Source organism: Sarcophilus harrisii, chromosome X (assembly GCF_902635505.1).
Source record: "Sarcophilus harrisii chromosome X, mSarHar1.11, whole genome shotgun sequence".
Classification (NCBI taxonomy): domain Eukaryota; kingdom Metazoa; phylum Chordata; class Mammalia; order Dasyuromorphia; family Dasyuridae; genus Sarcophilus; species Sarcophilus harrisii.
In genome coordinates, this window is record NC_045432.1 from 34,477,459 (window position 1) to 34,721,251 (window position 243,793).

The window sequence follows — 243,793 nt, forward strand, 5'->3', positions numbered from 1 at the left end:
TATATGCTTACACATTTAGACAAAGCTTATCCACAGTACTTCAGAGGTCATTGAACCTGAAAAAGAAGTTTCTGCTTATATATATATATATATATATATATACTTATACACTTATACACAGCCCTTATACACCAGTGATTTCCTAGTAAATTTATTTATTTTTAATACACATTACTTTATTAATCATGTTGAGAGAGAAAAATCAGAACAAAAGGGGAAAACCATAGGAGAGAAAAAAAACAGAAAAAAAAGAAGTGAACAAAACATGTGTTGATTTACATACATCAGTGATCTCATTAGTTTCCAAGATCATCTTTTTGCAGATGACACCCAGGTCTACATATGTACATCTTGACACCCTCATCTCCTAAGCTCCAGATTTACATCACCAGCTGCTAGACATGTGGGTAGGTGCAGTTTAGTGACTTTTTCTAGCATGATTCCAAATTTGTTTTCCAGAGTGGTAGAACCAATTCACAGCTCTGCCAACAGTACACCAGGCTTCCTGTCTTCCCACAGTTTCCCTAACATATACCATTTTTGTCTTTTGTCATCTTTGCCAATCTTCTGGGGGTGTATCTTTGATTTTTTCATTCTCCCTCTTCTCCCATATCCAATTAGTTGCCAAGACTTGTTGATTCCACCTGCACATTTCTTAAATCTGTTCTCTTCTCTCCATTCATAGAGTTCAGGCCTTTTTCATCTCTCACCTAGATCAAAGCTTCTTAAACCTTCTTAAATCCTGGATCAGGATGCCATATGGGGTCACATTTCTTATAGAACAATCATATTTCATTATCTTCATATACCACAACTTATTCAGCCATTGCCCAAGTGATGGGCATCCATTCAATTTCCAATTCCTTGCCATCACAAAAAGAGCTGCTACAAACGTTTTTGGTAGTGCAGAACTTCTTAAACTATGGGTCACTACCCCATATGAGGTTTCATAACAAAATATGGGAGTCATGAAAAATTTGGCAACAGTAAAAGGTATCAAATATTCGGCCAACATTTAATTCTTTATGGAAAAATAAATCAGCACATCCATTTCATTAGTATGAAAATTTGCTTTCTCTTTAATAAATGGTAAAATTATATATATATATGTGATATATATATATATATATATATCAAAGAATTATTTTAAAATAAATTTCTTTATGATTTATTATCAGTAAATGTTTGATTTGTATACTGATTTTATATATCTATATACCCAGGTTCATATAAAAATTTCTCGGGCACAAAAGGGTTTCGAGTGGAAAAAGTTTAAGAAGCCCTGGCCTAGACTACTACAGTAACTGCCTTCTAATTGGTTTCCCTGCTTCCATTCTCTCCCCTTTTCAGTCCACTATCTACTCAGCTGCCAAATCTAGTATTATCCCTAAAGCCCACATCTGATTATTTTGCTGTCATACTCAAGAAGCTCTAATGGCTTTCTCTTGCTTCTAGAAGAAAATACAAATTCACTTGACATTTAAAATCCTTTCTAGTCTGTCTTTCCAAATTGAATTCACATCATTATTCTATATGCATTCTATATTCTAACTACACTGGTCTATTTATTCCTCATCTTTGGTATTTCATCTCCTGCACAGGCCATTCCCCATGCCTGGAACTCTTCCTTTTCAGTTCTAGCTGCCTTCAATGCTCACTTCAAGACCTACCTTCTACAAAAAACCTTTTCCCAGTTCCTCCATTTAGCACTCTTCCCCCTCCCTCCAAACTTACTTTCTATTTACACCATCATATTTTGTATCGACTTAACTGCAGATTTGTTTATCCCTCTAAGTAGGGGGGTAGCACTCCAGGAGGGCAAAGACCTTGTGAGTTAAGTAAAGCAAATGTTTGTTTACTCCCATTTTATAGATGAAGAAACAGGGGCAGAGATAGGAAGTGAATTGGCCCTATTCACCCAGCTAGGAAGTGCTGGTGCCAGGAGATAAAGGGTTTGGGTCTCAATTCCATGTCAAGTTTTCTTGCTGCTGTACTCTGCCAGAAACACTAAATTCTTTTCAGCATACTCTATTAAAATGCGAATGTGTATATTCTGTGGTAAATAGTAACTCTATTACAAATGGGTAAAGCGCAATCTGGGTGCTGTAGGAGAAAGGTTCTTAAACTGTGGAGCGAGACCCTACATGGGGTGGACTTACTGAATGTGGGGTTGGCAAAAAATTTGGCACCAGTAAAAGGTATCAGATATTTGGCCATGATTTAATTCTTTATGTTAAAAATAACCAGCACATCCATAGAATTAGTGTGCAAATTTGCTTCATCTTTAATAAATGGTAATTATATATCTCAAAGAATTGTTTTAAATACATTTTTATGATTTATTATCCGTAAATATTTGATTTGTCTACCTATTTCATATACATATATAGCTGGGGTTTTGTAAAAATTTCTTAGGCAAAATGGAGTTGCCAATGGGAAAAATTTAAGAAGCCCTGCTGTAAGAGAGCTAAGGAAAAAATATTTGTCTTCTCAAGAGAGAGTCGGAGCAGGGGGTGCTACAGGAGTAGAATGTCACTGTCAGACCAGGTCATTTTATCTGTCACTTTGGTTGAGCTATTTCTCTTTGTTTCAAGAGAGAATTCAAAGATGGGGGAGGGAGGAGGATTAGAAGAGGAAATATCTGTGGTATAAAAAACAAAAGCTTCAACATAGCATTTAAAAATTACTAAACATCTTAGTGTTTTATACACACACATTCACACTGGAATGAAGCAGTTTATTTCTGTACAATTCTAAATAATTGCTGTGTGACTGTGCATGGAACTAGTGTTAGACTAGATCAGAGATCTCCAGCTGAAAGGGTCCTCAGAGACCTTTGAGCCTTCCTCCTCCTTTCCCCTCCCCCCCTTTGCCAGGGGAGGAAACAAGAATTTTTATCAGTCAAGCTCTTTTTATAACTTCAGTTTTATTTTTTTTTATTCTGTATTTGCCAAATATCAAACACGAACATTTCCATATACCCAGAACAAAAACAGATTGTAAATGAAACCATGAATTTCTATTATGTGCAGTTTGCATTGAAAAAAGAATATAATTCAACATATTCATTTCAAAGCTGTCCTGCATGTCTGTGTCTCCTAAACCTCCTCCCATTCTAATTTTTGCATTTAAAAAATGCTACAATAGCTCTCTCTTTTTTTACATCCCTATTCTCTCTTTCTTTGAAATCTCTGTTACCAATTTTAAAAAATCCTTCCAGATCCTAAATGGGTATAGTCAAGCAAAACAAATTCACACGGTGGCCATGTCTAAAAATGTCTATTTCTACCTGCTTTTGGATACTAAAGGCTCTGTAATAGGTCTCAACAGTATTTACTTTTCATCTTTCTTTTAGGCCTGTTGGACACAAGTATATTATAGGTCCTGACTCCCAGATTGAGATTGCTCTGAGTCTTGACCCCATCCCTGTCAACCCCAGACTTCGCTCTCCTGCTTAGAGTGCTCAGAAGAAGACTGGCTAGCCTTCTCGATCTCCTTGGTGAGTAATATGGAGCATCCTTGTCTCCTGGGACCCCGTGCGGAATAGGGCTGTGTGACTGGATGCCCTGATCGACATACATAGTGATAAGCTATCCTGATTGCCAATTAACTTGAGAGAAGGTATTGTCTTCACTTTCTATCTGTATATCCAGGGCTGAGCTCAGTGCTTTGCATACAGCAAGGGCCTAATGCCTTTTCATTCATTCATTTATTTGTTACTTGTCCATCTGTGTGCACTCTGACTGGATGCCTGATGCCTGAGTGCCCTCACAGCCTACTTGGGCCTTAATGCTATGGATGACTTCCATAATTTCCACCTTTTGCTGGGAGACCTTAATTGGGACTAATTTCTATGACATAAGTGTGGCCAAATTGCTCTATGTAAAACTGACAGAGGCCTCCTCACCTAGCCTGATTTCCCGTAAGATCTTCTCATTTTTTGGTATTTTCTGTTTCCTCAGTGCTACTAGAGGTAGTGATTTAGTGAATAGAGAAGTCAGACTCAGGGTCACAGAGACCAGGTCTCAAGTCTGACACATACTCTCTGCCTCTACACAAGTCACTAGAGCAGGGCTTCTTAAACTTTTTCCACTTGAATCTCCTTTTTGCCTGATAAATTTTTATCAAATCTGAGCTGAGAGATGTTTCTGGCAGCAGTTGTGCATGCACAGTGCAAAGTGCACACATTGTATGTTCAAAACCAAGGGCAAGTGCTGCCAGAAATACCTTGACTCCATTACAAGATTGATTTTGAATTAATTTTTGGTCATTGCATTCGAAAACCTTTTACTGTTGCCAAATTTTTCATGACTCCCATATTCAGTTATGAAAGCCCATATGGGGTAGTGACCCATAGTTTAAGAGGCTGTGCACTACAAAAATGTTTGTAGCGGCTCTTTTTGTGGTGGCAAGGAATTAGAAATTGAATAGATGCCCGTCAATTGGGGAATGGTTGAATAAGTTATGGTATATGAAGGTAATGGAATATGATTGTTCTATAAGCAATGATGAGCAGGCTGATTTCAGAAAAGCCTGGAAAGACTTACATGAACCGATGCTGAGTGAAGTGAGCAGAACCAGAACATTGTATACAGATTATGTGATGATCAACTATGATACACTTAGCTCTTCTCAGCAATTTTGGGATCTAAGACAATTCCAATGGATTTGGGATGGAAACTGCCATCCACATCCAGAGAAAGAATTATGGAGACTGAATGTGAATGAAAGCATACTATTTTCACCTTTTTTGGTTTGCTTTTTCTTTCTCATGATTTTTCTTTCACAACATGACTAATATGAAAATATGTTTAAAACGATTGTACATGTGTAATCCATATCAGATTGCTTGCTGTCTTGGGAAGGGGAGATATAAGGGAGAGGGGGAGAAAAAATTTGGAACTCAAAATCTTACAAAAATGAATGTTGAAAACTAAAAACCTCCCAAAAATCCTATATCTAGATAAAAAGAAGCTTTCCACTTGACTTCCCTGCCCCAGGCAATTTTGTAAGGCTTAAGAGTTGCAGAGAAGGTGTTGACTTGCATTACCCAGGACTTCTGTATGTCAATGAAATTACAGGTCCAGTTGGGCCCCATCCTTTCTCTAGTCCACTTCTTTAATGGGACAAGAGGTGGCAGTGGTCCTTCTCCAGGTCCAGCAAGTGGATTATACCCTGATGGGGGCAGGGCCAGATAGTTCATACATTTTGAAGCCTCACATAAGAGCTTCCAGGTATACAAGGTTCAGGTGTCTGGCAGACCATCAGTCCTTTTGTTCAGAGAACCATTCCTTAGAAACCCAGCTGGAAAAGCCTGGCTGGTCCATGTCAATTTTCCAGAGTTTGGTGTGGTGTGAGAATGGCAGCAGGCTTTTGGGTCAATGCTCCAACCATTAATCCCACTGGTACCTGGTTGTCTTTGAGAATGAAAAACCAACAATGGCAACTTCTAGTTTAGGTATCTCCCAGTAAGGGTGGTCTGGAAACTCATTTCCTGTCATGCTCCTTTTAACTGATTCCAGGATCATTTTTCTAGGCCTAAACAATTCCAGGGCATGGCTGGCAACCACTAGGCCTAGATGCTATGCCAAGTGACATGATCTGTGGCAAGAACAAGACAAACATGCTTCTATTTGGTTCTTTATCGTGTATTGTGATGGGCCAGTGATCTCACTGTGAGTGCAAGGCTTTCAACAATGCCGATCCATCCGTGTCTGCCTTTGTTTTGAGAATGTTCTGAAACTTACACACCTTACATTTTCTAACTTGTGTCCTAGGTGTGGGGAGGAAGCCAAACTCTTGTGAGAATAGGTTTGTCCTGGCATTTTAGGGTTCTATGTGCCATTAACTGCTGCCCCCTTCTGACAGCTACAGTTTTAGCAAGCGGAAAGTGGAGGAATAGCATCTGCTGGGGCTTTTTTTTTCTTCACTTCTTCTCAACAAATATAGTGAACAGAAAATAGGGATCAGATAGTTATTTTTCCCAGATGACCTCCTTTAAGATTCAAGAATTTAGAGCTAGAAGCTATACTATAGATCATTCTTTTTTTTCAAGAATTTTAAAAAATTATTATAGCTTTTTATTTACCAGATGTATGCATAGGTAATTTTTCAGCATTGACAGTTGCACAACCTTTTGTCCACTTTTTCCCCTCTTTCCCCCCACCCCCTCCCCCAGATGGCAGGTTGACCAATACATGTTAAATATGTTAAAGTATAAGTTAAATACAATATATGTATACATGTCCAAACAGTTATTTGCTGCACAAAAAGAAACAGATTCTGAAATAGTGTACAATTTAGCTTGTGAAGGAAATCAAAAATGCAGGTGGACAAAAATAGAGGGATTGGGAATTCTATGTAGTGGTTCCTAGTCATCTCCCAGAGTTCTTTCGCTGGGTGTAGCTGGTTCAGTTTATTACTGCTCGATTGGAACTGATTTGGTTCATCTCATTACTGAAGAGGGCCACGTCCATCAGAATTGATCATCATATAGTATTGTTGTTGAAGTATCTCATGATCTCCTGGCCCTGCTCGTTTCATTCAGCATTAGTTCATGTAAATCTTTCCAGGCCTTTCTGAAATACTATAGATCATTCTTAACCTCGGATTCTTAATCTGAGGCCTATGAATTTATTTGTAAAACTTTTTGATGATTGTATTTCAATATAATTAATTGCCTTTATAATCCTATATACTTCATTTTATGCATTTAAAATGTTATTCTGAGGGCACAAGGCTTCACTAGGCAACTAACAGGGTCCAGAACACAAAAAGGTTAAGAAGCCTTGGTAATCTTTTTTTACAGAGATGGCGACTGGGACCCAGAAAAATTGTGATGGCCCTTAGCTGGGCTGTTAAGTTGGGTCCTGTTTTCTGGTTCATTATTCTTTCTGTTTCACTCTGCTGTATCCATTATCCCTGGGTATCCCAGAAGCCAAGGAGATATTTAAATATGAAAAATATATTAGGGAATTATTGCCCAAGATAATGTGGCTGGCATGTGGTAGAACTGGTCCTGGAATCGAGGGCGCCTGAGACCCTGGGCCAGAGTTCTCCCTATCACCTCAGATTTGCCCTAGGTTTTCTCTCAGGCCACACTGGCCAGATAGAACATTACCCATACTTTCCTGCCTCCCAGCTTAGCAGCTGTGCTTATCCTTGTTCGAACATCTTACTACTCTAGGCAACAGACAGTATACACTGCCTATTCATTTGCCATTCTGCCAGGCCCAGTGGGAGAGGGAGGGAGAAGAGAGAGAGACAGAGAGACAGAGAGAGAGAGAGAGAGAGAGAGAGAGAGAGAGAGAGAGACAGAGTCAGAGAGAAACAGAGACAAAATAAGAATATTTTACCAGAGCCAGAAAGGAGGGAAGCCCAGGAATCGGCCTCTTTTCGATCAGGTAAATATAGGCCCATGTTAGGGTCACTCAAAAAGAGTAGGAAGACTGTACCCTTGATTGTTATAGTTGTAAGGTTTGCCTTTGAGATTTCCAAGTGAGACTGTGGCATAATCATGGCAACCACACTTGTGCTTACAAAGTGTGATCACCATCAGTAACACTGTCTTCAAAGACAGCAGACCTGGACTATTCAGTATCCAGGTACTAAGAGTTTTATTCAAAGCAAGATTGATTTCCATATTGTTTTATTAAAGATTTTATCATGTTCTAATTGATTGCTCATTAAATATTCTGTGTATGGTATCCGTGGTAAACTCTTCATCAGCATTTAATGGCTAACTCAGTGAAATAACTTATTAACCAGAGCACCCCATAATCTAGTTGTTTTGCTTAAATGGGACTTTTTGTGTTTACAATAGTGTGGTTCTCTCTCTTACAAAGATAAGCTTGCAGTATTGTCTACAATCTGCTGTTGGTCCTGGGGGTGCTTTGCACTGCTTCATTGATATGACTTTGGTCTGGTCCCCCTGGGGGTCACCTGTCACTCAGGAACAGAGTAAGCTTAGCTGGCTCATGGGGAGATCGAAACCACAACCTTGTGCAAGTACGTCTGCAAAAAGGGGGTTGTGGGCAGGTGATGGACCTTGAGAAAACTCTCAACCAAGTAATGTCTACAGCTGGGCCAGGGCTACTCGTGGGAAAGCAGCTGCACTTGGCCAGAAGCCAGAGTGTAGCCAAAAGCTTTGGCCACTTGCCTTAGTGAAAGTTGTTTCCATTCAACGTCTTCCAAGGATAATGCGAGTTCTTGGATATTGAGGCTCTGACACTGAGGGTTCTATGGTTGTAGGGTGACTTAAAGATCTGCCAGTCACCTTCATTTTCCAGGAGTGGCAAAGGGGAATGACTCAAATAAGGCCACACATTGATTTGGTGGCAAAGACAGGCTTTTAAAATTTAGTTCTGTCTCTCTGCTGGAAGAATCGATTGGCTTTTAGCTCTATGTTCAGATAAGGTGACAAAGATAAAACGCGCCCTCCTTGTGTGTCTTTAGGGCACAGGTAGCCACAGTTGGTGCATGCACCTCCAGAATTATATGAGAAGCTTGTCAAGGGTGTATGGGGAACACTTGGTAAATAATCGCATTGTCTTATTTGGAATATTCCCCAAAGTAGTGATATTAGTGGGAAAATTTATGTACTAAATAAGGTTTTCTTTATGAAAATTTAAAAAAATAATAAAATTCCGTGCTTATATCCAATACTCAGCTTCAGTGGATGAAACTTCCTGCCCTCCCCCCGAATTCCCTGCTACTATCTTGAGAGGCTTTGCTACTGTGGTATATAGAGTCCCTTGTTGGAAAATGCAAGTAGAACCCTTGCAATGATTCCTGCAGAACAAAGTCTTCCTTTGGGGAAGCAGCAACTGCCAGCTTCCTTCTTGGAGAGAATCACACCAACTCTCCAAAGTGGTAGAGACTTCCCACCTTGTCATAGAATTTCAGAGTTTGAAGGGACCTCAGAAATCATCAAATCCAACAGGACTTCACTTGATATTTCCATTAAATAAGCACTGAGAATTCCCTCGTCCGGTATGGGGAGCTTCCCTCTTTCCGAGATAACCTGTTTTGGGGTTCCATTTGGAGAGTTTGATTGGTTTTTCCTGCTCTGTGCCTTGCTAAGGTGTTCAGCGAATTTGGAATTGAGGTATATCTAGCCTAAATGATCCTCTCTGCAGCTTTGTGGCCAAAAGGAACGAATCGAATCCCATGTGCACATGCTGCTTTGCTGGGTTAACTGGAAATCGAGGCGCCGAAGCGGTGGCTGTGTGAGGGGAGAAGGGGAGGGGGGAGGCAGAGAGACTGGGGACCGTGGGACACGCAGGGCTTTGCGAGGGTTTCACTTTGAGGGAGGCTGAGGGGGAGGAGAAAGGGCTTGATTGACCTTTGCTCCGATTTCGGGTCCTTCTTTGAAAGAAGTGAGTGCTTCTGAGGGGTGCGGATCTCACCCGTGAACTTGCCTCTCTAACTGCCTTTAAAGGACCGCTTGGTTAAATGGGTATTAGAAAGGAAGGGAGCCTGGTACAGTGGAGGGCAGTTCCCCGGGGTCCAAGACCCATCCTCAGAGAAGTGTCCAGGTGCAACCTTTTCACCCGCTCTATCTGGCTGTAGCCGTCACCGGGGCGGGGGGGGGGGAAGCTCCCCTTGATGTGTGGCTCCCGGGCAGTGGGCAAATCGCCGGCTTTGAAATCCCTGCTCTACCCCACCTCGGTGGTCTTGGGCAAGCCACTAGGATAAGCCGTAAGGCTTCTTCCAGCTGTGATGCTGACTTCTGGCTCCGAGAGGAAACTGAGGCTCGCTTAGACTGGGGAAGGGACTTAGCCGGTGTCCTACAGGAACCTAGCGTTAATAAGCCGGGGTGGGGGAAATAAAACCCAAGCCCGGGTGGACCCCGCGACTCTGGATTCTGGGGTCCGAGGCTCTGCCCCTTCCAGCCCGCCCCTGCCTCCGCGTGCGGGGCTTTGTCCCCATTGGCTAGCCGGAGGCAACCCACTGGAGTATCCAATGGGAGCCCTGGGCGAGGGGCTCTCTCGGGGTGACTAAGGGAAGGGGGGGAGGCCGGAGCCTGGCACGGGGAGCCTGACATCTGGTGAGCCGTCGCCGGCCCCTCCCCCGTCAGCGAGCCCCCGGAGAGGCGAGGGCTCGGACAGCAGCGGCAGCCCCGCCGGCCGCCGCCGTGAGCGCCACCTGATCGTTAGACCTGCCCACTCGGCACTGCCCACGCGCCGCCGCCACCGCCTCCCGCCGTCCGCCTTTTGTGCCGCGCGCGCTCCCCGCGCGCACACACACACACACACACACACACACACACACACGCACACTCGCGCGTACCCGCACACGCTTAGCCAGCCCCGCTCGGCACACACCCCGGCTAACTCCCTACACCCTGTGCCCCGAGGCGCCGGCGAGCAGCCGCGGCGGACCCTTCTCCTTTGTGTGGCCGCGGCCGGCCGGCCGGCGCAGGCCGCCCTCGGACCCGGCACGCGGAGCCATGCCGCATCGCGCCGCCGCCAGCGCCGCCGCCTCCTCCCCGGACCCGGCCGGCGCCAGCCTGGCCTCCCTGGAGCTCGACTCGGCGGCCATGGAGCACTATGTGCAGGTCCGCATCTTCAAGATCATCGTGATCGGCGACTCGAACGTGGGCAAGACGTGCCTGACATTCCGCTTCTGCGGCGGCACCTTTCCCGACAAGACCGAAGCCACCATCGGCGTGGACTTCAAGGAGAAGACGGTCGATATCGAGGGCGAGAAGATCAAGGTGATGGGGGCAGGGAGGGCGCTGGGCCCCGGCCGACCGGCTCAATCTCCGGACCCCGGCTCTGCGGCTCGGGCTCGGGAACCCGGCCGGCGCCGGCTCGCCAGCTTGTCGAGCCACACCGTTCCCGCACCCACCCTTGCCATCTCCCTTTCCTGGTCTTCCCCCCCCCCAAAAAAAAAAAAACATTTCAGGGCCCCTCGGGGAGTGATTGGTTTTCGGGATCCAATTCTTTCTTGCCCCGATAACCCGGTCTCAAGGGGATGCCAGGAAGGATGCTTGACCCCACCCCTGACCTCCGACCCCTAGCGGACCGGGCTTGCCCCTGGGGTGGGGTGGGGTGGGGCGGGGAGGAGATCCGAGGTCTGCCTGGGGGCTGCTGCAGGTGCTCTAGAGGAGGGGGGAGTGGTTTATGAGGCGGCTTCCCGAGATCGGGAACTGCAGAAACCTTAGAGACATCTCAGTCAAACCTCCTCATTTTTAGAGACGGGAAACTGAGGCCCAGACTGGGGAAGGAGTCTGTCCCAAACCGCACAACTAGAGGTTTCACAGCCCTGATTTCAAGCCGGGTCCTCCCCCTGGCCCCACTCACAGCTAAGTGACTCCCCGGTCTGACAGTACAGCCGCTGTCCAGCACCAGAGAAAGGGTGTTTCCCTAGGAGAAAAACTCTTTGTACTCCCTAAATGACTCCGGACTCCCAAGAGTCTCCAGCCTCGAGAACAAGAGGCTCTGCTGTCTATTCTCCATCCCCACGGGTAGCGATGCCAGTTCTCCACACACACACCCCCTCCCGGAGCCAGGGCCCCTGACAGATGCAGACAACCGATTCCCTGAGCTTTGCTGAAACGAAGACCCCATTATTGGAGAACGATATAAAATACATTGTTCTTGAAAGGGAGGGGGGAGGGCCCCCAACCCAAACAGTGTAGCCCTTTTAAGGTATATAACTGCCTCCAGATTTATCTAGGGTATTTTTCGGTCTGTGGAATGGATCCCAAAGCACTTTGTAGACGGGCAGATTTCCTTCCATACCTTGGCTGCCATTAAGCTACAAGCCAGTTTGGCCAAGCAGTGCTTGGAATGGGGGGGGGGGGGCAGAAGAATGGCAGGCAGCAGGGAAGAAGGCTACTCGATTTTATATTGGAATTGAATTAGGGTTAGCTGGGCTGGGAAATTCTTAAAGAGCCACAAGGGCTCTTGGAGACTCTTGGGCCAGGACCCTTGCTGTACTTAGACAAAGCATATAGGGAGCCTTATGTGCTGTGATTTGAGAGGCTCCTCAACCCTGAGTGCCCCAAACTTTTCCTGACACCCAACTTGCTTCCCAATGTTGCTTATTAGTCATTGGTATTGCCTCATTGGCTCTGTAGAATATCTGGAAGCAGAAAGATGTCCTCCAGGCCCCCTCCAAAAAAAAAGAAAGGATTTCCATTAGCCAGTTGATAGCTTAGACTCTGAGATGAGATCCAGGTTAGAGATGTTTCAGTGTTTGTGGTTGGTAGAGAGTGGGCCCTGAGAGTGGCTGTTTAGCGGGGGTATAGGGGATCCCTCAGTGTGTCTGCTTGTGGATGAAGTGAAAACCAGACTAGAATGGTGGTCAGGGGAAAGCAGGAACAAACCCAAGGGAATGGAATTATAAAACTGAAGAGTTCAAAGGGAACTCAGAGGTCACCTAGTTCTATCCATGACCAGGGACCTCTGCAACATTTATTCCGTTTTGTTTTGTTTTTTAAAGATCTTGCCCTTTTTTGGAGATCTTCATTAATGAAGAGTTCATCCTCCCAAAACAGACCATTCCTCCTTTTAAAACATCATCGTTTTCTTGATGGCTTTCATTTTTAAAGTATAGTCATCTTTAGACATACCACCCTACCCACCATCCAGCTGAGATATCACTTGTAACAAAGAGAAGCAGTTAAGTACAAAGCTCTTGACAGCAGTGGCCGCTTCTGAAGCAGATACAACACTCAGCTCCTGTAGGCCCCCACTTCTCTGATCATCACAATAACAAAGCTTTCATTTTAGTGGGGGGCTATGTGTTTGTTTACATTGTTATTAATTATGTTTATTATCCTCCTAGTTCTGCTTCTTTTGACCAGCACCAGTCCATGTGACTCTGGATCCCCCACATTCATGATTTTCCCATAGAGCAATAACCTGCTTACATTTCTTTTTGTCGGGTCATTCCCTAACCAAAGGACACTTATTTTCCTTCCAATTGTTTGCTGCTACAAAAAGTACACTTTACCTGTTCTATCTGCATACACTTGACTTCCTTGGGACGGCTGGGATCATTTAATTTCACTTTGCTGCTTACTAGTGTGATCCTGAGCAAGTCACTTCCTTCTCTGGGACCACACCGGTGGTAACTGTTGTCTTTGCACTCACTCCTTTGCTGGCTTGTGAGAAATGCTCTGTCAGCCTGAAAATGGTGGAGAAATGGGAGTTTTTCTTATGATTCCAGTCACTGGAGCTGAAACTCTTCAAGTCCATCACTTAGCATAGGGCATTGTTCTTCCTTCCCAAAGCCAGGCTGGTGATTTGGGAGAATCTGGCACAGGCACATGAGAAGGCTTTCAGACCTCCCATAGTGGCTCAAAGCACAAGCAGCTTCTGTTCCTCCAGGGTTCTGACATTTACAAAGCCCGTTCCTGGACAATAGCCCTGTGGGGAACTCTGATCAATGCAGTGACCAACTGTGACCTCAGAGGCTTGACAGGGAAGTGTGTCCTCTATGGCAAAGGTACTCAATGAGGCATTTATTGCCAGACAAGGCCAGTGTGTTAATCTGCTTTGTTTAATGGTTACTTCCTTCTTACAAGGGAGGGTTCTAGGATGATGGTGCTGGTGCGGCTGTGTGTGTATGTGTGTGTATGTGTGTGTGTTGGTGGGGGCGAGTGAGTCATTGGAAAATGACAGCGATATTTTTAAAAACTGCATCAACAAACACGTGTGTGTGTGTGTGTGTGTGTGTAGAGGGATTATTTTCTTATTTTACAAAAGAGAAAACTGAGGCTCAAGGATAGGCTACAACTTGCCTGTGCTCCCATCACTGAAGCTAGAGCTAGTAAGTAGGAATTTCAGTGGACTACAAGTTTAGCCTATGTCCTGTTCTACCACAAACTACCACAAAAGAACAGGGGAGACTTTCATATCAGGGCTGCTGATCATTGATTGCAAGACCCTGATCCTGATCTCCTTTCAGGCTTTATTAGCTTTGAGCATCAGCAGCTGGACAGTGAAGGGGTGGTGCTGGCAGGTTGGAGACATTGGTATAGGAGGAGAGTGATGACTGGGAGAAGAGAGAAGTTCCCATTAGAGAGGGGGAGGGGGCCAGTCCCAGAACCATAAAGCAGTATTTTGGTGGGCTTTGTGCCGTGTGTGTGTGTGTGTGTGTGTGTGTGTGTGTGTGTGAAAGAGAGGGGGGGGTGTGTGGGGAGAGGACATTTGGAGAAAGAGTCCCATGCCTGCAGCAGACCTCTGTCTGCCATTGTACCCAAAGGAATTGGAGAATGGGAGCTGTGACCTTGCCTCTTGGGGGCCTCCGAAAGGCCAGCATTCATGAATGAAGGTGGCAGAAAACAGATCAGTTAGAGTACTTTGAGATTTGGAGAAGATATTTCCTTGGTTATCCTTTCCCCCACCTCCTTCCTTTCCTTCTACTTTGGAGCTTCTCAAGGAGGGAGTGCCAAAACCACCCAGCTAGGGGGTGCTTGCCAAAGGTTCCCCCTTTGTGAGAGAGACTCTGCTGGCTAATTCTCAGAATGTCATGCTCTAGCCCTAGAAGAGAGTCCAGAGTAGAAGGCCCTGTTTACTATATCTGGAGGCTCAATATTAAGGATTCATAGGAATATTGGAAATCATGGTGGAAGAAATGACCAGAGGTTTGAGGATCCCAGCAGATGTGGGTCCTGGGGAGTCACAAAAGAGATAGAGATTGGGGGGGAGCACAGGAGAGCTGGATAAGGACATTGGGGACCTCAAGAGAGTCATGATAGAGCCGGACTGAAGTGAAGGATATCATGGGAGAGAAAGAAATCTAGGATGTCATGAGAAAACTGGGGAAGAGTCCTGCAGACCCAGTTCCCACTCTGCCCCAAAGCCTGTCCTATTTGGTCTCCCAGAATAACATGTAGATCATCTCTTTAGGGGATCTGGGGTAGAGGGGTGAACAGTGATTTGATGATAGAGGCTCTTTTATGGCTTTAAGGTTTGCAAAGCACTTTTATCAACAACCCCCCTGGGAGATATGGGGTGGAAGTCCTTGTCCATTGTTCTCCTTTCACTGATGAGAAACTTGAAGCACTGAAGTGAGGAAGGTGCCCAGGGCTACACAAACTACTTTCCTTTTTTATTTAATTGAAGCTCTTTAAAAAACACCAACCCATAAATTGACATCACCCCTCCCATGTAACAGACCAGGATGAGTTGGCCATGTTTGATGATCTATGCCTCATTCTGCACCTGTAGTCCACCACCTCTCTGACAGATGTGTGCTTCCTCCTCAGTCTGCTGAAGTCAGGATTGGTCACAGCATCAATCAGAGTTCTGATGTCTTTTCCTTTGATGTGCTATTCCCCTTTCCAGCAACTTGATTATTATATAAATTGTTCTCTTAGTTCTCCCCGCTCCATTCTCTGTGTTCTGCTGGTCTCTCTCTCGGAGAGGGTGGAGCCCTAGCCCTGATTGACAGCCAGGTCATGGGGGGTGTGTGTTGCAGAACCAAGAAGACCCCTCCCCCCTTCTAGAGATTGGACTCAGCATCTGTGTGCCTTTGGCAAGGTTTAAAAATTATGCATAGGCTATCCCTCCCACATTTGAAAATGATGCTCCTTGAGTGTTACTGTTCCCTGGAGGCTTTGAGAAACACACGTGATTTATTAAAAAATAAATCCCAGTGGACCACAGAGAGCAGGATTTTCCAGGCTTACAGATAAGTGCATTTCCAGCAAAGCATATGAAGAAGTATCCTTTGTCTTTAACCCCCCTCTCCACAGTAGAACACTGGACATGTCTGCCTCTTCTGCCTCTGCTCCCTCCCCATCCCAGTATTATCAGCCAGGTGCAACCAGGGTAAAATGATTCCTGTCTTGGCCCTTACTCAGTGAGTGCTCTTGGGCCAATCCCATCCTCTCTGTGGACCTCAGTTTCCCCTTCAATGAAATTCGAGGGAGCCTTATACTAGAAGGTCCTGAACCTGAGAGTCCTTAACTTAAAAAAAAAAATCTATTGGTTGCTGTATTTCAATAGAATTGGTTTCCTTTGTAATCCTTTGTATTTTATCTTATGCATTTAAAAGCATGATTATGAAAAGGGAGCTATGGGTTTCAGCAGCCACTGCCCAAGGCCTTCAAGGAGCTTTCCAAAAGTGGAGAAGTCTCTGAGCTCTCAGAAACCTAACCTATGAATTCCTGGGGCAATCTGGAAGGGGGGAATTAAGGAGGAGGAGGGAATCCTAAAAGAGGGGGGCGCACTTTGGTTATTAGGCAACCAGGAGCCCTTTTGTCTCCCCTCACTTAATGGAATGGATGACTTTTTTTTAGCACCTCCCCTCCCCAGCTACCCTCCACCTAATTGGGACCTGGTCTCCAAGATCTTGGGGACTTGGGAAAGGAGCCATCCTGTAGCTCACTCCTAGGAGACAATGCCTCTGGAAGTTGGGAGCTGAGAGAACATCTGTTTCTCCATGACTCCCTGAATCCCTTAGAATGATGCAAGAGAGGGGTGTCAGGGAATTCCAACTCTTTGGGTAGTCAGAGGTGAAAAGGATATGTGAAGGGAGGCTAGTGCAGTGGGAATAGGCAGTGGGCCTGGCTTTGCCAGATCAGCACTTATTTGGGAGGTAGAACACTTTCTTTCACTGAGTCTAGGCTTTCTCGTGTAAAATGAAGAGATGACCTTTCCAGTCCAGAATTTTCCCGGTGATGTGGATATCCAGACAAAGACTCAGGGAGGCCCGGGATGTCCTTTTTTGAGTTGGATTATAGGACTGAGAGCTGGGGAGAGCTCGCTTCTTTACAGATGAAGAAGCTAAAGCCCAGAGTATTCAAATGACTTGCTCATATCATTACCTAACAAATTTGAAGTGCTCCAAATACTTTTATTTCCAATAATAATCCATTGTGAGTCAGCCATCTAGGGGTTTTGTAGCATTCAGCCTATAAGACTTCTCAGGGCAACGAACCACTTCCATCAGTTTTTCCATTAAGAAGTAAGACTACTTTTGAAATTATTCAAAACCAACATCATTAGTGCTTTAAGAAGGGAGGCCCAGCCCTAATGTTGAAGAGCCCATTTCCCCAGCCATATCCTGGGAGGTATGCTGACCAGGTGGACAAATGGAATTCTAGAGCCATCATCCTACTCCTTTGAAAGTTTTGAGGGGGTTTGAAGAGCTTGGTAGTTATTCTGTCTTGCTTTATAGGTTCCAAATTCCCCTTCCTCTTCCCACCTCCACTTGCCCTTGACAGTAAATAATAGAAATACTTCAATCTTTACATAGTACAAATGGTCCCCAGCTCATCCATGTTCCAGAAAATTTTATTGTGAGTAACTTGTTTGAAGTTTGGAACTTTTGTTTTTGTGGAAACATTGTAATATGGACTGATGTGATTACCAGTCCAGCCCACAGCGGCCTACTTAGTCCACAGTGTAGCTGAGATGGAGTACTCATTGTACTTATTTAGGGTATGGAGAGATAACAAAGGAGGAGGAAGAGGAAGAAGACAAAAGTTTCCATTCCTGTGCTTAGATTCAAGGCCAGCCTTGGGCAAAATTTGGAACTAGGTGGAATTTGGACTTGGCAGTTCTCATTTTCTCCCTCCCGTTTCTATGGCCCCATTGAGTGTCCCAGTGACCTTGTGCTGCCCACTGTAGCACCCTCCATCCCAGGACTACCTCATGCTCCTCAGTGAGTGGAAATGTGAATTGAACTTGGGTTTAGAAGGATCAGGTTTCATGTTACCAATTGGACACCCCCTGGATAAATCTCTTCTCACCAAGTCTTTCTTTTCCTTGGAAGGAGAAGCCAGTACTGCCTATCCTCCTGGTCTAGTGTCTGAGGGCTCTTGGAGCAGTTGTCTCCCTTTTCGTCCTCCCCTCTTCCCCATTAGAACTGCTATTTCCAGAGGGAAAGCAGATCTCAGCAGAGCATTAGGAGGAAAAGGGCTTGATTTATATTTAGGTAAGTATGACTGATGGTCCTGTAATCCTCCAAAAATTATCTGTATTTTTGAAAGAAAAGGCTTGTTAATCCCAGTGAATCTAATACATTTCACATTTCCTACAGCCTGGACAAAGTGAAGAATGAAGAGAAATAATTGCCAGCAGCGGCAGGAGGAAGAGACAGAGATTTGGGGGCTGGTGATGGTCACTTTGATCAACAAACATCTATTAAATGTCTGATCATGTGCCAGGCCCTATGCTAGACACTGCAGATGTGAAGATATGAAAAAACCAGACTATAGGGGTGTTGTAGGTCATCCAGGCCAGGGCTTCTTCAACTTTTTCCATTGGCAACATCTTTTGGCCCGAGAAATTTTTATGTGATCCTGGGTGTATAGGTATATAAAATAGGAATATAAATCAAACATTTACTGAGGATAAATCATAATTTCATGACCTCCACATTTAGTTATGAGATCTCATATGGGGGTGCCAACCCCATTTTAAGTTTAGTTTACGAGCTGGGATCTAGTCCAACTGTCTCATTTTACATATGGGGAAACTGAGGACCAGAGAAGTTTTGTGTCGTGCCCCATATTGTATAGGTAGAAACAGAGCTAGAATTCAAATCTAGGACCTTTGTCTTTGAATCTAGCACTCTTTACATTGTCTCTCTCATGTAATATTAGGTTCTCTAGTTAATGAATATGTGTCTTAGTTCCTTATTAGACTATAAGAACAGGGACTGGATCTTAACCTAAAATTTTATAGTCCTCAGTGCCCAAAACAGTGTTTTATACACAGCTAGTGCTTAATAAGTGTTTGTTGAAAAGCTATGGTAACAAAGAGAAATCTTCGCCTGGCTTGGAAGATAATTTCCAGACACTGAACCAAGCCACCCCACCAAGAATGCCAGGACTACCCCCAGGCAAGGGAAAAGGGAAGGCCCAGCCTTTCAGGATGAATCCAGTTGGTTCAGGGAGAACTTTCCCCTCCGGGGTCTAGGGACAGGCTGGGGCCCTGGAGCTACTCTCCTGAAACCACGAGGCTCCAATCCTGGCTCCCTCAACAGTTGGCCAGGACCTTTGAGCCCCGATTCCTCCATGTGATCTCACTTTCAAGGTGTAAATGAGGGCACAGATGTGAAAGTACATAGCCTGGAGCTGGGAATTGATAGGAGGGAGGTGTGTGTGTGTGTGTATGTGTGTGTGTGTGTGTGTGTGTGTGTGTGTGTGTGTGATTTTGGCAGCAACTGTATAAAGGGTTTATTGGGGAGAGGAGAAACAAAATGATACTGTTTTCACATGGCCTTCAATTACATGAGAACAATGCCTAGCACACAGTAGGCACTCAATAAATGCTTATTTCTCTCCCCCTTTTCAAATGTGGAGAGAAACGTAATATTTTTGTGTGCTCTCAGCTGCTTGCCTGTCTGTATTGAGAAGGCTGTTCCAAGTAACTGGCTGGGGGGGATCAGGACAGAGTTTAAACTGGAACAACAAGAACGATGACTTGTATATCTAATACTTTGATCTAAAAAGCAGTTTCTATGTCACAGACCTATGAGGTAGGTAGTGCAAATATTGTTAGACTCATTTTGCAGATGAGGAAACTGAAGCACAGAGTGGTAAAATAACTTGGCATCTAATCCAATGGATATTATCTAGTTTACAAAGCAAGAAATTGAGGCCCAGAAGTGATATTGCTTGTTCTTTAGTCATAGCTAGTCAGTGTAAGAACTGAGACTAGAACTGGTGAATCCCAAACTAGTTCTTTCTATCTACTACCCCAAGAGGGGTTCAACCATTTTGGAAGTAGCAAAGCAAGCTTCCAGAAGGGGGGGCACGCTCTTGTCCTGATACAATTAGAGTATCACAATGAGGAAACCAAATACTTCTTCCACTCCCTTTCCACCCCCACCCCCCTTACCAGGTATTTTTAGAGCATTAGTGTTAATGCATCTCTTTATACCTTCGGGCTTTTTGGGATTCAGCTTCTTGGAATATAAAAAGTAACAGGGCCACAGATTTCTACTTGAGAATTGTACCTGCTAACCTCCTCCTGCTCCCCAGCCTGATTTGGGCTTCCCTTTGGCCTTTCCTACTGTTAAACTGTTAAAGGGATAGTGGTTTCTTCCACGGGGAGGAGGCCACAGTCTTTGCTCTGCTGTCACAAGCTGGATGACCTCCTCCAGGGATATCTGCATTGGACTCAGTGTTATTAAGCACATGTTTACTAAACACCATTGGGTGATCTCTAAGGGTCATGGAATATTGAAGCACAAGCCTTCAGGGATACTAGAGAAGGAGAGTGTTTCTGAACTAGGTATGAGGTCATACTTGGATCACAGAGCTGACTCAGAAGTAGAGGGGCATCTAATTTAAACCCCTTATTTTACAGATGGGGAGGCTCTGGTCTAGAGAAGAAAGGAATTTCCCTTAGATCCTACAGGAAGTAAACAGCAAAGCTGGGGTTCAAAAGCAGGTCTTCTGATTTTGAATCTTGAACTCTCTTCACTCCACTTCATATTCAGCAGAGAAGTTGGGAATTTAAAATAATCCTTTTGGAAAGTAAATGATCACCGCCTAATTTAGGTGTTTACTAAATACTAATTTTTCACATAACAGATTTGCTTTAAGTGGATCACAGTGTATATTCTCGGCAACACATTATCTCTGTGTGTAAATGTCAAAAAGCATTTATTAAACACTTAATATGTCCGGGTACACTTGTGAAGCCCATTCAGTGGAATGGTTTCTAGATCCTAAGTAAGGCCACTGGTTTGTCAGTTTCTTGGAATGGTTGCTCTTGATTTCCCGTCCTTTGAGCTCATAACCGTTTTCTGGTTTATGTTGGTCCAGCTGACATTCCGAAGAATCTGGTTGATCCACGTTTTCTCCACCCCCAATGGCACTTTCAGACAAATGTGTTCTTTTACTTCTTCACCCTTTTCCATACAGATTTCTGGACAGCTGGGGATTCTTTCTTTGGGCCCCAGGAGGGAGAGACCTCATTTTCCAAGACCATTGCTGAGGAACAAAATCTTTCTGAAGTCATATCCGCCAAAGCACAATTTCTTCATAGAATACAATCTAGATTAACTACTGCTCTCAAAGAACCTGTCCTATAGTTCTCAGTGTTTAGGAGAACAAGGCAAAAAGAAAAACAAGCTTAAATCGGGGAGCCAAGAAAAAAGAGAAAAAAATTATTTCTGACAGGGACTGTCCATTCATCCAACTAATTGGTATTTTTCTGTATGTATTTACCCCAATCATAAGCTTCTAGGAAGCAAAAATGTCAGAGAAGAAAGGATCCTCAGAGATTATTGAGTCCAGCCCTCTCATTTTACAAAAGAATAAACTGAGGCCCAGACAGGGGAAGGGACTTGGTTCCTGCCCTCCTGGAGCTCACATTCTAGAGTAAGCATCTATGTATCTTTAGTCATTTCCTGCATCATGTTATTCCCTTATCCACCTTAAGGTGATTTTGAAGTAAAATAGAGGGAATCTTTGATGAACTGATATCCCCAGGAAATGGGGAGCAGGTGGGAGGGTAGGGTAATTTAGGGTAATCTCATTTTTAGTTAAATAACAATAAGTTAACAATCATTTTTTAAAATAAATTTTATTGATGTGTTACATCACCTAAATTTGCTCCCTTTCACAGAACCATATAATAAAAGTTTTTTTTAAGAAAAAAAAAACAAAAAGAATCCAGAAAAACCAATCAGTACCTTTTAAAAAATCTGTCCTGTGAAAAATTCTCACATTCATGGACCATCCATGATACAAAGGAAGGAGATATCTTTTTATATCTCTTCTTTGGGACCCAGCAACAAGTATTTATTAAGCAATTACTATGTTTTAGACACTTTGCAAAGTACTAGGGATACAGAGAAAAGCAAAAATAATCCCTATCCCAAGACGCTTACTTTTTAATAGGAGAGACAACATAAAAATAGATCAAAACAAGAAACAAGGTAGATGGGTGGCCCTTGGAGAGAGGAAGCCAATAATGACTGGGAATAGGGGCAGGAAAGGGGAACAACAAAGACTTCCTGAAGTAGATGAGATTTGAGATGAGTCTTAAAGAAAAAGATTCGGAAAAAGCTTTGTCTCAGCCATTGATGACCATCTTGCTGCTAATGTTGGAATCTATTTCCCCATCTTAGTAAATAGAAGCAACATAGGGAAGCAAAAGAAACCCTAGATTGGGGTTTAAAACATAGCTCCTGCCACTTATTAGCTATGTGACACTGGCTAAGTCATCTTAACCAACCTCTGAGCAGAGGATTGGAGAGGCAGAGATGGATCATTCTGAAAGAAATGACAAGCTGTGGTAGGGGAAATCCTTATCACACAAGCAAATACAATTAGATTTGTTAAACTGGGGGAGAGGAAGGGAGAAACATAAGCTTTACTTAGCCATTAAATGAACCTTTCATGGAGCTTTTAAAAAGTGGGGAATTATTTTATTGATTTCATTTAACTCAGTAAAACTGTTTTTAAGTGAGTTTTGTCAAGCCCCAAATTAAACTTTCTTCTGTACTTTGGCAAGCCACGTCACTTATTTGAAAATGGGTCACTTTCTGTGAGATGCCAGTAACTGTCCAGCTTCTTTTCTGTTTGCAATGTCCACAGGCCATGATCCTTTTTCTGTCTTTGTGTCCTCTCCTTTCTGAGTCGAGATCCCAATTCTCCTATCTTGCAGGTGCAAGTTTGGGATACTGCAGGCCAAGAACGGTTCCGCAAGAGCATGGTGGAACACTACTACCGAAATGTGCACGCTGTGGTCTTTGTCTATGATGTCACCAAAATGACTTCCTTTATCAACCTTAAGATGTGGATCCAGGAATGCAATGGGCATGCTGTCTCTCCCCTTGTCCCTAGGGTGCTTGTGGGCAACAAGTGTGACTTGAGGGGACAGATCCAGGTACCCTCCAGCCTGGCTTTGAAATTTGCCGATGCTCACAACATGCTCTTATTTGAAACATCAGCCAAGGACCCCAAAGAGAGCCAAAATGTGGAGTCGATTTTTATGTCCTTGGCCTGCCGTTTGAAGGCTCAGAAATCACTGCTGTACCGAGATCTGGAGAAGCAGCCAGGGAAGGTGCAGAAACTGGAGTTCCCACAAGACCCAAATAGTAAAACTTCCTGTCCCTGTTGAAGCAAATGGTTTCAGATGAGCTATTGTTACAATTTCTTTCCCTTTCCTGTGACTCCACCAAACTGATGAACACAGCTTGTTTCTGTACAAGTTGACATTAAAATGATTTATATAGATTATCACTTGGATTCCTCTTTTGTTTTCTTTTTGGTGGGCATTTGGGTTTTCTAGACTCAGGGATAACTTTACACAATGATTTTGACAAAGTATTTTCTTCACAGTGATTATTTGAGGTAGACAATGATAAGGGGTGTGTGTGTGTGTGTGTGTGTGTGTGTGTGTGTGTGTGTGTGTAACTTGGAATTATTTGCACTAGGATTGAGCTTTGGCAGTAATGGGATGGGAGGGAGCTCACTTGGGGTGGTCCCAGCAGGGTGAAAAGGTAGGTCCCAGAATGGCCTGATATTTCTATGCCACTGAATTGTATTTCTCTATGCTAGAAAAATGGGGGATGATATGGGGATAGGGTCCAGGAGGGAGTCCAAGTGCCCCCTGCCTTTCCCTAAGGCTGTATCACTGAGAATAGGAATAGGTGAGATGGAGCTGCTGGGGAAAGGGCAGGGAGGGAGGAAGCCTTGGGATGAGGTTTTCCTGTCCGTACATTCTAAATTTCAGAGCCAAGGAGTAAAACACTCACTATCCTGTCTTAGTTATGATTCTGATAAGAGGTTAAATTTTTATAACAATTTATAGACATGCTTTCGTTTCTCCTCATAACCAATCTCCCTTTATATAGTAAGCTCTTGGACATCACAAACTGCCATTCTTCATCTCAGTTCCCCAGAAACCTAAACATAATAGATGCTTAATCAATATCTGTCGAATGAATGAGGTAGATCATATTATTATTCTCATTTTTCAGACGAGGAGACTGAAACTTTCAGGAGGAAAATTATCTGTTTAAAGTAACTTAGCTAGAAAGTTATGGATTTGGGGTTTGAATCCAGTTCTTCAAATTATAAACTCATTCCATTAGACAAAATGTGTCTTATCTAACAGTTTTTAAATACAGCCTCCTTTCATTAGATTGATTTTAGATTGGCCCATGCCTCAATTATCCAAGCATGTCTTTGTAAGAAAATCTGGCAGGTATTTTGTTCATTAGAGGATGTATTTATGGATAGAAGTTGAAATAGAATTTTGCTTTCTCATCATGGGGGGAAGGAGGTGCTATGATCTCTACAAAGCAGACCAAAGAGATTTCCATGATTCTGCTAAGCTCAATTTCCAAAGACTTACTCACCTTCAGGTCACGCACACTCGGCAAAGTCCCAAGAAGTTTGGAAAAGACCTTCATTACATTAATCACAAAATATTAGATCTGGAAAGAAGTCTAACGACCATCCTGTGCAACTTTCTCGTTATACAGAGCTTGGGGAGAAAAAGGGAATTGTGTTGTTCACCTATTAATATTTCCTACCTCTAGAAGTTCCCATTGGGTATCATCTAAGTAGAAAATGGCCTAAGGGACTCACATTTTCCCCTATACTTCCCAAAGCAGCACCTGGGAGAACTGAACGCTTTACATCCACCATGCTGCTACTGCTCCTTCTTCTAAAATTCAAATGTGCATTACTTTACAGGATACTTGGATCCTGTTCCCCATTCTTCTAGTTGACATCTTAGGACAATGAATCTTTGCTGTATTGCCCATGTGGGGTCCCTCTTCCTCTTAGTTATACATACAGGTACTAGAAGCATTTGCAGACTCTTCCCCTTCCCTTTTGAAGATCTTTGTAAAAGCCAGAGATGTAGAAGCAAGGAAAAGGGAAATGGAAAAGGTTTTTCACTTCATGCCCTTAACTGCTCTCCACCCCAGACTCAATGGGAGATGATGACTAAGTAGGATGAACACTGTTGACACATTTGGGGAGGGAGGAGACAAATAGGACAAAAGCACCCTAATCCACCAAGGAGGAAAACCCAGTAACTTTGGTTGTGTAGGAGAAATAGGGATTTTCACAGTTGGTTGGTTGCCCTTTCTCCAAGAGGATCAAAATGACATCACTGTGTTGAGGTTAAGGAACAGTGTGTCTGTGGTTTTTCTGACCAGTACAAGATCAGAAGCTTGTGATGCTACCATAAACTGGGCACAAATAGTCCACTTGAACATTTGAAATGGAAATGTCTCTACCTTTGTGCGCTCTTACTTTTCCTTTGCACTACCACAATTGCTTCTTTGTTTTGCCTTCTTTGAAGTGGACATGCCATACTGAACTGTCTCACGCCACCATCTCCCATGTCTCCTGATTAATTCCAAAGTTCTTTCATTCAAATTTTGTCCTCTCCTACTTTCTTCAGTCTTCGATCCTCAATAAAAGCTTTCTCCTTTCTGATGAGACAGCCTCCTTGGGCACTCTTTTCAACACTAGTTGCACCTTCACTCATTTCCCCAATTCACTAGTTGAAGTGCGGGGGTTGGTTTATGCCTTGTTACTCATTGTTATGTCCAGGCTTTCCCTCTACCACCATCACATAGTAGCTCTCCTCCTCTGAGGTTCACTCACTCATATTTACCACCCAATAAAGATTCTGTCAGCTGTTATCTATCTATTCAAGTTCATATCCTTTCTTTTTTTGAATGAGTTCTCTACCTGACTCAGAGTCTTTTCCCCCTCCCCAATTTCTGCCCTCCTTTTAAGGAACTTCAGTATATACACTGATACTCCCTCAAATACCCTAACCTCTCAGTTCTTCAACTTACTCATTTTCACCCTATCACAGAGATGGTTATAATTATGGTGTTGCCATCACTAAATGTTTCACTTCCACACTCAAGAATTCTGAAATTCCCTCATCTAATCACAGTCTTTTGTCATTCTTTCTCTTTCTTTGCCTTGCAGCTCTCAATGCTTATCCCCATCTCTGCTATGACTTCTAATACCTAGATTCCATAGTTCTTTCCCAGATGATCACTTTTACACTGGCTACACTTTCCTTCTTTCCCCATGTTGATCCCTTGGTGATTGAGTTAAACTTTATGCAATCTTTTTCGATTGAGTCCCTTGCTCCCTTATCCCATCAAGATTTTGCCCTGCCAAACCTCAGTTTTGGATTATTTTTACCATTTACTACCTTTGTTCCTACTCAGCTACTACTAAATGAAGCTGGAGAAAATTGTGAAACCATGCTAAGTCTACTACAAAATTAAGTTCTTGAGCTCTCACTATGGGAAGGCAATCTTTCTACATATTCCTAATGGACACACTGCCCTATTCATCACAGTGACTTTTCTAAATCTTTTTTTCCCATTTCAAACTTCCCATTGCTTCCCCTTCTTACCAACAGAGTTCTCAGCTGAAAACTGCCTCGCATTTCACTGAAAAAATTGAAACCATTTACCAAAAACTTGCTCATCTTTCCTCTTATCTCACATTACTCATATGCCTTCCTTCCTTCAGTATCTCTTTTACCCTTGTCTCACATGAAGAATTGAACCTTCTTGCCAAGACAAACTCCACTCTACATGTAAAAGGGATCCCATTTCATCCCATCTCCTCCAATAGATTGTTCCTTCTAGCATTCCCATTCTCTCATTTATCTTCAATCTCTTCCTGTCTATTTGCTGTTTCCCTAGTGATTACAAATATGTCCATGTATATCCCATGCTCTAAAAGCTATTGCTTAATTCACCCATCCTTAGTAGCTATTGTCCCATATCTTTTCTGTCTTTTGCGGCTAAAATCCTTTTCTTTTATGCTACAAATCTTTATTTACTTATTTAATAATAATAGCTTTTTATTTTTCAAAATACATGCAAAGATAGTTTTCAGCATTCACCTTTGTAAAACCTTGTATTTCAATTTTTCCCCTCCCCCCTCTGTCCAAGACAGCAAGCAATACAAGTAGTAATGCAGTTCTTCTAAATATATTTCTATATTCATCATGCCATGTAAGAAAAATGAGATCAAAAATTAAAAAAAAAACATGAGAAAGAAAAAAAAAACAAGCAAGCAAACAACAACAACAACAAAGGTGAAAATATTATGTTGTGCTCCATGTTGAGTCTCCATAGCTCTCTCTGGATGTAGATGGCTCTTTCCATCACAAGTCTTTTGGAATTGTCTTCAATCATTCCCCTCATTGTTGAAAAGAGCCAAGTCCATTAGAATTGATCATCATATAATTTTGCTGTTGCTGTGTGCAATGATCTCCTGGTTCTGCTCACTTCACTCAGTATCAGTTCATGTAAGTCTTTCCAGGCCTCTCTGAGATCATCCTGCTGATTGTTTCTTATAGAATAATAATATTCAATCACATTCATATACCAGAACTTATCTAGCCATTTCCCAATCGAAGGACATTCCAGTTCCCTGTGTGGCTAAAACATTGAGAAGGATACAATAGGTGCCTCCACTTCATTTCCTCTTACTCTACTTAACTCTATATAGCCAGGTTTCTGACCTCATCATGCTCTCTCCAAAGTTACTAATGATCTCTTAGTTGCCCTTCTCAATCCTCATCCTTACTGGCTTCTCTGCTTTGACACTGTTGAATACCCTTTCCTCCTTTATACTCTCTCTTTAAGTGCTTGATGATCTCATAAGCTACCATGGATTCTATTATCTTTATACTAATCATTCTCAGATCTACTTATCCAACCCTAATCTCTAGATTCATATCTTCAATTGCCCTTTGGACATTTGAATTGATTATCCCATAGACATCTCAAACACATGTTAAAAACTGAATTCATTGTCTTTCCTTCCCCAAACTCTCCCATCTTCCTAATTTACTATGAAAGGCAGCACCATCTTTCTCATTACCCAGGCTGGAAATTTAGGTCTCATCTTTAGTTTCTTACTTTCTCACCAGGCCCTTTCTCCCCCACCCTCATATCCAATCTTTTGCCAAATCCTGTTGAATCTACCTTTGTAACATCTAGTTATCTCTAGTATCTCTCCTCTGGCCCTACTACCACCTGGGTTTAGGCCTTTATCTCTTAGGAGAGATAATACCTGGACTATTGCAATAGGCCATTGTTTGGTCTGCCTGCAACAAGTCTTTCCTCCATTGATCAAAGTCCAAGTCTGACCACAAAATCCTCCTGTTGAATAAACTCCAAAGGCTCTCTATCACCTCCAGGATCACACATGAAATCCTCTTTACAACCTGGTCCCTAGCTACATTTTTATTCTTCCTATGCCTTGCCACCCCCTTGTACAATGTGATGCAGTGATACTAGCCTTGCTGTTCCTCTCACAAGATACTCCATATCAAAAAAACCACCTTGAGGACACTGTCTTTTGCTCTTCTTTGTATCCCCAGAGTATAGTACAGTGCTTGGCCCTGGTATCACTGAACCATCACTAAGCCTCTATCCCAAAGCAATCAAACAAAAAAGAAAAAAGACTCATCTGCACAAAGATATTGTATAACAGCTTTTTTTGTAAGTGTCAAAGAATCGAAAACTAAGGGGATATCTATCAAGTGGTGAATGGCTGAAAAAAATATGCTATATGAATAATAGAATACTTTTTCTATACAATACAATCAAAAGTTATCACTGGTTTCAGTGAGACTTGAGGAGAGTTATGTGAACTGATGCAGAGTAAAGTGAGAAGAACCAAGAGAATGATTTATGTACTAACAGCAAAACTGAAAAAATAAAAAAATAGTATTTTATTTTTCCAAATACATACAAAGATAGTTTTCAATATTCATCTTCACAAAACCTTCTGTTGCAAATTTTTTTCTCTCTCCCCCCCCCCCCCACTGCTTCCCAAGACAGCAAGTAATCCATATAGGTTAAACATGTACAATTCTTCTAAACATATTTCCGTATTCATAATGCCATATAAGAAGAATCAGATCAAAAGAGAAAAAACATGAGAAAGAAAAAAACAAGCAAATAAAAAACAAAAACAGAAAAGTGAAAATACTATTCTGTGATCCACATTCAGTCTCCATAGTCCTCTCTATGGATGTGAATGTCTCTTTCCATCCCAAGTCTATTGGAATTGGCCTGAATCATCTCATTGTTGAAAAGAGCCAAGTCCATCACAGTTGATTATCACATAATCTTGTTGTTGCTCTGTGCAACATTCTCTTGATTCTACTCATTTCACTTAGTATCAGTTTATGTAAGTCTCTCAAGGCCTTTCTGAAACTAGCCTGTTGATTGTTTCTTATAGAACAATAATATTCCATTATATTCATATACTATAACTTGTTCAGACATCCCCCAACTGATGGACATCCATTCAGTTTCCAGTTCCTTGCTTCTACAAACAGAGTTGCTATAAACATTTTTGCACATGTGGGTCCTTTTCCCTTCTTTATGATTTCCTTGGGATACAGACCCAGTAGAGACATATGGACATGCCGATGATTTATGTGAATTTATTTTATATACTGCAACTTGGCTAAAGTTGTTAATTCTTTTTCAGTAGTTTTTAGTTGATTCTCTAGGGTTCTCTAAGAATACCATCCTATCACTGCAGAGTGATAATTTTGTTTCCTTATTACCTACTCTGATTCCTTCAATTTCTCTTTCTTTTCTTATTGCTAAGGCTAACATTTCTAACACAATATTGAATAATAATGGTGATAGTGGACAACCTTGTTTCACCCTTGATCTTATTGGGAGTGCTTCTGGTTTATGCCCATTATATATGATATATATATATATATCTAAGGGTTTCAGATAGATGCTATTGATCGTTTTAAGGAAAACTCCATTTATTCCTATGCTCTCCAGTGTTTTTAATAGGAATAGGAATAACAAAATAGGTATTTTGTTAAATGGTTTTTTTCAGCACCTGTTGATATAATCATATGATTTCTATTAGTTTGGTTATTAATATAGTCAAATATACTATATTTTCCTGATGTTGAACCAGCTGCATGCCTGGTATAAATCCTACTTGGTCAATCACCTCATTGTTGAGAAAAGCCATCTCCATCAGAATTGATTGTCGTATAATATTGATGTTGCCGTGTACGATGATCTCCTGATTCTGCTCATTTCACTCAACATCAATTCATGTAAGTCTCCCTAGGCCTTTCTGAAATCATCCTGCTGCTTGTTTCTTATAAAACAATAATATTCCATCACATTCATATGCCATCACTTGTTCAGCCATTCCCCAACTGATGGGCATCCACTCGGTTTCCAGTTCCTTGCCACTACAAAAAGGGCTGCCCCACAAACATTTTGTTGCAGGAAAAGAGTAAGAAAAACAGAGAAAGTGAAGACAATATGCTTTAATCTGCACTCAGAGTTTCTTAGTTCTCTCTCTGGAGATGAATAGTATTTTTTATCATGAGTCCTTTGCGATTATTATGGATCATTGTATTGATCAGAGTTACTATGTCTTTTACAGATGAGTGTTACAATATTGTTGTAATATAATAAAATTATATCGATCAAGCAAGACTCGAAGGAAGAGATTTCAGAAGACAACCCCAGCACATGTCTTCATGGAGGTGAGAGGTCCATAAGCATTGTACATGCTTTTGGACTTTCTTTTGACATATCTGTCAGTTGTGTTGACTTTTTTTTCTTCCTTAAAATATTACTTGTCATATGAGATGGCTCTCTGAGAGAGGGGGGGATATTTGAGATAATTATGGTGATGTGATTAACAGAAAGTATCAATAGAATTATATTTTTTAAAAGATGGACTCATAAGGAAACATCAGATTTGCACTAGGAAGTGAGGAAGAAAGGGAGGTAAAAAAAAAGAAGCAGGGTATTTTAGGAGTAGAGAACAATGTAACAAGGGTCAGAATAAGCTGGATGTGTGGAAAGGCCAAAATGCTAGAACATGCTAGGGTACAAGGGGAGATAAAGTTGAAACAGTATGCTAGAACAAAATAATGGAGCTCCATGAAAGTCAGGTTGAGGAGTTTTAACTTGATCTGTAAAACAATGGCAAACCAGCCATTATAGGTTCTTTATCAGGTATTTATTTCTTAGTATATATGGATGGGATTTTCCAGGTTCTAATCTCTGGAAACTTAATTTTTTTATTATATAGCTTTTTATTTACAAGATCGATGCATGGGTAATTTTTCAGCATCGACAATTGCCAAACCTTTTGTTCCAATTTTTCCCCTCCTTCCCCTCACCCTCTCCCCCAGATGGCAGGTAGACCAAAACATGTTAAATATGTTCAAGTATTCTCTAGAAACTTTAAAAAAAGTTTCAGAGATGCTCTCTCAGAGATGCTAATATTTTGGGGCATATTCTTATTTTCTTGTCTCAATTCCTCTCCCACCAGGAAAATTAGCAAAAGTATATATATTATAAAACATATGCAGTATACCCTTTGGTGTCCTGAGACCAACTCCCCACTTATACTTGTAAGAATGAAATTTATAATGATACAGAGGAAGCTTTTATTAAGAGAAGGAAAATCTAACATAAATTCTAGAATAAGTAGTCATTAATTCCAAAGATGTATGTAAATCTAATAGTTACTTATAGTCACTTATGGAGGACACGTGTTTGTCTGGCAGAGACCTTGCTTAGAAGTCTTGCCTTAATCTACTGCTGACAGACATTTATAGCAAGGGTAGGGGAAGCAATATTTTGTTTTCTCCTTCTGCAGTTTCCCATGGCTTCGTTGTCTGTTTCCTAATTGTTCAGGCCAGAGTAGGTGAAAAATAGGTAGAGGCAGAGTGGAGTCAAGATGGGGAAGCAAAGCAGAGTGGAGTCAAGATGGGGAAGCAAAGGCAGGGACTTGCCTGAGCTCTCCCAAATTCCCCTCCAAAAAATATTCAAATAATGTCCCAACATGAGTTCTGCAGTGGCAGAACCCAAAAAAGTTCAGGGTAAACAATTTCTCAGCCCAAAAGACAACTTTAAAATGTTGGCAGGAAAAGTCAGTTTCACTGGGATGGGAGTGGAGTGTAGTCCAGCACAGGTCATGTCCTGGCAAGCCAGCAGCAGGAACGGTGGTGACTGAATCAGTGACTTCCGGAATTCTCAGCCCACAGATGGTGAGGGAGTTGGACAACTCGTCAGAAGGAGATTATAGGGAACCCTTGCTGGCACTTGGAGCAGAATTTGGTTGTATTGCCCATACGTGGTTCTGGGGCACAGTCCCAGGCTGAGGAGGAGCATTAGTAGGAGTAGAGACACACAGCATTCCAGGACTTAGACTCATCAAGAATATGAAGGGAGACACAGAAGCCATGATTATGAATGTAGAGATAACATAACAGTACGTTAGGATTTTGAGCCCATTCTCAAAGAGGGGCAGAGTGATAGAATTGTGGTATCAAGAAACCTGAGTTGAAATCCCACTCTGATATTTACTGCCTCTGTGGACATGGGCAGATCAACTAATCAAAATAAAAAGGGTGAACCAAATGGCCTCTTATGTCCCTTTCAGCCCTAAATCAATGTTCCTATGACCTATGTTGGGTTAATTTCTTTCTCTATGCCTCCATTTCCTTATCTGTAATGTTGGAGATTTTAGTACCTGTTCTATCTACGTCCCAGAATTGTTGGGAGCAAGGTGCTTTGTAATCCTTAAAGTGCTATAGAAATGGAAGCTATTATCATTATATTGACAGACTAATTCAATGAATTTGAAGAGGGCTTACTATAAAGTTCTGCACATGTCTAAAGAAGCAATGGTAGAAATATGGGGGTAGGAGAGACCTGGCTTAACAGCAGTTCCTGTGAAAGTATCTGGGTGGTTATTTGAACACAAGGTCAAGATGGGCCTCTGTGTGTTACGTGACTGCTAAAACAATGTGAATTAGACTCTAAGGTTACTTTTATTTATTTATTTATTTATTTTTTTTCCCTTTTTTTTTTTTTATTTAATAGCCTTTAATCTACAGGATATATACATGGGTAACTTTACAGCATTAACAATTGCCAAACCTCTTGTTCCAATTTTTCACCTCTTACCCCCCCCTCCCCTAAATGGCAGGATGACCAGTAGATGTTAAATATATTAAAATATAACTTAGATACACAATAAGTATACATGACCAAAACATTATTTTGCTGTACAAAAAGAATCAGACTCTGAATTATTGTACAATTAGCTTGTGAAGGAAATCAAAGATGCAGGTGTGCATAAATATAGGGACTGGGAATTCAATGTAATGGTTTTTAGTCATCTCCCAGAGTTCTTTTTCTGGGTATAGTTAGTTCAGTTCATTACTGCTCCATTAGAAATGATTTGGTTGATCTTGTTGCTGAGGATGGCCTGATCCATCAGGACTAGTCATCATCTAGTATTGTTGTTGAAGTATATAATGATCTCCTGGTCCTGCTCATTTCACTCAGCATCAGATCGTGTAAGTCTCTCCAGGTCTAAGGTTACTTTAACAAAATAATAATTTCTAGGTAGCTAGACTGGGCTTGAAGTCAGCAAGACCTGAATTCAAATTTGGCATCAGACATTTATTAACTGTATGAACCTAGGCCAGTCACTTAATCTCTGCCTGCCTCAGTTTCCTTAATTGTAAAATGAAAATAATAATGGCACCTATATCACGAGGTTGTCATGTTTATAAAGTACTTAGTAAATGCCTGGTACACAGTAGATGCTTAATGAATGCTTGACTCCCCTTTTTACACTGCTGTAAAACTATTTCCCATCATTCTCCTCACAATGCTCCTATGAGATCAGGTAGTACAAATGTTATCTTCCATAATTTTTAGGTGAAGAAATTGAAGTTCATAGAGAGCAACTCAGTAGTATGAGGTAACTGTGGAAACCCTGGAGAGGTTACTGTGCCAGGCTCAGTGCTAAGGGATTCCTTGTGACTGGACACCTTACAGCACCAGGTTTTAATGACTAGTTGTAGCAGCCAGGAATTAAGCATTGATGTCCCTGCTTTCATTAGGCCTGAAGGTGACTTGGAGAAATGACCCTACTATAAAAATGAGTACTGAACTTCCCTGGGTGGCTCTATTTTTACTGATGTTGATCTCTAGTGCAGTAGCAGCCAAAGTTTTAGAAAAACTTCCTGAGACCTTTGTGAGTAAGGCCCTCACACAAAAGCCCATTTGGTTTCTTTACTTTGGGCTACTGGGGTCTCTATTTTTCTCAGTTGGGAACTGTAAAACCCACCTTAAAAACAGTCACACAGCTAGTAACCTCAAGAGGCAGGGTTCAAACTCAGGCTCCTTCAGGTAGCAATCACCCAATAATAATTACTTCTACTTAGACGTACCTGGTGTACTGGACACAATGCTAAGTGCTGGGGAGACAAATGGTAAGATAATTCCTTCCCTCATGGGGATTACATTCTATTGGGGAAGACAACACATATATGCGTATAAGGTAATTTTGGAGGGGAAAAGGAAGTGAAGATGGGAGTAGCAGTTAGGGATCAGGAAAAGCTATATGTGGTAGATATCATCTGAGCTGAGTTCTAAGAGATGGAAATAAGGAGTACATTCTAGACATGGATGACAGCCAGGGCAAAAGCCTGGAGATGAGAGATGGAGTGCCATGGGTGTGGAACAGCAACAAAGTCTGTATCATAGAGTCCCAGAAGAGGAATGATGCATGGTAAGCCTGGGAAGGTTGATTGGAGCTCCATTTTAAGGACTTTATAAATGCCAAACAGAGAAATGTATTTTGGATCCTAGAGATAATAGGGAGCCACTGGAGTTTATTGAGCAGGGGAGTGATATGGTAATATCTGTACTTTGGGAGAAATCAATGACTGTGTGGTCATTAGAGAAAGGAAAATTAGAGAGGGAGATGGTAGGGTAGTGCCAAGTAAAGATTTTTTAAGGATGAGGGAGTCTTGGACATGTTTATAGGCAGCAAGGAAAAAATCAAGTATATAGGGAGACTGAAAATTAGAGAGGGGGGATAATTAAAGGCAGCAATTTGCTAGAGGAAGCAGGAGAAAATGGGATTGGGGACCCAAGTAGATAAACTGGCCTTGGCAAGAAAGGTCACTTTCATCAGACATTGGAGCAAAGGAGGAGAGAGTGAGGAATAACTTCAAGGGGATCTAGAATAGGGAGTCCATAGCAAATGGCCTTTATTTTCTCAGTAAAATATGAGGATGAATCCTCTGTTGAAAAGGAAGAGAAAGGGAAGATATAAGTAGTTTGAGAAGGAATATTTTACAGCCATAGTGGGAAGTGCAATAAAGAGACCATTAGGATTAAAAAGATTGCCTTGCTGCAGGGAGGTCCCAGTTGATTAGATAAAGTAAATTTGTAGTAGACCCAGCAGCATGAGCGTGTGATTTCCTTCAGCTATGTTCAGCAGCACATGGGTAAGAGAAGAAGATAGTGAAAGAATAAAGTGAAAGTAAGAAAGTAGATGGTGAGAATGATCCAGGGTTAGAGTTTGGCAGGGTATGAGTGATGATTGGGCAACAGGACAAGGTATTTGAAGTAGAGTTGAACTAGTTAACTCGAGGGCCAAAATTGGGAAGGGAAAAAGTAAAGCCAGAGCAGAGCTTGTGCTCTGGGAGAATGCTGAGGGACAGAGGGACTGGAAGTGACAGTGAAGGTAGAGCTTAGGGTTGGGGGGAATGAGGCGTAGGGAGAAATGTAAGGATAGATGATTATGGCCAAGTAGAACATTTCAGAGTCCTTGAGCATGAAAGTAGAACACTTATCATTCCTCCATCTCAGCCACACACATGGACTAAAGGTATTGGGGGAGGCTTCTTTAGCTCTATGTCTCTGAACTGTGAATAGCTATGATAGTAGCAGAGGAAGGATCTGGGAGCAGCGCTGGTAGGGGGTGCACCTATGTCTCTGCCTGGTCTAGGCCAATGGTTCTCAAACTTTTGTTCTCAGTACCTTAATACTATTCAAAATTTGAGAATCTGTCTAAAGAGCTTTTGCTTATGTGGGTTATGTTTATAGATATTTGCCATATTAGAACTAAAAACTAATTTGGTTTGGTTTGCTTTGGTTTTTGCTTAGGCAGTCAGCTACGGCTCTGTATCCCTGGAAGTAGGAGAGGATGAAGTATCCCATTATCCTCTTCTCCCATTGATTTCCATGATGCTCAGAGGTATCTCTCTTCGCCTGGCCCTCTTCAAATATCACTCAATCTCGCCTCTGGAATCGCTTCTTTAGTTTCTGTTGACCCTCATTCTGCTATCATTACTGAGCATCAGGATAGCCCCTGTCTCTGTGTCTGGACAATGGCTCAAGCTTCTTACACATACTGTTCTTCCTCAGATTTGGAGCCCGGTCTGATTGTGTTTTTTGGCAGTAGCCATCTTTCTTCCTCATTATCTCTTTTTTCTCCTTTTCCTTTTGCTAATCTAAGTCAGCTAACCCGTTATCTGTCCTCAGAATGTAGCCACATCTCCTGACAAACAAGGAACAGCACAGCTCTTTTGGCTTCCCTTAAGCTACCAGGTGCATTGTCACACATTGTGTCCTTGGACCCAAGCCAGTTCTGGTCCATATTGCTCCAGTCCTCAGTCAGTTTAACTCCTTGGTTGCCATAACAATTCAGGATATGTACAATCAGCAAAAGACTTGTATTATTCATGTTGGGAAAAGAAGAAATTAAAGTGGCCTATGCTTATATCCACAGAATGTTCATCTTACATATGTGTGTGTATCAGTGTGTGTGTGTGTGTGTGTGTGTGTGTGTGTGTATATATATATATTTATATACATATATATGTAAATAAATTTTAACTACCATCGACAAGTAGAAAGATTCAAAATATAAAAAAGCTTGAGAAAAGAAAAGGCAGTGTGGTATAGTACATAGTCAGTAAGATCTTCTGATCCTTACTACTTATGTAATCTTAGTCAAGTCACTTTGTCTCTGGGCCTCAGTTTCCTTATGTGTAAAATGAATAGGTTGGACTATATAGTTCCTTCTTATGAATTTATGATCTGACACTTACTAGCTGTCCATCCTAGGTTCACTTAGGATAGAAATCTCTGATTCTCCATAAGATATCTCATCCCTCTGAGCCTCAGGAAACTCCTTTGGATTTATTTGCTAAGTCATTTGCTAAACCAAACCAGTTGGGATCTGCATTGCCAGAAGGATTTTCCATAGGAAGAGTTCCCTCCCTTGACAGAATGGTAGCTCTTTCTAGCATTTTCATGGATAAGAGAATAAGAAAAAGGAAATACAAGATGAAGCAAAGATCAAGAGACTGCAAATGGCTGCACATGTGTCTGTACACTTGTTGTTGACACATTGGTGTGGTACCATGGAGTCAGAAAATCCAGCTTCAAGTCCTGTTGCTGCCTCTTCTAACTTGTGAGAGCTTGGTCAAGTCACCAAACTTCTTGGGGACCCAGTTCCTTTTGGAGATGACCTTTAAGGTCCCTTCCAATGGGAAGTTTGATTCTGTGAACCTCCTCCCAGAACATATGCAGATATTCATTCTCCTTTATCACCTTCTTTCCTGTGTCTGTAATGTGGTTTGGCTGTCATTATTGTTTTGTTGTATTATTTCATGTCTTCGATATTTCTTTGAATTGGCCCAATTTATATTTTTTGTAGTCAGTCAATGAGTATTAAGCATGTACTCTGTGTCAGGTGCTGTGCAACAGGGACAAAAACAGTCCCTGACCTTGGGGAGCTCACAGTTGGATGGCAAGACAATATACAAACAATTATGTCCAAACGAGATAAGGATAAGTAGGAGGTAAGAAACAGAGGGAAGGCTTTGGCATTAAGGGAGATGGGGAAAGATCACTTGCAGATTACGGAGTTTCAGTTGAGACATTCAGCAAGTCAGAGAAGCCAGGGGAAGGAGAGGAGCAGACATGGAGGACAGTCAACGCATAGGCGTGAACATGGGGGATAGAGTTTGTTCAAAGAACTTCAGGTCAGATTTGAATTCAGGAAGAAGAGTCTTCCTGATTATCCAGCCCAGTGCTCTATCCACTGAAATACCACATAGCTAGAGTGTATGGAAGAGAATAAAGTAAAAAAAAAACTGGAAAGGTAGAAAAGAGTTAGGTTATGAAGGGTTTTGGATGCCAAACAGAACATCTTATATTTGATCTGAGAGATAATAGGGAGAAACTGACATTTATTGAATAGGGTGGTGATATGATCAGACCTGTGATTTAGGAAGATCACTTTGGTAGTTTAGTGGAAGATAGATTGGAGTGGAAAGAGAAAGCCATTGTAATAGTACAGGTAAGAGGTGAGGAGGGCTTGTATAAGGGAAAGGGCAGCATTAGAGAAGTAAAGGGGATAAATAAGAGAGAGGTCTGGAAGGCAGTATTAAATGGATTTAGCAACAGATTGAAAATGAGAGTTCAAAGTGAAAAGTTCAGGATGGCACTTAAATTGTGTGCTAAAATTATATCTTGTTCTGGTCTCCTGACTTCACCTCTTTCTAATCAGTATAGGAAGTTTATAAGTAACAATACCAGCAAGTGAGATTGTACAGGGAAACCTTGAAGTCACGTATGAACTTTGGCAGAACCAAGAGAACATTTACACATTGACAACAAGATTATGTGCTGATCAACTGTGATGGATTTGGCTCTTCTCAACAGGGAGGTGGTTTAGGCCCATTCCAATAGACTTGGGATGGAAAGAACCATCTGCACCCTGAGAAAGAATTATGGAGACTGAATGTGGATCAAAGCATAGCATTTTCACCTTTTAATATTGTTGTTTGTTTGCTTGGTTTTTTTCTTTCTCTTGGTTTTTTCCCTTTTGGTATGATTTTTCTTGTACAACATGACAAATATGGAAATATGTTTAAAAGAATACAAGAATCTATATCAGATTGCTTGCTGTCTTTGGGAAGTTAAGGAAGGGAGGGAGAAAAATGTGGAACACAAAGTTTTACAAAAGTGAATGTTGAAAACTGTTTTCACTTGTATTTGGAAAAATAAAAAAAGAAAATTTAATGAAATAAAATTTAAAAAACTACATCCTGGTAATCTGTACTGAATCAGGGGAAGCCATCGCTCAGGATTTTTGGTGTTATGAGATCTATCTAGCCTGCTTTGTCTATATGTATGTATATATTGCTCTAGCCTGTCTTTCTGTCTGTCTATTTATCCATCCTATCTATCTAATCTATTTCTCTGTCCTGTCTATGTATGTATCTACCCCATCTATCTAATCTGTCTATTTTGTCTATATATATTTGTACTTATCTCTCCACCTAATCTGTCTATTGGTATCTACTATCTAATCTGTTCATCTATCCTGTTTGTCTATATCCATCTTTCTATCTCGTAGACACATTTCAGACATTCACAGCAAGACAAGCGGAACATCTAATGGTGCTAATAACTCTAAGATGACATGGACATGTTGTTCACTTTAAAGTTTTACCAACAATTTGGAGATGATTTGGATTTTATAATGAACTAAACCCCAAGGAGGTACATATAAGAGTTAGTTTGTTCCTCCCCCCCCAATCCTATAAAAATGAGACTTCAAACTCCTGACCCTTGAGTCTTTTTCTTTCTCCATTGGGTCCATTCTGCCAAGTATGGCCAACTCTAATTCATGGTTACTTGAGTGATCATGCCGCTCCCTGACCTCATCCTCTTCCCACATCGACCTCCTTTACCATCCCATCCCTTCCTCCCCCATAGTCATGCCTTTGAACCCCCTTTTACTGTCCTTGAACTTTCTGTGATGTTTGTGCCATTTTGATCTTACCTGGCAAATACTCAGAGAACCAGATGTGCCTGTCTTATCTCATAAATTAATCAGCAATTTAGGGCATGAGCTTTGATGGACTGGGAAGGATGGTCGTGCCCTAGATAAAATACCATTCCCTTATATTCACATATCTTAAGTTCTCCAGAGAAATTCCAGGAGCAGAATGGAGGTCTGTACACAACATTTGTAGATCTTACCAAAGCCACAAGGGCTTGTGAAAAATTATGTCAAAATTTAGTTGCCCCAAAGAGTTCATCAGTATCGTACCTCATTTTTACACTAACTTGCTTGCCCAGGTTCTGGACAATGGACAGTACTCTTGAGCTTTCCCAGTGGAGTAAAACAAGGCTGTGGGCTTGCTCCCATTGCTTTTCAGCATGATCTCTTTGGCCATGTTGCCAGATGCCTTCAAAGAGAATGAACATGGCATCGAGGTCAGCAACCACACTAATGGCAAATTCTTTAACTTGAAAAGGCTACAAGCCAAAACTTAAGTGGAGGGAGTGATGGTGTGTGATTTTTTTTGTTTGGAGATGATTGTGCACTCAATAGAACCTCCAAGGTTGAGATGCAACAAAGTATGGATCGATTCTGTGTTGCTTGCGCTAATTTTGGCCTAAGAATTAGCACCAAGAAAACACAGGTCCTCCATCAGCCAGCACCATACTATCCATATGTGGAACCATGAGTTACAGCAAATGGAGAAGTTTTGAATGTCATGGATAAGTTCACTTGTCTTGGCAGTATACTTTCCAGGGATGTCCACATTGAGAATAAGGTTGACACACATATTGCCAGAACTAGCTGACTGTTTGGGGGGCTCTAAAGGAAAGTGTGGGGGAGAGATATTAGACTGACTACTATACTGTAGATCTACAGTGCCATAGTGCTGACTTCATTGTTGTATACCTATGAAACCTAGACAGTCACCAGTGCCATGCCAGGAAACTTGAGTTGTTTCCATTTGAATTATCTTAGGAAGACTCTGAAGATTACCTGACGGAATAAGATACCAGACACTGAGGTCCTTTCTCGAGCTAAACTGCCCAGCATTCCAACTCTACTGCAGAGAGCACAACTCTGGGCTGCCCACATTGTTTGAATGCCAAATGTGCTTTTGCCAAAAAGACTATTTTATGGAGAACTCACCTAAGGCAAGCACATGGTGGTCAGAAAAAGTGATACAAGGTCTCTCTTGAGAACTTTAGAATTGATTGCATGACAGGGGAGATACTGGCACAGGACCGCCCAGCATGGCATGCCCTCAACAAAGAAGGTGCAAAAAATGAGCAAAGCAAAATTGAAGTAGCCAGAAGAAATGGGAGATGCACAATGCTAGGGCATCCGCCCCAGATGTCCATATGGACTATTTGTACCCAACCTGTGGTAGAGCATTCTGAACTCATATTGGTCTGATCAGTCACAGTCGGACACATTGTGACTTGTGAAATGTAGTGATGCCATTTTGATCCTTTTTGACAATGAAAAACAACTAGTGGATACCTAGTTATTTACCAAGTTTTTGCTATTATAAGTTATGCTGCTAAGAATATTATTGTACAAGTAGATCCTTTTTCCTCTCTCAATAACTTCTTTGGTGATACACTTTCAGGACCAGTGGGTATGTATATCTTTATAACTGTTATTGAATGATTATTCCATATTATTTTCCAAAAATATTGGACCAGTTCAGAATACCATCAGCAACATAATAATGCGTCTTTGTTTACCATAGCCATGGCAGGAACTATTTCTTTTTCATCGCTTATTTTACCATTATCATTGTGACAAGTATTAGGTAAGATCTCAGAATTGTTTCAATTTGCATTTTTCTGATTTTCTATCAAACAACGAGCTCCTACTGTGTGCCAGCCATTGTTTTTAGTACTAAGATACAAGTACAAGGAATGAAACGATCTGTAATTCAAACAACTTATAGTCTAGCAGGGAAAACAACAAATACATATACGACTATAGACAGAATAAATATTCTGAGAATAAATGCAAATAAATACAAGATAGTTTGGGAATGAGAAAGGAGAGCCGTAACTGATGAGGGGATCATTTAGAAGATGGGACTTGAGTTTCATGTTGAAGGAAGAGAGGGAATCTATGAAATCTAGGTGAGGAGGAAGTGAATTCCAGGCAAGAACAATAGCCAGTGTAAAGACTGGGAATGGGAGATAGAGTTCTGTGTGCATAGAACTGAGAGAATTCCATTTTGGCTTGGTTGCAGAATTCACAAGCAGAAGTAATGTATGATGGGGCTATAAACATAGTGTGGGGCCAGGTTTTGAAAGGCTTTAAAAGTGAAAGGGTTTCGATTTTATATGAGGCAACAGGGAGCTACTTGAGGTTAGTAACTAAAACTGTAAAGTGGTCAAATCAGATATGGTGTAGTTATTAGATATTTTGAAAATTCTTGTGGGGTTGGTGATAATTTTTTTCTTATTAGAAGTGTCTGTTTATATAATCTGCTTTCTTTTTTATTATAGCTTTTTATTTACAAGATATATGCCTGGGTAATTTTTCAGCATTGACCCTTGCAAAACCTTCTGTTCCAACTTTTCTCCTTCTTCCCCCCACCCCCTCCCCAGATGGCAGGTACACCAATACATGTTAATTATGTTAAATACAATATATGTATACATATCCATACAGCTTATAATCTGCTTTCTTATGTAGTAGACAAGGGCTTTTGCTCTTATACCTCTATATCATTTTCTCTTCCACCTGTTTGCCAAAGAAGCAGCCTTTGGTGGTTGATGATTATGTGCTCAGGATTCTCGCACTAACTAGAGACCCCATAAAAAGAGCTGCCTTGATGTTGGTTTTGAAGAAATCCCCGAACCTGATGAGAAAGAAAACATTGGGAGATTCTTATTCTAAGAATTCCTTGAGTCTTCTCAGGATTCTTTTGTAGATCTGGTGGATAGCTACAACTTTGAGGTAGGAGGTCAACAAAGGTGGGGCTGGATTGCTCAATGTGAACAAAGCAGTGCTTGTTTTATGTGTCTGGGTTTTGCTGCTGTTCCAAGAAAGCAGAGAACTCCAGCATCCAAAGCTTGGAGCTGGTCACACTTTGGCCTTGCCATGGAGGGATTGACGAAGCCAGAGTGGGCCCAGAAGGAGATTCAAAGTGGGAGGAAAGGTAGAACAGCCTAGGTTTGTTGAAAGTTCTCACATTGTGGGAAGCTCTGGTTTGGCCTGGCCTAGCTCCTTGACAAAAGCCTTATGCTTGGTAGGCCAGTTCTGGGTACAGATCATTTTATTGTGAAAAGGGAAAAGGGAAAGATAGAGTGAGGGAGGAAGAGGGAAGAGAGAAAAAGTAAAGAAAGAGTAAAGAAGGAGTAGAGAAAAAGAGAAAGGGCCAAGAAAAAAAGAGAGAAGAGCAGGATAAAGGTGAAAAAAGGAGAAGAAAAAAGAAAAAAAAATTAAAGTTGTAGCAGAGCTGATCTGAACAAATGATCCGATAGCCATATTCTGCAGGGCTTGGTCCTTATTCTTCATCTGAATTCCTCATTCCAGCTTCTCTAACTTGATTTGGATCTCCTGGGCTTTGCAATGGGCCAGTACCTGGATGTGGCTAGATACCTTGCCACCAAGCTTCCTTGCTTGCATTTTCCCAGTGTGGAGCCTAATTTAGCAAACATTCAACTCATTTTGGCTATAAATCTTGTCCTGATCGGATAAGATGATTTTGAGCCTACCGTAAGGTGAGTAGATGTCAAGGGACTCTTGGATTCTCAGCTCAGTGTCAGGGATCCACCTGTCTGCTTCATCTTTATTGATGGATTTGTTAAAATGCCCACAGTAAGGTGGGAGAGCTTCATTTGTTGGAAGTGATTGTACCAACCCGGCCTTCCAAATCTCTGCTTGATAAACTCTCAGATTTATCTCAATATTGGGGGGCGGGGAAAGTGGTGGTGTGCTAAGTTGATTCTGGAAGGCATTCTCAGATGCACCAACTCTGCTCCAACTCTTCAGAAAGAGAGTGAACAAGGAAACTATATTGAGATGGCAGAACTGCTGGGTCTCCACTTTTGATGCAATGCTCTCAGCCGAAAGGAGACTTGGGCTTGAAAAAAAATAGACTGGGGGCAACAGAGCTTGTCTTCTAAGGGTATAGTGATGAGGAGACTGGATTCTCAGAATATAGCTCACAATTTATGCACATGGGTCTCAGTTTGGGGGTGAGGGGGAAAAAGCAGAAAGCTGGAAGAGAGGGGAAGAAAGAATTTTCCTATGGACCAAAATGATATGGAAACACAAGTTTCCTATTCTTAGAGGGGTGAGTCAACTGGAAAAGAGGAAAGGGAATTCTGAGGAATTAAAGAGGAGGAAAAGGGGCATCAAGGAACAGAAATGGGGAGAAGAAAGGGAAAAGAGAAGAGAGAAGGAAAATATGGGGTCGGGAAAAGGGAAGGATAGAGTGAAGGAGGAAGAGGGAAGAGAAAAGGTAAAGAAAGGGTAAACAAGGAGGAGAGAAAGAGAAAGGGCCAAGAAAATAAGAGAGAAGAGCAGGATAAAGGTGAAAAGAGGAGAAGAAAAAGGAAGAAAAAAGAAAAAAAAGAAGGAAAGTGAAGGGTGAGGAATTAGAAGAGGAAAAAAGCTAGAAGGAGCTAAGGAGGGTGAGGAACAGAAGGAAAGGGAAAAGAGGGGGAAAGGAGGAAGAAGAAGAGGGGAAGTAATCTTTCTTTTTCATAATTTCTCCTCATAGTCACAACCTTTTGTACTTCCATGTTAATATTATTGTAATTCGATACAATATGTTGGGTTGTTTTTTTCTGATCTGAAGAAAGCAGTTGTTTGCTTAATTTATTAAAAAATTTTTTTGTTATATTTTAAATTTGGGACAGTCTCCCTCCCCATCCCACATTAGAAAAGTGACCATAGAGATTGTCTAATTCAGTTCTCCATTTTTTTTTTAGATAGATGCTGCAACTTAGATTCAGAATGCATCTCTTCAATTCCTATATTTCTGTTACATTATTGGTTTTGGAGGCATATAACTGTATGCACTAATTTCCAATAATTTCCTTTGTGCCTTTATTATTCATTGTAATTTTCCCTTTCCCATTTTTGGTTTTGGTAATTTTTTTCTCTCATTCCTTTTTGTTTGTTAGCTAATGGTTTATTCATCTTATTGGTCATTCGGAAGAAAGGTATATAGAAATGAAAAGCTGGAAAGAAGGGACTGTTGGAACATTTGTGGGCTCTTCATATATTCATTCACCGAACTAATATTTACTAAGTCAATGTTTTCAATGCTGAAGTAGATACAAAGATGGTTCCTTTCCCTCAAGAAACTCAAAATCTACAAGGTGGAAGACCCACTGCAGATAACCCTAATTTGTTGTTTATATCTTTTTTTCTTTTGCATGAAGGAGAGATCAATAATCATTTACTGTGTCTAGTGACTGCAGAGCCATCATTTCTTCATATATCATTTTTGAAAAATGAATCTCTAGGATGAATCTGCATCCCTTCCAATGTCTTTTTATTTTATATCTCTTCAATCCCCTTTCAGTCCCCTAAACCCTTGTGCCTATCTGGAATGGAAATTCCTGGAGTACAAAACATATATATATATCTCCAAGGGTAGTAATGGTGGGTTAGGATTTGACCCCAAGACTTCGGATGCTGCCTCTCGGCTCCCACAATTCCCAGCAGCTGTATCACCTGGGCTAAATGCCCTCCCCTTTGTGAACCCCCGTTTTCTCCTTTGGAAAGGAGGGATGCCCATGTTTGTCCCCAGGTGGTTGTGATGAAACGGTCAATTTCCCAGGGAGACAGAAATAGGAACGGGTTTTATGATTTCACTGGGCTTCGAACTAGTCCACTGGAGCCTGCCCAGCAGGTGCACAAGCTCCACCGGGGCCCTTTCCCGCACCCCTCCCTCAGCGCCCCCCTCCCTTTTTTCTGGTCCTCTCCCCCGCAATCACTAGTTCAGTAGCCCCCGGGGGCGGCAGACGCACAGGGACGTGACGTTAAGTGACGTAACACGATTTGACGTGACGTTGCTCTTTCCCCCCCCCCCCCCCCCACCCCCGCTGAAGAGTTAGTCCCTCTCTCCGCAGAGCCCCTCTCTCTGCAGAAGCCAAGCTGCCCCGCCTCCGTCCCGCCTTTCCTTGCTCGACTTCGGCTCACGGGATTTCGGGTGAACCAGTCACTGATGGGGGACCCCCCCTTTCCACACTCCCCCTCCATCGGCCACTGTTGCCTTGGCAACGGCTTGGCCACTTCCGTCGGGTGCTCCGCTCCGCTTCCGGGTCGGCGTTGCGGTGTCTTCGCCCGCTAGAATCTCCCGTCCGGTCTCCCGCCCCGTCTCCCGCCTAGTCTCCGGTCCCGTCGTGGACTGATGAACCCGAGCCGGTGAGTGGCCGCTCCCCGCGGGCCCGGGCCATCAGCGCATCCGTCCGCCCCGAGCTCGGGACCGTTTCGGCTCCCATCAGCTGTTCATTCGCTGGGCCTGGCGGGCGGCTGGGCGCCCCCGCTCCCCTCCCCGCTCGGTCCCTCCCCCTCCCCTACTGCCGGTGGGGCCCTAGCACGTGTCCGAGGAGCTGGCCAGCACCAGCTCCTGCTGCCCGGCCTCGGGGTAGCGCCCTCTCTTCCCAGCCCACGTGCCGGCCTGGCCTGAGGCTGCGGCCGAGGACGAAGCGAGCGAGGGAGCCGGCGCCTGCCCGGTGGGGACCCTTCGAGGAAGGCAGTGCACAGATTAGGCTTCTGGTTTGGTGGAGAAAACTGAGGCTCCTAGAGAGCCCAAGGTCACAAAAACGAGGCCAGAGCATAACGGGGACTAGAACTCGAGTCTTTTGCCTTCTTTCAGTGCTTTTCACTGGCACGATTGGAGGGGTGTTGCCTCAAAACTTCCGTAGTCCCTAAATCTCGGATCCATTACTGTTATTAATATTGAAGTTCCCACATTAGCTTTTCCTTTGCATTAATGCATTCAAGGGTCCCATTATTAGAAATATGTTTCCTGGAAGGGATGATATATTCTAATTAAAAAAAACAACACTCCTTTAAGATGATTTTTTTCTCCTCCAGCAGACCACCCCCACCCCCGTGGGGGGAAAAGAGATAGGGGGGGGACACGCATTTTTAAAGCTCATACTGGGTGCCAAGTCATTTACTAATATCTTATTTGATCCTCATAACCACCCTGTGAAATAGGTGCTATTAGGATCCTCATTTTTACAGTTGGTGAAACAGGTTGGCTCAAGGTAAGTAACTTACTCAGGGTCTCAGAGAGTCCAAGTGAGGAAGGCTGGCTTTGAACTCAGGCTTTCTAATTCCAGACCCAGTACTGTATCTACTATGCCACCGAATGCAATTAAGATGCTGCTCGCTTCCTGATGGAGAGATTAGATAATGGATTCAGACTGCAGATTGAGATGTATTTTTTTGGACACAGTCAGTGTAGTTGTTTGTTCAACCAAACATGTTTGTGACAAGGATTTTATTTTTTTTTCCTTTCTCAATTGAGAGAGGGTGAGGGAGAAGGAAGGCAGATTCCTGTTAACTTAATAAAAATTCAGTTAAACACAATTTAATTAATGTTGACTGTATTTAATAGTAGCTAGCATTTCTGTGGGGCTCACTATATGCCAGATACTGTGCTAAGCACTTTAGAAACATCTCTCATTTGATCTTCATAACAACCCTAGGAGGTGAAAAAATTGAGGCAGACAGGTTAAGTGACTTGCTCAAGATCATACAATTTACTGAGGTCAAATTTGACCTCAGGTTTTTCCTGACTAAGTGTATTAGTCACTGCATCTATAGTTGCCAACATCTGCTTCATACCATTCCAGTTACTTCTTTTTTCTGATCTCTCAGAGGAAGGTGTACTTCACTTTTTAAGTCATGAGAGGTCATTGCATTGATCAGGCTTCTCATGTCTTTCAGTGTTATTACTCTTCACATTGTGGTCACTGCTTATTATCATCTTCATAAAAGTTGCATCAGATTTCCCTGAATTCTTCATATTTGTCATTTGTTTTTACAATATTGAAGTCCTTGACAGTCACACATTGTTTAGCCATTAGCCAAAGGTTCAATGAGAACCTTTCACTCTTCTGATGGTTCCCCTTGGAGAATATTCCTAGCAGTAATAAGCTTATTCTTGTTGATTATATTTTTATCAGGTTAGCTAACAATTGAAGTGTGACTACAAATACCCTTTTCTGTTAGCGGTACCGTTGGTGTTCTTCCTTTTTCTCATTTTAGGATTATAGATTGTGAGGTGGCAGGGACCTTAAGAGATCTTCTAATCCGATCACTTCACTTTAGAACTTCACTTGAGAAACTCAGGTCAGGGAGGTTGTGACTTGCCCAAGTTCACGAAGGTAGTAAGAAGGTGGAAACAGAACCTCCATGGTTAGGGGTCAGGTCCTAAAGTTGAGGAAGGATATTGATAAGAATGGTTTTCTGGGAAATTTTCCTGAGCAGATACTTGAGGCCATTGTTTTGGCCATTATTAATTATAGGTAGCCTAAAAATCCTAGTGTGGTTTTAAGCTTGAATAACTTTTAAGAAGCCCTATATTTATCTATAGCAAAATATCTTTCAAGGGTATTCCTCCATCACTGTCCTTTGATAAGCTCTTTCAAAAGAATAGAGACAGATGATAGTAATTTGACTTGAGTTTAGATTTTTATTTATGTGAAAGAAAAGGGCAATTTAATTTGGTTAGCTGAATTTTGCCCATTGTTCAGTCCAAACTTATCATCTTCCCCCTCCTGCTATTACCGTTAACATGCTCCCAATCTGGGAAGCTTTGTGTTTTGCTTTGAGCCTGATGAACCTCAGTAGCCTAAGCCTTCTGGATTCAGCTTTCACAGTTCTGCATCTCTCAGAGTTCAGAGATTAGACTATGTAGGATCTAGGGTTTTCCATTCTATAAGGTTAGTTAGCCCAAGGGGAAGTCTCAAGGATGAAATAATAATAGCTAAAAAGACACTTCAGTGAGCAAGAAAAGTATAGAATTGTCTAAAGAGACCAGTGTAGATGCAAAGAGAATTTTTTGGCTCACTTGGGTGAATAGATGAATAAAAAGAGTGGAATTGTGTTGAAAGAGTGTGGTCAGGAATACTGCAGCTCAGGATGAGCACATTCTGAGGGGTCTTGTCTGTGGGACAAGGACTGGATGAGTTGGAGGATCTCCAGTGGAATCCCATTACTGTCACCTGTATAACCTGAACACTTTGTCTGAGTATCACTTTATTCAGCTATAAAATGAAAGGAATGGAATACATTATCCCTAAAGTTCTTTTCCACTCCTGATCTATGGACACAGGTCTTCTGACCCTTAATCCAGCATTTTCCCATGACTATATTGCTTCCTTCCCTGCAGTCTAGAAGCATTCCCAGGACTCTCCCATTCTTAGATAACTTCCACTTGACTTTGTTTTTTTACATTCTACTTTCTTTGAAATCCTTCACAAGGTCTTCCAGTCCCACCACTTGATTATTCTCTTCAAGGTCAACAACAGTCTCTCTAATCTGCTGAATTTAAAGATCTTCCCAGTCTTTATGTTTCTTCACTTTTCTGCAGCTTTTAATACTGTTTCCTCCCTCAACTTTCCCCAACAGTACTCTCCTCTGTTGGCTTTGGTGGCACCCCTTTCTCTAGGTTCTCTTCCTGTCTTCTTGTTCCTTCACTATCTTTTTTGCTTGATCATCATTTAACTTCTGCCCTCTAAGTGTACGTCAAGCTCAGTGTTCTCTCCTAGGCCCATTTCTCTTTTCTTTCTTGATTTCATCAGTTCCCATGAAATCAATGTACATTTCTATCCAGGTGCATCCCAAATTCATATATCTAGCTTTTATTTCTCTCCTGAACTCTAGTCTTATATCAATAATTGTCCGTTAGACATCTCTACCTCCATATTCTAGCTGAACCTCAAACTCAGCATATCTGGAACACAATTCATCTCCCTGCCTCACACTTGCCTTCCTTCCACACTATTTTCTTTTCTTTTTTTATTAAAGCTTTTTGTTTTCAAAACATAGGCATGGATAATTTTCAACATTCACCCTTACAAAACCTAGCATTCCGAATTTTTTCCCTCCCTGCTCCCCTTCCCTAGATGGCAAGTAATCCAATATAGGTTAAACATGTGCAATTCTTCTATACATATTTCCACAGTTATCTTGCTGCACAAGAAAAAATCAGATCAAAAAGGAAAAAATGAGAAAAAACAAAATGCAAGCAGACAACAACAAAAAAGAGTGAAAATGCTATGTTGTGAGCCACATTCAGTTCCCACAGTCCTCTCTCTGGGTGCAGATGGCTCTCTTCATCACAAGATCATTGGAATTGGCCTGAATCATTTCATTCACCCTACATTCCAGAAGGTAACAATATCCTCATCACTCAGGCTCAGAACCTTGGAATCATCCTTGACTGTTCCTTCCCTCTCATCTTTTTCCATTCCCATATCCAGACTGTCAGATCAAGTCAATTCTACCTCCCCAGCATCTCCTCCATTGGTCTCCTTCTCTCCATTCCCATGACTACTCCTCAACTTCAGATCCTCATTGCATCTTGCTTCTATTTCTATAATAGCCTTTTAATTGGTATCTCTGCTTCCAGCCTTTCTCTTCTGTAATCTACCCTCCTCAAAACTGTCAAATTACCATTCCTAAAACACGAATCTAACTGTTATTCCCCTGCTCAGAAATTTTCACTGTCTTCTTCTTGCCTCTGGGATAAAACACAACCTCCTCAGCTTTTACAATCTGGCTCTCTCACCTACCGTTCCAAACCTACTTATTGTACCTTATTTTGTTCTTTTTACATGTCTTGCTGATGGGTTTTTAAAAATTGCTGCTTGGGTGACAGTCGAGCAAAACAAATCTATTAACTAGTCTCATCTAAAGATGTACGCCTCATTCTAGATTCATTGTTCCTCACCTCTCAGCTGAGAAATGGGAGACTTGCTTCACTGACTGTTTTCTGAAGTCCTGATTGGTCATTGCAATGATCACTGTTCTGAAATCTTTGGTTGTTGTTTTTCTTTATTTTATCATGCATTATTGTAGTCTTTATATAAATGATTCTCCTGGTCCTTTATGTTTCCCTTTCTAGCCAAACTGGCCTAGCTATTCCCCAAACAACCTCATAGCCTTGGCTATAAGCAGGGCTTGAAAAACACTACCTCCTTTCCATGTTTTAGCCTCTCCATGTTCCTTCAAGGCTCAGCTTAAATGTTACCTACTAACCATTCATGATCTCTTTTCCAGTTGTAGTGACTCTTTCCCTCATTAAGTTATCTTTTATTTACTTAGATTTTGCATTTTATCCTCCAAATAGAATTGTAAGCTCTTTGATGGACAGTTTTCTTTTTGTACCTATCCCAGAGCCTTGCACATAGTAGGTGATTAAAAATGTTTGAATTGAATGTAATGGTTCTTCTAGTCTAGGAACCCTGGAGTCATTTTTGACTCTTCCCTTTTATGTATTGCATTTATACTTACATATATTGTCTTCCAAGTCTTGTTAGTTTCCTTTAAAATGGCTGTTGGGTTTGGCCCTTCATTTTCCTTTTCGTTTCCATTAACTAAGGTTAGATTCTCATCACTTCAAGCCTCGATTACCATAACAACAGGAGGAAATGTTTTATTATTGCTGTTTTTTTTGTTTTTGTTTTTGTTTTTTGCCAGACTTGGCTTTCATTAGCATAGGGAATTCCTGGTCTGGAAATTGCTCTACCAGGGTAGATCTGCAACTGTTCTTAGTTTTCCTGAGACAGAAATGCTGTGACTTACTCAGTGTCACATAGCATATTTAAGAGGCAAGGTCTGAACCTAGTTCTCTCTGACTCTTAGGGTGGTTCACTATCCCCTATGCCATGTTGCCCCCTCTTTTATTACTGTATGCTATCCATATAACTATACCATCTTTCTATGGTTAAGCCATTCTCCATTCTCTCTTCAATGCCAATCTATCATATATGCTACAGTTAAACTCTCCCAAAAGCCTACTTTGACTGTCGTGCTTCTGTTAAAGACCCTGAAATATCTTCTTAATGTCTACCATGGCCTGGCCAAGATACTTTGCTTGGTACTCCAGGGGGACAAGGCCCCCACCCTACCTTTTCAGCCCAATTTACCAAATTACCAAATTACCCAATTTACAGGATATAATACCCTGTCAGATTGCTCCAGTCAGATTCATCTCCTTGTTTTAGGCATTTTCATGCTCTTAACCTTGGCCCAGAAACTCTTAAATCCTATCCATTTTGATTTTTTAAAAAGGTGTGTTCAGTTCAACAACTTTAAGTATCCACTGTGTATGGGGGTGGCGTGCCAGATGTTTTGGGCTATAAAGGCAAAGATGAAATGATCCTTTGGGGAATTACATTCTAAAAGAAGTATATACAACAAGTAAATTCAGGTCCTGAAAACTGGAGGAGATCGGAGAGAGATAAAATAACTATCTCAAGCATTTTGTGAAGGCCACGAGTCTGGTGGGATCGTTTCCTCTCTATCGCCTGTGATGTGAATGGAGAGGATATTTTGTACTTGTATCTTGAGGAGTCAATACCTTCTCAGCTGAGTCATTGTAGGGGGTGTACAGTGTGTTTTCCTGCTCCCACAACTGTGTAGACCATGGGACATTAGGACTGAATAAGACTTTATTGATAAAGAAAGGAAGACCATGTTGACTTTTGCAAGGTTCCTCAGTTAATATGTAGCAGAATCATTGCAGTCTTTGTTCCACCATATCAGTCTGTTTTTTCTGCTGTTACTATTTGGATCCCAAAAACATTACTAATGGCGATTTCATCAGCATGTGAGAATGTAGCCGGAGATTATCTGCGTGACGAACAGTCCCTTCTGCAAGTCTCCTGTTGCTACCGTGCCTTTTGGACTTCTCTTTTATAACATCCCTGTCCCCGAAAGGCTGATGTACCAAGTAGGTCCATATTTTTAAAAGAAAACCTACATACTACTATAATGTAGGCCCCTTTCTTGGCCTCTAGCCAGTTGTCACCTGCCTGTGGGAGAAATTCCTCTGTCTTGCTTCCTGGCAGACAATTCTGTGTAAAAACCCAGTCTCTCTTTTCAGAGACTGGGAAATGTAGGGATCAGCTCCAGGTTTGAAGTCATTGGGAAGTGTCAGTGTCTTAAGAAAGCATCAAGCCATCTCTCTGAAAAGAGTTTTTAAAAATGAAAGCTCCCCCTCCCCAAATAAAAGAGTTGAAACAAAGAATGAACCAAGGACAAAGGGAGGGAACAGAGAATCAAAAGTAGAAAGCAGAAGGGAGGAATTAGTCCAAAAAGGAGAATTGAATGTTCCTGGGTATGTTAGTCCAGATAAAAGAAAAAGGACATTTGTTATGTTATAGACCAAAGAGAAGATAACCCCATTGCTACTCCCATTCCTCCTGGAGCAGGATGGTGGGAAGAAGAATTTGAAAAGATTAAATAGCTTCTTTCCACAACTAGAAAGTAGAAATATGAAGGACCAGGCAGAAAGCCTGCAGTCCTGGAATCTGCTGGAGAGGATAGACAGCAGGAAGGAAAGACCTGTTTTTGTTACTGAAAAGCCTTTCACAACAGTGATGTAGGATACTGCTTTCAACCTGAATGCAGCTGACACAATACCAGGAATGGTGCTTATGAGTTACTTCGGTTTTAGGATCTAGCTTTTAAGTCTCTTGGACCACAATCAAGTTTAGCTTGGACATTTGTGTGTGGGTCTGCAACAGGAGAAAGGAGGAGGAGACTGCTGATGAGGTCAATGAGGGAAATTTGGTTTTTTTAAAAATAAAATTATTAATCGAAGATTTCATATCAACTCTTACATAAATATAAATAAATATATAAATATAATATATTAAATAACTAAATGTGTTTATGTACAATTAGATTAATTTGAATATATAAATGGCATAAGTCTACAGTTACTCACTTTTTCTAATATGGATATAATGTAGATGCTCTTCTGGTTTTTCCTTTTAAAATTTGCATTGTATTTCATAAAGTTATTTCCAGATTTCTTTATATTTCTCAAAAAATATATTATAGCATTCTGTAGCACTAATGTGCTATAATTTATTTAACCACCACCCAATTCTTTGATTTTTAGATTATTCCTGTTTTTTTATTTACATAAGAAAGTTTTTGCATAAAGAACAGTTTTTCCCCCCTAAAATATCTTCATTATGTCTTATTAATGTTGCTGTATACTTATACTTACCAGTTTGTTTTCTCTTAGAAATTCTACAGATGTTTTAATACCACCAGCACTATGTGCATGTACCTGCTTCTCTCTAGTCTTCCCCTGCTCTCACCCCCTACCAGCATTGTTTGTTGCTGTTAATTATTTTTCCAATTTGATAGGTGTGGGATGGTGCCTCTGAGTTGGTTTAATTTACATTTTATTGATTATTAGTGAAGTTGATCATTTTTCAAGTGGTTATTAACAATTTATGATTCCTCTTCAAAAATGTCTATTCGTAGATTTTGATCATGGACTGGGAGTTACCTTTGTGGATTTTTCACAGTTCCTTATGTTTTTAAATGTTATTTTCTTTGACATGTTTGCTGTAATTTTTTTATAATTTGTTTTTCTCTTCTCTCTTTTTTTTTGTGAAGAACTTTAAAACATTTTCATATTCAAACACGTTTACCTTGTTCTTATTTTCTTCAGTTTGTTGAATAGCAAAAAAGTTCACTTCCTTGGCACAATTGGGACAAATACATAATTTATTTTTTTTCTAATATCCTTTTTTATGTTTGTCTCTCCAGCTGGAATTCACTGCAGTATATGCTGGAAGATATGGGTTGGGGCTTGCTTTATAATGACAGAGATCTTCCTTTTTCTTCTTGGATGCTTGCAGATGAAGGAACTCAAGATATCTTAGTGGCTGAGATGCTACCTGATGACCCATTTCATGTCATTGCTGTTATTTTCCTCAGTTACATGTAAAATTCATTTAAAAAATTTTAAGTTCCAAATTCTCTCCTTGTCTTCCTCCCCTGACCCCTCCCCTGATCCCTCCCTGAGATGGTAGGCAATTTGATACTGGTCATACATGTGCAATCATGCAAAACATATTTCCATATTAGTCTCGTTTTGAAAGAAGACACAGACCAAAAGAAAAAGCTTACAGAGAGTGAAAGGTAGTAAGCTTTGATCTGCATTCAGACTCCAGTTATTTCTCTGGAAGTGGCTAGCATTTTTCATCATGAATTTTTGGGGATTGTCTTGGATTATGGTATTGCTGAGACTGGCTAGGCCATTCACAGTTGATCATCTTACAGTATTCCTGTTGCTTTGTTTGATGTTCTCCTGGGTTTACTCATTTCAATATATATCAGTTCAGGTAAGTCTCTCCAAGATTTTTTTTAGAAATTATCCTGCTTGTTATTTCTTATGTTACTGATTTTTTATGAGGCTGGTTTTACATGGACCTCTTTCATTGACTAAATCTGATAGATTTTGATGAGCAAACGTTTAACTTATTATATATCACTGTTATTTCTCAGTGTAACTGCCTGCTCTCTCTCCTGTCCCCCTTCTTATGTTTGTTTCTTTACAGCAACCGGGGACCACTGTAGGTCATGAGATGTCTGGACTGAATTGGAAACCCTTTGTCTATGGAGGCCTTGCTTCTATTGTCGCAGAGTTTGGTAAGGATCTTGTGAAAGCTTGGAATCTGTTTTCCTTGTAGCAGTTGGTTCTAGGCTTTGGTTATAAAGTTAGCCAAAGGAAAGAAATATGATTGCTCATTTGTATCAGAAATGGTTGTCTTAAAATCATGTTCTTTAATATTTCAAGTATTGTTTTGGTATGAACACTCCTTCTATGCAAGCAGATCCTAACATCTTTCTGACTTCAAACATGTTTTTCAAAAGTAGCTGAGGTCAAAAATATATACCCCCTTCAGCCAACTTGTTGATGAGCCTTAATGAACTTTGTTGGCTCGGTACTCAGATGTTTAACTGACTGTATAGAGCTTCTCCATTTTTGGCTGCTAAGTATATAATCATTCTGATTTCAGTATTGATCATCTGGTGATGTCCATGTGTAAAGATATATTTTGAGTTGTTGAAAAAAATGTTTGCTGTGGCCAGCAAATTATCTCGACAAAACTCTGTTAGTCTCTGGCTTGCTTCATTTAGTACTTCAAGGCCAAACTTGCTTATTATTTCAATTATCTTTTGATTTCCTTCCTTAATGTAAGCTCGGATCCTTAAAATGCTACTTCCAATCTCCTTGATGAATGTGGTATTTTTTTTGAGTTTATTTCTAGATGTAGGCCATTATAGAACTGATCAGCTTTGGCTTCTTTGGCATCAGTGGTTGGAGCATAGATTTTTATTACTATAATGTTGAATGGTTTATCATTTGGTAATTTTTGAGATTATACCCCAGTACTGCTCCCCTGCTTTTTATTGACTATGAGAGCTACTCCATTTCTTCTAAAGGATTCTTGCCTGTTATTAAGAGTATGATTAGAGGTCATTCCTGGGCTTTGTATAAGTAAGCTTTGAGGGAGAAAAGTGACATCATGACAGTAGGTGTTCTTCTTAAGCACCCATGGGAATGGGAAACTAAATAAGGATATAGTAGCACATTGTCAACACCATCATCTCAGTCAATTCTTCACTTGTTGGTGCTTTATAGCTTATAAACATGTCTCAGTTGGTCTTCATACCAATAGAGAGGGATGATTTGGCCTCAGAGCCAGAGAGACCTTCAAAGCAGGGTTCAAGTCCTGCCTTAGACACATCCCAGTTGTGTGTTTATGACACCCTGGGCTGGTCACTGAATCTCTCGGTGCCCCAGGCAACTCTCTCTAACTCTCAGTTACAGATTCAAATTGGTAGAGGGGATTTTTTTTCCTAAATAGATTTTATTGGTATCTTTTTTATTGTGGTTTTTTCGCATCACCATTTCCCCTGTCTCTTCCCCTCCTCCTCCTGGAGAGCCAGCTTTATAATAAAGTTTTTAAAAGAGGAACAAGAGAAAAAAATTGAGCAAACCCAATCAACATATTAAAAAGCCCCAGAGTTCATATGCATTGATGTACACCTGGGGATCTCCATCTCTGAAGAGGAGCAGGAGCTAGTAATTGATTGAACTTAAAAACTGGTTGGGCTGTTCATATAAGAAAACAATTGCCTGGAAATCTATAAGTTTGCAATAATGATGGAAGAGTTAGAATTTAAGGAAACAGATAATTCTCAGACCTCTCAGTATCAGTTCTGCACTTATTTGTGGGATTTTTGGAGCATTTTGTGAGACAGAACCTCAGTCCTAATAGTATATTATATGTACTTGTCCAGCACACATTTTGGTCATTTATTAAATTCCATAGAATAGCAATGTATTAAAACACTGCCATAAAATATCTTGCTATACTATGAGTTCAATAGTATTAATACTGGAAGTCATCTAGCAATATGGTAATATGTGATTATAATAATGTAATAGTTTTTATATATAGTACTTTACATATATATATATATATATATATATATATAATTTTGCATATATAATCTTGGAAAGGTTGTTTTCACTTTAACACAAAAAAGCCTTGTCTTCTGATAGCTCTTTGTGGCAGTATAGAGTCATAGTACTATAGAGCTGGAAGGGAAAGACCATGTTATTATCTAACTCTTGCATTTTATAGATGGAGGAGCTAAGACCTTGAGAAGAGCAGTCATTTTGTTCAAGATCACACAGCTAGTCAACATTCGAGTTACAACAATGATCTTCTGATTCCTAGTCCAGTTTTGTACTATTGGTTATGAGAGTAATCTTTTTTTTAAATTTAATGTAGTTAGACTCAGTTCTTGTGCTCAGATTTTCTCCTGCTACTCTTTGTAAATATCTCTGAAAGGATGTTTCCCTACCCAGGAACATTTCCAGTGGATCTTACCAAAACTCGCCTTCAGGTTCAAGGACAAACCATCGATGCTCGCTTTAAAGAGATCAAATATAAAGGAATGTTCCATGCTTTATTCCGGATCTATAAAGAAGAAGGCATTCTAGCCCTGTATTCTGGGTAAGACTGTTTTCCTTTTTATGATAGGTAGAATTTTCAAAGAAGCCACAGAACTCCAAATATATGGTTGTGTACTCTTCATGTTAACTAACATGCAATCTAGTTCATATTCTACTTGCCAAGCCTTGAGTCTGGCATTCTAACTTATGTTGTCTATAACTGATGGATTTCCAAATAGATGTGATATCCTAGCACTGGATTTTTCCTCATTTTCATAAAGGTTAGTTATAGCCATCATAAGTAGCCATAATTAACTATCTCTCAGGGTGTGTGGCTCGGTAATATTTACTTCCTTGCTGGCTTGAAGGATTTGAAATTCCCCCTTAAAAAAAGGACTGTTGGCATATGAAATAGAAAGCACATACAAAGAGAGAAAGACAGATATGGAAAGAGTCTCAGGGTACTAGGTAGAAGCTTGACTCTGTCACTTCCTGCTACTTTCATTTTAAGCAAATCACTTTCAGACTTGGGACCCTCATCGGTAAAAATGAGGATATTGTGCTCATTGACCTCTGTAGTCCCTTCTAGCTCTCACATTCTGTGATCAGTTGGGTAATTTGAAGGTAGGCCTCCAGAAAGTCTGATTACCTGGGACCTCTCCTAAAATATTTATACTATGATATTGTGTATTAGAGTTGTCTGTATTTCTATTCTATTCTCTTTTTAAAATGAGTTCCATGATGGTAGGGATTAAGCTTTACCCCTAAACTTTGTATCTTTCTCAATGATAGTACAGTGCTTTCCATACACTAGGTGCCTAATTACTGTTTGCCGAATTGAATGGAATGGAAATTAATATTAGCCAAAATTTATTTGGACAGGGAAACTGCTGGAAAAATAGAATTGTAATGCATTCTGAAATGAACTGGCAATGACTCACCAATAACCTACATTATGATTTCTTTATGATCAACGTGAATAATCAAAACATTTTTTACTTTTGTCAGCTTCTGTGATTTAATTCCACAAACACTATTTCATTGCCTGCTAGATAGCCTGTTCTTGGTACCGGGGAGACAAAGACCCAAACCAAAGATCCACTGACTCTAAAGAGCTGTTCTGTTGAGAGGGCAGAGCGGATACCTAGGTAAATGAATAGCTAGAACCTTGGTGGAGGAGGGAGTAGCCATGTTGACTTTTTCTTGTGGGCTAGGCCATGGGGCATCAGGGAACGTTTCACGTGGAGGCCTAGAAGCTGTGTTGAACCTGGAAGGAGATACAGATTCTGAGAGGAACTGCTGAGGAAGGAATATATTCAAGGCATAGGGGGTGGCTTACATGAATTCACTGAGGGAAGGGGATTGTCAAGTGTGAAGAATAGCTAATAAGCCAGTTTGTTTAGGAAATGAAGTACAAGCAAAATAATGTTTTGGTTATGTATACTTATTGTGTATCTAAGTTATATTTTAATATATTTAACATCTACTGGTCATCCTGCCATCTAGGGGAGGGGGTGGGGGGGTAAGAGGTGAAAAATTGGAACAAGAGGTTTGGCAATTGTTAATGCTGTAAAGTTATCCATGTATAAATCCTGTAAATAAAAGGCTATTAAAAAAAAGGAAATGAAGTACATGAGGGGAAATAACATGCAATAATTAGAAAGGTAGGTTGGAACCAGATGGAGGATAACTTTAAATTCCAGGCTGAGGAGTTTGTATGAAACAGTGGGGAGTCACTGATAGCTTTTGAGCAGAGGGAATAGCTTGGTCAAACCTGTGCCTTTGGAAGATTATTTTTAGCAATTTCATGAAGGATGGATTGGAGAAAGAGAGAAGCTAGAAGCAGCAGTCCTACTCAAGAGGCTGAATTAGCATGTTGTCTATGTGAGGGGGAAAAGGGACCAAATGCGAGAGGTATCCTGGTGGTATAATGTGCGAGACTCAACAGTTGATAACTGACAGTGTGGGAAAAGGAAGAGGTGATGATGGCTCTGAGGTTATGAATATCTAGGTGACTTGATAGCCAACTAGATCTTGGTGTGTTCAGTAGAAATAGGGAAGTTTGAAAGAGGTTTAGAGGGGCACATGTTTTTTGTGTTAGATATGCTGCTGGAGTATCAGCCTAGACCTGTCTAACAGTCCTTGGAATTTAGGTGAGAGATTTAGGAATTATCTCCTTAGAGATAAACAATCTCATGGGAGGCACTCAGATTCCCAAGGGAGAGAATGTAGCCAGAGAAGGAAGACAAGGACAGAGCTTTGGGGGACATGTACACTTAGGGGACAGGAGATGGATGAAGAGCTAAAAAGGAAGAGTAAAAATGAATAGTCAGGCAGGCAGAGAGTGTCATGAAAAGTATTTAGGAGCCAGTCAGTAGTGTTAGAAAGTGTAGAGAAGTCAGGGAGGATGAGATCTGAGGAAAAAGCCATTACATTTAGTAGCTGTGAGATGGTTAATTACTCTTGAGAGGGCCGCTTTGAGCAGCAGGGGCAGAAGCTAGATTTCAAGGGGTTCAGAATTGGGCTTGGTAACAAATAGTGACAGCAAATACAGATCGTTCTAAGAGTTTGGCAGTGAAAGGGAGGTGAGACACAGGATGAGGGAGTCAAGGGGAGCTTTAAGGATAGAGAAGACATGTATGTTTGTGGCCATGGGGAGAACGGAGTTACAGCTCCACCTACTGGAGAAATTTTCTGAGACAAATGAGATGAAATTCCTTGGGTTACTGAGCAGCCTTTTAAAGGGGGAGGATTTTTCAGGAGCTTAGGTCTAGAACACAAGTTCTTAACCTTCTTTATGTCAAGGACCCCTTTTGGGGGTCTGCCTGGTTAAGGTCTTCTCAGAATGCATACAGTAAAATACACAGATTAACAGAGGACACCAGCTGCACTGGGAAAATCAGTTATCAGAGTAATAAAAACAAGTTCACAGACACATGTTAAGAGGGTCTCGTATCTCTTGAAGGTGAATTCTCTATTGTTTATGAAGTAGAGGAGAATTCCTCCCAAAATCTAATTCTTTTACAGACACAACTGTTTCACAAAAGCCCTTTTGGGTTCCCCATTATATATATTATATACGTTAGCCTGGCATTCACAACTTAAGCCAGCTTTCTAACCTTCTGCTCTACTCCATCACATACTCAATGCCAAATAAGACTACTTACTTCCTCTGAGTATGTCCCATGCTCCCGCAGCTCTCTGCCTCAAATCCTGTTCCCTGTGCCTGAAATACCCTCCTTCCCCACTTCTTCTGTTGACATCTTAGCTATCCCCAGCTAAAATGCTACCTTTCTAGCCAAGTCTTCCTTGATTTTTCCTCCCAGTTGGCGGTGATTGTTCCATCCTCTGATTTCATGGTGCTTTATATTCCAATTGTGTCGTTATTTTCTAATTTGTGCTCTATTTATTTGAATACAGGTCTTCTGCCTCACTAGCTTGTAAACTTCTCTAGGGCATGGACCATGTCCGTATGTCCTCCAGCCGAACAGGGCTGGTCATATGTGCTTGATGAGTGTATATTGAATGAAGTTCCTCAGATCTAAAGAAAGCCTATGTGATGCTGGCCGGCTCCTTTGCAGATGGTCACTAGTGTCCTTGCCTCTTTTGCAGAATTGCTCCTGCTTTACTAAGACAGGCATCCTATGGCACCATCAAGATTGGCATCTATCAAAGCTTGAAGCGTTTGTTTGTAGATCGTTTAGAAGGTCAGTGTGGGCAGTTTTCTCTGGGGGCGCTATTTGAACGTGTTATTGGAATCCTCCATTCCTGAGAGCTGATGCCAGGCCGCAGCGTGACAGATGATAGCTCGCTCACCTTGTGTGCTTGGCGGGGAAGTGTTCTCACTTAGCCTGACTGTCCCTGGGGAGCTGACTTCTGCATACTGTGGAGTTGTCCTTCAGGCTCACCCCTTCTTTTCCTGGCCCTCCTGGAGGGCCCATGGTAGAATCCCTATTGCTCAGCAAACAGCTAAGGTGATCCTCTTAGAGGAGTCCAGCAGCCCCTTTTGTTATCTCCTCTGATGGAGAATGCTTTCAGAAGATTATTTCGCTCTGTTTGGTGGTCAGAGTCCTCTACAATCTGGCCCCTTTCCACCTTTTCAGTCTTCTTACACTTTATTCTTCATCACACGTATTCTCTGATGCAGTGACACTAGCCTCCTGGCTGTTCGTGAACAAGAGACTCCATGTCTCGGCTCCGGCTGTTGTCTCTGGCCGTCTGCCATGCCTGCTCCAAGCACCGACCTCCCTGGTTTCCTTTAAGAACCAACTAAAATCCCACCTTTTACCAGACGCCTTCCCCAGCCCCTCTTAATTCTACTGTCTTTCCTTTTTTCATTATTTCCTATTTATCCTGGGTAAAGTTGGTTTCCACCCGTTTGTTGGTTTATCATCTCCCTCACTAGCAGGTGAGTTCCTCAAGGCCTCTCTTCGTCTGCCCAGTGCTTGGCACAGTGTCAGGCACATGTTGTAGTCCCTTAATAAATGTTTATTGGCCAAATGATTGATTCCCCACCTTTGCAAAGAACAGGAGTGAGACAAATTTTCTCATTTCTTCTTTGAGCCTAAGTTTAAGATCGAGACTTCTAAGAACTTAAAAGGTTGAGGGACCTAAGGTGACATCTTAAATCTTTGGATTTCTTTGGCAAAAGATCAGCAGTTCTACTTTAAGGCAATCTCTGCTGGTCCCATGGCTCTCTTCCTCCACTGTCTCAGTACCGTGTTCTGGGATTCTGGCATGAATCCCAGTGAGTGAACTTCTATCCTCTTTTTCTTTCCAGATGAAACGCTTCTAATTAATATGATTTGTGGGGTGGTTTCTGGAGTGATATCGTCCACTATAGCCAACCCCACCGATGTGTTAAAGGTAAGTACGTGGTGTCTTAGGCTGATAGGAGTATGTGGTTTGATTTGGGGCTTGGTGAAAACCCAAGGTAACTGACCTCTTAGGGAAGGAACAAGTCTCCCTTCAAGTTCAGGAAGTCTGAGAAGCAACAGAAGTAGTAGAGAAAGACTACTCAAGTTCACTTGAGAATTCTGATTTGTGAAAGGCTGAGAGCATAGCTCAGGGCTTCTTAACTTCCTTTATGCATTCTGGACCCCTGGAGCAGAAGTCTCAAGAAACCTAGGAATGGACCCCTTCTCAAAGTCCTGGTTTTATTTTTTATTTTTATTTATTTATTTATGTTAATTTTTTTTCTTTTCTTTTCTTTTCTTTTTTTTTTTAATTATAGCTTTTTATTTACAAGTTATATGCATGGGTAATTTTACAGCATTGACAATTGCCAAACCTTTTGTTCCAATTTTTCCCCTCCTTCCCCTCATCCCGTCCCCCAGATGGCATGTTGACCAATACATGTTAAATGTTAAAGTATAAATTAAATACAGTATAAGTATACACATCCTAACAGTTATTTTGCTGTACAAAAAGAATTGGAAAGTCCTGGTTTTAAATCATTGAAGGAAAGGCTAAATTTCAGCTAAAGAGCAGGGAAAATAAAGATGATCTTTTTTTCCTTCTAAGGTCACAGATTCTCGGAAATCTATCCAGGAACCCCTAAGTTAATTCCTGGTAGAGGAATCAGAAGACAAGAGATTCAATATTGGGTTTGATTACTAGCTATGTGGTCCAGGCTGAGTCATTTCTCTTTCCTGAGCCTCAGTTTCTTCATCTGCAAAATGAGAAAAATAACTTGCTTTCCCAAACATTCCTCACAGGAATGTTGGGAGAAAAGCATTTAATGTTCTTTAGAAATGGGAGTAGTTTTTGTTACTAATTTCTAAAAGGGATTTGCCCTACTGCTAATACTAGGAGGACTGGGAGTCATAGAATATTGGGATATTAGAGTGTAAAGGGATTTTAGCATACAGAGAAGGAAACCGAGACCCAGAGAGATTGTGGCTTGCCAAAGGTTACACAACTCATCAGGTAGCAGAGCTGAAGCCAGGTCTTTTGACTCCAAGGCCAGGTTTCCTTGGGCTAACATGTGCTTTTACATTTGAGATCATCCAGTCCAATATCTGCATTTGGCAGCAATGTGAAAGACTATTGAAGCATTGTGACGTAGTGCATTGGAAGCTGCCCTTGACTTCAGGGAGTCCAGTGTTGAAGTCTCCCCTCTGATACGGATTGACTGTGTGACCCCCTCCTCTCTTCAGTGCCCCAGACATCTCTCAAAAACTAGAAGTTGCAGAATAGAGTTTCCTCCCCCTGAAATTCCCAACATCAGTGACATCATTGTCTAACCCCTCCCTGTGCTCCCCAATTAATATTTAGATAGACTTACACTGATGGGAAATTGAAATAGAGAAATAACTTGAACTTAACAGAAAGATGAAATGGGATTTCCTTCATGAAGCCTTTTCTGACCTCTCTCCTGCTTCTCACCCCCAAGTTGAAAATGGTCTTTCTTTCTTTGTACTTTGTGGTCCAAAATGTTACATTTCCTTTCCACATGGAGTATTTTCTTTGAGTTCCTGGGGTTCTCAGACTCAAGAGCATATCTTGTTTCTGAGCACCCTCTCTGGGTCTGTTGGCAATCCAGAGTCACCCCCACTTTGTTACATCTCAGTATGACTTCCACTGAGGAGAGCTGCCTGGAGGAGTATCTTCGAGAAGGGCTTCCTCTGACTGCCAGTGGGATCCAGGACACAGCCTTCCGGGGTGTCACCCATGCATTTTGATCCCTCTCTGTCACTTCATGAACAGCCCACCTCCTTTTGAGGGTCAAAATGTGTTCTTTTCATTTCCTCGTTGAAGGCGCCAGCCCCGGTTCCTCAGAGTTAGTTTCCTCTTTCAGTAATGGCAGAATTTGCTTGTGAGGAATGAGGCAAGAAAAGTCTTTCTTTCCTTCTATTCCTTCATGAAATGTGACATGTCTATTTTATCACAGTGATCAGTGGTTTTCATTTTCTTAACCATAAAGTTCCTTCTGAGTTCTCTCTGGTCAGAGTGAGATGTTGGCTTTTTCTTGTCTTAGATTCGAATGCAGGCCCAAGGAAGTTTGTTCCAAGGCGGGATGATTGGCAGTTTCATCGATATATACCAGCAAGAAGGCACAAGGGGTCTGTGGAGGGTGAGCATTGCTTTTTTGGGCATTATTCTGTGTGGTTGGTGGTGGGAATTGGCTTTTTTAAATAGATCCTGCTGTTGCTAAGCAGTAATCATTTTTTGGGTGATTCAAGAACATTCAGTAACAAGCCCTTTACATTTATGGTATCAAATTGTTTATAAAAGGGCGAAACTTTGCAAGTAGTCTTAAGGCGAATATTTATTGGGAGTTTACTACATCAAATTTTGCTCAGAATTAAAGAACTCTAGGCCAAGAAAGAAAGGTTGTGGAGATAATTTAACCTAACAGAGGAGGAAACTGAGCTCCAGTAGGTCATAGGGCAGGTCTCCTGATATGGTGGTACAGTGAACTGCCTCTCTTGTTTAATTTTGATACATTATACTAGGATATGACTGGGTTTATTTCCTTGGTTGCTCTTTTCCATGATACTGAATGGTGATTTATGTCTAAGAGCTTTGGGATCCTTGTGAATGAAGACAAATGAGGGTCACTTCACAAGCCTGCTGGGCCTTGAGTAGAGGAGAGAGAGAGGGAGGGAGGGAAAGAAAGACAGAGTCAGAGAGATAGAGAGAGATATAGAGACAAAAAGAGAGATGGAGAGAGATAGAGACAGACACAAAGAAAGAGAGAGAAAATGAGAGAAAATCCTTCCACAGAGTTTGAAATAAAAAGATGGCCTTACCATTTGTTAATAACAGTCTATAGCCATCCTGATTTGGCCTAGCTAGAGCAGCGAAAGAAACCCCTGTGCCTGGTTGCTCAAAGCAAGGGAGGACCAAAGAGCAGAAGAATAGGGTTTTGAGGTGCTTAAGCCCCTGCTCTATCATCAGCTGTGGCCCAGCGAGGCTCTGCGGCAGTGCTGGCTGGGAATGAAGCTCCAAGGTGGGGGCTGATTGCATGGACTCATTGCCCATCTGCCTTCTGCCTTTGCTGCCTTTCCAGCATGCATCCTTCCTGATCATACTAGATGTGGATGGAAGAGCCTTGGGATGAGCTTTCTTCCTTGTTGGCTGATCTTGCTGCATATGTTTTGTTTTGTTTTATCAGAGGACTTCTGATATCCTAGCATCAGTGCCCTCACTTCATAAGAGCCATTTGTGGCTTTTTAGCCTAGGCTGTTTTGGCCCTTCCCAGCTCCCAGACTGTTTGCCACTCTCTGCCCCATTCCGGTAGCTGTGCTCTTCCCCTGCGTTCACTGACACTTGTGTTTGGCAGGGTGTGGTCCCGACCGCTCAGCGTGCTGCCATCGTTGTGGGAGTGGAGCTGCCGGTCTATGACATTACCAAAAAGCACTTAATATTGTCAGGGCTGCTGGGAGACACAATCTTTACCCACTTTGTGTAAGTATGCCGTGTGGCTCCCGCTCTTTGAACTTTGGATTTTGAGCACTCCTGAGGCCCCATTCACTGCATTCTTCCCATGAAATCAGTCAGTGGCACTTTGTGGCCAACATGTGGCCGACATGGGCAAAAGTCTCTCTCGTTACCCATCCCCAAGGCCTTCTGAGAATGTTCCCCTCAGAGATTCCCAAGCCTGGGCAGCACCCCAAACAGTAGCAAACCACATGCTAGTGGCTTGGTACCTGTTGGTACGGAGCCCCTAGTGGAGCCGCACATCTGGAAACTGCTTTGGCCTGACATATATTTACAAAGGAGACTTTGCTCAGCAGGAGTCAGGAAAAAAGTGAAATTCAGTAGGGTGCATGAATCAGAACCAAAGGGTCCTGGCTGAACACTGGGGAATTTTTCCTTTTCTCTTGGATTTTCTTGCTTATTCCTGTAGTCAATCCGATAGTCTGCTACCCAAGTGCATTATGCTTATGAAGCTATGGTTTGAAAAGCGTTGGTAACTAATGGATGGTGTGTGACGCTTCCTGCTCAGACAGCCTATTTCAGCTTGTTATCTGCCTTCCCAAGCAGTGGGCTCAGTCCATATCATTAACTTGCAAGTTGGTTAGAGGTTTTTTTTTCTTCCTGAATAGGGCCCTTTTCTGTCTCCTTTCATAGATACAAAGGAGAAAGCACCCAGTTCTTCCTAAAGGGTTGGCCTTTTTAGGAGTAGGGAGCCATGGGGTATGTTTGGGCCTAGCGAGCTCTTCTCTGAACAGTTTTTATCTTCAGTTCTAGCTTTTCCTGTGGCTTGGCTGGAGCGCTTGCTTCTAACCCGGTTGATGTGGTGCGAACCCGTATGATGAACCAGCGGGCCATTGTGGGCAATGTGGAACTATACAAGGGAACTTTGGATGGCCTGCTCAAGGTATGGAGTGTTTAGATGGGATGAGGGAGCTTCTAAATGCCATCTTAAAAGATGGCTTCAGAGCCCCTTGGTTAGCTTGCTGAAATTGCTTCCCACTCTTATAGTTTTGCCTGGGGTGGGGTGGGATAGGATTGGATTGTCTTACCTTCAGGCCCAAATGTTCTTTCAGAAATCTTTGGCCACATCTCTATGTTGATACAAATCAGCTTTGAAAGCAGCTATGATTGTTAGTATGACCCCTGAAAACAAAGTAAGAATCTGGCCCTGAGTTTGAGAAAGTTCTACCTCCTTTAGCTGTTTGGATTGTTGGAGCTCCAAAGCTTGATTTGGTTATTTGTTATTTTGGGACATCTAGTTTTGACCAGTTTATTGACCAGCTCCCAGAGGAGCTGGGGGAGCAGGGTGGGAAGAGAGTGAAAGGGAGAGAGAGATACAGAAAGAGACAGGGAGGGGGGAGAAAGTTCTCTGAAATTTGGCACATTTTCTCGTATCATTTTACTCTCTTTTCTCCATCCTCCTTTTTTGTTAACTTTGTTTTCCATCTAGTTTTCTCTTAGTCTAAAAATACACAGGGACACCAAAGTCAACCCTAGAACAAATTCTTAAGCATAAATATCTTTAAATAACAATCTCCCCCAATTTTCTTAAAATAAAAAATATCTGACATGCAATAATGCCATTACATATTTTAAGGAACACATGTAATGAATAAATTCAGGGATACTTTTGTATATAAGAAGTTGAAAATTGTTTTCCTAACACGTTACCTATGGACATAATAGTTTTACTTTTTTTCTTTAAACACCAAATTATTCACCTTTCCATCAATATGTGCTGCCAGCCAGGGCAACAGTTGCCTACCAGCAAAGAAATATTAGCCAAATGAAACGATCTGACATTTAACAGCTGTCACATCATAGCTGTACTTCTCTCACTGCAAGAGATCTTGGACCTGCCTCCTAGCTGCCTGGGCCTCCCATTTAGTGACTGACACAGCCTTATCCTTTGGTAGAAAGGAATGCCGCAGGAGTACTTGCTTAGCAACTCTCACTACTTCCAAGATGTTTTTTAGGTCCTCACTCTCATTGCTCTAGGTGCTGAGACATACTATGTCATTTCTAAGGACCTGACAAAAACCATTAATTGTTTTTAAAATCATTATTTTCTCTTCCCCTCAGAATAAAAAACAAAGGAAAATGTGCAGAGGAAGTCTGCTTTGAATTATTGCAGTCCCCCATACTTCATTATATCTTCAATAAAGTCAATTTTCAATCACCAGCATGGTTTTTAATATCACAAAAGATTTTAAAATATGTTGGGGGGGGGGCAGCTAGATGGTGCAGTGGATGGAGTGCCGGCCCTGAAGTCAGGAGGACCTGAGTTCAAATTTGACCTCAGACACTTAACACTTCCTAGCTGGATGACCCTGGGCAAGTTACTTAACCCCAGTTGTCTCAGCAAAAAAAAAAAAAAAAAAAGTATTGGGTTTTTTTTTTGCTATACCTCCAGAATTTGTTTATGTTCAAACAATAGTAAGCCTAAAAATACTCAGCAGGTATCTGTGAATTTGATGTTTTGTATCTGTCTGAGAGGGAAGATCAAACTCCACTTATTTTGGTGTTCATTATTTTTGAGTATCATAGACTGATTTGTAGAATTCAAGGAAATGAAGAAGGCTTCCTTGCCCTCTGCTGTGGCTATTCTTGCCTGATTCTGTCTCAAAACAAGAGTATCAAGATTATTTTGGGGGCAATGGTAGCAGTAGGCCTCCAGGAAGTTGACCATTTGGAAGCCAACCAATTAGTCTATCCCATTGTCCTCTCTGCCTTTTACTTCTGGCTGCTTAATTCAGCTGGGTTTCTTTTGGGCTTCCTTTCATCCTTTTCTGCATCTAGGCACAAAAGAATGAGTTGGGTACTATAATTGTCACCTGGTGAACAAGTTTTCAAGGCCTTGGGTAACAGTATATACACAGGCCACCCATAGAGTATTCTTTCTCTAGGAATTCTGAACTCCTGAACATTCTTGGGTAACTGTCATTCCGGCTGTGCCCCAGAAACAGTTACTTCCCAAATTGAGCTTTATCCTCATGGATCCAGAGTCGGAAAGGGGTATTTTTTTCCAGTGCTTCCAGTGTCTTTTGCAGAATAGAGTGGGGCATGTTTAATACACGCGTGAACACGTATGGCCCATCCTAAAAAAATTCAAACTATTAAAAAGTTTCAAGTAAAGTCAGAAACGATCATTGCTCAGTGTGGGCTATTGGGAGAGGCTGGTTAGGAGGCACATAAGTGTTCACAAACCAGATCATTCTAGCATTATCGAGAACTTTGGCTGCTTTGGGAAGGTAATCATAATCCCTGTGGGGAGGAGCGGAGGATTGTTTGAAGTGAAGAGTAAGGCAAAATAAATAAACTCTGCTTTTTGTTTTCTGTCTCCCCAGACTTGGAAGAGTGAGGGCTTCTTTGCCCTGTATAAGGGATTTTGGCCAAACTGGCTCCGCCTGGGCCCCTGGAACATTATTGTATCCTTTGAAATTTGAGAAGGGAAGCAGGTGCTGTAAACTGCCAGGTAACCCTGTTCTAGATTTGGGTGGTGAGAAACTCAAGGGCACAAGTGGTAGCAGAAATGAACTAAGGTTTAAACAAAACTCCCCATGTCCCAAGTGGGACAGGCTTAGAGATTGAAACAGCTTGTTAGATGAGGCTGAACTGGGGAGCCATAGATCTCTAGAGGCAGATGCAAAGGAGAGGGTTTGGAATAGATGGGCAAAATGTGTTTTGGCTGGGCTTGTTTCTATTTTAAAAACTGTTCTTGACTTGTAAGTGGCAATGCTATTGCTCTTGAGTCACGGGGTTTCCAAAAAAGCTTTGTGGAAGTCCCTAGAGGACACAGCACCTTCGGGTGGTTTTGCAAGGTGACATCGGGAAGATACCCAGTGGAGTAAGATCCAGAACAGAGTAGCATTCAACATGGAGGATACTGTGATAGTCATTTATTGAACATCGGTGTGTTCGTTGGAAGGTTAACACAAAGTACATTCCCTGCTAGTTTGAAGTCTAGCTATAAGTGAAGGGATGGTGCTAGGAAGTGTGGGGGGGGAAGCTTTTATACTATACAGTCTACCACATACGTAACCTTGGATATATTTTGTTCTGACGCAGCAGGTATTTCCCACCGGCTACTCCGTACCTCCTGACCCACGTACATTTCCCCAAAACAGGTCAGCCAAACCTGTGGTAGTGATTGCCACTGGTAGTACAAATCATTTCTCCCTGGTTTTATGTTGTTCTCTGCCATTGCATGTAGCTAAATGTTAATTTCCCAGCAAAATTTTAAACTTTCTAAGACAACAGCCTTGGCTTATATTCACCGTACCCATAGGTTTTGAACCAAAACAGGACACGGGTCCGACCGTGAATATTCCTTCTGTGAAGGCTTGTTAAGTATGCTTGCCTTTAGAAATATATGTGTGTTGTATGTGTGTGTGTACATACATACATACATATATATGTATACACACACACAGCTTACATAGTCACCAGACCTGCCCTCTTGCTGTGCCTAGCACAGTGCCAGCCAGATCTATAGTTGGATAATGGGTATATTGTCAATGAATGAGTGCAGCTGAAGAGTAGTGGGCCCTGAGTAAATGAAGGACTAAGGGAACTTGTTTGGCTGTGATTGAATGACCCAATTTTGTGTCTCTTCCATGACTCGGTGTTCAGTTTTTTATTACCTATGAGCAGCTTAAGAGGTTTGCCTTTTAGAGGCAAGCGACGCTGCTCATAGCTCACGTGTGTGTGAGCCCAGTGCTGCCAACCCCACCATCTTTTCTCCTGCTCCCTGTGTTTTGGCGCACTTTTGACAAGAATCTATATATCTTCTGAGCACGTAGTTCCCGAAGGCATCCTGGATGAAGAAGACCGGATGGTGCAAAGGATTTGGAGTTGTGTTTTGTGTTTGTGTTTTTATGTGGTTGGCTTTTTCATGAAGTAAAGTGTCAAAAGTGAGACTCTCTGGCCCCAGACTGGTATCTTCTGTGAAGATGGATACTAACGGGGGATTTCAAATTTGACTTTCCTCCCAAGTTGGGTCCAAATGTAGTAAGATAGCCCCTGCCTTGGGGGAGAGCAGAAGGCAGAGGCCAGGGCAGTTCCTGCTGTTGTAGTCTTGCAGATCTTGTTTCCCATTAAAGTATTTATTGACAGGATTGCTTTGGTCTTGTCATTATTTCCTCTTTGCTCCTTGACTGGCATATACTCCATAAAGGAAGGAGGTCATGGTGGGGAAGGGAGGACAGGAGGAGAGGGATATCGCCCGAATTCTCTTAAAGTAGTCTTGTTTGAGGTTAGACCCTGGCTAATGTGCTTTCCAGGTGCTTTACTAAAGTTGATGACAAAATTCTCAGTTTGCATGAAACTTGTGTTTCCTACTACTAGGTGGAAGGATTTGTGTGCAGGGACCATACCACGTGATCCATCAATGTCCTTCAAGGCACTTGACCTCTGTTAGCTTGGATTTCCTCTTCTGGAAGATGGGGTTTATCCCTGCCCCATAGTCAAAAGGACCCCGAGACTCCCCACAAGAGAGTAGACCGGAAAGTGTTTTCTGAAGTGTAAAATGCCATACAGATGTATCTTTGTGGTGGTTGTTATAGTTCTCCCTTCAGATCCTGACCCCTTTCCCACCTTAATGAAGGGGCAGGGAGCAAAAGGGGTGGGGGAAAGGAATAAGACTGAAGTCAGAGTCTGGAGACCCGACTTCCCATCGAGGCTTGCTGCTTACAAGCTATACCGCCATGGTGAACCACGCTTCCTCTAATGTAGAAAGCTATTAGTATTGACATTTCTTCAGATGTCAGGGTCTTCATGTATTTTGGCTTGTCTCCCTCCAGATTCCATCCTTTTCTTTCTTCCTGTTTTAAGAAATATGATCCTCACCATGATAGATGGTGGTTGGAATTTTGGCCAGCAGATGGCCTCATTTAAAAGCTGGTTTTCACTCATGAAAGTGAAATCTCACTCGAGCTATCTGTCCCTCTCTGATTTATGATTCCCTCACATGGGACCTTAGGAGTTGGCTCATGGGAGCTTCGGCTCTGCTAATGGCTACCCACTTTCACTTTTGCAGCCCCCCCCCATTTTCCTTGGACTTGGCGTTGTCTAAGGGCCCTTTGGGCCCTATTCCTCAGCCCTCTGCCCTCTGATCCTATTTTTCTCACCCCCCCCCCTCCCAGGTGAATGAATAGTTGTGCCCTTTCTCTTCCATCACAATAGTCAGTCATAAGCTACTTATTGAACAAATGCAAATGCGGAAGACTTAGGAAGTAAAAGCACATTTTGAAGTAGCCTGTGAAGACTAGTAATTTATTTTTATGCCTGTGCCATATGTACAGTGTATAAGGTCCATTCCTAAACATATACATCGTGCATGTTTTATAATTAGAAAACTTTCCCCTATGCTATTTCATTTGAGCCTCACAACAGCCTACAAGGGAGCCATCATTTATGGCTCCTTTACAGAAGAGGACATAAAAGCCTTAAAAGAGGTAAAGGGATTTGTCCAGACTCACAGCTCGTAACTTAGCAAGCCTCAAATTCAAGTCTTGTAGACCTCCCTCACCCCACTAAGACAGCACCACCTCCACTGTATCACACTTCTCCCTGTATAAGTACACGGCACTGGGTCAGAGATGTGGGGATTTTCAGAACTGTCCATTCTAGACAGAGCTCTGAGCCTATGACATTTTATCAAAGGATCCATAGTCTCCTGTAATGCAGTGGGCCTCACTTCCTCATGATCTGAGATAAAAATGTGAGAGACAGGGACAGATCTGGTTTTATTTTAAGAAATGGACACATGGGGGCAGCTAGTTGGTGCAGTGTTCTATCCATTGAAGTCAGGAGGACCCGGGTTCAAATCTGGCCTCAGACACTTCCTAGCTGTGTAACCCTGGGCAGGTCACTTAACCCCAATTACCTCAGCAAAAAAAAAAAAAGAAATGGAAACATGACCTAATATTGGAATGGGAAATCTCAATATTGGAATCGGTCATCAAGCTGGGACAACTAGTCCTGGAAACAGCTTCCAGGACCTCTGCCTGCTCATCCCATTGGCACTTCAAACTGAACATGCTAGAAAATCAAAATTGCCATTTCCCCCCCAGAGCTTGTTCATCCTTCTGACTTCCCCATCTCTGTGTAGCACCACCATTTATCAGTTTTTCTACTTTTATAACTTTGGGATTACCTTTGATTTCTTCCTCTCCTTTACCTTTGATATTTCACACGTAGTTTCTCTTCTCTTTCCACTGCCAGCACCTTTTAGGGCCTCTCATTAGCATCCAGGTAGACTGTTGTCTGTGTCTTCCAGCTGAGCCTTCCCCTAAATGCCAGAAAAATCTCTGTTTATTAATGTGTAGATCTGCTCATATCACTCCTGCTCACAAATCATCCCTGGCGCTATATTATCTCTTACTGGAGACACGATCTGTGACTTCATTGATGTGGGGCGCTCCTGGATGAAGAGATTTCCCTCTACCAATTCCCAACGAGATCACGTCTGCAACAGTCTTAATGTGTTAACCAAGGGTATTTCAAGATGAGCTGGCTCATCTGGGATCATACAATACCTGTCAGAAGGAGGCAACCTTGGGTCTTGCTGACTCCAGACTTAGCTCTTTATCCACTAGGCCATACTGCCTGTCTACTGAACGTAGCGACAACTCATTTGCGGGAAGGCCCTCTGAAATTCTGACTTCCCGGCCTTATTTTCTGGCCTTCTTTTGCTTTTGAGCTCATATCTTCTGTTGTTATTCCCACTCATCATTTTAAAAAATAATACTTTATTTCCCTCTAATTACATGTCTTCACTCATCATTTAAAACCCAATTAAAATGTCACTTTTTAAAAAAACTGCTGGCTAGCTCCCCTGATGGCTAACTTTCCTCCTTGAGACCTCACAGAGCACTTTGTATCTCCATAATGCATTTAACACATAATATATATTAGAGTTTTCTATATTGCTGGGGGTTGGGCTTTCTGAAGTCCCTTTCAGCTCCAGATTCATATGTGTGTTTGTATCTTGGCCTCTATGTGAATTTGAATTGCTCTTGGGCAAGCCCTTCTCTTTGGGCCTCAGTTTCCTCATTTGTGAAATGAGAGAGTTGGACTAGATGGCTTTTTCATTCATACATCTTTGAGCCTCTGATACTAATATTGATGAAGGCTGTTCCCTTGTCTCATCTTTATTTCTTCCAGTATACAGTGGAAGCACACAATAGGTATTTAAAAAAGAAAACTTGAAGAAGGAGCTTCCCTGAGGTTCTATGTGTAATAAATAGGAGAGCCCGAATTCAAACTTGTATCATATCTTGGACATGTATCCCCTCTGGACCACAACTAGTATGTTCTATAAGCCTGACTGTAAATTTTCTAAAAAAAAGAAACGGGGATGATTACGTGCACGAAAAGCAGAAATTGAAGATACCTAGCAGCTGCTTGGGACGTTTCCAGGACTCCTAATGAGAGGGCTCTTCTAGCCTGATGGCTGATCTTGGTCCCAACAGCTTGTAAATCCCTGCAACATATGGCCGGATAGCAGCGTGTTAAACTCGTGTGCAGTTTACACTGTGGCATTCGATCCATTAGGCGAAGTAAGTTTTTCCCCTTCAGCAAGGATGTGAAGCTGTGCTTTCCTGACTAGCTGACAGCTAGACCTGCTGTCGGGTTCTCTGCAAAGGCACTTTCAGACAGCCTGGGCTGCCTTACAAATGAGCAAGATTGCCTGGCTGAAGCGGCCTAGCGGGGAGGATGGAAACAAGTGCTGGGTCTAAATTCAGAAAAGCGGGCTCAGATTCTGACTCCGGACAAGTGATTTCCCTCCTCTGGGCCTCAACCTCCCCACTGTAAAATAATCTAGATGCTCTCCAAGGTCTCTGCCATTTCTGCTTCTCCAGCTGAATAATCACTAGACTGGTAGCAAGGGGGTCTAGAGTTAAGGCCTGCTCCTGCAGGGAACCAGAGGAGAAACCTTAGGCCTGGAGGAAAATCTTATGGATCATTTCTCAGACTCATGATTTGAAATCATTAAGAAACCTTGATTACAAAGAAAACTAAAGGGGAGTGGAAATAAAGATTTTTTTTCTTCATATATGTTCACAAATGACCTGAAATCTATACATGGAACCCCCAGGTTAAGAACCCTCTAATCTATCCCTTTTTAGAGATAAGGCCCAGAAAAGGAAAGCAATTTGCTCAGTCAGCTAGTAAATAGAGAGGAAAAACTTGAACCCAAGTCTTCTGACTCCAAATTCAATATTCATTCAATCGCAACATGATATCATGACCTTAGGTGAAAGTTTTTCTCTCTGGGTTCTGGTTTCCCGGTTTGGGCTTCGGTTTTGTCAAATGTAAAATGTAGGGGAATCGTAAAATCATAAAGTATAAAATGTAGGGGAATTGTAAAATGTAAACCGAGTGGAGTTGAACCAGAATGTAATCAAGCAGAAATAAAAGGAACAAGTATTTTTTAAGCACCTACTTAGCACGTGCCAGACCTTGTGCTAAGCCCTTTACAAATATGATCTCATTCGATCCTCACAATAATGCTGGGAGGTAGGTGGGGCTATTCTCTCCCCATTTTATATTTAAGGAAACTGAGGCAGATGGGGTAAGGTGACTTACCCAAGTTCCCATAGCTAGTGAGTATCTGAGGGTGTATTTGAAGGCTAGGCCCAGTACTGCTTTATTTTCAAACTATTTTTATTTTATTTTATTTTAATTCAATAATATTTTATTTTTCCAATTACATGTAAAGATAGTTCTCACCATTCATTTTTGTAAGATCTGGGGTTCAAAATGTTTTTCTCGTTCCCTTCCTCACCACCCTCGCCCCAAGACAACAAGCAATCTGATCTAGGTTATATGTGTATGATCATTTTAAACGTATTTCCACATTAGTCATTCAAACAACATTTTTTTAAAAGGCAGCAGACACCTGTGACTGGGAGCTGTTAGTGAGTGAGGAGCTGCAGTGATGATTGACATTGCCGGGGCACTCCACGGGAGATGAAGGTGCTTCGTCCCAGCCCTTGACTCTTGGAACCCGGGACAGAAAGGCAAGGTTTCTTGTCCTCCTTTGCAGATAAAACTGGCTTCTTCTATGGGACTTTGTACTCCCTTCACCAGCACACATATACGTACGCACATATACACATACACACGTGTGTATACCCATGTACGGTGATCTTGGGGTGAGCATTGCTATGACCTATCCTTGGAGAGAAAAGAACTGTGGATAACTGAGAAGTTGGATCTTTTCCATAATTTTTCAGGAGGACAGGCCAGGGGGTGGTATTTTTGGCTTGACTTGACAACCGCCATCATCCTCTTGTTCTCTTTGGCAACTTTTATATTCTGAGTATTCTATAATAAAAAATCTTTTTCTTTGGGGGAAAAAGCGACCCCCCCAAACTTTCCAGTTGGTAGCTGCCATCAGCCAGGATAGGGGCTTATAAATATTTGCAAGAATCATGGAAGAACAGTCAGATTTAATGTAGTTCTTGTGGGTGCGTTGCCAGCTGTACCACCAGTTATCGGCCTTTTGTAGAGCTCCCTGGTTTACCAGATCTGCTAAATCTCAAAGACTGAAATCCAAGGCTAAATGAGATTATGTCATCTACCATATTCACAGTTGCCATGACGGGTGAAAGCATCCAGTACCAAGGGTGCGACCCATGGTAATAGTGTCAGCTGAAGTTTGCTAGCTATAGCCAAAGAGCATGCTGGCCACCACTGTTTAAGACTCAAACTCCTATTGAGTAGGTGAAGATACAACCTACAAATTCTTTGAGGTTATTTTCATTGACCTATTATGTAAAACCATTAGTAGAAACCCTGACATTCAGTGGATCATCAAACCAGTGTACAAACACAGAGAAATGTGCAACTTTATATCTGTTCTCAGGAGAATTCAGGGTCTTGGAAAGGGTCACAATGTCCATCATATTGCTCAGAGAAGGCACAGTACCACTGTTGTTAAGTTGTTTCAGTTGAAGTGCAGCTCTTCATGACCCCCTTTGGAGTTTTCTTGGCAAAGATACTAGAGTGGTTTGCTATTTTTTTCTCCAGTCACTACCACTAATGCATATTAATTTGTAAACTTACTGTTGAATGAACAAAATTTAGGACAGTAAAAAAAAAATGTACCTCTAGGCACTGGTCCTCATGTTCATTTCTCACCTCAGCCTTGTATTTAGGATGAGAATGTGATAGACATGATCCTAAAGCTTCGTTCCAATTTTACTGGATTCTAGACTAAGCTAGAAGCTTACTTCCACTTTTTCCTATGCAGCAAACCATCCCTTCTTGGTGCTGTCAGGGTTGATAACTCCCTCACTTGGACACCAATAGCATCTTATTTCACTGAACTATTGTAAAATCCTAGGGCTTGCATCTACAAGGGATTTTAGAGATTATCTGGCTCAATCCCTTCATTTTACTGAGGGTGGAACAGATTCAAGTATTTGTCTCTGTGTTTGAACAGCTAGGTGGTGCTGCATGGATAGAGAGCTGGGCCTGAAGTCAGAAAGACTCATCTTTTTGAGTTCAAATTTGGCCTCAGACACTTTTTGTTGTGTGACTCTAGGCAAGTCACTCGACCCTGTCTGCCTCAGTTTCTGGAGAGCTGGAGAAGGAAATGGCAAATCCCTCTAGAATCTTTGCCAAGAAAACCCAAAATGGGCTCATAAAAAGAGTTTGACATGACTGAAATGACTAACCCACAAAATTTGGCTTGGTCTGGTCCATATATTTTAGACTCATAAAAGTTTAAGAGTCCAATGCAATCCCAATAAACTTTGGATAGAAAACACCATCTGCATCCAGAAAAAAAAAAAACTATGGCGATTGAATGTAAATCAACACGTGCTCTGTTCTTCATTTTTCTGGGGTTTTTTCTTTCTTGTGGGTTTTCCCTTTTGTTCTGATTTCTCTCTCCTATTTATAATTTAAAGAAATGTGTGTTTAAAAAGTCAATATACATGTAGAACCAGAAAAAATAAGACAATAAAGGAAAAAAGTTTCAAGAAGATGTATGCTTCAGGAAAATCCTAGTTGAGTTAGGTCTTTGAATACTTATTGGTACCATTGTTGTCTTCATTGTTGCTGATAACACGAAACAAGTTTCCAGGAAACAATGGGAACAGTTTTCAGTTCTGCCATCGGTTTAAGAACTCTCTTCTGAACCTTCCCCATGCCATCATCCAAAACAGTAAGTTTTATGGCCAGATGCCATATCAAAGCAACAGAGCCCCTGGGTGAGATGACCTCCACAGAGGTCTTTTTTATTTTCAAAATATACGCAAAGGTAGTTTTCAACATTCACCCTTACAAAACCTTGTGTTCTAATTTTTTTCCCTCCCTTCTCCCCATTCCCTCCCCTAGACAGCAAGTAATCGAATGTATGTTAAACATGTGCAATTCTTCTAAACATTTCCACATTTATCATGCTGCACAAGAAAAATCAGCTGAAAAGAAAAAACCCAAGGAAACAACCAAAAAAGCTGAAAATAATATATTGCAATTCACACTCATTCTCCACAGTCCTCTCTCTGGTGCAGATGGTTCTCTCCATCACCAGTCTTTCGGAACTGGCCTGAATCCCCTCATTGTTGAAAAGAGCCACGGCCATCGCAGTTGACCATCACATAATCTTGTTATTGCTGTGTACGATGTTCTCTTGGTTCTACTCACTTCACTTGGCATCATGCAAGTCTCTCCAGGCCTCTCTGAAATCATCTTGCTGATTGTTCTGGACCCTCTTTTCTTCTCCCTCTATAGTACTTCAATTGGTAATGTCATAATTTCCCATGAATTTAACTATCATCTGTATGCTGATGATTTTCTTTTTTTCCCTCAATAGTATTTTATTTTTCCAAATACATGTAAATATAGTTTTCAGCATTCATTTTTTTTCTGAGGCAACTGGGGTTAAATTACTTGTGTTAAGTGTCTGAGGTCAAATTTGAACTCAGGTCCTCCTGACTTCAGGGCTGGTGCTCTATCCACTGCACCACCCAGCTGCCTCTCCAGCATTCCTTTTTGTAAGACTTAGTGTTCTAACTTTTTTTCTTTCTCTCCTCCTCAAGACAGCAAATAATCTGATCTAGGTTAAATACGTGCAATTCTTTTTAAAATATTCCTATATTTGTCAGGTTGTGCAAGAAAAATCAGACCAAAAGGGAAAAAAATCCATGAGAAAGAAAAATAAACAAACAAAAAGGTGAAAATCCTATGCTTTGACTCACATTTAGTCACCATAGTTCTCTCTCTAAATGTTGATGGCATTTTCCATCCCAAGTCTATTGGAATTGCCTTGAATCTCCTCATGGTTGAGAAAAGCCACATCCCTCTCAGTTGACCATCACATAATCTTCTTGTTACTGTGTACAGTGTTCTCTTGGTTCTGCTCACTTCCCTCTGTGTTGATGATTTTCAAATATATTTATCCAGCCTTAGTATCTCTGCTGACCTCCCGTCGGCTATCTCCAAACTATCTTTCAGGCATCTCAAACTGGTTGTCTTGTATATATCTTAAACTCAACATATCCATAACTGAACCATAACCAAACTGATCCATATCTTTCCCCCAAACACTTCCCCCTTCCAGACTTCCCTAGTACTGTGAAGGGCACCACCACCTTCCCAGTCCCCTAGGCTTGTAACCCAAGTGTCATTCTTGACTCTTCATTATCTCCCTCCTCATCTTCATTTGCTTGCTTCCCTGGCTCCCTCCAAGTCACAACTAAAATGGCATCTTTTACAGGAAGTTTTTTCTAACCCCTCTTAAATCTGGCACCTTCTTTATTTTAATTATTTCCTATTTATCTTGTATATGGCTTTAAAAAAAAACATAATTACTTGTCTTCTCTATTAGATTTTGAGTGCCTCAAGGTTGGGAACTGTCTTTTGCCCCTTTAAGATGCTGGAGCAGTTTGCCCATTTCCTTCTCCAGCTCATTTTACAGATGAGGAAACTGAGGCAAACAAGGTTAAGTAAAGACTTGCCCAGGGTCTCACAGCTAGATTTGAACTCAGAAAGATGAGTCTTCCTGACTTCAGGCCCCAAACTCTATCCATTGAAGTGCCACTTAGCTTCCCCCAGAAGGCTAATACTTTGCTATTATTTGAATAGCCCACAGAATCTCTGATTTGGACAGAATCTCATTAAATGCCACCCGAACAGATATAGAGTATCATACCCTTACCTGAGGGTGCTCTGCCCAAAGGAATGTTAATTTTGATTGCAGAAACCTTTCAAGATATCTTGGGGTTTATGGGCTGGGACCATGCCTTAAACCCAAATCACTCTGGCTCTCATTGATCGACCAGCCATAGGAACCAGGCCAAGCCCTACTTGATCATTGTTTGGGCCCTGATTGGTTCAGAATGAATGCAGATAGCAATTGTTTCCATTTTGGCCAGAAACTCTGAGGGGTCTTTCCCTCTCGGATTGATATATTTTTAACTAGGTAAAAGAGGCCATTCTTTGCCTCATTTCTTACCTAGCCTTAATCACCAGATGGATTTTGCCTCAAACTGAGAAGGCCAAGGTCTCCTCCTGCATCCAGGACCATCTCCAGTCGTCCTGATCTCTACCTGGCCACTAGATCCAGCTAGCTCTGGAGGGGAAAGGAGGCCGGTGACCTTCCCCAGCCTCTCTCATTGAAATCTGATTTACTTGCAAGTCATGGAATCACCTTCCTGATGTCATGGTTCCTCTTCCAGAGTAAAGGACAAACTACAACAGAGCCAGACAAGAATCCCTTCTAAAACATTGAAATGTACCCCCTGCCTTGTTTGAGTAACTAATAAGGAGGGAAGGAACCCGCTGCTCCTTGAAGCAGCCCATTCTCCTTTTGTCATCATTAGAGAGTTTTTCCTTTGCTATCACCCTATATGTGCCTCTTCTCCAATCCTCTGACTTTCACATGGTGTTCCTCATTCTTCTCTTTGTTACCAAGTGGACCAAATCTTTTATATAACAGCTATCTGAATACTTTGAAGACAGTTATTGTGTTTTCCTCAAGGCTTCTCCAGGCTCAACATTACCAGTTTCTTTAACTGATCCTCCTGATGTGACCCGGCAGCCTCTCATTGTCGTGGGTGCCTTCACCTGAATTTTCTTCAGCTTCTCAATATCCTTGCTAAAATATGGTGATAAGACTTGAACTCTGTCCTTTACTTTTATTATCTGACCAAAGCAAAGGAGCCTGGGACATCATCTCCCTCATTTTAGACACTTACTTCTCTCCATCCAGCCTGGAATGATACCAGTCTTTTGGGCTTCCATATGATATATTGGATTTATATTAGTTTATGATACCCTAGAGTCCCCAGTCTTTTTGGCTAATCATTTCTCCTCCATCTTATACTTGGGAAGTGGCTTTTTGGAAGCCCCGTGCATTGATCCCTATTCAATTTCATCTGACTACATTTGATCCAGTGCTCTAATCTGTTGAGATCTTGTTGGACTTGAACTATCATCCCAAGTATTAGCTGTCTATCCCATTCAGCTTTCCTATCTGCAGATTTGATGAGTGTGTCCAGAAGAGTGAGGGTTTATAATCTTTCAAGGTTGCTTCCTTCTTGTTTTTAGGAGATGTGTGTAGCGGGAACAGTTCTGGTTAGGAAATCCTGGTATGGGACTCCATGAAATGGGAGTACCATTCTAATCCTGCTAATTCTACCTAACCAATTTTGTGACATGAGCATGGAAACTTTTGGGACTCAGCTTCCTCATGTGGAAAATGGGCATACCAATCCTGGCTTGACCTGCTTCCTAGATAGGATGCCAGGATGACTGTAAACAGGAATGTATTTTGTTACCATAAAGCTTTTAAATTAATTTAATGAATAAATTAAAGTAATTAAAAACCACATTCTGTTATTTGTTGTCGATAACCTATATAATCTTCATTGTTTAATAACAGTGGCTAGGATCAATACTGCATTTTAAGGTTTGCAAAGTACTGATCATATGTTATTTTATTCGATCCTCAAAACAGCTCTGTGAGGGAAGTACTGGGATTATCTGCATTTTACAGAGAAAGAGATTAAAGTTGAGAAAGGTTAGGCAGGATTCAAACTTCTTGGCTCCAAGGCTAGCGATCTGTCCATAATGACCCCTTTCTGCCTTTTTAGATACAGAAGAGGCAGCAGAGTGGATATCTATCTAGTGGATAGAGTATTAGACTTGGGATTAGGAAAAATCAGCTCCATGAACCTCTCTGAAGCTCATTTCCCTTTTCTTCCTATGTCAGAGGGTTGTGGGGATTAAGTAAGATAGTAGATATAAAAAGCACCATGAAAACTTTGTGGTGCTCTGTAATGTCAGCTATTATTATTATATCATTGTTGGTTTAATTATTATGATGATGATCGTAGCTGACTCATGCTACTTCTATGAGATTATAGACTATTTTTAAGGCCTTTTTGATCTTTTTTTTTAATGCGGTTTCTTTGTGAGTTCATTTGATGATTACACATTGAGTGCTTGATAAAAATCTAAATATTCTCCCTCCAGTAACTTTTCTTCATTTGGAACAAAGTCTTCATCATAGAAAGCCATTATATCTCTTTGGTATAATCTGTACCTTCATTGTTTAAACACAGTGTTCTTATGATAATGTCTTCTGGGTAGGCATACCAAGCTCCCCTGAAATTCCCCTCCCCGAAAGCAGTTTTCCAGGCACTCTGTCTTCCAAGGCCACTTGTTTTTTTGAACAGCCTGGAGGTGGGGAGCATGGAGATTCAAGCTTTCAAGTAGAATTTTTCAGCTTGTCCTGTTGCACCTAATACTGCAATTTAAAGGACTATGGAACTATAGTCTTAATTTGGCTTTAAGTAAGTAGATGGAGTTGACAAAGAAAGCCTAAAGTACTGACAAAATTACTCCCTGAGGAAAACAAGGAAGGGCACTGAGGGGGTTCAGTTCAATCTTATAGTCCCACCCTCTGTGGTGATCGTAGGTAGCCTTACCCAGTCAGAAATGTCAAACCCCTGAATTTAAATTTCCCCAATTAATCTGTCTAGGGCTCACTCCATCTTGGCTGAATTCCTTTTGTGTTAGCCCACCGCAACATCCTGCCTCTTGGTGTCTTTCTCCTTCCCTTTCCCTCTTCCCCCATGCCACTTGTGACACCTCCTCTCATCTGTGTATCTCCTCTCATCCCTCCCACCATGCCTTTCTCCTTCTTATAACATATATATATATATATATATATATATATATATATATATATACATACACACGCACATAAAACTTATAACTTACTCTTGTAGGGATGTTAAATTCTATGAATTTAGCCTGCTAGCTAAAGATGTACTCCAACCTCCTGGGTGTTCTTTTTCTCCTGGTTAATTGTGAGTTACACCGGGAACTTGGCTTTTCCATTGTTAATTGTTCAAATCTCTTTCCTCACTAACTATATGCTCTCCCAATCCCATTTCACATTTACTGGTATCTATTAAATCTCTACATTCATCTATAACCTTTTCTAAATAAACCTACCTTTTGCCAAAGAGAATGGCCATCATGAATTCTTCACGTGCCCGAACCCCGACATCTGATGCCTAAGTCTCATTATTTGGAATTAGAAATCGCCCTCCTAAATCATATCAGAATGAGAGATCAAGGATGTGTGTTTGTGTGTGCACATGTACATATACATGTGCTCTTGGAATGGCATTATAGGAATCATGGCTGTAGATCTACTTTTCGAGGTTTAAAGTTGTGAGAACATCTCAAGCAACCCTTTCATTTAAAAAATGAGGAAACTGAGTCCTTGCTTGGGTGAATTACCCAAGATCCCATAGTTAGTAAATAGCAGAGCTGGCATCTATCTGGGTCGTGCACTTAATTTTTGAGATGTGGCTGTCACTGCCACCCAGAACCCTCTGGCACCTCACTAATTTAGTCATCAGATCAGGTGTGGTTCGTCTTATCAAAGGAGATTTGCCTCTGAAGCCTGATTCCACAAAAAGGGATTACTCCTCACTGTGGTAAAATGTCTCTAAAGCCTGCTTTCCCTTGCCCTTTCCCTTGCTTGTTTGCTCAGCTGCCTTCCTGGGAGACAGCTCAGTTTAAGGACTTGGGACTTAATGGTTTGGGTCCTAGTGGAGGCGAGTCAATAGTGAAATGTCAAGTCCCATTGCTGAGGGCTGATTTTGAGCATCCCATCCTTTAGGAATGTGCTGTAGGAGGAGAATGGGCTGGGGAGGTGGGGATGAGAGGTCAGTCACTAATTTGGGGCTGGGGGGTGAGTTGAATTCATGGGTCACCCCTACCTCAGTGCTCCCCTCCCACTCACCGCGGGAGATCTACATTTCCTCCCAGACTAGTTTTTGAATCTCCTCCAGGTCATTGGGCCCCAGAGGCTGCTCAGGTATCTGTGGAAAATGGTTAGCTTGGGAGCTGGGGGAAGGGCTTGCAAGGTCAGGCAGTGGGGCAGGAATGGGGAGTGTCATTTTGCTCTTTTTGAATTTTTATATACTGAAGAAACTCAAGTCTGTGGTAAAATTTTCAAGTGCCAAGTGCTTGGGTATTTCCTAGGAGCCCCCCTGCCACCCTCACTCTGTTCTCCACAGAGTGCCTCAAGCAGCTTTGGAAGCTCCAGGGGACCCTGGTCTAACTTGTAGTTCAGTTGCTGGAGAACAGGTTAGGGTGAACACAAATCAGCATTTGTGGGCCTGGAGAGGCCCAGTCAGGTGGTACCAGCTGGTCCTAAGGTCTATATTGCAGTAGGGCTGCCATTTCCGGTTCTGATTCCGATTTCCGATTTCCAGAGGTGAATTCCCCCCACCTCCCCCCCACACCCCGCTTCCCCCCCCCTTTAAATTGCAAGGCTCTTAGAGGCATAAACTGCATTGAAGGCAACAAGCATTTATTGAGCACCTACCAGCTATATATCATTGATGTGGGCCAGCAGTAGGCAGGAAACAATGGTTCAGGACCTTACTCCGTAGTCACGGAGGAAAGAGAGAGAGGGAAGTTGGGCATATTTTGAAAGGGGAGGTGGGAGTGACACTTGGGGAAATCAGATTTGCCCCAAGGACTCACTTTTCTGTCCACTGGGCTTGGGATCAGTTACTACTACAAAAATTTTGATACAAATACAAATATGCGATCTGCAGATCTCAATGGACGACGTCCGGGGTGGTCCTTGTTGTATTCAAGGCTCCTTTGAAGTCAAATTTGATTTACACCCAACTTTCCAGGGGCACAGCTGGCCAGTCTCCCTAGACAAGAAGAAAAATTGGTTTATCCCAGTTGATGGCTGAGGGGAGGGAGTGGGATGGGGTGGGGGAGGTGGGGGGGGAATAAGGGGGACAGTGGGGGGGGGACTCTTTTTCAAACGGCAGGATTTGGAGGAGCAGAGGTCAAGGTCCCTGTCCCAGCTAGACAGAAGGTGAGGAGAGTGGGAGACTAGAGTGGATATAGCTTCTGACCTTTTCAGTTTAAGGGCCAGGGGAGGGGGAAGTGTGTTTTATAGGCTCCTGGAGGTTAGATCTGGGGGGGGGCATTAGGACACACAGAAAATCACAGAATGTCGAAGGTGGAAGGAGCCCCCCGGGGATTCCAGTTTGCCGGGGTCTGGAGGGGAGAAGGGGACCGGCTGGAAGCCATTTAGCTAAGAAGGGCCGGAGTCGGGACTGGACTCCAGGGGTATTTGCAAGCTAGTCTGTCCTTACCGGCTCAGCCCTACAGGTGGCCACGGGAGATAGTGATGACTTGGCAGGAAGTTTCCCTGGTCTCCCTCGGGCCGGGATCCCTGGGGTGGCGGAGGAAGAAGAGCAGCATCAATTTCTTTTTCACTCCCACGGCCATCTGGTAGAGCTGCATCCTCACGTCCTTCTGCCAGTAGGCGTAGATGAGGGGGTTGAGGAGAGAGTTCCCGACTCCGAGCAGCCACAGGTACCTCTCCAGCACTTGGTAGAGCTGGCAGTGCTGGCAGGCGGCCTGCACGATGCTGGTGATGAGGAACGGGGCCCAGGACAGGGTGAAGCTCCCGATGAGCACGGCCACGGTGCGGAGTGCCTTGAGGTCCCCGGAAGCCCTGAGGGAAGGACAGTGGCCTTCGGGGGCTCCGGCCAGCTCCATCTTCCGGATCTGCTCATTGTGCAGGGAGGCGATCTTGAACATGTCGCAGTAGAAGAAGACGAAGAGCAGCAGGGCGGGGAAGAAGCCCCCGACGGACAGGATCAGAACGTACCGGGGCTGGAACACGGAGAAGAAGCTGCAGGGGCCTTGGTACGTGGCCTGCTGGAAGTAGGGCATCCACAGAGGGATGAAGCCGATGATGTAGGACACCAGCCAGAGGCCGGCCACGCAGGTCCCGGCCAGGGGCCCGTTCATGATCTGGAAGTAGCGGAAGGGCTTCTTGATGGCCAGGTACCTGTCGAAGGCGATCAGCATCACGGTGAGGACGGAGGCGGCGGAGGACGAGGTGACGAAGGCCATGCGGAGGCTGCACAGGGTCCTCTGGGTGGAGTGGGACGGATTGGAGAGCTGGTCAGTGACGAGGCCGGAGATGGCCACGCCGATGAGGATGTCGGCCACGGCCAGGTTCAAGGTGAAGCACAGGCTGATGCTGTCGGTCTTGTGGATCAGCAGGAACACGGCCACCGCCACCAGGGCGTTGATCACGATGATGAAGCAGGCCAGAGTGGCGAGGATCACCCCAAAAGAGAAGGTGGAATCCATGGCTCCCGGTCACTCTCGGCTCGGTTGTCTCAGGGTGCGGTGAGGGAAGGCCCCATGCCCTTGTGAGCCGACGGAGGGAAAAGAGCTGTCCGGAGGCGCAGAGCTTCAGAGCTGTCTGCTCCTCATTAAGGAGCTTCTCACTGACTTTGCCTTTTTCTACAGGGCTGTGGGAGTCACCTGGGTCACTGGCAGTTCCAGTCCTCTCAGACTCCCGCCTCCCCCGCTCGCTGAAGGAGACTGGTCCTTCTCCCCTCCTCCTCCTCCTCCCAGCTGGGTAAGTCCCTCCTCCTTCCATAACAAGTTACTAGACAACTCGGGAGTACCTGGCACACACTGTCTCACTCCAGCTCCCTCTCATCATTGCTGCTTCAGGGGACGGGGCCGTTGGTCAAGTCCTGTGTCCGGCCCAAGATGCAATGGGCTCTAATCGTTCCTCCCCGTAACGCCCGCCAAACTTCCCCTTCTTTTCTTCTAAACCTCGACTATGAGCAGAGTAAGTCCTCTCTGTGACTGTTATTAGCACCTTGCATCTAGTAATCAGGAGAGATGAGCAGAGAGAGCTGGGTGAAGCCCCAGCTGCTTCCAGGGTCCAAGGTAATTTTCACGAGTCCAGAAGTTCAGCAGGGAGCTAAAAAGCACCAGATTCAAATCCTAGTCGCACCATCTCTTAGCTCTCTCACTCACACCCCGTGGATTGGAGGCCCTCATTGCCCCCATCCTCCAGCCTCATTTTCCTTATCCGTACTATGGGGGGAAGGATTCTTGCACCCCCACACCGAACAGGACTGCTGTGAGCAGCAGATGAGAGCGGAGCCACGAGGAGTGTCCCAAGAGGATGGACATCTCCGGCCGTTCCTCTTGTTATTCCCTGTTCCGGGATAAATTGAAGACCCCCCCCCCCCCGCGTGATGATGGTCCGTTTCTTTTTGGGAATTCTTCCAGGAAGATGCTCCCAGGGCGTCGGAAGCTTTTCTTTGACTGTTTTGTGGGCAGCAGGGCAGCATTTGGGCCGCCCTTCTCTTGTTCTGCCCTCTCGCTGGCTAGCCCGCGTCCTCCCTTGGTCACACACGTGCATGTTCCCACTGAGATCTTGGACACCATATCCCATCGCGTGCTCCGGAACCCAGCTTCTTAAACCGCGGCCCTCAAGCCCATACCGGGCCTCGTAACTGAATGGGAAGGGGGCGAAATGAAGACATATTATCCGTAAATGTTTGCTCCGCCTGCCATTTTCCACACCCAGGATCACACTCAAATTTCTTGGGCAAAAAGGGGTCGCCAGTGGAACGAGATTCAGAAATCCCCATCTAGAAAAACAGGATCTGCTAAGCTATGTGACTTTAGCTCTCTTGGTCACAGTCTCCTCCTCTATAAAACCAAGGGACAGGACTGGATCATCCCTAAAGTTCCTAATAGCTTTGGCCTTCCATGCCCTACACTGGAAAGCCCTGCTCAGTTCTAGATTTTGGCTCCCATAAGGCCCTGGGGTCAAGCTTAAGTAGAAATGGAGACCATGAAAGCACACACAAGGATCTCCGAAGGCCTCCTCTGGATTCCTAGAGAAAACCACATGTTTAAATATTTATTTTTTTATTAACAGAGGCACACATTCGAATCAGATAGGAACTATGTTTTAATCTGCTTCTGGTTCTCTGGCTCTCCAGAGCGCTGCGGTTCACAGGCAGTGTGTCCCACACTTCTGCTTTAAGGGACTGTGAGGAGGATGCTCCTGAATAGATGACCATGATGAAGATGAAGATGCTGGTCATGAAGATGACTGCTTTTCTTTCCTGTTTCCCTTTTTCTTATGTTGTAGGACTCAGGTTCATTCTGGTCCCCCAAGCCTCAATCTAACCATCTGTGGTTCTCTCTCCAGAGCTCTTAAATCTGTGGGTTAAGACTGAAGAGAGAAAGTGGACCCCTCTCTAATACCCACAGGCAGTTTTTCAGCTGTGGGGTTAGCTAAAATAATCGAGGGCCCTGAGAAAAGGATTTGGAGGAAAAAAGCTAATCCTCATTCTCATTGCCCTAAAGCCCTGGGGTTACAAAGCACTTTACGCCATTGTCTTGCTCGAGCCTCCCAATAGCTCTTGGAGGATCCAGGTCTTGTGCTTCGCCCCATTTTACAGATGAGGAAACTGAGGCTCAGAAGAGGCAAGACATGCTCAAGGTCACCAAACTCAGCATGTAGATTTCATCCAATTTTAAAGTCACAGACCCATTTGCACAGATCCATTAGAATTAACCTTTCACCTGCTACTCTCTTTCTTCTTAGATACCAAGAAGGGAGGGAGAGGAAGAGCTGTTAGAAGCTTGTTTGCACAGTCTGGGGGGAAGCACAAACAGGATAGAGGATTAAGTGAGGAAGTGGAGAGCCCCAGGCAAAGACGTTTTTCTGCTCTGTTTGGACAGTCTGCTGATACGCTGCAAAATAACCCAAGGGGCCTTTCGTCCTTCTGGGTTTCCCAGTGGCAATTTTGAGAACAGCTCTTATTCTTTCAGGGACCTGTGAGTGACTCTGGAGTGAGAGTATTCCACTTAGTCTGAGTTCACACTTACACTTGGAGGCAACTGCAAGAGAGCAGAAAAAACTTTGATTCTGATCCCGATGCGATTAGTGACTAGCAGTATGACTTTGGACAATCACTTCTGGTCTCCATTTTCTTGTCTGGAAAATGGGAATGCCAGCACAGAGGGCTCTTGAGGGGCAAGTGACCTGGGATGTGCTCCTCCCTCCCCCATCTGTTGAATCCTTTCCTTTCTTCTGATGCTACCTCCTCCAGGAAATCTTTTCTCATAATCTCTTGTTCCCCAGGGCCTTCAAAGGACCAGAGAGGCTGGGCCACTGTCACTTTTGCTGGATTCGCATCTGCAAATAAAACCCATTAAAAGATATAGGCCAACAAGAGAGGGCCTAGAGCAAAGCTTCTTAAACAGTAGGTCGTGACCCCATATTGGGACAGAATGTGGGGGGGGGTGTGAAAAATTTGGCAATTGTAAAATACTCATAATATTACCCCGAGATTTAATTTTTATGTAAAAGTAAACAAGCTCATCCATTTCATGAGTATGACAAGTTGCTTTCATCTCTAATAAATGATACACATTCTATGTGTACCAGAGAATTGTTAGATTTCTGGATAATTTGTTATCGGTAAATGTGCCTATTTTCTATACCTCGGGTAAAAATTTCTGGGTTCAAAATGGATTGCGAGCGGAAAGAAGTTTCAGAAGCCCTGATCTAAAGGAAAGTGTGTGGCTTGGAGACTGGCAGACAAAAGTTCCTTTTGTAGGAACTCGGATGGCTCAGCTTGTGAGAGAGAAGGGACTCCCCAGCTGTCCAAGTGTCTGAAGGGCCACCATGTTTTGCTTGGCTCCAGATATTAACCCATATAGATTTGAAGTCAGAAGGCCCGGGTTTTGCCATTTTTACTACAACCAGGTTGGCCAACCTGGGTGGGGGTGCGAGGATGAGGGGGGCAGGAATCACAAAATCCCATTTGGAAGGAGCTTCAGAGGTATCTAGTTCAACCTGTGTCTGATGCCTCCTATAATACCTCCAGCTTCTACTTGAGGATCTCCAGGGCTGAGGAGCCCACTGAATCCCATGGCAATTCATACCATTTTGGGGGCAGCTTGAATTGTGGGAAAGTTTTTCCTTGCATTAGACCTAAATCTGCCACAAACCTGCCAGCCACTGTTTCCCTCTCTGCTTTCTAGAGCGTATGAAGGAAATACTATGAGATATATTGGCAGACAGACTAGAATCAGGTGGCAAAGAACTTTGAATTTTTTGATCAACAAATTGGCCTTTATTTCCCAGCTTTTTAACCTTTGGGTCTTGAGCCCATATGGAGTCAGAATGTGGAAGGGCGAGGTCACAAAATTATGATCTATTATCAGTAAATGTTTGATCTGTAGACCTATTTTCTATACTTATATATTTGGGGTCATGCAAAAATTTCTGGAGCAAAAGAGGATAGTAAGCAGAAAAAGTAGAAAAAAAATCTGGCTTATCTGTTCTTCTGTTTTCTTTTGTGCGTTTGAAAAAATGTTTCAATGATTCCTGTCTTTTTGGCATCTGTATTGCTAACTTTTCTATCCCCGACTCCCTCATTCCAACCAAGAGAAAGAAAGAACAACTAAAAACTCTTTGTAACAAATACGCAAAATGAATCCTCAAAATATCCATGTCCCAAAATGTCTCTCTTTGTAGCCATCCCCTCTCTGTCAAGAAGTCAAAAAGTCAAGAAAGATGGGGGTCATCAGAGATCCTTTGGAATCATGGCTGACCATTGCATTGATTGGCATTTTTAAGTTTTTCAAAGTTGTTTTGCTTCGCAGTGTTGCCCTCAGTATATAAGTTCTGCTTATCTCAGTCTGCATCAGTTTCTACTACTCAGGATTATTGTAAATTGTCTCTTTTTGCCATTCTTAGCCCGTGATAATGTTTAATTATGGTCATATATCACAATTTTTTAGGAGACTCAGTGGTCTGAAGAGATAACCAAAGATTCTAGTTCTTAGATTCTAGTTTTTTCCCCTTTTCCTTTCCCTTTCCCTTTTACTCCCCCTTTCAGGATCAGGAAGTTGGTTTTGCTTCCAACTATCACTTCTCTGGTATTATTGTCTTTTTAAATGCTCTTTTCCCTATTCCCATGTATTTCCTTATTGAATTTGATCTATTTCTATACTAAACTCTCTCTCTCTCTCTCTCTCTCTGTCCATGTATTCAACCCTCCTTTGTTCATTTCAGACAAAAGTGAGGTTCATCTATTGCCCATTCCCCCTACTCCTTCTTCCATGTTTATATATTCTTCCCATGAATCCCAGTTATGATAAATAACAGGTTCTATCACATTCTTTCCAACACCGTGTGCCTTTTATCCTTTCTTCTCTTTTCTCTCTTCACTCAGAGCAGAATCAATCTGCCCTTAAGTCTTTCTTATTTAACTCCCTCGATGCACTTTCAAAATGTTAAATCTCTTGTTATCTTCCTATTAAAATGTTAGCAGTATATTATCATGAAACCCCTTCGATTGCTCAAATAAATTTGCCTTTATAGGTTTCTCATAACTTTTGTGTTTGCATTTCAAAGTTCTTACTCTGCAGTGATGTTTTTATTAAAAAATGTTTGAAAAAGAAATTAATGGAAAAAAAAGCAAACGAAGGTGGCTTAGCTGTACCAGACCTAAAATTAATTACAAAGCAGTAGTCATCGAAACCATTTGGTACTGGCTAAGAAATAGTGAGTCGATCAGTGGAATAGGTCAGGTTCACGGGACAAAATAGGCAATGACTATAGCAAGCTAGTGTTTGACAAAACCCCCAAACCCCAAACTTTTGGGATAAGAATTCACTATTTGACAAAAATTGCTGGGGAAATTGGAAAAGAGTATGGCAGAAACTAAGCACTGACCCACACCTAACACCCTATACCAAGATAAGTTCAAAATGGGTTCATGATTTAGAGTCATACTATAAGTAAATTAGGAAAACAAAGGACAATCTACCTCTCAGATCTGTGGAGAAGACCAAAGAAGAACTAGAGAGTACACGATGGACTACAAAATGGATAATTTTGATTCTATAAGGTAAAAAGTTTTTGTACAACCAAAGCCAATACAGACAGGATTAGAAGGGAAGCAGTAAGCTGGGAAAAAATTTTCACATCCAAGGGTTCTGAGAAAGGCCTCATTTCTAAAATATATAGAGAATTGACTCAAATGTATAAGAATACAAGCCATTTTCCAGGTGATAAATGGTCAAAAGATATGAGCAGACAATTTTCAGATGAAGAAACTAAAACCATTTCTAGTCATAAAAAATGTTCTAAATCACTATTGGTCAGAGAAATGCAAATTAAGACAACTTTGAGATATCAGATTGACTGAGATGACAGGAAAAGATAATGATGAATGTTGGAGGGAAGGGGGGGGAGGGAAACTGGGACACCAACACATTGTTGGTGGAGTTATAAACTGATCCAGGCATTCTGAAGAGCAGTTGGAACTATGCCCAAAGGGCTATCAAACTGTGCATCCCCTTTGACCCAGCAGTGTCCCTACTGGGCCTGTATCCCAAAAGAGATCTTAAAGGAGGGAAAGGGACCCACATGGGCAAAAATGTTTGTAGCAGCTCTTTTTGGTAGTGGCAAGAAACTGGAAACTGTGTGGCTGCCCATCAGTTGGGGAATGGCTGAATAAGTTGTGGTATTATTATTGTTCTGTGAGGAATGACCAGCAGGAGGATTTCAGAGAGGCCTGGAGAGACTGACATGAACTGATGCTGAGTGAAATGAGCAAAACCCAGAGATCAGTGTACATGGCAACAGCAAGACTATACAATAATCAACTCTGATGAACGTGGCTCTTTTCAACAATGAGGTGATTCAGCCCATTTCCAACAGACTTGTGATGGAGAGCCATCTGGATCCAGAAAAAGAACTGTGGGGACTGAATACGGATCACAACATAGTATTTTCATTTTTTGTTGTTGTTTGCTTGCATTTTGTTTTCTTTCTCATATTTTTCCTTTTTGGTCTGATTTTTCTTGAGCAGCAGGATAATTGTGGAAATACATATAGAAGGATTGCACATGTTTAATATATATTGGATTATTTGCCATCTGGGAAGGGAGGGAGAAAAAAATTCGGAACACAAGGTTTTGTAAGGGCGAATATTGAAAACTATAAAAAGCTCTAAATTTAAAAAATACTTGAAAGTCTTCTATTCCATTAAAGATCCACCTCCTTAATGGAGTACACTTAGCTTTGAAGGATGATTTATTTTTGATTATAAGCTTATCTCTTTTGCATTTTAGAATAATGGGTTTCAAGATCTCTTCTCATTCGTATTAGAAGCTTCCAGGTCTTGCCTAGTCCTGACTGTAGTTCCTTCATACTTGGGCTACTTTTGTTTGGATGCTGGCTTTGATGTGGGAACTTAGGATTTTGTTTTTGACGTTCCTGGGACTGTTCCTTTTGGAGTTTCCTTCAGGATGGGACTGGTGGATTCTATCTTCACTTTGCCCTCTGGGTAAGTTTTTATGTATGATTTCTTGAAATATAGCATCCAGCCCTTTACAAAAATCATAGCTTTTAGGCAGTTTAGTGATTCTTTAAGTCATTTCTCCCTGACCTGATTCCACTCACTAGGGCTTCCAAAGTCCCTATCCTGGGGCTTTCCGAGGGGGACCCTCAACCCTGACATATGTGATCCATCTCCGGGCTTCTTGGCTAGTTTTGCTAGAGGGTCCCCCTTTTCTGTTTCTAAAAGTCATGGCTGACTTTTAGAAGTTACAGAGTGGGAGAAGTAACTTACTATATAATTTCTCATTGGATTTATTGACCATTATTTGATCTGATGTGCATTTCACAGCTTTGCTGGAATAAAAATGAGAGAGCTTTTCTCCAGTTCAGGCAGCCATCTTGACCAGAAGGCCCAATTCCTCTATTTTAGAATGGAGAAGACAGACCTCAAGAGTGGAAGGGAACTGTATGTATAAGGTCACTGAGGTAGTACACAGCCTACACTAGTAACCCTGCTCCTCTGCCTCCACTTCTCTTTTCAAACCTTCCTCTGCAGCTGAACCTGCTTCCCTTTTTCCTCAGGCTTTTCTCTTCCTTTTCTGAAACAGCAATGGGGGCTATTTGACAGTGCCTTCATTTTGCAGAGCCTCCTATCGTTAGTGTGGACTGTGGAAGGAAGGGAGCAGACTGAGGGGCTCTTTCATGACCTTCTAAGTTCTTTGGAAACAATTAGATAATAGGACAGTCTATAATCAAGTGTTCTCCATGCTGGGATGGGAGCAGAAGAGAAAGTACAAAATGAACAGAAGGAGGATGGCTTTGGTGGAGGACATCTGGATTCAAATCTCAGCTGTACTCCTTTTTCCCTGTGGGACCTTGGGTAGCTACATCCTTCTCTCAGTTTCCTTAGCTGTAAAATGAGAGGAGTGATGAGATGACTTTTAAAGTCCCTTCTAGCTCCAAATCTATGAAGTGAACCTTTTAACTGTTTGTGCTCTGGTTAGACCGAGGCTATTTCCCCTTCCAGCAATCCTTTTCACTCTCTGCTTTCATTCTGGGGCATTTTGTGATCTCCTAAAATCCATATGGTCCTGTACAAACCACAATGCTTTTTTGGCCTTGGGTTTGACTTTGGTGAGAGAATGAATGAATACATAATCAGTACAGAAGACTGTTAATTTTTAGAGCAAAGCCACTGTGTCTTATTCTTTTTTTCAAAAAGTTTCATTCTGCACTTTCTTATGACACAATAGTCATTTTCCTTCACCTTCCCCTACCATTTACTGGCCTCTTTCCCTTAAGGAAGGAAAAAAACTGAAGTCAAACTCTAAGGTAGCAGGTGGTGTCTGCAGTTCTATGCTTGCACATTCACCTTCTCCACTGAGTAGAGAAAAATATGTTTCCTTATGAATTTCTGGTATGAAGATCAGTCACATGAACTAGTCCCCCCATCCCGGAGGAATGCCTTATCTTTTACATCATTGGTTTGTTCTGTTTGATCTTCTTTCTGCTTCCTCCCTCCCCATTTCTGAGGACCTGAACCTACCTTGTAGTCCCACTCCTACTGTCTCTTCTAAAGAACACAGTGAAATTTTCTATCCAGATAATGTCTTTGATGTTCAGCAAATGGTTTGGCCAAGCTTGAATCTAACCACATCGTGGCCTCTGACCCCTTACTAGCATCAAACCCACATTACTCACCCTGGTTCTGCAACTAAGGCCTAAGAGGAGACTGGCAAACAGAGTGCACTTTGAATTTTCTGGGAGTGCACTATTCCCAGGCTTTTTGCATAATTAAGTAGAGTAGGTGATCATATACCAAAGGAACTCAATACTGTTTATTTTTATATGCATAGACTTCTGGGAGTTCAACACTTTTCTTTTTTTTCCCCTTCTATTTCTCTTTATTTATTTATTTTTTTATTATAGCTTTTTATTTACAAGTTATCTGCATGGGTAATTTTTCAGCATTGGGACAACTGCCAAACCTTTTGTTCCAATTTTTCCCCTCCTTCCCCCCACCCCTTCTCCCCGATGGCAGGTTGACCGATACTTTTCTAATCCCATTCATTCACTCACTCACTTAAAGAAGAAGCATTTATTAAAACCTACTATGTGTCAGAGAGAGTTAGGGAGTTTGTTAGGGAGCATAAAGAGAGCCAGGAAGAGCCCTGTCTCTGACACATCCTGGCTGTGTGTCTGTGGGTAAGTCATCTAACCTCTCACTGCTCCAGACAAGGCCTTAGAAGTCCAAGTTATAGAGAAAGTGTCTACCTTCATTGGTAGTGGGAATTTCTCCCTTGGAAAATCACAATCCTGTTCCTCTTCCTATCAATGTGCCAGGAACCATAGTACTACTGAGTACCTCCCAGACTGGGCATGTATATTGTATCTGTCAAGCAGCCTGGTCTCTGGAAATAAATACCAAGGTACCCTGCAAAGATTACTAGCCTTAAATGCTCTATTGATCAGAGAAATGCAAATTAAGACCACTCTGAGGTACCATCTCACACCTGTCAGATTGGCTAAGATGACAGGAAAAGATAATGAGGAATGTTGGAGGGATGCGGGAAAACTGGGACACTGATACATTGTTGGTGGAGTTGTGAACTGATCCAACCATTCTGGAGAGCAATTTGGAACTAGGCCCAAAGGGCTACCAAACTGAAACTTGTTGTGAAAAATGAAAACCATCTTTGAGTCAATGAGTCCTGGAGGAGAGCTAGAGCAGGTATCATCCCCATTTTGCAGGGAAGGCAACTGAGACTCAGAGAGGAAAAGTAATTTGACAATAGTCATATACACAGCTAATAGGTTAGGAGAGCCTGGATTCATACTGTATGCTATTTTTTTTTAAACAAACAATAATAGCTTTTTATTTTTTACCAAAACATGCAAAGATAATTTTCCACATTCACCCTTACAAATTCACCCTTGTGTTCCAAATTTTTCTCCTTCCCCCCACTCCCCTTGACAGCAAGTAATCCAGCATAGGTTAAACATGGGCAGTTCTTCTAGACATATTTCCAAATTCATTATGCTGCCAAAAAACAAATCAAGAGATCAAAGAAAGGAAAAACCCAAGGAAAAAGAAACAAGCAAACAAACAATAACAACAACAAAAAAGTGAAAATCCTCTGCTTTGATCCACATTCGGTCTCCCTAGTTCTCTCTCTGGATGCGGATGGCTCTTTCCATCCCAAGTCTATCGGAATTGTTTCAGATCACCGTATTGTTGAAAAGAGCCAAGTCCACCCCAGTTGATCGTGTGTGCTTTCTATTATGTTACTTCTTTAGGAACCTTATTTTCATTTTTTGCAGTATAGGGACAATCATCCCTGTGCAGCCTGTCCCATCAGATCATTGTGAAATTCCAAGGAGAATTTACAAACTCAGCCATATGATGCATGTCTATAAAGGGCTTTAAAAATGTCATTTGTTACTCTGGAGTTCTGAGACATGCTGTGGCTACAAATACTGTCACCCTGAGGTCAGCCAGGCGGTGAGTTTCTCCTACTTCCATTAGTGATCAAACAACAGACTAACTGTTGACACAACTTGCAGAGCTTAGGCTTCACTGGCCTAGATTGAGAACTCAGAGTCCCCTTTATGTCTTGATGAGGTATTGGACTAAGGCAGCCGAGACCAGTTTGTCTCACAGCAGGACAGGGCAAACAATACCTGATTTGAAGTGAGGAAGAAAGATCTGGATTTAAGCCTACTTATTACCTGGATGACATTGGGCAAATCCCTTGCCCTCCCTGGACCTCAGTTTCCTCCTCTGGAAAATGAGGGGAATGGTCTAGAGGACCTCTGAGGTCCAACTCGAGGATCCCTCTGGTTCACTCTATATCTGAGCAGGCCCTTCTATAACACTATTGACAAGTAGTCATTCAACCCCCTTTTGCATCTGGCCCCACTTGTGGGGAGCACTAATTGTTAGCAAGCCCAAATTGCTTTGCAATTCTTACCTTTTAGTTCCTGTCTTTGCCCTCTAGCCTCCCCCCTCCCCAGATCCTTGAAAAGAACTTTAGTGTTGCTCCTAGTTCACACTGAATAGCTCTCCAGATACCCTTCCTCAGTCTGCTATTCCACCTTCTCATCTCTACTTCCCCTCTCCATTCTTCTGCAGCTCCCTTATGGCCGCCATAATCCAGAGGTGGCCATACCAGACAGGGGAAGCAGGACTAGGGCCTTCCTGGCTACTCTGCCCTCACATGGGGCCCAGGGTAATGTTCAGTTGATCGGGTTGCCATTTTACAGTCTTGATTCCTGTTGGGTGTACAGTCAGCTGAGAACCTCAGATCTTTCTTGAAAAACTAAAACTCTGGGGGGAAAAGGGGGGAATTGGAGCACAAGGTTTTTCAAGGGTCAGTGTTGAAAAATTATCCTTGCATATGTTAGGAAAATAAACAACTTCAATAAAAAATACAAAAAAACCAGAAAAACAAAATGTCCCCCACTTACAGAGTTTTAAAAAAAAACACATTTTGTATTTTTAACCATTCATTTCTCTATATCCCCCTTCCCCCCTCAGCTCCCCTTCAACGTTCCTTTGTAAGGAAGAAAAACAGTAAGAGACTTCATCTAATTTCACATGCACCATTCCACACGGATAGTTTATTGATTGTAAGGACGTTAGGCTGTTTCATCATGGGATCTCTAAGACCAAGTTTGATAGTTGCAATTAATATTATCAATCCAGCTATTTTCTAGTGCTGTTTTTGTGTACATTATTGTAATCATTTTATATATTATTCTCTAGGTTCTACTCATTTAACTGTCACTTCATACAAGTCTTCCCATGTTTTTCTGAAATATTCATTCTTCTTTACAACACCAAGATACTTACCTACCTTTCTTCCCTCCTTTCCTATTTTTCTCCTTTTCTTTCCTTTCTCTCTCCCTTCATATTTTTCATATTTTTTCCAATTACACATGAAATTTTTTAACATTTGTTTTCTTTTAACTTTTGAGTTTCAGACGATCTCCTTCCCTCCCTTCCTTATTCATGGATAAGGCAAGCAATTTGACATCGGTTATGCATGTGCAGTGATATAAAATATATTTCCATATTAGCCATGTTGCAAAGGAAAACACAGACTCTCCTCCCCCCCCCCCCAAAACAAGAAAAATAAAGTTTAAAAAGTATCCTCCGATCTATATTCAGATTCCATCAGTTCTTTCTTTGGAGGCGGATAGCTTTTTCATCATGAGGCCTTTGGAATGACCTTAGATCATTTGCTTAGAATAGCCAAGTCATTCACAGTTGATCACTGTACAATATTGCTATTTCTCTATACTATGTTCGGGTTCTGTTCATTTCTCTCAGCATCAGTTCATGTAAGTCTCCTCAGCTTTTCCTGACAGCATCCTGCTTGTTATTTTTTGTAGCACAATATTAGTGCACCACAGTTATATACCACAATTTGTTCAGCCGTTCCTCAGTTGATGGGCATCTTTTCATTTTCCAGTTCTTTGCTAAAACAAAAAGAGCTGCCATAAATATTTTTGTACACATAGGTCCTTTCCCTTTTTTAAAAATTTTGGGTTTATCAAATACTAGATTGATATATTCATTTACTGCTGTGTATTATGTAGCTAATCTGTTCTATTTTTTAGCCACTACCATATTGTTTTGATGATGACCACTCTGTAATACAGTTTGAGATCTGATATGGCTAAGCCTTCTTCCTTCACATCTTTTTTTCCATAGATATCCTTAATATTATTGACCTTTTGTTCTCCCAGATGAATTTTGTTATTATTTTTTCTAGCCCCATAAAATAATTTTTGGTAGTTTGATTGATATGGCACTCAATAAATAAATTAATTTGGGTAGAATTATCATTTTCTTGTGTTGGCTCAGCCTACCCATGACTAAGTAATATTTTCCCAATTATTTAGATCTGAGTGTGTGAAAAGTGTTTTGGAATTTTGTTCATCTGGTTCTTAGATTTGTCTTGATAGGTTTACTCCCAAGTACTTTATATTGTCTTTTTATTTCATTTTATTTTTGTATTTGATTTATTTATTTAATATTTTCCCCAGTTATAGTCAAAATAATTTTTTTTTACCTTTGCTTTAAAATTCTTTGAGTTCCAGGTTCTCCCCCTTATTCCCCACCCACAATGAAGAAACCACATGTGAAGTTATGCAAAACATTTCCATAAAAGTCAAGTTGTGAAATAAAACATAGATCTCCTACTCTAATGAAAATAAAAGCTCTCAAGAAAAATAAGTTTAAAAAAGAGAGCTAGAGAAAGAGAGAATGCTTCAATCTGTAGACACAATCAGTTTCTTATTTGGGTGTGGACAGGATATTTCATCCTAAGTCCTTCAGAGTAGTCATGGTTGATTTCTACAGCTATTTTATTTTATTTTAATTTGTTTGGGTTTTTTTGCTGAGGCAGTTGGGGTTAAGTGGCTTGCCCAGGGTCATACAGCTAAGTGTCTGAGGTCAGATTTGAACTCAGGTTCTCCTGACTTCAGAGCTGGTGCTCTATCCACTGCGCCACCCAGCTGCCCTGATTTCTACAGTTATTTTAAATGAAAATTCTCTTTCTGTCTCTTGCTGCTAGACTTTGTTGGTAATATATAAAAATGCTGATGATTTACAGGGATTTATTTTACATATTGAAACTTTGCTAAAGTTGTAAATTAGCTCAACTAGTTTTTTGGTTATTTCTCTGGAATTCTGCAAACATATCATATTATCTACAAAGTTTTCTTCTTTTATTGCTATATAGCTGGTATCTCTAGTACAATATTGAATAACAGTGGTGATAATGGGCATCCTTGCTACTATTGGTTTTTCTTTAAATTACATTTTATCCATGTCTTTTATTTTCACATAGTTTTCAAATAATTGCCACAATCCTAACATAGCATTGAACTTTTCCTTGCAACAAAAAAAAAAAAAAACCCAGTTCAGCAAAAACAATTGAGGTGATAACCTCAGAGCCCCGGTCTCTATGCCAAGAGGAAGAAAGCCTTTTCTTTTTCATTATTTTTTTTTTCCTCTGAGGACATCATAGTTATAGGTTTTGTTTTAGTGTTCTTTTCATTTACGTTATTATAGGTGTTATGTGTACCATTTATCTGATTTTGCTTATTTTGTACAAGTTAGTCCATTAAAGTCTTCCCATGTTTTTCTGAAATCCTCATATTCATTTTCACTGCCCCATGTTATTCCATTACATTCTTACATGAGAGGCAGTGCATCACAGTGGATGGTGAGACCCCCTAGGAAGACCTGGGTTCAAGTCCTGCCTCAACATATACGGGTTGTGTGATCTTAGACAACTCACTTTACTTCTCAGTGCCCTAGGCAAAAAGTTCTAGTGGAATTGCTGATCTGCATTTGTGTATGTGGGTATGTGGGAGTGGGATGGGGGATTTTCCTCACCTGTGAGTTCTATGTATCACTTGAATCACAGATCCAGTCCCGGGCCCTCTCCCTACACTCAGGTACCACAATTTCTTCAGCCATTTCCAAAATAATAGCAACCTATTTTTTTTAGTTGTTTGCTATGAATATTTTTGTCTAGGGCTTGTCTTTCTGCTTTTGACTTCCCAGAGGACATATGCCTCGTGTTGGAATTGCAAGGTCAAAGAATATTCCCTCAACTCTTTTTTTACATTAATTATTGTCCAGGTACTCTTCCTTCCACTCATGATGCTGTCTCCCTAGTTCAGGTCCTCATCAGCTTATCCCCACTGTGACAGTCTCTCCTAATTGGTCTCTTGGTTCCAGTGTCTTCCCTTTCTAATACAAAATCCTCCATTCCATCCTATGGCCCAAAGTATGTTCTATCTTGCATCTATCCGATTGGTTCATATGACAGAAAAGGAAAATGATAGATGTTGGAGAAGATGTGGGAAAATCAATGAGTTGCTGGTGGAGTTATGAACTGATCCAACCATTTGGAAGAACAATTTGGAATTATGCCCAAAGGGTCATAAAACGGTGCATACCCTTTGATACAGCAATGTTTTTACTGGGCTTGTATCCTAAAGAGATCTTAAAGGAGGGAAAGGGACCCACACGGGCAAAAATGTTTGGGGCGGCCCTTTTTGTAATGGCCAGAAACTGGAAACTGAGGGGATGCCCATCAGTTGGAGAATGGCTGAATAAGTTATGGGATATGAATGTGACGGAATAATATTGCTCTATAAGAAACACTTAACAGGCTGATTTCAAAAAACCCTGGAGAGACTTACATGATATCCCTATCCAGAATGGATTGTTTTTGCTGAACTGGGTTTTTTTGTTGCAAGGAAAAGTTCAATGCTATGTTAGGATTGTGGCAATTATTTGAAAACTATGTGAAAATAAAAGATACGGATAAAATGTAATTTAAAAAAAACCAATGGTAGCAACTATGGAAACAGAATATGTATCAAAGCCTAGGATTTTGACCTTTTTTTGGTTTGTTTGTTTGCTTTTTTTTTCTCGTGGATTTTTCCCTTTTGATCTTATTTTTCTTACACATCATGACAGATATGGAAATATGTTTAAAAGGATGGCACATTTTTAGCCTATACCTGAATTTTTTGTGTTTCCCTACAATTGCCACTAGTACAGGGCATACAGTGAAAGTTAACTGAGATCATGAACACACTTAACGTTCAGTGTGTTCCTTGGTTCCCAACCCTAAAGAGAGGAGTCTTCCCATAGGCCATCAAACAGAAATCTCAGTCACAAATTTTCTTCAAAAGCTCCTCATGGAGAATCTTCCTGGCTTTTTTTCCCCTTTCGGCACGCTTAACTCATCTAGTCTCTGAGAAAAGTGTATCCTAACCCACTGGATGGACACCAACAGGGTTCTTACATTATCTTTATTCCAAAACGTTTCTCTCTGGCCACTCCCTAAATGAATAACTTCTCATCAGAAGCTATTAACTCTTTCCCCCACAATAACCTTGCAAGATGGGTATTCTAAATACAAACCTCACCTGACAGCTGGCTCAATGACCTGCTCATGGTCATATCACTATTACATGTTGGAACTGGGATATAAAATTGCCTTGAAAGCTAGCCTTTTTTTCTTTTATACCCCATCGAGTCTTCAGTGTCGGTTAAGGCTGTCTCACTCTTTTTGTATCAATCTTTTCTCCTTCATAAATCTGATGATTAAACCTTTGGTAAAGTTATGTGTAGCCCTGAACCTCAAAACCCGCCATCTCTTGGGAAGTCACCACCTCCAATTTCATAGCCATTTGGAGAAGCCCACTGAATAAAGCTCTGGATATTTTTTTTTACCACTCTGCATGGCTACTTCTGCCCTGACAACTAAGCAACCTGAGATCTCTAGAGACAGATAAACCACCTGCAATCTGTCCCTGTTTAGCTTTCCCTGCAGAGATAAATCTAGGAAGTTAATAAGTAGCTGGGGGGAGGGAGGGAAGGGGAAGTATTGGGATGGATGGACAGAGAATGACTGGAAGAGCACACAAAGTTCCTACTGATGATCAATCTTGATCTTCTCCAGGGCAGGTAGGCGAATACTCAGCTGGGGCAGTATCTCTTCATCATAAAAAAAGAGATTTCAAATGAATCTAACTGCATGTGACTCTGCCATGCTGGATCTCCAATATATATATATATATATATATATATATATATATATATATATATATATACACACACACACACACACACACGGAACATCCCTTCTTCAAAAATTGTTATACTATCAACCACCTCCTTTTGCCAGATATTCTCTCCCTGAATTTTCTTGATTCTGCTTCGTTGTAGTTCTCTTCTAACTTGTCAGATGAATTCTTCCTAAACTTTTCTATAGAATTGTCCTTCATGTCCCATCTCACAGTTCTCTCCTAGCTTTCTCTTCTTTCTCTATTTCTTCTTTTGACAATCTCCCCTGTTTCCATGTTCAACTCTTATTTCTATGTAGATGACTTCCGAGTCTATACATGGACCTCATCTCTCTCCTGAGATTCTTCAGTTACCTGCTTGACATTTCCAGCTAGAGGTCCCGTGGGCACCTCAAACTCAATGCATCTAAAAGTATGTCTATTTCTCCTTAAATACACCTTTTCTCCCAACTTCCCTGTTTCTGTTGAGTATTCCACCATCTTTCTAGTCACCCATGTTGGCAAGCTCAGAGTCATCCCTCTCCCTTTTTTTTTGAAATTCTTTGAATTTTGTAAATGAGAAAACCGTCAGTAATTAACTTGGATAACAGCATTAAATATAGAATTTTTCATTTAAAATTTTTGACAGATATAATTAATAAAATAATGTCTAGAAAAAAGACAGGAATTAAGCCAAACAATGAATAAGACTGAGGGAAATTGGTATAAAACAGAAGACTAAAGAATTAAAATAATGAAAATGTGTTTATAGGTTAGTCATAAAATGCAAATAACTTTTATTACTATAAGTACAAAGGCAATTAAAACATTTTTCTGTCTTAAAATGCAAAAGTTATTGAAATAGGAAAAAAAAGGAAATTCTTAGTTGTCTTTTTCACCAAGAAGAGGTATAAGATTTAGTTTTGTTTTTGCCAAAGCTGCTGCTTTAGCTTGCCCGCATAGTCTCATCTTCATCTCTGTAATTGTTCTGCATTCCTCTCCCTTAATATCCATTGGGCTGTATGGAGGTGTTTAAGAGGACTAGGACCTCTGGTGCGAGGGCTTTCTGAGCCCTTTTCTGAGCTGCTTATCCATTTTTAGTGTCCACCTGCCACGCAAATCTCACCTATGGCTCTAAGAGGCTCTAGCACTTGGCAGTAGCCATCCCTTTGATAAACCAGGTTGAGAGTAACCGAGAGGCTTCGGACCTACAGGTGAGGAAGGGAGATGGATGTCTGTCTTGAGAATGTGAAGACTTCCCTCCGTCAGAATGGGTGGATGAGAACAAATTTGTTCCATTGGCTATGAAGGCGGCTGAAATGGGAGTCATGGAGCGCTTAGAGCTTGGTCAAACATCAGTGATACCAAGATCAACCACTCTGTCCTGGACCATCGCCAGTCATCTTGACTTTCGTCTTGCCACCGGACTTCTTTGGCTTTGGAAGAAAGAGTGAGATTAATGATTTTGTGTAACTCCACTTCACTTAAATCCAATTCATAAGCAAGTCAAGATAACACCCTGTGATGTCAGTGGTTCTCTTCAAAAACAAAGGGTGAACAATAACAGCAATACCATAAGTTGCCCTCTTGTTGATTCTATCTCCATAACATTTCCCACATCCATCCTCTTCTTTCCACTCAGCACATCCTCCATAGTTGAGGCCATCAAGACTTCTTTCACCTGGACTAATGCAATAGTCTCCTCACTGAGCTTTCTGGATTTTGTCTTTGTACAGCTGCAAAATCGAGAGTCCATAAGCTCAGGCCTGACCATTTCATCCCTCTGCTTAAGAAGCCTCGAGTGGCTCCCTATTATTGCTTCTTAGCTAAAATACTAATTCTTCGGTTTGGTCCTTAGAGCCCTTCACGTTCTGGCTCTAACCTGTCTTTTCTGACCCATTCCACATTACTCCAAGTTATATACTTTCTGTTCCAGCAAAACTGGCTTATTTAATTTCTTTGTAAATGATACCCCCTCTCCTGCCTCAGTGCTTTTTCACAGGCTGTCCCTTGTACTTTGAACGTTCCTTACCTCGGCCTTTTGGAACCTGTCGTTCTTTTCAAGTCTCTGCTCAGAATGTCACCCCTTCCAGATATCTCTTCTGATTTCCCTATCTCTTGGCCCAATCCCTTTGAATTTATTTTGTTTATAGCATATATTTACTTACTCACGAGCCTGTTGTGTTTCCCCCTCAGGTTCCCAGACGGCATCGATTATCTTGTTTCTGTATTTGAATCTCCAGTGCCTATTACAGCACCTAGCACCTAGCAGGTGCTTGATAAATGTTTGTCGATTAATCGGACACGTTTTGTTTGATATGACGGCGCATATTCAGGGAGAGATGTTCAACCAATATTTGGAAATGAATCGTTATGAGGAGACAACCGGTTTTTGACTTGTGCAGAGTACTGGGCAGTATGTCGGTGATAGGGGATCGGAGAACTTGGGGAAAAATAATAAGCTCACATTTGGATATGTAGGTTTGCTGATATTGGGGGGATATATAGATGGAGATGTCTAGCAGGCAATTGGTGATGTTGATCTGGAACTCACAAGAGAGATCAAGCCTGGAGACTTAGGTTTGGGAGTCATTTCCATCGAGGTGGTCAAAACCCTGATAGCTTTGGAAGAGCGATAACCTCCCATATTGAGGATAGAGAGATAAGAGATGAAGGCTTAGGATAAAGTTTGGGAAAACACTCACAAAAGAGTGAGGAAGAAGATGGAACCAGGGAGGGAGATAGACTGAGTGATTAGAACAAGATTAAGTGGCCAGTTATCAAGTAATTCGAGATCAAGGAGGATGAGAACTGAGAAAAGCCACTTCTTTCTTCAATTGGGAAGTCACTGGCAATCTGGGCAAGTAACTGGAGTCCAGAGGTTAAATTGGAAGCGGCGTGAGGAATGATAAGGAAAGAAATGAAGGCGACAGATAACCTTTTCTGTTCAATTCGGGGAGCAGCTTTTAAGGACCTGTGTGCAAGGCACCGAACTGGGGGCTTGGCATATAAAGTCAGAAATGGAATGAACGTCCTCCTTGGTGATATAATTAATGTGAGAATTTGAAGGAAAGAAAGAAGGGACCTCAACCCCAGGGGGAACCAAGAAAGGTTTCTTGTAGAAGATTACACCAGAGCTGAACCTTAAAGGAAGCTAGAGATTCTACAGAATTGGATATTTGAAGATGGCAGTGTATGGCAAGGAAAAAATGAAGGCAGTGTGGTGCAGTAGAAGAAGCACCAGACTGAGTGGGCCTTAGAGGATCTGGTTTCTACTGCTGATTTTGCTTGCTGCTAACTTGCTGCAACTCCCTTCTTCTCTCTGGGCCTCAGTTACCTCCTCCTTTCACCAAGGGGCTGGGACTCCTGACATTCTTTGGCCAATTTATTCTGGGAAGGGAACAACTGAGTATGTTTGTAGGCAGAAGGGATGGAGTCAGTTGATAGGGGTTGGGGGGAGGGAGGAAGGAAGGAAGAGAGAGAGATTCGAGGGGAGAGGGAGTGAAAAAGAAGAGAGGAAAGAAAGAGAAAGAGAAGAGAGAAAGGTGAGAGGAAGAAAGCCAAGAGAGAAAAGGGGAGAAACAGAAGAGAGACAGAGAGAGAGGAGAGATAGACAGACAGAGAGAAAAAGAGAATGGTTGAGAATAAGGGTATACGTTGAGTGATTATTTCTAATGTGAGGGATTTAGAAATGTGATGGGATATTTTTATCTTCAGTTCACTTAATAAACAAGCATTTATTACATGCCCACTGTGGGCCAAGTACTGTGCTAGGTACAAGGGACACAAAGTGTCTTCTTGAACTTAAAGAGCTTATATATTTTTAAAAAATAGAGTTTATTACTATCTTTTATTTTTATATTACCCAGGTCTCTTCCTGCATTCTTCCCTCAGCCTCTCCCATAAAGCCATCCCATATAAACACAGATTTAAAAAAAAAAAACAAAAAGAGGAAGAGAAAAAAAATTCAACAAAACTGATCAGCAGATCCCCAAAAGATGCTAAATTCAGTGTTCCCCACTCAGAGACCTCTCCCTCTACCTAGCAATGGTAGATGCAGTTTTCCATATCTCTTCTTTGGGACCCAGCGGGGCCTTTGTCATTTTGAAACTTCAGTTTCTATTGTTTGGTATTGGGTGTTTTCTCTGTTTTTACGTTGTTATGGTCATGGTGGTCATTGCTTTTCTGACTTTGCTTATTTAACTTTTCACCAGTTTGTGTCTTATTTCTTCTGATTCATTGTTTGTGAGTTCTTATAGCTCAGGATTCCATTCCATTTACATAATAAACTTTAGCCATTTCTGAATGTATCGGCATCTATTTTGTTTCTAGGTCTTTGCTACCACCAAAAAAGCTCTCTGATAAATATTTTGATATATATAATCGTGCCTCCTCTCTGTCTTTCTCTCTCTCACTTTCTCTCTCCGTCTGTCTCTTTCTATCCCTGTCTCTGTTTCTGTCTCTCTTATCCCTGTCTCTGTTTCTGTCTCTCTCTATCCCTGTCTCTGTTTCTGTCTCTCTCTATCCCTGTCTCTGTTTCTGTCTCTCTCTATCCCTGTCTCTGTTTCTGTCTGTCTCTCTCTGTCCCTGTCTCTGTCTGTGTCTCTCTGTCTGTCTGTCTCTCTCACTTTCTGTGGTATGGAATCTTTGAATCAAAGGGTGCAGACATTTTAGTCACTTTATTTTGAAATCCCAGCTTTCTTTCCAGAATAGTCCTACTGCTTTACAGCTCCACTAACAAGACATAAATGTGCCCGACTTTCCCAAATCTCTCCACATTGACCATTCCCCTCTTTTGTCATCTTTGCTAATTTGCTGAGTGTAAAATAATTTGCTGATTTGCCTTTCTCTTCTTCTTATTTGTGATTAGTTTTCTTTCATATGCTGGTTAATAGTTTGCATTTCTGCTTGTGAGGATTGTTCATATTCTTTGACCATTTCTCTATTAGGGATGGATTTTAGGGTTAGACATCCTCGTAGTTGTCAGGATATATTATATAGCAAACATTAATCAGACATATTTGATGCACAGATTTCTCTGCCTAGTTCCAGAATTCCCTATTATGTCCTAATTTTGTTTGTGCAAAAGCTGTTTGATTTTATGCATAAGGGTTTAGGGGTCAGCCTAGAGAATGATTTCTACCCTCCTTAAAGAGGGATACATTACCAGGTGAGAATACACTTCATTGTCTTCTTCATTATACTGCACCAGACCTGGGTGGCTCCCTAAGTCTCATCCTAATGGTTGAGGGGTTTGGGTTGTACAAGGGGACTTAAAAATTTTTTTTGTATTACTTTTTAATTTTTTATTTTATTATAGCTTTTTATGTACAAAACATATGCACGGGTAATTTTTCAACATCGACCCTTGCAAAGCCTTCTGTTCCACCTTATCCCCTCCTTCCCCCACCCTCTCTCCTAGATGGCAGGTAGTCCAATACATGCTAAATGTGTTAAAATATATGTTAAATCCAATATATGTATACATATTTATACAGTGACCTTGCTGCACAAGAAAAATCGGATCAAGAAGGAAAAAAAAACTGGGAAAGAAAACAAAATGCAAGCAAACAATAACAGAGAGAGTGAGAGTGCTATGTTGTGAACCACACTCAGTTCCCACAGGCCTCTCTCTGGCTGCAGATGCTCTCTATCACTGAACAAGTAGAACTGGTTTGAATCATCTCACTGTTGAAGAGAGCCACGTCCATCAGAATTAATCATTACATAATCTTGCTGTTGCCGTGTACGATGATCTCCTGGTTCTGCTCATTTCACTTAGTATCGGTTCATTTAGGTCTCTCCAGGCCAAGGGGCTTTTAGAAGAGTAGTTACTGATTTAAAATGTGACAAGAATTACTTAGGATGGGAAAGGGAGAGGGGGGAGAGTGGGAGAATCCCCTTTCGGGAGCTATTTTGTTTGCAGTTTGCTGAAAGAAGTTAAAAAGCAGTTAGACATTTTTTTATAAGCGCGCTATGGTGTGACCAAGGATGTCATCCAATAAGAACAACTTCCTGTTGTACCTAGGGAAATGTCCAGGCTTTGTTTACACTAAATGAACAACTGAGATGTGTTCTCACTTGATAAATATCGCAGGCCATCGCGCTTTGTTATTTAGTTGAAGTGAGGTGGGATTATTATCCAGGAGGGCCCTTATGCATATCGAGTTACTCTGTGTTATTCTCCCTTCTCGAAGAGGACCAATGACATCAGGGGGATGACGTCTTCACTTGCAAGTGGATGGGATTTAAGTGAGGCAGAGCTGTGCAGTCTTCAGCTTCACTCACTCCTCTAGAGCCAACCAGTAGCAAGATGGTCAAGACAAGTGGTCATAACCCAGCATGCATTGGGAGACCTTGACCTTTCTGAGACAAACCCCATTGAAAGGCTAGGTAAGAGTTGAGGTGAAAGATGGTCTACTTTGCCTTCACAAAACAATCCCAGACAAACTATGTTTCTTGTGAAATGTGATATGATAAAGAGGAAAAGGAGATTTAAGTATACACATCTTGCCAATAGGCAGCAACAAGCAAGGGAGCAGGATTTGAACTCAGCTCACTTATATCTCAGCATGTCTTTTAGCATCCCTTATTTAAAAAGGCCAAGGTCTCCCACTGCATTCGGACCATCTCCGGTTGTCCTGATCTCTATCTGGCCACTGGACCCAGATGGCTCTGGAGGGGGAAGTGAGGCAGGTGGCCTTACCCAGCCTTTCTTACTTCAATCCAACTCACTTACACGTCACGGCATCACCTCCCTGATGTCATGGTGCTCTTTGAAAATGAAGGACAGACAATAGTAACCTTTTATCAAATATCAAAGTGGCAGTGTTAGGAATTTTATACCTTTTTGGTTATGTGTTGATAGTATGAATAAAAATCAGTTCTATTATACTTCATTGCTTAAAATTTGACTAACAAACTTAATTTATTCATCTCCCTGAAATTAGATGGGGATTATTATTATTTTAGGGTTGCTAGCTATGTGATCTTGAGCAAGTCACTTAATCCTGGTTGCCTCAGTTTCCTCATCTGAAAAATGAGATGGAAAAAGAAATGGCAAAAACCATTCTAGTATCTCTGCCAAGAAAACCCCCAAAGGGTGGATCACAGAGAATCAGATACAAATGGAAACTGATTACACGGAAATGAATTATCATAACAAAATGATACTGATAATAAAATAATAGCTCACATTGATATGTTATGGTTGATAAAAGGCTTTTTTCAAAAGCAACTGTAAAAACTTCCTAGCACACATTGAGAAACTGAGACTCGCATGTGTTGGAGCACCAGTAGGATTTGAACTCAGATCTTATGATGATGAAGCCATAAGATCATGCGAGTTTTATAACTTACGGGTCATCTAGTCCAGTTTCTTCATTTTTAAAGCTGAAGAAGTCACGGCCCAGTGAGTTTAAGTGATTTCCTCAATTCATATGGGTGGTGAATGTTAAATGTAGAAATTGAACTCTGCTTTTCAGATCCCAAACCCAGTATACCAGATGACCTCATTACGGAAATAGTGATGTTATGCTTTGTTACTTAAATGTTTTTTTGTTGTTAAAAAATTTGATATAGAGGAAAATTTTGGAAGACTCAATTTTGCTATTGTTACCCATGGTCTTAGAGGACCCTACTCACAATGGGTCCCTGGGTCTGCTTTTCCATGGGGACTTTCAATCCATTTTGACCTTCCTTGCTCCCTCTGACTCGTTATGCCGGGCTGCTCCCGATCCCAGGGAAAATCTAAGTCAAGTTTCGGGATGATTTATTTTTAGGGTCTCCCAAAAAGGATGAATAGGATTCCTCTAGAAAAATTACTTCATACGAAATGAAATAATACTTAAGAAATATAAAGCAAATCTTCAATAATCACCTTCATTCGGCTCAGGACAAGAAGCCAGAAGTAGAAAGAGGTCCTCCAGGAAAGTCAGCACAAGGGCAGGCACCCTTCAGGGACAGCTAACACCTCCATTATTGTGACAGGGAACAGGAGGACTGAGGAGTTCAGATGAGGCTCCCCAAACACTGTTATTCACAGAACACCAACTCACTAGTCAAGCCACAACATAAACATTAACATTAAATAACTGCTATATACCAGGCACTATGCTAAGCCTTAGAGATTTTTTTAAAAAGTTAAAAAAAACCTCCTTCTTTTCAAGGAACTCACAATGTACTGGTGGAGGCAACACACAAACAATTAAGTACAAATGAGCTTTAGACAGGATAAGGTGAAAATAATCAACAGAGGAAAAGCACTTGAATTAAGAGGGATGGGGAAAGGCTCTCTGTGGAAGGTGAGATTTGAGCTGGGACTTGAAGGAAGCCAGGGAAGCCAGGAGGTGGAGCTGAGGAGAGAGAGAATTCCAGGCCCGGGGTGGGGTTAGCTAGGGAAAATGGCTGGATTGAGGGTTTGATTTTATGTTTTGTAACTGCCTCTATCTCTTGTTTGCTTAACAATTCATTCCATCCCCATGAAGGGTTTATAATCTGCTGCTTTTCTAATCATTTCAATGCTATCAATTTTTTTATATTTAAGTCATATATCCATTTTGAATTTATTTTAGAATATGGCATAGAAGGGGAAGTGGTTGCTATTTTTTTCCCAGGTAGATTCTGTATGTCCCTATGGGTCTGTTTAGCTGTGTGGCTCCTAGGGAAGAAAGAACAGACATTTGTAGTTACTTTCCCCTCCACCCTTCTGCCTGGGAACCTTGAATTCCTACCAGGAAAGGAAGCAGGGGTGGGTGGGGGGTGTTGAGGCCACAACCTAGTCACCTTGCTCTCTTCCGGGAGGAGTCCTGGGCTACAATTACATCTATCTGCTCCTTAAATATTACTAATGTAGGGGAAGCAATTTTTAAGTTGAGGCTAAACCCTTGAATGCTGCTCCTTAATGTGGAAGGAGGGTCCCAAGTTTTGTATCTGAAGGCTCGACTCCCTATCCACCAGATGCTAGTTCTAAAACGAACACACATAGCCAATAGCAAATAAACTTATTTATCTCAGTAGATAGCAAGACAGAAATCAGAGAAAGTATACGTAGGAGAAAGCTGCCAGGCAATATAGATTAAATAGGCTCTCTTAGGAGTGAGATGATTCAGTTCAACCAAGAGAGGGAGTCCCAGATCTCAGTCAAGAGGGAAATCCTCAAATTCTCTAGAGTAGCAAGCTGGGAATGGGACATAATAGGGATGAGCGGCTTATCTACATGCCAGTTCCAGTTTTTCTTTCTCTTTCCCTGAAAAACAATGTTGGAATTGTTTATCTTCTTTGTCAAAAGTTGGAAGCCAGACGTCCTCTGAGCTAAGGCTTTAGAGATAGAAATTAGAAATTTATCAATTTATTAATGAGATCTAAGCCTAATTTCTGCCAAATTGCTTTCTGGCTTTTAAGTTTTTGTCAAAGAGGGAGTTCTTCCTAGAGAATTGATGTTTATTTATGTTATGTCATTTATGTTAACCCAGAGCTTGCAGTCTAACAGGGTAGATAACACATATACCCAAGGTAATAGGGATGAGGGAGGCAAGGGGGATCAGGAAAGTCTCCCTGTAGATGACTGAGTGATGATCCAACTAGCAAGGGAGGAAAAGACAGAAAGGGGGTGCAGGGAGATTCGAAACATGGTCAGATTGCTAAATAATAATTGCATTGGCAAAGTGCTTTGTATCCATTATCTGATTTGAGCACTGCAATAGCCCTACCAAGCAGCACAATCATCCTCCTTATTTTACCGATGGGGAAACTGAGGCTGTGGAAGCTTTTTTGGTCACAGATTCACACAATGAGTGTCAACTAGAAGACCTTGGGTCTCAGGGGACCTAAGGGCTGCAGATCAGCCTTTTATACCACTTCTGGCTTTCTAAAAAAAAATCTTCTTAAATTGGATACTACTCAGCTTCTTCAATAATCATCATTTTGGGTTTGGAGGGGACCGCAGGGCAAATCTCTCATTTCACAGATGAGAAAACTGAGGCCCAAGGGAGGGAATGGATTAGCTCAGAGTGATACTAGTAATCAGAATTGGAATCTAGATAATCGGACTCCAGTGCCAGAGCTTGTTTCTTCCTTCCCTCCCTCCTCTCCCATATCCTTTCCTTCCCTCCCTCCTCTCCCATAGCCTTCCCTTCCCTCCTTCCTTTCCCATATCGTTTCCTTTCCCCCTTTCCTTCCCGAGCCACACCGCGCCAGCGCCGGGGTCTAACTCCCAGCCCCATTCCGTCATTTTAACCACGCAGTTGTCAATTTCAGCCGAGCCCAGGGCGGGCCCAGCCCATCTTGTCTGGTTACCTTCCGGCGCGCATGCGTAGTCCCGGCATTACTCATTCTTTATTTATTTATTTCGAGTGCTACGCAAGCGCCGTACTTTAGGCAAACCGGAAAGACGCCGTTCGTCTGGTACCCCAAGATGAAGTATGAAGCCTGTAGTTTGATGGGATTGGGGACTCGGGGGCAGGTAGGGTGGGTGGCCGGGCGGGGGAAAGGCTGCTTAACCGCCCCCGAAGGGGAGGACGAGCCTGCACGCGGCGGGAGGGGGGGGGGGGGGGGGGGGGAAGGCGGACGCTGGCATCGGGCGGCGTTCTCCGCCTCGCTCTCATCTCCGTCTCCTCTTCTCGCCCCTGCAGCGCACTGACCAAGGTGAAGCTTATCAATGAATTGAACGAGCGGGAGGTGGAACTCGGGGTGGCAGAAAAGGTTTCCTGGCACGCCGAATACAAGGACAGCGCTTGGATCTTTCTGGGTGAGGCGTGCGCGCTCCCTCCCCCTCCCTCCCCGGCTCCCGCCCTCCCCGGCTCCCGCCCCTCGGGCAGACGCCTCCATGTGGGCCTTCCTCTCCCGATTCCATTCGATTCCGTAAACGTTTAATAAAAGCCCCACCGTGTGCCGTGCCCCGTCTGCCCGCGCCCCTCCGGGCCTCGGAGCCTCCGGTGGGCAGGGCACGGCACCCCCCCCCCCCCCCAGATGTCTCGGCTCCTTTGTCCTCTCCGCCGTCATGAGGCGTGTCGGGCCTTACAGTGAAATAGCAGACTGGGCTTTAGCCCCCCAGGAGGCCTGTTGCGCCTCTGACTGCGGGCTCCGAGCTATTGGGAACTCCCCCCCCCCCCACCTCCCTAAACCCTATCTTTCCAATTAAATATGGCAGCCGTTGCGGTGAGAACGGCAGAGAAATTGACAAGAGGCTGCCAGCCGGGGGGTTAGCCTCCGATCCACGTCATCCATTCTTGCGCGCCCTCCTCTTCCCCCCAACGATCTGTTGCAGAGCCCTGGCGTTTCTGCCTTCCGGTAACGTCTCTGAATCCCCTTTTCTCGCGCATTAATACCACCGGGCTCCAGGCGTCCATCACCTCCCAGCCCGGTTATTGCCACCGCCAGGTGGATGGGTGGCTTGCTCCCTTCCTCCATTAACGTTAAGAGATATTTCTCCAAATTGCAGGTCTGACGGTGTCACCTCCCTCTTTCATGGATTCCTTCTCATCTTCCCGCGAAACTCTCCCCATCCAAGCTTTCCCTATTATTATAGTATATTATTATTATTATTATATTATATTATATTATATTATATTGTATTATATTATGTTATATTATATTATATTATATTATGTATTATAGAGAACACCACCATTTTCCCATTCCCCAAGGCTTGAAAGCCACTGTCATTCTTGATTCCTTACTCTCTCTCGCCCTCCATATCCAATCTGTCACAAGGCCTGTTGATACCCTGGCAACACCTGGCCAATCTATCCTTCTCTCAGGTGCTGCCGCCACCTGTGTTCTGGCTCTTCTCATCTCAAGTCAGCACAAGTGCAGTGACTGACTTGTGGGTCTGCCTGTCACAAGGATCTCCCAGCTCATCTCCTCTTCAGCTGTCAAAATAATGTTCCTAGAGTGAAGATTGGATGATATCCCCCCCATACTCAAACTGCAGTGGCTCCCTGTCACTTCCAGCATCAACTATCAAACCCTCTCCCCCCTTAGCAGCCCCCTACTTTACTTGCTGTGCAATCTAGCTGGCCTTCTTTCCTTTCCCTGTTCTCCTCCTCCCTCTCCCTCTGTCCACGTAGGGGATCATACCTTTCCCTGTAGGTGGTGTTCTGCCCAAAGGCATAGATAGCCATTTTGATAGCTGGCACCTCACAGGATATCTTGGGGTTTAGAGGCTGGATTTCTTTCTTTTCTCTTCCCTACTTATCCTAGCAATAAAAAACCAAACTGGCACAATAAACTCTTTTGTCCTGAAATCATTTATGATTTCTTGAAATCATCATCCTGAAATCAAAGCATTGGAAACCCAGGCTTTAATAAAGCACATTGGGATTCAGATAAATAGAGCTGCTGGACCACTCTGGCTCTCTCCGATTGGCCCCCAGTGGGTCCGAGTCCAAACCTCATCTGGTCATTGTTTGGGTTCTCTTGGCTCCCAGTAAATGTAAATAGCGGTTGTTTTTCTTTTGGCCAGAAATTCTCAGGCTTTCTTCTTCTCAGCTTGATGTTTTTGATGAGGTAAAAGAAGCCATTCTCTGCTGCATTTCTTACCTAGCCTAATCACCGAATGTGCATGGCCTTAGATAAACTGAGACCTGGGAAAGACCTTAAGGAGGCCCAGGTCTTCCACGGCATCCAGGGCCAGTCATCCTGACCACTGGGCCCGGATGGCTCTGGAGGACAAAGTGAGGCTGGTGATTTTGTCCAGCTCTCCTTCATTTCCTCCCGGTTCACTTACAAGTCAAGTCATCCTCCTCCTCATGTCATTGGTCCTCTTCCAGTACAGATGCCCAACATCTGCAGCAATCTGCCATTCTCACCTTCTTCACACAATACACTCCCACCTTCCCACATTTTCACTGAAGGAACTCTTGCCTTCCTCCTCTCCACCTGCTAGCTTCCTTGGCCTATTTCAACCTGCAGCTAAAATCTCACCTTCTCCCCTCCTTCAGTTTTCCCAGTATATCATTAGTTGTTTGCTTGTCTCCTCATTAGATTGGGAACTCCTCGAGAGCAGGGGCCATCTTTGGCCTTTTTTTTGGTATGTACAGTGCCAGGCACCTAGTAGGCCCTTCATAAATGCTTATAGACTGACTTTGGTCTTGTGACTCCACATCTATCACACACAACTTTTTTTTTTTTAAATCTTTAATACATCTATTCAGAGGCAGAGCATTCATTTTGTAGGAAGCTTCCATAATGTTGCTTAAGGGTTTCCTAAAAAGCTTGTCAGGTATGTGTGTGTTTAAAGCTTTTCCATAGAGGTCGGTGCCACGAGCAAAAATATAAATAATTAAAAATAACAGCTCAGTATGATATAAATCAGTGGTTCTCAAATTATGGTCTAGAGAATCCTGGGGATCTCTGAAACCCTTTTAGAGGGTCTACAGATTCAAAAACAGTTTTTATTTCCACTATGGTAAATGTCTATAAATATAACCCAGATAAACAAAAACGCTTTGGAGAGCTCCTCAATCATTTGTAATAGGATAAAGATACTGAAAACAAAAGTTTGAGAACCCCTGATATAAATGATCGTGCTGGGTTTGGAGTCGACAATGTTATGAATATACTGCAAAGATAAAAGGACTCAGGAGTGTATGGAGTAACTTGGTTTGTTTATGGTTCTTCAAGAAATGGGGGGGGCACTCAGGGGCAGCCCCCGGAGGGATCCTCGCTTATAGGCAGGAGAAGGAACCTTTTGTTTCCCATCCTGAAGCACGAGGTTTCTCCCTTGTCCCCCGAGTTGGCCGGGAATGATCAACAGATTTCTTGATCCTCCCATTGCACGTTTTTCCCTCAACATGTTTCTCCTTCTTTACCATCCAGCCCATGATTAAAAATGGCAGAAAATTCCCCCTTTAGGGAGGGGAAGTTAATATCGATTAACTCAATAAGTATGAGTTAATTTTTCGTTTGTGGTTGATTTTTATCAGTTTATCAGTTCAGCGGCTCAAAGCCTTGTTTTGTCCAACTTGTCACTATATAGAAACACAATTGTCTAGGTTGCTCACAAAGAAAATCTAATCCCATGTTTGATACTTGGTAGGGAGCTGATCTTGAGCAGATCACCTCTCTGGGCCTCAGTTGGCTTTCAAGGACTTAGCCACTTACTGGTCATTGATTGCGGTGACCTGCTGTGTCGGAGGAAGCTCCCATCCAGGAAATCCCCTGTGCTGACAAAATCCTGGCTCCTCTGTGTATTTATGAATAGTATAGAATGAAAAAGGACACGGACTTTGGAGTCGGAAGATTTCAGTTCAGATCCTGGCCCTTAAGTCACTTTTGCTCTCTGGCTCTCAGTTTCCTCATCTGTAATGTCAGCATGTTATTCTTTGCTTGGCTGACCTCTGAGGGTGAATATAGAGAAAACTGATGGGAAATTGCCATCTCAATCAGAATGAATAGCAAAGGTACTCTGGACATAATTTAAAAATCTAGGGCAGCTGGGTGGCGCAGTGGTTAGGGCACTAGCCCTGAAGTCAGGGAAATCTGAGTTCAAATGTGATCTCAGACACCTAAAGCTTCCTAGCTGTGTGACCCTGGGACAGTCTTAACCCCAGTTGCTTCAGCAAAAAAAAAAACAAAAAAAACCAAACAAACAAAAACTATAGCTATACATAGAATGAATCCAGGATAGGTAGATTCATAACAGTGGCTATACATCCCTACTGGAGTGCTGGCTAATGATCTCTGTTCTCTTTTTTCCTAGGAGGACTCCCCTATGAACTGACCGAAGGAGATATCATCTGTGTGTTTTCTCAGTAAGTTACATTCCAATTACTACTATAACAGTAAAACCTCACTTGGGGGCTGCTACTGATGTTAAGAAGAGAGGCAGCTTGGGATTTGGGTGTAAGGGCAACCTCTGCGAGTGGCTCAGTTGTCCGGAGAAAGAAGTCCTATTCTCATGTTTGCAGTAATTTACTGTCTGGGCTTGAATGAGGAAGTTTCCTTCTCTGGGTCTCGATTTCATTTTGTGTCAGACGGTGGAGTTGGACGGGGTTATCTTTAAGTCCTTTTCTGGCGAGCTCACATTGAGCGAGCTTCCTAATGAGAGAATTCCTCTATTCAGCAAGCATTTCCTTGTTAACTTTGGGCTGGATACGGAGAGCGATCAACCAACAAGCATTGATTAAATGTTGACTTCTTCCTCAGAACAAGTGCCAGACGTACAAGGGAAGGCAAAAACGGTCCCTTGCTTCAAAGAGCTTACAGTCTGATGCCAGAGGATGTGCAAATAAATACAATATATATATATATATTATATATATATATGTTTATAATATATATATCATCATATATTATACATCCAATAACACAAATAAATTCAATAAATAAATCTCTACGGAATTATGGGAAGGGATCTGGGTGGGACCAGCAGTTTGGGAGTTACTGGGAAAAAGCTTGTCTAGAAGCTGGGATTGTCGCCGAGTCCTAAAGAAAGCCAGGGAGGTTAGGGAGAAGTAAGGAGGGAGAACATTTCACTCACAGATTCAAAAGTTAGGGAGTGTCTTGTGGAAGACCCAAGAGGACATTTCTTGGTGAAACACTGAGTGTGTTGAGGGGAGTCGCATATAAAAGGACTGGGAAAAGTTGGCAGGAGTTGGCTTGTGAGGCGCTTTCAAAACCATCTAGGCCAGTGGTCCTCAAAGTGTAGTCCAAAGAATTGTTGGGGTCTCTGAAACCCTTTCAGAAGGTCTACAAATTCAAAATTATTTTTTATTTCTAATATAGTAAATAGCTATAAATATAACCCATTTGAACAGAAACTTTGAACAGAAACTTTGAACAGATCCTCGATAGTTTTTTTTTTTTTAACAACATGAAGATACTGAGAACAAAAGTTTGAGAACCACTGATCTAGGACTTTATATCTGATCCTGGAGGCAATAGGGGAGCTCTGGGAGTTTGTTGAATAGAGATGCTACAGGTTCAGATCTGGACTTGAGGAAAATCCCTTTGGTAGCTGTCTGGGGGAGAGATTGGAAGGAGGGAGAGCAGCCAAAAGGTTAGTGACATAGTCCAGTTGTGAGGTAAAGATGATCTGTCATAGGGAGTGGCTGTGTGAGCAGAGGGAAAGGGACATGAGGGAGACATGTTAAGAATGAAGAAACAAGACTTGGCCACAGATTGGAGAGTTGGTCTGATACAAGTGAGGAATTGAAAATGACACCTGGGTTTTGAGTCTGGGTGACTTGGAGAAGGGGAGAATGGTGGTCCCTTCAGCAGTAAATGAGGGAATTTGGAGGAAAAAATGAAATTTGTTTGGGGCATGTTGAATTTGAGATGCCTGTGGGCATTAAAAAACAATGAGATAGGGGCAGCTGGGTGGCGCAGTGGATAGAGCACCAGCCCTGAAGTCAAGAGGACCCGAGTTCAAATCTGATTTCAGACACTTAACACTTCCTAGCTGTGTGATCCTGGGCAAGTCACTTAACCCCAGTTGCCTCAGGAAAACAAAAAAACGCCAATGAGATGAGACTGTTCAGGAATGGATAAGTAGATAAATGTGAGTTTATGAGATCACTAAAGGAGAGAGTATTGCTGGAGAAGAGGACTCAGGAGATATTCATGATCTAGTAAATCCTGGAGACTGAGAAGGAGCAGTCAGACAGGTAGCAGGACTGGAAGAGAACAGTGTCACAAAAACAGAGAGAGGAGAGAATATCTAGGAATAGAGAGTGATCAACAGTGTCATACATTGCTGTGAGATCAGAAAGGATGAGAATGAAGGGTAGGCAGTAATTATGAGATTAATACTTATTTTTTCAATTGAATAATGCATTTGGAAGCCAGGTTGGGAATGGTTTTGGGAGAGGATCAGAAGAAGTAGAGATACATTTCTTAGGGAATTTAGCTGAAATGCGGAACTGTACCCAAAGGGCTGTCAAACTGGGCACACCCTTTGACCCAGGACCTACTGGCCCTATATCTCGAAGAGATCTTAAAGGAGGGAAGGAGACCCACGTGGGCAAAAATGTTTGTGGCAGCCCTCTTTGTAGTGGCCAGAAACTGGAAACTGAGTGGACGCCCATCAGTTGGGGAATGGCTGAATAAATTATTGTTCTGTAAGAAACGATCAGGAGGATGATTTCAGACAGGGCTGGGGAGACTTACTCGAACTGGTTGCTAAGCAAAGGGAGCAGAACCAGATCAGTGTACATGGCAACAAGACTATATGACGATCAATCCTGATGGGCGTGGCTCTCTTCAACAATGAGATGATTCAGGCCAGTTCCAATGATCTTGTGATGAAGAGAGCCATCTGCACCCAGAGAAAGGATTATGGGAACCGAATGTGGATTATAAGGTAGCATTCTCATTTTTTGGGTTGTTTGCTTGCATTTTGTTTTCTTACTCATTTGCTTTTTGTGATCTGGTTTTTCTTGTGCAGCAAAATAATTGTATAAATATGGCTATACATATTGGATTTAACATAGATTTATATTTAATGTATTTATATATAGATAGCTATATATTGATATATAACATATAGTGGATTGCTTGCTATCTAAGGGAGGGGGAGGGGGAAGGAGGGGAAAATCTGAAGCACAAGACTGTGCGAGGGTCAGTGTTGTCAAATGCATGTGTTTTGAAAAGAAAAATCTTTAAAAATAAAAAAAAAGGAATTTAGCTGAGAAAGGGATGAGAGTTCCACAGCTATTGGCTATCCTTGAATCACGTAAGGAGTTTCAAGAGTGGGGGAATTTTGAGCAGGTTTCTAGGTAGCAGGAAGAAGCCAGTCCATAGAGATTATAGAGTGGGGATAATTGATAGAGAAGATGGTGAAGGATGGCCTTAAAGGTCTTATAGAGGAGCTGGTTTTGGCAAGGATCACCTGTTGGAGATTGGAATAGAGGAGGAGATAATGAGAAAAAATTGATGTGATGTGAGCTGAGGAGAAGCGTGACAATTCTTTGTGAATGATCTCAGTTGTTAAGGAGTCTTAAGTGAAGTCTTCACCTGAGAGGGTGGCAGGCTTGAGAAAAGTTGAGGTTTATAACAACCCTTACGGTGAGTGGGATAGAGTCAATTAAGAAGGAATAGAGAGACTGCTTTGCTGCACTAAGGGCCCATTTGATATGAGATAACAAATCAATGGAGGGCCCATTTACTGTGGTTTCCTGGTTTTCTCCAGCTCTATTCAGCAACACATAAATAGGCATGAGAGATAGACATGGGAATAATTTGGGGGTTTAGGATTTGGCAATTTGTAATTGGTCATAGAGCGAGGGAGCAAAGTATTCAAACCTAGAAGATGGTGATGAACTGCATAAAATGACCAAAAGTTAGAGACCGAAAAGAGAGGGAGGTGATAATGGTCTGGGAGAGAACTGAGGGTGGAGGAAATGGAATTCGTAGTGATGATGGACAGGGTTCGAGGCCCTCAGTCAGTAGGAAAGATGGAATAATAAAAGATTATAATCAGATATTTCAGAGGTCACCAACATGGATTAATGCTGAAACGAGTGTGGATACCCAGGAGTTTGTCTTAGCCTAGCAATTAATTCACTGGTTGGAGATTTCAGTTCCTTCTCTGAAAGGAGAGGATTGGCCTAGAAGAGATAATGAAGAATATACCTTCTTTCTCAGCAGAATTGGGGGGACCGGGAGAACAGAATATGTTGTCAAAAGCTAATTATTATCCTGTTGGTTATTTTTGCTTAACTCTTTTCCTTTGATACAGTGGGGTTCAATTTCAGGTTGTGTATGTTGGGTAGTTTTCCAAAAGGATAATGTATTCACTCTGTGATTGTATACATACGTACACGGATACATGCACACCCCCCCCCAGACATATATTTTTTTGTTTTTTGTCCAGACCTATTATTTCATCAGTATAACAAACTCCTAGTGAACAGCTTTGCACCAGCTCTTCAACTCTTGGCCTTAGATTTGCCTGGGAGCAGTTAGATCTTGGGGGATTTTCCCTGAGTCACAGCCAATATGTGGAAGAGACAGGACTTAAACCCAGGGCCATCAGGCTCGGAGGCCTTCTCTATATCCACTATGCCACTAGGCCTTTTAGCTCTGTGTATGCAGGCATATAATATAAATTAGAACTATGAATATGAAACTGAATTAGAAAAAAGAAAGGAAATATTAAGACTAGTTGCTCTCTAAGGTTCCTTCTAGTGCTGAGGAAACGAACCTTTGACTTTTTTTTGTTAGTGTGTAAGCAATTAATGTGCTTTTTAAAAGTAAAATTTTAATTAATATCTTCTGCTTCTTATATTATAGCTATCCTCAGTATCTCTCTCCCTCCCAGAAAGCCATTCCATTTAACAAATAACAAATAATTTTTTTTTTGCTGAAACAATTGGGTTTAAGTGACTTGCCCAGGGTCATACAGCTAGGAAGTATGAAGTGTCTGAAACCAGATTTGAACTCAGGTCCTCCTGACTTCAGGGCTAGCGCTGTATCCACTGAACCATCTAGCTGCTGTGGACATTTTGTTTTTAATATGATTAATTATGTTGATTGTTTTCCTCTCACTTGGCCACAATGAACAATTTCTCAGGAGCACTGTGCTACTAATTGCCCCACAGATAATATTTTTTAAAGAGCAAGAATCCTAGCAAAACTGATCCATACAAAAAAATCTGAAAACATGTGCAATGCATAACGCTTGTGGATCTCCCAGCTTTACAGAGGGATGGAGTAGGAATGTTTTCTCACATTTCTTCAATTCTATTCATGTTTGATCTTTATGATTTGTTGCATCCATTTTGATGTTTTTGGTATGTCATTCTTTTCATTTATATTGCTGTAGTCGTTGTGTAGCTTGTTTTCTTGGCTTTGACTACTTCACTCTGCATCACTTCATGTCTTTCCATGCTTCTCTGTAATCATCACATACATCATTTCTTAAGAGAACAATAATATTTCATTGTATTTGTGTACCACAATTTGTTTAGCCATTGCCCAATGGCTAACCAGTGAGCATTTATTATGTTCTAAATCTTTATATTCAGAAAAAAGTGCTTCTGTAAGTATTTTGGTGTATATGGGGATTTCTTCCCTTATTGATGCTTTTCTTGGGATATAAGCCTGGTAATAGAATCTCTGGTTCGAAGGGTCTGGACATTTTAGTCAGTTTATTTGCCTAATTCCAAATTGCTTTCCAAAATGATTGTGTCATTTCACAACTCCACCAACAATGTATTAGTGTGCCTAACGTTCCACAACCCATCTGACATAGAATATTGCCATTTTGGGGGTCATTTTTGTCAATTTGCAGGGTATGAGGTGAAACCTGGGATTGTTTCAGTTTATATCTTATTATTAGAGATTTGCAACTTCTTTCATGTGGTTGTAAATGCCTTGTAGTTCTCTTTTTATGACCTATTCGTATACTTTAGCCACTTTTATTGGGGAATGTGCATTAATGGTGTGTGTGTGTGTGTGTGTATATATACATATATATATATATATATATATATATATATATATATGATATGTAAAGAATGGTTTATATATAGATCTTGGATATCCAACTTTTATTAGAGAAATTTGGTAAAAAAAAAAAAAAAAAAATTCCCCTGTTCCTTCTTATCCTAGGTGGATTTTGTCTGTGCGGAAGCTTTTTCAGTATTATGTAATCAAAATTATCTATTTTATCTTTTGCCATTATCTCGTTTGGTTAAGGATACATCTCCTATCCCCTACTGTGAAAAGTACATGATGTTTGGTTGCATATTCATACAGATTATATCAAGTTAAAGTTTTGCTTTAATCCTGATTTCTAGCGGAGTTTTTTTTTTTTTTTGATAAATTATGTTTTCCATTTTTATCAAACACTGAGTTATTCAATTTCTTTGTTTCTGATTCTTTTTTTTTAGTGTTTCATTGACCCATCTCTCTCTTAACTAGTGTAAAATGGTTTTGATGACTGTTGCTTTATAATATAGTTTGAGGTCTGAAAGGGCTATTTCCCCTTCTTGCCTACTTTTTTTCATCATTTTCTATGGTATTCTAGAGCTTATCTATTTCCAAATGAGTTTTGTTATTAATTTTATTGAGCTCTGTGAAGTGTCCTCCTGCTAATTTGATTGGCATGGCATTAAAAGTGTAAATTCACTTTCATGATATTGTCATATTTTATTGGCTTGGGCTAGCCACAAGCACTGACAATTTTCCCAAGTTATTTAAGTTGTTCTTTATTTCTTTAAGGAGAACTTTGTAATTGTACTTTGGTAGGTAGATCTCCAGATATTTTATGCATTTTGTTGTTACTTGGAATAGGATTTTCCTTTCTATTTTTACTTCTTGAATTTTGTCATTGTTATAGAGAAATGCTGTTGGTTTCTGAGGGTTTATTTTATAACTTGCAATGTTGTTGAAGCTATTGTCTGTAGTATATTTGCTGATTAGTATTTTCCAAGTAAAGCATCATATCAGCAAATAGGAAAGGCTATAACTCCTTTTTAAGCTTTTGATTTCTTTTGTTTTGCTGTTATTTTCAGAACTATATCATATAATAGTGTAGCAAGTAGGCACTTTCTTTCACTCCTGTATTTGTTGTAAAAGGTTCCAGTATAGCCCTAGTGCATATAAGATATTACTTTTGGTTTAGATGCTTTTTATAAAAGTTCCTCTGTACTTTGTATGGTTTTTAGCAGAAAAGAGTGCTATGCTTTATCAAAGGCTACATTCTATTGAGATGATCCTATGGTTTTGGACATTTTTTTTCCTGAGGCAATTGGAGTTAAGTGACTTGCCCTGGGTCACACAGTTAGGAAATGTTAAGTGTCTGAGGCTGGATTTGAATTCAAGCCCTCCTGACTTCAGGGCTGGCACTCTATCCACTGAGCCATCTAGCTGCCCTGGACATTTTGTTTTTAATATGATTAATTATGTTGATTGTTTTTCTCTCACTTGGCTGGAATGAACAATTTCTTGGATGAATTTCTGTAGTCTTTTTGGCAGGATTTTGTTTAAAAAATTTTCAGTCAGTATTCATTAAAGACTTAGCCTATAGTTTTCCTTCTGTGATTTATCTCTCCATTGTTTAGGTATTAGGTCTGGTAGATTCTGGTAGAATGCTTTTTTCAGAGTATGAGTTACTAATTGTTCTTTAAAAGTGTGATAGAATTCTCCTGTGTATTCTTTAGGACTAGGAGATTTTTCTTTGGTAGTTCCTTTAGAGCTAAATCTATTTCCTTTTCTGAGATTGGGTTATTGAGATCTCTTTCAGGTCTTTTGATATTTTGGATATTTTATATTTTTGAGAATATTAGTCTTTTCAAAGAACCTGCTTTTGGTTTTTTTTTAAATCAGTTCTATGATTTTTTTGTTTCCAATCTATTTCTCTAATTTTTAATATCTTTTGTGCTTATTTTAGGTTTGCTTATTTATTGGCTTTCTAACTTTAAAAAAATGCATATTTGGTTTATTAATCTCCTTTTTCTATTTTGTTAATAGATGTTTGTAGGGATATTTTTCCCTTGAGGACTGCTTTAGCTGCATCCCAGAAATTTTGGTATGTTGTTTCATCGTTATCATTTTTTTCACAAAATTATTAGTTTTTTCTGTGATTTTTTTTTTTTGACCCCCACTCATTTCACTAATAAAGTCTCCATTTGGACTACATCTTTTGTTTGTGGTTCTTGACCCAGTGACTGTTGTCTGATTGCATTGTGGTCTATTTAAAGATGTATTAACTATTTCTTCCTTTTTACATTTTGTTTGCCATGTATCTGTTCTCATACATGGTCAGTTCTTGCAGAAGTTCCATGTGATATTGAGAAGTATGTATATTCTTTTACCATCTCATTTAGAAGATTCCATAAGTCGTTCAGTTTTTACATCATTCTGTTACGTTTGACATTTTCTCTATTGTTTATCCTTCTTTTATGTTTATCCAAAACTGAGAGAGGACTATCGAAGTCTCCTGTCACTATTGTGTTACTATATTTGTCTTGTAGCTCAGTTTCCTGAACTTGGATGCTAAGGTATTTGGAGCACAATAAATTTATTACTGATATTGGTTTGTTGTCGATGGTTCTTTTTTAGCATGATATGGTTTTCTTGTTTATTCCTTTTTATTTTTTGAATATTTTTTTTTGCTTGTCAGATAGGATGATTATAATTCCTGCTTTTTTATTCACTTGATTCATAATAAATATTTTTCCATGCCCTCTTTTATTTTGTGTCTTTGTTTTTTAAATGTTTTTAATTTGTATTTTTCATTTTATTGTATTGTTTAATCCATTCACATTTAAAGTTGCGTGAATTCGATGTATATTTCTTCCATTTATTGCTATCATTTTTTCCTAGTTATGATTTTTTTCTCTCTGTAAACACAGTATTATGTTTCGCCAGTTACTTTAACTTAATCTTTTTTAAGTTAGCCCTGTTCCCACTGGCTCACTTCCCCTCACGTCTGATCCTACCATTTGTTATCCCTTTCCTCTTGGGGTTTTGTTTATTAGTTCCTTTTTGTTTCCTGTTTTATCTGTTACTTAATTCTTCCTCTTCCTTTTTTTTTCCTATTAATCATGTGGATTTTCCCTCTCTTCTAACTGGTCCTGTTCATTAGTTTTTACAATTTCATTTTTTACTCCCCTTTCTAGAGAGGATTTCTCTTCATCTAGTCATTATTCATCCTCTGTCTACCTTAGTCTCTCATTCTCTGGTTGAAGCCCCATATAATTATCTAGTTTCTCTCCAGTCTCTATATCCTTCATGAAATCAAGACTGCCAAGATATCTGTTCTGGGTATATACCCACGAAGCAGCTTCTGCCACTGCCTTGTAGAGCTCGCTTCGTGGATTTCCTCTTTTCCATTGTCACATGCTCCCAGAACAGTACTAGTGCCTGGGGGTGACAGCACACTGCTCCATGACAGGACTTCCTTTTAACCTGGCTCTGATTATGCAGCCCACTACTGATCTGTATTCTTTTCCTGGTTACCTTCTTTTCCCATTTGCCTCAAAATCTCTTCTCTGGGTCCATGTGCTCAAACTTCTCCAAATACCAGTTGCCCCTCAGAGTTCTAGCTCCCCCTCGTAGAGGTTGGATGAGTGGTCTTTTCAAGCACCAAATCCCCTAGACCACATGTAGCACAAGGTTACCCCTCTCCCTTCACAGGACATGTCAGAGGAGTATTCATCAGGGGTCTCCCCTCCTACCACCAGTGCAAGGCTTCCCTCCTTTACCCCACTTTTCTATCCTTCCCTCTTCCTCCTGATCCACTTCCCCGTAGGATCCTCTCTTCCTGGGAGACCAAGTTTTCTTCCCCCAGTTGTTAACCCTCTATTTGACCCAGGTATATTATACACTTCCCTCTATTCCCTTTCTCCCTTCTTTTCCATTCCTGCCCCCTCCCATTTTGTAATGTCTCAACCCCCCCCCCCCCCCAACCGAATCTTGATTTGGCTGTAGGCAGGGTGTTATAGGTTCTGTCTATAATGTCCCTGATCAGCTTTTTTATTGTTACCTCTATCTGACTCTTCCACCTAAATCCCTGTTCCTTGTGCGTATTTAGAAAGAACTCTCTTACACTATCTGCTATTACCCTGTTGCTGTCCTAGACTGCCCCATTTATTCACCCCATGTGTATTTTTGTTTTCTGGGGTGCTCAAGAAGCAAATAATCTTTTCAGGTCTGCTTTTCTTTCTCAGAATGTTTCAGATGGCTCTTTTATTATTAAATGGCCCATCTTTTTCCATTTATGGTTAATCTCAGATTTGCATAGTTGGTCACTATGTGCTGCATCCTGAATTCAAAACACATTATGTCATTCCTGAATTTTACGGTGGGTGCGGAATAATCTTATTTGATTTTTTTTTTTCTGTATATTTGAAGGTCTTTTTCCTGATAGCTTACAGAACTTGTTTCTGAATAGGTTTTTTTTCCCTTTCATTTTGGGGGATTAGTGTTTTGCTTGCATAATGTTATAATATAATATGATATTATATAGATTATTTTTATATAGAATATTTATATAATATGATGTTATAGTATATAATTTTATATATAATTTTTATAACATATCATATTATTATTATATTATTTAATGTTGCATTTTGCTCCTCTTCCTCTAGATTGTCCTTCACTTCCTTGTATATCATCCCCAATCTATTGTTCTCTCTTTGGTTTCTTTGCTGAGATTTGCCAGCTCAGATTCCATTTTTCTGTTCTGTCCATTTTGTTATGGAAGCCATAAATTTCTGCTTGAAATCATTCAGGAGCAGCATGTTGGGATTCTGTGTTTTCCTCATCCCATCAAGTGTTTAACAGTTTCCATTTGTTTTGGAGTATAGAGATCCCCGAGTCTGTGTACTAGATCAGGAGGCTGTATTTCCTTTCGTTGTTATTGTTTCTTCTGTCGATGTAGCTGCTTATTTTCAAAGTCTTTACATTGTCTTCTTCCCGAGATCTGGGGTAATTTTAGTCTCTCTCACCCCCAACCCCCATAGTTTCCCCTGTCATTCACTCTGGTGGTGGTTTCCTCGGGGACTGGATCCCAGAGCCCCTCGGCCTCTTCCCACATTGGACAATTTACAGTTCGCCAGCTAGGTTTCTGCTCCGAGTGAGCTTTGGGGGGATACGACCGGCTCCAGCTGGATCCTGGGCTCTTTCTCTCAAGTTTAATGGAATGCCACGTGGCACAACCCCACCGCCAACAACATCCTTCTGTCTGATCCCTCTGTTCCTCAGTTCTCTAACCTGGCACTGGCAGTTCAGAGAGCTGCAGCACTGGTGCTACGGGGTTGATTCCTGTATTTTAAATCTCCAGGGCTCTGGGAGAAGGAGTTGTGGAGGTTGTGGGGTTAAGCTCTATTTCAATCCCAGACACATGTTGTGTCCCGCCCCTTTTCCTCTGTTCATCTACTCCCCTGCAGTGATTTTTTGCATTTACAGATTGCTGCCTCCTTCACATTGTCTTAGTGCAACCTGGAACCTGAATCTTCATGGCACTGGAAGAAGAGCAAGGAGAATAGGGTGTAGGCTCGGGTTTTATTATAAACCTGTGTGTTGGGCCCTTGGGTTAGTTAACAGTCTTGCCACCAGTGGTGTGGTGGTGAACGGGGTGGTCAATGAGCTCAGGATCTGGAAACTTTTTTCCTTGCCTTGCCTTTCCTTCTCAGTTCATGGAAACTTTTTTCCTTCTTTTGAATCCTAAGACTCCTAGCTCATGGCAAACAGCTGAAATCGCTTTCTTTTTCTGCATAAGTTCTGTCTTTAGAGAGATCTGAGAGGTTGCAGGGGTCACAATAAAATTTCTTGTTCTTCATTTTGTTGGTCATGTCAATATGTGGGGTTTTTTTTTTACAAATATTTTTTGGTCTGGGCCATCCTGGGCGGGGAACCTCCTTTCACAATGATGGTGGGCTTCTGCTCTGCAACTTAGTCTTCAGGAGTTACCTGGGGCATTGGGTGGTCAGGTGACTCGGATGCATCTGGGGTCACCCAGCCACAGGTGTGTGGTAAACTCATGTCACCTCGCCCCTGAGGCCAGCTCGGTGTCCACTGTGCCAGTCTGTTTCACGATGACTTAGCCATCCTTTGTTAGCAGGCAGCTTTGAGTTTGAATTAGAATCTGAGTTGGAAGGGATCCCATCTGGACTCTGCTCGATAAATGCATCAGAAGTCCACGCAAAGTCACCACTTAGACCTCATGGACCTCGAGTTTCCGAGCAGGCTGTATGCTGGCTTTCCAGCCCTTGGATACAGCCCATGCTTCTTGGAAGTTTCCAAAGCTTCAGGGGTGCTGTGGGGGCCATCATTGTCTGTGTTTTTACAATGAACTGTCGTTGAATTACTCTGACCGAGTCAGCTCCCCTCTTCCTCCAGCAGTCAGATTGGTGGGGACTTAGATACTCAGAATGACTTAAAATGGACAGCAGATATGGGGTCTGTCATGGGGCCCTTCTCAAAGTCTTTCTAGCTTGGCAGGACTTAGCAGAAACTAGCTGAGTTCTGCCAGGATCTCCTTAAGGAGCCCAGGGTTGCCCACACAGCACAGTGAAGTATCAGAGAAGGCCTTCACAGGAAGTAAAGAGAGATGACTTCATAACGTTAATCAATAGATCAATAGATATTCATTAAGCGTCTACAAGATATCAGGCTCTGTGCCAAATGCCAAGGATATAAAAAGAGGCAAAAGACAGTCTCTGTCCTTAAAGAGTCTGTAGGGGAGATAACAGCTCAATATGTGTAAAACAGCTTTATACAAGGTAAATAGCAAATCAGAGAGGGAACACGCTAGAATTAAGTGGGATTGGGAAGGACTTCTTGTAACAGATGGCATTTTAGCTGGCACTTAAAGGAAGCCGGATGGAGTTGAGGAAGGAAAGCATTCTAGGCCTGGGGGACAGCCAGAAAGAGTGCTTGGAGCAGAGAGATGAAGTGTCTTGGACATGGAACAGCCAGGAGGCCGATGTAACTAGATCAAAGAGTATGTGGGGATGAAGGTATAAGAAGATTGGACAGGGGGGCAGCTAGGTGGCTCAGTGGATAGAGCACCAGCCTTGGAGTCAGGAGGACCTGGGTTCAAATCCTGCCTCAGATACTTAACACTTTTTAGCTATGTGATCCTGGGCAAGTCATTTAACCCTAATTGCCTCAGCAAAACAAACAAACAAACAAAAAAAACCCATGAAGATTGGACAGATAGGAGAGAGCTAGGTTCTGAAGAGCTTGGAATGCCAGAGTTCTGTATTTGCTTATAGAGCCGCTGGGATTTATTGAATAGGACAATGATACAGTTGTATCTGTACTTTAGGAAAATCGCTTCAGTGATGAAGTGCACAAAAATATACTGGGATTCAGACTGCTCCCACTGGTTCAAATGAGGAAGATTTTACTGTATTTCATTAGAATGTCTTCCACAGGGAGAATACATCAGATGTGCCATATGCATACAAGCCTTCTGGCCCTAGAGCCACTGCTCTGTCGCCCACCCTCCATTGGGCATTGACAGGGCTCCCGAGTGAATCCACTCTCTTGCTTTGTGAAGCACAAGCCAACATTGGGAAGACTGCTCAGGTGGATTAGCAGGTGTCTTGGAGCTTTTGAGTCTGGGCTTTTCAGAGGCTGGGACATGGGGCAAATACCTTCACTTCTTTGACCCTCATTTGTAAAACAGGGACGCTTGTAGAGAGCCTCCTTGTCCCCAGGACACTGTGGAAAGTGTTTGCTAAACTCTTAGGAGTTCTGGAAATGGACATCTTGCTGCAGTAGGGATTTGGGAAGCGCCGTGGTGCTTTTCTTAGTCTCCTGGCTTTGGGAATTCGCAGTCGAGGAAGGACTTCCCAGTTCAGTCTCTTGGGAGAACTTGGCTCATTCATTCTTCTCTTTGCTTGGGGACTATTGAGTCAGAATCACAAGATCGTGGATATGTGGCAAGTCTCCGTCTTCCACACACACAGATGTGTTTAAAAGGAGATGAGCTTTGGTTTTCTAGGAAACTCACTTATGTGAAAGACCTCATTTCTTGAGAATGGAGGAGAAATGAGGTGTTAATCTGTATGTGTGTATCCATCCCGATGGGTTTGTAAGCACACTGTTGCCCTTTAAAGGGGGTTTCTTTTATTTAACCTTTAAAGTGGGTTTCTTTATTTGAAACTAGCACGACAAAGGAGTTCTGCAGCATTGAAGTCTTTTTTTTTTCTTTCAGGCCTTTCTACTGATCCTATTCTTAAAAGACCCAATTACAGGATGGCAGCTAGAGAGCCAGCGTTAGATTCGGGAAGCCCAGGTTCTGGTCTTGCCTCCGACACAGCTTTAGGCTCCGTGTTCTGGGCATTCACTCAATAAATCTTTAGGTTGCAGAGAAGGTGCAGAGGAAATTTACTCACTAGGAAATACAAATGTTGAGGAAATCCCATATCTGCTACCATTTCTTCCAGTCTCCCCTTCCCATCCCTCTGCCAATTTCCCTCTCCCCCCCCAAAAAAAAAACTCACCAGAGGATGGCACCTTGGACTAGGCTGACCATTCAAGATGTTTTAAGGAGTCAGATCATGGAGTCAAATCGCAACTGTTCTGCTTCCTGCCTCCGTGATGTGGAGCAGGGTACTCAAAGCCTCTGGGATCTAGGTTTCCTCCTCTGGAAAAGAAGTGAGTTAAGCTTCTTGAACTGTTGCAACTATGGGTTCTGACTCCAGATTTTCATCTTCTCACTATTCTTACCCTGACACATCTAAGCTCTTTCCAAGACTTGTTGATGTCAACATGGTATGACGCTGGTAGTTCAAGCTGTCCTCGCCTCTGCCTAGACTATTGCAGCAATATGTGAGTGGGTCTGCCTTCCTCGACTTCCTCAACTTCCTTGCTCCAGTCCATCCTCCGTTTAGCCACAGCACAGATCAGATCATGTAATAACCCTCCTCTTCTCCCCCCATCCCTAGCTCACTTAGGAAACTCCAGTGACTTCCTGTCACCTTGAGGAACAAATAGAAAATGCTCAGTCTGCTATTCAGAGTTCTTCCTAACCTCTCGCCCTTCTCCCTTTCCACTCTTCTTCCACCTCACTCCCTAACACGGACTCTTCCATCCAGTGATACTAGCTTCTCGGCTGCTCCGCAAACGAGACCCTTTCTCTGGCCGTCCCCCACGCTTGAAATGTGCTCCTTCCCCAACTCTGCCTCCTGACTTCTCTGCCTTCCTTCTAAGTCTCAATTCATGTCCTTTTCCCAACTCCTCTTAATTCTGGTGCCTTCCCTCCGTTAATTGTTTCTCATTTATCCCATGTGTAAGTTTCTTTTTGTGTAGTTTGTGTGTTGTCTTCCTCATTAGATTGTAAGCTGTTTAAGGGCAAGGGCTGTCTTTTGCCTCTTTTTGTAGCATAGTACCTGGCACCTAGTAGGTGCTCAATAAATGTTTATCGCGCGATTGTCAGAGATCTCAAGTCTTCCGTGCTTTGAGAGACATTCATCTTGAGTTACTTCGTGTGGACGGATGATTTACCTAGTGGTCTATTCTCTGAAGCTAACTCATTTTTAAATCTTTTTTTTTTAATCAATAGATACGGTGAAATTGTAAATATTAATCTTGTACGAGATAAGAAGACCGGAAAGTCCAAAGGATTCTGTTTTCTTTGCTACGAAGATCAGAGAAGCACGATTTTGGCCGTCGACAATTTTAACGGGATCAAGGTGAGTGTGTGTCTCAAAGTGGTCGGGCTTCATTTTGGTTCTTCTTTTAGGTGCTAGAGATGCCTGCTTAGTCCTTGCCAGCCAGTGCCTTAACTAGAGCCCAGTCTTGGGGAACTGGTGTGCCTGTGGAAGTGGGAGAAGGCCCTGAGTCCTAGATGTGGAGACATACAATTTTTTTTTTGCTGAGGCAATTGTCCAGGCTCACAGAGCCAGGAAGTGTTAAGTGTCTGAGGCCAGATTTGAACTCAGGTCTCCCTGACTTCAGGGCTGGTGCTTTGTACACTGTGCCACCTAGCTGCCCCTGAGACATACAAATTTGGAGTGGGAGACCTTAGAACTTAGCTAATCATAAGGCCACCTCCATTTTGTTAACTCTGCAAAGTTTATAGTGTGCTTTCTTCCCAACAGGGTACATAGTGATGTTCTTTATCCTTTTTTATCAGTGAGGAAACCAAACCCCCGAAGGTAGGAAATAATCTTGCCTGGGGTCACACAGCCAGCGTGAGAGCCAGGAGTTGATTTTAGGTCTACTGAGACTGGGTTCCACACTCTGTGCTGTGGATTTTACAGATGAAAAAAATGAGGCTTGAGAGGGAGCAGTTTATGTAACGTTCAGAGCCAAGGACTTGTGCTTCTTCCCTAGCTGTTGCCTGTACTTTCTCCCCTCAGGCAGGCTCCTCCCCATCTTCCCCTTCCAACTCAAACATGCTCCCTCCCTGATACATCCCACTATGTGGAAAACACACAGCACAGTGAAAAGAGGACAGCTCTGGCCTGGGAGTCAGGAGACCTTGATTCACATTGCAAACAGAATAATCTGCATATAGGGGAAACAGAGGCAGATTGGGGGGGGGTGGGAGAACACCAGGTGAGCGGACAGGTCATAATTCCAGGAAAGGATCATAACTTAGTCCTGACAAGGTAAGGGTCAAGATAAGAAGATCAAGGGCAGGAGACAGCAAGGCAAGGGGGAGGAATTATCCCAGCAAGGACTGAGATAAAGCACCTGGAGTTTATAACTCAATGGTATTTCAAGGTTTCTTTTCTGACTCATTTCTCCCAGTCCTAATGGCAAGGAAATGGCAAGGACCCCTTCTCAGAACATAAATACATAAAAGAAAATATATAGAATTACAAAGGAAACCAGATATTTAGAAATAAAGATGTGATTGTTTCCTATTCAAGTCAATGTCTCCTTAGCCTCCTTGGGGATCTGTGGAGCCAGGTGAAGAACCCCGGCCTGTGGCAGGGCTTGCCTTGTAATCATGATGGCTATGGTTCTTGCTGTAATAAGGTCTTTGAGTACAGGAGAGATGTGGAATTGGCAGAAAGTGTAGGGGACAAATGGCGGTGGGGAAGATGTTGTGACAGGAAGGTTTTCAAAAACTTGTAAATCAAATGAGTGGGGAGTCTCAAAGTTTAGGCCAAAATTTGAGGTGCTAGTGACTATAGGGATAAAAAGGTGAGTGTAGGTTGTGTTAGGGCTAGAGCTTTTTTTTTCCTTTTGTTCTACATTAAAACTGGGTTTATTGATCATCTGGAAGATTATGGCCCAAGAGTCAGAGTAGAGCATCAATATTAGTAGTATAGGAAAAGGAAGGGTTGAGTTTTCCCCAGTTTTCCATAGCTCACATTGGTCTCCTTCACAGACCACACTTCAGCCAAACTGGGCTCTTGCACATCCCCTTGCTCTCCCATTTCTGTTCCCTCTATTTGGAGGGTCTTCCCTCCCTCCCCTGCTGAATCTTGGCTTGCCAGCACCAAGTATCGTGTCCTGCATGTAGTAGGTGCTCATGGGATTGGATTTTCTCAGATTGGATTCCCTGCCATCCGTTAGCGTTCAGCTCACGTAATACCTCTCCTTTCTGACTGGCGGCTGCTTTCCCCCCAGGGCCTCCCTTAGTACTTGGTTTGGACCTGAACTCAATCAGTGCTTCATAAATATTTGACTCTTCAGTGTGTCACCTGGCCAGGTCTCTGCACTTAGTTTTAAGGGTAGACCTCTTCCTTGCTAGTTGAGGTTAAAAGCTGGGCCACAGTTGGCTCCGTGTACATCTAAATCCTTGTGATTTTCCCTGATGCCATGTAGTGCCTTGTCAAGTGGATACGGTCAGAGGGCTTTTGGGTAGTTGAGTGTCATACATTAACTGATCATATTAACTGCTAATGTTGCTATTCTTGCTCTAGATTAGAGGAAGAACTATCCGAGTGGATCATGTAGCTAATTACAGGCCTCCCAAGGATTCCAAGAATCTGGATGATGTAACCAGAGCACTCCGGGAAAAGGGCTGTGGGGTTAAGACCCCGTCTCCTAGTTCGTCGGAATCCTCAGAAGATGAGACACCTGTGAAAAAGCATAAAAAAGGTGACCTTGATGATGTCAGGGCGCACACCTTTGATTGGTGATGGCTCTGCTAGTTAATTCTGATCAACTCTGCTGTCCTGATGACTTCAGGATTACCTAATGTTTCTAGGACAGTACTTGTGTAAGCTGTCAGGAAGGACTCACTGAGGTCTTGGTATTTGCTGCAGTACCCAGCAGTAAGCTGGCCTGTGGGAACACTTCACGGAGGGGTGGTGGGCTCCATTGCGGTGAGACGCAGAATTGGCCTTTCTGTTTAGCTCCTCTGACTTCAAAAACAGCTAGTTGCCAAGTCACTTCACTTGCCTTAGTCTCAGTTTCCTTATTTATAGAATGGCAACGATAGCTTCTACTTCACAAGATTGTTGAGAGGATTAAAGGACATGGTTAAAGCTCTCTCTAAATACTAGCCACTGTCATCATTATTTTCATTATATAGTGATAAGGGGTCTGGACCTAGGAACTCCTAGATGAGGAAATTCCCTCTCCTGAGGTTGGCGTGATCTGACCGTGATTCTACCCAGCCGACTCCAGTGGCTTCATATTGCCTCGAATAAAATAGAGTCCTCTCTTTGGCTTTTGAAGTCCTAGTCAGTCCTGCCCAGCCTCAGCGGACGCTGCTGTACCTCCTGCATTGTCCGAGCCAGCCCTGCCGGCCTTCTCTCGCCCTCGTGCACTCCAGTGTATGTCTTTGCACCTGCCTGAAATGCATTCTCTCCTTCCTTCCTCCTCAGACAACCACACTCCCCCTTTTACTTTAAGATGCAGTTTTAGGCCCCGTTTTCCGCATGAGCCTTTGCCAATCCTCCGCCCGCCCAAACTGCCACCTTATGCTCCAATATTTTGGGTTTGTTTATAGTTATCAACTGTGTATTCATGCCGTATGTATTCCATATGTTCCTTTTGCATCCCCGCTTAGATTGCTTTCATTCTTTGCACTGGTTTCTCTAGGATTTCACTCCGTGCACATAGTGGGTGTATAGTAAATACTCGTTGAGTGAATGATCAGTTTAATATTCAGTGTCGGTATGACTGATCCGATTTGCTTCATAATTCTATTTCCGTTCTAATGCATAAAATGTTAGGACTTCTCAGTCATTCCCTCGGGATTCTTAGTCCATATATCCTCATCTACTTTTCCTCTGATGAAGTTAATTTTTTCCCCTCTACTTCTGGCTCCTCATTTTTCACTTTGTGTTTTTCTCATAAAGATCTTTCTAGATTTTCCCTCCTCTTATTTATTAATCTTCGTTGTATTTGAGCATTTAGGGTGGTTTCTCCTATTTTGGGACACTTAGTTTGCTTCTAGTTTTTTGGTTGTTTGGAAAATCTTGGGACAGAAAGCTCCTTTTTTGTTATCTTTTATCTCACTTTCATAGCATCTTCACAACAATGGTATTGTTATGACGCCATTTTCATGTGCGTCTCTAGGAGTTCCCCCCAAATTTTTTGATTCCACCATCATTGAATTAGTGTACAGACAGTTCTTGCTTTGTGTAAGCGGACTGCTCTGCAGGCCTCTGGGTAAAGTACCTTTTACAATGTGAATTTGCCTGCAATTGTGGGAACCACATGTCTATGGAGGGAGGGGCCTGCCACATGGTTCAAGGACACATGGGGACTGGGGACAGAGAAGTGAGAGCCGGAGGAGGAATACATGGGGGCCACAGCCAGCCACGTGGGAGCCAGACACAGAGACAAAAGATGGGTGACGTGTGTGAGCATGGCATAGGCACGTGGTACTGAGTACGGACAGATAGAAGGCATGCACCAAGACAGGACGTACACGTGGGTGGGAATGGGGCAAAGATCTCTCTTGGCATCAGAGGTCTCAAGCAAAACCTCCATCTGGTGACAGGGCTGGCAATTGCTCTGTTAGTCTGTTCTTCTGCTTTTACTTGGATTGGGGTTTGGTTTGGTTTGGTTTTTTTGGATGGAGAGGTAGGATGCCATGGAGTGCTGAGCCAGGGGGCAGGAGGAGAGAGGGGGAGACACACAGACAGATGGACAGAGAGCACAGCACTATAGTAAAATTAGCATAGGTGGATTTTGGGGAGAATTTCAGTATTCTTTATGAAAAGTATTTGTGTAATGTGAATTTACATAAAGCAAGAACTGTCTGTATGTTTCTATATAATCTCTTCAGCATTGAGTTTCATTGCTTTTATTCTTCCAAATTGCAGGTGGTATCCAGATTTTTTTTTTTTTTTTGATGAGGCAGTTGGGGTTAAGTGGCTTGCCCAGGTTCACACAGCTATTCAGTGTTAAGTGTCTGAGGCCTGATTTGAACTCGGGTCTTCCTGATTTTAGGGCCGATGCTCTATCCACTGCACTATCTAGCTGCCCCTTAAAGGTATTTTAATTTGTATATTTTTTGATTATTTGTAAGATAGGACACTTTTTTAAAATAAGTTTTTTTAGAAGTCTTTTTTCTTATATCATCATAGTTGTTCTCAATATTTTTCCCTTCCCAGAGAACCATCCCATAAAACAAATAATAATTTGTTTTTGAAGGAAAAAAAATCAGAACTGATGGATACATTGAAAAAGTCCCAAAACATGTAAATCTCCCATCTTGATTAAAGGATGAGTTGAGGCTGTGTCCCCCCCCCCCCTATTTCTTTGAATTTTGCTTGATCTTTCTGATTTTGTTATATTTGTTTTTCAATTTCTGAATCTATTTACATTGTAGTTACTACAGTAACGATTGTTTTCTTGGTTCTGCTTACTTCATCCTGTATCATTTCAACATAATTTCTTATATACATCACCTTCATGTGCTACAATGTCTTTAGCTGTTCCTCAGTTTCTGGATGTTTCCTTTGTTTGTTTCCTATTCTTAATTATCAGAAAAAGTGCTGCTATCACTATTTTGCAGTATATGAGTACTTTTCTTCTATCAATGGCTTCCCTGGGATATGAGCCCAATAATAGAGTCTCAGGTTCAAAGGGTAGGGATATGCGAGTCACTTGATTTGCATAATTCCAAATTGCTTTCCAAAATGATTGTTCCATTTCAGATCTTAGATGTAACATTTTTTCAAGTGATTATTAATTTCCCTTTTTTGACCATTGTGGGCCAGGTATAGATACTACTGTGATTTTTAAAAAAATATGCACACACATATTTGTAGATATGTTTGTGTGTGTGTATATATTTACACACACACACACACACACACACACACACATTTGATACCATGTTTTACCTATTATAGTTTTCCAGTCTTTTTAATCCAATTATATTATTTTTGTTGCTTATTTTTATTTTTAACGTGATCCAACACATGTCTTGTCTCTACCGATTCCTTCTCTTTGTTTATCTCATGTTCCATTTTCATAATTTGAAAACCAAATTCATTATTTAATGTTGGCATTCTTTCACCAAATTGGGGATTCACTGAGGTGTGTGGTGTAAGATTTTGGTCTAAATCCATTTCTTATCAATGCTTGCGAGTATGTTTGTTAAATAGTTAATGCTTTCCCTGAGTTTTCTTTTCTAGAGGCTTATCAAAGAGTAATCTTTTGTATAGATTCAGCTTTGTCTATCATTTTGCCTAAAGAAGATTAGAAAGCTTCATTTTCCTATCCCTGGGGTTCCTTCCTGAAGATCTTTAGTTTTAATGAATCTGTTCGCTTGCTTTTTGACTTTGCTGCCAGGATATTTTCCTTCTGCATATTCTTGTTCGTGAACTGTGATATCTGTGTTTGCTATGTATGTAGAGAAAATAGAACAACTGCCTCTTCATCACTGATATAATTATTCTTTCAGACAAAAAAGAGAAAAAAAGGAAGAAAAAAGACAAAGATATCAGAACAAACATGGATAAGCAGGAAATGCCCACATCATCGTCCGTAGTGTCCCGCCACAAGACCAGGAAGGAGAAGGAGAGTTCTGGTCTGGGTAAGTCTGCCACTGGAAGCCTCGACAAGAACTCCAGCCCCGAGCGGCGAGAAGGACGTAGACACTTAAGCGGCTCACCTGTGCTCCACCGAAGTCACCTTGAGAGAGCCGAGTCTACCTCGAGGAGGGATTCGAGAAGAGATAAGCCGTGGCATAAGAAATCCTCAAGTAGCTCCAGCAGGAAGGAAAGGAGGAGGAAGGAAAAGAGCAAACACCGGGAAAGAAGCCGCAGCTCGGAAAAGCGCTCGCACCACCGTGATGATCATTCTGAAGGCAGGTCCAAGAGAAGGCACAAACACAAGTCCCGAAGCTTTGGGAAAGACTGTCATTCCAGGGATCGGGAACCATCTTACTCCAGTCGGCACAGGTCCAGTTAAACGTGTACGGCGCGGCACAAGTGCTGTCAGCCCAGAAAAGAAGATTCATTTACAAAAATCCCTCACCTGAGTTAAGCTGTTGTTGTTTCTGTAAATAAAGTCTCTGCTACCACGTCCCCTCACTTTCTTGAGTATGATAATCGGAAGACTGAGGATCCTCGAAATCTGAGTGAAGTACAGGAGTTCTTAACCCAGAGTCTGTGAACATAAAAACAAATATTTAATATCTGTAGTTTAAATAGAATTATTTGCAGTTTTGTGTATTTTGTTTTGTGCACTTGAAAACATTATTGTGAGAAGGGATCTGTAGGCCTTGTTTCACCGGCTCTGTAGGCCTTGTTTCGCCGGGTCTGTAGGCCTGTGTTTCCAGGACCCAGAAAAGGTTTAGAATGCTGTGGTGTTACAAAGAGAGCCTAATCAGTAGCTGCTTGATGCTACTCAATCACTACCCTTCTCATTTACTTTCTTCCTTCAAGTGAGTTGGACTATCTAAACTCCTTTTCCACTTTCTCTCCTGTTTGACAAGGGTTGAGAATTCCATAGAAGCTAACGGTTGGTGGCTACAGACCCCTCCTGAACTAACCCATCCCACATGAGGATCTGGATGTGACCCACAATGACGGGTCATTAAACTACGGATAGGACCTCAACCTCTGGAGGAAAGGGATAGGGAGAGGAACTGGACCTGGGATTTTATTCATAAGGGAACTCCCGGCTGAGGAAAATTCCTTTGCCCATGCACCTCAGTATCTTCTCTTCAGTTAATCTTTAAGAACTGCCCATGGCCAGGATGGGTCAGAGGTTGGACTGGAACCGAGGGCTTATTCACTATGCCGTGCTGCCTCTATTATGTAATTCATGTGAAATGGTCAAAGACAGATCCACTGTTCTCTTAAAATCTGGCTTGTGTCAAAATGGAATGTAGCTTATACTTGGTATTTTTCAGTGTTTGTATAATTTGTTTCTTTTGATATGTTCTCATTTTAGGCTTGCAGCCTCTATTCCAGCATTATGGTGGTAAAATTGTTCCCTGAGTTGTAGGTAGGGTGGTAGGCTCTGGAGCCGGGAGGAACCTTGGAAACCATCAGCCCCCTCATTTTGTAGAGGAAGAGCCCAAAGCTCAAAAGTTGCGACTTGCTCACACTTACTCTGGTAGTAATTTACATAGCAAATTTGTATGCTGGTGAAATTACAGGTCTGGGTAGAAAACAAAGGGATGATCAGATGTCTTTCTCTTGATAAATACTGCTGTAGTTAGTCGCTTAGTAGACCAAAGTGGCACCAGTGGGAATAAACTTGCTTTGATTTTTGCCTTTACCACGGCAGAGAAAGAATTCCTCTTTCCTCGGAAAGCCATGGAAAACAATTCGATCACCTTAGCGTGGACTGATTCAGCAGCACTGTACCAAGTTATGGGCTTTACAAAATTGAATTGGATCTCCTCAAGAGTAGCTCATAGTAGAGTTTGGAAGACAGAGCTGACCTTGGAAAAGAGGAGATTCCAATCTTGGTACTTTGAGCAGTCCTTCACCCAGTCCCTGCTTAGTTGGTGAGTAAATGAATTTTTAAAAATAGATTGGATAAAATTTCCCAGCTACATTGCATATGTTTAGTTTTATAGCCACTGAATGAAGAACTTCTGTGAGAAGTAGTCTTACCTGGAGTTCTTTTATAAAATGGTATACCTTTGAGAGAAACATCTCTATTGCCTGGAGGCCCAACTTGAGTTCTTCATGAAACTCTTCTGTTCCAGGCCATGTTGACTTCTCTTCATCTGATTTCCTATAACACCCAGCATTTAATCATTTTTTCCAGTTTTGCTCTTGACCTATAATTTCATCAGCGTGAGAGATCCTTTTGGTCTGAATTCTTTCTACCACCGCAGGTGGGCAGCTCGGCCAGTATGTGTGGGTAGGATTTGAATCCACATCGTCTTGATGGGACCGACCATTTTCCCTCGCTGATATACTGGTTTGTGTTGTTCTCTAATTACTACAGTGTTAAGAGCCGGAAGAGGCTTTAGATCCCTCTTTCTTACACATGGGCAATTTTGAGGTTCAAAGAGAAAAATTAACAAGGTCACTCAGTAAGTAGAGCCAGCCCTGAAGCCTCGGGGCCCACCCTCTTTGTATTAGAACAGATTTCCTGTGTGGTAGATTAGACCGAAAGCTCTATGTGGGGAGGCTTCTACTGCCCTTTTGTAAATTGTGTACTTGGCCTAGTGCCGTGCATCAGCATATACTGCTGGGCACATCAGCAAATTGTTTTTAAAGATAAAGGTCTGGCCTTTTTCGTGACCTCTCTACTTAGGACATTCTGGAATGCTTAGGATAGAATGCTCTCATTTCTCGAGTGCACTTTTCTCAGAACCTTTTGAAAGGAGCTAGCTCCTTTTACAGATGAGGAAACAAAAGACTCCCTCCCCCTTAAACAGTGGAAGCTGGCTTCTGCTTTCGCTAGTTTATCAATCCACTCCTTTGACACACACCCCGACTGCTTTTAAATATATTTAATTTTCTTTGACATTAAGTATGTAGAGCATTTTCAAGGTTTGTCCTCCTGGTTACGTAAGGCCGATGCAATGTCAGTAGAGGTGCTTGGTCGAGAAAACACCCTCGACAGAGCTGAAGACACCTTCTCGAGCACTGTAGAAGATTGTCTGGAAACCTGAGCCCTGGGAGTTTCTGTAGGGAGAGATCAAGGGGAGTGGGAATAGCCAAGTTAGAGCTCTCATACTTTTTAACTCTTCTACGAGCAGAACTAGACCTTGAGCTGCTTAAATGTGACTTAAGTTGAGGGACAGTGTCTCATGTTCTCATCCCCCTCCTCTCTTTTCTCTAGGGTTTCATGTTTTACAAAGCATGTTTAGAGGCTTCCTTGTTGGAGCTTTAAGATAAGCCTGGGAAGGAGGTAGCTGAAGGATTAGCATTAGCATGTCATAAGCTTCTGTCACTTTACTTTTCCAGCCCTGTTTTTCCCTGTATCCTTCAGACCTGATCTCAGGCCAAACTGAACTCCTACTCTCATGGCCTGCCTTCTCCGACTCCTCAAACTCCTAAGCGTCCAAAAGGAATCCACCTCCAGACATGCTCTTCGGTCTGGCTTCCCAACTTCACTTAGTCACTTGGGCCTGAAACCAGGGAGTCGTGCTGGATCCCCCCTTACATAAATCAGTTGCATTGCTCCTCTTATGGTACTTGTCATGTGCATCCCTTCTCCACTCCTACGGCCACAAACCTAGTTAGGCTCCTTATAACTGATCTTTTTGCCTTTAGTCTCTCTCTACTTCCAACCCATCCTTCACACGTAGCTCTGTCTCCCCATTTGCCTAGTCTAGGGTGAAGTACAAGTTCCTGAACCTGGTATTCCAGCTTTACTTTGTGCATCTCCTCTCCGCAGTTTCCTTTGTGTTTCTCAAAGTGTACTAACTGAAACGCTTCTCCATTTGGCTCTACCACCTCCCGCCTTTGTACATTCTTACAGACCTAGAATACACTCCTACCTCATCACCCTTACGTCATTACATTCCTCCACGGTCCCTCTCTCTGAAGAGATTATCTTTCTTCCCAAACTTCCCTTCTTCTAGACTATACCCTATTTCTAGTGAAAGTACCAGTTTCCGGGTTTCTCAGGTTCACGGCCTTGGAATGATCCTTAGCTTCTCCCTCCCTCATCCCACTCCACATCCGTACATTTTTAACATCTCTCAGGGCTGGCCCTCATCACCTCTCAGTTAGATGACCACAACAGCCTCCACATTGGTCTCCCTATCTCAAGTCTCCCACTCCAGTCTATCCTATCTGTGGCTGATGTCAAGCTCAGATCTTACCCATGACTCTTTTTACTCAGCCAACCCCCGGGGGCTTCCTGTTGCCTCTTGGAGAACACAGAAGCTTCTCCGTTTAGCTTTTAAGGGCTTACCCAGTCTGCCTCCAGCTTAGCTTTCCAGCCAAACCATTGTCCTCTCTGTTCCTCACTCACATCGGGTCATCCCCTGTGCCTGGGATGCACTTTCTCCTCCATTCCACTTCACTGAATTTCTTTCTGATTTTGCTGTGAGGTTGGAAGCTCCTTGGGAATAAGAATTGTCCTCTTTGCCCAGATAGACAATAAGTGCTCGGGGGCACAATCCTTTGCTGTCGTTGGTTAGGCTGATTTTGTGTTCCCTGTCTGATCTGAGTAGGGGTGTTATAATGAGAAGTGGGGGACTTGGGACAAAGCCCGGCTCTTCTGGTGGCTGCCGAAGGGTTCTTGGCTAAGTCCCTTTGCCTCTCTGGCTCTGAGTGGCCTCTCTTAAAATGAGGGCCACTAGCCTATTTTAAGGTCTCTTTAATCCTTTAAGCTTATGTGAAGATATAAGGTTCTAAGAACATCTGTTTTTTGAAATTTGTTTCTACTAAAAATTAAGTTGACTTTTGAAACAAAACCATGATGAAAAATGAAATAGTGGGGATATGGATCAGGGGTATCCTCCCTATCTAGACAGCTCTAACCTCCCTCCTCCGATATGTATGTATTCTCTCTCTGTCTCCCCCTTTCTCCTCTCTTCAAAGAGCTACTGAAGCCATGGTCCTTCCCCTCACTTAAGGATGGTTGCCATCAGTCATCATGGTGTGGTGGGAATGGAGATGGCCACAGCTCCCAGAGGGAGACCTCCTTCAGACCAGAACAAAGACCCATCCTGTAACTTGTGCAGTCAGCCAGCTAGTAAATATCGAAGGTGAAATTTGAACCCAGGTTTTTCCTAACCACAGGTTACACTGTAATATACCACAATGCCCAAGAGGCAAGTGCCACAGGAGAGAGTGAAACAGAACAGCAGAGATGATGTAAAATTCCATAGAAGCCTAGTGTATGTGTGCACATTTTGTATATTCTTCACACACACATATACACGTCTGAAGGAGAACGAATGAAAACATGAGAAAGAGAAGAGACGGACTCTTTGTCTCCCATCAAAGGCTTCTGGGCTCTAGTTTATCTCCTTTCTTTGAATCAGCCATAACATGGACTACATTTTGTAAAAACTGATTTCTGGGCAGTGGGTCTGCTTTATTGGTCTGAGATGCCTTGAATACTTCAATTGCATGAGGTGGTGGGTAGTCACCATCTATAGAGTGTGGTTAGAGCAATATTGGCTTAGAACAAGACATTTGACAATTCATCTGATTGACAATTTTAATGTCTCTCCGGGCAGTGTGTACAGTTGATAAGAGAGCCTCGGACACAAAACCCCAACCCTGGCTACGCAGCTAACCTGTAAAAGCAAGTAAGACCAGTCAAAGGAGCCATGGGATCTGGTGTCCTAGGGTGGCTCCAGATGTAAATCCCATGATCCCTTTTGGAATGGGAGAAGGGAGGCCCTCTCTGTATTAGTGAAAAATCTTAAAAGAGAGCGAGACTATGGCAGGTTAGTTATTCAGTGGGACGTACAGTGACAAACATGGAAGCCTTCTGCTAATTTGGGGCCCACTTGCTATTTCTTTTGGGGGCTGGGAGCAGAAACTGGGGAAGAGAAATGATCACAAATCTTCAATTCACGGGGACCAATGTGGGAACTTAAGCTAATTAAGTCAGTGTTTGAAGAGCATGTCACATACTTGGTGTGCTCTCCTTGGAGGTCTGTGAGGGCGATTTGGGTCCTTCGTAGATGGTGATAAACTGTACAAAGAGAGAAAAAAATTGAGTTTTTTTGCTAGTACAGGATGTTAAAGTCTTGGGACCTCTACCATGGGCTTTCTGTAGAAACTAGAAAAGGGCTTCAGAAGGCGTTGTCGAGGAATGTGTTTTGCTTGACTTGTCAAATTTGGCACAAGGGTTGGTTGTGGGATTTTTTTTTTCCAGTGCGGAGAGGAAGAGAAAATAAAACTTTGTCAACTGAAAACAAATTAAACTTTTTAAACACCAAAAAACAAAAAGGCCGGCAGGGGACATTCTCGCGGCAAAAATAATCTTGGAATGAACAGAGAGAAGCAGGCCTGAACTCCGATTTCAACAATGACCATCATCGGGTCTTTTGCCCCAAGTTTGTTTCTTCAGCTATGGGACGAGAATCTCGGCCAATACTACTGGGAGGACCGTGGCTGGAGAATTGGGAGCTCTTCTTAAAGGCCTGTCTCTCTGTAGGGGGACCTCATTTGGCCTTCATGGACTTTCGGGCTACAAGAGAGCCACCAAAGGGCCAGGAGAAAGCCCTTCTCAAGGACCTTCAAGTCTTTTTGGATATGGTCACTTCAGGCCAACTCTGCTATTTGGGGCTCAGCTCACTCCCCACCCTAACGTGTTACTGTGAAAGACTTACCTGGAGGCTGCTCGTTTCATCTAATGTCTTGGCCTCTTCTAGATACACTGTGAGCAAAACACAAAGTCGTGAAAATCGTAAGATCCCTGCCTGACAAGTGGTCATTTGAAAAAGGGGCCAAATCTCTCACACTTGGTCTCGACAACTCATACGGCAACCCATAACTGAAGCTAGCTTTCCACGGAGAATCTTTCCATAGTAAAGCTGAAGCCTAAAGGGACCCGGTCATCCACCATGTTGGGGGGCTGGCCGTGGCTCCCCCAGGAGGGAGAAGGAAACACAGAGCACGGTATAGCCTTCGAATCCAGGAAATGAGATTTACGGCTGCCACTGCCAGGAATTGTGCAGGACCTTGGGCAAGATATTGCCCTTCTCTGGCCCATCTGTAAGATGGAGGGGCTGGGCTCGGCCTTCACTTTAACTCAGTGATGCAGGGAACATGTCCGTGCTACTTCATGTTCTCTTCTGCAGGCTTTTATTTCTTGTGAGGGGTTGTCAGTGAGCCATGAGCTAGACAGCCTCCCTTGGCCACTGTGGCTCAACTTGTGCAACTACTTTAAATGGGTTGTGGGACTGGGAGGTGTCAGGCTAAACTCATATACTGTGGGTTGAGCCTTAAGTCCCCTTCAAGAGTTTCCATTGCACTCCTAAGGCTGTACTAGTCCATTCATTTACTCTTCCCTCCCTCACCTGCCTTTTCCTTCCCCTTTCCCTTCTCATATAGAACAGGCTCCTCAGAACTAGGAAAATGTAACAACATTTTAAATTTATACATTTTTTTTACTGGAACTGAGTTTTCATAAATGTTTTCAGCTGTAACAAATCATGAAGATGGTATACAGTGCATGGAGGGAGGACTTATCCATGCAGCTTTTGAAATATTTTATGTCTATTATTAATGTTATTTAATAACTTTACATTTAAGAAATAGCAAAGCAGTGACCAGTAAATATGCTTACATACATGCTCTAATGCAAATTTTAAAAAAAAAAGGCAATCATACCGTCAGTTTTTTTCCTGCCCGACTCTGCGCCATCTCTGTTGGGGAAAAAAATGTAATGTTTTATTTTCTGTTTAATCAATGAAGAAAGGAATTACCTATTAGTTAAAAGAACAACTTGTTAAGCAAATATTGATTGATGAACATATAGTCAGATCATGACAAAAATGGCCCCCTCTGGGTCCCAAGCCGAGCAGGATGTCGTAGAACCAAGGTACAGCGATACCTGGATTACCCTGTCTCCTTTCTCAGCTCCCTCCATTGTTGCCAATTCCAGAGTATTGATCGATTAAGGACGTTAATAACATAACCATTGGGCAGCTTGGTACTTAGCAGGGTTAACAGCAAGGAGTGGTCACCTGGGGTGCAGCCACCAAGTGGTGGAAGAGAAGTAGTAAACTTCAGTTCTTGGACTGCATCCTTGTAAGAGAATTGGCCGGGGAGGAGCTGGGGAATGAAGTGTGCTCTCTCCTTCCCAGGAGGTGCTGTGGATGCTTTTAAGTATTGCTGCTAAGGACAGCCCTGGTAGGGAGAAAAGATCTGGAATCTGGGGCAGGAAGGGAAAAGAAACCGCTATGGTGGAAAGGGTTTGGATAGCCAAGGTGTACCACAGTGGTCCTGATTGCCTGGTGCTTGAGAGCACAGGGTACGATATTTTGCCTGCTTTCTAGTGTTGAGGGCTTAAAAGTTGGATAGGAGCATTTAGAGCCTGAAGGAGCCTTCAGTATCATCTCATCTACTCCCTCCATTTTACAGAGAAAGAAAACAGCCCAGAGAGTGAAACAAAAGTGGTCCAGTGCCACCCTGTAAATAGCCGAGGCACAAATTGATTGACTTACTCCCTTCCCCTGTCTGGAAGAAGCTATTATCAAATAATTCCCAGACTATCTAGGGAGGAACTCTTTAACAACCCCATTGTCCATCCTCCAGCCTCTGGGTATCTTCAAACAACCTTTTGAGATATTGATTAGCATATCTTTAGACAGGTCTGGGAACTGGTCTGCCAGGTATATTCAACCTGGCTCCATTCCCCCACCTTTGTGCTCCCTGGTGCTCCCCGGTGCTCCCTGGTACTTCCTCTCCTTGATCCCTCCCTTCCCTCTGAGTTCCTGCCTTTACTTCTCTGGTCTCACTGAGAGAAACCCCTAAGGGTAAATTTCCTCTATAAGAGATGTGCTTATGATGAAGATCTTTGCAAAAATCTCTTCAGGACCAAGTCCGCTATGAGATACTCTTTCTCTCCCTTATAGTACCTTCCCTTTAATGGCGCCTTTCCTTGCTCTAGCTAACTCTGGTCAGTCTAACCTGCCAGATTATGGCTTTCTCCCACCTTGTGGAGTATTTCCTTTCTCCTGGTTAATTGTGAATTCCCCTGGGGGAACTTGTCTTTTTCCTTTTCTAACTATATGCTCTCCCAATGCTACTTACCATTGCTGGTGTCTATTGTATCCCTTCAGTTTGTCTGTAACCCCCTCCCCTAAATAAATCTACGTTTTGTCAAAGAGAATGGCCTATGCGAATTTGTCACATGTTTTATTTTGAACTAGGTATTTGCTATCCTGTCACATCACAAATCAAATCCGGTTCCTTTCTCTCCAGAGCCCATACTTTGCCCACGAACCCATCCTGCTTCTTTTCCTACTTAAATATTGGTAGAGGTGAAAATGATGGTATTGATGAGATGTGAGAGAAAGCCTAAGACCACCTGGCCTTGGGAGTACCACAAAGGATGCTGACCTCTTGGTCAGTAAGCTGTAGAACTCAATGATGGGAGCTAGCCAACCCCTACCATTCCTCTATCATACCTCTAAACCAGAATATTAGCACATTAACCTAATCTTTGTTTCTCTTTCCTACAAAATTATTTCCTTGATTATGATTCTGATTCTTTGCTAAACTCCCTTCAAACTTTAGCCCGGACGGTGGATTATGTAATTTCTTCTTGCTTCTAGCTCTTTGCTAAAAAAACTCCTTTGGAGCTTTAGCCCGCTTCCCTATTAGAAAGCCCAGGTCCCCAATATCCTCTAGAAGAATAGAGGCAGTAATATCTAAAAAATGTGTAACAGATGAGGAAGAGCAGGTAGGAAGAAAGGATAATAAAAGATCCTGAAAAGATTTCTCAGAAAGAGAAAAGGAGTGGTTTAAAGAAATGAGCAAGCAGGACAAATAAAACCTGAAACATAATGAATATGTTTTCTGTATGGAAAAAATTCAAAGAAAATATTGTAGAAGGAAAAAAATGAATTAGCATCAATAGTGATCCCAGAAACAGTGGTCTAGAACTTTCCAAAGAGTTGTTCAATTTAATAATTAATACTTGGAAGGAAATGAGGAATTGGTAAGAACTGTCATTGGACATTCCTTCCCCCCCCCCCAATCAAAAAGAACGAGATAGAATGATAATGAAAATGAACATGGAGAGGCCTATGGAAAACTGGGACAAAAATTAGGAATTAATGAGAAATCAAATTGTTCTACTGAAAAACAAAAAGGCTCGCAAACATAATAGAAAGTCATCTGGAGGGAGGCCAAGATGACAGGCTATGGAGAGGCATTTGGTGAACTATCACACATCCTTATGAAGAGGAGACCCAGAAACTCTGAAAATCCTTAAAGGAGGAAATCTCCTTCAATCCTGCCACAGTGAGGGACCCTGCCCCGAAGGACAGTTTCATCCTTGTTGTCTGGGTGGGGTTGGCTCAGTCCTGAAACTCATTGAATTCAAATTCCAGCTCAAGCTGAAACCCAGCTTGGAGCCAACTTGGGACTCTATCCACAGGCCCTCTTCAGCTTGTACCCAAAGCCCCCTATTATAAAAGAGCCAAACTAAAACCCTCTCTTGGCAGAGGTTCCAAACATGCCAAGCTCCATGCTTGGCATCCCAAGGGTCTCTGCCCACTGGAATACTATTCCCAGTGCCATCCTCTCTGTACCCTCACCTATTTCCCTAACCAGACTTTATGCCTCTCTGTCAGGATTTCTAACCTTACTTCCAATCCCCATAATAAGCCTTTTTATCAATCTAGGTTTTGGGGTCTGTAAATTCCTTTACAGAGAACCTCTGCGCCACCAGAAGGTAGTCCCCAAAACTCCCTACCCTTGCGCCAAATCCCAAGGGGTTGCAGGGGAGCCAAACCTTTCCATTTGGTTCCCTGAACCCCAAACCTGTCACTAGACCTTAACATTTAACTCCTTGAGCAACAGAAACCCTAATCTCATTTTGGTTCCCTAAATCTAAACCTCATCACTTAGAAATGTGAAAAAAGGAAGTCTGGACACCATATTGGAGGAAATCGTTTCCCACCTGGCTCTACTACACAGGCTGTACTACACATTTCTCTGACTTTTCCACTGTGACTCCTTCACCAAGCCTTTTTAGCTTATTTCCTGTGCTGTTTTCCTCTATTAAATTGTAAGCTCCTTGAAAGGATTTTATTATTTAAAATTTTTTTTAAATATAAAAAATAAAAAAATATTCTAAAAACACTGCTAGTGTAGTGCCTGGCACATGATAGGCACTCAATAAATGTTTCACTTAACAACTGGGCAGATTGAAATAATACAAGAAAAATTTCCAGAATTATGGGAAGATCAAGGGACTGGCTCTAAATGGGCAATGCATCAGACGCCAAGGGGAAAGAATGCTTGATTCGACTCAGGCAAACAAACTAAGCTCCCCTGAAAAAGAGATTTTACAAGTAGATAAGATGAAAAACTTCACTTAGCCAAGACCACCCATTATTCATTTCCAAGACAAAAAATTACTGGCAAAAGCAACAGCAATGAGACCTTTGATGTGCAAATCAACCAAGAACTTCTACTGGTAAAATAGGCCAGGCTTAGCTAGGACCTTTGATGTGCAAATTAATAATAAACTTCAAGGCTGCCTAACAATGGAGTTTAGATTGAACTATAACCCAAGGTTGGCAAAAACAAAGGGGTAGAAGTTGACATGATCTGTAGTTTTCCCAAGGTGGGAGAGCCACTAGAATGATGATAGTGAAACTGAATTTGATTGACAACTAAAGGCCACAAAGAAGCTGGGGTTGTGGGGGGAAGAAAAGTAAATGAAACATATAGGTATATGAATGTGTGTATGGATATATGGGTATATGTACTAACATGTGCATATCTAGAAATACACATGTGCACACATACACATGGTATACATATATAAGAATACACATATATAACAATTCCTAACAACAGCAAAGTAAAAGGCAAGGAGGAAGGAGAAAATGGAATTCTTTTGTTGCAGATGTGGCAAAAAATGGATAATTGAGGGAGAGGGAAGAGCAGATCATCTATAGGATTTACCTATGCTTTAGGTAAATCCAGTCTTTGACATACACTTACAGTATGACCTGGAGGAGGAGTCCCTAAGCTCTCAGTGTCCCCTAACCAACCCTTTAAGACAGGGTGGGGGAACATCTGGCCCATGGGCCTTATAAGGCCTGCAAAATCATTTGCTGAGGCAACTATGGGAGATGATGATTTGGAAGCTAGGTACAACTTCCCACTTCTTGAGTCCTATACGTTGATAATTTTGTATAGCCTGCAAATGATGTTGTAAATATCCAAATGGCCCTGGCAGAAAAAAAGGTTCCCTACTCCTGCTCTAAGATTATAAATGACAGAGTGGTTGCTCCTCTACATTGGAGAAGGGAGTTTCCCTAGTTCTTCTAGGGAACTTCTGTTAGAGAAATCCAAGCCCAGGCCCCAAAAGTGCTTCTGGTAATCCCAGAAAATCAGAACTTATAGTCATGATAAGCAGGCGGGGCTGAATCCAAATTACAAGCATTATGAGATACAAACAAAGGGATTGCTTCGTGTTTAAATGTACCATCCATAAGGAAAGAATACCAATATTATTCACCTTACAACCATAGTAATTACATTGTAAAGAAGGTAGCTGATAAATAGGAAATTACAGATAGGAATAGAATCCTAGCAAAATTTATTTGAATTGAATTGTAAGTGAATTCATTTATTCAGACCTTAATGGAGTGTTTTCAAGAACATTCTATATTTGGGTATTAAAAACTCAGAAATTTAATTGGCGTTACAATTCCAATAAACTTTGCCCCTTGACTTGGATATGGGTTCAACCCTGCAAATTCAACACCTCACGATACTGACCTGAGACCCCCAACCTTTTGGGGTCCCTTCTCAACCTCAACACACCGACTACAACTATATATTTAGAGACAACAATAACATCAACAGACTCACATGAAAGAGAAATGATGTTCAAAAGGGATTACAGAAACAAGATGATTTGGTCATTACGGGGCTAAAGGCAATGTGTGTCTTTCAACGTGAGCTTAGTTAAAGGCTAAAGAACAGAAGGTGAGGGACATTACTATGATCATTTACAATCTCTTCTGGGAGTTCCCTTGTGCTTTGCTCTATTAATGTTTTTTTCTTATGCTGCTGTTTACACATTAGAACATTTGTGCTTGTCATAGGAGGGCAAAATAAACTTAATTAAAAAAAAAAAACAATAACCCCAAAACAAAACAAAACTCCAAAACAAAGAAATCTGAACCATACCCTTCGGCAAACATCTCTTGAGTGTAAGAGTACGAGCTCATAGTTCTGTGTATTAGATAATGTGGAGGCTCTGGAACAGTGGTTTTCACCTCTTCTTGCTGAAAAAAAGTATAAGAAAAGCGTCAAAGCACAGTTTTAAGCCAGCCAAATAAAAATCTATCCCAGAAATGTCCTTAACTGCTCACATAGCTCTAGCACTACTAAGTACATTTAATGCTATTGGGGCTGTGAGAGGGTAGTGGGGACAATGTGGAAAAGGTAAAAACATGAGACCCCAAAATAAACCCTGTATGAGGAGGGCAAGAAAATGAGTTAAAAGAATGAATGGGCTGGGGCTTACTTAGCTAGATTGACCTCTACCCTCCTGCCTCTACCTTGCAGTTATGGCATTCCTATGTCTCAGCATTCTACAACTCCACTATGGAGAGCAAATGTGTTGAAGGCCCTTTTCAAGATGATTTTTTTATACGTGGCTCAGGGGAACTCCATTTTCTAATTTTCCAATCCTGCTTACGATCATCACTGTACTATAGCATTAGAGCTGGAAGGGACTCAAGAGGTCACTGAATCCAACCTTCTCATTTTACAGAGGAGGAAACTGAAGGAGAGAGAAATCAATTCTGAGAGACAGGATTTAGACCCAGGTTTTCCTAACTCCAAGTCTAGGGCTTTATCTACTATATCTTTGCTGCCTCCTCTCAAGATTTCTATTTCCATTTTTTTCCCCCAGCTAAGGTCAGTGTTGTTTCATCTACAACTTACTTAAGTACTTTAAGGATATAGGATTTTGTTGGGGATAAGGAGATCCTAAAAACTTCATCCCCCTGTGGTCAACCTGACTCTGGTCCTCTAGGAATTATCTAGCCTAAGTCTCAGACAACAGACACTCCTTATCCATTACTGAGCTTGCACCTTCACGTCCCAATGAAGCATCGGAGGACAATTTAGTGAAGGAATTTTTTACAATATGATGATATAATAGCCACTATTGGTGACGATGTGAAATCACTGAGTTTCAGACATGGAGAAACCTTGAAGCTCATAAATCAGAAGGAGGATACCCAGGAACATATTAACGTTTTCTGATAATTCAAAGGTGCCCCCTTAGGATTGAAAGGGTTCCATTCTCCAAAATCAAAGAATTGCCCACTCTTATAAAAGTAACCAATGAACTTATTTGTCACTTACGGAGGGTAGTGGTTTTGCTTCTAATTTAGAAGACTCGATCTTTGCTGAGGCTGCTACCTGAATAAGCACCTCTCTTTGTTCACCAGATATCAACATTTCTGGGATTTTTGGCAGTTCTAGCTCCTCTGGCACCTGTTGGCCTTTGGATTCCTTGGTTTTAGTTGGGGACCTTTGAATATTTTCTGGTGGGGTAGTTGTAGAAGTAGATTGACAACACTTGCTTATGGACAAAAGTTTCTTCAGGCTACTGGCGCTCAGTGAAGACTTGGGCAGACCGGCTTTACTTTCTGGGACTTTCTGCTGTTCCTGCTCCCTTATACGGGTTTCCATCAGTTCAAGGGCACACTCTTCTTTTAAAACAACTTCTCGGATACCAAATTCTTCCTCGTCAGAGATGAAGGCATCCTCCCTCCTTTCTACCTCTTCTTCATCAATATCATGAGCAACTAGCCGAATAATAAGGTCCTTTTTGCTCCGCACATCTTTTAAGAGTTCCACCCTGGTGATATCAGGTTTTCTTATATTCTGAAATGAGTTCCTGCAAACAGCCTGCAATGAAAGAGATTGTGAAAATTTCAAGTAACTGTCTTGTTGTTTTTCCTCAGGTTTTTATTGTAATATAGTGTTTTGCACATAATTTGTAGTTTTAATTTAGTAAAATGATCTATTACCAAACCACATTTACTAGTACACTGCAGTATTTCTAAGAAACATGAAATGTATAAGGAATGTTTGGTGTTCCTACATTTTTTTCCCATATTCATAGATAATGTTAATTTATGACAATATGTTCAATATACAGAAGAGAGATTAACATGAATTCTGTTTTTTTTCTCCTAATTTTTACTACTTGAGTTTTATCTTAAAGCCAAGATATGCACTATGCATGAAATAAGTTTTAAGAGCTTAAAGGCACCTTAGAGATCACCTACTTCAAACTTTGGGTCTCTAATTTCATCGGCTTGAGGGGAACTCTTGGTGTGGATATTCCTCTCAGCAATGCAGACCTGGAAGCATTTACTGTCAGAGGATTCTAAAGAACCTATGATAAAAAATGCTATCCACCTCTAGAAAAAGAACTGATGGAGTCTGAATGCAGATTTAAATATACTGTTTTTCATTAATGTTCTTTTTTTGGGGGGGGGAGGTCTGGGAGGCTTTTTTTTTTCACAACATGATCAATATCACAATATGACTGCACATACAACCTGTATTCAATGAGGGGGCAGGAGGGAGGATGGGAAAGAATTTGGAATTCAAAATTCCAAAAATTGAAGGCTATACGTTGTTTTTACATGTAATTGGGGGAAAATATTAAAACTGAAAAATAAAAACAAAACAAAAAGATCGACTGTCAGTGAATTACTAGAGGTACTTACAGGTAAAGGTCATTTTAGGAACTGAGGTGTTCTTTATTGTCTCCCTACTACTATCTTCCTCCCTTTCGTTTTCCTAGGGAGAAAGCTGAGGCCAGGAAGTTGAAGGAATTTATAATTGCATAGGTAGTAAGTGGTAGAGCTAGGATTCTCATTCAGGTTCTCTAACCCCAAATCCAGGGCTCCATTCAGCTATCCCCATTGCTTCTCTTAGAGTATGAATATTCTGCTCCTTGAAGTTTTTCCATCATCTGCCCTGGAAGTTTTATGATTTCACAAACCAACACATGGATGGTTCAAAATGCAGATTTTCCCCAAAGGAGGACAAATCTTGTGCACTCTTGGATTCTTTTTTTTTTTTTTTTAAAGTACCTATAGCAATTGAAAATATGAAAATCTTTTAATAAGGTCCCTCGTCTCCCTGCCGTAATTTATCACTCTAATCCATTTTCCAAAAAGAACCTCAAAGAAGAATACATTTTAACATTCCTTTCCCCCTTTATTCAAATGTCACATTTCATTTTACAGCGTCAAATGAAGCATGGGGGAAAGAAGTTTTAATGATATAGTGTAAGGAGAACCAACTAGACCGATGACCAGAGGAACAGAGTCAGTGGCTCTGATACTTTATAAACTGTCTCACAACCTGAGCCTGAGCTTTGTGGAGCCTATTCCATTGTTTCTATCTGTTTCCTGGGATTGAGGAAAGCACTTCACAAATCCTAGAGCAGTAGAAAAATGAGAGTTATGTTGCTTAACCTTCCTGGTCCTCAGCTTCCTCCTGTGTAAAGTGAAGGTATAGATTGGGAGCCTCTGAGATCCCTATTAACTCTAGAGCTAGGATCTTGGGTTTAGCTTTGGGAAGGTCATTTCTGTTCCCTAGGCCTCAGTTTCCCCCTCTATAAAATGAGGGGATTGGCTTTTGAGGATGCTTCTGGCTCTAGATCTAGGCTCCTAATACCTGCCTTCATTCTACTTTTGTGATTTTTGCTGATGCTGAACCTCAGGGTTAATTTAAAATGTCATTCTGAATTTCAGCACCACTTTGTGGCACCAAGAGCTAGCTTTAAGATAAATGGCACCCTCCTTATCTTTTGTGATTGTCTTCATCACTGGTATTTCTATTGCACATTAAGGTTTTTAAATTGCTTTAATGCATTATTGCATTTGATCATCACAATCACACTGAAGTACTGTTGGTATTCTTTCCCATTTTATAGGTGAAGAAACTGACATTCAGAGAGGCTAATTGCTTTGCCTAGGATCACAGAGTGTTTGAAGTAGGACTTGAACTTGGGTTTTTCTGACTTCAAGCTATTTCTCCAAGTCTAGCCTTTATTTTATGCTATATTTATTTTATAAGCCAAAGTGCCATTTTCTGTTTCTGCAGAAATGAAGACCCAGTCAGATCTCAGTTATCTGTGGCACTCAAGGGGAACAGTTGTGTAGAAAATCCATAATGGTAGAGAATGTCCAAATTATTTCCATTTGACTTGGAATGAGTTTCTATATTTGCATTTGGACATTCATGTCTCACTCATTCTGGGAACTTGTTCCACTTCCAAATCTTCCAGAGTTCAAATTCTCTAGCTTACTCAGCTCCCTTCTCCATGTGAGGGATGTCTATCTAGACTTATCTGGTAACACGATCATTGATGTTCATAAAAAGGAGTCTGAGGCAAAGGAGTGACTCGTGTGAGCAGGTTAGGCACTACATGGGGGTGGGAGATGCAACGAGGTACTCATTTTAATTGAAGTTTTGGAGAAATGCTAGAAAATTCCATTCTCCATGATGTATAGCCAAGGATTTTTCAAAATGTGCGTGATAGGTTAAGTCACATGGTAGACTTTGAAGTCTTTGATACAATACCCAGGGGGACACAATTTTTTAAATCTTGCCTGGGGAGAACTAAGGTACACTAATATCTCTCCCAACTTTGGCGTGAGGCACTGCAAGATACTGTTAATTTAAAAAGCTATCAGAGGAAGAACAATTTTAAAGTCTAATTTTAGTGTTATACCTTGCATTTTTTGAAAATTGGAAGGCCACACTGTGCATGGTTTGATGCTAAAGTAATAAGATTTAGCCTCACCCAAGATTTCTGGAAGCCAGATTTGTTACTTAAGAGTCACACTTAGTTGTAGTAATTCTGAATTAAGCAGAGCATTTGGTTACCTAGAAGACCTCATTCTTTGACGGTGCCAAATAAAGTTGACTATAATTTACAAACAAAACCACCACCAGTAGCAATAGTTGCTCATTATTGATTTGTTGGGCCATTGTTTTGTTTTGCTTACCTCAAAGGGCCTTGCATCCAACCGTCCTGTTCTATCCAAAGAGATCCTTCTTTCCTTTTTCCTTGTTTCTATATCAATTAATTCTGATAAGTAGTAGCTCTTGCCACTTATTGAAGCTCTTCTTAGCTCTGCTAGACTGTGTCCAGTTCTTGACAAACACTGCTTCTTCAGTTTCTCCAGTGGTTGAGTTTTGAGTGAAATTACTGCCAAGTGTTCAGAAACAATGGCTGGATCTATTCTGATAGGCTTATTTCCAAGGTGAGGAATAATTTTAACATCTGGGTCATCCCCTATAGTATCATCTTCACTTAATATAGAATCCATTTTGGTGATATGCTCACTGGCTTTTTCCACAATTCGTTCAACATCCAGATCACTGAAGACATCAGTGGATGAACTGCGAGTGCTAACAGATTCTGGGGGACAATGAGAAATCTCACTGACTATTAAGCTAGCTACTTTTTTTGGGAAAAATCTGTTCACACTTTTTATATCATGAAAAAATTCCTCTTGGGTTCCAGACTGTCGCAAAACATTACTATAAACAGAATCAACAACTTGAGAAATCATTTCAATATTTTCTGAGTTCATAAAGTGCACTTCAGGGTCAGCAGCCACAAGACTAATGTTACTTTTGGAAATTTCAGCTGTCACTGATTTTGTCAGTTGAGTTGCAATTTTATTCAGTTCAGGTTTGGTTAAGTTTTTTGCTTCTTCAGTTGCCTCACAGGGCAACTTAACTATTTTTGCTAGGAATAATGCCAATGTTTCCTCCAAAAAGGAGGCATCCAGCACTGGGACCCTGGGGGCTGAAGGTTTGTCCCGTGACTTAATGCCATCAAGAATTTTAAGGACTTTTTCCATAATTTTGACAGCTTCCAGTGCCAGCTGAGGACCTGATGTCTCTTCCTCATCAGATAATTTTTCCTCATGAGAGATTTTTTCTTCACTAGTGAGTTTTTCCTCAGGAGCAGTATTTTCCTCATAAGACAATTTTTTTTCATGAGGGACTTTTTCCTCCTGAGGGATTCTTTCCTCACGAGAAAATTTTTCTTCCTGAGGGATTCTTTCCTCACGAGAGAATTTTTTCTCGTGAGAGATTCTTTCCTCAGGAGGGAATCTTTCATCACGAGGGATTCTTTCTTCACGAGGGAATCTTTCCTCAGGAGGGAATCTTTCCTCACGAGGGAATCTTTCCTCACGGGAGAATCTTTCTTCACGAGGGAATCTTTCCTCACGGGCGAATCTTTCCTCACGGGAGAATCTTTCCTCACGAGGGAATCTTTCCTCACGGGAGAATCTTTCCTCACGAGGGAATCTTTCCTCACGGGAGAATCTTTCCTCACGAGGGAATCTTTCCTCACGTGAGTAGAGTCTTTCCTCACGAGAGAATTTTTCCCTACGAGACATTCTTTCCTCATGAGGGAATTTTTCCTCACAGGGGATTCTTTCTTCCCAAGAGAATTTTTCTTCTTGGGGAATGCTTTCTTCTCTAGAGTGTTTTTCCTCATGAGGGATTTGTTTCATATGAGGCCGAAATGTAGGTTTGGAAATTTCTTTGACCATTAAAAAGGCTATTATATCAGCTAGAACATTGCTCTTCCCTACTAAATCTTCATACATAGATGTGTGAGAGCCAGAATGTTTTAAAACACTATCATAAACATTATCAACTACTTTTTCAATAGCCTGATTTTCTTCTTTAGGCAGTGTGGGAGGTTCATTAGTCTGTTGTACAATTTTAATTGGACTTTTGGATATAAACTCTTTCAATGATGTTATTATTTTGTTAGTGATTTTTTCCAGTTCAGCCTCCAAAGACTTAGTTCTTTCCCTCTCTATCATAGGGAACACAGACAAAAGTCGGGATAAAAACTGTGCTGCAATGTCTTCTAGGATGTTCAAAGGTAATTTGTGATCATAGATTCGTTTAGGTGGAACACTTTCAGGGCTCTGGGAGATATCTTTAAGAATATTTTCAACAACAGTGTCAACTTCGTCACATTGGTGGGGTGTTAACTCTCCAGAAAAGTAGGTCTGTAGCTGATTGCCAGCGACTTCTCGTACAACTAGGTCAGCTATACTTTCAGAAAGCATTCTGCATCCACTTGTTGCACAGTTCTGAATGACCTCTTGAGAGCCAAACTGTGGCAAAAGATTACTGTAAATAGACTGTACCACTACCTGAATGACTTCATCATCATTGGGGTGTAAGCATTCAACATACTGTATTATCATGTCTTCGTCTTTTGATATCTCTGTCATAATCCTGCTGACCAATTTCATTTGAATGAAGTTCAGTTCAGTAAAAAGACTGTCACTTTCTTCATCTGAATCTATAATTTTTTCAGTTCCTGCTGGGAAAATTTTGGCTAGAAGAGATGAAATCATCTCTTCTAAAAATTCATGAGGCAATATGATGGTATATGGTGAGGAAGTCTGACATTCTTTGGTGTGTTTTTTGGCGACTTTTTGTACTTTTTTAACAACATCCTTAGGTTTCAGAGGTTTGCACACTTCAGGGGGCATTTCATCTTGTAGTAGTAGGTTGAGCTGATGCTGAAACATTTCTTCTATCACAGCACCAGCTAATCTTTTGGCTAACTTATCACTATCATTGATGTCTTTACAAATTGAGTCTTGAGATCTGTATTCACGCAGAACATTACACAAAGAGGCGTGCACAACCTTATTGACCAATGTTTTATCCACTAAGGGCATATAATCAATGTAATGTTCTTTTTCTGTACATGATGCCTTATCAACCAAGGTTTTTGGGGACACAGATGGCATTTTAGTCGGTGAGGGTGTTCTTTGGAGGGTTGGTACTTTCTGTATACTATGATCATCTAGCACTTTCTCCTTAGTCAGTACTTTAGGTTCCTGGGGCAAAGGTTGTTTTTCCTCAGTGGGCCTAAACACCTTAATGCGGGCCTCAGAAAACTCTTTTAACAAGGAATCAATCAGTTTCATTGCTGTATCATAGAGATCATTCTGATTTATATCATCCTGAACTTTTTTACAGTCTTTACAACTTTCTGGTGAAGAAGAGAAGATTAGTGTGTTTACAATCTCCGTAACAACATCTTCTAAAAATTTAGCTGAAAAAATACCCGATCTCATTTTAGATAAATAGGATGTTTTTTTGGCATTATCAGGACGGGGTTTCTTCACCTCTTTGCCTTTGTCAGGAACATCCTTGGGAACTGGGTGCGATGAAGCTATTGGTGAAGGTTGGCCAAGATTCTCAGCAGGTGCTGTTTGGGTAGGAATGACACTTCTATGCCTGGTATCATCTAGAGATGTCTGAGTAGACATTTCTAAAACATTACTGTAAATATTCTCGATCACATTTTCAAAATACGCATCTTCAGTATCTGTTTGAACACCACTCTCTTTCTTGCTTTTAAAGGCTGATTTGAAATTTGGATCATGTAAAGTCTTTGTACTTTTCATCTTAGTGACTGCAGGACTGAAACTAAATGCCCCTTCGACATCGTCTGTCCCAACTGAAATGTCTTTTTTCTTTTCTTCGAACTTGATACTACTTGATAATTTCAAAACTGATTCTTCTGTTTTCTTACTTTTTAGTGGAGAAAGTTTTTCATCATAAATTTCAGTATCCAAATGGTATTCTTTCTTCTTCATACTGCTCTTCTTGGGTATTCTCTTTAAATCCGGTTCTGGGATCCCCTTTCCGCTTTTCATAACTGTAAAGACTTGTACTGACTCTTCCTTGTACTCAGCCACCTCATCTTTGGTTGAACCCTCATCACTCTTTATATCTGATGTTTGCAAGCCTTGGTCCTGTTGAGTTTTCATACTTCTAGTACTGGTGGCTACAGAAATGAATTTTGTTGTATCCTTGTCTTCATCTTTTTTAGTAGGGCTCTTGCTTGTCTTTTTCCCACTTTCCCTTTTCTCAATTAGATCCCACTCTTCAGATTTTAGGGCACACATTTTAGTTTTCATAGTGCTGGCTAGTGAAATGAACATTGAATCCTGGTCATAATTACTAAGTGTAGCTTCAGCCTTCTCTTCACTCTTCTTTTCACTTTTTGTGCCCAGATCTTTCTCAGTTTTTATATTTTTAGCTCGGGTTACTGCAAGGGAATCTTTCAGTAAAGAATCTTTGACAGGAGCCTTCTTTATGTCTTTATTAAATGAGCTCTTTGACGGTTGATATTGGACTCTTTGGGTGATGTTATCTGGTTCTAGAAATGAAAAGAAAGAGGAAAACCAGTCTCCAGAAAAAAGGGGCTTAACCTTGAAACTTGAGATTGCTTTCTTTGCTAAGGTGGATATCATTTCAATATAAAAATTGCTCTCTTCCTCATCATGAGCAGCATCCTCAGATTTATATTTTTTAATAACCTCATCATACACAGACTCAGACACTTTATCAATAGTTTCTTTATCTACTGGTGGAAAAGAAAACAATTCTTCGGCATTGGGGAGAACCTTGATGTCACTTTTCCGAAATTCACCTATTAGGGAATTTACTAATTTGATAGCCATGCTCACAAGGTTGGTTTCTGGAGTACTTTCTTCCTCGTCCTCCTCAGGAGTTTGTGGGGCAGGGCACAATTTTCGAACAAGATCAAAAATAACATCTTCTAAAAATGTTGCCGAGTAAAGGGAAGGCTGGGGGGTGCCCGGTCGTTCTTTTTCTTGCTCGAGAATATCAACGATAGACTCTTTATCAGAAACTTCAGCAGAATCAGTGTCATCCTCATGTAAGAATGGCTGGAGGTGATGATCTACAATTTCCTTCATAATGAAGCTAGCTATTTTGGTGAGAAATGTGCCTCCCTTCTCACTCTCCTCCTTCTGGACTTCAGCTTGGAATTCAGCTTTCTTCAAAATGTTTTTGCAAATTGAGTCAACTATGCTTTCAATAGTTTCCAGATTCATATGTGAGGCATTCTCCTCTGCAGTAGTCAGTCTAATTTCGTGTTCAGAAATTTCAGATATAATTGCATCAGTTAGTCTCGAAGCTGCACTCATAAAATCATCATCGGGTAGTACTTCTTGTTCTTTTACTTTAACCTTAGCTTCAGATGAAGGAAAAATATGACCTAAAAGTTTGGAAACCATATCTTCCAAAAGAGAGCGAGGTAATACAGTAACGAAGGATGGCAAATTGTGGCTTTCTTTCCCAATAACATTTAGTACATTTCGAATAATGTTCTCGGCTCTAAGTGAAGAATAAGTAGACAAAGATAATGTTCCAGAAATTAATCCCTGTACTTGATAATCATAAATTTCTCCCAAAAGTAAATTATATATTTTCCTTCCAAAATTATTAGTGTCATATTCTATGTCTTTATAAATGAGAGCTGGAGATTTATAACCATCTGTTATTTTTTCATAAATTAAGTTGACTATCTTACTAACCATTTCTTTATACCCTTCAGAAAAACACAGATTTTCATCAAAATTTTCTGCGACCAAAATTTGAGATGCTGCAAACTCCAGCACAATTGAGCGGACTAATTTTGTAACAATGTCAGTCACTTTGGCTTTAGACTTTGGATCGTCGGATGAGATGAAATTATGTGAGAATGCATAAAGGATTTTGCATAAAAGTTCAGAGATTACTTCCTCCAAAAATATAGCAGAGTTAACAATGAGAGACATTTCTTTTGGGTCAATTTCTACATCTTTATAAGGCTGTTTCCTAGTTAAATCAGATGTAGATTGAGAAATGGTTTGCTCTTGAGATAAAAATGACTCGAGATGGTGGTTAAAAATTTCTTTGATTATGAAACTTGCTATTTTGGAAATAGGTATATTAGTTATATCTTTTTTATCGTTTGTAAGAGACTGGTATAAATTTGAATGTGAGATATCAGCATAAATGGAATCAACCATATTCTCAATATCTGTTTCTGAAATCATACTTTGTTTTTCATTTCCGTGTTTTGTAATCCAGATAGCATGTTTGGAAATGATGGCCATGATTTCATTGATCAATTTCACAACAGTTTTACTTAAATCAGGCTTTGATGTAACTGACTCTTCTGCTCTGGAGTCTGAGGACCTCTGCGATAAAAGCTGGGTGACTATTTTTTCCAAATGGGTATGTGATAACATAGTTGTGTATATTGTTGAAGTCTGTCTCTGTGGTTTGGGTTGGTTAATTTCAAACTTAACTTTCTTAAGCAAAACATCAGCATTGAGATTTGATAGAGATTTGAATGGTAGCCTTGCGACCAAGCTTGGTTGAAACTGAAAATCAAAGATTTCTGTCAGGATAATTTTGGTGATCCTTTCTGCCAAAGTCTTTGTGTCATTAAAAAAATCTTTAACAAGTTCCAGGTCTAAGTCATATTCTTGCAAAACTTTATTGTAAGATTTGTCAATTATTTTAATGATGACATCCCTATCTATTGGTGGCAAATTTAATTCCTCTTCAGCATTTTCTAGAATGTTTACTTCTGCTTTTTCAAACTCCTCTGATACTGAATTTATGAGTTGAATAACTGTCTCCTCCAGTCCACTTTCAGGTTCTCTTACTATTTTGGCATATGCAAGGCCTACTACCCTGTAAAAGATTTTGGATAAAACTCCAGAGATGACTTCTTCCAAAAATGTTGAGGAATACACACCAGCATAAAACTGTAACTGCCGCCCTTGCCCACCAACCGGGTATGTCTGGGGTGGAGGAATTGCCTTTCCAGACACAAATGGCTGAAGGTGTTGCTGACAAATATTTTTAATGATAAAACCAGCTACTCTATCAATGAAAGTATTGTCACTGCTTGTTATCTCTTGTTCAATTGCTTCTTGAGAGCCAGAGTTTTGCAAGATGTTTTTGAAAACAGAGTCAACAAGATTTTGGACATCATCTTCCGAATAAACATATCGTGGTTCTTCTGCATCTTTGGAAAATCGGATTTCATGTTTTGAAATTTTCCTTCGAATATCACCAATTAGCTTTGAAGCAACTTCATTGAAATTAACTCCAGATGTATCTAGATCTTCTTCACATGGAAGTATCCCAGGTGCTGAAGGAAAGATTCGAGATAGGAGCACTCTTATCATGTCTTCTAAGAAAGTGTAAGGCAGTAAAGTATTATATGGAGACAGGCTTTGACTTTGTTTGCCAGTTTTGCTGATTCCACTTAGGACTTCTTGCACAATATTCTCTGCTGTCAAAGAAGAATAGGAAGAAGCAGAGAGCTCTCCAGAAAAAAGGGGATGAAGAAGATAATCAGAAATTGCTGCTACAATTAAATTGGTAAGATTTTCAACAAAAATGTCAGTCCTCATTGGTTCTTCTTGCTCACTTGTAGGATCTAGTCCGTGCTGTTTCAGGACATTACAGTAGACAGAATCCACCAATTCATCCACAATATCAATATTCAGAGGTGGAAAAGGTTGTGTCTCATCATGGCGTACCAATCGAACTTTGGCTCGATCAAAATGAGCATTTATGGAATCTACAATTTTGTGTGTCACATTGTTTAGTTCTGCCCCCGTTTTCACTTTTGGGCTGAAGATCTTTGATAAGAGTCTAGCAACAATTTCCTCTACAAATTCAGCTGGGTAAACCCCCATGCTTAGGGAGGATGCTGGAGAGGGTCTTTGCAGGCCTGTCACTTCATTGAGAACATTCTTAACCATGGTGGACACTTCATCACTGGCAACTGTTGGTTGAGGTACACTGTCCCCCACCAAAAAGGGTTGAAGGTGACTTTCAGTTATCTCTTGAATAATAAAACTGGCTATTCTGTCGACAATGACAGGACTTCGGCTTGTTATACTTTTCTGTACTGATGAAGGAGATCCTGAGATTTGCAAAATATTTTTGTAAACTGAGTCAACCATTGTTTGGAAATTTCTTTCTGAATATAAGTATTGATGATCATATTTGGTAAGCCAAATTTTGTGTTTAGAAATGGCTGACATAACCTTGTTTGTTATGCAAGCAGACATTTCGTTAAAATCTGACCTCATTAAATATTTCTTTTCCATAGGCCAAACATCACTAGATGATGGAGGGATGATCTGTGATAACAGCCTTCTAATGACATCCTCTAAAAATGAGTGAGGCAACATGGTTGTGTAGCCTACTGAAGGCTGAACTTGGGAACTGAACTCCCTCAAGTTCTCTTGAAGCTTTTGGAGGACATTTTCAACTTTGAGTGGATAGTATGACTCTGGAGTGAGTCTTTCCATAAAGTATGATGGGAGCTGGTAGTCTAAAATCTCAGTCAGCACAGCATTGGTTGTCCGCTCAGCTAGTACGTTGAGGTCATCAGTTGCATCACTATCACTAACATAAGACATTTTTGATTCATATTCCTGCAAAACTTCATTATAAACGGAGTCAACAATTTTGGAAACAGCTTCTTTCTGTACAGGTGGAAAGCACAACTTTTCTTCAGCATTCCGGAGCACAGAGACTTGAGCCTTATTAAATGCATTCACCACAGAATTGACAATTAATGTATTCATCTCACTGAGCTGTTCCTCTGTGACATGTTCATCTCGGTCATATAGTGCAGTATACATAGAAAAAAACAGGTCAGAAATAATGTCCTCCAAAAATGTGGCTGAGTAAACACCGGTATTGAGTTGGTCCAAGCGCAGAATTTTGGGAACTGTTTTAATTTTTGATTCTTTCCTCCTCAGTGTTTTCAGAGAGGAATCAGAAGGGGAAGTATCTAAAAGCTGCTTAAAGGGTGGTCTGATTTTGGAGCCTATTATTCGGAGATGACTGAGGGTTTCTGATGTGGGTTTGTCCCTAGATCGCATGAGGACTTTTGCTGATCGTGCTCCTTGGGCACTGGTCAGTCTCTCCCTTGCACTGTATTTTAAAAGCTTATTGGCATATTGTGTTTTGGGGGGAGCTTCCTGGATGGTGTTTGACAGCTTTTCCATCAGGGATTTTACCAAGCCATGGGAAATTACACTGAGCATTGATTCCGAGGAAAGCAGTTCTTGTTCACTTTCAGCTAGCTGTTCCAACACAAATTCTGATACATAGTCCTCTACTTGGAATGGCTCAATTTGCTCTGGGCTCATTTTTCCCTTTCTATAATCAAATTCTTCCTCCCCCACACTTTGAATTACATTAAAAAGCTGTTCTTCAGTAGACAATTCATTAGAAAAAGGGGTGCCTGCCAGTATGTTTGTGGTTGTACATTTTTCCAAAAGTGTCCTTATAAGTTTCTCACATACAACATTGAGAAGGAAAATGGATTTGGGAGATAAGCCTAAGTTATTAGGCTGCTTCTCAGAAGAGTCAAAAAAATGTCTCGTTGATGCCTTGACAGAGTTCAAAACTCCACTTTGACATTCATCTGGCAAAAACAAATCTAAGACAATATTAAAAATTTTATTCACCATTTCTTTAGATTCATGACTTTTTAGGCTCCCTAGTAGATTGTCTAATTTTGATGCTACAGAACTGATTTTATTTTTCTGGACAAGTTGATCTGTTCTATGACTAAGTGATGGGTCTGATCTTCGTCGACTTACCTCTCTTTCTATGAATGTTGTTTTCTGGCAAACCTGAATACTCTGATTTTTAAATGTGGGAACTGATTTCCCTTTAGTTTTACATGGGTTATTAATTCCTACTTCTTTTGTTAGCACATGAATCACTCCTATTAGGATATCTTGAAAGAGATCATCAATGTCCATGGTATCACTATCTGGAAGATAAATATATTTTGTTTGCAGGGAAGCGGCATGCTCAGTAACATCTGTCTTTAAAATGTTACTATTAGATAGGATTCGAGCAATAATTTCAAAAATACTGAAAGCAATATCATCGATAGGAATTGTTCTACTCTTGGATCCTTGGGCTCCCAACATTTCAGAATTAATTGAAACGAATTTGTCAGATGCTGAAATTTTGCTTCCAAAGTATTTCGCTTTTGCTCTGCCATCTTCTGTACCATCTGAAACACTCGAAATTATATGGTACATAACACAGTCAGTGAGATGTTCACAAAACTCATTTAAAGAATATTCAGTTTGCCCACTTCTCAGAGGCCTCTTTGGATCTAATTTTTTTCTTGATAATGAAGAAACAATGGGTATCTTTTCATCACAGGAACCTTAAACAGAAAGCATTGTGATTTTTAGCATGTAGCCAAGAAATTGCATAACATTTAAAAATATTTGTTTTTTTAAAAAATATGTGAACTATCATAAATATATGAAAATATTATTTAAAAAAACCTAAAATCTTAGCAAAGAAATGAATGGGTTTTCTTCCATTTTCTATTTCCCTTCTTACTTCCTGATTCCACCTCTATTTTTATACCTTTTTATCTTTTAGCTGAGAAGGAAATCAAAAAGGCTAATAAAGATAAAAAAAATTTTCTGTAATCCAAGTATTGGCAGTTCATGAATAGCTATGGACACTAAATAACTAGCTATCAAGGAAATATCGGGGCCAAGAGAGATCTTTCCTAGAGCACAGGATCATAGAATTTAGAGCTGGCAGGTACCTCAGAGGTCAAGAGGCCAACTCCTTCATTTTGCAGAGAAGGAAACTGAGGAGCTGGGAGGAGTGAGGTGACTTGCCCAGGCTCACACAGTGTGTCCTTATCTAAAGCTAGATGGGATTTCAGAAACCACCTAGCTTAATCTCTTCATTTTACAGAGGGGTAAGCTCAGATCCAGGCCTAGTAAGAGAGCCTCAAGCTTTTTCTTTTACAAAGTATGAGTGGTAAGGTTTAATATGGACCTTTTGGGTAGAATAAAATCAGAATTTAGAGCTGACAAGGAGGACCCTTAGATATCACAGCATCTTCATGTCCTTAATGCTTAGCATAGTGCCTAACATATAGTAGTTACTAAATAAATGCATACTGATGATGATAATGATCATGATGATGACAGATTTAGAGCTGGAGGGGAAAATGATATCATATAATCAGGATGCACAAGTAAATATCTATACAAATAAGGAGCAGGGGATTGAAGGGAGTGGTTGACACTTGAACCACACTCACATCTGAGCTGGTCAAAATATGGAAGAATATGTAGATGCAAATAGCTGGGTACAGAAATATCTTTCACTTAATAAGGAAATTGGAGGGAAACCAAAAGCTATTAAATTATACATGTAAGATGTACAATTTTGATCCACAGATACTACCACTAGGTCTATAAGCTAAAGAGATCAAAGGAGGAGAAAAACAGCCCATATGTACAAAAATATTTATAGCAGCTCTTTTTGTGATGGTGATAAGAGCTGAGAGCATGCCTGTAAATTGGGGAATGGTTGAAGAAGTTAAAGTATATGAATGAAATAAGGTACATATTTTGTATATTACAAAATACTATTGTACTATAAGAAGTGATGAAGGAAATGGTTTCAGAAAAAAACTAGGAAGACTTGTATGAACTGATACAAAGTAAATTGAGCAGAATGAGGAAAACAATCTATACGGGAACAATAATATTGTAAAAGTAATCAACTCTGAAAGATTTAGTAACTTTGATCAACAGAAGTTGATCAACCACAATTCCAAAAGACTCATGAACATATCTCCAGAAAAAGAATCAATGAACTTAGAGTACATATTGAAGCACATTTTCTTCTATTTCTTGATTTTTTTTCTTGTAACATGGCTAATGTGTGAATTTGTTTTTGCATGTCTATACATACTTATAATAGTTTTTATTTTTATTCTCACAATGGGTGGAATGGGGAAAGAATTTGACAATGAAAAAACCTGAATTAAAAAAAAAGAAATTGGAGAGAAAGAGAAGGGAGAATTAGGAAGAGGGAAGATTAAGAGGATAGAGGGATTAACCCTAAGCAAAACACATTCTGTGGATACACAAAAATATTTATGAGTCTTTTTAAGGTATTCCTCTGAAGGAATACTCATAAACTGGGGAATGGATGAACAAATTATGGTATATAAATGTAATAGAATATTACTGTACTCTTATCAGTGTAATGACTGACCAGAATTTCAGAGGGCTAATGATGAATCATGAAACATGAATGAGAGGTGAAGGACTCAGTGCAAAATGAGACAAATATCTTTTGGACATTGCCAATTTGGAAGTTTGCTTTGATTTACTATATATATTTGGAATAGGCTTTGTTTTTCTTGCCTTCTTGCTTGGGAGTGGGCTGGGAGGGTAAGAAAGCATCTGCCTTAGCTGATTTTAAAAATTTAAAGAAAAAAGAGAGGAAAGAGGAGGCCAAGCCAAGATGGTAGAGTAGCAGGAAGAAGTGCAGCAAACTTTCTCCCCACCCCTTAGAAAATTTCCACATAAATAGAAAATGTGTCCCCCAGAATCTTGATCGGAACATCCAAGGGGAAAAAAATCACAGTAAGCCATTTTTCCAGCTCAGGTTAGCCTAGCAAGACAGAGAAGACTAAGGACACTGTGGACAAGGCCTGACCAATGACGTAGTGCAGAGCACTCCAGCACGGGGAGAGGTTAGGCACCAAGGCAAAAGAAGGATCCAGATCTAGCAGTGCTTGGTGTAGGAACAGGTACCATCTGTCACTTTTGTTATTCACTATCCAGTTCAGGGTCATAGATCCAGGGTATATTAAAGACAAGATTGGGCCTAGGGATGGTATTCTAGGGTGAGGAGTGGTAAGAGACTCTAGGTTGTGTACCAAGAAAGGATCAAATTCTGAAGCACCAAACCAGCAGAACTTTTCAGCTAGCTGATAGTGATTGAATCCAGTGGCAGTCTACTGTATGTGCCAAACAAGGACAAACCCACAGGCCTGTTACTTTGACCCAAATTCATATCAGGAACTTACAGAAGCAATCAGACTTTGCCCTGATCAGACCACTTTGGGAGCACTGAAAACATGCAGGTTCCTGGCTTTAGTTGTCCAGAGATCCTAGAATAATAAAATGCTCTATTCTCTAAGAAAGCAATTGCAGGACCAGCCCAGACATTCCCTTCAGAAGTGTGTAGAACCTGGCCCTAACAAGTTCTGAAGTAGGCCTAGAAGAATGAACAAATTTTTAAAAAGCTATTATAAAAAGCTATTATGGTGATAGGGATGCTCAAGACACAAATCTAAAAGAAAAGAATGGCTTCAAAAACATCTACAAGTAAAATCTCAAGAGAAAAATATTGTTTTGGCTAAGTCAACTAGGATTCCTGGAAGAGATGAAGAGTTTTAAAAAGTTTAAAATTTTTTTTCAATGAATGGAATTAGAATGCAAGAAGAAAAATTGGAAAAATAATGAGAAAGAAAATGCTAAGAAGAATTAGAAAGGGAATTAACAGCTTGGCATGAGATACAAAATCTTCCCAAGAAAAAACTCCCTGTAAATTAAAATGGGCTACAGAGAAAAAAGTAAGAAATATTTTTTAAAAGTTCAAAGACTGAAAAACTTAGAAGAAAATATAAAGTATCACACAGCAAAACCAACTCACCTCAAAAATAGATTGAAGAGAAAAAATGTAGGAATTGTGGGACAACCTGCAAGCCAGGGACCCCTCCCCAAATGCCTATATATAATTCAAAAAATATTTTTAAAGAGTTCTTCTTGTGATTTTTTTTCTATCTTTTTCCATTTGATCAATTCTACTTTTCAAGGCAATTCTTCTATTCATGGATTTTTGTGCTTATTTGGCCTATTACTTTCTTCAAAATTTTCTGGTGCCTCCTTTACCAAGCTGATGACTTTTTTTTTCACGATTTTCTTGCATCACTCATTTCTCTTCCCAATTTTTCCTTTCACTCTTACTTGATTTTTAAAATCCTTTCTGAGTTCTTTCATGCCTTTAGACAAATTAATTTTTTTGAGGCTTTGGATGTAGAAATTTTGACTTTGTTGTCCTTTTTTGAGTTTGAGTTTTGATCTTTCCTGTCACCATTGTCACCATAGTAGCTTTCTATAGTCAGGATCTTTTTTTTTTTTTGCTATTTATTCCTTTCCCAGCCTATTTCTTGACTTCTCACTCTATGCTAAAGTGGACCTCTGCTTCTGGAGTGGAGGGTGCATTGCCTCAAGCTGCCTGTGTGTGTGTGTGTGTGTGTGTGTGTGTGTGTGTGTGTAACTGTTTTCAGAAATAATTATGGGGATTCACAAATTTTTGGTTTTTCCAAAGTGGTATGATCTAGGGAGAGGTGTGTTTACTACATCTGTGCTGTGCTCTGGTTTTGTGAGCAACCATAAGCACTCTTTTCTGCTCTGGAGCTGGAACCAGGGTCCCAGCTCCCATATGACTGCAAGATCTACTGTGCTAGTGCTCCTCCACATCCTGCAACAGAGAACCAGCACTGTAACTCTGATCTAAATATGGGAAAATGACAGAGTCCTGCTCCTATTTCCAGCAAGGGGACCCCTGTAATCTCCTTCTTACCAGCTGTCTGATCCCCTTATCACCTGTGGATTGAGAGGCCTGGAAACTACCACTGCTGCCACTGATTCAGAGCCTCTAAAGACTACCGCTGGTTTTTTGGAGTAAGCACTGTGCTGGACTGTACTCTACTCTCACTCCAGTAGAACAGATATTTCCTGCTGACCTTCTAAGTTGTCTTGGCCAGGAAGATGGATTTATCCCATCCTTTTGTGGGTTCTACTACTACTCTAGAATTTATCTGAAGCATTATTTAAACTTGTTTAGAGAGGTCTGGGGAAGAGCTCAGGGGAATCCCTGCCTTTTCCCCACCATCTTTCCATCTTGGACCATTTTAAGAAATCTTACAATAAAACTGCCTGGATCTCTTAGAACCAGGAAGCAAAGTGGAAATAGAAAGAACCCACTGATCACCTCCTAAAGAAACCCCAAAATGAAAACTTCCTAAGATGTTATAACCCAAAGCTTTCAGGTCAAAGAAAAAAATAAAGCAAAATCAGCCAAAAACAAAGTACTTGGGAGTCACAGGATCACACATAATTTAATAGTCAAAGAAGTAGAGAGCTTGTATTACAATATTCCAGAAGGCAAAAGATATAGCTGTATAGTCAAGAATAACTATCCACCAAATTGAATATAACCCACAAGGGGGGAAAAAACCTTTCATGAAATAGGGAATTTCCAAGTATTCCTATTGGAAAGGCCAGAGCTGTGTATAAATTCTGAAGTACAAACACACAAGTCAAGAAAAATATAAAAAGATAAAGACGAACAATCATAAGGGGCTAAAGAAGGATAAATTGCTTACATTATTATTTGAGAAAATGGTACATGTGACCCATCTGATCATCATCAGGGATCATAGGAGGAGTCTAATGTAGACAGAAGCCTTAGGATTGGTTTTGTTATGTCTTGATGAATTTAGAAGAATCAAAAGGTAAAGAAAAGTACAGTACAGGGGTGGATTAGGGACATGTATCTCTCATAATTAACATGTGCAAATAGAAGCCTATGCAAACAAGGAAAAGGGAGTAGGGAAGGTGGCTGACACTTGAACATCACTTATCTGACCTGGCCAAAGGATGGAAGACTACATATACACACATATAGTTGGATTCAGAAACATGTTTCATTCAATAAAGAAATAAGAGGGAAAAAGAAAAGAGAATTAGAGGGAAGATAGTTTAAGGGATAAGGGCAATGAGTTAGATGCTGGGCCTGGAGTCAGGAAGACCTATGTTTAAATCTAGACTGTCTACCTATTCTTCACTTACAGCTAAGAGCATTATTTGAAATGTACTAAATATTATTGGGAAAGAAAGTACTTATTTTCCTCCTTTGTTACTGTATTGCCTGGTTATCTTTTGGAAGATACAGTTTCCAAACTTTTAGGTCATATTTTTCCTTTATCTGAAGTGAAGGTTAAAATTCAGTCTCAAACACTTACTAGCTGTGTAACCCTGCGAACATCACTTTGCTCTGTTTGCCTCAGTTTTCTCATCTGTAAAATGAGTTGGAGAAGGAAATGGCAAACTACTGCAATATCTCTGCCAAGAAAACTCCAAATGGGGTCATGAAGAATTGGATATGACCAATAAACAACAATAACAGATTAAGGGATGAGATTATTCCTAAGCAAAACAAACTCTAAATATAAATGTACAAAATTTAGCTCTTTTTTGATGTGGCAAAGAATTGGAAACTGAAGGGTACCCATCAATTGGGGGATAGCAGAACAACTTACAGTATAAAATTTGATGCAATACATTGTGTTGTAAAAAATGAGATAAGGGATGGATTCAGAGAAATCCGGGAAGACTGATGCAAAGTGAAATGAGTAAACCCAGGAGGAAAATTTATACAATGACAACAATAACGTAAGGTCAAACAACTCTGAAAGAAATAGGACTCATATTGATATAACGACCAACCATAATTTCAGAGGATTAAGATGAATATGCTACTTACCTCCTTTTAGAGGAGAAAAATTGAGAATGCATGAGACTTTTTTGGATCTGGACAGAAATTTGTTTTATTTGTTTTTATCTGCTAACAGGTTAACAGGGGATGGATGCCAGAGAAAAACGGTATTTTTTTTACTGATGGAAAAAGAATTTAAAGAAGAGAATATAAAGAAAATAAATTTGAGTACCTTGAGATGGTTCAGAGTGAGGGAAATGAAATGAGAGGAATCTGAGGGAAAAGATTAGAATCAATTTAAGCAAAACTAATCCCAGGGCTCACATGTGAATTTAAAAGAGGTGCAAAAGGATGGCAGAATCATTGTGAAAGAATTAAATGACAGAAAGCAAAACCCTGACAATAACAACCTTAAATATAACTAGCTTAAACTTCCTAGTAAAAATGAAAGAAAATGGAAGAATACAAAACTCGACAATGTGCTGCATTTAAGAAACACATTGAAAACATAAAGGCAGAGTAAAAATGAAGAACTCAAACCCTCCCCCCCCCCGGCAGTTTTTTGGAACAAAACCACAACAAGTAGCATAGCATATAAATCTTTAAAGGAAAAGCTGACTGAATTGCAAAAGAAAAATTAGTAACACAACTGTCAGAGCTGGATAAGTTATCTAGAAGAAAATCAAATGGGGAAGCAGTTGAAAAGATTTGTTAGAAAACAGATTTGAAAGACTTCTATTGTCCTTTGGGTGGGATTATTAAATAACTTATTTCACATCATTATTTCATATGCTCGCAACTGATCATGTACTATGATTCAAGGAAATTATATTTATTACATTATATAATTATAAAATTATAAATATGAAAAGGTAGAAACATACATAACACAATAAAATAGTAATTAATATGGGAGCATAAGCAAAATCGGACTAAGTGGAGATTAAGTACCAACATTCTGAATAATGAGTGGTTAAAAAATCATAACAAATAACCACTAAAAAAGGATTAAAACAATGAGACAGCATGCAAAAAATTTTTTTGGATGCAACTGAAGCAGTTCTCAAAAGAAATATGTTATTATTTACAACCGAGAAGTTATTAAAATTTGTATGTGCCAGACCCAGAAATTCTTTTATTTGATCACAATTCTCTATCATTCCATGTTTCACTATGCCTCAGGGCCTCTAATCTTGTTCTTTGTCCTCATCACCTCTAATCCTTCCACCCATCTGGTCTTTCCTAAGCTATTACCCCCACAATGGCTATATTCTACTGCCTTTCCTATCCTAACCCACTGCTAGACCAATTTAGCTGTCCACTGTCCTCTACTTTGAAACTCTTATTGTTACTTAAGCCTTGCCAAATCTCAATCCCAGATTATTTTTATCATCTACCTGCTTTACTGATATTTATGTGCTGCTGAATGGAGCTGGAGGAAATCATGGTGATTACACAAAATTCATATTATCTAATTATAATATCTATTATCTGCTACAAATTTTTATCTAACTTCAACTAGGCCCTTACTACAGCAAAGTAGTTCGTCCTTTTTCTCCCTGATTTGCCATCTTGCTCTCCACAGTAGCTTTTCTAAAACTTTTCATTTCTCTTCAAGTGTCCCAGTGGTATCTATCCCTTCCCTACCATTTCAGCTGAGGCCAGAGCTCTATCTTTGCTTCTTTATTTCATATCACTTCAACATACTTCCTTCCCCTCTATCTCCTTCACTTCGGTGTTGGATGTAGAAGTGGCAGTTCTCCTTGATAAGACTAAGACTTAACTGCTCTACAGAGAGCCTTGATCCCATTCCCTCACATCTTTTCCAACAGATTATCTCTACTATCACACGCACACTGTCTATCTTCAATCATGTCCATTTCCAGCTACATTGGCCTTACTTGCTATTCTTTACTCATAACATTCCTTCTCCTATTTCTGTACCTTTGAGGTATTCCTTCCCCCAGCCCTGGCCTGGGAATGCTCTCCTTACTTATGGAGAAATACACCCGAATTTTTTAGTTTCTCTGTCTTCCTTTAAGACTCAGCTCAAATCCCACTTTTTATAAGTCTCCCAGTTCAACTAGCTGCTAGTACCTTCCTCTTTTAAGATTATCTTCCCTCTATTCTCTACCTAGTTGTATGTTCATGTACTTGATTATTTACCTATTAAAATGTGAACTCCTTGGGGATAGGATTTGCTTTTGTCTTTTTTTGTATCTCCAATTAGCACATAGTACTAACCCTGGAGTGCTAAATAAATGAATTTTTTTTTGTCAGAAAAAAAGTTAGCTTCCTCCTCCTCCCCCACCCCCCACCCCAATGTGGTTATGGGTTTTTTTGTCAGTTTGTTGAATAAGACAATAACTTACCTCCTCTTTGGAGATTCTTGAAATATGTGACAATAGACACGGTAACATGTCTTGCTATTCGGTTGATTTCAGATGGACCCAGTTCATAATCAATAAAAGCAAAGACTTCAATTGTTTTTAAGGGTTCAATTTTATCTGTCTTTGGAAAGGTTTTGTTTTCCCACTTTTCAAGTAAAGTATAATCTTCATTTCCATGAGACATTGGATTTTCATGAGTTTTGGCTTCTTTTTCACTGGCATGTTGGAGTCTTTTTTCCCATGTTCTAAGCAAACTACTTCTCTCGTTCTTTTGCTCTATAGATTCTAAGGAAAGACTGGATGATGATTGTGATTTTGATATGAAAAATGGTTTGATTGTCTCCACATTGCTTCCTGTTGCATGTTCCTCTGTCCCCAGGCCATAACAAGACAGGACAGTGTTGACAATATTTTCAGCAGCAAGACATATTTTTAGTGGACTAACAGTTGTATAGATATTCTTTGGTTTATTATCTGGTCTTCGTTGCCCATAGTGAAATGGTCTTGGTTCCTCCTCATTCTCTTCCAGGCCCATAAATGGCACAATTTCTTTAAATGCCACATCACTGTGGTCACTGTTTTTCTTGAACAATTTTTGTAAGACACTCCCTTCTGGAACAGAACTCTCTTGTTGTGTGAGATCTTGTTCAAAATAGTTAAAATTGCATCTCCTTGAGGAAGTCTCTCTTTCTTCTCTTATACTAGAACTTGGTCCTGGTTCTGATTCAGGCCTGCCCGATGTGCCTGGAGTTTGAGAGATGTCTCCTGCAGAGTATCTGCCATATGAGGAGGGACGATTAGATGAATTGCTATTATATTGTCCTAGATCTTCCTCTGAGGCAATCACTGTACCAGGCACTTGAAAAGGTGGAAGACTTTCCCGAAGAGGGACTCCTTTTAACTTGCTATTGGATGTTTTCATTGTAGTCTCCACTTCAACTCGGTGAACAGTGTAAGTATTTTCAGCTCCTCTAACTGGGCTTTCCTTAGGTATATTTTCAAGCACAGAATCACTGAAATGAATACACTGGTTCATTAGATTACTAATGATTTCACTTGCTACTATGTTTTCTTCTAAGATGTTAGTTGGAGATGGTTCCATTCGGCTGATTTCTTTGTCTAACTTGCACTTAATTATATTTAGCATATCTCTAACAGCATTAATTGCATAAGTACGCAGTTCTGAATGGAATGAATGCACCTGAAAAAGGGTTTTCTGTATGTTTTCCTTTGTGATCATACTATTTAATTTTGATTCATCGGAAAAATCATTCAGTGGTTGTAATTTGGGCAATATTCTCCTATTTAGTGGTCTCTGCTGGGCAGGATAAAAAGTTTCAATAGGTATTTTCATAATTTCAGAAAATTCGTATTTAGAGATATGCTTAAATTGCAGATCTACAAATGCTTCCAAGGTATGTAACACGTTCTCAATAATCTCTCTAATAATTCTTCTGTTAGAACTCAAAGAGATCTGATCCTTCAGTTTTGTATTGTATGAAGGTACATTGCTCAAGAGCTGTCCAGCTGGGAAAAAATATTTAGTCTTAGAATTAATCTGCTCTTTTTTTCTTGCTAGAGTTTCCCTACTATCAGGAATGGGCATCTCAGTCAAAAAACACAATTGTAACTTTTCAAATAGAATTTCAACAATTTCTCGGCCAAATAAATTAATTTGTGCTTTGGAATCATCAGCGCTAGCAGGTGTTCTTTTAAAATTATTACAGAAAATACTTTCACAAGCCTCAATAGGGGGCATCTTTAGGAGGGAAACAGAGCATTCTAACTCTTTCACTTTTATTAAAATTTCACTCAAGACATTTTCAGCGACCATTAGTAGCTTATATTTTTCATTTTCCATGTCATTTGATTCTGTTTGCCATTTATCAAACATTTTCTTAAAAATTCCTTCTTTAGGAAAAATTTGTTCTAGCTGTGAAGAAACATTTTCCAAGAAAAAACAGGCCTGAGGTTTGGAAAAAGACTCTGTACCTAACTTCCTTTCTGGAAATTTGACATCTTCCAAGTGTGCAGATTTAACCTGATAAGTGAAGTTATCTGAATCAGAGGCATACAATCCTTGTAAAACTGTATTAACTAGTTCACTTGCTGCTGTGATTTGGTTAGAATTTTGTAAACTTCCTATATCAACCATAATTTTACCACGCTTCACCCTATGGAATTCATTTACAATGCTTTCCAGGATGTTACTCACTATATCTTTGGCATAGGTTTTTAACTCACATATAGGCAACTTTGCTGGCAGAGGGGAGTTTATCACATCTCCTGTCGATAACGTATGTGAAAGGCTAAGGAGAGACTTGGAACGACTTCCTCTCGATGGAATTTTCTCTTCTACGGGTATTTTGGCCTTCCCCTTCCCTTTAGAATTACCAGATATTGCCTGGGATTTTGTCTTACATTTCTGTACTGAGTTGAGCTTCAAGCTTGTTCTTAAACTGTTCCTAAGGCCTGACTTGGGGCTGATTTTAGCCACATGTTGCCGGGAAGATGGGATGCCATCAGATGGAACATCAGAGGAAGAGTACTCTTCTAGGTTCAAGGAAGCAAAAGATATCATCTTATTAAGAACCATTTGCACCAGATCTTCGCCCATTCTCAGTGGAGAACAGTGCAATAAAGTGTCTTCTAACATGTTTTTAACACTTGAATGAGGATAAGTTTGAGGCATTAAGGCCTGAGAAGGTTCAATCCTTTTTTCTGACAGTTTAGATATACTGAAATATGGTGGTTTTGTCACCGATATGTTTTTATCACCAGTTCCAGTTGGTTCTCTCTCTGTTTCACTATTCTCATATATAGATGTCACAACCAGAGAGTACATTTTGCTAAGTACACTATCAACTATGTCATTTGCTACCATAGTAATATTGGACTGAAAAGATTTTTTGGGAGCCCTATTAGGTGTTTTCATTTTTGATTCAGACATAAAGTGAGAGAGTTCATTAAAAGGAGGCAAATTGCCACTGTCTTCTATTATCCGTTGATTCACCTTATTTAAAACATCTTCAACTGTGCTGAATATTGAGGCAGTTTCTTCCTGTCTGGACTCACCATTTCTCATAAATATTTCCTCCAAAACTGTTCTCTGATTTTCATCTTCAGAACTCAATGAGCTTTGTTTCAATGGATACTTTGAAAGAAGAGATATTTTAGTGTTTTTATCCTGTTTTTCTTCCAATAGCATTTCATTTTGCATAGCTATTTGGAGCTTTGATAAGGATGACCCTTCTTTTAAAGATCTTTTATCACGAAATGTCTTTAAAAGGTTCTTTACAATTTCACTTGCTATGATATTTTCTTGAATTGAAACATTATTTGGACGAGACATCTTTTGAATCTCTGTGTCTAAATCAGTTTTGATAATTTTTAGTACAGTTTTAGCAATTACATCAGCATAGTCCCTAAGATTAGTTTGTGACAGGTGACTTGTAAATACAGTATTTTTCTTATAACTGGCTAGTGAAGTATCTCTGAGATTCTGGCCAAGAAGAGTCTTGGGTGTAGTTAATTTTAAGGCCTTCATATTTGGCTGGACTTGGCCTGGTACAAGAAAGTGACCTTCGTCCTGTAGGGGATTGGAAACTTCAGTGACAATAAAGGATTTTTCTTTCATCTGTGAATCAACGCTAATCAAGGAGTCTGCTCTTTCTGTGGCAAAAGATTCCAATCTAGTCAGAATGTTTTTAGTAATATAGTCAGCACTTTCTTCACTTGGGTCCAAAAGAGATCGACTGGCATCATCTGCTTTTGCTACTACTGGCATTTGCTCATCAGCCTCACGAGATTTCATCTTTATGACCTTGGTCTTTTTCTTTCCAATGTTGGAAGGACCACTTCCTATTTTTTCTCCTGTTACATCCCTGAAAGTGGGAGGCTTACCTTCTGTTTTTGGAATTGTATCACAAAGGGACTTTAGTGCCGAAATGGGCTCCTTTATATTTCTGCCAACTGTAACAGCAGAACTGAGCTTCTGAAGGACTATGTTCACTATATCATTAGCAATCACAATAACGTCTGATTTAGGAATTGAAAGTTTTGTGCTACTGTCATTTGTACATTCAGTTGACACTTCAGAGCTTGCTGCTGGGTGTTTAGCTTCTATATTATCCTGATGAAGAATGGCTGGGGAAAGTGGAACATGATTCTGATCCAGTCTTTTTTCACAAATGTCACTTAAAATATTGCCAATAATATCTTGTATTTGTAATTGAAGTTCTTTTCGATATTCTGTTTTTTTAAACATTTTTTCTACAATGCTTTCTTGCAGATCTGAACTACTGTCTTTCTCCAATTTATTTTTATCAGATTTGCCTTTGGTAGATACAATATCTAAAACAGTATTAACTACCTGACTTGCAATATTTTCAGATATGACAATGTTTTGAGTTACTACAGGACTTTCCAGTTCTTTGTCTAGCTCTTGTTTGATTCCCTGCAATATTTTCCTAGCCACTTCTGTTGCATACTTATTTAGTTTAGAGATAGGCAGATGACCTGCTGAGGCCATATTTCCTGGTCTACTAAGATCCACTGAGGGATAAGAAATTCGCTCATTGGAAGAATGGACATCTTTTGTAGATAACAACTCTTTGCTTAATGAAGTAGATTCTTGGGGTATAGGTAAAGCCCTTGAGGTGGTAAAGCCAACTGGAGGATAAAAGAGAGATTTGACTTTAGAAGTGGCAAAAGATTCCAAATTGCTCATGACTGTTTGTACGATATCTTCCACTACATTGATTTTAGTCAGTTTCTCAACATTGAACGAGGAAGGCAATCGATGTGATTCTCTGTTAAGTACTGTAGGATACACAGATGTCTTTCTTCGATTACTTTGTTCATGAAAAGGTGCATTGGCTGAAAGTGTGATAGTTTTATACCTACTTTTGTTTGTATTTATATCTGCTTTGGCAGCAGAATAAAGCTTTTGAAATACAGTCTTAATAATGTCATCTACAACAATAGTTACATCTGCTTCAGACACCAAAGTGTCCGTAGTTTTATCCATGAAATGAATGAATGTTTTAGTGATAGGTTGTTCTTCAGACTGAGAAATGCCACATGAACGGGAGAAAGGAACTACACTGAGTTGATTAACTAAAGCATTTTGGAAAATTTCATTTAAAACATTTCGTATGATTGGCACTACAGGTGACTTCTGTGGTTCTTTCAGTTCCACTTCAATCTTTTTTAAGGTTTTTTCTAAAGCCCTTTGCTTAACAGTATCCTCCTTATCCTTGTTACCTGGTGGCTTTCCCTCTTCCTCTGCTTGTTCAGAGTCTTTCAAAAATGCATCCGATTCAGCACCTCCAGGAAGAAAATTGCCATAGACTGGCTTATATCGGTAATATTCAATACCTCTCTCTTCTGATTCAGATTCTTGAAATATTTCTGGAGATACAGCATCTAAAATTAAATCGACCAGATTTTTGATCACCGTTTTTTCTTGCGTCGGATTATTGTCTTTTGTCTCGGAATCTGATGGTTTTCCATTTAATTCTACCCGAATAGCCTTCAAAATGGCACTTGACACCTTTTTTGCATTTATCTGTAGAGTGGACTGTAGGTGATCATCACAAGTTTCCCCTTTGGTTGATGTACTGGCTTGTGATGACATCCAGTCATGGTTTTCACTTCTTGTAGTACCACCAGGCCACAAATTTAAATTGGCAAAGCCCTCTAATTTGTTAAAAACAGTTTTAAGAATATCTGAAGCCACCATTTTCAGATTATTTCTACGGAGTCCTAGTAGGCTTGCTCTCCTAGAAGGAGCCTCATTTTTCATCTTATGGCTAGGCACCTCTTCACTGTCCTCCTGGATAGCATCAGATAACATATAAGACATCATATCTGTGCACTTGGCCACTTCCTCTACCACTACAGTAGGATATAGATTATCCCCATCTAAATCAGTTGAGACTTTCCCAATTTCAGAGTTGTGGGGTTTGTGGTCCATCTCAGAACATAATTTTTCAAGAATGTCTTCAAGAATCCCAGTAGAAATTACCTGAATATTAGGAGGCAGGGGTGGGGTTCCTCTCAAACTCTCTTCACTACTCTCTTTGTGAATAGGTACATGACTCAAACTAGGGAGCAGAGGTTCTCCCATTATTTTGTTCAACATTTCAAATACTGTATTACCAATTCTTTCTAATACTTGAGATCTGACTACCTTATTGACATTCTTCTCACTAAATACCTTATGTAAAATACAAGGAATAATTGGACATTTTTGACGTTGAGAAGGAGTTTTCACTTGCCAACTTGTCGATTGTCTTTGTACATCAACAAAATCCTTTTCAACAAAGTCATCAGGTGGAAAGGAATGATCATGTCTATCAGTACTTCCACCAGATAACATCTCACAAATGCATGTTACTAAAGAAGTTGCCATAACATCATCATTGAGATTTGATGCAACGGATTCTAGTTCTTTATCAGAGGCAGGAAAATCACTTTCCTCTGCAAATGTTAATGAATGCTCAGGCTTCCTAGCATTTGCTTTCTTCCTAATGATTTCCAGTTGAGTGCGAATAGCACCAAGAACAATCTTCACAACTTTGGTTGTACAAGCACTAAGTTGTGATCGAATCTTTAAGGGTGAAAACAGTTTTAAGTGTGAAGGGGCAGAAGAGTCTCTGCTTAGAGGTCTCCTGAAAATTGAAGTTTTTTCAGAGCTTTCTGGCTTAAAGCACATTTGCAATTTTGGAAAAACAAATAATTTCAGCTTTTTAAAGATTGTGCTGATGATCTCATCACTAATATCAGTTTCAGGTGTTTCTTCAGCTGCTGAAGAGTGAAGCCAGGGAGGTTGTAGTTGATCTATATTAAATATGGATTTCATCTTTTTGTCGCTTTCAAACCATACTTTCAGTGGCTCTGCGGATAGATCTGGGGTAGCTTGAGGAGTTTCATATATTTCTTTGATCTCAGGGGGAGTATCTGGAGCATCTACAGAAGATTCATAAAGTGAGGTAGTAGTACTGGAATCTTTGTTAACCTCTGAAATTTGACACGATGAAGCAGTTTGAAGTATTTTTAACACTGCATCTGTCATATCATTAGCCACTGTATTGATTTCTGATGTTGAGAACATCTCGTTCCTAACTTGGTCCATCCATTCTTCAGAGGACAATTCAGGAGGCATTCCAGAGGAAAAAGATGAAGTTTCTTCAAGATCTTCATAGTTCAACTGACTAGGGGACATGGTTAGCATGTCTTTGAGCATGTCAGTTAAAATGTCTGCAACAATATTTTCTGATGCTTTCTGTATTTGCTGTTTTTCATCCTGGCTGAAACCTGACACTTGTTTTTTTAGCTTTATGTCTTCAACCACTTGTTTTTTTGGCTTTACTTCTTCTTCCATCTTGTCTTCACTTGAAGAAGTTTGTAATTCAGACTGTAATCCCCAGTCACGAAATGCTACTCTGCCACGAGAAGCAGGCTTTTTAGGTGATGGGACTTTTCTCTTGTATCTAAGACTGGAAAATTCTCTCTTAAACTGTTCTTTCATAGCCTGTTCTCGCATTAGTGCTTTCTGATCTCTGATAGATGACACAAGGACACTTTCCACCATTTTGTCTATTTCTGCATTGTCATCTTCTGAATAAAAAACCATGCCAGGAACATTAACAGGTGGAAGTGGTTTTCCAGACCTAGGGCCACCCCTTGACACTGTTGTGCCTGTGAGCCTATATTCTTCCTTAAGAAAAGTAGGGCTTTTCAGTCTGGAACGTTTACTGTGACTCATGTCTATCTTTACTTCTTGTACTTCTTCCTCCTCCTCTTCTTCTTCTACTACTACTTCTTCTTCTTCCTCCTCCTCCTCCTCCTCTTCTATTACTACTATTTCTTCCTCTTCTTCTTCCTCTTCTTCTTCTTTTTCCTTATTCAGTTCATTGAAGATATTATCAAGTAACTGCAAGACTGTTACGGTTTCTTCATTTGCAATTAGTTTCTCATTGTCAAGTTCATTTTGTATATAACCCAGTATGGTGCTGATTGCTTCTTCGACATAAGCAATCACAGAACATTGTGAAAAAATGCTCGCCACTAAGTTCTGGATTTCTTCTTTTACAATTACACTAGCAACATCGGAATCAATACTGTGAACAGACAGAGGCTTAGGCTTGGCCACTGTGCTAGTACTGACTTGGGTGGATGCTTCACTATATATTTTAGGTGACTTTGTAATATGTAGTTTCTCAATAGTAATTTCTGTTGATTTTGTTTCTTTTTGCTGAGACAAGTCAGTTTTCTTGGAAGCTGTAAATGTCATCAACTTTTCTAAAATAACATGGACCATGTCCTCTGCAATGTCACCCATTGGTTCCAGAGATTCATAGACTGTTGCTTTAAAAGGCTTTTCTGGTTTGCTAACAAACTCTTCTTCACTGGAAGATAAAGATGACTTGAAGGTGAGTGACAAGTCTTCTTGTGAAAAGATCTCAATGCATTTTTTTTCAACTGCAGACTGTAGCTTTTCAAGCATGTTTTCAACAATATCTGCAGCTGCTGAGCAGACATCCACATTGGAGAGCATAGCCTCTTTCTCACTTTCAAGTTGGTCAATAAAAACCTCAGCTGTAACAGCAGAGAGGGAGGGAATTGCTTGAGCTAAATCAGATAGTATTTCTTGAAAAATGTTTTCCAAAATCAATTCTGTTTCTTCTTTTAGGTGACATTTAAAATTAACAAAAACATTTTTTAACTCTTGCATCTCTAGGATCTCAGTAGGAGCTTTTTCTTTTTCTTTCTCTTTTTCTTTTTCTTTTTCTTTTTCTTTTTCTTTTTCTTTCTCTTTTTCTTTTTCTTTTTCTTTCTCTTTTTCTTTTTCTTTTTCTTTCTCTTTTTCTTTTTCTTTTTCTTTTTCTTTTTCTTTTTCTTTTTCTTTTTCTTTTTCTTCTGGGGATTCAGTAGGTAATTCTTCTGTTTCTGTAGTAGCATCTTTCTTTCCACATATTTCAACTGTAGTTAAAAGTTGACTGTCAGACTTACAGCTCCTTACCCTGGGAACATCATAGCTCATTCCCATCTTAAATTGAGTTACTGTCTGTCCCTTCTTGCTGGCATATGTTCCTTTCAAGATGGTGGTTTCAATTTGGGTAGCTCTTGATATTTGTTTGGCCATGGGTTGCCCTTCTGGCACCGGAGGTAAGTTTACTGGCTTTGAGGTGAGATCTGTACAGCTGTATTTTTTAGCTGTGGCTGCAGAATAAGCTCTGTATGCAAATTCGTCACTGCAAGTACTACAGAAACTTGAGCTACCCGATGAGAGTACCGAATCATCAGACAGAGGATATATATTTGTACGCAACCTTTCTTCATACATTGTGATGGCTGGATATAAAATACTGGTCACTGTCGCCACAACCCAGGTCATTACATTCTGAAGTATGGCATTTAATTCCTCAGCAGATATCTGTAAAGTAGATGGGGATGGATAGAGAATTAAAACATTCATGGGCTTCATGTCCATAAAGTGACTTACCTTGCACACTCTATCACAGAAGGCACGCTAGAAGAAGCTAAAATAAATTCACAGTATAGAAAAGGATGTAGTCTCTCTCACAAGAGAGGAACTCTGGAGCCTGGACTCAAGTTAGTTGCACTTGCATTTTATGAAATGAACCTCACTGTTAAGTAATCTATGATTTCCAATTTATGGCATACTAGAAAGGCTACTGAACTTGAAAGTCTGATAACTCGGTCTGAGTTCTGGCTTGATGATAGATTTGAGCTACAAGCCATTTGGGAAATCATCTACCAAAGTGTGAGAAAGTTGTAAACTGTAAGGGTGAAGGAGGTGTTCAAACAGGAGAAATTACAATTCATTCATATTACTGAAAAATACTATAAGTGCACAAAGTATCTTGCACTTAGAAGATGCAATGTTTACTGAATCATAATTAATGCAGCTGGTGGCACAGTGGATGTAGCATTAGAACTGGAATCAGGAAGACCCTCATTCAAATATGTCCTCACATAGTAGTAGTAGTAGTATTATCTTGAGTAAATCACTTGACCTCTGTCTGCCTTAGTTTCTTTATCTTTAAAATGGGAATAGCAGCAGCCTTAATCAGGTTTGTTGCAAATGAGATAATATTTGTTAAGTGCTTTGTAAACCTTGAAGTGCTATATAAATGTTGACTATCATTAATATTGTCATTAATATGGTAACCCAAAAGTCTTAACAATGTTTTAAACTATTAAATCTTAAAATTCCCCTATAACTTTTGGGACACTGTGTATAAAAAAAATAAAGATCCTCCATCTCCAGACCTATAAAAAAACCTGAATTTTTTCACTGTTCTGTGTAAAAACTGTGATTTTTTTTTTATTGGGTCCTTCTAAAGGCAAAAGAATGGGGAAAAATGAATTGGGCATCTCTGCCATGTTTTTTTTAATGGGAAAAAAGATTTGTCAAGAAAGAAAACAGGACACTTGGCCTGGGCAATGCTTCTCAGAGCCACAATCTCAATTTCCCTGGAAGGTATGAATGAAGGTGGCATTCCTTTTCAATTTATGTATTCTAGCATATTGAGAAAGCTTCTGGCCATCACAGAGATGTCCCATACACTCATGTGACTTGCAGCTACAAGCCTATCTGGTTGAGATAAGAGAGGACCTACTAGAGAGAGTTCAGTAGCCTCTGTGGACAGGTTATTTGGCAGCCTTCTGCCTACCTGTACCACGTGGTTCTGTACACATATACCTATCTAGACACATATACTCCTAGGTATCTAGAGAGGCATATTTATAGATACTTATTTTAAATACATATGTACTTATATATATATATATATATATATATATATATATATATATATATATACATACCTCCATACTTAAATACATACATACTAATACATAGACACCTGTTTATATCCACATCTGTATCTCTATCTACTCATACATATCTATAGATGTATCTGAACTAGCCTAGATACCTCTGAGTCAAACAACAGATGAAAAAGCTATTCATGTGTTTCTGAATGGAAGGTAGGGGGGAAAATTAGTTTAGTAGAAGCTGAGGACTAAGAACTTTCCTAGTTCCCTTCTAGCCAGGGGAAGCTAAGGCAGGGCTGCAGTTTGGGGGAGGATGCTTGCTTAGTAGCCAGAGAGACTTAGCTCAGTGTGGTCCAGCTATAGCAGCAGGGGAAGAATAGAAAGAAAATACATACTGCTTGATTGTTAAGGAAAAGAAAGAGCTAGTCTAGATTTTGGTAGTTGAAGTGGCATATTTAGTACCAAGGAATCCTGAGATAAAATAAATTCCCCAACTGAAATTCTGCTCTATGGCCCTGTACTAACCTATCTGCATATACTTTTGATGTTCATAAATCCCGATGCTGAAAGTCCATTTGGGGGGTGGGGTGCTTTTAAGACTCCAAAAACATCTAGGCATTTTGTAGTTATTTGGAACGTGACTTTCTTTTATATATTAATTCCTCTTAGATTCTGTTATTACATAGAAATATTCTTGATTTTTGTGGGGTTTTGTAAAAGCTAGCAACTTTGCTGAAGCTATTAATGGCCTCAACTAGCTTCTTTGCTGATTTCCAAGGATTTGTGAAGCATCATGTCATCGTTAAAGAGGAATTATTTTGTGTCCGCTTTGCCAAACATTAAGCCATTGATTTCTTTTGCTAGTATTTCTAGTCAAATAACAGTGGAGAGAGTGGGTGCCTGAGAACATCTTGCTGTCTGTGGCTTACTTTGATTATAGATGATAGGAGAGATATAAGCTTCAAGAAAGAATCTAAAGCCCAAGCTTGCACAATGACTTTTAGCTACAGGGGGAAATGAATGACTGCCTAAAATGAGACAGAAGATAGATTCTTCAAGAAATCCCATCACCCCCACAAGGACAAAGATCAGGACTTGCATCACAGTGAAATCTGACCCTTGTTCTCATAGGCTCTCAATATCAGCACTGGAAGGAACCTTAAAAATAATTTTATCTAGTCCTCTTATTTTATAAAAGAGGAAACTGAAGCTCAGAGAGTTGGGTCAACAGCCTACCAGTCACATGTCATAGACATGACAGAGATGGGCCTGGAACCCAGGTCTTGTGATGCCAAGTGTGACATGGTTTCCATTATTAGTTGACTTGTCTCGACAGTCTTACCCATACCTCTCTGAAACCTGACACTAGAGTAGACCTGGACATCCCAGCCCATTTGTTAAGGAATTCCCCAGGATAGGCTGATATCCACTAAGGACCTGTTACAGTCTGCAAAGACATGAAGTTGGTTTGGCTTGGGACATCTGGTGACTTGTTAGGTCCTTTAAACCTTCCTAGAGTCCCCATAGGAAGGTAGAAGCTTCCTTTTTCTGTCTTTCCTGGACATGCTATTGGTTCTCTGCAGACAAACCTCATCTCTTTCCGGCAACAAACAGTTGCTGTGAACAGAGGGAGAGAGACCAGAGTGATAGCTGACAAAAGGAAGACTAAATGACTGTTTGGATAAGGTGATCTGCTGCATTGCTTTTTATAGTACAACCCAATAGAAAATCAAATTGCCACCTTGTTTTTTCTACACATCCTTTCATACGTACTTTTTCTTGTAGGCCATTTTGCAGGAGATGATGTTGCCTGAAAAGCAAACAAAGGATCAATGTTGAGTTTTTTGCTTCAGTGACAAAAACTTAAGACATCTTCCTTCCAAAGTCCTCACTGCCAAATCAATGGCTTGTCTCTATATTTGGAAGGGTGTTAGAAATTCACAAAGAGAAATATTTTTCAGGGTCCCCCTTGTCCTGTCAAGTAGATTTGGGTCTCTGTGGTAGACAACTGTTGTTCAAGTCACTGCATAAGTAGTATGGGGCATCTGACTAGCCTGCCACTGCCACACCCTGGCTCTCCTTAACCAGGTCTGTGGAGAGTTGTGGGGAACACACACAAGTGGTTTACCATAGGGATAAGATATTCCCTTAAATTCCATGGGGTTCCATCATAGCATTTGATGAATGCGACAACTCTTACCTTGTATCCAATTTTGTTTGTTTGTTTTGGTGAGGTAACTGGGGTTAAGTGACTTGCCTAGGAAGTATAAGCTTCCTTTTTTGATAAGATTTTCCAGTTGATTTCCAGTCTCTGAGTTATGATCTGATTCTTAACTTTCTCAGATCTGAGCACATGTGCCAGGTGACTTTCTGTGCTAGGGCCAATGTAGGCTCTTCTCCCTCCCTCCCTTGTATCACTTTACTGCCTCCTATTTGGTCTCCTTGACTTGACTCTTCTTTCTCCTTGCCATCCTCCACGCAGAGAGCAAAGTGATGTTCCTAAAGTCCATCTGACCTGGTCACTCCCTTGTATAAGGAGCTCTGGGGACTCCTCATTGCCTGTAGGATTAAATATGCTGATATGCTCTTTTACACCAAATTCCTGAGAAATGCACATTGGGAATTATATTCAGTCAACATAATCAGACTTGCTTTTTTTTTTTTTTTTTTTTTTTAGCTAAGGCCATATGAATGATTAAACTTAATTAAGCTAGCTTTTATTAGTAAGTTGTTACTTGTGAGCCCAAGACCCTTGTTTTATAAGACTTCCCCCTTTCTGTGTGAGTTAAACTCCCTGTTTTTTTGTATGTGAGTTAATTCTTCACTTGAGTCATGAAAACTTGTAAAATACCCCATCATACTCTTGTAATCAGTGAGTTGCTTCACTAATCATAGTTGCCCAAGCCAATGAAGAAACTGAGCTTTGATTTAATTAAATTGGGATTTATTTATTAACAATATTTATTTAAATAAGAAATTCATTATAATTATATTATATTATGATATATAACATAAAATGAAATAAATATTAAGAATATTCATTAACAAAAAATGGAATTGGGAATGCCCACAACCTTAATGTTACAAATCAACCTGCTTCCCTATTCTGAATACTATTAATATGCATGAATCTCATGAATATGCATTTTGATTTGTTCCTCTTTGTTGACTCTAAAAATGTTCTCTGTAAACCCCTCAGTTAATCTTTGGCTCCTAAGAAGCCTTGGATTCCTTTTATTAGCAATGGCTAGTCTTGAGAATAAATTGATCATGCTTGGAACTTTGTGTCTCAGTTTTCTTTATTGCAGATTTTTATCACAACACTCCAAGAATTTCAAAGGGGAGAGGGATTTCCTTGCAGTTATCTATAAATGTGTATATAACCATAAACCAACCTTTGTGCTTGTCTTCTCCATGCCTTCAGCACATGCCCCCATTTCTCATTGTTTGCAAGCTACCTCTCTCCCTGATTTTTTTAAACAAGCATTTTATTAGTTTAAACAAGCACCTACTAAGTATCAGGCACAGACACTTTTTTTGTTTTTTTTTTTTTTTTACAAATATCTCCTCTTATCCTTACAACAATTTTGGGAGACAGATGCTATTATTATACCCAATTTAAAGATGAGAAAATAAACTCGTTTGGCAAAGACCATACTTTTGCTCTTCCCACTGATCTATGTTTTGCCAAGGAGCCCATATGATACAGTGAAAGAATATTAGTTCTGGTGTCAGAGGATCTGGGTTCAAATCCTATCTCTGTTGCTTATTACCAGTGTGATCTTGGGCAAATCTCTTCTCCCTGGACCTTAGTTCCCTCCTCTATAAAATGAGGAGATTAGACTAAATGACTTCTGGAATTCCTTCATCTTCTAGATCTAAGATCCTATCATCTAGTCTTCCTATTTTTATTGGCAACATCCCATTCCTGCTTTACCTCAAGTCCACATACTTAGAATAATGCTGAAACTTCTACTTCTTGCCACGTCCCACTACTCATTCCTAGGTGTATCTTTTGTAGATGACTACTCCTCTTAACTCATTCCAGACTTCTTATGGAGCTCTTTGCTTGCAGCCTTCTAATCTTCTTCCCTACTGTCATTCGAATAGACCACCATTTGATTGCTTCTTATCTTTCTTCAAAATTATAGGTTCTTTGTTATTGAATAAACCAAATCTGCATTTCTGACCATGGTCTTTAAGCTACACCCTAGTTCTAGATAGCTTAGCTGAAGTCCTCTCACTCTATACTGCTAAGCATTCCAAACAGGAAAAAGTACTAATCCTTCCCTGCTCCCAAAGAGACTCAGCTTAGATGAGGTCAAGCTGTCTTTCAGAGCCGGGGCTGAGCCTGAGCCTACCCTCAGCATGCTACACAACAGTCTACACCCTCTGGTTTCTCACCACCAGGGAGCTTGTATTCACTTGAACATTCAACTTCCCATTCATTAAAATGAATTTATCTGAGATTGGCAATGGTCATCTCAAAAATAAATGGGTGGTGGGGATTGAGATATAAGAGTAGCAAGTTTTAATGAGACTGGTGCTACTTGAGGAGCCCACAATATGCTAGTGGACTATGATCTGTGTGGCTATCCCCTGAAGAGATATATTTAGTGATGGGAAGAGGGAAGGTGACTATGAATTGGGAATGTCTTTTGGGGAGGCTGAAGTAGAATTTTCAAACAGAATTAATTGTTTAGGTAAACTGGAAGCAAAGTCACTAAAGAAAATTAGAAAGAAATCATGTTTAAGTGCTTAGGAACCTAAAAAGATAACAGTATTGCAGTTAATTGGGGTTGTGCAAAATTTATGCTAAATAGCAAAGGAGGAATTCTATAAAATAAAGATTAGTTATTTAGATAGTTTGGGATATGGTTAGGAAATATAATGCTCTGCTACTGAAAGGCCACTCTAGGGGCATATTCTCCAGTCTTTTATTTTCGGTATCTTTATCCTATTAAAAATTATTGAGGATCTCTCCAAAGCGTTTTTTATCTGGGTTATATTTATAAACATTTACCATATTGGAAATAAAAACTATTTTTGAATTTGTAGAACCTCTAAAAGGGTTTCAGAGATCCCCAGGATTCTCTATACCATACTTTGAGAACCAAATTTAGAATCTCATGAGCTTCAAAGCAAGGGGATAGGAATGCAAGGCTGTCACTTAGAAACTCTCCTTATCTTTTGCTCAAGGTTAAAACTGCAAAGTGTCAGGGAGAGAAAGAATGAGGCCAGGTTATGAACATGAAAGAAAGTGATTTGGCTCTTTGGTTGATGTTAGAGACTTTCCTTCTGAGAATTGCCATGGATGCCATGTCAGCTGGTAGGGGGGACCCAGGAGGTAGAAGAGGGCTTGTCCTCTGAGGCAGGAGGCTGTGTCTTACAGGTGTTAGATCTTTTCTTAGAAGGCAGCACTAACTCCAGGTGTCTCCCATCTGCAGATCCACCTACGCAGTGCTGAATGGGCTAGGCATGGGGTAATCCCAGAAGAGAGTCAATATAAATAGGGAGCTTTATCTTAGGCAGAAGGATGTGGAGAGAAGTCGAGAGATTCAGGGAGAGGGGGACACATGCTCTTGCTTCCTGCTGAGAACATTAATAAAGAAAGGTTGTTTGGCACCCTAACATCAGTTTCGTCTCCATGTCTATTGGGGTCAGATTGGTATGTATGGCCTTGGCAATTAGTAGCCTTGGAGTGGGAGTTAACAGGTTGATTTTTTTTTGAAAGAAAATAAAGTCTATGGAAAGGTAAAAATGTTACCATGAACCAATAAGCTAATTGTTAACTCTGAGCTCTAAATCTTAAAACTAAGGTGACTTAAAGCTCTGGAAAATTGAGATTTTAATGTACATCTAGATTTGATTTGGTTGAAATTTGTCCTGTAACTAAATTATGATGTGGTGAAATGTGATCTCATATTGTGGCATCAAATGCAAAAAAAAAAAAAAAAAAAAAAAAAAAGTTGGAAAAATGCAGGAAAACATGAGCTACACTTGTGTCTCAGAAATTAATTATCTGTGTGATCTTAAGCAAGTCACTTATCTCTATCTTAGTTTCCTGATATATAAAGAGGAAAATAATAATCAAACCCACCTGCAAGGCTTGTTGTAAGGATCAAATGATATAATGATTGTGAAATTCTCAACATGGCACCTAGCACACAGTAAGTACTATATAAATTAGTATTTTTTCATTTAACTGGATATGATTGTTACATATTTGATAACTCTATATAAGGTTTTTGGTGTGATTAGTATAAAATGCCAAAGGTAACAAGGTTAATGGTTTTCTGTGTAAGATAATTTGAAAATGCATTTGACTGAATTGATGTCATCTGACTGGTAACAAGTTTTGTTTCAAATTTTAATACACGATATTGTGTCAAAAATGTGGTAAGAAACCACTATCAAAAATGCTGTTAGATTAAATAATTTCTTTATCTAGATGCCCTTAGATTATAAACTGAGCTGTTCATATGTAATAAACATTTAACAGTTTTCAAGTATGTATTTTTAATGGGGTATATTTTGTTTTAAAACAAATAATTATAATCATAATTGACTAGGGGAAAAAGTTGCGCACACACCCTCTAAGATACTCTTATTTGTGGAGCAGCTACATGGTGCTATAGTGGACAGAGCACCAGCCCTGTGGTCAAGAGAATCTGAGTTCAAATCTAGCCTCAGACACAACACTTACTAGCTGTGTGACCCTGTGCAAATCACTTAACCCCAAATACCTTGCAACCCCCCCGCCCACAAAAAAATAGAGAGTACCCAATAAACTACTAAGTCTTTTTTTAAAAAAAATTTCTATTTGTGAGTTGCCTTGAGATTGTATTATTCAGATTTTATATTTGTATTAAGATCTTATAGCGCTACTGACTAAATGTTGCAAAATCTAAATTATAAGTCTGAGAACCTAGAACTGAGAAAATAAGATTCCCCTTTCCCACTTCTTGTTAAAGTGGGAAATGTACAAGTTTGCTATAATAGAGTTTTCACTTGAAAAACTTTGGCTACTATAAAAATTAGGAAAATGTATAGAATGGTTTAAAGATGTAACTTCAATAAATTAATATGTCAACTTTCAGGTATTTTTTTGTCTGAAACACCAGAATGTGGTTAGTTTTAATTGATAAGTAAAGAAAAATGACATGTAACTGTTAAGGAAACATGAGAACTAATATATTCTTTTTTTTGTTGTTATTTTAATTTGCTTTTAGCAAAGGTTTTTCTTAAGACGGTATAGCAAGTAAAATTGTCATTAAACATTTCTCCAAAACCTAGAGACATATTTCCCAACAAATAATAGCATCTATGGGACTTCTGGGCTCAACCAATGGTAGAGAAGCATATTAGTAGTATACATATGAGGCAAAGCTAATTTATAACTCCTGGTGTAATAGGGTTTTGAAGTCTTTTCTCTTAACAAGGAGTCTTTATAAAACTCCTTTGAAATTGCAACACTTCTTTTTCTTTCTTTCTTTCTTTCTTTTTTTTTTTTTTTTTAAAGCTTTTTATTTTCAAAATGTATGCATGGATAATTTTTCAACATTGACCCTTGCATAGCCTTGTGTTTCAGATTTTCCCCTCCTTCCCCCTCCCTCTCCCCTAGATGGCAAGCAATCCAATATGCTTAAACATGTTAAAATATGTTAAATCCAGTATGTGTCAACATTCATATAATTCTCTTTTTGCACAAGAAAAATCGGACCAAAAAAAGAAAATGAATAAGAAAATAAAATACAAGCGAACAACAACAAAGACTGGGAATGTTATGTTGTGATCCACAGTCCTCTCTCTCTCTCTGGGTGTAGATGGTTCTCTTCATCACAAGATCATTGGAACTGGCATCAATCATCTCTTTGTTGGAAAGAGTGAAGTTCATCAGAAATGATAGCTGTATAACACTGATGTTGCTGTGTACAATGATATCCTGGTTCTGCTCATTTCATTTAACATCAGAAAACTAATAATATTTAAGCGCTAAGCTGTGATTAGTGTTATTTTGCTATTTGAGGTAAAAACTCTTGGGGCTGTAATTTGTCTAACGTGCCATTAAATCAATAGAGCACCAATCAAGGAGAAAATGACATGTCCTGCAGTTTGCTATGGGATAGCTGTCTCTGGGAAAAGTTGAGGGGATAACTCTAGCATGGCTTAAGGTGGTATCCTAATGACTATTTTTCCATTGTGCCACTTTTCTGAAAAGAAAATTTTCCTATCTGGCTATTTGAGCTTGACTACGATACTCTGTGAAATGTGAAACTTTACAACATGATTATCTGTCAGACTTATGCCTGGAATGAAAAAAGTATAGGGAGTTTTTCCCCTGTTATGATGTCAGGTCAATCTGTACCTTGAGATGAGTTTTAACCTTTTGAGGTGAAAAAGTGTGCTTTCTTATCCTTTCATAGCACATTTCTTTAATCGGGTTGGGTAAGCAGCAGAAGTCTAATATTAAATCTATTAATTAATACTTAAATCTCTGAATTACTATAATAGGATGAAATTTATGAAAAAGCTTAAAATTTTAATCTGTATTTGTGGTCAAATTATAAGGATGATATCATCCTAAGGGGGGAATTAGGCAAAGTAACAATACAAAGATGTAATAATAGAAAAGTTTTATAATGGAATAGTAAAATTTGAGGAAGCAATAGGAATATACTGTTTTCTCTAAGAACTATATAAATAAATGTATCATTGACTTAGAAATGTTTCTAATGGGAACTTCAGGCTTTAATTATGTTTAATTTAAATTAAGAATTTTACATATAAAATCACACTGAATTATAAATTTTTCCTATTTTAAAGTCTTATAATTTTAAAAAGACAGAAGGTTCTGACCCTCATGAATATTTTTCGGATTCTTATAACAAGTAAAACGTTTGGGTAAAGATAAAAACAGGGGTCATCTAGGTGGCACAGTGGATAGAGCACCAGACCTGAAGTCGGGAGGACCCGAGTTCAAATTTGACCTCAGACACTTAACACTTCCTAGCTGGGTGACCTGGGCAAGTCATTTAACCTCAATTGCCTCAGCCAAAAAAAAAAAAAAATTAAAAACAACAACTCGTACATAAAAACTAAAATTTTCAGGTTCCTAATTTGATGATCTTATAGCTCTGATTTTAATAAGATCAACTCCTGGAGCATCTAGGTGGTGCAGTGGATAGAGCACCAGCCCTGAAGTCAGGAGGACCCGAGTTAAAATCTGGTCTCAGATACTTAACACTTGCTAGTTGTGACCCCAATTGCCTCAGAAAGCAAAACAAAAAAAATGGCTCCTTAAGGCTTAAGATGGTTTTCATCTCATGAACTAGTTATTGGAAAAACAAATTTAGGAGTTGTACTAAATTATATTAAGATTTGTTACTGGAAGGATTTAGTGGAATTGTTTAGGATTTTCTGCAACTGACTTGAAACTGGAGGAGCAGTTGTAACTGTCATGAGAATGAGACCTGTTTCTAAATATCCAAGAAGATATTTTCAGGGACCTGAGGATTACATGGGACATCTGGGACTAGAGACAAAATGTGATGGTTAAATGGCTCTTGAGTGTGGATTGGGTTACTAGGATATAGAGAGACTTGATGTTATTTAAAATTGATCACTATTGTATTGCTTTGGTTTTTTTGTTTTGTTTTGGTTTGTTTCATGGTATTTGTTTGCTGAGTTTTCTTGGTTACCCCAGTGATATGTAAATCTCCCCCCTCAAAATTAGTCCATTGTGAACCCTTTAATTTGATCTGTAGCCTGACTTAACTTTTAATATTCAATCTATTTAGAAAGATTTGTATATCATCATTATTAAGTTCTGTTAGCTGTTATGCTAGAGTCCAGGGGTCCTCAAACTACGGGCCACATGCAGCAGCTGAGGACGATTATCCCCCTCACCCAGGGCTATGAAATTTCTTTAAAGGCCCACAAAACAAAGTGTTTTTACTATAGTCTGGCCCTCCAACAGTCTGAGGGACAGTGAACTTGGCCCCCTATTTAAAAAGTGTGAGGACCCCTGCACTGGACTATACAAAAGGATGTTTCCCAATGATCTGTTTTTGGTATATAATGTTGATGATTAATGAGAATACTAAATTCTAGTGAACTGGCCTTCTCTCCAGTGAATCAGAGGGGATCCGAGAGAATTGTTGGAATTGTGTAAACAAAAGTGTGACTTCACATAAAACTGAATCCATTTTGAGACAACTTACAGGAAAATGAAATTTATATCTCCTTCCTAATCATGGAACTAAGTGACATCCTGCTTGACATCTGGAAAAGCCTTAACTGCTAACTGTCCCTTTTCCCAATTCTTGAAACTCATTCATCCCCTTCCCAACTTAGAAAGCTCCTAATTTTTTCTCCAATTAGAAATCAGATTACCTAACCTTATTTCCTGGTTTATATCTTGTCTTCTTTTAGTGCATAAAAAAAATCTGCCTTTCATTGAATGGGATCAGGTGAAGACTTTCCAGAGGCTATAACATGTTAGGCCCAAGTTTCAGGAAGTCACATGATCCCTATTCTCAGAGGGCTGGAGGGCAGAAAAGGTCAGACTCTAAGTTTCAAGAAGTTATGTGACCCACAAGAAGTAGACACCATTGCTGACTTGGTAAATTGTTACTTCCTTTTCAATCCATCCAAGGAACCAAAGTCTCTTACTATTCAATCCATTCACTGTTTCTGGTCTGGGGCCGCACACCATGCATGGCTGCTCAGTTGGTGTGCTTGGACCTCTCCTTGCAAGGACCAAATAAATGCTTTCTCTTTGTATCTGAAGATGCCTCTGAGTATTCAGTTTGAGTAAGGGGATATAGCATTCATCCCACACACTCTGCATGGGGGCTCATCTGGAATCTGTGACTTCCCAGAGAGATGGCTGGGGTTCTGATGCTAAGGCAGACATGAGATTGGATTTTTCTCTAAATGTCCTTGAGATAAGACTCTCAGGCTCCTTCTTTGGGAAGTATGGGCCTGAAGTAGAGAGGCATTCAAATAGAAACGGAAGTCTCTGAAGAAGCCTGAGGGCAAGTGGACAGTCAGGTAACTAGTATGCATAATCCAGAGGTAAGAGCACTGCTTGTGTCTTTAGGCTCTCCCTAGGCTGAAGGGGACCCTGAGATCATCAAGGCTTGGTGATCCAAGGTTAAGGGGTGCTGCCTAGTAAGCAGAAGGAAGTCCTAATAAATGCCTAATAAATGGCATGGAGTAGGGGTGCTCTAGATGGGGACGACCCCTCTGGGCTTGGGGATCTGAGTTGAGAGGCTTAGTGTATTAACAAGATCTCAAGCCATGAGATTGGGAGCTGCCCTCTCCAGAAAGAAAAGGGGAATGAGCAGATGAAACCAAATCTTCAGAGCAAAAATCTAAAATGCCACCAGAGTGCACTTTATGAAATATTGCTATTTTGTGTGGGGAAGGGATGATCCTCTTGCATGTCATTTTTGTCTGTGCAGAATGTCTGTCATATGTGTTCTGTGAGCTAGGTTTTGTTACCTGGAAAGATTTTAAAACTCTGCCAGCAAGAAGAAAAACGTCTATGTTGCAAATAAAACACTGGGGAAGATTCCTTAACACCCCTTATTCCCACCATAGAAGGAAAAAAAAAACCTGACTTTTTCCTGTGGACCCCAGGGGCTACAGAAATGAACTAATATTTGAGAGCCATGATTGGGGAATTTAAGCAATGGGTCATTTCAAGATGGCAAAAGTGCTTAGCATAAAACATGCTACATGAGTGCTAACTTCTTTATTGGATTCAATTGCTTCATATTTGATAACTTTAAATGGGTTTTTAGATGTGACCAACATACAATGCCAATGTTGAGAGAAATGATTTTTGTGTGTTTGTAAAGTAATTTGGAAGCAAATTCAAGTAAATTAAGGCCTCCATGAAGAGGATAGTGCATAGAGTAAAGAGTCACTTTCTCTTTCTTCTCCCTTCCCCCATTCCCTGACTGCAGTAGGGATATATGGACAAAGGGATAAGAGGAGAGAGAAAATATATTCACTCAGTTCAGTGAAATTCATTAGTTGTGATAAGATAGTAAAGTTTTATGTAAATTGCAATCCCTTTTCACTGACTGTGTTAACAGAAGATTTAAGACTTTGGGAATTTTGGGGAAAACAGAAAACAGCTTGGCTGCTTTTAAAACCTGGCAGCAAACAGTGTAGTTGGCAAACCTTTTCTGATTCACAAAGGAAAGAGAAAAAGATTTGTGTGGATTGGAAAAAAACAACCAAAAAGTAATAGTTTCTTCCTAAAATTGTAGAACTGGTATTGGGCTTGTAACTAAAAATTTGTATCTGCAAAAAAATACCTTACCTGGATCAGGTTTGCCCTTTAAAAGGTTGAAGCCCTGAAAGTATATATCACTGATTCTAGGCCAATTTTAAAATATGAATTAGAAGGGATAATTTAGTTACTGTAAGTCAGGGGTCCTCAAACTACGGCCGTGGGCCAGAGGCAGCAGCTGAGGACGTTTATCCCCCTCACCCGGGGCTATGAAGTTTATTTAAAGGCCCACAAAACAAAGTTTTTGTTTTTACTATAGTCCGGCCCTCCAACAGTCTGAGGGACAGTGAAGTGGCCCCCCTATTTAAAAAGTTTCAGGACCCCTGACTCTAAATAGTTATCAAAATAATTATCAAAAATTGTTGAGGGATATTAATTGGATAAAACTGCTTTTGAATTTGGGAACACATGAATTGTTGAAAGTATTAAAAAATTTAAGAAGAGATTCTAACACTAATTCAAAAAGAAGCCTGAGGATCAGCTGCAAGCAGTAGAGGGTAATTACAGATGTTACTAATAAAAAATAGCATATATACACGTATACATATTCCACCTACTACTACAAAGAAAGAAGATGCTAATCAAAGAAAGACAGGAAGTAAAGAGGAATCTTTTTCTGGAATTCCTCTTAAATTGTACATCTGTTAAATTTCTTAAAACTATTTTGTAAGATTGTTCTCCCTGAGAAATAACTTGTTTGCGTCACATAGGTTCCAACAAAGGGATGAGTTTACTGATAATCTACAATTTTGTTAAGCAGGATCAATTTCTAACAATTGGCTTTTACACCAGGAATGCAGAGCTTAAGGCCACCTCCTTAGATATCAAGATGAGTTGTAAATTTTATATGATGAAGAATCTCTAACTATTACAATTATGAGAAGATCACTATTAACCGGTATGTGCTAGAATTGTGAGTTTGTTTATTTAAAGCACAAAATCTTAGAAATTTGTGTGCAAATATTAAAAAATTACTACTGGAAATTTAAATCTGTATTTGATTTGATTTTAAATTAAAAAAATAGATTATTAAAACAAAGTTCTGGTAACTTGCCTTAAGAGGTCACATGTTTGATGTGGGGAAAGATTCCCATCTTTGATTCCCAACCCCCCTAGCTAATGTAAATTACCCTTTGACTCACAAATCCTGGTCCCTTTGAATTCCAATAGAAGGTCCGGACCTGTCCCAGCCCCACCCGGATCTGAGCCAACTCTGGGGCTACACCCCAAAGCCCCTCGAGCTAAGTCTCCGACTTAAAAGGACCACACTGGGAACCCCTCTTTGCAGAGATTCCAAACATGGTCGCCATGTGAGGACCCTCTGTCCACTGGACCCTCTGTCCACTGGACCCTCTGTCCACTGGACCCTCTGTCCACTGGACCCTCTGTCCACTGGACCCTCTGTCCACTGGACCCTCTGTCCAGTGCCCACTTTATCTCTACCTTCACCTATCTCCTACTTCTAAACTCAATAATAAACCTCTTTTATTAATCTATCTCTCTGGGCTAATAAATGCTTTTATTGGGAATCCGTGCCGCTTCTAGACCTCATGTACCGCCGTATCCTTGCGCCGAATTTTTTTTTTAATTTTTTTTTACTTGTGCCGAATCTAAGGGGGTTGCAGGGGAACTCTGTTTGACTCCCTGTACCCCAAACCTGCCACTAGACCCAACTAAACCCTAATTTCATTTAGGTATCCCAAATGTAGACCTCAACACATGTGGTCTACACCTCAACATTCGGTTCCTGACGTCAACATTTGTATCCCCTAATGAAATATATTGCATTCTAAAATGTATATTGGGTAATTTGTAAAAAATTACAAGCTATGCTTTAAAATTTCATCAGTTTTGCTGGACATGTGTATAAGTTTTATGAAATTTGGTCCAAAGTTATTTAGATATTAGCTATACTATGACTCTTTAAGTTTAAAAAAAAAAAAGGTAATTAAAAAAAAAACAAGGGACAAAAAAGATTGATTTGCAAAAGCAACTGATGGTTTGAATGGAACATCTAGTTAGAATATCACAAGGTAAAGTATTGGATTTTTAATTTACATGAGATTTATATCCATTTTTTAGATGCTAGGCTGTTATGTATATTCAGCTATTACTTGTGAAAACTGAAATTGTTAATTAAGTAGGGGTTATTGTTGTAATATTGAAACTTACAATTGTTAGGGATTATTGATGTGATCAGTTGTTAGAAAGAGGGAGAGAGAGAGAGGGAGACAGAGATAGAATGGACACCAGGAGTGGTAGATAGGAGGTGGAAGAAGGGGTTTTAATAATTAATGATAGAAAGAAAAAGCAAGTTCTTTAGTGGAACTTGCCATTTGCCAGGAAAAAGGAAACACACCATGAGGTTGGGGCATATCCTTAGTTGGCAGGCTAAATCCTGAAGGGAACTTAGTACACTAAAAGACTTACTTATAAGGAGGAGAAGTGGGTTTGAGAAACATGGTGGAGTTAGGGGAGATACCACACGATATAGAGGGCCAGTATTGAATAAGGCCATGTACAGGAAAGAGTCCAGTCCAGGTATAACTTGAGACCTGTTCTCTGTAAGGGCTAATCAGTTCAAAGCATTGACTCGCCATCTTATTGGAGAATGCATGTGACAGGAACAAGGCATCACAATTATACTCTTTATGATTCTGTCTTGATAAGTATACTGGTATGATAATTTCTGCTATTTACAACTCAGTTTCGAGAAATACTTTGGTATCGATAAATATCACAACTATTTATAATTCTCTCCGTCTTGATGAGTATCACAACTCTATTAGTTACAATACCAATACAATTGGTATTGATAGTGAAGGTGGATACGAAAATGTCAAAGTATGGTTTATGCATTAACCCTGGAATGTATATGGTGTTACCTGGAGGTAGCTGGTGTCAATGGAACATTAGCTTAAAAACTATATAAATCTTGACTTTTAAGATTACTAAATGGAGATTGCAAATCATATCTTCCAAATGGCCTCTCCGATATCCATTTCAGATTCACACTCTTGGTTTTCAATGGAGCTGGACTCTGAAAATGTGGCATAGGGGAATGGAGGTGGAGTGCCTTGGCAGACTGACCCAGGGGAGGGCAGCAGCCATGGGGTGGCCCATGGGTAGATTTTGTGCAGAGGATTTGGCCCCAGGGATATGATTGGGATTTCTGGTTGGACAGGCAGGGAAAGTAAGACTTCAGGCCCTGCTTTGTGAACTTGCAGGTTTGGGAAAAGCTTAGTTCTGGGTGTAGAGTTCTAGTCTCTCTTCACCTTTAGATTTCTGGAGGGTTTTGATTGGGATTTTTGGTAGTTATTCTAAAATTTAGGATTGAAAACTATATACTAGTTATGTGTATGAAAGCAAGATCATTTTTGATACTGTGTCAGATTCTATTGCTTAGCAAAACAAGAAACTTGTAAGAGGTTAATTAGAACTGCATGTTCTCTGAAAATGATTATTTCTGCCAAGATCTCCATCTGTCTTCAGCAAATTAATTATTTAAGTGCATAATGGTCTCCTGCTTAATAAATATGATAACAAATATGATCTATAGCTTTCTTGAAGTACCTAGAACAGGATTCTAACCTGAAAGTGCTACCTCTAGATTTGGCTGTGCTTTACAGGCACCTGGTATAGATAGTTTAGGATCTAAAACCTGATTAGTGAAACTTGTTTTTGAGAAGAAATCTCTTGGGACTATAACTAATATTGTTTTGAGTTTCAGATTTGGATGACTAGCCTGATGGATCATTAAATCTGTAACCCACCACTTGAGTAAAATGTTATTCAGAGAGATGCCTTCCTGAATTGTTATGGGTGGATATCTGGACAAGAATTGGGAGGCCAGCCTTGGCCTCTGCTTAAAATGGGATCCTTCTGACTCTGTTTCCAGTTCTGTTTCTTTGTTTCCCACGTGATTATTTCTGAGTTTGGCTATGAAGTGGAATTGTTTCTGCATGAGTGGTTGTCAGAGCTAAGGATGCTTTATCCTATCATGTATGCGCTCTCAGGAGGAGACCCTTAAGGATGTGTTATGACTGATTATATTATAATCATGTTCCTGTTTTTTCCTCTTATAACAAATTTATGTAATCAGAGCAAATGGTCAGCAGAGGACACGAGCATAATACAATTATGTAGATGATATCTTGATCTGCAACCCAGCCCTGGTGGCTTTTTTGGCTGCTGCCATAAAACCTCTTAACTTCCTGGCTTCCTGAGGCTAGAGTTTCTTTGTCTGAGGGCCCACTTTGCTTATCATTTTGTTAAATATTTGGGCCATTAATTAACTCCCACCTCCCTTTTGCTTATTGCAGAGAGGAAGTAAACAATGTTATCACTCCCTGATCAGACCAAGGCTTTTTTTTTTTTTTTTTTTTTTTTTTTTTGCCAAGGCAGTTGGGGTTAAATAACTTGCCCAGAGTCACACAGCTAGGAAGTGTTAAGTATTTGGGTCGCATTTGAACTTGGGTCCTCCTGACTTCGGGGCTGATGTTCTATCCACTGCATTAACTAGCTGTCCAGACCAAATCTTTTTAAAGACCTTGAAAGCTAAACTGACCTCTCTTCCACTCTAACCGGTTGTACCTAAAGCCTTTTACTCTGCATGTTGATGAAAGGTGGGGCCATGTCCTAGGGGTTTTGATTCAGTCTCTGAGACCTTATCTCAGGCTTTTTGCTTCTCAAACAAACATGGTATCTTTGGGGTGACCCTTCTGCCTTAGAGCAGTGGCTGACATAGTTTTTCTAATTGAGGAAGCCTCCAAGGTCACCGTAGGCCAGTCATTGGAGAGTCTAACTGCCCACCAGGTTCAGAGCATTTTTTCCCTCATCAGAATTTTAGAATTGGGGAAGGGAATGTGAGTGAATATACCGATTCCAAATATGCCTTTCATGTTTTGCACGCTCATGGGGAATATATGGAAAGAAATGTGATAGCCACACATTCCCCCAATAAGTATGCAGGGAAACAATGCAAGCTGTGTCTGGACTTGGAGAGGTTTCTATTATGTTTTGTAAAGAACAACTGAAGAGGGATTCACTTCAGGTCAGGGGAAACAGGCTTGCAGATTCAGCTGCCCATGCTGCTTTGTTTGCCCCTGACCATGGCACCTTTAATTTCCCCAACTCCTGACTCCTACATTCCCTCATATAGCTCCCTGGCAAATAAATTCTGAAAGGGCTATTAAACCTTCCTATCCTGAAGTCTATCTGGACGAGGGGTACACACTTAGGACAGGATTGGCAGATGGATTTTGCACATATGCCCCCTTGCAGGGGCTTGAAACTGCTTTTGTACTACTTGGGTAAACTGCCTTTCTCTTATAAGACTGAAAAGGCTCTAAGAATTTTTGCTAAAGGGGAGAGCATAATCACTTAAGGCCATACTGTTCCACCCATTGCCCCTATTCCTTTGAGGAAGCAAAAGCAGCAATTTGGAGAAAATGTTCTTTGATATGTATTCTAGGAAAAGGTGTTTGGATGAGAGACATTCATGATAGTCTCATCTTCCCCCAGTCTTCCTCTGGTTGGGGTTCCTGGGGTTCCCTAGTAACCCCCATACTGACTCCACTCTTGTTTATTTATTTATTTTTTGGTTCATATTTAGTCCTTGCAGTTTTAATCTACTTGTGAGAATTGTTTCTTCCAGACTCAAGTCGTGAAATCCAACTACTTGGTCAACCTGAAAACATTTGATACCTGATTCTGAAATTCAGCACTGCCCCCAGATGCTGCTGATACCACCTACAAGTCACTTGTTTCCCCTCCTCAGTCCACACCCCACTAGGCTGGGTTGGCTCTATGCCCTTTATCAGCCTGATGCAGGTCCAGAAGATGAGACCTTTGTCCCAATGAATCTGGGTCTGGACTGCTTGAGGTAGGAATGATGGGATAATGGCCCTGAGGCCACTGGGCCTTGACGTGTTGTAGTTCTATGGATAATTGGCTGCCAGATGCCATTCTGTTGGTCTGTGATGGCAGGTTTTCCAAGACAGACAAATCTGAGGCCTTGGTGGAAGCAGGTTCTGTGATTCCTGCTTATTGCTTTAAGTAGCATTATCCTATCACACGCTTGCTTGTGCACTTAATAACTAGAATAGTTCAATATTTCTTAGCTAAAATGTTTCCTGAAAGCTTTCACTGATGTGTAGGTGTGGGTTCTAAATGGTAGAGGGAAGGTTACAGTTAATATTGAAGAGAGGGACAAGCCAGAAGGCCTAGATAACAAGGATGTTGAATGGGACCAGGTGAAGATTTCTCAGAGGCTGTAAGACCTTAGGCTCAAGTTTCAGGAAGTTGCGTGATCCCTATTCTCAGAGGGCTATAGGGCAGAAAAAGTCAGACCCTAGGTCTAACTTCAGGAAGTTACAAAGTAGATAGTATTGCTGACTATTGATCAATAGTTATTTCCTTTTCATTCCATCCAATAAACATAAATCTTGTTATTTAAGCTATTAGCTGTCTCCAGCCCAGGGCCACACACCATGTTGGGCTGCTCAGTTGGTGTGCTTGGACCTCTCCTTGCAAGGACCAAATAGATGTTTTCTGTTTGTATCTGAAGATGTCTTACCCTTAATTTGGGTAAGGGGGTCTAGCACCCATCCCACACACTCTGCATGGGGGGGCAAGCTGAGGAGTCCTGGTCCCAATTTATTATGCGATTGGCATGCATTGCTTAATAAACCAATATGCTCAGACGCTCAAACTATTTTTTTGTTACTTCAGATTTTACATATCACAAAAGTAACACTAATTTTGTTCTATACTTACGTATTTGAGAGAACTTGAGAAAGGAAGGCTCCATGGGTTGCTGGCCCTAAAAAAATAATTATTTGTTTGTAACTTTCATATAGAGAGAGAAACAGAAAATGAATCCTTCTTGGGCCCAGGCAATTTGAAAATGTAAGAGAAACCTCTAACTTGGGCATTTATTTTTCCGCTTGGAGGCAATATGAATGTATTATTTAGTTCATCAACTTGCTAAAAGTTTGAACTATTATCCATGTGTTTCCCTTCTGTCTTCCCACTCATATATTGTTTAGCTTACATTATAGGTTCCCAGAGGGTAGGAAATGGCTTCTGTCTGTTTCTTTAGGACCATTAGCTTGCAAAATGCTACAGGGGCTGAAGAGTTTGGAATAATGGTGATGATAATATAAGTCTTAATATTTGTTTTCGGTGAGGCAGTTGGGGTTAAATGATTTGTCTAAGGTCACACAGCTAATAAATAATATAAGTCTTTATACAAAGAACATATATGTAGCTCTACCAGAATGATGGATACAATATTCTGTCCATGCTTACAATATTCCTGCTGAGGTATGGTTTTTTTTTAGAATTATATTCAAAAGATCTAGTTCAAGGGCTTATTCCTTTTCTCTGTTTCTTGGGCAGACTGATAGACCCCTTCTCAAAAATTTAACAAAATACAAAAGTGTCCAAAGGAAACCAATTATAGTGAAATACAATTATCAAAATATTTTTTCCCCCAAAGCAGCTTACAGATCTCTGGATTTTAAGAACCTCTAATCTATTTTAATTAGACTCATGCTTATAGAGCTAGTCAGGGTATCTCCCCTTTGAACTTGGTATTTACAGGATCAGAGACTGAAGAAAAGGAAGGAACTGAGAGGCCATTGACTCCAGTTCTACCTCCATTTTTTCCCATAAGAAAATTGAGGCACAAAGAATGACTTGCATAAGGGCCCCAAACTAGTAATGTCTGAGAATGGATTTGAACTCTGTCCTCATGACCCCAAGTCCATGCCTCTTTGCTTCTCCCTTTTTGAGTTCAAAGTGAAAGGCAAGTTCAGAGTAAAAGCTAACTGCTAATTCTTTTAATTTTCTCAGGATTTCAGAGAGCTATGATTTCCTTGATGATGGTACTCCCTATCCATCCATAAACATGTCACAGTAATATAACCACCTGTTTCTATATATAAACGTTCCTGGCTACCTCAACTTTGCCCTAGTCACAAAGGCCAGATGTTAAATAGAGATAGACGTAAATGTGAATTAGGGCAGAGAGCCAAATCGGCCTAAATGTTAAGAGTTTTCCTAAGTGAAAGGCTAGTTGTGATTGTGCTACTTCTTGCCTAAAATAAATGTCCATAAGTCACAGAGAAGGGAATCATGTGGATCTTAAAGGCATTATATAGGCCCTAGGCTGGTAGGGGTGATGTGGATATTGCATTGCTAGAACACTGGTATGGAGCAATGTAGCTAAAGCCATACAGAGGACTGCCAATTAAGAGTACAATAGAAGCAGGGACAGTGAGGGCATTTTGCAAGATGCTATTAAAACTTTGGAGACACTTACTTCTAAGGAAGTTACAACTGATTTTTAAAATTCCCCGAGAATGTAGATTCTTCTAAAATTACTGGTAGAAGTTTTAGAAAGGACTAGGCCCAAAAAAGTTATGAAAAATGTTACATTCAGTTCTGGATACTACATTTAAGAAGTACATCATAGTATAATCCAGTGGTTCTCCAAGTAAAGTCCAGAGATTCTCTGGTTGTCTCTGAAACCCTTTCAGAAGGTCTGCAAATTCAAATTAATTTTTTTCTAATATGGTAAATATCTATCAATATAACCCACATAAACAAAGATTCTTCAGACAGATCCTCAATAGTTTTTTAAAATAGTATAAAGATAGCGAAAACAAAAGTTTGAGAACCACTGGTATAATCAGTCCATTACAATATTTTGACTTGAAGCCTATCATTCAAGACAACCAGATTGGGAACTGCAAGACTTCTAGGATTTAGCCCTGAGGCTCTCATTAAAACCTGATTCAGCTGCTGCAATGCCATAGGGCATTTGCTTATAATTTATGTGGACCTCACCATCCCCCAAATATGCCATAGAAGACCCCTCCTCATCTTTGCTCACTTTGTTCCCATCTTCTCTGCTCTTTCCTTGAAGGCCTCACCCAGTCTTCAAGACACAGATCTAGTCCCACTTTCCTCTGTGAAGCCCTCTCTGGAAAGTCTGGAACCATCCCTAGCTCACCATGTAGAGGGCTTGACAATTTCCATTATACTTTGCCCACGTTATCTCATCTGATCTGCTTGTTTATCATCATCTCTGATATTATAATATGCCCAGTTTGCCTCCTCAACTCTAACAAACATGATGATGATAATAATAACTTATGTTTGTTTATATGGTGCTTTAAAGTTTGCAGAGTACTTTACAAAGATTCTCATTTGATCTACTAGATATTAAACACTGCCCTCTACCCTGAGTTTGTTTTGATGGCCCTTGTCTCCACAGCACATGGCATACTAGGCCCACAGGGAATAATGATAACAATTTACCTATTCCAAAAGGACAGCTTGGCTTCTTGTTGGATGGTCTCTGATATATGGTGGCAGGGAGCTCTCTCTGTACATACCACGTGCAAAAAAAAGGAGAAAAAAAAGACTCTTGAAATTTGCATATTTGCTCAAGCTTGGTTTGTTTAGGTTTCTTGTTTTTTGTTTTTACAATGAAGAGAAACAGAAATTGAAAGGATTCAAGATCTTATTTGGAAAGTGAACAACATTTCCCTTGTCATAAGAAATATACAAGCAGAATTTATTAGTTGGAAACAAAAATTCTTCATAGAATTCACAGTACCTCCAGGGTAACTAAGTGAAGTCTAGATAAGTGAGACAGCCCAAGGAAACCAAGGTCTAGGGTTTTCCATCAGAGACGATCAATGCAATGGGAGGATTTGAAGGAGGCAAAGCAGATGCTCAGAGCCACACCTGACTTTTTGGTCAATGGTCTTGGTGGCATAGCCCTTGCATAAAGAGTAGAGTTCGCTTGTTTATTTTTGTTTGTTTCAATTTTTTCTGACTCTTGGAGACCCTTTGGGGAGTTTTCTTGGCCAAGATACTAAGGAGTTTATTTCCTTCTACAGCTTATTTCTGTTTCCCTTCATAAGTTAGGTAGCCCAAGGGAGCCAACATCTCGAGTTTTTTCCAGCTTATTTTAAAGTTGAAGAAACTGAGGCAAACAGGGTTAAATGACTTGCCCAGAGTCACACAGCTAGTCAGTATCTGAGGTCAGATTTGAAGTCAGGAAGAGGAGTCTTCCTGGTTTCCAGCCCCTTGCTCTGTCTCTTACAGTGCCACCTAGCTGTCCATTCCCTTGTTTATATGGACACTCATGTCCTGTAGGCCCCAAGGAAGGCCCATGCCTCTATCATTAGCTTTCAGGTGCAACAACTGAATATTGTCGTCATCATCATCGTGATAACTAGCATAATGCTGTATAATGTTTTAAAGTTTGCAAAGAGCTTTACAAAGATTTTCTCATTGGATCCTCATAATAAACCTGGGTGGCAAGGTTATTATCATATCACCAATTATCCCACTTTACCAATGAAGAAGTGAGGTAGAAATAGGTGAAGTGACTTGATCAGAGTCCCTCAGCACATAAGTATCTGAAGCTCCATTTGAACTCGGGTCTTCCTAACTGCAGGCCCTGCATTTTATCTACCATCTAGCTATCTTCAGGAACAAATCTGGGGCCTAACGATTTTCCTTATTGGCTTTCCCATAGGATAGGAAAAATTAAGTAGAAGCTCTAGTGTGAAAGGTCTTTAATAAAAAGGGTTCTGTAGTCTACTCATAGTAGGTAGTTTAGTACATTTTTGCTTCATATAGAATTAAGGGAATTCACAGGGCACTTGATTTTCTTTTCCATGTCCTTGGCCAAAGTGTGTGTTAACCATATTGTTCCTCAGGGGACTTGCCTTTTACTCTCTCATGGGAGAAGCAGGCCATTGTGGCTAGAGGACTGGACTAGAGGATCTGTATTCATATCCTGCTTTTGAATCTGCTGGGTGGTCCAAAGCAAATTAATTCATGTTATCCTCCATAAAATGAGAAGTTAAGACTTGTCCAGGGTCATAAAGTGACTTAGGACTTGTTCAGTGGTAAAGTTGCATCTCCCTCTTCATAACGTCATTAGAAGCTTTTCTTGGCAAAGAGACTGGAGTGGCTCACCATTTCCTTCTCCAATGGATTAAGACAGAGTTGAAATGACTTGGCCAGGGTCACAAAACAGTTGATTATTAATTGTGTATGGAAAGCAGTAAGAGTTTCCTTAATACCAAACAAAGCAGTTCTGAGTTTTACTCGATATAAACTTTACCAGCTTCAGCTTCTTCAGTGTTTCTCAAAATTATAAAAGAAAAAAAATAAAGATCTTTTTTTCAGGTGGAAAAGCTGACCCTTATAGTAATGAGGGGTAATAAAGGACATTTCATACATATACAGTTAGGGTGATTGTTCCAAAACTGGACCAAATACTTCTAGAATGGAATGACTCCCTAAGCTCTCATAGTCTATTTATTTTCTTTCAAGACCTAGATACCATAGAGAAATGCCTGGTATTTTTTTTTGTTGTTGTTGTTGTTGTTGCTTTTTTTTATTATAGCTTTTTATTTACAAGATATATGCAAGGGTAATTTTTCAGCATTGACAGTTGGCAAAACCTTTTGTTCCATTTTTTCCCCCTCCTTCCCCCCACCCCTTCCCCCAGATGGCAGGTTGACCAATACATGTTAAATATGTTGAAGTAGAAGTTAAATACAATATATGTATACATTTCCATACAGTTATTTTGCTGCACAAGAAGAATTGGACTTTGAAATAATGTACAATTAACCTGTGAAGGAAATCAAAAATACAAGCGGACAAAAACAGAGGGATTGGAAATGCTATGTAGTGGTTCACACTTATTTCCCATAGTTCTTTCACTGGGTGTAGCTGGTTCTATTCATTATTGAACAAATGGAACTGGTTTGGTTCATCTCACTGTTGAAGAGAACCACATCCATCAGAATTGATCATCATATAAGTCTTGTTGCTAAAGTATATAATGATCTCCTGGTCCTGCTCATTTCACTCAGCATCAGCTCATGTAAGTCTCCAGGCCTTTCTGAAATCCTCCTGCTGGTTATTTCTTATAGAATAATAATATTCCATAACATTCATATACCACAGTTTATTCAGCCATTCTCCAATTGATGGGCATCCACTCAGTTTCCAGTTTCTAGCCACTACAAACAGGGCTGCCACAAACATTTTATGCCTGGTATTCTTAATTGTGTTTTTGAAATATCTCCATTCAACTTTGGGGCTAATGTAGGCTGTGCTCTCTGTGAAGAGGTTTCAAACAAAAGTACCACACACTTGACCAAAATTTTTTTGTTGTCCAAAATCATTTAAAATATTTTTAAAAGCACTTCCTTCCATCATTTTTTTTTTGCAAGCCTGCAAAAATTCCATCAATTCCTTGCACACACACATGTAGTGCCACAAATTAGTGATCAACAAATTAGAATTCCTACGAGGGCTAGTGAAAAAGGCTATAATTCGATTTAGGTTAATGGGTAATATAAGGTATTCATGGGTTCTAATCATGATTTATTGAGTCAAAAATCAATTATCTTAATTAGATTAAAAAAAACTTCAGTTCATTCTAAACCTTTTTGTGGTTATTCATATACTAGGTTAGTATATGACTGTATTTGTTGACCTCACCTAATATCCATCCTAGTAACAACAAATTTGATGGCAGTAGACTTTCAGCATTAATATTGAGATAACTTGTACATTTAAAAATATCTTCCTATGGCCTGACTGCATTCAGGGAATTGGCATGTGAACTTGGGCAAAGTTGTTTGGTAACAATGAGTCAAGTAGAGGGTAATCCATGTTAATGTCATGTCATTTTTATGCAAGTAATAATAACTCCTTACCTTGGATGATCTCTTTGGCTCTGGAGCAAATGGATTATAATTATACATTTCTTCCTTTGGAGGAGGAGGAGGACCTGGTGCTAAGGATGGTGAAGACTTGATGGGATTCTTAATGGGGTTATTTGAAACTGGAAGAAATAAAAGTTGTTAAGTTGAGAGACTCGGCATTCTTGATAGAGCAAACAAATACCTCTAAATAGGAATGGCTTGTTTGAGTTGGAATGGAGGCTTACTGCACAGTTGGAATCTTATGAGGAAGCAGCCACGGGAAAGCTCTTTGCAAATATCTGCCCGATGGCTTATCACAGGGTCCGACATTCCTAAATTTAACTGAGTTGAACCATTGTTTCCAAGAGTTCCCTTTGAAAAGTACAACTACTTGTAGAGATGAGAAATGTTATGGTGTCATCAGTCATTTACAAGATGAGATAGCTCTTGAGAGGAATGAAATCTATTTGGATATACATTATTAATATCAATAATCTGAGAATATAATTAATATGTTAAAAGAATATCCCTCTTGGGAAGGAATACTAAAAAACTTTAAAAGATGGAAAATAACAAAGAAAACACTGGAATCAGCAGTGCATTACAAATATTATCTTATTTGGTTATGACAACCCCGAGAGGTAAATACTATTATTTTCATTTTCCATTGATGAAACAAAAGGAGAGAAATGAACTTAACTTGTCCATGCCTAAGATCATACAGCTAGTAAGTGTGTGAGGAAGCATTTGAATCTAGGACTTCCCGACTCCCAAATCCAAAACACTGTTCACTGAGGCATTTGGTAGCTCTGGGCAGAATAAATGGAGAAGGAAAAGAATCAGGAAGCAGAGATGGGTGCCTTCAGATATTTTAAGGAAGATGAAAGCTGAGGAAGCCATTTGGACCCCTCTGAATGATTATTTTGCAGAGTTGCTGGCCAGAATGCATGAGGTCAAGCGGGAAGAGGGAGAAGAGCACTTTCCAGTGAAAGGGGAAGATAGAGGTAAGAAAGAGCGAAGAAGTAGAAGAAAAGATAAGGTGAAGAAAATATTTAGGAATGGATAGGGGACACTGACCATGTTTGTAGACAGCAGGGAAGAAGCCAGTAGATAAGAAGATCAAAAATGAGAGAGAGGGAGGTTTTGACCAATGAATGGGGCAAATTTCTGAAGGAGCTGGATGAAAAGGGGATGAAGAATAGACATTGAAGGCTTATCCTTGGGTAGGTGAAGGTAGGGACACTTTTAAGGAGTGAAAGAAGGGAGTCCAAGGGAGCTTCTGATGTCTGGTCTCACTCTCCTCAGCAGAGAAGGTGAGGTCATTTATTGGGAGAGAAGAATGTAATGGGAGGACGTTGGTGGCTTGATAGGGGGAGTTTTGGAATAACTTCTGTGCAGAATGGGATATGGAGCCAGTTAGAAATGGCAGAGTCAAGGATCCAGTTGAGCTTAAGTAGCATTTCAGGCTAGTAAAGTCCTAGTGGCTACCACTGCTGCCACCCAGTTATCCACGTGACTTTTTGACTTCTTCAAGCACTAGGAAGAGTGGAGGAAGAACAAAGTGGCAACTAATTCAAGGTTGAAGATCTAGGGCAGGAGTAAATCAAAGGACAAGGGGACTGATGGTTCAAGGGTGGAGATGAACTTCTTGAACTACAGGATCAAGACCTTGAAGGGAGCAAAAGCGAGGCCAAAATAGAGGTCATGCACTTAAAGAATTCATAGAGGGACTGAAGGACAGACTGATGACGGGCAATTAAGTAGACAATGAAAACATGAAAGATTGGGATCAGAGAACTTGAGCATTCAAGATTTTGGGGACAGGGAGCCTCAAGAGTGAAAAGATAGGTTGTGGGATTTTGGGAGATTCATGTCCTAGAAGGCCAGGATGTTCCAAGGTCCAGAAATGTGCAGACTGAAGTTGTCGAGGATGCTGGCAGGGCTAAGGGTAGAGAAGATGATAGGGAGCCAGGCTGAAGGAGGGAGAGTGGCTATAGAGGTCAGTAATTGACAGCAACAAGAAGCAGGAAGAGATTGGGAGAGATGGTAGCAGAGCATGCTGATTCCTGGGCCAGTATAGAGGAAAAATTACAACCATCACTGGAGAAGGGGGTGAATGATGGAGTGGCTTGTGAAGAAAGTATGGTTTTAGTGAGTCATACAAGACAGACCAAGTCAGTATAAGAAAGAGAAATGAGACATATATGATAGCCTTAGTAGCACTAATATTCATAGAATCTTTGGGTATTATTAGTGTGGCAGAGTAAAAGGAGCTCAGACTCAAGAAGCCTGGATTTTTGTCTTGATTCTGTCATGTATTAGTTATGTGACCTTACCTCAGTTTCCATATCTGTAAAATGAGGATAAAAATATTATTATTATTATTATTATTAAAATAAAAAATTATTATTAACAGTTTCAGAAAAGCTGCTGATTTGTATTGGTAGAAGGAAGTTCCTCCCCCATGGAAGTTCTATATATTTGAATGAAATCACATGTAAGGGATATAATGAAACAGTTAAGAGCTATAAATAGATGTTGATATCTATAACTTACTATCCACCTCATGGGGCTCACAGAACAGATTTGATTATATATCTACACATGTATGTATAACCCATACCTGTACATGTGTGACTATGTGCTCACATATTTAATGCAGTGTATGTGTGTGTGTATGGAAGGGGAAGGCACAAGAGGGAATAGCTGAATGAGCAAGGATTCAGACAGGTGATTTAGAATCATAGATCACCAAGGGCAGCAGTGGCACCTGGTAGGACTTTACCATCTATGGAGACACGTGCTCTCAAATAGAGCCAAGCTTGTAGACTGAAATGGTCCCAAGAGAGGGCCTCCTTAGGTGATAGTGGAAGAGTAGTGACAAGGTTTACAGCAGAGCCACGGGGTCACAAGGCCTCTGCAAATGCCCTTCCTCTTCAGCACTGAAGTTCCCTAATTATTCTTCTTCTGTTAGGTGGCACTGCAGTGAAGAGTGTGCCAGGTCTGGAGACAGGAAGACCCGAGTTCAAATTCTTACTAGCTGTGTGACCCCTTAACCCTGTTTGCCTCAGTTTCCTCACCTGGAAAATGAGTTGGAGAAGGAAATGGCAAACTACTCCAATATCTTTGCCAAGAAAACCCCACATGGGGTCACGAGGTATCAGACGTGATGGAAATGACTAAACAACATTAGGCTTGGTAATTGTGTTAGTGTGGATCCTTGCATCCTTCTGCACCAATGCAGGTCATAATCCCTTTCTGCTTTAGTAGGACATCTTTATGAATTTTCAATGAAAAATTAGCCCTAGATCTTAAGAGTATGTTCACATTCTTATGCACTGCATTTCCAAAATCTGCATAAGAAATCCTTGGCTGCTTTTACCTGGCCCTTTAGAACCAGAAGAGCAAGAATTAGGACCAACTCTAGGAAACATCTTCAAGCTTGAAAAATTTGTCTTGGGTGTTAGCAGCCTTTCAATTTTGTAGTCCTCCACCCTTTCAAGTTCCTAATCTCAGAATTCCTCTTAATTTCTATCAAAACTTGCTATTGTGAAAGGTATATGACATTGATTTATATTTGATTATAAATAGCTGACCACAGCCAACAAAATGTCCCGTCCCCCTACGTGCTTTTAATGTGCATCAAAGCTAAAGGTATTGTAACAGTACTAGCCAACAGATACTGACATTTTGATTGGGGCAGTGGGCCTTCACAGCCTTCCAGAATTCATGGTTTATTGAAATGCCTGCTCTGCCTGGGAATAATGCCAATTCTGGCAAGGAATATGTCTGCTTTATAGTTTCTAAATTCCATAAGAGTATGTACTTATAGCAAGCCACTGAGATATACTAATTAATAATGGCCATGGAGAGTGGAAAGAACAATGGACTCAAGAATCAGAAGATCTGGTGAGAGTCCTAATACTTAGTAGTCAATTTCTTTTTTTGTAAGTGAAGACATTGTGTTTCTTAGCCTATCTTCCTCATAGCTACTATGAAACATTAATCAAATGGGGATTAGTGTTGTTATTGATTGAAATAATAGGACAGTCCTCAGCCCAGATTTGGGGGGGTAGGTTTGTCTTACCTCCAGTTTCCATTCCACTTGTTTTTTTAGACACAGCTCCATCACGCTGTATGAAAGAGCAAAATAAAGTCTATTAGTAAGTCAAATCTTGATAAAGATTTTTGCCTTTCATAGGCCAATCAACTAGACACAGTATTTCTGTTAAATACTATATTTTCAGTTTAGGGGTACCCTGGTGGGAACTCAACCCCTCCTAGTCTTTTCAGCTATGCTTCAAGTTCTCCAGGGGGTTAAACTAGGCAGCTGCTAAGGTCCCTGCCAGTTCTACCACCTATGATAGCCTAACAGCTCACAGGGCTTTTGGGGAAAAGAGTGATTTATAAAACCTTAGAACATTACTGATTCTGACATTTACTAGTTATGTGACCTTATCTCAGTTTCCTTATTTGGAAAATGGAGATAAAAATATTGTACTCTAAATTTCATAGCAGTTACTGATCTGTACTAATAGAAGGAGGAACCTCCTTATACATTAATGAAGTCATAAAACAAAGAATATAATATATCATACTATAGAGCTATAGATCAGTATCAGTATCTCTATGTAGCTCATTACCTACATCACAGGACTGGTCACAACATTTATTTAATGCCACGGGCATTTATTAAGCACCTATTATTATGTATTGCATTGTGGGATACAAGAACAGAAAAAAAAAAAAACTATTCCTATCCTTAAAGGGTAGAGGGGAGGGGAGAGAGAATACAACATGGATCCAGATAATTGCACTCAATGATATATGATAATTTGAAGACAAGAGTATTAGAAACTGGGGAGGCTTCAGGACGAGGTAGACCCTGAAGGAATTTCAGAGTTCTGGGAGGTAGAGCCAAGGAAAGGGGAGCTTTGTAGGGTTGAGTTAGAGAGGCGGGCTGGAGGCAGACTACAGGGGCTTTGACTACCAGAATGGGGAGCTGATACTTTATTTTGGTAAGCAATAAGGGGCCCCTGAAAGTCTTTGAAGAGCAAAATGACATGATTAAAATGTCTTAGTAACCAATATATATGAAACTTGGAAACTTCATACCCTGCTATCAGTAGTAGTGGGGTTATTGGGGTTATTCGATTCACCCTGTGAATACATGGACGAGACTGACTTTTTGGTCCCACTCTTTGTACTACTGTGAGAAGGTCGGATAGAGAGTGTTGTATTTCCTGAAGATACAAAGAGAAAGTTCATAAAATTTCAACAAGTTAGAATACATACAAAAAGCCAAGGAGACTAAATCCCATTCTATTATTGTTCTAGTTGTTCAAAAGACTTTTACAAGCATCCGTCAGATTGAGGAAAGGAGCAAAGGGTTCAAGGAGTACCAACAGGAGGTCTTAAACTCAGCATTTTTTCTGTGACTTCTTTGCTGTTTGCTCTTTGAGTCATGGTGTACAGATTGGACACATTCTAGCAATGTCATTCTGTTGTTAAAAGGCGTGATGTTGGAACAATTTAAATAAGACCATAATATATAAGATAGGGAGAGGGATGGGCTTGGGATTTCCCTGGTCAAGGGAACTCGCTAGTGAGAGAACTCTACCAATGCAAGTTGGCACCTTCAAGTTTTAGATAACTGCCTAAAGCACTGAGAGCTTGCCACTGGGCCCAAATGTTATGATAGGTAGGACTTGAATCAGGGTGGTTTCAGCTCTAAGCACTGGCTATTTTTCATGACATACTACTTCTCACATTGACTCCTTCTAACATATGAAAATTAGAAAGTAACCATTCCATTATATTCAGGAGGATTTGGTTTTTGATTATAGAAAGTGGTCCAACTGTTGTCTAAGAAAGATTTGGTAAAACAGACTACTACCAGAAGGCAAAATATTCAGATGTGTTCTGTTTTTATTATTTAGTCCAAGGAAAAAAGTCATGGGAAAAAGGATCAGTCAGGTCAGGTTCCTTCTCAAATTCCTCCTTGGGTCTGGTATAGTGTCCTAATGTGTCCATTGAAAGTACAGTTTGGTAATGTGACTCTCCTGGAGTCATTATGAATACCAGCAGACATAAAGCTTTAATGTTTACAATCTATTTTATGTCTTATCTCACTGGATTGTTACAGTAACTCTGTGGAAAAAGGTTCATTCGGTGCTAGGATTGTAGGGGTTTTAGAGGTCTGGAATCCAGCCCCCATATTTGACATAGGAAGAAACTAAGTCAGAGGTGATATGGGATTTGCTCAAGATCATACAGGTACAAGCAGCAGAGGGAATCCTTGAACCCAGGTGTTCTGATTTTCAATCCACTATTCTTTCTTGTATGTTATGCTTCTCTCATCTTCCATTTCATAGATGAGGTAACTGAGTGAGATAGCTCAGGAAGTATTATCTCATTTTTACAGAGAAGAAGAAGAAACTTGGGCCAAGTAAGGGAGAACACTTTGCTCAAGATGACCAAATTGGTAAGAGCTAGAGCTGAGCCTTAGCCCCAGGTTTCTGATTCTGTTCTACTCTACACTAGTCTTGACAGGCTCAGAACTCAGCATCGATGTTCTGAAGATGAGGGTGGAAAGGAGAAGAACATAGGGAAAGGACAGTTTAACAAGAGAATAAAAGGGGTAGTGACAAGTGAATTTTTTATGGTATCTTTTCTCTCAGCTCCAATCTGAGAGCGGAGAATGGTGAGGTAGGAAAGGATGACAGCTAAGGAGAGAACAGAAAAATTGTGCATTTCTTTCAAATTCATTTATAGTGATAAAATCAGATACTTTAGACCTACAAGGAACCTTGTAGATCATTTGGTCTACTTGCCTTCTCCCACCCCCAGAGTTTAACTGATGTCAAAATTGTGGTCAACAGACTGGCAAGAGAGCACTAACCCGGATTGGAAATCGTGTGATCTCTGCCTGCATGCAACACAAAATGGCTTCTAGGGAGCCTGGCCTGGGGGGGGGGGATGGGCTAACAAGATGATTATGACTATCAGGGAGCCAAAAGACATTTCTGGATATTAAATCCTGTGTTCATTATGGTGTTTGCCAATAGGAATCAGTGTGAGAGAGAAAGCTGGGTTCTGCTTTCTCCCAGGGATACTGACTGTCTGTGGGACTTTGGTCAGATCACTGCCTCTCTCCAGATTCAGTGTCTACCTCTGGAAAATGAGGAGTTGGAGTAGATGATCTATAGTGTCCCTACCAGTTCTAACATCATTTGTTTTGGGGATGAAAGGGGAGGAGAAGAAAGGGATGGTGCTAAGCTAAAACACAGGCAAGGAAATTTGGCTGACTAGAGCACAGAGGACAAGAATAAATCATATGGCCTGGATCTGCTAGAATGGCAGAGAAGGCCACATCAAAAGCAAGATGTCCTTTTTCTCCTAAAAAAAACCTTTAAAAAGGCCATTGGGTTTTGAGTAATGCTGGATCTTGCTTTAGACGTTGTCTTGGCTACTTCCCTATATGACCTTGGACCAATCCAAAGGTTTCAATTTCCTCACTGTAACATGAGAGGGTAGAGCTAGGATGAAAGGTTTTAAAAATCCTTTCCAGATCTAACATTCTATGATTCAAATACCACTTACAAAAAGGACCACTTTGGGAGACAGCTTTATATTGGTTCTATAAATGGGTTTCATTCTACAAATATGGTGGAGTGCTATGAGCACTTCTCTTTAAATCTGGGAACTGTTCAATAAAAACATCCACATGGAAATTCTCATAAATTTAGTGAGGATACAGAAGTCTTTTCGAAACATGGTAGAAAGAAATTTTTACTGACCTAGGAAAGTAATCTCTTTAAAATTTGATTGATGATTTTCTTTTAACCATTTGGCAAGTTAGTATGTTTTGCATAAATGCAACCAAAAACTTTCCTTTGAAGGCAAGGAAAGGTAGGATGTTTGAAGCTAAAAAAGGAGCTTTCAATTGAAAGCTTGGGTCCCCAATTGGGACCCAAGAGATCAGACTTGGAATCTCAACTCAGGGACTTTATTAATAGTGTGACCTCGAGCATGTTTCTTTGGGCCATGGTATCATCATTTGTGAAACGAACGTGATGTTTGCACTACCTGCTTCTCAGAGAAGCTGGAAGAATTCAGTGAGATAAGTGGTAGAGGTGAAATCACTTTGTAAACTTTAAAGCACTGTATGCATGCTATATTGTACTATATATATTGCATTACATTTTATAGTATATATCATTATATGTCAGCATCTATTATTATATAGTATATATCAGTGTATGTATATATACATAGGCATCCACACATTATATGTATGTATGTGTGTGTGCATATATATTATATATGTATATCAAACATTTTAGGTAGGTCCGAAACTTGGAATGTGTAGCAGGAAGCAGAGGCAGAAGGAGTATAAGGTCTCCTCACTGGCCATCCATCCCTGCTCTGTAGTGGCCATTGGAGAATACCAGGGGAAACAGAATTTATGTCCTCAGCTTTTGCTCAAACTACTTCACAGTCATTTTAGTATTTCTTTTAAAAGATATTTCAATTACTTTTAAGTCCTCGAGATGGTTTCGGTTCAGGAGGTTTTGGGTCTTCACTCTTTTTCTTTTTCTTCTTTGGTGAAATGACTTATAGAAAGATAATGAGAAATGTTCTTTTACAATGGTGAAGGCCAAATAATCCATTCTCTAGTCTCATTTTATACCCAAGCGAACATTGGCTCTATCTACATGCTCATGGGGAAGGAGGATGAGGAAAGAAAGAAAAGCAAAAGTGAGGTGGGGGTGAGAGAGAAGGGGGGAGTGAAGGAAGGAGAGAGAGAGATACTGAGAGAGCGTAAGAGAGATATAGAATAAAAGAGAAAAGAAAGAATGATGGAGAAAGATGAAGAGAGAAAGGAGACATAATAAGAACAAGAGAATTAGAAAAGAGACAGAATGACAGAGAGACAGAATATAAGAGTAAACAAAAAAGAAAAGAAGAGATACCAGAATGAGAGAAGAGAACTAGAAGGAGGAGGTAGAGAAAACAAGAGAGATAGAGGAAGCAAGAGAAATGGAGTAAGAGGGGGATGGGTGGATACAGGGAGGGATGGAGAGGGAGGGCCAGAAGGAGAGAGAGAGGTTGGGGAGGAAAAAAGAGGGAGGAAAGAAGACAGGGAGAGAGGAAAGGAAATAGAGAGGGAATGAAGGGGGAGGGAGAGAGAGATGGAGAGATAGAGAAAGAGAGAGTGAGTGTGTGTGTGTGTGTGTGCCAAGTGAGGAACAGAGCAATAGAAACAATGAGCAAAAATTAGAGAGCTGTGAGTAAGAATGAGCCTCAGAGCCAGGAAGAGATCCAGAGGGATAAATAGATCAATAGCTTGCATTCCTGCTACCTTGTCTTCTAATTTCATCACTTTCAAAGTATGCCCCATCTCCTCCTTTATACTCCACTGAAGGTGTTTTCTCAATTTCTTCTTTTTTAAAGCTACCGCTCTCTTGCATTTTCCGCAAATGAAAGGCCATTTTTTTCTCAAGAAGAGCTTGTTTCTAAAATGTTTAAGAAAATACATTTTAGGGTCAATTTTCCATTTTCTAATGCAGAACCTTTTTTATCAAAAGATGGTATTTGTCCAATATGCCTTTGTTTCCAAATTCCCTAAACTGCACTTTGGACAAGGCCAAGAGCAGCAAGCTGGCTATATAGGGAAGTGTTTTCCCTTTTGTGATTCAACATGGATAAAAATATGTGTAACAGCCTGATATATTAACATATTGCCCCATTCTAGAAGGCTGGTCTGGCATTGGAAAAATGGTTTCTATTCTGGATAAGTGAGGGCTGAGGGCAAGGTGGCAGTGGAGGTAGGGAAAGATTAATGGTTGGGGTCAACCTAGACCAGTTCTAGGAATTATAGGTAAATGTAGCAAGAAGTACCCTTAGGGATCATTTCCTCCAACCAATTTACATTTGAAAAATTAGGGTCTGAAGGGCTTATGTGACTGGACCAAGGCCACCCAGGTTTTTGGAATCTAAGAGGCGGGATCTAAACCTAAATCTTTGTCCAAAGCCAGTAGAAAGGTCATGCTGCCTTGTAGTCTGTCCTGGGTCCATCATGCAAAGCATCCATTGAAAGCTACGCTAAAACTATGGCCCTTGTGATCTAAGCAAAGTTTAGAGCCAGGTCATACTTATAGGGTTCCAACAGAATGGACCCAGTGCTTTAGGGCTGCACAGGTACACAGACTGGGAAGAGACTGGCTTCTGGAGATGGCAAAGGCGAGATAAACATGCCAAGTTGTCTTCCCCTTTTCCTTCTCTTTTGCTCTGGGAATAATTTAAACCAAGGGTACTTAACCCGAGTTTTGTTTTTCAAAAGAATTTTGATAATTGTATTCTACAATGTCAGTCACCTTTGCACCCCTGCATATTTTCCTGTATTTATAAATAGGATTCTGCAAAGAGGGCCACAATTTTCATTTGATTGTCAAAGGAATCTATGACAACAAAAAGATTAAAGCTCCCCAATTTAAACAAACCCAACTGAAACTTTATAGCTCATCCTCATCTGTTTTCTTTGTACTTTCAGTTCTTTGCTCAGTGCTTGAAATGTATCATACTACTAATCAATGCTTATTGAATAGAATCTATTTATTGGGAAGTCATATATTGCTTGTGGGCAAAGAGTCCTGGATTTGGACTCCGGAGTCCCAAGTTTCAATCTTGACTCTGACGTTTAATAACTGATCATCTGATCCGGTCACTTCCTTTCACTAAACCTCAATTTTGTATCTATAAAATGGAGATCATAATGCTTTTACTATCAAACCTCACAGGGTCGTTAGGCATTTGGTACTTTGAAAACCTTAAAACAACATTTTGAGAGGACAAAATTGAGAACATTTCTCTTAAAAAAATTTCTGGGCCTAAAGAAAAGCAGCTGTGTTCTTTTCTCCCTAGACTTTGCATATTTTGGTGATTATACATGTAATTCATTTACATATGGCAAAATGAAAAGTAATCCTCTTACAATGGGAGGGAGGGGACGTTGGGAAGAGAGACAGAGAGTGCCAGTGCATTTCCCCCATATGGATGTAAGCTTTGATGACTGCCTGTCTCTGGGATAACTAACACCCTAGTCAAGCCCATATGGACCAAGGACGTGATGGCTGTGACAAATAGCAAAGGTTTCCCTGTAGTGAGTCACAGTTAGAAGCAACCTTCTCTCTGTACCTTCCTGTCACTCTCTTCTCGACTTTTTCTTCGTTGTTCCTCCACCCGAGCTTCTCTTTTAACTTCTTCTCCAATTCTGGTAAGAAGTAGCATCTCCTTTGTTTTCCATTCCTAGAAAGCAGAGTTTATTTTATACATTGTGGGCTTTTTATTTTTTACAACTGTGTTTTTGCAATATGGTTTCCCCCTACCCTTGCCTACTGCACCCTCCACTGGGCAAAGTAGCAGTCATTCACAGACCCAGCCTAAAGGATATCAGCTTGGCACAAGAGCAGTTCACCCAGAGAATATGGAAGAGAGACCTTCTCCCACACTTCTGTCTGCTGGGGACCTTCAGTGTGGCCCTGCTGTGTGTGGGCACATTTGAAGGGGGCTAAAGTCCAAAGCAGGTCTTTCATCACTGACAGTTCAGGCTGTCAGCGGTAGGGAGTCTAGGTCCAGGCCCAAGTAAGGCTGAAGAGGGAAATCTAATAAGGGAGTGGAGAGAATGGTTTTTCTCTTCCACACCCAGGAAGGCATATGGTCTATGTTCTTTCAGTGAGTTGAATCTATCACTATTAGCACCATATGTTGCACCTGGTAACTGCTTCTTGAATGCTTATTTTTGTTCATTCATTTTCATATGTGCATTTCAGGAGAAGAGAGGAAATCCACCACTTAAAAATGTGACATTGCTCTGCATTTCAGGGGAGTTGGGAAGGTGAGCAGAGTAGAAATGACCGTTCTAACCTTGGAAAGTCCCTAGGAGGTATTGTTGTTGTTTGTCCTTTGTTCTCTAAGGGGACCATGACATCAGAGAGGTGATGCTGATGAGATCCTGAATGATATTCTGGACCAAGAGAAACTAGAGAATTGATCCCTGAGGCAAGCAGGCAGAAGGCTCTGATAGAGATCAGTTTACCTCCATGATTTCACACTTTAGGGAGGTTGTCCAGTCTGAAATCCCAAGTTGTGTCAAAACTCCTGAGACCCACCCTCTATAGAAATCCCAGTCATGTCCCTGAGGTTAAATTTTCCCTATAAAATCTACTTGTGGTTTATCCCATGGCTGCTGTCCTCCTTTGGGTCAGTCCGCCACATCAGGCACTCTGCCTCATGGTGTCTTGCCCCTTACTTCTCCTCCCCATGCCATGTGGTATCTCCCCTAACTCCACTATGCTTTACAACCCTAATTAACTTTTTTAGGAGGCCAAGTTCCTTTTAACCAGCTCCCTTTCTACTGGGTAACTGAGTTCCACTGAGGAATTTGTCTTTCTTATGTTCTCCCAACTCTATTTCATATTTACCATTCCTTGTATCTATTGTATCCCTTCACTCTGTCTGTAAGCTCTTCCCTAAATAAATCTACCTTTTACCAAAGCGAATGGTCATTGTGAATTCCTCATATGACCGAACCCCAACTTTGGTGCTTACCATCATCTGGTGTCTACATTACCTACATCATTTGTGGTCCTCAGACCACATCAGTGTCATGATGTACAAGTGAATTTGACTTAATTGAGGGAGGGATGGGTAAGGTTACCTGCCTCACTTTCCTTTCCAGAGCTAGCTGGGGCCAGTGGCCAAATATAGATCAAGATAACTGGAGATGGCTTGGGATGAAATGGGAGACCCAGGACATTTTAAAATTAAGGTCTTTAACAGGTCTCAGTTTGACTGAGGCAATGCCTATTCAGTGATTAAGGCTGGGTAGCAATTGAGGCAAAGAATCTTCTCTTTTACCTAGTCCAAAAAAATCTAAGTAAATAAATCTGGAAGGGAAAGACCCTCAGGATTTCTGGCTGAAGCAGAAGACTGCTGTTTACATTCAATCTGAGTCAATCAAAGCCAAACAATGACCAAATGGGACTTGGCCTAGGACCTATTGGTGGCAATAAGAATCAAATTGTTTTTGGTTTATGGCATGGTCCTGAAGAAAGAAATCTAGCCAGTAAACTCTAAGAACTGTAGGGTACATCCTTGTGTTCTGCCTGTGTTCATTGCCAGGCGTGGCAATAAAAGGGAGGAGGAGATAGATGTAATAATCATGAAAGACCTCCAAAGAAGAGGGCATAAAGCTAAGAGTGCTTGAAAATTAATCCTGTATTTAATAAATACCTTCAATGTACAATGGACTGTGTTAGGCACTAGGGGAAATACACTAGCACAGACTGCATCATCTCTGCCCCCTCTAATCTAGAAGGGGAAATAAGCCATGTACAAGGTAACTAGAATACCAAGTTGAAGGTGATGGTGATGATCAGAAGGAAAACAATGGCAAGCATCATCACTAGTATGTGGCCCTCCCCCAGCATCTCTTGCACCTGCTCCGTCTCCTAGTTCCACTGCCATTGCTGTGAGTGCCACTATTATCATTTGCTTGGATTAGCACAATAGCCTATCAGGTCTTGCCTTGTCTCTCTTCCCCTCTTCCAAACATCTTCTATATTCTTATAAGGCCATCTTGCTGTCATTTTGTTCAAAACCAATTTGGGACTCCTTATGTGACCTCTGGGTAAAGTTCCAACTTTTTAATCCCATCCATTAAGGCTCCTCCCCTGACCCCTGGCCACCATCTAGTACGCCCCTTCCTTTCTAGTCTCATCTCACTTGACATACCAGGCAAAGTGTCTTCATTTTCCCATGAGCATGCTCTGTGTTCCCCTGCTCACACTGTTTATTCTCGATGGAGTGCTTTTCCCTGACTGGTTAGGCTTTAAAGCCTAACTCAAATGCCTCCCCCTTTCCAAAACCAATGGTGACCTTCCCCTCTCAGATCTTACACTTCTCATCTATCATTTTCTATCATAGTTATTTGTCTCATATCCCTACTAGACAGTAAAACTCCATGAAGGAAGGAACAAGTTTGAAGGGATCATAAAGGAAAAGGATTATCACTAGATTCCATCTAGTGTCTCATTTTACAGGGGAAGAAATTGGGGCCCTGAGTAGCAGAAGTATGATTGGAACCAAATCCAGGGCCATGCTCTTTCCATTGCGATGGCTGCCTTCTTGCCTACTCTTTTCACTGCATAGGACCTTGCACTGTGTTCTATGTGCAATGTTTGTTGCTTTGAACTGAATACTTGTCCCTATTTTCAGTGTCTCTTACCTCTTCAATCTTCCTCCGAAGACTAAGTTTTCTCCGCGTGTGTTCCCTCTGTCTTTTCTCTTCCTCGTTCATCCGGATGAGATGCCGTTCTTCAGCAGAACGCTCAAGCTTCTCCAGCTCTCTGCTTATCATATCTAAATATCTTTGGGCACAAAAACAAAGGAGGAAGTGAAGATCAGCTGGGCATCTAACAGGGTAGCATTTCAGAGTTGACAATGCTAGCCCTAAACCATTTCATTGGTGGACATCTATTCCTTCAATTAAAAGAAAAGTATAAGTAACTGTTACATAGTCTTCTTTCTTGTCCTTTTAATATATTCTCATGATTGTAGTGATTAAGTTCACTATAAAATTTTTTGAAAAGAAATAAATGCAGACCAGGTATCATGACCTTATTAATACCTTACCAAAACATGTTTGGCTTTTGTTGTTGATGTTGTCCACAATATTGAGCTGAAACCCAAGTGAAGGAGGGAGTCCTACCTGTGTCTTATTAAGCGCTCTTGGTCCTGAATAGACTGTGTGCCTTCTTGTAACAGCCATTCTCTGAACTGGGCAGCGTCTCTGCTGTCTGGGATTTGATTGTGTTCCTGGAGTTTGGTGACTTGCTTTTCAAGCATTTTCTGAAAGGAAACAGAATAATGGGTTAACAATTTCATGACTGACAGATATATGTGCTATTTGTTGTTGAGTCTACTTACATTTGGATTTGAGAAAGAAAATTGCACCCCACATCCAGCTACAAATTCCATCATACTATATTTTGACTCAACTGACTCAAAAGGATGTACTGTTTGTCAGGACGCCAAAACCAAATGTCTCTATTCTAGCCAGGCTGAAAAAACGAACCCTTTAAATTTAGTTCTAAAGATGGCAGGACATTGTTGGTGGAGTTGTGAACGAATCCAACCATTTTGGAGAGTAGTATGGAACTATGCTCAAAAAGGTATCAAACTGTGCATACATACCCTTTGATCCAGCAGTGTTACTACTGGGATTATATCCCAAAGAGATTATAAAGAAGGGAAAGGGACCTGTATGTGCACGAATGTTTGTGGCAGCCCTTTTTGTAGTGGCTAGAAACTGGAAACTGAATGGATGTCCATCAGTTGGAGAATGGCTGAATAAATTGTGGTATATGAAAATTATGGAATATTACTGTTCTGTAAGAAATGACCAACAGGATGATTTCAGAAAGGCCTGGAGAGACTTACACGAACTGATGCTGAGTGAAATGAGCAGGACCAGGAGATCATTATATACTTCAACAACAATACTATATGATGACCAGTTCTGATGGACCAGGCCATCCTCAGCAACGAGATCAACCAAATCATTTCTAATGGAGCAGTAATGAACTGAACCAGCTATGCCCAGAAAAAGAACTCTGGGAGATGACTAAAAACCATTACATTGAATTCCCAATCCCTATATTTATGCACACCTGCATTTTTGATTTCCTTCACAAGCTAATTGTACAATATTTCAGAGTCTGATTCTTTTTGTACAGCAAAATAACATTTTGGTCATGTATACTTATTGTGTATCTAATTTATATTTTAATATATTTAACATCTACTGGTCATCCTGCCATCTAGGGGAGGGGGTGGGAGGGTAAGAGGTGAAAAATTGGAACAAGAGGTTTGGTAATTGTTAATGCTGTAAAGTTACCCATGTATATATCCTGTAAATAAAAGGCTATTAAATAAAAACCAAAACAAAACAAAAAAAAAACAAAAAAAAATAAAAATAAAAACCAACTACCATTAAATTAAAAAAAAAAAAAGATGGCAGGAGAGAGAATAAAGGAGAAGATTAGGATGACTACCTTCTATACTACAGGGCAGCCCCTCTCATTTTCACCCAACTTTATTGACCTTAGAAGGGCACAAGGAGTGTGTATGTGTGTGTGTGTGCGCGTGCGGCGCATGCTCATGTGTATATACACATATATCAACTAGTCCAGTTGGGTTGGACACCTAGAACAGAAGCGCAATGACAAATCACAGAGGGCCTTCAAGAAGATCACCTTGACGTGAAAGCAAGCATGGAACTACTGAAGAGTTGTGAGCCAAGTTGTGAGCCAAGTTGTGACATGACCAGATCTCAGCAAAGAAAGCCATCTTGAAGCAATGTGAAAGATGATTCAGAATGAGGAGGCAGTGGAGATGGGAAAACCTGCTGGGAGGCTATAGCAACAGTACATTGGGTAGCAATGAAGGTTTATGCTAGGGTGATGGCAGTGGGACTAGAAGAAGAGGCAGATGTGAGAAGTCAACAAAAAGAAGTTAAAAGTTACACTAACTTTTCAAATCTAGGAGACTGGGTTAATGGTAGTACAAAGCTGGAAGGAGAAGCAGGTTGTGAGAAACAGACTTCACATATAAAAAGTGGAAGAATTAGTTGGGCTTTTTAACCTTTGGCAGTCAGCCTGGCAAAATCTGTGGACCCCTTCTCAGAACTGTCATTTTTAATTCATAAAATACATAGAAGTACAAAGGAGCCAATTTTATTGAAATATAGTTAGGTAACTGTCTTGAACTGTATTATAATCCAGTTCGAGTGAGATATCCATGTAAACTTCATCAGCTATGAGTCAAGTCACTTGTATCTTTTTTTCTCCAAACTCTCCCAAGCAGAATTTTTAAAGACCCAAGAGAAAATTAATTTACACGTTTTACTTACTTGTTCTCTTATATAGTTTCTTTCAAAGTCTAATTTGAGGCTTGTCAGATATTGTCGGTATTTATTAAACTCTCTCAAAGTGCATACAATCTTAAAAAGAAAATATATAAATTCAAGTTATTATTTCTATAATAGACACTCCCCCAATATAAAAGTAACATATTTGAGGGCTAGTTTTGAAGGCAACAGGTTTAGACAGCTGCTGTATCAACAAGCAATTCCTGTCACCGAAAGTAGATGAGTGAATATTCTCAGCTAGTAAGACAGATCCAGTGATAACAAGTGAGTGCCAGATGAGTAGGCTCGTAAAAATGAACAAAATACCAATGAGAAACTAAACTCAATACAAATATACTCTATCGAGTTACATTCTGTTCTGGGAACCTTTTCCTTCTAGGTTTTTAAAAGAATCCAGAAACAATTCCTTTGAATACTAGCAATCCTACCTATATCTATGATCATGAGAAAGCCCATGAGGGCAGTTGGAAGAAGATAACGGAGGAATAAGAGGCTCTTTGCTTTGAAACAGGCCACAGACATTGCCTAATCCAAGGAAGTCAGAGAATTGGAAGGAAGTCAGAAAACTGGAAGGAAACATGTGCGCTGCACAAGAAAAGGAAAAAAGAGACCCGGAGTTAATTAGATCAGATCTTGCTAATTAATTGATTTCCTGCTTGGGACCCTCACCAGAAGGCAGTCCAGAGCAGTTTCTGGCTGCAAAAGGGCTTGCAATTCTCCATTGCCGATCAAAGGTATCTGGAGCAAATAGCGTCATCCTATTCGGAAGAAAAGGCAGAAAGAAAGCCCACTATAAAAAAAGCAAGCTTCGTTCAATGGTTGAGTAAAAAAGTATGCCCCACTGGCGGTGGGTAAGCCATAAAGAACAATAAAGGACAGAGGATCCAGCTTCAAGCCCTATGGGCAGTGGAGAACTGGGAAGTGTTCTGTGGAGAGCATGCTTTGGTTGTATTTCTGCCTGTAGCAAATAACAGAAGAGATGAATGGATCTCAGGGAACAAAGCTCTACACTTCAGGTTAGCAGAGAGTGAAATCTTTTTTTGAAAAGGATGGGAGAGACTCAAGGAGGAATTGCCGAAAAATGCTCAAAAGAGGTTGTGGGAATCCTAACCTGAGTGAGGAAGGAATAAGCTATATAGTCACCCACTAGACACGACCCAACCGAATAAAAGATGAGTAAGCTCTGAGTGTCAAGTGTTGATCAACCATGTCAAAAAAACGTTTACATGATAAAAAAGAAACAGACAACCTACTTTGTTATTGCTGGTGATGTAACCTCCTTTTTTCAATCGTTTCAAGATATCTTTACGTTTGTAATAGCCACTTAAATGAGGATCATGCAGGCTTTTGTATCTGGTTTCTAGTAGCCGACCATAAGGATCATTTAGGTTAAAACCGTAAGAGGGCTGAAAAAGCTGAAAAGAGAGTTTAAAATATTAGTTTTGCGAGATTAGTAAAAATTACACTTTGAATTAATAGCATGACTGAACTGACATGAACTGAGAATAAAGCAATGGAGAGGCTGCAGAATTCTAATCAATGCAGTGATCAATCATGACTGATGGTAAAGCCTGCTTTCCATCTCTGAGAAGTGGTGGATTGTACATGCAGAGATGTTCATTCCAGACATCATCATATGATTTGTTCTGTACTTATTTGTTTACAAAGAAGGGGGCAAGGGAGAGACAGTGACATTAAAAAAGAAAGAAATGATTTGAGTAAGAAGCCTTGGCTTTTTTCCCCTTCTCGCTCCCTACAATGCTTCTTTCTCCTCATATAATAATCATCATCATACATTGAGCACTGAGCAAAAAGGGAAATGAGAGAAGGGAGAGAGAGGAGAAGATACGTAAAGGTCGAAGGCAAGATTGTGGCCATCTCCTGTCTTCCACCTTGTCTCACCACTGCAGGAAATGATGACGAGATACCATCATTATGAACAGTAACATAAAAAGTCCATGTGGTTCACAAATACAATGTCTGTGAAAATAGGAAGAACAAAAAAATTGCCATTGTTATGAATCAAAGATATCAAAGAATCATAACAAGGCAGAAGCCTTCATCCTATCCTTCAGACCTGCTGCTGGGAGATGGGTGAGCGAGCTCACATTAGCACACGGTGGCCTTCGTGTACTGGAGGCCCATTTAGAGTATCTTATAGGAATAAAGTGCTCTCTCCCTCCCTTCTATGTCTCTCCTTTTCTTTCTGTCTCTCCCTTTTTGTCTCTATCCTTCTATAACTCACCATGTCTGTCTCTGTCTTCTCTATCTCTCCTTTGTCTGTCTCCCCTCTTTCCTTCTCTCTCTCTCTCTCACTCTCTTCATATTAATCTCCTCTCCTTCTCTCTCTCTCTTTACTCTCACTCTCTTCTTCCCTGTCTTTCTCCTGTTCTGTCTCCCTCCCTCTGTCTCCTTTCCTTTGTCTCCTCTTTCCATGTCTGTCTGTTTCTTCTTCTCCTCTCTCCTTCTCTCTTTCTCTTTTTGTCTCTTCTTCTGTCTGTTTCTCTCATCCACATCTACAGCTAGAATTAAAATAAGTGTTATTGTCATTCTGTTAACTTGTTAGCAAAAATATGATTTATTTTCTGGTCTCACTTGTAAATTAGTCTATCACCAAATAATGGAGGTTATTTTCACTAGCAGGATGGCAGTTGTAGATCACAGAAGTTCCTTGTTGGGGGAAAAACAGACATGAGAAGGAACGAGGAGTGAGGTTTTCCTTGCTCAGAAGCAGCAGCAGCAATCAGATACAATAAGGGGACAGCCCTTGCCTGACCAGTGGTGAAAGTAGCAGAAACAGCTACCCAATGTTCAAAGTAGGAAGGGGTTGCAATAAAGCTGTAATTTTTAAAGCATTTGACTTTGTTTTTAATTTCCTTAGTTGACTTTCTGGCTTACTGATTGGCCATAGCTCCCAATTCACTACCAAACTTTCACTGAAAAAAGAGGGAAGATAATTGAGTCTAATTCACAAATAAGAACTCATAAAAATCTCAAGTCACTCTTGAAAGATAATAAATGTAGCAGTTTGCTAAAAGATCTAGCCTTTACTTAGTACCCAATATTGGTTGTGACAAGGATATATTGTTGCTTAAACTATTGACACACACATTTAGTGAGCTAACATTGTAAATAGGGTGTGGCTTTTGACAAATATGTCAATTAGGATCATTGATTTCAGAGTAGTTGTCAACTGACATCATTTGTTTCCTTAAACCCAGTGAGGTCCACTTACTTGATTACAGTTTATTATTGCCTGATACTGCTTTGAATTCTAATAACTCACATTTCCAAAGCACTTTCCCTACAGCAACTCTGTACAACAGGTATTATTACCTTACTGTATTATATTTTAATGCTATTCTCTTATTTTATTATTAGTACTGCATTATTATCACTTTACAGGTCTCTTGACTTCAACTTTAGTATACTTTCCCACTATAGAGGACATGCTGAACTCTAATCATAGGTCCTAGACTAGCTTATGAAAATTACTAACATAAACATTTTCTAATATGACTAACATAAGTATGTTTAAACGCGTTGGAACACTTGCCTTTTAAACTGTGCCTCAAACTCAGGTAACCAAGTTGAACATTAGTATGCTTAGATTTGCTGGGCCCACAGAAGGAACACTTGCCCTGTAAAATGTTCCTTGAACTAAGGCAGGGGTCCTGAAACTTTTTAAATAGGGGGCCAGGTCACTGTCCCTCAGACTGTTGGAGGGCCGGACTATAGTAAAAACAAAAACTTTATTTTGTGGGCCTTTAAATAAACTTCATAGCCCTGGGTGAGGGGGATAAAAGTCCTCAGCTACCGCATCTGGCCCTCGGGCTGTAGTTTGAGGACCCCTGAACTAAGGTAATCAAGTTGCTGTTATGACTAACTGCTTTTAACAGACCCTGTGTCTAAGCTACTGTCTGAAAAAGATAGGATTTTTAGCAGTTTTAGTATTCCTAACATGGCTTAGAGCCAAAATTTTAGTATAAAAGCTTTGTTCCCCCTGACCCTAACTGCCAATTAGTTACTCGTGCCATTTGGTTCACCTGCTTTGGTGAAATAAAGCTTTAACTTAAAATAGAATCCCGTGCAACTGTTCTCCAACCCCAAACCAAATGCTCTCCCACTGCACCACCGAGCTACTTCTTACATCTTCATTAGTCACATGCTAGTCTGAGGCAACTGAGGAAGTTTCGTCATTGTTGTTCAATTCTAAGTTTCATTGTAAACAACCTTAAGTGGAGATTCCGTAGCATGCTGCCATTTTCTTACCCTAATGAACAGCCAATGTGGGACCTTCTGTCAGGGTTCCCTATCTGACAGGTTAATTATGAAGCTCAAATGAGATAAGGTGCACATAAATTCTTCTACAGAAGGCAAATCACTATCTAAATGTAACTTCAGGGGCCACAGTGTGGACCAGTGGGAAGAAAGTCAGTTGAAAACCAGAATTCTTTGATTCACTCTGACCTCAGACGACTCAATTAGAGGCAGAAAGCACAGTGGAAAGAAGGTTTCATTTGGGGTCAGATGATTTCTGAGCTACTGTGATACCAGGAAAGTTACCTCATTACCTGATCCTGATAAACAGAGATAATAATCCCTGTACTCCTTACTTTATGAGTTTATTGGGAGAAAAGTACTTTGTAAACTTGAAGGTGCCACAGAAATGATAATTACTAGTTAATCTCTCTGTACCTCTGTATCCCCTTGTTGTTGCTTTTTAGTCATTTTCAGTTTTGTCAGTTTGTGACCTTATTTGGGGTTTTCTTTGAGGTGATATGAAAACGGTTTGCCATTTCCTTCTCCAGTTGATCTTACAGATGAGGAAACTGAGGCAAACAGGGTGGTTCCTGTTACAGGAGGAGGCTGGTTGCCCGCGGTCATGAAGTTAATAAGGGCCTGAGTCCAGCTTTGAACTCAGGTCTTCTTAAGTCCAGGCCTTGCTTTATTTACTACAGTACTACCAGAGCCCTCAATGCCTCCTTACTTGGGGACAGTAATCCTCATTAGCAGTGTTGATAAAATGGGATGCTAGGAGTTAAGGGGCATCCTGATATAGTAGAGCAAATGCTAGATTTGAAGTCAGAGGAGCACAGTTCCCATCTTGCTCTACCACTTAGCTGGATGATTTTGTACAAGTCACTTGGCCTTTCTACTTTCCTCATTTGTGTCATGGGGACCAAATGACCTAAGCATTCCCCTTTGGCTGTAAATCTGTAAGGCTGTAAGGATGTTTTGAACAAAATTGAAGGAATTAAACCAATGTAAGGTATTTTTGCTGAACGTATATTCACCCAAAGAATGAGATATTTCGCAGGTTTGCTGTCCCATGAACTAGATTCCTGGTGCTTAGTCTGAGTAAACGCTGAGTAAACTTTGTTGTAACTAATAATAAGAAGAATAAGAGGACCCTTCTCTGGAACATCAGTTTGAATGACAGTTAGTGTGCCTGAGAGGGGTGGAACAGCAACCTATTTATTAGGGTGTTAGCAAATATAACTCATGAGGGGGAGGGGGAATGACACGATAAAAATGGAATTTTAGAAAGAATACTTTGGGGGGAATTTAGTTTGTGAGATGTTGTTTCACTTGCAATTTTGTGTGGATTTGGTTTATTTCTTGGTGACTGTTGAGTAGCCAGCATGCTGAACTGGCAGGCAGGAAGAGGTGGGTTCAAAGCTTTGACATTTATTATCTGTCTGAGGATTTGCCAAAGAAGCTGGCTCTACCACCTCTGTGATATGAGACAAATTACTCAAGCTCTCTGGGTTTCTTCATCTATATTTGTAGTGCCTGCCATTCTTTAGTCAAACTCCTTCCTTTCACTTATGAAGAAACTGAGGCTCCCAGAAGTTAAATGATTTATTTGCCTGAGGTCACAGAGACAGCAAGTAGGATGTCAGGACTGAAAGGCTAGTCTTTCTGTGATAAATAACAGACATGGAACCCAACATCTTTGACATCTGAACATTATCTTGGTGAATCCTTGCACCAATCCTGTGAAGTGGATGCTGGGGTGGGATAGGACCATTTAATTCTTAGGACACACCCACAGTACCCCACCCTTACTTGTAACTGGTGGCCTTTGTTATTAGAGAGCTCAGAAGCACTGCTCTTGACTGAGTATTCTTGTTACAGGAGGAGGTTGGTTGCCTGGAAACCATCAGAACTTTGAGACTGTTCCAAACACTTGTCAGTTAACCTCATAGAAAGGATATGAGATGGGATGGGAGAACCCTGCTCAATCATGTGATCACAACTTGTAGATTGAAAGCCTTTTTTGACTGGGTGGTCTTGGTAGAGGGTTTTGAGATGGACCTTAAGAAGATAAGGTGCATCTTAGAATGGATATCCAGGCCAACCTCACATCAGGAACTGCAGTGCCTCCTATGGCACCTTTCACAAGGGGATCATCTATTTGGTTACTTCTTGGACCTATGAGGACATTTAATATAACATGCCACCTGATGAGAGACTTCCCTTGACGGGTATATGTCATCCCCACCACTTTTCCCTGGATATCTCCAGCACAAGAAGTTCACTACTTGTGGAGGAGAGCCCAGTCTAACTGCCGCCTCATCATGGATTTTTTTTTTAAAAAGTATCAGATGTAGCTAGCCTGGTCATAGCAAAGGATGCAGGCCTTAGACAGGGGTCTTCAAACTACGGCCCGCGGGCCAGATGCGGCAGCTGAGGGCAATTATCCCTCTCACCCAGGGCTAGGAAGTTTCTTTATTTAAAGGCCCACAAAACAAAGTTTTTATTTTTACTGTAGTCCGGATCTCCAACAGTCTGAGGGACGGAGAACTGGCCCCCTATTTAAAAAGTTTGAGGACCCCTGCGGCTTAGAATGTCCTGGAGCTGTGAGGTGAATGACAAATGTAAGAACGTTTCCTCCCCCCCTCACTGTTTATGAGGGTTGCCAAGGTAGGTTATTGTAAATCTGCCCAAGGTAGTTAACAGTACTAGAAAGCCTGCCTACTCTACTTATGGTATGTCAGCTTTAAGGGTTACAAAGTGCTTTCATCTCATTAGTCTCACAACAATCCAAAGGAGGAGATGCTATCATCTCTATTTTACAAATAAAGAAACTGAGGTTCACAGAGTAATTTGTCCAGGATCAGCTAGAAAGTATCTGCTGTAGGACTTGAATACTGGTCTTTCTTGCCCGAATGAAGAAAATATTTTTTAATATTTAAATTAAATACCAGGTCTGAAGAAATAAAGCATTAATTGTATCCAAGTCTTTGAATTACATGAGTTTACAGGCCGCTTTACTGGAAATAGAGCTTAAATAGTTTTCCTAAAATGCCAAAGAAACCAATGGGGTTGGGAACCTACATTTCCTATCCCATGGTCCTCTTTGACACCACTGTATGATATTGCCCCCAGCTGCTCTGTGTGATTTTGCTTTTTAATGTGTGCTAGGTGACATGGCCAGTAAGCAGAGATCCCATGACAGTATATTATCTCTAAACTGAATAGCAAGGACAAGGGGTTAGGAAAATGCCTGTTTTCTCACTCTTTACAGAAATGATTTTACCTTTTCACTTAAATTTGTGGTGTAGAATAAAGTATTACTTCCTGGGATCAAAGGCAGCTTGACGCCAAGAGGTAGATCCAGCAGTTGAGCAGCTCCTACTCCTGGAAACTGCATTTTGTGGGGGCCCTGTCAGAACAGAATTACACAGGCTTTAGGTTAAGTGGATCATTTGTAGAAGAAATGAAACTTTTGGTGCTTCAATGGGCTCCCAGCCCTGAAGGCCTCATGGTAGGTACCCAGTTGTATGTGTGCCATTGAGTCTTAGGGAGCAAAGAAAGCATTGAGTGCACTTAGAAGTGTAAGGAACCTCAGAAGGAGTAACTGAGGCCTAGCTAGGATAAGTGATTTGCCCAAGATGGTACTGGAAGTAAGCCTCGTTGAGAGGACGCGTACCCTGTACATGTCTTACTACAGACTTCAATGCATCACAGTTCCAGAGAGGTTAAAAGGGACATCAAAAGCCATGGAGTCCAATCCCCTGATTTTACAAGAAGCTGCGGTTCAAGGAGACAAAACGATCTGCCCATGTTACACAACTACTAATTGGTATGATTTGAACCCACAAACTCTGACCAGTTCTAAGGCCCTGTGGCAGCACCATTAGGGTGGTGGATGATCCTGACCTTCCCCCAATCTCCTCACCTCTGCCTTTTAGGTCATTCTTCACCCCCATCCCCAACCCCTTTAGGGCTGGCCCACCTTTTTCTGGTCTATTCTCACCACCAAAAAGGTTATGGAGCTCAGGGGGCTGTGGGTGGGCCCAGAGTGAGGTTAGGGGGGACTGAAGCATTGTGGATAGAGCTCTCCAGGTTTGGGATGAGTCCTTGGATCAGGACTGGGACTCTCAAGATTTGGTTTGGGGCAAAGTCTTCAAGGTTTGGGGACCTCTCAGGCTTTAGGCCAGGCCCTCAAAGTCTAAGGCATGATTCGGGTGCCAGAGACAGGGCCTTAGACATTTAAGGTAGGGCAGTGGGTGTAGGATTGAGCCTGGAGGAGGGCCTTCAGGATTTAGGGGACCCTATGAGCTTTAGGGAAGTCCTAGGACCAGGGGTAGGGCTTCAGGGGTTCTGAGCAGTCTCTTCAGGGTTTGAGGGTTCCCACAGTTTTGGGGGCAGGGCCGTCAAGATTTTGGGGCCCAAGGATTTGGGGTAGGATCCTGGGACTGGAAGCTCTCTGAATTTGAGAAGCCCATGGGCTTTGGGGCAGAGCCTGGAGGTTTGAGAACAGCCCAAAGGATTTTGGGACCCTCAGAGTTTGGAGGGCCATCTTTTAGGGACTTCTCAAAGACTTTGGGGAGAAGCCTAGTGGTTTGGGAAGGCCAGTGGGATTTTTGGGCCCATGCCCTTGGAGTTTGCAAAGGGAGGGTTGTCCATGGACTTTGGGGAGGGGCTTGAAGGTTTGGGGAGGACCCATGGGATTTTGGGGAGGTGCCTTAAGGTTTGGATAGAGGCCCTGGTTTTGGGGATGGCCCTGTGGACTTTGGGGTAGAGCCCTGAGGTTTGGGGAAGATTTGTGGGGTTTAGGGGTGGCCCGGTGGACTTTGGGGAGGAACCTTGAGGTTTGGGGAGGGTTTGTGGGATTTGGGAGAGGCCCTGTGGACTTTGGAGAGTAGTCTCAAGGTTTGGGAAGGGGCCACAAGATTTGGGGGAGGTTCTGTGAACTTTAGTGAGGAACATCGAGATTTGGGAAGGGTTCCTGGGGTTTGAGGGTCCCCTATGGACTTTGGGGAGGAGTCTTGAGGTTTGGGGAGGCCCTATAGACTTTGGGGTATAGTTTTGAGGGTTAGGGAGGGTCCACAAGATTTGGGAGAGGCCCTGTGGACTTTGGGGTAGAGTCTTGAGGAAGGTTCCTGGGGTTTAGGGGCATCCCTGTGGGCTTTGGGGTGGAGCCTTGAGGTTTGGGGAGGGTTTGTGGGATTTGGGGGTGGCTCTCTGGACTTCAGAAAGTAGTTTTGAAGTTTAGGGAGGGCCCATAAGATTTGGGAGAGGCCCTGTGGACTTTGGGGTAGAGTCTTGAGTTTTTTTTGGGGGGGGTTGCTGGGTTTGGGGGAGGCCCTGTGGACTTTGGGGTAGAGTCTTGATGTTTGAGGAGGGTTCCTGGTATTTGGGGGTGCCCCAGTGGACTTTGGGGTGGAGCCTTGAGGTTTGGGGAGGGTTTGTGGGATTTGGGGGAGGCCCTGTGGACTTTGGGGTAGAGCCTTGGGGTTTGAGGAGGGTTCCTGGTATTTGGGGGTGCCCCAGTGGACTTTGGGGAGGAGCCTTGAGGTTTGGGGAGGGTTTGTGGGATTTGGGGGAGGCCCTGTGGACTTTGGGGTGGAATCTTGAGGTTTTTTTGGGGGGTTGCTGGGTTTGGGGGAGGCCCTGTGAACTCTGGGGTAGTCTAGAGGGTTGAGGAGGGTCCACAAGATTTGGGGGAGGCCCTATGGACTTTGGGGTAGAGCCTTGAGGTTTGAGGAGGGTTAGTGGGGTTTATGGGTGCCCCAGTGAACTTTGGGGAGGAGGTTTGAGGAGGGTCCCTGGTATTTAGGGGTGCCCTAGTGGACTTTGGGGAGGAGCCTCAAGGTTTGGGGAGGGTGTGTGGGATTTGGGGGTGCCCCTGTGGGGTTTGGGTTAGTCTTGAGGTTTGAGGAGGGTCCCTGGTATTTGGGGGTGCCCCAGTGGACTTTGGGGAGGACCCTCGAGGTTTGGGGAAGCTTTGTGGGATTTGGGGGAGGCCCTGTGGGCTTTGGGGTAGAGTCTTGAGGTTTGGAGAGGGTTTATGGGAGGCCCTGTGGACTTTGGGGAGAGGCTTAAGGTTTGGGGAGGGTCCTCAAGATTTAGGGAGGGTTTGTGGGTGCCCCAGTGGACTTTAGGGAGGAGCCTTGAGGTATAGGGAGGGTTTATGGGGTTTAGGGGTGGCCCTGTGGTCTTTGGGGAGGAGCCTTCAGGTATAGGGAAGGTTTGTGGGATTTGGGGGAGGCCCGTGGACTTTGGGGAGAGGCTTGAGGTTTGGGGAGGGTCCTCAAGATTTAGGGAGGGTTTGTGGGTGCCCCAGTGGACTTTAGGGAGGAGCCTTGAGGTATAGGGAGGGTTTATGGGGTTTAGGGGTGGCCCTGTGGAGTTTGGGGAGGAGCCTTCAGGTATAGGGAGGGTTTGTGGGATTTGGGGGAGACCCTGTGGACTTCGGGGTAGAGCCTTGGGGTTTGAGGAGGGTTCCTGGTATTTGGGGGTGCCCCAGTGGACTTTGAGGAGGAGCCTTGAGGTTTGGGGAGGGTTTGTGGGATTTGGGGGAGACCCTGTGGACTTTGGGGTAGAGCCTTGGGGTTTGAGGAGGGTTCCTGGTATTTGGGGGTGCCCCAGTGGACTTTGGGGAGGAGCCTTGAGGTTTGGGGAGGGTTTGTGGGATTTGGGGGAGGCCCTGTGGACTTTGGGGTAGAGCCTTGGGGTTTGAGGAGGGTTCCTGGTATTTGGGGGTACCCCAGAGGACTTTGGGGAGGAGCCTTGAGGTTTGAGGGGTGTTCCTGGCATTTAGGGTGCCCCTGTGGGTTTTGGGGAGGACCCTTGAGGTTTGGGGAGGGTTTATGGGTGGCCCTGTGAACTTTGGGGAGAGCCTTGAGGTATAGGGGGGGGTTTATGGGGTTTCGGGGAGGCCCTGTGGACTTTTGGGTAGAGCCTTGGGGTTTGAGGAGGGTTCCTGGTATTTGGGGTGCCCCAGTGGACTTTGAGGAGGAGCCTTGAGGTTTGGGGAGGGCTTGTGGGATTTGGGGAGACCCTGTGGACTTTGGGTAGAGCCTTGGGGTTTGAGGAGGGTTCCTGGTATTTGGGGGTGGCCCTGTGGAGTTTGGGGAGGAGCCTTCAGGTATAGGGAGGGTTTGTGGGATTTGGGGGAGACCCTGTGGACTTTGGGGTAGAGCCTTGGGGTTTGAGGAGGGTTCCTGGTATTTGGGGGTACCCCAGAGGACTTTGGGGAGGAGCCTTGAGGTTTGAGGGGTGTTCCTGGCATTTAGGGTGCCCCTGTGGGTTTTGGGGAGGACCCTTGAGGTTTGGGGAGGGTTTATGGGTGGCCCTGTAAACTTTGGGGAGAGCCTTGAGGTATAGGGAGGGTTTATGGGGTTTCGGGGAGGCCCTGTGGACTTTGGGGTATAGTCTGGAGGGTTGGGGAGGGTCCACAAGATCTGGGTGAGGCTCTGTGGACTTTGGGGGAGAGTCTTGATGGCTGAGGATCATCCCTGGGATTTGGGTGTGCTTTAGTGGGCTTTGGGAGGAGCCTTGGGGTTTGGGGAGGGTTTGCCAGGTTTAAGGGCCATCCTGTGGACTTTGGGGAGGACCCTCAAGGTTTGGGGAGGGTTTGTAGGATTGGGGGAGGCCCTGTGGACTTTGGGGTAGAGTCTTGTGGTTTGAGGGGGGGTCCCTGGGTTTTGGAGATACCCTTGTGGGCTTTGGGGAGGAACCTTGAGGTTTGGGGAGGATCCTCAAGAACTGGGGGAGGCTCTGTGGACTTTGGGGAAGAGACTTGAAGTCTGGGGAGGGTTTGTGGGGTTAGGGGGCAGCCCTGTGGACCTTGGGGAGGAGCCTCGAGGTTTGGGGAGGGCCCATGGGGTTAGAGGCGGGCCGCTCACCTCGCCGCACTGTTCACTCTCCGCCACCAAGTGGCTGGCGGCAGTCTTGGTGGCGGCTGCATCTGCAGCTTTAGAACAGGCGCTCAGATAGAACTCCATGGCTCCCTAGGACGGGACCTGGGGGCGGGCGGAATGTCTCCGCTTCTTTCTCTGCCCCTGCCTCCACCTCAGCGTCCTCCTCCGTCGCCGCCTTTTCTGCCTCTCCCTGGACCTCTATTCCTGGTTCCGCCTTCTTCCTGACTCCCTGGCGTCCGGGGCCACTCCCTCTTCCCGCCGCTCTCTCCCGACCCTCCTCTCCTCCCGACCCCAGGCACAGACTTCGAAGCCCACTCGCTGCCTTGACAACCGTTCTGTCCCTAATGCGCTCATGTTCCACACACGCGTTGCCAAGCAGAGGGCACGCACTTCTCGCCTCACGTTCTATAGGGAGAATCAATCTTTGTGCGGAGAGGGGGCGGGGCCTGCGTGCGTGCGCCTGCGTACACAAGCGAACGCTAGCGTACACCTGCGAGCGCCTGCGTGCGCCTGCGTATACATGCGAGCGCCTGCGTGCCTCTGCGAACACCTGCGAACGCCTGCGTGCGCCTGCGTACACATGCGAACGCTTGAGTACACCTGCGAGCGCCTGCGTGCCTCTGCGTGCCTGTGTGTGCCTTCGTGCGCGCGCGCCTGCCTGCCTGCCTTACTGCGCTAACCTACGTGTGTGCGGCAGAAAAGGGTATTAAAGGTAGAGGCTAAAAGAAGAAATTGGGCAATAAACCTCTTGAGGAGTGGGACTGGTGGGTGTCAGACATTGGGAGGGCAATGCGAAAACTCCCGTGCCCGTTCTAAGCACCGCCCCTCACACGTGAAAATAAGAGAACAAAATAATACAGTGAGCAGGGAGCTGACCAGTTTCTCTGGTTTCACGAGGGCCAAGAAGTTTTTTGGGGGGATGTTGGGTGGGTGGGAGGACCAAACTAATCACCGCTAACCCCCTCGCTTCTAACCGTGCACATATTTAGAACTGAAGTCGAGAAAGGAAGAGGCACTGGGATGCTGGAAAGGACTCACGGGCTCCTGGCCCAACCCTCTCACTGACAGGTGAAGTGACAAAGGAGGGTTTGCTGTGTATTTGAGAACACAGTGAGCTTTAGGGTTTGGACACTGGTGTTTTTGAAGGAACTTCAGTCACGCTGTTTTTATTTATTCAGTTTTGATTTGTTTTTTGTTTCTTTTGTGTGTTAACAAGCCTTTATTTACAAAGCAGTCCTAAGTGTTTGAAATGAGTGTCTAGTACTGTACTCCTAAGCCACCATCCTGTTTAAGAAAGTTATTTATTCTTAGACACTCTTAACTGTGTGACCCTGGGCTAGTCACTTCACCCAGTTTGCCTCAGTTTCCTTATTTGTAAAATGAGCTGGAGAAGGAAAAAACAAACCAATCCAGCGTCTTTGCCAAGAAAACCCCAAATGGTGGCTCAAAGAATGAGAAACAGCTGAAGAACGATTCAACAACAACAACTTGTTCTTAGAAAATGCATTTCTGGGTATCCGAAGCACAAAAAATCCTAACCATGGTTAGGTTATCAGCCTGAGATTGAACGTGGTGTGGAGGTGAGTCTGAGATGTTAAAGAGATGCTAGAATAGCTGGAAATCTTCGAGGTCCTTCTAGCTGAAATGATGAACCTGATGATGACCTACTAATGAATGTTTATCATCTGAGGACCAGGCCCAATCAACTTTGGCATTCGTTTGACGTGCCATAGCCTGATGAATTTTTCAATGGCAGACGCCCTCAAAGACCATTTCCTGAGACCTAGAGATACTGTAGCTAAGCTGATAAAATTGACAGATGGTCTAAACATTGCAAGTTATTTTAAAGGCAAACATTTAGAGAGACAACTTTTCAGAGGTGGACTGATTTTGGCCCATGGTTTCTTGCAAAGATGACATCCTGAAGAAGAAACTATTGTAGAGGATAACCTTGAACTCTGCCCTAGCCCTAAAGGCTTTGAGGATGCTTCAACAGTGAGTATTGATTTCACTTGGCAGATCACATGCCTAGGTGTTGGCATTATATCTATCAAAACTAATTTGAAATATTGCCATATGATAACTCTGTTGGCCCATTATAAACCTCATGCTCATAACGTCTGTAGTGAGTCCCAAATGTGGAAGTGATGATAAATGATTTTGGAAGTTCCCACCCCCACTCCAGTTTGGTTGTTCTACTCAGTAGAATCACTGATAAAATAAACCAACAAACTTTTGTGAGAAGATTATGCTCATTTGGAACGTTGAATCTAGCTAGTAAAGAAATACTTCTTTACCAAGTGACTTATAGGATTTTAATATGAAAAAATGAAATCTTCAAGATCATTTTTCATTCTAAGCATTTTCAAAAACTCTGTTCTTTAT

At 41.0% G+C, this 243,793-nt stretch overlaps 5 protein-coding genes and 1 pseudogene across 13 annotated transcripts; 4 read left to right on the forward strand and 2 right to left on the reverse strand.

The window, feature by feature from the left end:
* Positions 1 to 10,252: 10,252 nt before the first annotated feature.
* On the forward strand, positions 10,253 to 23,164 carry RAB33A (RAB33A, member RAS oncogene family). The gene is made up of 2 exons (XM_031944506.1): positions 10,253 to 10,717; positions 22,590 to 23,164. Exons 1-2 carry the CDS (start codon positions 10,451 to 10,453, stop codon positions 23,043 to 23,045), a joined length of 723 nt encoding a protein of 240 aa, XP_031800366.1. The 5' UTR covers positions 10,253 to 10,450; the 3' UTR covers positions 23,046 to 23,164.
* Positions 23,165 to 45,696: 22,532 nt separating this feature from the next.
* Positions 45,697 to 71,122, forward strand: SLC25A14 (solute carrier family 25 member 14). Of its 4 annotated transcripts, none has more exons than XM_012553244.3 (10): positions 45,697 to 45,988; positions 55,171 to 55,261; positions 57,495 to 57,642; positions 61,194 to 61,288; positions 62,362 to 62,447; positions 64,561 to 64,656; positions 65,869 to 65,993; positions 66,774 to 66,909; positions 69,353 to 69,433; positions 70,638 to 71,122. In XM_012553244.3, exons 2-10 carry the CDS (start codon positions 55,198 to 55,200, stop codon positions 70,677 to 70,679), a joined length of 873 nt encoding a protein of 290 aa, XP_012408698.1. In that variant the 5' UTR covers positions 45,697 to 45,988; positions 55,171 to 55,197; the 3' UTR covers positions 70,680 to 71,122. The 4 variants fall into 4 exon arrangements, with proteins under 4 accessions (XP_012408698.1, XP_031800304.1, XP_031800303.1 ...); XM_031944444.1 differs by lacking the exon at positions 45,697 to 45,988 and adding an exon at positions 49,957 to 49,975; XM_031944443.1 differs by lacking the exon at positions 45,697 to 45,988 and adding an exon at positions 52,788 to 53,362.
* Positions 71,123 to 76,147: 5,025 nt separating this feature from the next.
* LOC111721581 lies at positions 76,148 to 77,487 on the forward strand (annotated as a pseudogene).
* A 7,347-nt stretch (positions 77,488 to 84,834) lies between these two features.
* GPR119 (G protein-coupled receptor 119) lies at positions 84,835 to 86,918 on the reverse strand. The gene is made up of 2 exons (XM_003774787.4): positions 85,664 to 86,918; positions 84,835 to 85,210 (listed from the first exon to the last, which is right to left on the reverse strand). Exon 1 carries the CDS (start codon positions 86,673 to 86,675, stop codon positions 85,674 to 85,676), a length of 1,002 nt encoding a protein of 333 aa, XP_003774835.1. The 5' UTR covers positions 86,676 to 86,918; the 3' UTR covers positions 84,835 to 85,210; positions 85,664 to 85,673.
* Positions 86,919 to 113,626: 26,708 nt separating this feature from the next.
* RBMX2 (RNA binding motif protein X-linked 2) lies at positions 113,627 to 141,601 on the forward strand. 2 transcript variants are annotated; one of them, XM_031944659.1, is made up of 6 exons: positions 113,627 to 113,721; positions 113,934 to 114,049; positions 118,004 to 118,055; positions 133,271 to 133,400; positions 135,588 to 135,765; positions 139,535 to 141,601. In XM_031944659.1, the coding sequence occupies exons 1-6, from the start codon at positions 113,717 to 113,719 to the stop codon at positions 140,041 to 140,043; spliced, it is 990 nt and encodes a 329-aa protein (XP_031800519.1). In that variant the 5' UTR covers positions 113,627 to 113,716; the 3' UTR covers positions 140,044 to 141,601. The 2 variants fall into 2 exon arrangements, with proteins under 2 accessions (XP_031800519.1, XP_031800520.1); XM_031944660.1 differs by lacking the exons at positions 113,627 to 113,721; positions 113,934 to 114,049; positions 118,004 to 118,055 and adding an exon at positions 120,531 to 120,604.
* Positions 141,602 to 142,537: 936 nt separating this feature from the next.
* Positions 142,538 to 241,834, reverse strand: FSIP2 (fibrous sheath interacting protein 2). 5 transcript variants are annotated; one of them, XM_023506926.2, is made up of 23 exons: positions 241,394 to 241,834; positions 236,797 to 236,922; positions 230,504 to 230,665; positions 229,233 to 229,322; positions 227,031 to 227,170; positions 226,548 to 226,689; positions 223,457 to 223,567; positions 221,622 to 221,775; positions 220,795 to 220,872; positions 217,373 to 217,500; positions 216,345 to 216,390; positions 212,270 to 212,397; positions 208,833 to 208,899; positions 206,283 to 206,328; positions 188,972 to 189,008; positions 176,372 to 185,831; positions 157,760 to 167,832; positions 154,086 to 154,634; positions 152,898 to 152,995; positions 147,348 to 147,382; positions 146,345 to 146,391; positions 145,644 to 145,704; positions 142,538 to 142,727 (listed from the first exon to the last, which is right to left on the reverse strand). In XM_023506926.2, exons 1-23 carry the CDS (start codon positions 241,490 to 241,492, stop codon positions 142,588 to 142,590), a joined length of 22,017 nt encoding a protein of 7,338 aa, XP_023362694.2. In that variant the 5' UTR covers positions 241,493 to 241,834; the 3' UTR covers positions 142,538 to 142,587. The 5 variants fall into 5 exon arrangements, with proteins under 5 accessions (XP_023362694.2, XP_031800515.1, XP_031800516.1 ...); XM_031944655.1 differs by lacking the exon at positions 229,233 to 229,322 and having other exon boundaries at positions 241,394 to 241,819; XM_031944656.1 differs by lacking the exons at positions 142,538 to 142,727; positions 145,644 to 145,704; positions 146,345 to 146,391; ... (4 more) ...; positions 176,372 to 185,831; positions 188,972 to 189,008 and adding an exon at positions 214,594 to 214,607 and having other exon boundaries at positions 206,303 to 206,328; positions 241,394 to 241,824.
* Between the last annotated feature and the right edge of the window lie 1,959 nt (positions 241,835 to 243,793).

Coding starts and splice junctions, on each gene's coding strand:
- RAB33A (XM_031944506.1), top strand. CDS start 10,451: ATGCCGCATCGCGCCGCCGCCAGCGCCGCCGCCTCCTCCCCGGACCCG. Junction 10,718..22,589: donor TCGAGGGCGAGAAGATCAAG/GTGATGGGGGCA, acceptor CCTATCTTGCAG/GTGCAAGTTTGGGATACTGC.
- SLC25A14 (XM_031944442.1), top strand. CDS start 54,817: ATGAATTTTTGGGGATTGTCTTGGATTATGGTATTGCTGAGACTGGCT. Junction 54,955..55,170: donor TTCAATATATATCAGTTCAG/GTAAGTCTCTCC, acceptor GTTTCTTTACAG/CAACCGGGGACCACTGTAGG. Junction 69,434..70,637: donor TGGGCCCCTGGAACATTATT/GTATCCTTTGAA, acceptor CTCGGTGTTCAG/TTTTTTATTACCTATGAGCA.
- GPR119 (XM_003774787.4), bottom strand. CDS start 86,675: ATGGATTCCACCTTCTCTTTTGGGGTGATCCTCGCCACTCTGGCCTGC.
- RBMX2 (XM_031944659.1), top strand. Junction 118,056..133,270: donor ATCATCTGTGTGTTTTCTCA/GTAAGTTACATT, acceptor TTTAATCAATAG/ATACGGTGAAATTGTAAATA. Junction 135,766..139,534: donor TGTGAAAAAGCATAAAAAAG/GTGACCTTGATG, acceptor TTATTCTTTCAG/ACAAAAAAGAGAAAAAAAGG.
- FSIP2 (XM_023506926.2), bottom strand. CDS start 241,492: ATGGAGTTCTATCTGAGCGCCTGTTCTAAAGCTGCAGATGCAGCCGCC. Junction 226,690..227,030: donor GAGCGCTTAATAAGACACAG/GTAGGACTCCCT, acceptor TTGTGCCCAAAG/ATATTTAGATATGATAAGCA. Junction 220,873..221,621: donor TGATGAAATTAGAAGACAAG/GTAGCAGGAATG, acceptor TCTTTCTATAAG/TCATTTCACCAAAGAAGAAA.